The following is a 283219-nucleotide window of genomic DNA, read 5'->3' as shown; positions in this document are numbered from 1 at the left end:
TGTACGACTCCACTTTTACTGAATTGATTCAGCAGCAGAACATCATATTATTGTACTGTGTGTGTGTGTGTGTGCATCCACACAGTTTGTCATGATAATGGATTTATGGCTCCCTTTCCAGCTGTCTAAATGGTGAATGACTGATGGGAACTGTCGCTCACTCACACACATCTCTTTATTGTACCCGCCTCACTGTGGGTTGGATCATTTCACACACACACACACAGAAACTGTCTTTTTGTCCTGGCACTGACCCGTTGTTTGACTGTGCTATCTGGATATTAGCCTCACTCCCATTGATGAATTGTGTATCTGTAGTAGTTGCAGTGGTGGTGATAGCGGTACAACCATCTTCCTCGTCTTCCTCTTCATTCTCCTCCACTCTCACATTTTCCCTCCGTTAGTGAGACACAAATCGGACAGGCCCTGCTGAATGTGCAGCAGCTGTCAGCTACACTGTAGCCTACGGTGTAGTGTGTCTATCCCTCGGTTCACAGAGTGTGTGTGTGTGTGTGTGTTTGTGCAGCCCTAGGTCCAGCCCATCCATTATCAGTGCTAGCAGCAGTGTGTGTGTCTCATTCATAATAGATGCCCTGACCAGTACCTGAGATATATATCATCTCCACTATGAAGGGGTCAGGGATTACGCTCCAATGGAGTCACAGAGCTAGGGGGGGGGGGGGGGGGGATGAAAAGAAAAGTTCCTCCTCTTCCTCTCTGTAAGATCTTCCTCTTCTCCACGTTACATTCAGCTGTGAGTTCTTCTCATCCCCCCCTTTCCTCCTCTCCCTCCTTCCACAATCTCCATTACAGCTAACCCTCCCCTCCGACAGCCCCCCCCCCCCCCCCGCCTCCTCTCCCGTCGATCCATCTCCTCCTCATGCAACATCCATTTTCTCAGGCGTCACCTTTGGCATGTCTTGCAGAAAATTAATTTGATTGGGCAGAGTGCTTGCCAGTCAATATTTTCAGCCAGAGAGTGGAGAGAGAGAGAGAGAGAACAGAATTGTGGGTAAGTCTCCAGACAGGTGCTGGGCTTCCATCCAAATTTCCACCCCACTCCACAGAGTCCACATTAAGCATGCAGCATTAGCTGTGTAGGATAACATATAGCTCTGCTAGCTCTGCTGATTTGTTTGTTACTTTACATAAACATGCATCACCTTTGCCATAATTCATGTGATTGATCTGCAGCTAATATTTAAATTCTAGTACTCGATATTTAATGTTTGGATCTGTTTGTGTGTTTTGACTGTGATGATGATGATGATGATGATGAGAGCACAGTGACTGCAGTGGGTGAATGTTTATTGATCACCATCTCTGCCTCTGTGTCTTTTACATTTAAGATTAAGATTTACTTTATTAATCCCCATGGGATTAATTTACATTCAGTAAGTTGTTTCTTTATTATTTATTTCGGGTTCACAGTCGGACACCAAATGAACATGTGATGCATGGACCCATTTAGACAAAAGGAGGAGGACGTGGAGAAAGTGAGGACGGGGGGCAGGAGATGAATGAGGAGAGATGTGAGGGCTGATTTCAGAGGAATGGCTCCTCTCTCCTCTCTCCTCTCTCCTCCTCCTCCCTCCTGGTGTTAGTGTGTTACTCCCCATGGCCCGGTGGTGACATGGCATTTAATAGACTCCCCGCTGTGAAACAAACTACCTCAATTAATTCCTCTGACTCGGCCCTGGCCTCTCTCTCACTCTCACACCCTCGGGTGTGTGTGAGTGTGTGATTTAAGTCGTCGTCGGTCCGGTCTTTTTGTCTCCCTGCTGGCTGTATAAGCTGCATTTAAAAGACATGGCCCGCTCCAACATGATGTACTTTTATTCATTATCTCATTGGTTTCCATTTCAATACACACTCACACACTCACCCCATGGTCTTACTTATGAAACCATTTTTCCAGCTGAAGTATCACTCCTTGTTATATGTGTGTGTGTGTGTGTGTGTGTGTGTGTGTGTGTGTGTGTGTGTGGGCAGCATGTAGCAGTACACAGTGGGGTTATTTCAATACAGAGAATTATGAGAGCAATTGTCTCCTGAAAACTGACCAGATGAATCCGAACATGTGGAAAATCCACAGAGAATACAGACGTAATGAATGTGGCAGAGCTGTGAGGCAGTCACGGCACAGACACACACACACACACAGACCTCTGCACTGCAAAGCATCTCCTCCAGCTGGGTGATGCTCGTTAGCATGATATTGATGACACATGTCGGTGTTGTTTGAAATCCAGCATTGGACCAACTTCAGCCAATCAGATGCAACTAGGAGGTGTTGTGTTGGTGTGTGTATGTGAGGAAGTAGCATGCATGCTAATCTGCTAGCCAAACCGCCGTACCTTTGTGTAATTCCTGTTTGTGCCAGTAGATGTGCCAGTGAGCCATCTGTGCGGCATCTCGTCTGCCTGCAGTAGTGTTGGAGTTGGTTTGTGTAACGGTTTCTTAGACTGACTAAATGAGTGTGTAGATGCAGATATGTGTAATTATTGCACAGCAGAGGCTTCTGCATGACAAATACCTGTCGGCTGATTGGATCCTCTGCTGTTGTGGTTGATGAGTTTTTCCATGTCTACCAGGAATCTCTGCCTGGCCCTCCCTCCCACTCCTCGGCTTCTCATATACATTATACGTTAAATCATATTTTCAATGACATCTCTTACATTTTTTGTATTCCATATTGCAGTGTGTGTGTGTGTGTGTGTGTGCTGTGCTCTGTTCTCCATACACCAGGGGATTGATTTGAATGTGTGCAGGCAGCGCCTCGGGGAGCAGAACCTGCAGCCCGCCGCCTAATACAACTGTGTAATCATTAATACATAATGGTGTAATACCAGGATCAGAGTGTTCCCGACTCACCCTGTGGATAGAGCCACTCAACCCCGGCTGTAGCCAGAGGTCTAGCAGGTAGTACCGAGGTTTCCATTTTTATTTGCCGACACGAGGTTCTTAATGTTATTTCAAAGCCCCTTTTGGCGCTGTGTGATATTTTAATTCAGCTGTAGGAATTCTTTATTGTTTTATTGTGCTGCTCAGATTTAGATTTATGAGTGCGCAAATAATAGAATCCAGGAAAATATGGGAGGAAATAAATAATCTTTGTGCAGCCACATTTTAGTAAAATAAAGACGTTTAAATTAAAGTTACACAGAGGAGGTTGTTGTTGTTGTTAGAATATAGATTCCAAGTTCATTCTAAGTGTCTCGTGCACACACATCCTCACAAAAACAATGGCCCACTTGATCCCTAAAACAACACACAACGTTATGTTAATGAGCTTAAGATCATATTGGCGAACATGATCTGAACATGAGACTCTGATGCAGCCCCAGAAGTCTCGAGTAAGGAGGCAACATGGCGGACTTATACCCCGTTCACACTGGGGAAATCAATCCGGCTAGAGCGGGATTCGGGCCGTATGTAGCTTTTTCAGAGTGTGAACACCGTGAATCCGGCTATATCCAGCTTGATTTCAATCCACCTCTTGGAGGTGGATCTAGCTGGATTGGCTCAAATGTGGCTCAGGTCTGAACGCAAATGCAGCTAGCGAATCCGGCTAGCGATGTGATTCTTCCGTGTTCATGAGGACAGTGTCCGTCTATCTGGATTCAATCCTACTCTAGCCGGATTAAATTTCTCCAGTGTGAACGCAGCCTTAAAGTCAGCAGTCTGACACCGCCAGCTGTTTGTTTTCACCTGCAGCTAACTTTTGCATGTGGAGCTGCAGGCTCCTCTTCCTCTCTCTGTCTGCATGCACACACACAGTGAAGTTTGAAGTTTTGAATATTAATAATAATAATAATGCCCTGATGACAATGATACTATATAAAAACGACTCGACTGAATTTAATTTTCCAGCCTGAACCACTGTGATACAGTATAATCCTCCAGTGTGAGTATAAAGACAAAGTGTCAAACAATGTGTCGCTTCCCAAATGCCAATGAACTAGAAGCTGGCCTTCTATCATCAGCCTGTCACTCACTGACAGTTTAACTACTGCTCTGCCCACGTCTCCATATATTCCCTTAGCATGGCTGATGTGTAGACGTCTGCGGCTGCAAATCAGGCCGGTCCAGTCGGGCTGACTGGCAGTATTTCTCTCACTCTCTCCATGCAGTGATGGCTTCATTAAGGGGAAACTGCCTGACAGTGCTAGCCTCCGGTGCTAAGCGCTAATCACACAGCTGACCTTGGGATCCTGGACAGTGGACCGCACACCACACTCTGTGTGTGTGTGTGTGTGTGTGTGGAGGAGGAGGCTGAGGCTTGGCTGCCATATGGGTTGGCACTGAGACCAGTGCATGTGGCAGGGATGGAGCCTTCATGTGAGAGTGTCTGACCGAAAAATGGACAAAAAAATCCCATGAGATCAGGATGAAGTCTCAGTTGGCATTCTTTTTTTAGTTATTATTTAGGAAATCTGGCGTCCAATCAGCTGGTGTTTCTGTGCTGAACATTTCTATATTTGATGCACCTTCATATGCACTCTTCTCCTGAGGAGCTTTGTCAAGTCTGAGAAAATGGTTATGGGGGCCAAGTCAACCTCTGTGTAAATGATGCAGCTTGGCAGAGCACTTTTTGTGTTGGATGAGTTGTACAGAGTTGTACAGAGCAGCCGCTGGTGTCAGCATCATATTTCAGGTCCAAACATTTTTCTCTTGTTTTTGCACAGTTGCTGCTCCATTCCAGGACCCAAAGATGGCGGCCATTTATTTTAATGTCCAGCCTGCAGAGTTTACATGAGGAAGCTTGAGAATTTGTTTTAATCTAATGATGATTATTGATTGTTGTTGGTGAGTTTTTTTTTTTTTTAGGATGACCGGTGCTGCCATAACCCCCCCCCCCCCCCCCTCTTCCACAAAGCATAAATCTCACTCACTGCTGTAGTTTGAATCCAAGATTAGATTAGATTATGATGGAACTAATTTTTTTTAAAAATCCAGTAAATTGAATCATTAACAGAATAATCTAGCTGGTCATTGCTACCTGTCTCGCTCCCAACAATCAGAAATAAATCAATTAAAATCATTGATGTTAGTCCAATTTTCCAATGTGCACCAGTTACAAAAAGTCGTGACTTTCAATGCCAAGTCGGACATAATGTTACTCTGCAGCTGGTAATCTGGCAGGGCTGCAATGTTAGAGAAACTCTGCTTCACGTAAACAAGTTTTATCAGTGTAAAAAAAAAATCTGAACTATTTTTGAGATAAAATGATAAAGTAGTACCTTCTGTGTTAAAAGCTATGTATGAGAACATATTGAACACTCTCTGGTGCAGTGATAAAACAGGTGAACCAGCAAAGTTATTAAAAATGATCTCAGGCAAAAAAACCTTGATAAAAGTGACATGAGTGAGTTGTTGTGTTGTGAATCTGCTTAAAAACAACACAAAAGTAGCTTCAAGTGTGCGAGGATGCAGGTCAGAGTCAAAAGATCACTTAAAACGTGTAGTTACTGCACTCAGAGTGTCGGTAAATGTCACATGCATGCCGACATTTCAGGAAGAGTTCTTCTAAGATGATCAAAAATAAAACATCGGACAATTTCCTGCCAGATTCTACTGTACTGTAAAAATCTTCATGGTAAAATCAATGCATCAGTCCACCCAACCTCTGATCGGAGGCTAACAAGCAACATAAGAGGAATAAATCTTTATCTTCACATACATCAAAGAAAACATGAGCTCTGCTTGTACTTCATAATCCAGAGGAAAGCTGATTCAGACGTTTACACCAACAGCAGAGCAGAAAAACGCTGCGCTGCTCAGAAAGCCGGGAGCCGAGATGAAGAGATGACTCTTGTAACAACAGATGAGTGCCGTGAATGAAGAGATGAATGTGTGCCAGCTGCTTTGATGATCTTCCAAAACGAGTGACCACTTTAATTAAAAGTCTTTTCCCTCTCATCCATCATCTTCAAAAAGCAATTCATCACAGCGAGAAGGCAATAAACAGTCCACAAGTAATTAACTGGTCTTCTATTTTATAGTGCATATACTTAATAATTCTACACTACAAAAATACCTTTCTGATTTTAGTGACGTTCAACTGCAGTTCCCTCTGCAGCCTCTAGGGGCTGGCTCCAAAGGTGAAAGTGAGTCAATCCTCATCGACCTCCATGTTAAAATGTCCAACTATATACAGCAGAAATATCACACAGTAGCAGGTGAGGCCAACACACATGAACATATATGCCTACATAAGTGACTACATGTAATGATAAATGATAAAAATAAAGTTTCAAATTAAAGCCTCACACCATTAAACCAGGTGAGGAGGAGGAAGAGGGGGAGGAAAGAAGGGTGAGACACACTGAGAGGATTGTGAGACAGAGGCCTGAGGCAAAACTATTCTCTCTGTGTGTTTACACACACACACAAACAGCTGACACAGCATTAAGGTCTGTAGAAATAAAGTCGCTGAAAACATATTATCAGTAATCTGTGATGATTTTTGACAACGGGACACCTTTTAGCCAATATGTAAAAAAAAAAACTCCATCAGGGGGAAATGCCTAATTTGTCTAACAGATATCGTGATCGGAGTCGACCGCTCAGAAGGTTAATGGAGACCAGGGGCAATGTTTTATGAAAAATAAATTAATGCATTTTTATTTTATTACAAGAATGATTCCATCAATGATCGCCCACTCAGGACTCAGTCCAGCTGGTTAAACAGTCCTTCATACAGAAGCACTTCAGTTTTCTCTGCATATTTTTAAGAAGGGCTCATTTCTGCTGAGCCAGTTTTGGTGCGACATCTGCTCTGAGATGACAGACAGGTGACTGAAATACTTCAGAAAACACTGTCTCATGTGGGCCGGCCGCTACACACACACACACACACACACACACACGGTTATTTACACTTTCCTCCACCCATTCAGCCTGTGTGAAACCTCTCTAATGGGCACACTGACTGGATTGACTCTGCAATGGAGAGGGAGGAGGGCAGCAGGACTACACCATGAAAAGCATTGTGTTCAGAAAGAATCAATCACTGCTTTTCAGTGTAATTCGATTCCATTCACAAAGGGCCGGGAAGCAATTTTAAAATGGAAATGCCACTTGACTTCAAGTGGAGGAGAAAGAGGGAGGAGGAGGCGGAGGCGGAGGGAGAGGACTATTCATTTGAGGCTGCTGTGTGTTAAGGTATCTCTCTTTCAGCGCAGTGTGGTTACACACACTCCTGTTTGAACAGAGCCCTCTGTGTGTGTGTGTGTAAGTGTGTGATTGTGTGTGTTTACGCTGGTAGGAAATCTTCTGTGGGTCAGTTCACTGGAGAACAAAGGACTTTTTTACACAGTCCTCATAAGGCCGAGGTTTGCTTGGCACAGCCACATTTTTTTTTTTAAAACCGTGGACATTTTGTTGGCTCTCTTTGGTCAGACGAGAGGATTAAAATATGACAACAAGTTGTAAGTTTAATGTACAAAAGGGCTTAAAGGCAGGGTAGGAGATTTTGAGTCAGCCAGATTTCAAAGTAAACACACGCCCCTTTCTCTCGGAGCTCACCCCGAAGCCACGCCTCCCATCACCTGAAGACGAGCTGCGGTCTGTGACTTCGGCCATCATGCACGTACCTCTGTGGTGCGTGCAGAGCAGGAAGAGAGTGACAACCAGACAATCCTCCGCGTAGGGTCCACCCGGAGGATTGGCTGATGTTTTTAGTGTTTTATAGCTTCAGATGATTCATATTCTTCGTTTTAATGACAAACTGCCGAACTAATCGGTTGCTATCGGATTGTAAAGAGAAGTTACACTAATTTAACAAAAAGTGCATCAGAATGAAATCTTCTACCCGACCTTTAAGTGTGTTGGACTAATAGAGTGTAGTGGGTATTTTGGTGCCTTTACTTCTGACCGCATGAGTGTGTATAGTACACGGAAGTGAGTGTTGCCAACTGGGCGACTTTCCAAATCTATTTTTCGCCAAAAAAGCGACAAATCTAGCAACTTTCTCTGGTGACTTAGACTGGCATGAAATCTTGTATCGTTCAACGAGGAGCGGGTGTGACCCTGAGCTCCTCCCCTGCCTCAAAGCACTGGCAAGCGGTCAGCCTCACAGCAACTTCACGCAGCTCCTGTCCCGTCATGGCTGACAGAGCGGGATGTAACACAAGCAGTGACAGAAAGGAAACTTCAGAGGGGCAACAGCAGCAGCAACATGATGTGATGACTGATTCCTAAATCAATGTTGGATCATCAGGCTGTGTATTTGATGCTGATCTGTGGTGTGAGTGTTAAAATAAGTATAAAAAAACCTCAACAATGTAAACTGGACTGAAAACCGAGATACAAAGCGCAGCTATGAAAGGAGCAGCCGCACAAAGATCTGTATGATCCATTTAAATACATGTGATGCAGATCGTGTTGCTCATTAACGGTCTGATGTTTGCTCTGGATGCAGCACTCCGTCAGTGCCTGTTTACCTCACCGTGATGAGCTGTGTGTGTGTGTGTCTAACAGTGGACTTCTGAGTCTAAACTGTGTGCGTGTGTGTTGATGAAGGAAGGAAGAAAGAAAGAAAGACTGCAAACACGAGGCCTGTGATGAATTGGATGAGAGGTGGTGTGGATGTTGAGAATTTAGTTAAGTAATAAGTGAAAAATGTTCGCTGCTGAATAATTGATTGTCCCCGTGCCCCCGTTCGCTCGCTCGCATTTGCACTCATACATGCTGATGAAGAGCTATATCTCTGCTTAGCAGCAGAGGGTACCCCCCCCCCCCCCCACACACACACACACACAACCTTCTCTCTCTCCCCACACACAGACCTACTGTACATGCTGATGAGTGTTGTAGTTATCATCACTTGAATATTTCTAATTTTCTTTGGATATAAGCTGTAACACCTCTTGCTGTGTATGTTTGGGTCAATGTGGGTGTATGTATGGGTGTATGTGGGTGTATGTATGGGTATATGTGGGTGTATGTTTGGGTATATGTGTGTGTATGTATGGGTATATGTGTGTGTATGTATGGGTATATGTGGATGTATGTTTAGGTATATGTGGGTGTTTTATGGGTGATTTCATTAACAGGGACAGAAACGGCCTCTGATTTAAAATCCTTTAATGTGTGGGGGAGAGCTCGGCCTCTCACAATTTATTCTGCTTTAATTTAATTTAATTACATGACTTCTTATTCATCATATTCTTCCATCCTCATGCCTGAAGGGAACTTCTATCATCACTAAATTAAGGTTTGCTTTATTTTTTTTAAAGAAATGCATAGAGTCTGTATATCAACCCTAAATGCTGCATTTCCTGACCTTAATTCGCCTCATAAATGCTGATTAAATGTGCTCGGCTTCTCTTCGGCTTCCATTTGTGAAGAAGCGCTGGTTGTTTTCATAAAGTCTGACTAATAAATTGGTCTATTTCACAGATACAGCGTTATTGATGTGTATTAGCCGATATTTATGTTACATCATGCAGATTAGGATGGTGTGTGTGTGACGTCATATAGTCTGAGCTGCTTCCGCTGCGTTGTGTTCAGTGCTCCCAGCACATGTAGCTGCATCATGCTGGTGCAGTTAACTATTTTACCCTGACAGCTACTTAGCATGGTAGCTAACCTAGCTTCAGTATATTGTGATTTTATGTCTGCATGTTTTACTGCATATCCATATCTATTGGGCTCCATTTCCTCTGCTTTTTAGCATTTTAGCACTGAAGGAATAGATGCAGACTCTGAATGGATGTGAATGAGGCGGGAGTGACTGTGGGAGTGAAAGCCAGGTGCTGCTCATTCAGATTTTCAGACACATCATCTCGGCTTCATCATCTTTTTTTCTGTGTAATGTCCATTTAATGAAAGCACCTTTCGTTTGCTGCGGGTGCTACAGCGACTTCTGACTTTTATTTAATCTCTTATTCATGACGGCCATGTTGGCTGCCTCTCCTCTGCCCGTCCTCACACTTCCTGTCAGTTTTGTAGCAGAGGACACATATAGATATATGATAAGATGGAATGGAGGATGAAAGGGTGGAAAAGGACATCCATGCAAATGCAGCAGCCCACACCCACACTGCCTCCGCTGCCTTCACATTATATATAAAGCCCTGACTCGCTGGCTGGAATATGAATCTGTGAGTCTGTGAAATTCCACCAGATCGTTCATCTATAAATGTGTGAAAGCCTAAAGATAGGCAGAATGTTGTGAGGATTTCTATCAGTGCGTCTGCACAGAAACATCTGAACTCCAGACAATGTCCAGCCCTCATTCTCCCAACTTTGTGCAGAAGTGGCATTTCCTTTCACTGCTGCAACACACATCCCAACCTGCAGCCGCTGAAAAGCTTCAGTGTAGAGTAGAAAAAGGAATGTTAGCTTTGCATCAGCAGGAACTTCACACACACACACACACACACACACAGCTAGACCGTAAACAAACAACTAGAAGTCTGATTGAATTCTGATGGAATTCTGACGAGGAAGTCAAAGTTCTGAGCTTTTCTCAGAATGTTTTTCTTGGAATTCTTCTTAAAGATTGGGAAGCAATTCTCCATCTTCTGAAAATAAGGTCAGAATTCCAACAGAAATCCATCTTTTGAATGCTTGGAAAGGCCCAAAACTCCCCCTGAATGTTTTTTTTTCTTCACTTTTTAGCATCTTTGTGTTTAACGAGTGCATTCAATACAAACAATCCGTCATATTTCATAACCAATTAATGCAAAAATCAGTTCAAATGGCTTCACACCCTTCGTTCACTCTGTAATGGAGCAAATATGGAGCGCTTGCTTTTCCAAGTTGTGCCGAGCGCCTGCTCCTATTATTGTGGTTATCAATCATCCCTGTAAAGATTGTGGTGGTACCAGCAGGCCGGGTCACCCCACCTCCTCCTCCACCACCACCACTCCCGCTCCAATGTGATAACATGAGGGAGTAGAAGGGGGAGGGAGACGACAGGGAAAAATGGCAGGGAGAAAGTTTAACAAAGCATATTTTCCCTCTTGTATGACTCCCTCTGACCTTTAGGGATATTAACATCTGACATGATGAATCGTGTGCTGGTGAGAGAAGAAAACGAGCAGAGAGGGACGGCAGGAACGAGGAGGGAAGGATCTTATTTCTCATTAGAAAGCTCTGGATTAAGGAGATGGAGTCAACACTTCTCTGCATCCCAACCCTGCACACACACCATCACACACACACAGAGGAGTGTGTGTGTGTGTGTGTGTGATGGTGTGATATTAGTGTGAATGAAAATGAAACACGCTCCTCTCCAGCCTGATCCTGCACACATCAGCAGTCCTGAGACTGGAGTCCTATTAGGCCCTCAGTGATAGACAGCTGCCCCTCCTCAACCCTCCGAGTACTCACACACACACACACACACACACACACACACACACACACACACTCAGGAAGACTGCACACACTGCAACATGCACACTCAATTAAAGACTGACCTTCTAGCCTCTCTGGGCACTGTCTGACAGTGTTACACCACCATATCTCTCGAGTGTTTGTCTGTGTTTAATCGCGACACAAATATTGACACGGCAGTTTGTCAGCTGTGAAAGAGATGAAGATGGAGAAGAGTTTTTTACAGTATTATTAGCTGATAATCTTATTTGACAGTGTCAGAACACACGTTTCTCTTCAGAGATGTCTACCAACATGCTAACTGCTACGTGCTAGCTTTCAAACATCTGGGCTCAACGATATAGGCTCAATTAATGTGTTGATTTGTGGAAGACAACATGCTGAAGACATTAGCCAAGCTAGCTATTGGTTGGCAAATATCTCAATCCTAGCGACCACTAAGACCCCGTTCACACTGGGGAAATCAATCCGTCTAGAGCGGGATTCGGGGCATATCTGGATATATCCGGATTGATTTCAATCCACCTTTCGGAGGTGGATCTTGCTGGGCTGGCTTACATCTGGCTCAGGTCTGAATACAAATGCTGCTAGCAAATCCACTAGCAACATGATACTTCCGGTTCACGGGGACAGTGTCGCGTACAAAAGCCGCATGTAAACAACCGTCGAACTACGACAGCTTTGCCCTGAGTTTATTTCCCACAGGGCTACAAAGGAATAAACTGCTTTTTGAACTGAAAAAAAAAAACAAATAAACGAGCGACACTCCTACCGCGGCCTAAACGGACTCTGTATATTACGAGGCGCCACCTAGTGGTTTGGAGGGCAACAAAGAAGCCAAGCTAAGCTGGATTGAGCGCCCGCACGTGTGTGTGATAGCCAGATTTAAATATAGGTCTGAATGTATCCAGCTTAAAGGCGATCTGGATTCACTCCTACTCTAGCTGGATTGACTTTCTCCAGTGTGAACGGGGCCAGCAGACTAGCAGATTCCAAGTACAAGCTCCTCTTCTATGTAACAAGAGGGTCATGAAATATAAACAAACGTGTCTAAAAACACTGGGAACATTAGCATCACACTCCCCTCATGAGCTGAAATCGTCTGAAATGAACTTATTCTCTATTTTCCACTGTTGTTCTGAGACTCTCACACCACTTGGCCCTCTGATAAGGAGCGGCTGCCTCTGGTCGTGCTCACCCCTCACTGTGATAACAGTCTGGAAATCACAAAGGCCATAGAGGACGGTGGAGAGAGATTTAAAGTATAGAGCTTGGAGAATAATCTCAAGCCTGTGAGAGGGGGGGGATGAGGGGGAGAGGGGGGAGGGCAGATAAGGCTGACTGGATTGGGGAAGAGCCGCATACACCATCAGTTAAGAAAAAAAAAATGCATTACACTACATTAAAAGACCAGGCGGCTTCTGCTAGAAGTGCTGTCATATGCTGTTATTGCACATGTCCAGTGGCAGGTCCACGGGCGTCGTGCCAGTACAAAGGGCTTTCTGGGATACCTACTATCACTGGATGCTGAATCCACAGTGTGCATCAACCAGAAAGATACTAAAAGGGAAACTTTGTCATTTTAAAGCAGCTTTTGTTTCATCCCCGTCCACTCTGGAGCTGCTCCTCAAACTGCAAATTGTACTTTTGCACACACCATTTCAGGGACAGAGCACACACAGCACGGGCTTCTCCTGCAGTGTTTTTAATGGCCAATGAAGCTAGACTAAATCCAGACCTTCACCCCACACCGTCCTCCTTCTTCATCTGCTTAAACAGTACACGGACATTTCAGTGTTGACCCTGACATTGTCCTCTTTTTAGGACAGGAAACATGCTGTACCAGAAGTCTGCCCGCTCAAATATTTGCATTATTCAAAAACACATTATGCAAGATATTCAGCAGGTGGGATCCCCACCACCACCACCAGCAGCAGCACCACCTCCTCCTCCTCCACCCCTCACCTCCAGGAATTCCTGACGAGGCAAGCATCTTAGGATGACAGTGTGTGTGTGTGTGTGTGTGTGGGCAGTAGATGTGTTATGCTTTGTGTATGTGTGGAATGCGAAAGGGCACTCCAGGGTGCTTTGGGGCACTCTGTACCCATTAGTCAGGGCAGGCAGACAGGGACATCGCAGCGAAGCACAGGAAGACGGAGATGAGGCCAAAAATAGGCGTCTGGGTACTAAGGTGAAAAAAAGAAATGCGAAATTTTGGGAAGCAGAAAGCATACGTACATCGACGGAGAAGTCAGCAAAGCTCGCTGAAAGGGTTTTTTTTTTCTGTTTCACAACACACACTTGACCCAGCTCCTCTCTGTTTGAGAGACACTCCATCAAACATCGGCAGTATCATCATGTTTACTTTGTGTCCTGACCATCGGTATGCTGCAGGCCTCCAGCGTCTGAGCTGATTTCTGATCCATTTTTTGGGCTGAATTTCATGCATGATTTGGCATGCGGTGTACAGGCGGGAGCGGAGAGCGATCAGCAGCTCCTGTACCACCGTCAGAAAGTTTGGTTGGCTTCGTGAAAAAAGTAGCAATGAGCTTTGAGAGTTTCCTGCTCCACAGGAAGAGAGTCCAGAAATGAAAGGGGTCATATGGAGCCCAAAAATGTCAAGTTTATGGAGTTAAAACAATAGATCATCTTGTTGTTGATCATCTCTGCTCAGTTCCGATATATAATCAATGCTATAGTGTGTGTGTGTGTGGAGCAGACTGGTAAACATCACGGTGTAGAGTCATTCTAAAGAAATGGAGCAGTGGGTAGATGAAGAGGTGAGGAGTGTGTGGTGCTGCAGGGCAGTGTGTGTGTGTGTGTGTGTAAGTGGATGCAATGCTTCAGGGTGAAGTTGAACACACACACATCTCTGTGATTGCTGAAAATAATTACAGGCAGTTGACTGGGTGCTGAACAGAATGGGAGTGTCACTGTGGAAAATTGTGTTTTTATTTACTGTGCCGGCTCTCTGCCTGCATCGTGTCTCTCTGTGTGTTTACATGTGCTGTTTCCTTACACTGAATAAGTGTGCGTTATCTGAGTGTAGACTCTCTTAACAGGAAATCAGAGACGTTTAATGGCCTTGGGAGATGTCATGTCATCCATCTTTGTACGGTATATTGGGCCTGCCATTCAATTAAAATGTACATAAACTCCTGGTTGATCCAAATACAGGCAAAGAGGGTGGAGCCACAGTGAATCTGAGGGCCAGGAAGCTTGTGCTTTCTGTGCTTAGCTCTGGTGTGAAGTGGAACATTTTAACATGGAGTTATGTGAGCATTGACTCGTTTCTTTGGAGCCCCCAGAGGCCGCAGAGGGAACTGCAGGCTTTGCCACTTCTGCATAGGTTTTATTTTCTGAGCTCTGGAATGATCTAAAATGTAGGCACATGTTGACTCTGTATCACCTCCTCATAATGTCTCAGGAGGCAGTCTGGATTAAGAATGTGTGTGTTTCAGGTGTGACCTCTTCCTCTTTTGCCTGCTGGGTTTAGCTTAATCTGAGCCAGTCATGCGTAGCCTTCAGTACAAAAAAAGGGACGAAATTTGCCCATTGATAAATGGATTAAGTCCTAAGTTCCCCAGTGGCACTTTGACCTGAATCAGCTCGTATGCATGCCTAGCCCCCTCAACTCCTGTGCACCCAGATTGGCAATTGATTAGCGTATCCAAGTGCACCCCATGGGGCAGGCTCATTGATTAAGCACATGGATTGGTGGGACACAGATGCAGGCCAGTACATCCAATTATAGAAGTCCCAACAGGGGGAGAAGACAGGCTTTTCCTCCACTCCACTCAGCTGTGCAGGCCAGGCCTCTCGTTAGCAGGAAAGGTATCATCTTGATCTCATTGAAATCAGTTTACGTAGCTGGTAATGACTGTTTACACATTGACTCCTGAAGTTCAATTGTCATCAAATCGTTAAGTTGGCAGAAGTGGAAAAATCCTCCAGGGCAAAAAAAGCAGGCTGTAAACATAGACATGTAAAGGTGATGGAGAGAGAGTTAGCATGTTAGCAAACACGGGGTCTGATATTCCGATCAGTTCTCCAAACAAACAGGAAGTCACACGGCAGCAAAGCATTTCAAAATAAAAGCCCATATGCAGCTCATTGAGAATAAAAATGTCCCCCTGGGAAAGTCTGATGTTCAGTCTGTGTGTAGCTATGGTTTGATTTTCTGACTCTGAGCTTCAGTCTGTCTGACAGTGTCTGACGCAGGTAGTGAATGGTAGCTGCTTCTGGAAACAATGAAGATAAAAGCAGGGAGTGTGAACCAAAGCAGAAACGTTTTGGGCCATAAAATCAAATCCAGTGAGCTGAAAGATGCTGAAACACTCCCAGGTTCTGACAGCTCTGTCTCTCTCACGCTCTTTATTCCTGCAAGCACCGTCTCTCACTTCACAGATTGTCATTTGATCCACTGTCTAATTAATCTTGGTTGATATCTTCAGGCATTTAAAGTGCGGCCACAGGAGGCGCCACACATGCCTTTTGCCGACATTGGCCAGAATGTGTTCACAATAAAAGGCCACCAAGCTCCGCAGTGCTACATTGCTTATTCCATATAGAGTGCAGCGGGAGCGAGTCCCAAACCTCAGCTATGTGTTAGCATTTTAGCCTCCTTGCTGTGTTCCTCTGCTTTTGGGTGCAGCAGATGGAAGACATCATTTTTCATTTTTCATGCTAGCCGGGGTGATTCTGTGCCATCAGGCCTGAAGCCTGCCTGCTCAGTGAAGCTGCCGTCTTCTGTGTGAATAGGTGTGAATTGCTGCTTGCAGCTATACAGCGTTAAGTGTAAATAATGAATGCAGCTGTAAGTGTGTTAATATCATACTGCTACACCGCTCGCTCCATGTCCCGCCTACAGACGGATGTACAGCCCCTCGATGAACATTTAGAGTGAAGAGAGGTTCTATATAAGCAAACAGTTCAATAATCATTACGAAATATTTTTACACCAAGAGGATGTTTGATGCTTTACTCTCCTGCTGTGTCTTAGTCCAGTGGTGGCGCCGTCCTCCAGAGGTACCAATGTGGGTGCTTTGGTCCCCGTTGTGCTGTTTGAACCTTGCGTGAGTCTGGATTGGAGCGCAGAGCAGAAACAGGCTGTGCTTCAGGAGTTTGGTTTGGTTTACTGTCTGTGATATTGATGTGTTTTGATTCGTACATCGATTGTTCATTTGTAAGTCGAGGTGGAACGTTGTCCCTGTCAGTCCCGCTGCCTTCTTCAGCTCTTTGTCTCTCTGTCTGTCTCCCTCGCTCTCCGTCAGTCCCTCCTCTGTCTCTGCCTCAGACAGAAGGAGCGCTGTGATAGAAGGCCTTTATGAATAATGCAGCATTGTTATCACTCTGCTCTGGTTCCTCTTACAATGAAATGGTCTTAAAGCATCAAACATTTAGAAGGGCTTCTCTCTCCATTAAAGAAACAGGCTCCTAAAGAGGCCTGAGCTTCTCTTCATGTGTCTGCTTGGACCAGTCGCACGTTTCAGTTTCATCTCGTTACGAATGAGCACAATTCGCACACAAGGAAGCTGTGGTGACCTCTTCCTGAAGAGTAGTCCTAACGGTACGATTTGTACAATTTGTAGTTTGGGATGCAGCTCCAGAGCAATTCCCAACAACCAGAAATCGAGCTTTCACCTGGTGGACATCTGTCCAATGTCCGATGTGAAGGTGTCATATTCTGAAGCATCTCTGCTGTTGTTGTGAGAAAAGCCCAGCAGTGCCACTGACCCCAGTCCTACCACGGTATCTGTCTTTATCCACCTTCGACTGAATGGTCAGAATTTACAGGACTCTTTTTCTCCCCTTGCTCTCTCATTCAACCGTATCAGCATTGCTGCAATTGTCCACTATTGACGCAGCCTTCTGTCCGAGACACTCTCCTTTGATTGAGCTGGCCACAGCCTATCATTACAGCCAGGTTAGAATCATTTAGCCTAATGGCTTTCACTGGCCATGGCTTATAGTCAATACAGCATGTATGCCTCTGTGTGTGTGTGGCAGGTCAGCTAATGCTATCTGGAGAGCAATCCTATGGTCTAATACCCTTAGGGCCTTTTCACTTGTTAACACGCAGACACAAAGGTGCAGGAAGAGAAAATAATCCCAGTGCAAACAAATGTGGTTGTATTTCAATTTACCTGAGCGCATGCACAAAGGTCCACACAGGATGAGGCCGGTCAATACGGAGATGAGAGCTCTGATGATATCTGGGTAAGTTGTCCAGCTGCCTTTATCTGTGAGCTCACCGTTTCGCTGCTCCTCTAGACAGCTTCATCAGAGCTCAATCAGAGAATCCTTCACAAGTCCAGCTGCCTTTGGTTTCTACCTCTTTGAGGACCTGCATGACAACAACTCTTCACTGACTCAGACCCCACTTCTCTCAGTCTGAACCTCTAGTCTTGGTCTTCTGTGGTAGACCCCTGCCTCTGCGGGTTTGGTTTTAGGCTGTGTTACCATGATTAGAGCCTCAGTGGTGGTCTTTGGTCTGAGACGTTTTACGTGTCTTGGCATCAGTAGTGTCAATTTTGTTGTGACTTTTAGGCAGTGAGCCACATGTTGAAGACTTTGATCTTCATCCACCTGTCCTTCTATGTGTGGTGGACCTTGTGTTGTCATCATGGCTCCGTTGCCCCCCTTTAGCCCTCATCAGCTTCCCAGCTCCGAGGCCCAGGTCCTGGATGGATGGTAGAAGGAAGACTCACTAAAACAAAGCAGAACAAGTAGAACAAACGTGTGTCCAGGCCATCTTCTGAGTTGTCCGACGTGTGAGGTTCACCAGTGAGTTTATGTGTCCTGATGGCAGCCAAGTAAAGGAGGTGGTTGTAGTAGGTAAAAGGGCAGCTTGCCACATAAAGATTGATGCCTGAATGACACACCATCACTAAGCCAAGCTAGCCAGAGATATAGCTAAATTTGTCATCACTACTTGTTCTGTGTGGAGGCCTTTCTGGGGCCTGTTGGAGTAAAGTCACACTCACACAGAGCCTCTCTCTGTTTTTAAAAGTGTGTGTCTGCACTGAACTCGTCTTCGTCCGCTGGGTATGCTGGCGGTGTCGGTGGCTTTGTGCCGGGGTCTGATTGAATTGGGCACATAGGCAGATTTACATATGTTTGCCATTGTTACGGGGGTTAGTGAATATCATGTAGCAGGCCTAGAGGGAGCTGGCAGCCAGCGGACCTGCGACACACTCTGAATCCTAAGCAGCCTCTCCTCTCCAGCAGCCTCACCGCTCTGCTCTACATGAACATGATTTCTCTCTCTCGCTCTCTCTCTCTCTCTCTCTCTCTCTCTCTCTCTCTCTCGCTCTCATGCTGGCTTTCTTGTTCTATAACTATCATCACACACACACACACACACACACAGACACACACAGCGGTTGGGTCGTGGAGTGTCCCCGCTTGGCCGGTGAGGGACTGGGAGTGTCGGCCAATCTCTGCTCAGCCGAGTGTTAAATTAGATTCCGTTGCCTCTCTGTCAGAGTTGTGTGTGTGTGTGTGTGTGTTTGTGTGTGTGCGAGTGTGTTTCACACACTCATGCATAACTCACTCACAGGGACTGGGTCACTGTCACACACACTGATATCGGTAGCAGGAGACTGTTCTGTGGGTAAAGCCAGTCAGTTTGCAGCAGCCGCAGCCATGATGATGCTGATGATGATGATGATGATGATGATGATGCAGTGTTGGCTAATATCTGACTGGCTGTTTTTCTTCTCCTCATCTTTGCAGGCAGCTTGTTCATTTCTGTGTAATTAAAGCCAAAGAATTAGCATCTTTTCAGCAGCGGAGGGTCTCATTTCCTGACTTTATTATGCTATGAACAGATGGAGGCTATTTTACACTGCATAATATATCATAACGGTATATTTTCAATGTAATGTTATTATTTAATGATTATATGACAACTGGGGCGTGCTTCGCCTGATAATAGATTAGTGCAGGTTAGATGTGTGTGTTGTGGTAACTAGAACTATTCCTCCAGCTGCCATCGTCCAAGCCGATTTATTGTCAGTGTCACGCTAACGCACGGCGGCCAGCGCTGAGGAAGGACCCTGGTTTTGGAGTGCAGGATACCCTAAAGGCGCCTGAACAAAACAGACAGCACTAACTAATTAATAAACAATATTAGCTGGAAAATGAATGAGACGATGTGACCCAGCCATGATACTACCGCCACCATGCTTCACAGTGGAAGTACTATCAATGCTCTTCATTGATCTTTAGAACAATGAGTATTTCTTTGTGAGATCTTGTTATAAGCACATGGATAATATAACATACATCTGTGTGTCTGATAGATCAGACCTGAGGAAGTGAGACAGAAGTGGGCTTGTTTCCTCTTCTAGTCTTTCTTTTGCTCGTCTTCATCTCATCCTCCTCTGCCTCGGCGCTTCACATGAGACACCGTGTTAAACCTAATTAAAGTAGAATCCAGCTCGTCCAACAATGTTACTTTTTGTTTACTGACAAAATGTCTGCAGTGTTTTGGGAGAGCGCTCCCTCTGCTCTCCTCCCATCCCTCTCTCCTCTCTCTCCTCCCATCCCTCTCCTCTCTCTCTCCTTCCATCCCTCTCCTTCCACCCCTCTCTCCTCTGCTCTCCTCCCATCCCTCTCCTCTCTCTCTCCTTCCATCCCTCTCCTTCCACCCCTCTCTCCTCTCTCTCTCCTCCCATCCCTCTCCTCTGTCTCTCCTCCCTCTCTCCGTCCATCCCTCTCCTCTCTCTCTCCTTCCACCCCTCTCCGCTCTCTCCTCCCATCCCTCTCCTCCTTCCATCCCTCTCCTCTCTCTCTCCTCCCATCCCTCTCCTCTCTCTCTCCTTCCACCCCTCTACTCTCTCTCCTCCTTCCATCCCTCTCCTCTCTCTCTCCTCCCATCCCTCTCCTCTCTCTCTCCTCTCTCTCTCCTTCCATCCCTCTCCTCTCTCTCTCCTCCCATCCCTCTCCTCTCTCTCTCCTCTCTCTCTCCTTCCATCCCTCTCCTCTCTCTCTCCTCCCATCCCTCTCCTCTCTCTCTCCTTCCTCCATCTTTCTCTTTGCCTCTCCTCTTTGTTCTGTCTAATGTCTGCAGTGCACATCAATATTAATCGGCCCCTAAAGCACCAAGTTTCTGGCATGTTTACAGAGTCTGGCCAGGAAAGCTGCTCAAGCCAAAACACTGCAGTTTGTCTGAGCAAGTATCAGTTTGTGGCAGAATGTTTTCTTTTTAATGCAATTAATAGACCTCTAACTGCAATAGTGTGTGTGTGTGTGTGTGATTTCTTTGTATAGCATGTGTGTGTCTGTGCTTGTTGTGGAACATAAATTTGTTTACACAATCACATTAGGGGCACCTGTGTGTGTGTGTGTGTGTGTGTGTGTGTGTGTGTGTGTGTGTGTGTATTTGCATGTCCCTGGCTGATCTGCCTCAGCAGCTCTCGGCCCCAATCTTCATTAGTTGTCTCTGTCAATCTGGAACAATAAAGCTGTGGTGATGGGAGTATAAAGGACCCATGCACACACACACACACACACACACACTCTCTCTCTCACACACACACACTCGTCTTCATTCTGACTTGTGCATTTTGCATCACATCTTGGCCAGCTCTTGCTTTCACTCTAAGATCATTACAATGTTTTACACGCTGCAGACACACACACACTCTCACACACACACACACTCACAGTGTTGCAGCTCCAGGGGTGTGTGCGTGTCCGCCCAGCAGAGAGCTTGGGTAATGGTTAGGGCGGAGAGAAGCCCTGGGCTACTTTGCAAGATAAGAGCTGAAGTGAAGAGAAGAGAATCGATATCAGACACACACCCACTGTGCGACCGTGTGTGTGTGTGAATCTTTTAATTACCCTGCAATTAAAATTCATTTTCTTTATGATCTTTATGATCTAAATTTTTCACCTTATCTGAGTGTGATATTGAATGAAGAGAAGCCCATCAGCACGCCTCTGTTATTCTGTCACTGAGCGGCTGGATGGACACTTTAATAAAACTGATACAGATGTTTGGAGGCGTTTTTGTTTGTTTGTTTTATTGTATTTCCCATGAAGCTTCCTGTCCTCGTGCTGCAGCATCTCATCATCTCGGAGCATGATTTAACAACAGAAACTCTGCATCAAATGAACACCTGAAAGAAAGAAATTTGTCTGAAATTTGTAAGATAATCCAATCAAGTGTTTTCCCTAATTGGAGAAACGACGCACCAATCAGGGCAGTTTTCTGACCGCCGTGGATCAGACATGGCGGCTGCAGCAGTGTGACCCCGGTGTGACCCCGGTGTGAGTCTCACTCTCTGTTTAGAAACTCCTGACAAGTTTGTGGAATTCATTGCAGAAGTGCATCATTGACTCAGACACGCAGGCAGAATATTAAACAGCCTCCTTCTTAATGAAGCTTACACTGCAAAAAAAAAACTTTCATTCATAGATTTTATGGTCAATTAATTACTTTGTGTGAGATCAGGGAGAACAGAGCGGATCTGTGTGTTCATCATATGTCCAATTTAGAAAAATCAATATTAGTTGATTGACGAATCAGAAATCAATAGATTCATTAATAAAATGATAATTGATAGTTTAATCAATCCTTAAATAAAATTCAACTGCACTCTGCCATCTAGTGTGAGCAGTCATTAAGTGCACAATCTCGTCATTTTATATCTACACAGCTGATGTGGTTGTGCCACTAAAGTCATTTGAACTGTGTGTGTGTGTGTGTGTGTTTGAATAGAGCCGGAGATCATCAGACATGGCGCTCCGCTGAGCGGACGGGAAATAACCTCCATGAGAACAGAGGCAGGGAGAGACAGGTGCAGAGAGATGGATGAAGGGATGGAGCGAGAGAGGGATGGATAGTATGATTTAACTGATAGCAGAAATCATTTACCAGCGCAATTTGTTGACAAGGATCTGGGGATGTCTCAGTGTGTCAGCGCCTCAGTCACTTTGATGGATGATGGAAGTTCACTGACTCTAACACTCCTCTCTCTCTCTCTCACATGCTGCCTCTGGCTCACTCTCACTTTCTTTCTCCCTCTTTTCTGCCTTGAAACCCCAGCAGAGCAAAACCAGCTTCAGCTCAGTGTGTGTGTGTGTGTGTGTGTGTGTGTGTGGTCCACCTGCACTTAGAGGACAAAAAAAACAAAGTCCTCATGACATAAATGATCAGCCAGGCAGGATTACATATGAGAATGTCAGGTGATGTGTGTGTGTGTGTGTGTGTACCAGTGCGTGTTTGCCTCCGGTGTGTGTATTGACCAGGTGGGACCATATATCAGCTCAAATCTTTTATCGATGTTGCGAGGCAGGGTGGCCTATCGATGAGGCTCCTTGTTTTAGTGAACCAAGACTCGCCCCAGGCCACAGCTCCACCCTGCACACATTAAAAGGGAAGAGTCGGGGCGGCACCAGGCTGTACGGTGGTACAAATGTTTATTTATTTCTGCATAAAAATGATCAAAAACACTCAGATAAGGTGAAAACAAACTCAGCATTTTAGCTGTTTTCACCCTGATCTGTGTCCGTATGCTCAAAATATTTCAATATTTTGGTATTTAATTATTTATTGTTGGCTAAAGGAAGGATAACGTTCTGATGGAGCAGCCATGCTACTGGCTCGACGTAGAAGTGGGTGGGTGTTTGAGCAGGACAGTGACGATGCTGCTTCACCTCACACCCTCTTCTGTGCTGTCTCTAGATCCAATATGGCGTCTTTTTTTTCCAACATGGCAGCATCCACAGAGGAGATATTATGGCTTCACTTTCATTCAAGGTCGGGGAGGTGGAGTCACATGGGCTATACTTATATACAGTTTGGGGTTTGTAGGCTTGGTGGTCCTTCAGCAGATGCAGCAAAACAGGTTCAAACCATGATGCTACCACCACCATGCTTCGCAGAAGAGATAAGATAGCCTGGCTTGTAGATACACTGTGACCAAAACATGAACTTGCTGGAGGTATTCAGCTCCCCAGAAAACTCTGTGCCTTAATCTCATCATGTGCTCATGTTGAATTTATGAAAAATATTAGTTAAATCTGTTTTTTCTTGATCATCATATTCATCTCTTCTAATTTAGGGGTGTTCTTCTATCTTTCCAGATATGGATGAAGGCTTTGCTGACTACATTGTTCCTAAAAATATCATGTATGTGTGGAGAAATCCAAAAACAAATGATAAAAATAAGCGATCTAATTAAAGAAGAAGGAAAACACTCTGTCCAAATCTAACGAGCACAGTAAAGTCCTGCTTCGTTATTAATAACTCCGCTCGTTGGATTTTCTTCTTTCTTCTTCTGTATGTGATGTGAAGCTAAGCGAACCCTAAACTGAGCAGAACGCCTCGCAGGCTGTGGAGCCGCCTGTGACTCTCTGGCTACAGTCACTGAGCCATTGGCAAACTGCTTTGTTATGCTCATCGCCATCAATCTCCATGCATAAGAATAGCCAACTTCAATAGCAGTATTGATCAGAGAAACCTTTGGAAACAGCTAAGGTCAGAAGCCTGGGCCACTTCAAAAAGTTGCAGTGATTGATTTTTACATTTTCAAACCATTTTCCATCAAGTTTGGGTGTGGTGTGTAAGAAAGGCGGGGTGCTCATATGTCAGATGAATTCATCATCATCGGTTGGAGGAAATGATTATCTGACAGGCATGTAAATTAGAAGGAGAGCAGGGACAGGTGAACGAAGAAACTACAGCCGCACCGAGAGGCCAGAAGCAGCTCCAACAGCTGAGCCGGCCACCAGCCAACCAACCGGTCCGGCCTCATTAACCCGCCGCCTCCTTCTTCTTCCCCGTGTGTCTCTACAGGGTAACCAAGAGGCCCCAGCTCCCCCTGAAGCCATGGCTCAACCTTTCCCACCAGCCCAGTACCCGCCCCCACCACAGAACGGGATCCCCGCTGAGTACGCCACAGCCCACACCCACCCCCCGGCCGACTTCACAGGACCGAGCACGGTGGGCGAACACACCCTGACGCTGTACACGGCGACACACACGCAGAGCGAGCAGCCGGGAAACGACAGCAGCACCCCGGCGCTCACAGCCAACACAGTAACGGTGAGTGTGTGTGTGTGTTTATTAGGAGGCTCCACTGCACTTATTTGAAGGTGCTTCTCCTGGATAAAGGTTAGGACTTTTGGCTGAGGCCGACCCAGGACCCCCTTTGTAGGGGCTGTCTCTCCTATATCTATGTCCTGAAAGTGTCTGGAGAGACAGGGAGGTCTGGGCCCCTACCAGGACCCTGTAGACCGAACATTGTGGAGTCTTTATATGACTTTCACACTGTTCTATATGCTGTATGAGGAGGTTAAACAGACGTATCTGTCCATGCCCGAGAAGCATGCTGGGAAGGTTCTTAACACCACAACTGTGTTGTTTAATGGTAATACAATCATTCAAATCCATGCCCCATGTAAATGCATTCACACTGTACCATGTGACAGACAGGATGTGACTGATAAATGAGCAACAGTACAGCTGCACACACACACACACACACACAGGCAGGGTTAGGGACGTCCACGCTGTACTTAACTGCACCAACACTTGTCTACAGTTGAGGAGCCTTCAAGCTGTCAGGGCCAATAAGGCTGGTGCATGCTGGGAAGGTATGGGAGTGTATGGGAGTGTATAGACAGTGATGGCAGAGTGGGGGAGTCCAGTCAGCATTACTGGGAGTGTTTTACAGTCACTGTGGAGAGTTTGTCACAGGCTGTAACTGTTACTGTCAAGAGACATAGTTACTGCAGGATAAAGGAATACTCACCACACTTATGGCTCTGAATATACTGTCGGGGCCACAGATCAGGCTTTATGTCAGTTTTACTAGTTTATTTTTTTAAATGTTCTTTTTGTTGTTGGAGGTTGACGCTTAATGGACAGGTTATTAAAATCTATCCCTGTCCCACAGCACCCAGTATTAACCCCATCCTGGACAACATGTCAGTGAGACCAGCTGGTCCCCGTTAACCCTAAGAACCCCGCACAAGTAGAAAGAAGTCAAAACCTTCTGAATGAAGAGCAGATACTCACTGAATTCATTGTGATGAAACATTTGGAACATTTTCCAACAAAACTTGGTGAACTTTTCTCATTTCCCTCATTTGTGCGTCCTTCGTCGATCCTCCGCCCTCCTTCATCTCACCCGGTAATCAATCTCAGCACGTCATACTGAGGGACGCCTCAGTTCCAAAAATGCAACTGGGCAAGAAAAAAAAAATGGAGGATGGAGAAGGTTTGTTGGACGAGGTCTGAGCAGGGATACGTCAGTGGAAGTTTAATAATATAAATCTCATCAGACTGGAGTGATTTGGCTGTTTATTCATTTGGAACATAGAGTTATGAGACTGTGTATTTTGGAGTGCTTACACTGTTATGTTGATATATTTATTTTACACAAATCAACTGATCTTCAGCAGCCGTCATGATGTCACATTCTGCAACAGTTTCCTCTGCTCGCGCCTCCAGTGGACGTGACAGAGACAGAGGAGGCGGAGAAAGGAACTAGAAAAGTCAAGATGATCCGTTTAATGACCCCCAGAACATCCAATTTTTGTCATTTGTTTACATTTAAAGTTTTTCAGTGTGTTTTGGGATTAAGGTGCCTGAAACAAGCATTAAATATAATATAATTATACTAAACCGTAACAAGATCATGCCGAAAACATATGTACTCTACAATATATTCATAAAATCTATATCTCCAAAAACCCCACTCATGTGTAGCGCCCTCCTGTGGTTGTATAAAAGTCATGTGTGTCAAATGTATTCATCTGAACGGGACTCTCCAACATGAAGTTTGTGGGTAAGATGTGTTCATGTGTGAGGATGAGAGCAGCTGTGGCTGAAGTCACGTGATGAATGACATCACACGGCTCGGACTGAGCGTGTTTTAAAAGGCGCCACACAGGGACGGTGCGATGGAGACGACGGTACGTTATGATGAAGCAGGTGTTCCGGGGGGTCTGACCTGCTCCGCTGCTTTGATTCTGATCATTGTAATTTGTCTCCTGTGAGCTGCTCCACAGCTTGATGGATGTGCTGCTCGCACTAAATCATAAGAGAGGCGCCGTAATTAAATGTTTTAAAACATGGCAGCCAGTGTTCTCCTCCTCGCACGTGCTTCTGTGTGTGTGTGTGTCGCGGTCTAATACCTGGTGAGAACCTCCATATCTGTCTGACTGTGTGTAATCGAGCTGCCTGGCGGAGCTCCGATCTGATAGCTTCCATTATAGGCCGCAGACACACTGCTGAGCTCAGCAAGTCACGCACACGCACAAATAAATGCACGTGTTCCTCCAGAAACACGGCAACAACACATATGTGAGATGTAACAGGGTGTGTTATCGGTGCAGGACTTTGCGTGTGTGTGTGTGTAAGTGTCATAAGTGGGTCTTGGTTGTGTAGATGGGTTTTGTTTAGCTTCCCTCATCAAACACACACAGCTCAGGATGGTTTCCGTGGTGACAGCGGAGGAAGCTGGGGCTGCTTCTGTATGATAATGTTCATGTAATTATTTCCTCTTCCTGCCTGGCTGCTCACAGACCGTGGATGGTGCAGGCACGCCAGATACAAGGAAAGAGGATTTCAGAAGGCGGCTTACGGTCTTCAGCCCATTCCATTCCAGAGCGCGCCGCCACGGGCAGCTCTGCATCACGATTTCAGACTGCAGTGACACCGAGTCATGACCTATACTGCAGCCAGCCACCAGGGGGCGATCCAGATGACCTGGCCTCACTTTAGGAGCGCTGTGAAGTCGTCCATCGTTATTTACATGTTCTATGTCGATCCTTCACCAGGTGATCTTTCACCTGTGTTCCTGGAGCTGCTCTTAGACCCCAAGGATGTTAGGATGCCCCCTATTGGCCCGGCTTTATAGATTTATCAGGCATGGCAAGCTGGGGGGAGACCCCAAAGTCAACCCCAGACCCACGGGTGGGGTTACAGTACATCTCCTAGCTGACCTGAGAGTAGCTGAGGTTCCCCAGGAGGAGCAGGAGGAAGCTGCTGGAGACAGGGAGGTCTGGACGTATGTGGATTCTTGGAACGACGAAACCCAGCTGCTGTTTGAGGGAGTTTAACTCCACTGTGATCATTGGAGACATTATATGAAGGGAGGGTTTATAGTTGTAGTTGTTGAGGTCGGGGTCAGTTCTACTGAATGTTGTTCTAAAAATAGAAGGAAATGCTGCTGAGTTTACTAAAAACCAGCGACTTCGCTGTCCTGGACTTTATCCACCCACCCATCCATTCATCACCACCACCCAATAACCACACCTCCATCAGTCCTCATGCGTATAATGACACAGGGCTGGAAATCCAATGTGAGGTATGTAAATAAGTTGGATTTTGTGGCACGCGTTTGCAGTGCAGGAGGTGTGTGTGTGTGTGTGTGTGTGTGTGTTTAAGAGCAAAGAGCTCGCATCAATCCCTGGCCAGTGGCAGACACCAGGACTCTGTAATGATGAAGCACACTCACGCAGGCACTTAGCCTCCACGCTGCTCTCTCACGCACACACACACACACACACACACACACACACACACACTGATGATTCCTGCATCCCATTCAGTAGAGCACTCTTTGCCTATTCAGCTGTGTGTGTTTGTGTGATGTAATGCCATTATCTTCACTTGCCTGTCTCTCCATTTTTACTGTTCCCTCTTCAATCAGCACTTAGCCTGCATCTCTGGACTCTCCCTCCCTCCCTGTCTCTGTCTCTCTCTCTGTCTCCCTCTCTACTACAAATGCTGCTACCTTCAGCACTTCTCTTTCATTGATCGGGCAGGTTTAGCTGACATCATTGTTCCATCTCCGTCTCTCTCTTTTTGTGCTCTAGTTTCTGTTTCCCTTCCTTATGCAGACGGTTTGAAGCATTTAGGAAGGAGCTGATGGTTCTGACTCAGAGAAACGGGGTCTGTAAAAGCAAAACCTTGACCTGAACATTTCAAAACTCCACACAAGGTTTCAGAGACGAGCCTGGAGTTTCCCTCTGTGAAGTCTCTCTCCTCATCATTGTGAATATTTGACTATGTTGTTCTGTCGGTTCTCATGTTGTTCAGGATCTTGTTTGTTTCATGTCAGAACAGCTCCTTCAGTGTTTTACCTTTGCGGCCTCTCAGTAAACTGTAGCAGCCCAATAGGAGTGTGTCACACCTTGTGTGTGTGTGTGTGTGTCTTGCAGCAGGCGGAGGACGTGGCACAGACGGAGGGCTCCCAGCAGCTCCACCTGCAGCCCAGCGATTCGTCAGAGAAGCAGCAGCCCAAGAGGTTACATGTCTCCAACATCCCTTTCCGCTTCCGGGACCCTGACCTTCGGCAAATGTTCGGGGTGAGCCCACAACTGCACACACAGACACACACAGACACACACAGACTGTCCAGCTGTAGGACTGGAGTTGCACTGAGTAGCGTGTGTCACATTTGAGAGTTGTCTCCTTGAACTACAAACCGTTCTCTGAGAAGCTGTAAATAATTCACACCTTTACTTTGGTGTGCCCTCAACCTAAATTAGACAGGCCTTATTAATGTTTCATCATCTGTGCCCATCTCTAAGTGGTCCTTGGAGAGTCTGGTTAGCAGATATCCATGCTCCACTTCTCTTTACCTTACACTTAGGTACACTAAAATGCAGGAAATGTACAATGTTGTAATTACTTGATCCAAACATAGGAAGACTAAATCATATGGTATGTTTCGGTGTGTTCAGGTGGCCGTGCGGCTTTTAGGACTGAATAAAAGCCTCTCTCTCTCTCTCTCTCTCTCTCTCTCTCAGTGGTACAAGAAAAGCTCTAAATGATGAATGTTTGGTTGCGTGCTGGAAGTGGAAAAGTTTGACACAGGTCAGAAGTCATTCATCCCTGCCAGGGGTCGGCATCATTAGATAGAAGGTCAATAGTTACACTGACCACGGGCTCCATGAACACACAGTACAATTAAGAATGATTCTAACAACCAATTTGCTAAACTGGCATCGTAATCCCTTCATAACTGGCGTCCCTTAACTCCCCCTTAGTCCACGCTGCAATGGACTATTCCACAACCTCATCAATGGAACAGTCCAATCAGGTGGAGACATGAAATGAAGCTAAGCTGAGAGTAAAACGGTGCTGGCATGCTAGCATTGCTAATACTTAACGTTCAGGGCTCCAGACAGAAGTCACCACAGGTGGTGAGGAGGGTGGTGCAGCAGTGTTAATTTTGTTGACGAATCATTTTCGTCATTGTTTTCGTTAACGACCTTTTTTTGCTGATAAAAATGAGACAATAACTAAATAAAAACTAACGCACGGTGCCAAAGACGAAGACGAAATGTATTGACACTTTCGTCAACGAATAAAAACGAGACGAAATTATTGATGAAGACGAGATCCAATCAGAGCAAATTTTGTTTGTGGAAGGGAGGGACGAATCAGGAGACGGCGGCAGAGAGCCAATCAGAAGTGATCTCTCTGCGTAAGGACGTTACCCCGCGATGCTGGAAGAAGGCGTACTCATGCATGGTAACACAACACAGGAGAAGAACAGACACACGGACACGTTTGATGTCAAGACAAACAAGACGGTTTACAAACCGTGCGGAGCGACTGTCAGCGGTAAAAACACAACAAACCTGAAGCGACATTTGCAGACGAGTCGTCTTAACTTCCGTTCAAAGATACACGTGACAAAATCTATAAATGAAGACACCGCTGCTGATGGTTTTACAGCATGCGACCTGTTTCTAAGTTGTCACTGAAGTGTTTTGCTGTAGTTATGGAGGATTCATGAAGAAGGTCATGACTGAACAGTGTATTCAGGGAGAGCAGCTCACTGTTCACTGCTGCTTTTGTGAAAAGGTAATAGCAATTAAATAAAGAGATGTTTGTTTCAAATAACACAAGTTAAAGCTGTGCCTGTTTTTATTGCACTTCAAACCTTAATTATTTCATGAAAAAATATATATCATAGAACTTTAGTCGACTAAATCCACGGCAGATTTAGTCGACTAAAACTAGACTAAAAGTTAAAAATGTTGATGACTAAAACATGACTAAAATCAAATGACATTTTAGTCACAAGACTAAAATAAAAACTAAATCAGAAATTGCTGCCAAAATTAACACTGCGGTGCAGAGCTGCCTGGTGCCGGGCGGGGACAGCTGGTGGAGTCTCTGTCTGCAGCAGCTGGTTTCTGTTCAGATGATTTTACAGGAAAGCTTTGGGTCAAACACTGACAGCCTGTGTTCACACGGCCTCAGAAACACAGAGCTTGTGTGTGTAACTCATGTCATGGAGGCATCAATCTGTTACAGGCACAGTGAGGGACAAAAAGCCTCATAACTGAAATCATTACATTTTAGGGCGAAGAACAGGCAGGTGGTTAGAGCTAAATTAAGTCAGGGAAGGAGGTGTTCCTGAACGTGAAGCTGTGTTCACACTCCGGCACGTTACTAAGTAAAGATTTACTGACAAATATCCAGCACTAACGTTTAATATAATAGGAGGCTGGAGATTTACAGACACCACCACCCACCTCCCTGATCCTCCGGTGGAGTTTAGCATCTGCTGCTGCAGGTACTTTTGCTCCGTGAGGAGGCGAGCCGGCCCACTCGCCTTCCCCAGCCGCGGAGGTTTTGATGTGGGGAGGAGAGGAGGGGATGGAAGGGGCCCGTCACTGGAGTCACAATTAATGGGATTCCTCAGCTAGGTTAAAAGGGAGTTTATCCTCATTAGGTGTATATAGGATGACAGCCCCAGTTATGGAGGGAGACGAGGGAGTGTGTGTGTGTGTGTGTGTGTGTGTGTGTGTGTGTGGATTTGTGCTTTTGTTGTGTGTGTATTCTTGAAAACTTTCTCCCAACTGTCTTCAGTCACTTAGCGAGGTCTCCAAGGCTCTGAGCACTGCACCACAATTAACCAGTGACATCAGAGGAGGAGGAGGAGGAGGAGGAGGAGGAGGAGGAGGAGGAGGAGGGATTGTGGGAATAGAAAAAGGAAAGAGGAGGATGGGGAGGCAGGAGAGAGGGATTAGAAGAGACAGACAATCTGGTCGCTCTCAGTACAATCAGCGATGCTCAGAGGTCATCCAGCCTTGTTAAGAGCAGGATGGGACGACGCACAACAAGCCGCGCCAGAAAAGTCAAAAATATAGATATAACACACAAACATCGCCTGGAAATGTGACGATTTTACACACAAACACAAAAATCTACCTCAGAATTACCATGTCCATCATAATAAACCGCTGCACTGAGGAGCTGCTGGTCCAAATCTGAGGATCGCTTCCTGAAAACGTGAAAAAGTGTTTTGAGATTATTCCATCATTTCAAATTATTTTATGTCGTAGTTTTGGCGGTGAGACACTTTGTGAGTTCCGCAATTTTATCTTTTTTTTTCCCGCTGTTATGTCTTTTTAACAAAAGAGAAAGCGTCTGTGTTTAAAGCTTACTAGAAAACTTTCCCAAGTGCTTTTATTGTCACTTCAGAGTGGCAGTTTAGCAGTTTTGATCCAGTGGCTGAGGACGTAAAAGGCTGTCAGGCTCACACACACACACACACACACACACACACACACACACACAGAGCTTCTTCTCTGTTCTCACGGTTAATGGTTCAGCTCTAAGGATTAATGGTTGTGGGCAGGCCGGTGGCATTGCAGTCCAGACCACAATAGGCTCCAGTGGCACTCTCCTCCATTGACTTAAAATGGGACTTGTGAGCAACTGGCTCAATCTCCCATTACGGTTCTGCTAGTCTACCACCACAATGCAAACAAAGGCAATAGCCAGGGCATTACAGCAAATGGAATTCTGTGTCATTTCAGCAAAAGCTGTAATAGGAAAGTAATACAAGAGCATTAAACAAAAGCTTATAAAGAAGTTCAATCAGAGGTGGAGCAGCCGCGAGCTGCAGGTCTGTCAGTGAGGATTACACAACAGCCCGTCGAGCAGCGCTACCGGAGCTCCGTTCAGGACGCCGGAGCGAAGCTGGTCGTTGTGTACGGCTTTAGAAAAGGATAAAACTGGGTTCATTACCCAAGCTTATTTGAGTTTAATTCATAATTAGAAAAACACATTTGGAGGGGAATTACCATGCCGGGGAAGAGCATTTTAATGGTAGAGTGATAATTGGCATTCGCAGCACCACTTCACTGAGTCAGTTCTGTCGTTCTCGGGATGTGGCTGAAGTCTGTGATGTGGGACTGCGTCAGAAAACTTCCTGTTTTTTTTATTGTGTGTGTGTGTTATTTGGGGGTTTCTTCATCGCTCAAGCAGCGGGGAAGCACTCCCAGCCGGACCGCGTGTCAGCGTCTGTGGGTTTTTGTTTTGGCCTTTCATGATTTTCTTGTAATTATTTCTGATGCATGGAACCAAGATGTCTGCCAGCGGATCCAGCTGGGCTGCACTCGCAGACGGACCCTGTTCATTTAGCCCCATGCAGAGTGAAACTTGACAAGCTGATGCAGGACTGCCGCCGTCCCCTGAGCCTCAGCTGTGTTTAATTAATAAGCAGGCACTTAGCGAGCCCGCCGCAAGAGGGTCCTTACTGTCACATTCCCAGAGGTAGGGGTCCTAAATGAGTCATTAGATACTCAGCAAACACACACACACACATGCACTTATGGCCCACCTCAGCTGTGTGTGTGTGTGTGTTTGTGGTGAGCTCCGGGAGTTGGGTTTTGTGCTAATGGAGTTTTAATGACACCTACTCCTGCCTAATCACCTGTTCTGAAGGCTTCCAGCATTCCAGGTAGCCCGGTGTTCCCAGCAAGGGAATTCTCTTTAATGTCTCCTGTTCATGGCTACACTCTCATTTGCCTTCCCAATTACTCCACGAGGCGCTCCTCTCTAACCGGCTCTGCCTCTGAGGAAGCGAGGTGTAATTATAATCTACAAATCCACTCATTTCCCTGCACATATCAGAGCAGCCGTGGACGTGGGGATCAGGACGCCTGAGCCGCCGCCGTGCCCCGCTGTGATGTCGGCGTGTTTGTGTTGATGAAGACAATTAGAGTGTTTGGAGTAGAGAGAGGGACAGCGGCGCAGGTTATTGCTGTGTTTAGCACCGCGGCCGTGGTTCATCACAGTACATTAGAGATCATATTTGGTCAGGAGACTCATCAAAGTAACATGTTGCTGTGTTAAAAGAGCAGTTTGAACCACTTCATCTGCTTCTGTAGCTAATTTAATGGACATTGATTTATTTATTAATGCTTGCAATCCTAAGACAATCTCCATTTTTTATGTTATATTTGCCATTTTTACCTCTTAATATATTTATTTGTTTCATTTTTGTCTCTTTTTGTGTGCTGTTGTACACGTTTGCCACGGTTCTGACTAAATTCTAAGCATTTCTCCGCATCTTCACAAAGCAAAACGCCACATTTGGTCAATAATAATAATTATCACCCAGACTCACCATCATCATGATCATGTTGCCCGACATCATCCGATCACAGGATCAATGCAGTGCTGGGAGGGAGGCAGCGCCGTCACTCAGCAGTCTGTGGTTCGAGGCCCTGGACACTGCAAGCTGTTTTGTTTTCACTCATAGTTGGAGTTAGGCATTAAAGACAGGGCTGTGTCCCGTCATTCATAACAACATCATCCCTTCATCTCTGCCCTTCACCACTTTGAGTGGTGTTCTTAGTGTGAGGATCTCACCAAACTAACCAAACTCACCAACCTGAACTCAGAGCAGGACGGTCAGTTTTAACTTGAAGTGTCAAAAGTACACAAACAAACAAATATAAGGAAAAGATGTCAAAACTTATTATTCTCTAAAAACACAGTCAGGTTTTACACAGCTCTGTTCTAATAAACACAGACAGGCTTCACGGTGCGGCTTTGTGGGCTTATTAGAGGTTTAAAGTGGCTAACTTTCCTTCGTCTGTGAGAGAGCACCATGCTGTGCTGGAAAGCTGGCCGAGGCTGATTTACTCATCTGTCTTCCCATGAAAACAGCCCTAATTTGGACTAATGGAGACACAGGCTGAACCTCAGCACAGAGAAAAATCAGACAGACAGAAGTGATTCCATCCACAAGAAGAAGTTTCATAAAAGTTAAGGACTTCAATGGTCTGTGTAAATAATAGTATCCATCATAATGAAGCAGCAGGACAGGAGATTCTACATCACCTCTCATCCTTCCTGTTGTGTTAGAGCAGTGCAATAACATGCAAACCACCTAAAATAGTGTTTACAAAGCAGCTATCAGCTGGCATAATCTACTGTGGGTGTTGTTTTAATCTCTTCACACCTCCATCACTGGGAAAGCCTTTTTCACTCTTCTGAGGCACAAACCAAAAGGAGGAAGTGCTCCTGTTTTAGTTCCTTAAGATACGATACGATACGATACGATACGATACGATACGATACGATACGATACGATAAGATAAGATAAGATAAGATAAGATACGATACGATACGATACGATACGATAAGATAAGATAAGATAAGATAAGATACGATACGATACGATACGATACGATACGATACGATAAGATAACGATACGATACGATACGATACGATACGATACGATACGATACGATAAGAAAAGATAAGATAAGATAAGATAAGATAAGATAAGATAAGATAAGATACGATAAGATACGATAAGATAAGATATGTTACGATACGATACGATACGATACGCAAACTAAGCCAACCTCGAGTGAAAACAAAACAGCTCCCAGTGTCAGGGAGACGTGACCCCTGGACGGACTCCTGAATTCCTGCGTTACGTGTAGCACCAGCATCCCCAACCCACAACCTGAATAACACAACAGACTGATGATCGGTTGATGTTGGTACACAACGTGTCCATGTGTTGTGTTGTTGTGTTATGGAGCATCCTGCTTTAAAGTTTCCTCTTCAGTGTGTCTTTAACAGCATGTGATGCGTTTTTGAGAGTATGATTCCAACGACCTGTGTGGAAGATCAATACTGTCGATAAAAGTAAATATATAAGTATTGATTTATCAGTCTTTGTGCTGGTGAACGATCCGCTCCTGTAACTCAGTCATAAAGTAAAGGTTTGTCTGGTTTTTATACAGGATGTGAGCTCAGCTGCATGCTGCATGCTGGATGCTGGATTACCTCCTTGTTTCTTGTTCATCAGCTCATTGATCAACGCTATCGTATTTGTGCTAACCAGGGGCTGGATGTGTGTGTGTGTGTGTGTGGGGCCTTCCTTACCGCTGGCATGGCTGACAGGGTAATTAGTTCTAATGAAATAACGCAGCCATTGTGGACAACAATTAAAGGCAGCTTTCATCCCTCTCATTAGGCTGAGTGGAGAGGCGCAGTTATTTGCCTGGATTCCTAATGATTTGATCTGAAGGACACACCCACTGATTGAACACATTCTTACACATCCTCCTCACACACACACACACACACACACACAGAGCGCGTGGAAGGAACACGCCGGAACAAAAGGCCGTTTTATTGATGGTTTTAAAATTCAGGTGATGATATGAAGGTTATGTTAGAATGTATGAAGCTCCTGTGTTAGTGCGGTGTGTTTATTTTTATTATTTGTATGTAGAAAAAATTATGATGTCATATTTTATTTTAAAAAAACAGGTTTAAAATGACTAAAATGACACGAAGTAAAAAGAAGCAGTGACAGCAGCATCGCAGACTAAAACAGACGCCGCTCCATTAAATGACTTGTTCAGTGAGCTGTGGATGGGACGCTCACTCGGGGGCGAGAGACCCTGGCAGAGACAGACAGAGAGAGAGAGAGAGAGAGTCGGCAGGTCTGTGCTGTCCTCCAGCCTGAACACAGACACACAAACAGGAAATAACTCTTTTTATTCATCTTCATTTTGTCACAGCTAATTTAAGTATCATGTGTTCTGCTGCAGTTACATCAGCCATGCTGCTTTAGGTGTGTTTGCTCCTGTGTTCATATATTCTACTTAAACACAACATAAATGTGTAATATGTATGCAAATCATGTATATGATCTGACACACGCATTTCGCTGCTGGACTTCCTTCATCTTCAGGGCTGGTGCCGGTGCTGTGACCTTGCCTTTGCTCTGCTCGCCTGCTCCATGTTTATTTATTTATTGAAATAAACTACTTGATTCAAGGTCTAGTTATGGGGGGAGCACAAGGCTGAGCATTACCATACTGCGTGGCAAGGTTAGTGCTGCTTTAGTTCACATAGCCACGAGTTCATCCCGGCTGCTCCTGCAGCACTGAGCGTCCACTGATCTCTTCTTTTTTAATTCACGCCGAAAATAGTTACTTTAACTGAAGAGGAAAAACAAAATGATACAAACAAATCTAAAACTTTGAGTTTGAGAATGATCCTACAGGCTGGACGTAATGCACTTTGTCGGTTAAAGAGTAAAAACTGGCATCAAAAAAGTCCAACTGTATCCAGTTATAGCTGCAACGAACCTGAGGCGACCCATCCCGGTCGCCGTCAGCGTGCTATTAAGTCGGTGTTAGGAGACAGGTGAGGTGGTGGAGGCTTCATCATGATGCTTTACTTTTTGTTACCATGGTTTCAACTCCCATCTCTTAAAGGTAGGGTAGGAGATTTCATTCTGATGCACTTTTTGTTAAATTAGTGTAACTTCTCTTTACAATCCGATAGCAACCGATTAGTTCGGCAGTTTCGCATTAAAACGAAGAATATGAATCATCTGAAGCTATAAAACACTAAAAACATCAGCCAATCCTCCGGGTGGACCCTGCGCGGAGTATTGGCTGGTTGTCACTCTCTTCCTGCTCTGCGCGCACCAGAGAGGTACGTGCATGATGGCCGAAGTCACAGACCGCAGCTCGTCTTCAGGTGATGCGTCCACGTGGTTGGAGGCGTGGCTTCAGGGTGACTCGACTCTCACTGAGTTTTCCAAATCTCCTACCCTGCCTTTAACCGAAGCCCCTCTCACAGGCAGACTGATCTGTAACCATAGTTCGCCTCCACTGACAGCAGCATTGCAGAAAAACACTAAAGAAAACACACCAAGATGGCGTCAGCCTGCCCGTGTGCGATCACAGAGCTATAAACCTAACATGCACTGCTGATCCTGCATGCTTGTATCCCCTATGTTCACACCCATTAAAGGCTGAAATGAAGTTGTCCGTGCGTCCTGTGCTGCTGGTGTGTGTGTGTAGAAGCCATACGGCCGGATCTTTTCCTATTTCCACCTATATGACAGCTTCTAACACCGGCGTGTGCTGGAATATGTGGCTCTTAATACTCAGTCTGCGCTAATGAGCCAATTAAAATGAAGCATGAAGCCAATCAAAACCATTAAGAGTTGGAACCTATAGGGTTAGAGTAGTGAGCTCGGACAGGTAATTACTATGATGGTCTACATGCGGAGCACATAAACAAACGTATGATGTACCATTAGCATTGATGGGCTGTGGTTTTAGCCCCAAATACAAGACATTCCCTGATCTAAGCGCGAGCGGCCTCCGCCTTAACTAAAAATACTTTGAGACGAGAGTGTGAGAGCGGGGTGATGGGCGTCATTATGAGCAGCGGTGCGTGCCGAGGCGTCGCCGCTATAACGTCCACATCCACCACTGTAATGTTCATTAACACACACACACATCTTTATTGCCACGACAGAGCAAACACAGCATTAAACAGCATTAAGAGTAAATGGATATTTTATTAATCTCATTGTCGGCTGCAGAGGAGTTAGTTAATTTGAAGCATTGACTGCTTGACCTTTGTTGTAATGAGGGGGGAGAATGGAGCTGTGTGTGTGTGTGTGTGTTTCTATTAATATGACTTTATTTTAGAGAGCAGTGCAGGTGGACATGTTCTAATTATTTCCCCCTTCTCTCTCTCTCTCTCTTTCTTTCTCCTCTTCCTCGTGTCCTCCGCAGCAATTTGGCAAGATTTTAGACGTGGAGATTATTTTTAACGAGCGAGGGTCTAAGGTAAGTGCGCTGTAACCGTACATTCACACACTGACTGTTTTTGTCCCCCTGCACTCCTTTTTATTTCCTCCCCTCCTCGTGCAGCTCTCTGTCTAACAGCAATTACAGTCCTATCAGCGACACTCGCCTCCAGGCAGCTGTTACACCTTTACCGGCCTGCTGCCATACATGGTGACATACACTGAAGCCCGCCCACTCGTTTTAACACTGACATTAAGATTCAACCAGACTCTGTTGTGCTGATAATGTGTTCTGTCCAGGAACAGGACTCGAATTAAGATCCAGACATTTTACTCTAATGTTCTGATATTAAAGAGCTGTTTTTGTCGCAGGTTTCATGCAGGAGGGAACGAAAAGGAAAATAAAACAAGCAAATAATGCAAATTACAAATGTATAAACTGATCAGTAGATGAGTCGACAGCCTTTTAATGGATTGATAAACAGTCGGTGCCTGAATTCTTGGCCGAGCTGCCAACACATGTGGATTTTCGTGGACAGAAAAAGTGATGGAAGAGTTCTGACAGCTGATCTCCAGAGCCACAACACCGGCTGAAAAAAAAGACAGACCTGTCCTGAACCTGATACTTCTGTGCAGGACTCGGGGGGTCCCTGAATGTTTGGACGAGGGTGAGCGTGATGTGGGTCAGTCGGCCTTCACTTCATATTAATACTGTTGAATACTTATCAATACTTCGGAGTGGCATCGACAAAGTAGTGCCCAGTGTGTGGGGTCTTATATAGTCTGCCCTGTTTCTTAGAACGCTTAATTATTTTACACATGATAAAAAAAACAAGGTGACAACAAGATGTCAGAAGGATTCATTTCACGCCCGCTCTGCCTCTTTTTTTTTTTTTACATGTATATTTTATCTGCTCCCCTCCAGCCTGGAGCCGATGTGTTAATGTGTTATTTATGCCCAGCAGAAGGATGTGAATCCCCTATATGCATATGAGATCCCAGTGCTGCTCACACACACACTGTATGATCCGCTGAAGCTATTACCGGGCACTGACCGGCCCAGTGTTCTACCTGGATCTGTGTCTGCCTTCACAGCAGGGGCCAGGATGACTGCTGCTGGTGTTCTGCCTGAACAGTCCATTTTTCAGACCCTTAAATCTTCTCACTCATGCTCCAACACTCCGTCTGGCTGCCTCCTCTCACCTTGTTCTGCAGAGGACTTGCTACTTGCTCTATTTCTCAGGTTATTGTAGGAATAGTGTTGGAGGTTCCACAGTCACAGGTCTGCACAGAGTCCACCAAGTCCCCTGTGGGATCTTCCTGAAGTATTCTCTGTCTATGGTTTTCTTTTACAAACATTTGTAGAACCTGGAGCCTGGATACCATGCTAGTTTACAGGAAGAGGCTTATCTTGGAGTTATTTAGTAGAAGGACGATGTGGGGTCATACTACTATTGTAAACAATGGAGTGGACGCTTAAACCATAGGGTGGGGTACACCTGTAGCCTCTCTAGCAGCTGGAGAAATCAACAACTGATCTATCAGTGCACATTTATTGATTTAAAACTGGCTGTATGATGAAGTAAATAGTTTGAGGCACCAATTAATGAAGCAAAGAATGATGCTGCAGAAATCTGAACATAGGTGTAAATAATAAAACTTATAGATTAATAGCATAACGTGTGTTCAAAGTTCAATAACGCTGATAACTGAGAGTGGAACAGCAAACTGTCCGCAGGCGGCCGTCAGCGGGAGCGTTCGGCTTCTTACTCTCTGCCTGCTTACTGACAGAGATGACACACCGGGCTTTGTTGTGTGAGGTCTGGAGGCATGTTTTTACTGCATATGGGCTGTTTGAGCGAGCTGCATCTCCAGGCCCAGTCTGGAACACAGACAGGGTCTCCTGAGCGAGCTGCGTCCTGGGGCTCAGAGAGTCACGGCTGACTGATGCTGTGGAGATTGTAATTGTATGGCACTTATCTGCTCTCCCACAGGGCCTGTGTGTGCACACCAGCAGAGCAACCAGAGCCTGTGGCACACACACACACACACACACATATCGCCAACTCTATTGTGTGTGTTGAGGCTTTCATTCCATCTGCTAATTCAATTAGGTCCAGTGTTCCTGTAAATGTATGTGCTGCAGAGTCTGGCTGCTCCGACAGAACACATCTACACACACACACACACACACTCACACACGAGGTGGTAATTTAAGTATAATCTGAGCTCCTGTCTGTGCTCTCGATGTCTCGTGCTCCCTGCTTTTTCTGACTGTAGCTCCAGCTCTGTTTCCCGTGTGTGTCTAACCGGCCTGACGTCTCTCTGACCTCTGACCTCTGCTTCTAGACTTAGACTTGTCGTCCTGACCTGCTGCTCTCTCATCTGTCCCTTTGTGTCTTTTTTTCTTCTCTCTTCTTTTCCCTGTTTGTTTCCTCATTTCATCTGTTGCTTGATTTTCAACCCTCACCCCCCGTCCCCCCTCCGGCCAACCGCAGGGCTTTGGGTTTGTAACATTTGAAACGAGTGCAGATGCCGACCGTGCACGGGAGAAACTAAACGGTACAATCGTAGAGGGACGCAAAATAGAGGTGCCTTCCTTTTTTCCTGTCTCTCCTTACCTCCTGTTCCCTCCCTTTTCTTTTATCTCCCCCCCCCCCCCCTCACTCCTTTCCTTTCTCTTCCTGCCTGATGTTTTCATGAAATACTCCCTCCCTTTCCTCTCTTCCTCCACCTGTTTCCTCCTCCTCCTCCTCCTCCTCCTCCCTACCTGCCTGCTGCACCTTGAACGCTGCATGCCGAACCCTGATCCGTAAGTGTGTGTGTGAGGAAGACAGACCTACTCAGCAGTGTGGTAGTGTGTGTTATTTTGTTTTTGTTTCACCACTGATGAATTCTGCTGTTTGTTGATAATGGATTGAGTTTGTGTGTGTGTGTGTGTGTGGCATGTGCATGAGTTCATAGTGGTTTTTATGTATTTGAGGTGGTGACTTGCAGATTGTTCTAATGTATCGCCCGCTAAGACTGACAGTATGACGTTGTGGTGACAGCATTATTGAGGTTATTGGGGAAACTATAACAAGCTTCATGTTTAAGTGTTTATACAAACCTCTGAGTGATGTCATGGAACGGTCAGCCATCTTTGTTTACATCTTGATTCTTTTTTTGAGAGCACAAACTCACAGAGAATACGACCACCGCTCACCTGTTGGTGCATATTTTCCCTAACAAATAGTGTGCACACGTGCTACCTGCTAGCTTCCAGAGATCCCTAATGGCCTTTCTACACTGTGCGATTTTTAGCGATCTAATAAGACCATTGCATGACACACTACACGACGTGAGTCTAATAAACTTTGGTACGACGTCAAGTTTGATGCGTGCAGATCGTACGATGACCATTCACTGAATCGCAGGCGATCGCAGGTTACATCGTACGTCAAGGAGGAGGAAGACGTGGATGTGGAGTGACAGGTCGTAGCAGCTGTCACACTGTGAGACAGTCATCCTAAATTTCTGACACCACTAGAATTTTATCTCAGCTTATCTTTGGTCGCAAGACGCTGACAGCGGCCGTCATGGAACCTGCCTCACAGTGCGACGTAAGACCACCGATTTAGAGCCACGACCAACGATATCTCCACGATTCTCCTACGATGCTCGTTTTTTCGTCTGCGACAGCCCAAAAACACACAGTGTAAACCGGCCTAACGGCTTTCTGGTTGGTTTAAAGAGCTCTCATAGGATGCATCGGGTCTTAAAATTGTCATTCTCCAGCCAGGTGTCGACCGCTCGACTCAACATGGTCGACTGCTGTCTGCACAACAGGGGTCGACACCACTGGGAGTCTTTTCAGCTTTACAAACTGCAGTGTCTTATGCATCCATTGCTGTGTGGACTTGTGTGTGTTCTTTGCCTCATTGCATGTAGCCTCACTTGGTGACATGTCAGCGTTGCATGGGGAGTGGATCCACAGCGGTGTGTGTGTGTGTGTGTGTGTGCTTTTACACACCTGTCGTCGCACTAACCTCTGTCCGTCTGCCCGACAGGTCAACAACGCCACAGCCAGAGTAATGACCAACAAGAAGGTGGCGAACCCTTACACAAACGGTAAAACTTTATTCTCTTTCCAGCTCCTTTGTATGTTTTTACACTCCTCATGTCGTCTCATTAGTTTTCACTCACTGACCAGAACAACAGCACCTTTAATGGCTCAGTTTATGAGCAGGTGTAAATCATGCCGCTGACTGACTTTGAATGGACTCAAAAGCAGACAGCGGGATCCGCCTGCACACAGACAGGGCTGTTCATGTTTGATTAACCAGATCAATATTTGTCAAAGAGGCAGTCGATTTGCTTTGAAATATCATGCAAATAGCAAAAATATCCTCCGACCGAGCAGGTAAAAAAGGTAAAAAGCAAAGGGCGGCGGAGAAGGAGCAGGTAGCTGCACAAGAGAGTGAATGGGTAAATGGATAGAGCCGATATGAAGAGGAGTCATTCATAAGAAGGAAAAAGGGGCCTGCAGGGTGTGTTTCTCTCTTCCATCTCACACACACACACACACAGAGTGGTGATGGTCGGAAAGAGGGAGAGAACGACAGAGATGGTAAAAAGTAAAAGGAGGGAAGAGGAAGAGGAGGAAGAGGAGGGGGGAGGAATTAAATGGCCAAACATGTCAGCTCCTCACACACACACACACACACACACTCCATCCCGTTTGAGAGTGCAGAGAAAGAGAGAATGAGCCCTGAAGAGTTTTCCATTCGTCACTGTCATCAGGCCCCAAGCACAAACACACACACCTTTTCTCCTTGCTCATCTCTCTCCCTCTCTCTCACACACACACACACTCACACACACTCTCTCTCTCACACACACACACACACACTGTCTGCTTTATTGGCTTGAATGGTGGTTGAGCGGATTGTTGCCAAACACGAAAAGTCCTGCTGGATAAACGAGGAAAGTCTCCCAGCTACACGTTTAATAAGTGTGTGGTAATAATAACACAAAGAAAAGTATGATACATCAGAGATTATATTATATTTAAAATATTTAATGACATTATGTAAAACTGTTGATCTGTTGGTTTGTTATTATTTAATATGTAGAACATGGTAACGTACCACAGGGACCTATGTGGACCACTTCCTGGAGGTCCAGTGTAAATACAGGACGGCACTGTTCAAATAAATTCTGTTTTCTAAAACTGACTCTTCTACCTTAGGCCACAAAGGTATCAATAACCACATTGATAAGTGTTAACGTATTGATTATGCTTTCTGCTTTCTGTTATTGCAGTCACTGATATATTTAATAGTTTTTAGCTGCTCATGATCAATGAATCCATGTTTTATTAATGATGCATTACACATGTGACAGTGTAGTGAATCTGTACTAACATCCATCCTGTGTGTGTGTGTGTGTGTGTGTGTGTGTGTCCTGTGCAGGCTGGAAGCTGAATCCAGTGGTCGGAGCAGTATATGGTCCTGAGTTTTATGCAGGTAAAAAGATACTGTAAACAGATTCACATGTTTCATGAGACTAAGTCCCATAGAAGTGAAGTGTGTGTCCTCAGAAGTGATGGGAACTCTGAGTGTGTGTGTGTGTGTTGAGTTTGAAGTGGCAGCTTGGTTTCATTTGGTAGAAATGCTGAGACTGTCCGCTCCCCTTAACTGCACTCCTTTTTGCTCATTAGTCTGAAATCTGTTCATTCCGGGACAGCTTTACAGCACTCCTCTAAATAACTGCCCTGACAGAGAGAGGCCGTCCATCTCTTTTATTTCCCCTTCCCTCTTTTCCTGCTTTTCTGTCTCTGTCCCTTCCTCTCACCATCCATCCATCCCTTCCCACCCAACCAAACAGCAAACCTCAGGTGACCCACTGCAGGCGCTGTGTTACATTTTATTTTCATGCTCTGCTGTCTGTGGATTTATCCTGTTTGCACTGTCACACAATTACATGTGCATGTTGTCTGCCTCTGTTTGTTTTCAGCAGCGTGTGTGTGTGTGTGTGTGGGTGTGTGTGTGTGTGTGTGTGTGTGTGTGTGTGCAGAACACGCATTTCAAACACTTGTATCAGAATGTTTTAGCATAATGAAAGTGGGATTATTATCTTCTACTATAATTATATAATTATATGGTTGAAGCACGGTGGTGGTGGTATCATGGTTTAGGCTTATGTTGCCAGGACAGCTTCCCATCATTGATGCTTCCCTGTGTCTCAACCATTGACAGTAAAAACTATGGACAGAGCTTCTGTGACGTCACCCGTTTGTTTCTGAAGAGCCGTTCTGAGGCTCGGTGGGAGGTTCCAGGACGTTGATGACCGCCGCCATGTTGGCAGCGTCACGTCCGCCAAAACTCCAAATATGGACAAAAAGGGGGGGCACGAGCGGGGTTTAGGGGGGCGGGCGATCGTGGAAGCAGGAAACTCACGCTGTGATACGTCAACTGTCTGTGACTCAAGCGGCAACGCCCATAATTATGCGTAATTTTAAATCCGAATACAATTGAAACAAGTGAGTTGTAAAAAAATTCACCCCCCTACAATTGACACTAGAAGAGAACCTATCATCTGAGACCAGAGTGGTTTTTTGTACCAGGCTGTAAACATGTTAATTTGTGCTGTGAAGTCGGCCATTTTAACATGGGAGTCTATGGGAAATTACTCGCTTTTGGAGCCAGCCCCTAGTGGTTGCGGCATGAATTACAAGTTTTGACACTTCCGCATGGGCTTCAAGTCTGTGAAGTAGCCTTTTTTTGGGGGGGGGGGGGGGGGTGGAGAAATGAAAAAACGAAAATAGAAAACAGGAAACAGGAGAAATGAATCCCGTCAGTGTTCTGCCGGCTCTCTGCATTCTTCTTTTTGTCCTCATTATATAAGTCTTTGCTGTGTAGCTCTGGTCTGCTGGCATGCATTCACTCATAAATACTACACAGTGCAGTTACCTCCACCTTTGGCACCTCCTGCACCTCCTTTCAGGCTTTACTGATGTTACTGTCTCTCTTGTGAAAAATGAAGGATTCTCACCTGTAAGCGAAAGTGCGTGGGATTAGGATTTCTTCTGGAATAATTATGACTACATTTAATCTAGTTCGGGGCGGGATGTAGAGCGGGATGTAAGGGCAATTAATCACCCTTTATCAGACGGCTTTTCCCAGCACCCATCAGCTGAATCGGCCTCCATAAATCCTGGCCAGCTGACAGTGCACTCCATCTCCATTGCCGGGCTCAGCTACAGGTTTATTGTGCGCAAATCCCATTCAGGAGAATGACAGATGACCTCCACATGCATACACACTCACACGCTCATGAATACCCGTATGTAGGTATACACATGTACGTACAGTGGTACATGCACCAAAATAACAAGACGTGCTGGGAATCCTCGTATCAGAAAGTTCTGGAAACCTCTGAAAGCTCTATTAGCTGATGTTCTAGGTGCTCTCAAAGACCTTTAACTGTATACATGCAGTGTTTTCTATAGTCTACTGCAGCACCTTGAGTTTAAACACACCCTCTCATGTGTTATAACAAAAAAATGACTACAAGTATGAAGTTGTCCGTTTGTTTTTGAGGGAATTATCACATTTATTCACCCAATTTCAGTCAAATTTAGATGTTTTTTTATTTCATTTTTGTCTTGATGTGAGTGGTTGACAAAGGTGTTTTCATGAACTGATTCTTTTTGGTAGGTTATTCAAAGCATCTTGGTTCTTCTGTGGGGTTCAGACTTGTTCAGCTGCAGGTCTCCTGGATCCTCTGTAGCTCAGAGCTGCATGTTAAAAAAACAGCCTTTGTGGAGGTTGGCTTAAAAAGAAAGAATCATATAGTCAAAAGAATCATATATATATATATATATATATATATATATATATATATGATTTACTGCTTTTAAAACCAACCTCCACAAACTGAAGGCTCACAAAAAGCAGTAAATCTTTACATTTTACTGAATGAAGTCTGGGTCTAAGGTTAGCTTTAGGCAAGCAGTGCTTAAGGTTAGTGTATAAATATTAAGTCAGTCCAGTGTCCTCTGTGTGTGTGTGTTTGGGTGCCTGAGTAAAATAGACTGCATGGGCATGAAGGACATTGAGGGAAATCTAATACTGATTGATTGACTGTGTCCTAGACTGAGTATATGCAAAGCAGGACGTGTGTGTGTGTGTGTGATGTAAGTTGGTGAATGCACAGCACCCTCCCCGAACACAACAAATAAGATTAAAATGCAAAATGCAGGCATGGAAGTAACAAGGCGAGCGGCACGCTGCTTTTTAACATAAGCTGCAAAATTTGCAAGTTGGAAGGGCGACGTCGGAGCGTCTCTGTCGCGCTGTGGGGGAGTGTCATTGGTCCGAAAGCTGGCGGAGATCACTATTAGATCTCAGTCATTATTCATCATCATTATTTCATTTTATTTTATTTTAAAAAATTGACATACACTGGATGCAGCGAGTTTAGGATGTTATTTTTTTGGATAAACTGTGCATGAAAACATCATAAAAGACCCATAAAATTAAAGCATTATGCTTATGCTAGTAAAACTCCATTACCCAGAATGCACCAGGCTCATTCATGCTTATTAAAAACAGCCAATCAGAGACATTATGTGATCACGGACAGACAGTCAAATGTGTACGTGTTTGTTTTCAAACCATGCGGGAGGTTTAAAAAACTGCAGCTCCACATGTGGCCTCTAGGGGGGGGGCAGGCTCCAAATTCCCATACACATGCATATTAGTGGATGAAGAGTCCGAGCTCTGTGTGCGTGTCCCTCCTGCCTGTGTGTATCGCTGGATGTTGTTGTTTGTTTTACGGGCCTGCTGGCTGTCAGGCAGAGGCCCCGCCATGATTCATGGATTATTACAGCGCCGCTGTAGCGTGCTGAAGCCATAGCTCATCATCAGCTTGCATTCGTATATGTCACACCATCAACAACATGCACATGCACGTCCTCATGCTCATATGCATACACACACATATACAGTACATCTGCTGACACACACACACACACACAGAGGGATAAATATATGGATGTCTGATATTAAGAAAGAGACGGAAGGTTGGGCCAACTTGCAGGAAATTGATCTTTTGCTCAGAATATATCACTGTTGGACTGTGGTGGCTGGTGTGTGGCATATTAATGCTGACTGTTTCGAAACAGAGCGGAAAAGATGGAGGAGGAGTCAGAGGATTTCTGCCTCTGAGCTGTGTGTTGAAGACAGTAGGTCCGTATGCAAGGCCTCTCTGAGTTCTGCAGGTGTCTGAAGGCAGAGATGATGCAGTTTATCTGGAGTTGATACAGATAGATGGTCCAGGCCGGCACAGTTTACAGCTGGGTCCGAGTCATGTTTTGTCAAAGCTGAGATATAATCTGGACTTTTTCTTTGCCCCTTTTTGGCTGCGCTGAGCATCCGTACCGTAATACCTTGTGCAAATGCGCACCTGAAATCCTTAAGCTTTGTCAGATGGCGACCATGTTCTTCTGATTCAGTGCTCTAACATGGCCTCTCTCCTCTCTCTTCCTGTTCCAGTGACAGGGTTTCCATACCCGAGCACAGGAGCCACCGTCGCCTATAGAGGAGCCCATTTGAGAGGGAGGGGCCGCGCAGTCTACAACACATTCCGTGCTGCACCTCCTCCTCCGCCTATCCCTGCCTACGGAGCGTGAGTGCCTGCTAACACACACACACACACATCCAGCTCATAATCTGATATACACTGTATGACACTGAGAACATGCTACTGCACAAATCTAATTCACAGTTGCTCAGATGCATCACACACACACACACACACATACTGTAATAGAAGAATTGGGTGTAGAAAACAAAAAGGCCACCTTCTAATAGAGCGGAAAATTGCTCTTTGATTCCAGAATGGCCGAATTTGTCTCTCTTTTTTCTAACGTGTCATTCTTTATTCGGCTGTGAATGGACTGCTGTGACCCACCCAGCACACTCCAATTAGCCTGCTTCAAGAGAGAGAGAGAGAGAGAGAGAGAGAGAGGGAGAGAGAGAAAGTAGGTGTCTCAGAGAGAAGGGAGGAGAGCAAGAGAAATGCAGATGGAGAGGCTGAGGGAAGAATAATGGAGGAAAGCTGCAGTCTGACCAAATGGAACCACTGAATAAGTTATAACGTCAACATCCGGGCCCACGGCGCCCCCTTCGCTCATTTCCACCTCAGCAACATGTGACATTTAAAGCTAATATTTCATATCCTCTGTCGACAGCGTGGTCTACCAGGACGGCTTTTATGGAGCAGAAATATACGTAAGTGTGAAAATGTAAAGAGAAAAAGTTGCTGTTAATGTTATTGAGGAAATCTTAATGAGAGCTGATATTAAACCCTGCTGTGTCTCCACAGGGAGGTTACACAGCCTACAGATACGCTCAGCCAGCTGGTACCGCCGCAGCTGCGTACAGTGACAGGTATGTCATGGGTCATAATCAAACTGTAATGTATTCTGTGTTACTACAAGAAGTCAAAGCACACTTTATTACATGAAAACCCTGCTGGTAAAAACTGAAAAATGTATTTCACACTGGCTTTATCTGTACTGAAAATAAAATAAGCTGCGTTTGGGAGGACAACCACATATAATATAATTAAAAGATTCATAAAAATCTTTGAAATGTTTGCACATCAGGAGCAAAACTGAAAAACCGATGCTGAGTGGCCGTGATCTTCAGGCCCTCAGGCGACATCGCTTTCAAAACATGCTTCTTCAGAGCATCCATAAATACAGCTACAACTCTGCAGCTCATTTTCTCTCTTATGTTCGGGACTCTTTCAAACTTTGGTAAAAAAGTAAAAAAAACTATACTTTAAAAAAAAGTTTTAATCGATGAAATTCAGTAAAATTAAACTTTAAATTCAGCTGTTCGGCCCTGGAAGCCTTCAAACTCAAACAAGTCTTACAGCTAAGAAGAAGACGACATTTCAGGCTTTTTATGAACGATAATTCATTCAAACACAAAATAGCTTCAAATATTTCACCTGACCTGTAATAATAGAATAAATTAAAGCTGCAAGCAGCATTGCGGGCCCTCGCGCACCTTGCGATCCGCGGGGCTATTGCTGTCTTCTCTCCTATGCTCTTGTCTCCTATACTCTCCTGTCCTATGCTCTCTTTTCCTCACATTTGCAGAGATGTACAACAAACACATGTTTACAACCAAACTTTCCTGCTACCAGTAGGTGGCGCTATGACCGTATCATCCTATTAGCATATATATCTGTTCAGACTCGGGTCCATAGCAGTACTGTAAGATTTTGTCCACATTGCATGAAGTATATGGGTAGTACTACATAGAATAGAGCAAGTTCCTTTGTAATGGCGAATGGTCAAATTTGAGGCCACGCCCCCACCACACGGTAATACTTTTGAAAGAGTTTTGGAATGCGTCTATTCCCTATGGTGTCCTGAGTGGACACAGTGATTTTCAGCTCAATTGTATGAAGTATGTGAGGCGTGAAAAGTTTTGAAGCAGGGTCACAAATAGGCAAAAAATGGCCACTAAAGTCAAAATGGCGGACTTCCTGTTGGGTTTGGAGGGGGGGTCCAAGAGACTTTTTTGTGCGTCTTGGGGTGATACACATGTGTGCTAATTTTCATGATCCTGTGTCAAACTGGCCAGAGGTGCTACGCGTTAGGGCAAAAAATACAGGGAGTTCATTTGTAATGGCGAATGGTCTACTTTGAGGCCACGCCCCCACCACACCGTAAGACTTTTGTAAGAGTTTTGGAATGCGTCTATTCCCTATGGTGTCCTGAGTGGACACAGTGATTTTCAGCTTGATTGGATGAAGTATGCGAGGCGTGAAAAGTTTTGCAGCAGGGTCACAAATCGCCAAAAATTAACAGAAATTTCAAAATGGCGGACTTCCTGTTGGGTTTGGAGGGGGGGTCCAGGAGACTTTTTTGTGCATCTTGGGGTGATACACACGTGTGCCAATTTTCATGACCCTACTCAAAACAGGCCACAGGGGCAGGCAGATAAACCTATGAAAACACAACATTTTGTGTAGCCAGTAGGTGGCGCTCTGTCAAAGCCTCAATATTGTTGTATAGATGTGTTTAGGGTCAGACTCTGATCATGCATGTGACATTTCGTACAGATCGGACAGAAAACGAAGAAGTTATAGAGACTTTCTGTGTCCTCAGAAATGGTCAAACTTTGAGGCCACGCCCCGGCCACACCGTCAGACTTTTGTAAGAGTTTTGGAATGCGTCTATTCCCTATGGTGTCCTGAGTGGACACGGCGAATTTCAGCTCAATCCGATGAAGTATGCGAGGCGTGAAAAGTTTGGCAGCAGGGTCACACATCGCCAAAAATGGCCACAAACCTTCAAATGGCGGACTTCCTGTTGGGTTTGGAGGGGGGGTCCAAGAGACTTTTTTGTGCGTCTTGAGGTGATACATATGTGTGCCAATTTTCATAATCCTGTGTCAAACCGACCAGAGGGGCTATGCGTTGGGGGCGCTATAGAGCCATTTTTATATGTGCATTTCAAAAGTCAGCAAATTTCAAAATTTTTCGGGCGAATGAATTTTTCTACCAAGTTTGGTGAGTTTTTGGGCATGTTAAGGCCTCCAAAAATGCGATCTAAGGGGGGGAAGGAAAAATAATAATCCTAAGGGTTTCAATAGGGCTCTTGCACCATTCGGTGCTCGGGCCCTAACTATGTATTTCTTTCATTGACACCAGGGCTGAGGATACCTAACCAAGTAGTTTTAATGAGGACAGTGAAGCCAGCGGTCCTTCAGGGGACATGATCCTAGGGATGTCCCGATGCGATCACGTGATCGGAAATCAGGCCCGATTACGTGATTTCAGACTTGATCGGAATTGGACGTTACCTCCCGATCAGGACTCGGATATATATTTATTAGGGCTGTCAGAGTTAACACCTTCTGTGCAGGGTGGCTCTGTGTCTCATAGTGTAGGGGTATGACAGTGGACTTTGGGGCGAGAGGTCCTGGGTTTGAGACCTCGATGAGCCGCTGCGTGTGTGAAATGTCGTAGCTTGGGAAGGCTGAAGCATTTAAAGTCCGCGGCAATGCAACGCACATGTGGAAAGCCACAGTGGATGCAACAGCGATGAACAGTCAGTGCGAAGCGCTCGACACACACACACACACGTTTTGCTTGCAATAACAGGCAAAGTCATCGCAGTATCATTTATATGGTGCAAAGGTGCAGGATTGCACAAATGACTGCAACAAGTGATTTGCTATTTGCCTTTGTAGAGACCCTAAAAGTATCGGATCGGGACTCGGTATCGGCAGATACTCAAAATCAAATGATTTGGACTCGGACGTCCCTACATGGTCCTCATCAGACGGTCTGCAGTTCACTCTGTTTGGCTCTGTTTCAAACTTTGGAACCATAACAAGCACACACAGCACTTTTTTATTCCATCAATAAAATTCACTCAAACTTTCAAATCTTTCGGTCAAACTTTTTATTTTCTGCAAATCTTACTGGTACAGGATATAAAACACAGAAGGAGCAGGTGGATCCGGCCCCCTCACCTCCAGTCCACTAACCTCCAGGCTCTTGTGCCGTGTTGGATCCCTGTGGGATCCTTCAGTCTGTTGGTGATGCCTCCAGATCAAACGTGAAATGTGTTTATGGCAAAATGTGTGTGTGTGTGAAGGTGCTTTGGGAGCTAATCTTAGGGAGATTGAGCATGTCAAGTCTGATAAGAAACAGCCACAGCAGGAGCCTGTAGACCTGTGATAATGTAAGATTTATCAGCAGCGAGGAGCGAGCGGCATGTTCAGGAGACTTATTAACAGAACAGAGGAGGAGAGCGGAGCAGGTGAGGGGGCATGGCCGCCTCTCCACAGCACTTATTTCATTCCCTTTCTGTCTCTCCTCTCCCTCCTCCTCCTCCTCTCCTCACTCCATACCGTGACTCTCTCTCATTGTATTTTTTAAGCGCTCCTGATTTAAAGCGAAGCCGCGGCGCTGAGGTGGAGACGGAGCACCAGACGAGGGGGGGAGGAGGAATCTTATTTACTGTGGGATAAGAGAGGTCTTACACAGACTCAGTGTGTTGTAGCTTTCTTCAGAGTGACTGCACCTCTGCGTACTGTTGTGCCTTGAGGTGGCAGCCAGGTAGGAGTGAGAGTCCAACAGGCTGATTGTTGAACCCACATGAGAACCTGATTAGAAGCCACAGATCCTGGTGGGACATACCAGGCAGCGAGTCCTCAAAACTTGATGTTAGAAGCAGAAAAAATGTGCAGCTGAAGGATTTGAGCAACTTGTGCATCAAGCATGTGCAGCTCTGTGTGGGTGCTCCTGGTCTGCAGGGGTCAGGACCCGTCAAAGGTGGTCCAAGGATAAAGGAGAGGTGAAGCTAGTGAGGCTCGTGGATGCATGCAGGGAGTGAAGATCCAACAAACGCTGAAAAAGTCGCTGCTGGTTCTGACAGAAAGGTGTCAGAACACACAGAGCAGCCGGGGCGTCCATGCTGACCCCTGTCCACTGCCGTGGACACGCCAGAGCCAGCATGGGCGAATTGTTTGACATCACATGGACGTTCAGATCTGATGGGGACGTGCTGGACTGACAGGTCTGATCCTCACACTTTACAGGACTTCAAGGCAGGTCTGTGGAGTCCACAGGGGGACAATATTAGACATAATATTAATGCCATACATAAAAGTCATTTTGAAGTTTGACAGACAATTATTCATTTTATATATAAATATATAGTCCGACTAAAGTCCTTTGGCTCAGTAGGACATTTACGTAACAGACTAAATTATGCAAAATCTTAAATGTTTCTTTCTTTATGAGTTAATCAGTCATTAAAATCATCACTCACTTCATGAAGCCGTCCTCCTCTTCCTCCTCCACCTCCTCCTCATCCTCCTCCTCCTCTTCCTCCTCCACCTCCTCCTCCTCCTCTTCCTCCTCCACCTCCTCCTCATCCTCTTCCACCTCCTCCTCCACCTCCTCCTCATCCTCTTCCACCTCCTCCTCCACCTCTTCCTCCTCCTCCTCTTCCTCCTCCACCTCCTCCTCATCCTCTTCCACCTCCTCCTCCACCTCCTCCTCATCCTCTTCCACCTCCTCCTCCACCTCTTCCTCCTCCTCCTCCTCCCCCTCCACCTCCTCCTCCACCTCCTCCTCATCCTCTTCCACCTCCTCCTCCACCTCCTCCTCATCCTCTTCCACCTCCTCCTCCACCTCTTCCTCCTCCTCCTCCTCCCCCTCCTCCTCCTCCTCCTCCTCCTCCTCCTCCTGCCTCTGTACATACACTGTAACACGTAGTAGTAGTGAACCTGCGCAGTCTCTTATCTTTAGCCTCCAGACCTCCGCTGGCTTCCCCTTTACTTTTAGAGGAGAATAAACAAACAAGACAGGAAGAGAGGAATATAAATAAAGTGGTCTGGTGGCATCGCAGAAAGAAAAAAAAAGAGGGAGAGGGGTGGGATGAGAAAAGGAGAAGAAGGGAGTTGAGGGAGGGGATTAGTTCCAATCCAGTGCTGGTGAAAAGACTGGGAATAAGCCTCAGGAGGCAGACAGACACAGATACAGAGAGAGAGGGCAGCCATGAGAGGAGGAGGAGGAGGAGGAGGAGGAGGAAGACGGGGACACCGTCAAAAATGTTACTTTTATATTTTACACCTCCCTCTGTTGTCTCCATTTCTGCACACTAAAAGATCATTTTTCTCATTTTTCTCATCATCATATTTCCCTGCAGCCTCCGGCTCCTCTTATCACTCCTCTCCTTATCGCTCGCTCCTTTTTTTTTTTTTCCTCTCTGGCCAACATTATTTTTATCACATTCTTTCCCCATCATCCAGAAGATAAAACACTCGTCCCCTTTTCCTCATAAATTGAAACAGCTGAAACAAATCATTGCAATCACGCACACTCTCACCTTTACAGGAAACATTTACAGGCCGGCATCGATTACATTTTCATCCCACTGAGTGAGAAGGAGGGAAATGATTATAGATCTCCCGGACGTCAGTTAAAATCGACGACCCAGGGCCTCACGTGTCACATGCACACTGCGGTTGGTCGACGCTCTCTCTGTCTGTCTGTTATCAAAAATTCAATCAACGCTTTTACATGGTCGGGATTTACGTCTGGTCGTTGGAGTCGTGGAGAAACAATTAGCAGTATTTCCATTTGACTTGTACTCTTCAAAGAATCCATATAGTTTTATGTTTGGGGAATAAGTCAAACTGTGGCACTGAGAGTCCACTGCTGCATGTAGAGAGTGCAGGAGACGCATCCTTCCAGTCCTCTGACTGAAGCTCTGCTTTCTTTCAGAGTGAATAGAGACACCATCAAGCACAACCTAACGACACAAACCATGAGCTCAAAACAAATAAAAAAAAGACATAAAAAAACAAAAATGGAAAGAGACGAGAAGTAACCTAAAAACAGACGAGACACTAAATTATTAAAAATGACCAAAAAAGATGCAAAATAAACATGGTCTAAAACTAAACTGTGGTAAAATACTAAACTAGCAAAAGTGACCAAAAAGAGACACAAAAGAAGACCTAAAATAACCAAATGGCCAATAAAAGACACAACAAAAAAGGAGACATAAAACAACCAAAAATGACTTAAAAACAGACATAAAATGACTTAAAGTACACTAAAGAGATGCTGAATCAATAAAAATGAACATAAAGGGACAAAACATAAACAAACAGGCAGTAAGAGAGACATACAATGATGAGAAACAACTAAAAGGAGACATAAAACAACCAAAAATGACTGAGAAGAGACACAAAATGTCCTGAAGAAGACAAACATAACCAAAAAAACTGAACTAAAAGAACCAAACGGGCAGTAAAAGACACACAGTGATCTAAAACGACAATAAAGGAGACATAAAACAACCAAAAACGACTTCGAATAAACTAAAAGCAGACATAACAATGACCTAAAATACACTAAAGAGATGCTGAATCATTAGAAATGAACATACAGGGACAGAAATTAACCAAACAAATGACCAAAACATGAACAAACAGGCAATAAGAGACACACAACGATGAGAAACAACTAAAAGGAGACATAAAACAACCAAAAAAGACTGAGAAGAGACACAAAATGTCCTAAAGACGACAAACATAACCAAAAAAACTGAACTAAAAGAACCAAACGGGCAGTAAAAGACACAACGATGGCCCGAACAGTGTTGCCCACTGATTGTTTCTGAGGCCTGGAGTCTGTCTGGGAATCTTATTAACTGTATTGTCTGAAGTTAACACATTAAATACGGTCTCTGTCTGTGTTCTCTTTGACAGTTATGGAAGAGTCTATGCAACAGCAGACCCCTATCACCACACGATCGGTCCTGCAGCCACGTACAGCGTGGGCACCATGGTGAGTCTGCTTCCTGTTTGAATGTTGTACAGTCTGAACAGCGACACCTGGACACACGGACGTTTAAATACATCATAGAAATGACTAAAGGGTTAAATGAATAATTCACGTCGAGCGGTGTGTTGACATCTTTTAATAGGTAAGATTTCCCCTTTGTTCCTCTGAGTGATGATTCACTCTGAGGCGTCCAGCCTGATGTTTAATGTGAATCTTTGCCACTTCAGTAAATGAAAAAGGGACTTTGCTTTATTCTCACACTCCCCATTCAATTTCATTGGCCTGCAGCTACTTGCTTGAAATCCAGTTGAGACTGAGTGTTCCTCCCTACAGGAAACAGTCTTCAAATTTAGCACGGGGAGCTAGTCGAATGGTTAATGTTTGTTTTTAGCTAGCTTTGCAGCTAACATCAAAGATGAAAAAAATACAAATCTTTCCAGAGCACCCCATCAGACGGGGAGGAGAAACACAAAGCACAATTAGTTTTTTGGTTCGAGGTGTGTGGGGGGGGGGGGGGGGGTTCCTCCAAAGATGGACGACCATCCAGTGCATGTTTGGATGTGCAGCAGGAGATTAAAGCAGAAACAGAGAGAGAAGAAGACGAGGAGGCAGCGGCAGCTCAGCGGCTGCAGCTGGAGCCACTTTGTGTGTTTGTGGTGATGAAGCCCACCACCCCCCCACCCCAACATGGCCCCCAAACACCCCTCCTCCTCCTCTTCCTCCTCCTCCTCCTCTTCCTCTCTTTGCCCCTTAGTGCAGCTGCTAGCTAAAAGCCTTCATTAATTACGACCATTTTTTCCTCTTCATTTACTTAATTAAAACAGTGGCCTGTGTTTTCATCCTTATTGCTCTACAGTTTCTTCTCTCTTTTCTCCAAATTACTCCTCCCTGTCCTCCCAAATGTAATCAAAACTCCTCCCTCTAAATTCTTATTCCACAATCTCAGTTAATCTCAGTTAATCTCAGGCTCTGTCATGACTCACAGTCTTAGCTGCAGCCCCAGACAAAACCAAAGTGAGGCGCTCTTTGTCACATCCAGAATAACATGGGTAGCTAACAAAGCTATTAGCCATCTTTCATTGCGGCCATTATTTTTGTGAATAAATGAGTGCTAAAAACAGGAGCTTTGGTTCCCAGAAAAAAGACTCCAACACCCAGAATGCACTGCACTTTCTTAGCTCAAAGAAAAGAATGATGACAAACTGGGGCAGCTTTACACTAAGTGGGTGGAGGTAAACACACAAATTGTAATTTGTTGCGTCCATTTCTGCCGGCTTTGGTCATCTCTACCTGTCGAAGTTTGTATTCAGCGTCATTTTGTTTGTAGTCCACAAAAAAAAAAAAATGTCCGCTGCAGACAGCGACGTCACCAGCTGCCCCGCCCGGTACCGGGTCGCTTTGCTGACTTCACAGCAGAGGAAACCACAATGATTTCATGCACATTCAGTCACTATTTCACCTTAAACCTCACACACAGAATGATTTAAAAAAAAAAAAAAACCTGTGAAAGAGTCGGCTGCAGGAAGGGAGGAGCGTTTGTTTGGAGGAAAGAGAGAAGTTGATTTTATTATTACAAAAAATACTGATCGGAGTTTTTTCATCTTTGATGTTGCAGGCTAGCCTTTACAGAGGAGGGTGCAGTCGCTTCACTCCCTACTAGAACAGAGGGAGACACGCCCCCTTTTCCTCCCCCACCCCCACCCCCACAAACAGATTATTTAAAAAAAGCCTCAACAACCAATGAAATCACTATAAACACTCTTGTAAAAAAACAAAAGACCTCCAGGTGGCAAACGTGACCATGAAAACCAACCGAGTTCCTCATTTACATGTTGTGTACACATTGTCATATATTGATGTGTTATTTGGAAAAAGGATCATTTTGTTACCGTGTGTTGAATGTATTTACAGTGAAATTGGAAAAAAAAAAAAGTTTGATGGACTTTAAAGTGTGCAGCTCAGCTCCTCTGGCCTCCGTGCTGATTTTAATCCTAATCTAATCTCCCTTCCGTTATTGCTGAAATTTGTCTTTTCACCCATTTGCGTTAACAAAAAATGATTTATGAAGTAAAAAAAACTTTAATTGAGCTGCTAACTGCAGTAACTGAGTTTCATCAAAACAGTCGGAGCGCCGAGGAGATGAATCTGCATCAAAATGGCTACCAGGAAGTGATGTGCTATGAGTGATGCAGGCAGCAAAGCTTATTGATCATCAGGCAGGAGGTATCCCATTACTGCTGAAGGACGACAAAAACACACACTTCCACATCAACGCATCACATGTTCAGTACACGAGGAGCAATAATACCACAGTCATGATCTACACCTGCACACAGCTGCAGTCACAGTAGCCGACCTGTTAGCTCAGTGGACAAGGAACCCACTGCAACATAAATGTAACAAATGAATGATGATTTCTGGGACTTGACCGGCTGCTTGGAGCAAGCTATGCTAGCAAAGCCTCCCTCTACACCCCAGTCGATGCCCTGTCTTCAGAGCTCTGTCTGCCACTTTTCCAATGAGCTCAAGCATCCATTAGAGGTAGAACCCCAAGGGATCAGTGACAGTGGAGGTTTCAGAGTAAGAGGCTGATGTTAGTGGTCATAGGCTAGAAGAAAGTTTCTGAAGATGTTCGGTGTTGCTAACCTGGTGAAGGTTCATTTGGTTTCCAGTGCGCCTTCTTCACAGTAGAAGGATGCTTCTTATGTTCCATGGTGAACTGCTGTAAACCCATGAAGGGGTGCAGAAGCCTTCAGCTAGTTGAGAACCATAACTCTCCAGGGCCATCCCCATACAGATGTTTTACTGAGGTCACAGCCATAACCAATGTTCCCTGAGGCCCCACACTGCCTGAAGGTTCACTGAGGTGCCGCAGGGCCTGAGACTGTGCAGCATCTTTTACAGTCTCTGGGGCCGGCAGGGCCTTGGAGCCTGCAGCTGTGTCGCTGGCCTTGACCGCCATGTTGACAGAAACTCCATATGTTGGCCTTGCATGGACACAATCCCCATACTGATGCACCTCGTTTTTGCCCTCTCAGGGAACATAGGTTGTGGACTTCCAGATCTATACGAGTTAGTGAGGTTCAAACCTTGGTGCTCGGTTCCACACCATCCTGGCCGGCAGTCTGTTGGCAGACCTTGGACTTTGTTTGGTGTAATCCTGCCTAAAGCTCCTCCAGGTGTATGATGTCCACTCGTGTGTGTGCTCTGTGGTCAGCTAGCTGCATACGTCTCATGGATACTTGGTGGTCCACTCCTGTTTCCAGTGGTTCAGTTGATTGATGGTTGGACAAAGGCTTTTCCTCAAGTTTCTCCTTGCCTTGTAATCCAGCTCCTTTCGGTGAAGATCAGTCCACAAACCCCCAAAGTTAGCCAATAATCTGGACAAGAAATAGGAGGAGGAGGAGGTGACCATGGCTGGTTTAAAGTTGCTTCTCTTACTGGTTTTGCTAAACTGAATCAGCCAGCTGGCAAATCGCTTCACTTGAGGCAAACAGAAGGCTTCTGAAGCCATGACCAACTTTATTTCATACATGAGTACAACTTTATGTTTGTTATTGTAGCATTGTAAGTGATCTGCTGCTGGAGTTTCATTGGATCATGTTTTTTTTTTTGGTATTTTGTTATAATTTGGCTGAAATGGAGACAGGTGTAGATCCAGGGAGAAAACCCTGGTGTAGCTCGGTATTGATTCCTCTCCGCCTGCAGGCATCTGACTCCCCTCTGAGGAAACAGGATAGAAACAGACAACAATTTGGGAAAGCTTCCCTTCACCGACAAGAAAGAGCATCTTATTAGAAGTCAGGTAAAAGAAGGAAATACTCGTTTCTTAATCAGACCTTCCTCCACATGCTCAGACATACACACACTCACATGTTCCACCAGTAAACAGCTATCTCTGCCACCCCTGTGTGTCTGATCATAAAGACGAAGGGGTGGGGGTGCAAAGAGAGGCACCGACCGAGGCAATTTACCCCGCAGATTAGAGATAAGAGAGTTCAGTCAATAAGCACTGATCTCATTTGAAGATATACCAAGCGGACTGGAATCACACACACACACACTCACACGCTGTCACTGCTGTCGGTGTGTCGTGCTGTCTTCCTAATGCAGATAAAGCCTTATTGTTACAGTAAATACAGATGATTCTCCGCCTCCTCTCTACACATGGTACAGATATGCAAACACAACATGCTCATGTGTTCAATAGACGTCCTTTCAGGTGTGATGGGGTATCTGCTTCTTTTCATATCCATCAGTGTAAATAAACAGCTGGTATTTGTGTTTTATCTCAGCTCCTCCATGCACTTTACAGTTTTTAATCTGTCTTTGTCTCGTGTGATGTCATTTTCCAGTATTTGTGTAACATAGAAAGAAGTGTACTAGCTTAGTGTTTACTAGTCTGTTGTTTAGAGTGATATTAACAATAGGTTCTTATATTACAGATAAAGAATATATAAATATATCATAAGAAAAAACTCTTCTTTTTATAGAGGTACAGTCATGTGAGGAGGATGAAATGTTGTCCAAATGTCACCACCGCTTCCATTACTGTTTTACATGACTGTGTGTGTGTATCAGTGTTTAAGGGTTGGACAACATTTTATATGACAAAATAATAAAGTTAGACAATTTGAAGACGTTAACGTATCTTCAGTCAGTCAGCTCTGTAGGAGCCAACAAAGCCACTTGTTTAGGGTTAGACATTCAGACCCCGTTCACACTGTGGAAATCAATCCGGCTAGAGCGGGATCGGGCCGTATCTGGATAGACCCTCTCGGAGGTGGATCTAGCCAGATTGGCTTACATCTGGCTCAGGTCTGAACACAAATGCTGCTAGCGAATCCTGCTAGCGACGTGATACTTCCGGTGCACGGGGACAGTGTCCGAGTCGCGTACAAAATCCGTATTTAAACAACTGCTTTTTGAACTGAGAAAAATTAAAGAACGAGCGACACAGGAAAAAAAAAACACGATGCATGCACACACGCATTCCTACTGCGGCCTGAACGGACTCTGTATATTAGGAGGCGCCACCTAGTGGTTTGGAGGGCAACAAACAAGCCGGGTTAAGCTGGATTGTGTGATCTGAAGGTATCCAGCTTAAACGCTGTCTGGATTCAATCCTACTCTAGCTGGATTGACTTTCTCCAGTGTGAACGGGGCATAAAAAAGACATCTTGGCTCTGTTTACATTGTTTTGATATACGAAGCTCCTCCACCATTTTCTTAGCTTTCTTTTTCAACCTGCTGTGAACCCATATTGTTCCAATACTGTCGCAGTAATCACAAAATGTCTCTTTTTTTGTCACGACACATTTTTCCTGACAGATTTGGCAGCTAATGTTCACAAACGTCCCTACCTTACTGGCTTACGTGTTTTTGATGCTAAATATGAATTCGGATATTTGACCACCAAAAAAAAAAGACAAACAGTCTGTGTTTAACATTTTTTTGGTTTACATCATCATTGTGGGGCATCAACAGCAGCTTTCTACTGGGTCCTCAGTAAAAAAAAAAACCTCCTCTGTGGGATTGTGGGTGACAAACCTCTGAACAGAACAAGCTGCTGCTATCAAAGCAGCCGCAGAGGAGTCGAGTAAAAGGCGACAAATGTTTCATCAGAGCAATGTTCTGAGCAGCTTTTCTGTTTGGCATAAAATGTGTGCTCTCTCTCTTTCTTGTGTTGAAGTTATTTGGTTACATGTCAGTGGAATTTTTTTGGAGATAAATGTTTCAGATGAAAACGGATGTAAACGTGTTGTGTGAAGTTTCAACCTGTGCAGCGTGTGGTGTCTTTTCTTTTGTCAGTGTTAAGTTTCCTTGATGCGCACACATGGCGGCGTCAGTCCAGGTTCTGTTCGAGGTGTTTCCACTTTTCTTGCAGCACCACTGATTTATTTTTCATTCATTTATTGTACGTTGAAGACTCTAAATGTAATAAGTAAATCCTAGTTAATAGTGACACCTGTGGCCATTAAGTGAACTGCAGTCTGCATCATTTGCTCACAGTTATGTACGGAGCAGTTTGCGTTAGCCGCAAGCTAACAGAACCAAGACCCCTGAGAAAAACACACGAGTCCTTTTACCATACAAAAGTCCACTGGTGGTGTCATGGTGGAGTGGAGGAGGGCGGGCTGGTGGGAGGTCGGGCATGTGTTCACAGCTCAGCCCCAGCTGCTCTCCACTCCTTCCCACTTTTCCCAGCTGTGCAGAGCCCCTGTTGTAAAACTGAGCCTCTTTCACCGAGACAAGAGGACGCCCTTATTGGCTCTGATTGGTGGAGCTGCTGTCTGTCTGTCTCCCAAGATGAGCCGGACCGAGCAACTGCAAAGCAACGCTGGAATTACCTTCAGTCCTGTTGTGCATCTGAAGATCCAGCCTAAACTAACACACTCACTTCCTCCATCTTCCAGAATGTGAGAGCCTCTGAGGACACGTCCAGCCTCAGTCCGTCCTTCACGTCCTCTGTGCTTCTTCCTGTTGTAATGTGCTTTGCAGCTCTCTACCTGACTGTGTTGTACAGGAAAAGATCAATCTGTGCACATTTTCTCTTGTTATGCCTCCAACACTCTCACCTGACTGAAATGAGTTTTTCAAGGATAGAAAAGTTGAATTTAAAGTTATATTTCTGTGTTTCAATGATCCCTGTAAAACAAAAAAAGTACAAAAATAACTGATGGATGCTTCACATAAACTGTGATTATGATGCTACTGTGTGGGTCCAGAGAGGTGGAAGACACCAATTATATTTGTAATATTGTACAAAACTATAACAACTGGACATTAGCATCAATGACACATGCTACCGTTCGTAAGATTTTTCCATTCAGTGATGAAAAAATCAGTCGAATGAAAAATATAGGGTTCAATTGGTGTCAAAATTATGTCAACATTGAACAATTGAAAACGTTTGTGGCCTCACACAGAAACATGAACACATATTTTGTTTTCTTCTGTGTTCATTGGAAACGGTGGTAGATTTTTGGCACAAATGGAACACCGTAGGAGGAAGCCGGCTGCCATTTTTATTCCTATTCCTTGTAATATAGATTTTGTTTGTTTGTTTGTTTGTTTGTTTGTTTGTTTAGAACTTGTACTTACTTATGTGGAATTTTGGACTTCTTTTTTTAATTTTTATAAAATACATTTCAGATGCTTTGTTAGGGTTAAATGTGTACACACTGCTTTTGTTTGAACAGTTTTTAAAATGTATATAATCCATATATATTTATTATATATAATCTCTACTGCTTACTGTAAATTATTATTCCTGAAAACTGGTTCCGCAGCAGTTGTCTTGTCATTAAGATACAAAACCATTTATAAAAAAACCTAAATGTATGCTTCTGTACACTGACGTGTTTGTTTTCTTTCTTATAGTAAATAAAAGACTAGAGGGATGAGTACAGATGGACATCTGCTAAACAAAAACAAAAAAAGAGAAGAACATCGCGGACACAGAAGGAGACTAAAAAAAAGATCAACTTAAAACAAAAAGAGCAGATTTGTAAAGGAGCCCTTCCATCGAGACTGACGAGGATCTGAAGGGACGGACGGAGCATGTTTCTGGGCCTACTTTGTGAGGCCGCAGCCTGAACCATTGAGCCTGTAGTCTGGGGGAGGGAGGGGGAGGAAGAGGAGTAGGAGGAGGAGGAGGAAGAGGAGGAGAGCTGACCCCTGAAAGACAAGCCTTGCTGTGAGTGGAGAAGAGACCAATTGGAGAGGTCACTATAAAACATTTTATTTTTGTAAACTTTTTTAAGTTTATGATTTCCAAAAAGAGCAAACACTAATGTATGTATATACATATTATATCTTATATGTGTGTAACATAGTAAGGAAAAAAAAACATGGGGAGAATGTCGTGTTTGTGACGTTTAGCGGAGGGAGGGAGGGGAGGTGAGGAGATGACGGCTTCCCCACTCACCCGACTCACCCCTGCAGTGTCACCGACGCCCCCCTTACCTCTGCTGGAGGAGGCGGGAGGACTCGATGTGTGCCCGTGTGTGTGTGTGTGTGTGTGTGTGTGGGAGAGTGGGTGGGTGGGGTAGCTGGACATGTCACAGGTCTTCAGATAAAGCTTTTTGAGCCGGTCTTCCACTAAGGGACTGCAGCGGTCCAGAGTAAACATGTGAGTAAATACAAACGTGATTATGTGAGGTCTGACGGAGGCCCCGGCTGCAACCCACCCACCCAAACACCCACCCACCCACCCTCTGACATCACTACCAAAACATGTTGTTGCAGTGTTGTGGCTTGAGGTGGCTGTGCTGTGTAGTAACCTGCTTTTGTAACGTTGTGTAGGAGCGAGCGGTGTGTGAGGGGACGGGAGACTCTCCCATCCATCCTTGAACATGGCCTCCAGCTTCCACTGAGAGGATGGCGGAGGGGCGGGGTGGGGTCGGGTGGGGTAGCGGGAGAGGAGAGGGAAGGGAAGGGAAGGGAAGGGAGACCAATTTGAGAAAAAAAAAAGAATCACAAGCAAACAAAGTTTTACTAAGAGTCTGTTTAAACCTTTCTATTTATATGGAACTTTAGTGACATCCTTCTATATTTAAACATTGTACTAATAACATGCTGTCAGGCATGGTCGGAGAGTCAATTGTAGCCATTTACTAATGTTGTATTAATTGTATTACCAGTGAGAAGAAAAACATTTATATATGAATATAGATATATCTATTTGTGATTTGCAACTCTTGGACATACGTTTGCCTTTGATTTTCATGCAGGATTTGATGCACTGTCGACGTATGATGATGAGGTTTCTACTCGTGTGATGTTTTATTCTGTTGTTTCATTTGTTTTTTTTCTTTCCACCTCAGTTCAGCTACTGAATGTAACTTTAAAAAAAAACAAAAACAAAACAAAAAAAAAACTTTTTAGGTAGACGATGTTGTTTTATATATACTTAAAAAAAAACATGACAGTACTCTGTAAATTGTATACATGTGTAAATGATATAGCAAAATGTTTCTGATTAATATGCTGGACTTTCTTCTTCCTCTGCTGACCCAGACAGACTGTAACGAAGAAAAAGAAAAGATAATGAAACACAAAAAAAAAACAAAGGTGAGGGAAGCTTTTAGAGGGAACACCGGTGCCCTGCGGCCAGCGGGAGAGTCAGGAGAGGGTGATGATTACAGGATCAGTCCGAAGTTCTATCAGCTAGGCTGTTGTTGAGACGGACAGCGACGTGTCCTCTGTGAGAGAAAGACAGGGACGAGGGGGGGAGAGATGTTTCTTACAGGTATTCCTTCCTCCCTGTCTTTCTCCTTTGAGTTTCAGTGTCGGGAGGCAGAAAAATGAGGAGAAAAAAGGGGGCATGGGGGGGGGGGGGGTATTATGTAATCTGAGTATCAGCTGGATTCAAATGTGGTAACTGCACTGTCATAATCCATCAGTACCAGGGCCAGATCATCAAATGAGACATCAACAACCATGAACAGATTAAAGGGATGGGTCAGTTTGAAGAGAGGTCAGTTAACGTCCAGTCAGTCTATTCCTTAATCTGACTAAATCTGAGGGGAATAAAAAGATTCCTTTACAAATTCTTCAAAGAAAAAATGAGATTACAGTCAGAATCCTGAGATTACAGTCAGAATCCTGAGATTACAGCCTGAATCCTGAGATTACAGTCCAAATCCTGAGATAACAGTCAGAATCCTGAGATTACAGTCCAAATCCTGAGATTACAGTCAGAATCCTGAGATTACGGTCTGAATTAAAGTCAGTCACCAGTCGGTTAAAGTCAGGATTCTTTAGAATTTTGAATAAGAATAAAAAAAAATCCTAATTTTTTGTATTCCCTCTTTAATCTTACAATTCTGAGAAAGTCAGAAATGTGAGGGAAAAAACGTAATTCTAAGAAAATTGTCAGAAGAAGAAGTCACGTCTCATTTTTTCTCCACTGTATGTCAAACATGTCAGTGAACATCTTAATTGATCCTGTTTGGACGGTGCCTTCATGGCTGCCGTTCATTCATCCATGATGTTTTATTTTGTCCAGCGCCTGTACAGCAGAGTGTGTTTGCTCAGTAGTGACGGAAAGTGTCCGTCCATGCCCTCTGTTTGGTCCTCGTCTTCTTGAGCCTCCCGGTCAGACAGTGATGTTCTGAGTTACCTCCCACGTTGCTGCATCTCTCTCTCTCAGTCATTCAAAGTGCATGTGCCACAGCGGGGAAGGTTCACACACTTGACGGACTGTTCTATCGATGAATGTCTCCACTTCAAAGACTAACTGAGCATGTGCGAGTTGTGTCCAGCCGACTGACTGTAAAAAAAAGCCTCTGCTGAGCTGTTCCTCTGAGACAGCCCACTGGGATGTGGCAGCTGAGATGGACTGCATAAGACATGAAGACAGACATAAAAGTGGACTGGGACTTTATGGACAATAATAAAAAAAAAACCTACTGAAAAACAAACGATGTCAATCTTAGCAGGGATCCGGTTCCCCTCTGATCTCTGCCGTGTTCCTTTTGCGTTCTTTTAAAGACTTTCGTCCTGTTTACATGTACTGTAAATGCTGTCCATCCATTTCTGGTTGGAGAGATTAACTAAAGGTGTGAAGCAGCTTCCGTTCTAGCTCTGGAAATCCCTCTGGCTGATTACTGTAACCCCGAGAATCCCTTCTCTCCAAGCAAGCATGTCCTTCTTTTACCTTCCCTGGTCCATTCAGAAAACCCCGTCTTTAGGTCCAATAAATAGCAAAAACCCTTTCACCTGTTCCACAGTACAACAAATATTTGAAAAATCCTTGCGCTTCCTACCAAAACCTCTGTGGGTTTTCTGCAAAACTTTTCCCATTTCTTTATCTTGTGTATACCTCAGATGCAAAGCCCTAACGCAGCTACTATTTCCTGAAACCTCCTGGCAACCAGACCTCGTCCACCCGCCCCTTTAGTGTAGCCCAGCTAGAGCCCAACTACGACCCATAAGCCAAAACCACACCTACCTCCCCTGGTAACCCGCTGACCTCCACCCTAAAGGTCCACAGTATACTTGTTGCAGAGACACAGTTTGCTCAAAGGAAAGGACGAAACAATACAAAATCTTTCCTCATCATTGACGTTTAAGGCCGATAACAGTCCATCAATATTACTTTTTTGGTTTATTAGCCTTTCACAAAGTAGTTTCGCAGCATTGTCGGCTCACTGGTGAGTGCAGCACCCTCTGCTAAACTTAGGCCCTGTCCTGTTTCAGGCTGATCCAGGTCCTGCCGTTGAGGGAACACATCACCTTAAAAAAAAAGTCATACTGGCACAAACATCCCTCCAGTCCCTCACCAGGAAGAGCATGAGGTCAATATTTAACAAATTAAACAAATAACAAATAAAACATGCATGGCGCCATGGTAGACAAAAGTGGCGACCACAGAAGAGAACGATCCTCCGGTAAAATGTGTTTAATCTAATGAATGTGCGTTTTTTTAATACCCAACCCTAACCAGGAGATTTTAATGCCAAACCCCAACCACGACTGACACAGAAACTTTAGTGCGAACTCCCCAGACCCCTGAGGCTGCCTGCACCACCAGAGTCCTTGACATACCTCGTCTTAATGTGGACTTTTGCAGCTGTATTGGTCCCATGATCAGATGACACTGGGCAATACGATCATATGTTTGGTTTTGGGCCTCCAAATTTGTAACAATATGTCCAATAAGAAGTGTATTTGTAGCCTAAATATGTGGTGACACCGCTCCTAAATCATCCGATATCGACCACCATATACATCGAAGCTGATTTACACGTGTCTGTCTATTTTCATCATCTTGGTTTTTAAAGATTTTAATTTCTATTGTCAAAGATCACGCACACAATGACATGATAAACATGATATCAGCACAAACGTGACTATGCACCAAGCATAAAAAGTTAAGCAGAACTCACTCGGCACAACGACCTGAACATTTACATCATCAATGCCTAAGAGTGTGTGAGCAGACCTTCCGAACCTGAGCTGAAGTGTCTGCTGTAAGTATACTGTGGCCTTTATGCATCCGTCACTCCCCCAAACAGCCTCCCTGTCCTATGCAGATCCCCAAAGCACAAAGGTTTGAATGGTGACTACTAGTGAGTAAAATAGAAAGATGAAAAAAAAGTTTCCTTCCATTCTGTTTGTACTTTTCTGTCTGTTTTCTCTGTTCGAGGCTTCAGTGTGCTTTTTTTGTACTCTTTATGTATAGATCCTCCCATTCTCTGTGTCGATAGCAGAACCTTGTATTCCTGTATATTAGAACAACAAAGAGACTCTTCATGTGTGACTGTGGCTTCACTCAACCTGTGCAAAGGAAAAACAGTATATATATATATATATATATATATATATATATATATATATATATATATATATATATATACTGTTTATGTGGCCGGTTTATTCGGTCCACCTGTGAAAGGCAGATGCAACACAATACACCACTGCAGTTAAATACGTTTCAATATAGCCAGCGACAACAAACTGTAGGTCTGTGCCAGTGCTGGTGTATTGGATTGCATCAGGATCAGGTTGGGCCTAATCAACAAGGCTATGCAGTATATATACATATATATATATATATATATATATATATATATATATATATATATATATATATATATGCATTACATACACACACTCTCTCACACACACACACACACACACACATATATATATATATTACAGCTGTTCAGCACCTGTACCGTACCCGGTTTGGATGTTTTGGATTCTTTTTCCTGGTTTTCATTTCTGTATGCTCCCAATGTGCTTCAAAGGAACAATACTATTTATTACAGTATTGGTACATTATTATCACAGTTATTATTACAGTTATTACTACCATGATTATTATTATTAATAAACATTTCTTTCCTCAGTAGTCATGCCGTTAATGTGCGATTATTATACCATTAAAAGACTTTTTCTGTTGTTAGATGGAGGTTTTGTGGCTCTGAGAGTGGGTTAGTTAGGGTTAGTGTGTATGGGGTGCATCCTCCATGATATATAGATAAATAGCTCCTTCTAGTGGGTGCACGGTGCAGTCGGACTTCACAGTGAAATTCTGTTTTTTCTTCCTGACTAATGAGAGTGAAGTGCAGCCTCTGTATGCTGCATGTATTCACCTGTGACACTGTTACAGTACGTTCTTCACTGATATTGTCTTTGGAGTCTATAGGACAAGGATCCTGAATGTGTGTTAGGAGGGGGCACATCATTCCAACCATCCACCATCTACTCCCAGGTCAGCCGGAGAGTCCTGGGTCAGCCTCAGCGTCTCTTTAGAAAGATGGCCGTGCCTGGTAGACAGGTCAGATCAGGCTGAAGCTACTCAGGTCAGATGATGTTGATGCTGATGTTCAGGTGTTTCAGGTGTGTATGGACACAAATCTGATCACCAATCCTAACTTTGAAATCAGACTTCAGTCACTTCATTGACGCCATTACAGCTCCTGAAAACATGTCCTCCGTGTTAGTGGATGGAACACAGACCCAACTAAAAGCTAAAGGTACTCCTCAAATACATTTTTATATTGATATTTATATTTGTATTTCATTAATGTTGGCCAAAAAAAAGAGGAAGTCCTTTCACTGCTGGGTAGATGGAACTCTGGTTTCAAGATGGCTTCTTGTTTCCAACATGGCAGCCCCTACAATCAAGATGTTTTTTGGCCCCACTTTTGTACAGTCGGCAAAGATAGAATCGTGTTGTGCAGTCATTGAGACACTTATATATATATATATATATAGAATATATATCTGACGCAGATGTGATCCGTAAAAAAATCTGAATTGATTAACGTGGCTCATAATGTGAATGTAGTCTTAACGTCATACACATCATTTTACAGTGAAAGTGTAACTTCAGTGAGCCATTGCAGGATCTTCAGCTCGCAGGCGATTTGACCTCCAGGTGCAGGTGTAATGTTCAGAGCAGCCTGAGTCAGTGCCGAGTGCCACCACCTGGCTCAAAGCCAGCACACCACCATGCTAACCCGGTCCAGAGGAAGAAGGGGGGGGGTGGGGGTGATGGGACATTGATAGTCATTTGTCTTCCATCTCTTTAGGGACACAAGACAGAGTACTGTTGTGTGTCTCCACCACAATCATTTACCTAAACAAAACAAATGCATCATTGATCCCCTGTTCCCACCTCACATTCGTCCTGCTCCCTTTCCATCACAGCAACACACACACACTACAGAGACACATAGACACAACATTGATCCTCCTCTGCAGCACTTTGTCATCAGCTTCCATTGTGTACTAAACAACTCCCACTGTCGCCCCTGTCCAAGACAATAACTTTCTCTGTCTCTGTGGGGCTTAAGTGGTCTTTGTGGACAAACGCATTAAAGGGTTAAGAGTTAAAAAAAAAAAACTCAAGGGCAGATTCTAGAAACTGGCATCAACCTGATAGTTGTATGTTACATGTTCTGCTCACAGAGATCCTGAGCTGGACTCATCACAGTCTGGTCCTTCTCAGAGTCTCTCGCTTCTTCTCAGCTGCTCCTTTCTGCCTGACAGGGCGCCCCGATAACCAGATAATCAATGTTTTCACTTCCCTTCATGGTCTCAGTTTTTTGGTGTTTGAACCATTGACAGTAAAAACTATGGACAGAGCTTCCGGTGGGAGGCTCCAGGACGCTCTGACTGCCGCCATGTTGGCAGCGTCACGTCCGCCAAAACTCCAAATATGGACATAAAGGGGGAGCACAAGCGGAGTTTAGGGGGGGCGGGCGATCGTGGAAGCAGGAAACTCGCTCTGTGATACGTCAACTGTCTGTCGCTCAAGCGGCAACGCCCATAATTAGGCGTAACTTTAAGTCTGAATATAATTGAAACAAGTGAGTTGTGAAAAAATTAATCCCCCGTACAATCGACACTAGAAGAGAACCTATCATCTGAGACCAGAGTGGTTTTTTGTACCAGGCTGTAAACGTGTTTTTTTCTGCTGTGAAGTCGGCCATTTTAACATGGGAGTCTATGGGAAATGACTCGCTTTTGGAGCCAGCCCCCAGTGGTTGCAGCGTGAACTACAAGTTCTAACACTTCCGCATGGGCTTCCACTTTGAGCCCCGAAGGTCGTTGCTTGGTTTGAACCTGCTGCACATGTGACTTCAGTGTGAGCCCGTGAACGTGTGCACACCCTGGCTGCACGTGCTGTCACCGCTCTGATCTTCCTTGTTGCTTCCCCCACAGGACAGTCTATTAGAGCTCATACCCACCATCCTCTGTGTATTGTTCCGCTCCTGATGATTACACGGGGAACATCCCATGTTACACTGTGCAGCCGATCGTCTCGCCGTGTCAGAGATGTACGGTGTAGATTGTTGGCTGGGGTTGGCGAGAGAGGGGGGGGGGGGGGGGGGGTTGGTGTGAGGGTGGGCGAGTGAGTAAAGGGGGTTGGGGGGGGGGGGGCTGGCAAAGTATTAATACTATTCAGTGGTGCGATAAATTAATTTTGAATTGCTTCTCTGGGTTTGAACAAAATTGTTTTGTTGTGGGGGAAAAAAGAGATTAGGGTTTTTAATTATACTGAGTAATTCATTCCACAAAATAAATCCCCACTAAAATAGTCTCTTCAGAGGCAGAGGAGACGTGTCAGCCGTCTTCTGGTGTCGTTATTAAGAGATTCCACACACACACACACACACACAGTGTGCCATCAGTCATGTCCACCATGCTGCTCCCATGTTCAAGCTGCAGTTACGGATTTAAATCCCTCTTTGCCCACTTTATACTCTGAGGGGGGGGGTGCAGGCTGATGTTTGTCCTCAGACCGTTGGAGCTCCCACCGTGTCCAATTTCCCTTTTGCACACAGAGGAAAGGATGAAGTGAAGCCAGCTCTGTTTGCACCATCATTTATTCATAATTGGTTATAATTGAATGACAATAACTGCTGAATGTGTTCTTTAGTGAGCTTCAGGCAATTAGTGCGAGGAATTACTGACAATTTACTGTTGACCTCTGCCGACATGCTACGATTTCCTGTCAGTCCAGGTTCAGGTGAGGCGGCTCCAGCTGGCAGAGGTGTGTGTGTGTGTGTGTGTACCTTCAGCTTATAGTCACAATCAATGGAAATCATGTTTGACATGGGCCCGCCAGGAGGAGCTGGGACAAGAGATTATTTCTTTTTAGTGAAATATTCTTTTATGTTGGTGAACTTTTATTATTAAGAAGAGTTTTTCAAATAGAACAGACATACCCGACATATGAATCCAGAAGTACAGAGATGTTACAACAGTATGTCAGGAACTCAGGGCCCAAGATTGCCCATGCTTCTTGGCCCTAATTATGCCCACCCCATCACACAGAACCCACCTATACACACATAACCAACAAAACAAGGGAGGGTCAATACACAAGTAGGCGGGTGATCCAACAAACGGGTCAAACAAAAAAATCTAAAATAATAACAGCATAAAGAAAGAAGTCAACTGTTGAGTAAATGAGCTGCAAGAGGGGGTCCCATGTGTTATGGAATGCCTTTGTAGACCCCTTCAGAGAGAACCTGAGTTTCTCAAGCATGAGATTTTGGAGAACCTCTTTGACCCGGCGGGTATAAGACGGGGGGCACGTAAGCTTCCAATTGAGTAATGCCTGGTTTATAATGTGCAATTTTGGGCTGTCACAGACAAAAGGCGAGCATCGTAGGAGAATCGTGGAGATATCTTTGGTCGTGGTTCTAAATCGGTGGTCTTACATCGCACCAAAGACAAGCTGAGATAAAATTCTAGCGGTGTCAGAAATTTAGGACGACTGACTCACAGTGTGACAGCTGCTACGACCTGTCACCCCACACCGTACAGTCTGCACGCATCAAATTGACGTCGTACCAAGGTTTATTAGATTCCGTCGTGTAGTGTGTCATGCAGTGGTCTTATAAGATCGCTAAAATCCCACAGTGTAGAAAGGCCAACAGGGAGGTGAATGCCAGGCCGTGCTTAGCTGCCTTGGACGTGTCTGTAGTGAGAGAGACACCAAAAATTGCAGACAACGGATCAGGGTTCATCACACAGCCGTAGCCCTGCTGAGTGTAACCAAGGCTATCCAAGGTGAAATCTTATTTTTATTGGCTTACATTGTGAGCTTCCTTCTTCCACATCGCAACACATCTTTGCCTGTATTTGGATGAACCAGGTGTGTGTGTGTGTGTGTGTGTGTGTCGTGAGTGAGTGAGGTAACTGTAAACGATTATAAAACACACACCATACAGTACACTCACACATATTGAACAGCCATTTTTACAGCCTAAGAGAGTGAGTATACACACACACACCCACACACCCACACACACACACACACACACACACAGTGTACACTCTCCTGCTGTGTGGCCAGTGGCCTTGCTCACTGTTGATTGTGAGGAATAGCTTTATTTACCACTGGTCATCTATCTCAGTCACTTTCACTCACACACACACACACACACACACCTGGCCTGAAGACAGATGGGCAGCTCAGCCAGCAGGTATTTAAAATGAAGGAATGCAATCGGAGTGGGATGCCAGATTGTGTTTACAACACTATCCACTTCCTCTGCCCTCTTCGTCTGCTCCTCCTCCATCTCTGGTAAGCAGACTTTTATTTCCACCTCTCTCATCCTCTTCCTCTCTCTATTTCTCTCTCTCTCTCTCCCTGAATGAAACAAATGGCCAGAGACATTTTAGGCAAGGGACAGTGGAGAAGAGACTTGGACAATTGTAAAAAAAACTCTTCCTGCAAATCTATACCTGTCACTCTTAACTTGAAATCGTCAATATATCATCCAAAAGTCTGAAAATATTTCACATATTTATGTCTTCCTGGTTTGTTTATGAGACAAGCTATATATTTATATTACACAAAACATATACATAAAGTAGTTCAGTTGCACGATTTATGATTTTTATCTTGTTTCCTATTTTATTTAATCGTTCTTTCAAAATAAGAGCATTGAAACTATAGATACAGATAGGTAATTGATACCAAGAGGCACTTTATATAAAAATATATATATATATAAATTCAAATACCGTGTTAGCTCCATTCACTGCTGTTGATATGTATGTGTGTATGTCTGCATTTGTATCTGTACCGGTAATAACAGCCTGTTTTTCTGTTCAGTACACTTTATCACAGCTGTGTCTGCTGGTGGAAAAAAATGATCCTATCTCACAAATACACACAACAGTCCCTTTATACTCATTTCAGTGCTTCAGTAAGGAGCCCTTAGGTAATAACCTGTGTGTGCAGGCAGGTTTTTATATCAGAGAGGGACTCTGGAGCTGTATCCACCAGTGTGTGTGTGTGTGTGTGTGTGAGAAGTTAATCGCTCTGTAGTGCTGGGATAGCTCCCTGCCCTTGGCATGTGTTTGACAAGAGCTCAATGTGTAAATCCATTAATTACCACCATCCAGCCAGTGCTGCTGCCACCGCTGCCACCGCCACTGCCGCCACCGCCGCCGCTTTAACTACTGGTGTGCGAGTGCCGGGAGCAGCGCTGGGAGAGGTGGGGTCAGGTTGCACTGATGAGCAGGGCTTGTGTGGGACTGAAAGCAAAGCATCTGGGCAGATGGCAGCGCCTCCACAGTCCTGTGCTCTCTGTTCATTCACTGTGTCTGACACCAACACACACACACACAGAGTTCAGTCATTTATTTGAGTGCGATTAGGCTCCTCAGAGGAAGAGCCTCGGTGGCAGACAGATTCATTTCAGCAAATGAGGCCTTATTGTTCTGGGCCACACTGAAGCAGAGCATTGTGTGAGTGTGTGTGTGTGTGTGTGTGGGGTCGGTGGGTGTTTGTGGAGGGTACAGGGTCTGTCACAATGGACTCCAGCACATCACTGTTTGACACACTCAGCCGAGCTCTGATGAAGCGGGTCCCCCGAGCGCTCACAGATATGCACTCATGCAGGGACACATTTAATATTGTGTGGCACCGGGGCAGATCTGCAGGGGGGGTGGCAGCTAACCTCAGATCCTCCTCCTCCTTCCCCCAGACCTTCAGTCCCTCAAAGTGTAATAGTGACACAGAAAATCACAGCTCGCTGCTGCAGAATAACGGTGCTGCTTTGTGAAAGTGAGGGTAGAGTCTCACTCTCTTTGTCTCGCTTTCACCAAACCAGTGAGCTGCTGGAATGTCATGGTGCTGATCATCAGCCTGACCATTATAAACCAACCTCACCAGGAAAACCTTGTAAGGAAGCAAAGGATGTTTAAACAGCTGTGTACGCTTGTTACATCTTGGTAGACAAAATAAATGTGACTCAAACTTGACTGTTAGCAGCAGGAGAAGCATTTGAGCAACGGCTGGGTCCCAGCATCTTCAAAGCTCTGTGTCAAAAGTGGTCCAAGGAAAGAAAAGAGGTGCAGCGAACTGAGGCTAGGAGGAGTCTGTGAAATCTGACTTGTGTGGTCTGGTCCAACAGACGAGCGTCTGGTTCTAATTTTCAGAAGTTTCAGAACACACAGAGCAGCACAGTGAGTTGTGTAGCTGCAGAGCAGTCAGAGTGTCCATGCTGACCCCTGACCCCTGTCACACACCTAGCACACCTAGCTTAGCATCGCTGCAGACCATGTCCACCCTTTCGTGGGAACAGTCCCCCCTGATGGCTTCGTTCAGCAGGATACAGATCCCTGCGTCAAAGCAACAGTGGTTCAGCAAAGGTTTGAGGAACACAACAACCGGTTTAAGGTGTTGACTTGTCCCCCAAAGTCCACAGATCTCAGTCCAATACGGTTCTGTGGGATTTGCTGGACAAACAAGCCCAACCCATGAAACTTACAGGACTTACAGGATCTGCTGGTGACACCACAGCCACCTTCAGAGGTCTACTGGAAGTCCGTTCTTCCATGGGTCCGGGCTGCATTCATCCTGTCTATCAGGGTTGTGGTCGTCATCCTCAGTGTGACAGCTACTGTGAGATTGTCTGAAATTCTAATCCGAGTAACCGCCCTGCACAGAAGGATTTCACCACCAAGTTTTCTGGGAATCAAACTCCAGCTTTCCAGGGAGACACTTTCATGTATGAACCACTGAAGCTACAGGTGTCAGACCGCACACATGGAGCCAGCGGTGGCCTCAGAGACCCTGTGTGTGTGCTACCTGTGCTGTACGCCATGATTAATGACGGCATTAAGCGAATTAATTACTTCACAGATTAGAAAATGAGCTTGTTTCATTACCACCAGCGTCTCTGAAACATTTACGGCTCTTTCTCACTTTTCTAGCGGCCCCAAATGATCGGCTCCCCGAAGATGATGCGGATAGCATGAGTGTGTGTTTGCTGTGTTTAGCGTGTTTATTTAGTTAATTATTTAGTGTTAATTAAGTTGGAATCCTTGGCCGTTAAGGCAGAACAAGAGCATCTGCTGCAAAGGGAAAGCATGTGCAGCGGGCAAGGGGAAGGAAAACAAGCGTTCTCTCTCTTCCCTCGGCTGTCATGCATTCACACACACACACGGGGCAGCACCCTGAAACCTTTAATTACAAGCGAGGACAATAGAGACGATGGGAGTCTGAGGAGAGAAAAAAGTGACAAAGCAGAAGAAACATATAAATCTTTTAATGTCTCAATTAATAAAGTACACAGGGCAGCAGGAGGGGCGAGAGCGGCCCCAAAACGGCATCGACATCTGGCCTCGACCCGCCTTAAAAGCCCATTTTGTGGTTTTAACAGCCATAAAATAGACACTGAAACAGGCCGTAAGTGGTGTCAACCCCGTTTTACACCTCCCCATTGTGTACTTCTTCTCTCCTTCTACCCCCCTACTGACAACTCAGTGTGCGCATTTATACTCTAATAACAACAACACAGACAGTAACTACTTTATGATGCTCTGGTCACAGGAGAGATGCTCCCACCTCACAGCGCTGCTTCACCGTTTCCACTGCAGCAAAGAGCATTTTGTTTTCTTACTTTTTAATGGGACTTTCAATCGATCACACAGAAAAACAACACATTCGAGGTGATTAATTGGGAATAAATGGGTTTTCTTCTTAACACTGAAGCTTGTGATGAATGATATTTAAATCTATATTTGCAGAATTAGCATAGAATCAGTCGGCCCAATCCACTGATCAGAAACACAGCAGCCACCACACTGAGCATTATGTTCCACAGCGCACATGTGCACCATGATCTGACTTGTTCCATCCTCAGCGTGACCTGAGGTCCCTGAAGTCTTCATTTGGTTTTGTTCTCATGTAAATCTTTGTTTTTTTTGTATTTTCCTGGTTTATTTTGCCTGTTTTGTTAGTTGCCTGTTGTCCTTCCTTGTGTATCTGGGTGTGGTTTACCTCCTCCTGTGTTCCCCGCCTTGTTGATTGCCTGCCTCGCCCTCATTGTTCTCACCTGCATCTTGTTACCGTCTTTGTATTTAAGTCTTGTGCTCCGCTTTGTCAGTTCGTCTGATGCCACCCTGTGCTGTCTCTCGTGTTAGTTCTTCATTTCTGGTTGGTCTTTGGTTCTGTCTCTGAACTCTCGATTGTTCTGAGCTTGCTTATGGACTGTTGGTTTCTTTGTTCAGTTTGTCGGCGTTGTTCATTAAAGCTCGCCTTTAGTTAACCCGTGTCTGTTTGGACCCACCTTTAACTTAATGTGAACATAACAGATTCATCTTCAACTTACCAAGTAGCTTTAATGTCTCAAACTGTCAAGAAGCTCTTCCCTGTCCATGTTTAGTTAGCGGGGCTGTGACTTACCAGCACATACAGATCATTCAGCAGTCACCACAGGAAGTAAAAAAATGTTCTCAAATGTCAATAAATCTGTTCATGTAAGCTGAAATCCTTAAAGCGTAACACAAAATGAGGAGCTGGTGTTGTTGATCGTGTGTTGGTGGTGCGCAGGGTTAGGATAAGTCTGGGTCTGTAATGTGGTCTGATGTGATGGAAACACACACTGAGCGTGCATGAAGGGAAAACATGGATACAGGACTCCAGTGTCAATATTTGCAGACAGAAATGAGGTGGGGGGGTGTGAAGTCAACCACCAGAATATTAACTATTGACATTCAGCCCTCCTCTCACTTCTCTCCATCAGCACCTCCTCTCCTCCACATGCTGCTTCTCTTCCAGCTTTTAATCATTTCTGCATTTGTGTTCCTCTTTGATTGGTTTCTTCACAGAATGTATGTGCTGAATGGAGACAGGGAGGGATGGATTCATGTTTTATGGTGCATATAAGAGGAAGCGAATGATTGTTTTGTGTTATCAACGAACGTATTTTTGACAAACATCAGCTCTGGCTCCTTGTAAAAACAGGTTTTTGTCTTTGTGCTGACTGAGGTGCTGTGCGTGAGGTGCAAGGATTGTATCACAGGACCTTCATTAATTATTTAAATCTCCCAACACTTCGACGAGGATCTGAAGGTGCATAATGATCGGAGTGTTTCAAAGGTTCAGAGCTGCATGTTGGAGAGGAGGAAATGTTCTAACATGTGGGGGCTGGGGTCATGTTAAACCACTGACAGTAAAAACCAGGGACAGAGCTTCCATGACGTCACCCGTTTGTTTCTGAGGAGCCTCGTTTTGAGACTCGGTGGGAGGCTCCAGGACGTGCTGATCGCCTGCTATGTTAGCAGCGTCTGCCAAAACTCCAAATATGGACAAAGAGATGGAGCGGAGTTTAGGGGGGGCGGGCGATTGTGGAATTATGCATGTACACATACATACAATTGACTCTAGAAGAGAACCAATCATTTGAGACCAGAATGTTTTTTTGTACCAGGCTGTAAACATGTTAATTTCTGCTGTGAAGTCGTAACATGGGAGCAACATGGGAGTCTATGAGAAATGACTCGCTTTTGGAGCCAGCCCCTAGTGGTTGCAGTGTGAACTACAAGTTCTAACACTTCCGCATGGGCTTCAAGTCTGAGCCCCGAAGGCTGCCGCTTGTGTTAAACATGCATCCACACTGCGTGCTGCATATTTCTCTGCGTCACAGGGTGAGGATGCTCACTGTATTCTGTTTTCCATGCAGACAGCATGATGTGTTCAGGTGATGACTTTTAAAAGGTTTTTTCATGTTTATTACTAGGGAGGAGAGGGCCTCCTCTCTCACCCCCCCCCCCCCCCCCCCCCCCCCCCCCCCCGAGGGAAGGAGAATCGACGCCAAGGTGTTCTGACTTAATGGCTCTGGCATGGATTGTAGGTAGAGTCAATAAAATGGTGGTAAATGCTTGTAAATATCCTTTAGTTCAGATGGGAGTGGTGAGCTCCTGGGGATGCACACACAGGCCTGAGCTGCAGTGGTCTTTGAGTGCATACTGAGGCTGCGGTGAGTCGATATCATGATGAATTTGTTGAGGTGTTACCTCCAGAAATGTAGGCCATGTTGAACAAAATCAATCTTAAAAACTTTCAGTGGTTAATATGTTATTTCTGGCTCCTGTGCTCACGTTTGAGGTGAAACTACAACATGGAAGGTGTAAATGGCAGCTGCAGAGTGTGAGGTGTTTTTTATGTAGACCTGATATGACTGGAGGGCGGACTTGGGTTCCTGGGTGAAAGTCGGTAGCAGTTTTAGTGCCACCAACCCTCCAACCTCCTCATGGAGGACTGAGCTTCAGTGATGATTTTCTTTAAAATTTCTTTAAAAAGAAAAAAACAACAACCTTGATCTCAATAAGAGCACATGATTCAATAAATAATGGATGAAAAACACAGACATACACACAAAGAAGACAAAGAGGGCTGACAAGCAGCATTGACTTCCCGTGGCTGTGGAGGGGAGCTCTCGACGGTGCTGACACAGCCACTGCTATCCCGTCATTGATTGGCCTGAGCGGAGGGAGAGGACCACGGCCGAGAGACACACAGACGGTGTGGGAGAGGGAGAGAGAGAGAGAGAGAGAGCGGCCTGTTGTTTCAATCAGCAGTAACAAGAGGAGGCGTCAGCAAACTCACTGCTGCACAGCTCTGGGTGTGTCGCATTTGATTTGTCATTAATAAGACTAAAAGAAGATTACACTGTTTTATACACCTCCTGACCTTATAACACATGTATCTATCTATCTATCCATCCATCCATCCATCCATCTATAAAGATAAAAACACTGGGACAAGCCAGGTGGTTGTTAAAAAAATGTTAAAATAAAAAATGTTAAAATAGCCTGATGACTGATCTCCTCTGTGAAGCACGGCGGTGGTGGTATTATGGTGTCATGTTTTGCTGCATCTCCTCCCTGCATAGTTTGCCATCATTGATACATCGATACTTTTCTGTATTTCTTAAATAGCTATGACCCCAAAACGTCAGCAGAAAACAAGGAAAACCCGCTCCCCCTCACTGAAGCACGGTGGTGGTAGTACCATGATACCTTATTTTGTGCCTGTGAGCCAGGCCCGCTTGCCATCTTTGTTGGAACAATGAATTCTGAACGATAGCAGTGAAAAGCAGGAAAAGTCAATGACCCCAAACACACAAAATAATGTTTAAAGACGAACAAAGTTCATGTTTTGACCTTTGTGGGCAGCAGTGGCTTAGTGGTAGAGCAGGGTTGTCCAATAACCGGAAGGTTGGTGGTTCAATCACAACTCCTCCCCAGTCACTCTTGTGTGTCCTTGGGCACTTTACCCACATAGTCTCCAGTGTACTCACTGGTGTATGGCGCTCCTTGCTGGGCTGCCGTAAGCAATTTCCCCATTGTGGGACTAATAAAGGTTTCTTAATCCAAGCAGTTCATGTGAGGATACGCACCAACATGTCAGAACTGAAGCTGTTCTGTACTGAGGAATGGACTAAAACTCTGCTGTGGCAGTTACTGGAACCCTCTAGCTGCTGTTATTGCTGCACAAAGAGCTCACAGCAAAGCTTCACATATTTTTTTGTCTAATATTTCTGTCTCATTTGTTTGATTGTGTTCTCGTTGTCCTTTTTTGTAAAAGTCTGCTGAGGTTTTGGGTCATATTTATGCAGAAACTCACACCACAGTAGGAGTGACATCACAGAGGGTTCATCCATATTTATTTGTGAGTGGCTGCTTCCAAAACAAGAATAAAAACTAGTAAATGAAATATGTTCACAACCATAACAATCATCAACATAGAGAGTGTACATTATCGGCTTGCGTGTTGCTTTACCATCACAGGCAGGCGACCCTCCATGTGACCCCGGCTCCTGGCCTACTTTATCTGCCGCTCATCACGAATCCTGCCTCCATGTCTGTCACTTCGGTGATGTGTTATTCTGGCTCCTGAAAACTGGAGCATGAGATGGTTGCAGAGTTCAATCTTCAATATCTAATAAACCATGATGAAAATTACAACTAGGCCAATTTATGTTTATATATACACAGGTGCAGCATGTGCGATGAAATATTAATGGCTCATGGCGGCCCCTCGGAGGTTGATTATTTAGTACAGGCCTCCTATCGGCATATGCTAATAAATAGATGACACCGCCATGTCTGTAGCAGTCCATTCAAAGTGCTCACTGAATTAAAAATTGATGTTGCTCATAGGCCTCACATATAAAATCACGTATCCGGCACTTTGGTAACCGTATTTCATGAGTACCCACAAGCCCCTGGGGGGGGGGAGGACGGCGCGGCTGGCTGCTGCAGCCAAAGCCAAGGCAAGAATGCTCTTATTTGGTAAATTAATGGAAAAAGAGGCGACCCTGGTGTGATACTACAGGCGCTGACAGGCTGCTTGATTGCGACAACCGTGTGTGGTTATTTCATCAGCGGCGTATGAGGTGACTTATTTATTTTGGTGATCAAAAATCAAACCGCCTCGCTGGCGTTTAGAGCGGCAATGGCGGCAAAGCAATAAAGCTGTTTATCTTCTGCATTTTGATGGAGGGAGGTGCCATGACCAGAAACACTAAAGACGTTGACTTAGATTAAAATCATCTGTATAAATATGATGATAAAAACACAGCATGTCTTCATTTTTTAAAAAAAAAATATTTCTTTCACTCATAGGTCACCATTGTTGTTTACATTGCAAAGGATTCTGGGTAGTGATATCAAAAGAGAAAGTGAGAGACTTTAGAGAATAGTAGTACAAAAAGAGGCACAACTCGGGAAATTAAGAACACACCTTCATCTACAACACAACAAACACTGTGATTTTCTGCTTGTGCATTTTCGTATCTGTACTTACAAATAGATGTATTGACCCAGAATGCATTGCACACTAAAAGTGTACGAGGCAATGTTTGTAGAAGATAATTTTAATGTGTCTAACAACATGTTGTAGTAGATAAGAATACATTTGTCATATAATATACTCATATATACCTTATATATATTGAAGTAAATAGAATACTTATAAATAGAGGACAGGATTGTGGATTGTTTCCTCATGACACCTGATTTCTTCTTTGTCTCATGCAGTCCAGCTGGCCGCCATTGTAAAGGCCGTGTGATTGAAGCTGCCTTATTTCTAACCCTGCTGAAGCCCTGATGTGTCGCTTACAAACAACATCCATCTCCTCTCAGGAAGCCTTTCAGGAGCCTCGCCGAGCAAACAAGGTGAAGTCTGCCACCGTGTGGTGTTTGGGTGACATTACCACTGGGTAGTTCTCACAGCTTCGTTGATTTCTGATGAACCCTGGTTGGATTCCTGTGTGTCATCCTCTCGCCATCACTCCTCCTCGACCCTCTCCAGTGACCACAAAAAGCTTCAGCTGCAACACAGAAACACTGCCTGTGCAGTCGGAGTGTTTTGGGAGAGTAACAATTTAGATGTTTGCAACACATTTCAATCTGGAGACCAGATTATAGCAGATTAACAGATGCAAGACTGTTAGCTGAGATTAGACTTCAGATGTGTCACATTTAAAGAAAACCCTGAATGGATGAACGTCTCACCTCGAGAGCGACGTGTTCAGACAGGCATCTCTGCCACTATCATCAAAACTTAGGTCACCCCTTACAGCAGACTCACAAAGCATCCATCAACTTTCTACCCAGAAGGGGAGGGAATATCTACATGAAGCCAGAAGTGATGACACATGACCAGCAGCATGTCGTATAAAAGACTTTATATAACTTTTATTTAACAGTAGTACCATCCAAAGAACTGTAAGAGATGCAGACACGTGTTTGATATGTCTCCATGAGGAGTCTTCTTAGGCCTCTGACCTGATTTTGTTCCCTGATTTACACAGTTGTGTAACATCCTCAGTGGTTCCAGATGGAGCTGTGACAGATGTCACTGATGTCACTCGAGCGACGTTAAAATGTCTAAAAGGAAATGAGAGGAAAACAACGCAGCCACTCCTCAGAACTGCTCATAGCTGCGGGCGAGAGCTGCAGCTTCCACACCCCCGCTAATCAGACCCAGCGCTCCAGAAGTGTGGGAATGAAGGAAATAAAAAAGGATGCCAGGACTCATGCAAGAACGTTTTTCTAATTCCCAAATCTCCGCCATGGAGCAACACGCCCTACTGTTGGGATGATGATGGTAAGCCTCATGTTTAAGTCTCCATACATCACCACAGCTTATTGTGAGTGAGTGTGAGGTAATACCGGACAAAGTATAACATCCAGCTGTCATAAATATGTTAGTAAAAATCATTGGAATAAAACATTATTAAGCTCATATAAGTCTAAAATGAAGTGTAGTACCTTCCTCTAGAAGGGGCCCTGTTGTTGAGGTTGATCCACCACCCCACCTGTTACATATATCTATGCAGGTGAAGATTATATTGATGTTTAAACATGACCTGCACAGTCACAAAAGCAGTGCCACCACTGTGAACTTCACCACACAGAGCTGTCAATCAGCATGAGGTGAGCTGGTTTAGTGTGAACGCTGGTGTCCAAAACCTCTGAACTACACCTCTGTTAAAACAAAAATGCACCATGCTGTAAACATCTACCACGTAGAATCCAGTTCATCCTAAGAGGGAAGCTTTAGGGGCCGGCCTAGCTGTTTCCTGCTAACTCTGCCTCCTGACATCCTCCTGATGCTTGTGGCTCATCCTGCTGATCCTCACACTGGTTGGTTGTTGGATGATGTTTGACAATAGTGACACAAAGAACACTTCTTCCTGTCTTATCAGCCTGAAGGTGGACTATACCCTACATCGGCACACCAGCCTGTCTTATGATTACTAGAAGTATTAAGTAAGAGTGTGGCTAGCTGGTTAGCATGCTAACTTGCAATTGGTTCTTGTTTCAGGTGTCTTAGGTTGTTTGTTGTAGTAACCCTGCTGTCTTTAACACATCTGTGTAGCAGTACATGGAGTTGTCCTTGTATTTTCTGTACACTTATACACAACAACACTTCCGGTCTCTTCTCCCACCTAGACCTCGTTTTTGGGTTTAATCAGGTGTCCATTAAAAGTAATATAAGTGTCAAATTCATCGCTGAAGATGGCGTTCTCCCTCTCGCCTTTGAACAGTCTGACCCACACCTGGTCGTCTGTTTGGAGTTCCAGCATGAAGCTTTGGCTTTGCATGATGGAGCGGTCGCTGGGCTGGGCGTAGAGAATCACCACCTCCCGCTCGTTGTGCATGATGTGCAGGTACGTCTCCCTCTGGTTCCATGTGTGCACATTCAGATTGAAGTAGTAGATGCCAGGCACATAGCAGTAGAACTTGCCAGTGAACATGTTGAAGTGGCTGTAGAGGTTGACCAGCTCCGTGTCAAACACCAGTGTCTGGTAGTAGTCATTTGAATGCAGACCTTTCTTGCGGGCAACAGAGAAGGCAGCATAGTAAGACTTGCAGGGCTCACCCGGCAGGCCCACGCTGCCTTTGCTGCCCTTTAAGCCTGTGGGACCTGCAGGACCACTCTGACCAGCTCTACCGGATTTACCGTAAGGTCCTCGCTCACCAGAATCACCTTTCTCACCTAAAACAAAGAGTCATTTACATCAGGGGGTTCAATGGCCAACGTCCTGTTCACTGAAGTCTCTGTAACGGCTTTGTTTGGTGTTACCTTTGAGCAGAGTGATGTTGATCTGTGGGACTATCTGGTACTGGGGGTAATATTGACCAGAGGGTTGATGGGGAGCCTCCTCTCTTGGATCACAGCATCGTCGACATTCCCTTGCCTCCCTTCGCCTTTTCATTAGGTATATATCTCAAGTTACATGTAGGCTTTTTTTTAAAACTAACTTTCAAATATTGATGTTTCAATACAAATACATACGGTACCTGCCATCTCGGTGGTGGTCCCTGGTGTCTATTTGTTCTTGACTGGGATCCAGCTCTGTTTTGTCATCGTAGGGGGTCCGGTACGAGTCCACTGAACAGACCCAGAGGAGCAGCACAGCACACACACAGACTGTGGTCATCTGCAGTACACACAAAACAATCACTGCAATGTAGCGCTGGACAGTTTGAATCAGGGTTCGCCTGATGAGGACAGGCTGGGTCGTTTCAGAGGCTGGAAGTTCACAGGAACTATAACGTGTAAATCTACTGACTTAAAGATCAAAGAATTGTGGTCCACTGATGTACAATGAGTAAGGTCTGTAGGTCTGTGTGTATAAAGCAGAGATTAGGATCAGAGGTCAGTGGACCGAACACATGAGATTAACAGAGGATTAAAGTTTCCACCATCAACTCTGAAGTGTTTGAACTTCACCTATAAAGACACAAGGAGATAAAATCCTGACACACACACACACACACACACATGTGAAGGAAGGTAAACATCACCTTGAAAGCAGCATGCCTGCCCAATGTGCAGCCATGCATTACACACAGCTTTCATTCCACTCCACAGATCAGCTCTTTAACATATGATCCTTCACCACACAGCCACAAAAATGTACACAAGTAATTTCTTTGTCATTCATAAACAACTTTTCATCACATTCATCTGCTCAGCTCTCTAGTTGACTACAACAGCAGGATGGAAACGGGAAGGTTGTGTGTGTGTGTGTGTGGGTGGGAGCGTGAGTGCATGCTTGCAGTCTTATCTGTATGGACGTGCCTCCACATGCATGAGTGTATCAGGTTATTCATTAGATGACGTAGTGTGGGCATTGGGATTGATTGATTACTGGAGACAGCACACATTTGAGCCTATATGTTCTCCCTTTTATAGATATTGTCCAAAAATAGAAAATGGAGCTTTGCCAAAGGCTTCAGTTTTGCTCACTTAGCACAAAAAGCCTGCAAAACTTCCACAGTCGGTCATGATACAGAGCATATTGGTTGAATTGGCATCATGTGCTGAACGATCACATGAGGTCAGGCCATGACCAGCTTTAGATTCTGCAGGTGTTTATTGCCAATTTATCTCTTTATTTTGCCTTAAATGGCTCCTCTGAAACCCACAGGGAGGATTACAGAAGAACAGTCAAGTGACTGCCAAACCACCACCCATCATTTACAACCAACAGAGCAGCATGTGTAAAACTTTTACTTTAGTTACTGTAGGACCGTCACAGGCCTGTTTGTTGTTACTTATGATTGGGGGTTAGGCACTGAAGAGGTTAATGCTTAGGCATTAGAAAGTTCATGGTCTGTTTATAACATGAAACGATGACATTTTTGGCAACCATAGTAACGCCTCCCACCCCGAGCCACACAGTGAGCGAGCAGCTTCAAGGCTTATAAATATGGACTTCATGTTGTGACTTCCTGTGTGTGTTTACATCAGTTCTGTACTAATTGCTCACCATCGCAGGTGGAGCAGTGGGTGGACTCTATTATTTCTTCATCATTTTGCTCCTGACCTCATTGTTTGTGAGTGAAAACAAACACAAATATGTGTAATTCTAGCACAGCACATCATGATAAAAGCAGCCTCAGTTTAACAGAATCAGTTAAGTAATTAAAAAAGACTGAAGTGTTTGCAGGTCAGCTGTGTCTGGATCTTTGTTGACAGCTTGCATCAACAAACCTGAAAAGTTCTCTTTTTAAGGAGAGCGGTCTTACTTTCACTGTCATGGTCCAGTGTTCGTCCTCTGGTGATAAGAAAAAAAAAGCCTCTGTTTCCTGTGCTGCAGTTTTCTCCTGATTCCCGTCTTCAGCGTCTTTCTCTCCTCAGGTCATTTCCCCTCAAACACAACTTACTCTGAGGAGGAGGAAAGTGGCAAAGTGTGAGAGAGGAAGACAGGAGGAGGAGGAGGAGGAGGAGCTCCGAGCACGAATTCATCCCAAAGGGGAGAGTAACAAAAACACAGAGGAGAAGCTGTGTGTGGGAGGAACACAGAGAACACACAGCAGACAGGAGGAGGCAGCAGACCAGTTATCGGCCTCTGAAGCTTTTGTTTTGAAATGTCAGAAATGTTTCCGTCAGTTTGATCGGCTGTGTCTTCATCACTGCGGCTTCACTTGTATTTGATGGAGAGCAGTGCTCCCTGCCCTGCATCATCCACCGTCTCTAAACCTGCACGCTACTTTTGAAACTCATCAGATGTTCTCTTTCTCATGGAGGACAGTATTTTCTTAGTATCAATGTGTGAGGACAGAGAGCACGCCAGGTCACAGCTTCCGTTTAAAGGAACCTCTCAGCCAGTAAAAACAGACAGAGGCTGGAAACAAAAACAAGGAGGCCATGTTGGACTGCTGGTTTTGGAATGTTGATGTGGATCCTTGGTCCTTGAGTGTTATCTGAGCCCCCCCCCCCCCCCCCCCCCCCTCCCACTACAGGGTCATGCGGGGCCTGGAGCCTATCCCAACTGTCAACAGACAAGAGGCGGGGCAGACACGGGTTGTCAATCTATCACTTATCATCATCATTATTATTATTTAAAGACATTTTGGCAGTATTAGGGTATAGTATATTACCATTCATAAATGCAGTTATTACCATAACGCTGATATTTTGCTGTTGTTCCCACAACATCCACTAGATGTCACAGTTAGCCTGAACTCAGCCTGAACATCTGCCACAGACCTTTTACAGTGTTTTTGTGTTGTTATGCATGGATTTGTGTTTAGATTTTTTTTTTTTTTTTTTTTTTTTGCACCCCTTCCTGGATAAACAGCTGTTTAAATATTTACATAGCACATTTCCCACAGATGTAAATAAAAGCATTAAGATTCCCTCCCTTGATCCCTTCCATCCGTATCCTGCTTAACCCTTATTCAGCCTGGGATTATTTCATTCATATCAAACTCAAGAAGAAGAACAAAGGGTTAACTCCTGCAGTAGTGCTGTTACTGAGACTCACTGACCTATTTGCAACTTCCTCTTTCTTTGCACAAACAGTTGCTTTTCATCCTGTTACCGAAGTGTTTTGGTAACCTTTTTGCAAACTTTGATTTCAACTCTATTTCTTCTTTTAACAGTTGTATTCCTAAGCATAGTGGGCTTCACAGTGGATATTGTATATTGATGCGTGGACAGATCAGTAACCCTCCAATGATTGGATTAAACCTCCTCAGCTCTGGCAACTCCCCAACAGGCTGACAGAGTACATCCTGTCCTCAACAGTGACATGCTTTATGTTCACAGTACTTTAAAACACAAAGTCAGCGTGTTGTTTTTCTTCCCGTAACACTTAAAGTCTGCACATTAAATCAAACAACAGGCCAAGAGCTGCTCTTCAATCTGTATAAATAGTTTACAGAAGGTAAATTCTGCAACTATGCAGGGACAAGGGCTACACACACACACACACACACACACAGCCTTCATAATTGTGTTAAAATGTGTATTTCTATGTGTGTATTTGTAGATGCATTTTATTTGTAGCAACATTTTATGACAGTTTCTAATCACATCTAATATTGTGGACATTTTGTGCACCACCTGTTTATTCCTACAGCATGTGAACGCAGCACATCAGATGTGAATGCATGGGCCCACACGTGCAGGCCTGTTACTCAATCTTACAGAACAACACTCATGCCATGTGAGCTGCATCAGCACTAAGCTGATTGGCTCACCAGCAACCAATCAGAAAAAATCCGTGAGGCCCGTCCAATCAGAAAAATCCTAGCCCGGCTCGGTGGGCGTGGCCTCATACATAGAGCACAAGTGATAGGAGCGAGACCTTTTTTCCTTGTGTTTTCACCTAATAACACACTTTTTAGTGTTTATCAGCTTGAGAAATTAATATTAACCATTATTACAGAGTATTATAGAAGTTCTGTTCAACACAGTTATATTAGGAGAGTGTGCGTGTGAACAGTGTAATAAAACACAATCATGTGACTGATCTCAACATGCCTGAAACTTGCCTGGATTGTTTGTGAGTTTATAAATCATAATAGACTCACTGCTGCTGTCCAAACATGCACACACATGTCAGCCTGGGCAGGTTTCATCCTTGTCTGGTTGGATCAGCCCTGCATGGCACAGCAGGCCTGCCTGGCACTGTTTGTCTGCCCCTACATGTTTTCCCACATTCAGTGTAAGTTGTTGTGGTTTTATGGTCTGTTTTTGTGGAAAAAAATGCATTTAAAAAATGCAATATAAAGCATTTGAAATGTCTGGTAAAGCCAAAAAACACGTTTTTAATCTGTAAATTATTATTATATTATTATATATTATTGTAAAATTGTAAAAAGACAAACTCTTTGGTGTTTGCTTGTTTGTTTATAAGAATAATACAGTTTTAAATGATCATCCAGTCCATACCAGTAATGGTAATGTCAAATGTCCAAAGTATAGTCAAATAAATAATTAAAATAAATACATAAATAAATAAAATTCGTCTCATTTCTATTCATTCCTCCAAAATTAAATTAAATTAAATTAAATTAAATTAAATTAAATTAAATTAAATTAAATTAAATTAAATTAAATTAAATTAAATTCTGTTGATCTTTTTTTTTCCAGATCTGCCCGTGGTTGCTAGGGGAAGTGACGTCAGCAGCGAGTGACAGCTTTCACGGTGGAAGAAAAAAAAATTCCGACATTGGAGTGAAGCTGCGCAGGATTACGGGTTAAGTGCATCGGTAAAAAATCCGTCTCCATCCTTACGTTTGGGGGAATAATAACACCCAAAACCAGGAGAACATAAACTAGACGTTTCGCTCTACCGGGGGATCGCGGTATTATAGACCTCCGTCGCTCAGGAAGAAAGGAAAGGGATGGTGAAATTTGGATCGTTACGGAAGGAGCTGGGATTCTGGGGGAAGGGGGGAGTGCAAACCTGAGAAGGGAGGTGAAATATTTGTGTAAATAAAAAAAGGTTTCAAGCTTGACATTTTTGGATAAGCAACGTTAGCAACTAAGGTACGAACAGACGGAACGAAATACAAGGGAAAAATGGAGCTTCGAGTGGGGAACCGATATAGACTGGGCAGAAAAATCGGAAGTGGATCTTTCGGAGACATCTATTTAGGTGAGTGGAATATGTTATTATATATTTGTTTATATACTGTACTGTAAAATATTCGTCTCCAAACGTTGTTCATGTCATCCTACTTTCAGCGTACGTCATCAAGCTAGCTGTTAGTTTGTATTCTTGCTAAGTTGACTACAGTTAGCAGCCTGCTAAAAGCTAGCTTAACTGATGTTTTGCCCCCATAATACAAATAAAAACATCAAACTATATAAACTGTATGTGCAGTTTGAGAAAGCTGCTTCTCACCTCCGTGTATCTGGACGTGTAAAATATGATTGGCATCACAAACTGAGCTGGTTTGAGTAATTATCTTGCTTTAGGTAATGCTACCTTAGTGCTCTTTGTGCTATTCTAGTGTAGTGTTACATAAGCTGCAAATTCTCCACTTCCATTAATGATGACAAACTGCTATTGGTATGTCTTCCAGTGCCAGTGATGCCTTCTGGTTTCTCTCTGTGTTACACCTACAACTGCTATTATCACGCAGCAAGGTCACAGCTCTGAAGCCTACACACACCTGGCAGTGAGGCTTATATTGTTCATCTCCTGGCTGTCCAGATGGCTGCGGTACAACAGTCTTGACATTGATATGGTGCAATCCCAAACTCTTATCTGCTTTTGGACATCATGCCACACACAGGATTAGTTCTTATTTCTATTTTTAAAAAAGTGTCTGCAGGGTTCATTGTATGGAGGATACACGTCATGTTATAGCAGCTGCTTACATGATTAATAAATCTTTCGTCTTAGTTTATAATATTCTAAGCTTGAACCTTGCTGACCTCACTCCTCGCAGTCGTTCATGGTTGATTCTGTTAGTTTCTGACATTTATGTGGTGCATGTCAAGTATCTCTTATTTGTTTTTACACCAAGGCTGGTCACACCAGTTTTTCCAGTTGATGGAGGTATCCGGTAGCTTGCAGCCAAAATAGTCTTTGACTTCTTTGACATCATCAGGGAAGTTATCAGGAAAAAAATCTGCTATCATCATGACATGTCATAATGTAGATATTGCCACAGTTGGCTTCATATGATGTGATGGAATAAACGAGTGTCCTGTTCGAGGGCATAGGGTGTAGCAGCTGAAGTTACACTGTGTTTTATTGTTGTACTGCAGTTTCTGGTGCTGCTGTAAATGGTGGAAGGGATCTGCAGTGCTTCTACTTTTGGATGCAAGCTGTTTTTGGCATTTAAATGTCGATTACACTATTTCCACTGGAGACGATGGCCAGAGTAGATAAGATGACTAAGATGACTTCATAGATGAAGGTATATGTAGTGTGTACGTAATGTAAATTGGGTTCTGGTGCATTGTACTGGCAGATACTCCATTAGCAGCCTGCAAACAGTTATCAGGTTGTCAGGGTTTTCAATGGACATGTAAAGAGCAGTTAAACTGACATGTGCCAGCTGATTTGTGTGTGTCCACCGTTCTATCACTGCATGTGAAGGCTTCCTTTATCGGATCAGTCTTTTCTAATAGTGTGAACTAGCCACTGCATGGACTTTTCACTAAACGTGCATGTTTGACTAGCGAACAAATGTCTGGTAATCGCTGACCCAAGGAAAGATGCTAGCTGATGATCATTGATGTGGTGTAATTTAACTGATCTTTTTTAAGTAACCTTGTGTATCTGTTTTGTTCTTTTTACAGGCACAGATATATCAGTGGGCGAGGAGGTTGCGATTAAGTTGGAATGTGTGAAGACCAAACACCCCCAGCTCCACATTGAGAGCAAGATCTACAAGATGATGCAAGGAGGAGGTAGAAATCATATTGGCTGACATCTCTTCATTCATACTGTGTATCTGTCATGTTGTCTTGCTTAATAAGCTGTCTGCAGTTGTGAGAAGGCAGTGGGATGTCGTTGCCCTACAGGGCAGTGTAGTTTTCATTTGCTTTTAAAATTGAGAGAGCAGGACAAAAAATAGCAATGTTGGAGATACACATACAATACACAGCTACTACAGCCTGTTCCACTTAAGGGTTTAGCAAGTTTGTGTACTTACTGTTTATTCTTGTGTTTTTGCAGTTGGCATTCCTACAATAAAGTGGTGCGGAGCAGAAGGTGACTACAATGTGATGGTGATGGAGCTGCTGGGGCCCAGCCTTGAGGATCTCTTCAACTTTTGCTCACGCAAATTCAGCCTCAAGACGGTCCTGCTGCTTGCTGATCAGATGGTAGGATTGCTCACTAAGTGCTTATAAAGCTGAAACTTCCTTCATACTAACTTGGCAAAGTGATCTAATTTGTGTTTTGATTTTGTTCTTCTTCACAGATCAGTCGCATTGAGTACATTCACTCAAAGAACTTCATCCACAGAGATGTGAAGCCTGATAACTTCCTGATGGGGCTTGGCAAAAAGGGCAACCTGGTCTACATCATTGACTTTGGCCTGGCTAAAAAGTACCGTGACGCTCGTACGCACCAGCACATCCCCTATCGTGAGAACAAGAACCTGACGGGAACTGCACGCTACGCTTCAATCAACACGCATCTCGGGATTGGTAAAAAAAAAAAATACACCACACACGCCCTTAGAGCCTGTTTGGCATCAATGCATGGTCTTCATTATTATCTTGTTGTCTTTCTCTACAGAGCAGTCAAGGCGTGACGACCTGGAGTCCTTGGGTTACGTTCTCATGTATTTTAATCTGGGCTCTCTGCCTTGGCAAGGTCTGAAGGCCGCTACAAAGAGGCAGAAGTATGAGCGAATCAGTGAAAAGAAAATGTCCACGCCAATCGAGGTGCTTTGCAAGGGATACCCCTGTGAGTCTCATGCTTTCTTATTATGTAATTCCCTGTTGATAAATATAGGAGTTTTTTGTATCAGCTGAAAAACGTTTACCCCTTTTTGTTACAGCTGAGTTTGCTACCTACCTGAATTTTTGTCGCTCCCTGCGCTTTGATGACAAGCCGGATTATTCATACCTACGCCAGCTCTTCAGGAATCTGTTCCACAGACAGGGCTTCTCTTACGACTACGTATTTGACTGGAACATGCTCAAGTTTGTAAGTATTCTGCCTCGCGTCTAGCGCCGCCGTGCCCAAAACACAATTCCTGCATTTAGAATCTGGTTGTTTTGTTACATGCAGGGAGCCAACCGTGCAGCAGAAGAAGCAGAAAGAGAGCGCCGGGTGAGGGAAGACAGGTTGAGGCACAGCAGGAACCCCGGGGCCAGAGGAATACCTGCTGCATCAGGAAGACCACGAGGAACTCAGGACGGAGCACCACCCACACCACTAACGCCCACCTCACACACAGGTCAGTGCACTTCAGCCTGCATCAGCATTTCTGGATCCCTGTAGTTTCGAGGGTTTAATGAGTGGGTGGTAGAAGTGTGCTGGTAAGACTCATGTCTGTTTTATTTTGCCTTGAACGTTCTGATCAAAAAAACTCAAAACCAGTGCAAATATATAGAAGAACTGCCTCATTATATTCATAGATAGATGATAGTGACTGATCTTAGTTTTGGTCTCCAGCAAATACGTCTCCTCGGCAAGTGTCTGGTATGGAGCGTGAACGAAAGGTCAGCATGCGACTGCACCGCGGTGCCCCTGTCAATGTGTCATCCTCAGACCTGACAGGGCGGCAGGACACCTCCCGCATGTCCACCTCACAGGTACAAGGCTCTTCTAATACACGCAGTGTTCACTAGAATGATCAGAAAGAAACACATCTGTATACATCTGTTTAAGATAAGTCACTAAACTGCTCCTAACTAGCCAGTTCTTCCTAAAACGTGTGGTTGGTTGGTGCAGGTGTTTATGTTCTGACATATTGGCCCTTCTCTCTCCTTTCCCTCAACCTCAGAATAGCATTCCCTACGAGCATCACGCCAAGTAGACGCTCGCCACGTCCTCGTGTGACGGCTGCAACGCTGGGTGAGTCCTGACCACTAAAGCACCAGGGGAAGCATGCCTCCAACCTCCACTTCTGCACTGGACTGCCTTGTGTTTTAGTCAAACCCATGGCAGACATGCACTGTCACTGTCATAGCAGTGTTTTACCATCCTATATCTGGCAGAACAGTCAGATTGTGCAGTGTGGAGGATGTATCGCAGTGCATCATAGCCTCTGAGTGTACTTCCTCATTGCCTTATCAGGTTTGATGTAATGCCCCTTTAATCAGCTCTGTGCCTTGCTGCCTGAACCTGCTTGATCGATCACATGTCAGGTTGACAGTCACGGCATTCTCAGAGGAATTTGCCTCCCTAATCCCACCTGTCCTATGTTTCCTCTGAACACGTACATGATGCAGAGTTCATCATGTGTCAGTCAGTGTCTGTCTTAAAGGCCCCGTTCACACTAGAGAAAGTCATTCCAGCTAAGAGTAGGATTGAGCCCAGACAGCCTTTAAGCTGGATGTGTTCAGACCTATTTTCAAATCTGGCAAGCACACACTTGTGTCCGCACTCAATCCGGCTTCATCCAGCATGTTTGCTGTCCTCCAAACCACTAGGTGGCGCCTCATAATATACAGAGTCCATTCACGCCACGGTAGGACCGCGTGTGCGCATGTGTCATGCGTTTTTTTGTCCCGTGTCGTGCCCCGTGAACCGGAAGTAGCACATCGCTAACCGGAAGTAGCACATCGCTAACCGGAAGTAGCACATCGCTAACCGGAAGTAGCGCATCGCTAACCGGAAGTAGCACATCGCTAGCCGGATTCGCTCGCCACATTTGCGTTCACACCTGAGCCACATTTGAGCCAATCTGGCTAGATCCAGCTCTCGTGGGTGGATCTAGCCGGATTGAAATCAAACTGGATACAGCCGGATTCGAGGTGTTCACACTCAGAAAAAAACACATCTGGATTGATCAGGATGCGGCCGAATCCTGCTTAAGCCACATTTTTTTCCCCCAGTGTGAACGGGGTATGTAGTTGTGGCTGAAAGTAAACATACTCAGCTAATCTGTCAAACAGACAGTGCAGCCGTTGTCAGCTGTTCCGCTTCTCTCTCTGCTTCTTCTTCCTACTCTGTTGTTTACAGAGAATATTCTAAATCAGAATCTCTAGAAGACTTAGTGTCATTTTAGTCACCTGCAGCATCAAAAGTCAGCTTTACAGGGAAGTTTGCACGCACAGCTGGATGTTTGTTTTTAACGGCCCTGCTTCCTGTTCTGTTCTTCCTAAAGATGGTGTCTGATATACCGCCTGCTGGCCACCACCTTCTTGCTCCTTGATGAGCTCCCACAATGCAACCTGGCGGACCAAGCCCTTCAGAAGCAATCTGACACACAGTATGAAACGCTCCTACTTACCACCACCTTTCAGTTCTTCTACAGCTACATCATGCTCCAGCTTCTGACCCGGGTCCACCTGCTTTCAGAATGACTGAATCATTCCTTTTCCAGTTTCTGTGTATCTTGTCTGACCTCAATAAACATTACAGAGCGTTGGACTGTTCTCATTCAGGAAAATTCCACACAAGTTCCAGTGGGCAGGTAGCTTCTTCTTCCTCTGTGGAAACGTTTCCACTGTCTGCTAAGTTCACACCAGGGCAAGACAACAGCCTTGATCTACTTATTTTGCAGGAAGGTGTATCGAGCTGATTCAGCAGCTTTTTGTTTTAAATATTATTATGTATGGGCAGATTTTTCCTTTTTGGTATTTTCATTTCCTCAACTGTCAGTTTTGTCTTTATAATATTCATCCTTCACACCCTCTTTATTAATGCTACAGCCATTTATATCCAATAGAAAGAAACGACTTCTTTGCATGTGTTAGAGGTGAGCCTTCAGAACGAAGGCTCGAGTGCTAGTCGAACATACCAAAAATATGCTTTGGTGGTGCAGGAGGTTGTGAGTTTACCCGTTTAGTTGACCTTCAGGGTCAGCCCTGCCCCCCCCCATCTTCAGTGCAATGAAGAGCACCTTGTTTTTGGGGGGGCGGGGTGGGCGTTACCTGACATATTTTACCAAATGTCCATTCACTGTACAGAAAAGATTCTTCTTTTTCTTATTTGTATTATTTGGAAGCTGTGAAACACTTGTGTTTATTGTAAATGTTTCGTTTTCACTGACCAGTAGGGAAGGGTCTGAACAGGACTTGGAGTGTAGTAGTCTCTCCCATCAGTCGCCCCCCCCCACCCTTTACAGAAGGGTACTTCTGTCACAACTTGGAACTACGACCACGTCACGTGCACTGACGTGTGCATTTTGTGAATCTTCTCCTACAGATATTGAACTGATTGTTTGAGGAGAGGAAAGCTGGCAGTCTATTCTTTCAGTCTTTCCCAGCAGCCGTGTGTGTGTGTGTGTGTGTGTTGGGGATTTTATATTTCACTCGTCTGACACTTGGCTGTCGAAGTGAAAAGGCCTGTTGTAATTCATTCTTGCTGCTGTTCATTCTCTAAATTTTTGATTTTGACCATGGACCTGTTTGGTCCGACGCTCGACACTTCTGTATGAATTATGTAAGCAATCGGATCGAAATTTACTTTCTCACATTTATATTTGCCACTGTATTTGTGTACTTAAACTGTAAATAAATGACTCACTTGTACAGTTTTGTTGTCGTTTTTTCTAAACCTACAACTGCACTGATACTGGGCTGGGTTATATTCAGGAGACTTTGGTCTCGTGTTGCACTACATCCTGAAGATGCTCTGTTTAACTGAGGTATTTAATATTTACAGTATTGACTGAGTTAAGTGTATTGATTTTGGTAAATTTTGTAATTTTATTTCATAGCTACAAATTGTGAAAAAAAAATATTGACAAATGCATTAGTTTTAAAAATATAAAAAATTTAATTTGCTTTAAAAATTAAAATACATTTTAATTGTGACTTAATTCCGTATGCATTATTAATCTAAATATTAAGGTCAGAAAATAAGTATGTTACTTTTTCAAAGTTTTAGAATTAGACCTCTAACCGTAATAATTTATTTACATCTATTTTATTTTTTCAATATTTTTCTCAACATTTTTTTAATTTCATAGCCACAAATTGTGAAAAAAAATATTGACAGATGCATTAGTTTTAAAAATTTAAATATATTTTAATTTTGACTTCATTCCATATGCATTATTAATCTTAATATTTAGGTCAGAAAATAAGTATGTTACTTTTTCAAAGTTTTAGAATTAGACCTCTAACCGTAATAATTTATTTACATCTATTTTATTTTTTCAATATTTTTCTCAACATTTTTTTTAATTTCATAGCCACAAATTGTGAAAAAAAAATATTGACAAATGCATTAGTTTTTCTCGACATTTTCCACTTATTATAAAATATAAATATATTTTATTTTTAAGGGTTTTTGATGTTATTCGTATTTACTGTACCGAAAAAAATACCGGCTACCTGACGGGCCGCAACGTAGTGATTGGTCGGCGTGGTAGCCAATCAGATGCCTTTCTCTCTCTCTCTCTCTCTCTGCGCGCTCTTACCGTGAACGAGCCTATCCAGGAAAATGTCCGCTACAGTTAGCCGGGGCTGCTAGCTGCAGTTAGCCGGGGCTGCTAGCTGCAGTTAGCCGGGGCTGCTAGCTGCAGTTAGCCGGGGCTGCTAGCTGCCGCTCGCCATGTTTAGAAAAAGGCAAGAAAAAGAAATACACCAGCAGGTTTGCAGTCTTTCTGAGGGACAGGTGAGTGTTTCTGTTGTTTCTTTTTCTTCTTACAGAATTTTACAGTAAATAAGATAAATAAAAATGCAGACTACTAGAAAGACAACACTTTGCTGAATCCAGCACCTGCAGTGTCAGTTGTTCCCATCTTTTAAATCACTTGTCACCACAGTTTCTTTACTTGGTTCCATTTCTTTAATTGGTTCATTCATGCTCAGGAGATGAGTGAGTTACAGCACAGCAAGACCAGCCTCTGTGTGTGAGGCAGCAAGTGTAGAAGCACCTGTTTCTTTGGTAGAAGGTAAAAACCACAATGAGCTGCATGTCTCTGTGTGTGTCTGTGTGTGTGCATGAACCCTGAAAGGAAACACTGTGACATGGTAACTTCACTCCGGTAGCATTTTGAAATGAGCATGAACAATTTATTGCTGATTGGAGGATTGGAGGAGTCCTTAACGGCTTCTTTACATCAAGCTAACAGGGATCTGCTAGCATGCTAGCCTGTGATGTACAGCTTGTGTTTTGTCACACAGCTTGCTAATACTCAGTTTTGCATATTCACTGAAGATGCACAGATATTATTGTATGTATTGTTGTTTTGTTTTGCTATGATATGTCTTAGCTGTATGTTGGTCGGTGTTACTGATGCATATCCTGAAATTCACTGAATATTTCCTTTGTTTTGTTTTTAGGAATTATGATATTAAGACGGGAGAGTGACTAATACTGGATCTTTTGTTTGTAGATATCAGCCACTGATCTTTCTCAACGTTGTATTGTATGCATACTGACAAACTATAGGACATAAACACAGAAAATAGACGTGTGGCCTTACAGCTGGACAGGGTTATATCAGGGCAAACATCTTGGTCTCATATTAGCACACTATAAATCTGCCCAGTCCCACATGTGGGCAGAATTAGCCCACACGCCCTTATAATCCAGCCTGCAGACTTATACATCCAAACATATATCCAATAATATCTGTATAAATATATATCATTAGGCTAATTTGCAATGCACTTTGGTTCCTCTTCTTGTGACCAGTGCTGTGACCATGACATCAAATATGCTATTAGTTTCTCACACAGCAGACATAGCTGTCATTCTTCCACCATGAGCATCTGTGTCAGCTTATGTTGGTGTAATATAATAATAATACTAATCATAATTATAACTATTTTAACATGTTGTAAAACATTTTGCTGCTCATACCTGGGACCAGGTGTAGTAATACCATACAGTGTTTGACTGCATTAAACTAACGCCTCCTCACGTAAAAGTTGATTCCTCTAAATTCTGGAGGATCTTTGGTTCTTGAAATGTGATTCTGAAATATTTCGTCATGTTGTGGGATTTTTGTTCATAAAACTCTTCTCCCTAAAAGGTGCCTTAAAACACAGATACATTCAACAGAAACACGACCGACGAACACGCTCTTTCAGCACGTTCATGCACACAGCTACAGTCTGGAGTTAAATAACAGTACAGTAAATAACACAAACACAATAGAACAAATTCGTCTGTTTTCATGTGAAGCCTTCTCCCTCAGTGGCTCCACAGGTCGTCAGTAGTGCATTTCACATGTCCTCTCACTACACAGTTTCAGTCACAGTCTTCATAACGACGTCTCTGTGTTCTCATCTCCGATCTCCTTCACCGTCGTTGCCTTGTCATCTTTGACAGCATCGGCTTTTCCGTTCTCTTTCCCGCTTGGCTCCTCTTCGTCATTTTCCTCTCTCCTCTCCCTGCTGTTGAGCACCTCCTTCTCTGCAGCAGTCACAGCCATCTCCATCTTCGCCTCTGGATCTGGTTTTTTTGTTCGGATGCAAAAGAAGTTACAAAATGCGAGGATAAGGGCCGAGAGTGTGACCTCACAGCCCGCCAGCAGGAAGACGTACATGTACTGATTGGTGTAATCCAGCAGGCGACCTGATGGAGAGAACAAGAAAAGTATACGTAAATACAGAGATGTCGTTGTATTTCCACGGATGGCAAAAACAAAAAGTTAATAAATGCATCTTCTTGTGACGGCAACTATGATCAGAAACATTCTGATTAGTGAAGCTAACATGGAAGTGTCAAAAACTGCAGTTTGCATTAGCAGCCTCTGGAGGTCAGCAGTGATCTGAATCTCTGTAGACCTCCAGCACCTGAATCCAGAATCCAAAAACATGAATTCATGCACAGAGAGCAGACTCCTGGAGGAGAAGAGTCACAGGGTCAGAGAACATCCACGTTCTTTTACCTGCTCCAGGAGGTCCCACCAGGACAGCGATCGCCTCCATCAGCAGCACCAGGCCGATGGCACTGGAAAACTTCTCTGTCCCAACGATAGCCATGAGGACCTCGAACTGAAGTGCTCCCACCATGCCGTATGAAATACCAAAGAAGATGCAGAAGAAGACCAGACCTGCATAGTCCTTGGCCTGAAAGAAGACACAAGAAGACTAGTTAAGTTCCTGCAAAGCTACATATCCTCCACAGCATGTAGGGTAGGACCTGCTTTGTTACCTGTGATCCCACGAGGTCTGTGCACCCATTAAAGATCATTGCAAAGCTGAACAGATACACACATCTGGGCCGGACCCACTTCGTGCCTGCTATGAGTCCTGCAGCAGGCCGGGCGAACATATCAACAAACCCCAAAATGGTGAGCAGCAGCGCTGACGTGGTGTCCTCATAGCCAAGGCCTTTAGCATAGTTGACCACAAACACGGGAGGCACAAACAAACCCAGCACCATCACTGACGCTGCGACGGTATATATAAGGAAACCTCTGTCTTTGAACACGCTGAAGTCCAGCAGCTTCTTCTTCTGTGCCGGAGCCGTCTCTGCAGCCGTGGGTGTGCTCTCTTCCAGCTGCTGCTGCTTCTTAGGTGGTGTCAGTGGCCGCATGAGGGCACCACAGGCGCAGCAGTTGAGTAGCATACCTCCCAGGATGAGGAACCCTCCTCTCCAGCCATACTCATACTGCAGAACCTGGCCCAGTGGGGAGAGGCAGCACAAGGCCACTGGGCTGCCCGCCGCAGCCAGGCCATTAGCAAGAGGACGCTTCTCACTGAAGTAACGATTCAACATGATCAGAGACGGCTGGAAGTTCAGTGCAAGACCCAGACCTAGGAACAGAAGGACAGAAGTGGTATGAAAAATAACACGCTCTAAAACTAGGTTATATTTAATCTGTAAGCATGTTCCTAAAATTGGCTGGTCTCTACCTGTAATGACTCCAGTGCAGAGGTAGATGTGTATGATGCTCGTGGCGAAGGCAGCCAGAATCATTCCCAGTGAAGCAAAGAGTCCTCCCACCATCATCACCGGCCGACAACCGAACTTATTCACCAGCACGCTGCACAGTGGTCCTGAAGAGACACAACACACATCAGTACAAACAAACGCATGTATTCCCTCCCAGCATGTGTGCTGTCCCTGAATTACCTGTGCCGTACAGCATGGCGAGCAGTATGGAGGAGATCCAGGCGGTGTCGCTGTAACCGACATCGAACTCTCGGATGAGCTCCTTGAAGAAAACGCTGACAGCCTTGGGGAAAGCGTAGGAGAAGCCAGTGATGACGAAGCATCCGGCCAGCACCGCCCAGCCCCAGCCGCCATCTGGTGCCTTCACCCCAGGAGGGCTGTCGTCCACAACTGCTCCTCCCATTATACTCTATACGTGCTGGGTTGAAGGCTGTAAACAAGAGACACAGACCCTGTGGTGTCACCTTCCTCAAATTATTTTAGACCATGTCCTCGTGGTCACAGGTCAAGGAACCAGACATCTTATTGTAGCACATTATGAGGTAAAGTGGAGGCCAGGTGATAGACCAGCACAGCAGTTCTTTTCTAGGACCGTGTGTGTGTTCGCTGCACTGCAGGGTGTTAATATGGGAACACGGTTACAGTTGCGGGTAATTTGTTGTTGTTGACAGTTTGACAGGACAGATTAATCTACGCAGTGTGTCCGTATTTCTGCCAAAATATGCAAAACATCACACAGTAGTACACTAAGAGAACCCGACCAAACAATTCTGGACCTGAGTAAAGGTCTGCTGATGTTTAAGTCATATTTATGCAGTACAAGAATACAATCATTTAAAGGCTTCACAAACTCGCCCATGGAGAACTGGTACAGTACATGCACTGTCCACAGGCCCGTCCACATCCTTCAGTCCTTCCATAACCCCAGTGTGACCCATGCAACATTCAGTCAGGAGTCCCAGTGATACTAAAAAAAGACCCTCACATTCCACATCACCCACTCCGCTCTCACACAGGGATCATTGCTCCGATACGCATGTAAGGCACTTGGATGCTGCCCTGCATTGTGTCTGTGGTGTTGATGTGTATTTTTAAAGGAGCTGGCAGCAACACTGATGAAACAATCTTCTTCTGTCTAATATTTTCTTTCATACTTTTTTCTATCATGGATGAAACACCGGCATTAAACTACATTAATATCCAGACTGGATTTTCGAGACTAACACGGTTTTATTTTCGCTCAGTTATCCCTGCAGCTGCTCCAGTTATTTGGTCTGCACCGCTCTGTGGAGGCAGACCTTCTTACCAACCAGTAGGTGTCACCACACAAGAAGAAAAATAAGACAACAGTGCCATCCGAGATGCTGATGAAGATAATACGCCTTCTACAGAGAAGAAAACTACAGATGTGGTGGAGGAAGTAACGGTGCCCTGTTAGATGACTGAAATAGAGGTGAACTCCACAAGTGACGTCATTAACAAGGTCAAAGACCCCCCCTCCCCTTGTCTGATGTGGACTCCCATTCTCCACCCTGTTTACGTCTCAACGTCTGTTTAAATGTGTTAAATGAAAGCAGAAGAGTGTTTCTGAGCGCAGCAGCAGAGATGGGGCACAGCAGCACTGTCGGCTCAAAACAGGAACCTGAGCTGCAGTTCACACGGGTTCACCAACAATGGAAGATAAACAACGCTGCCTTGTGCTGCCACATTCGGATGGTCGACCACATGAAAACATAGATGTATGTACATATATATATATAGAGAGAGAGAGTTTCTTTGACACCTGTGGCTGCTTAGTACTGAGTGAGACCACATCCTGACATTTTCTCAACAGGTTGCACGTAATGTGATGGGTGTGGGTTCTAAAATAGAACCACAAGCCATTCTATAGCTTCCAGAGTCCGTCCAGAACAGCACCTGTAGGGTGTGATGGAATGAGAGATGAGCCTCATGGATGTGCAGCGACTGTGACGCCATCATGTCAATATGAAGCAAAATCTATAAAGAATATTTGCAGCAGCTTGTTGGATCTGTGACCCTGAAGGCATCACTGGAGACAGAAGCAGTCACACCTGGAGAGCTGTGAAGTCTCACATGTCAGCTCATTTTTAGGCTACATACCAGATTTCTTTTTTTTTTTTTTATGTTCACAGCAGAGGATGAGTCGGGACATGTTACTCACTGAGCTTTGTTTCCGCTTAGTTATTCAACACGCAGCGTTGATGAGCAAATCCTGAGGTGGTGTGACGTCATCCACCTCGGGGATGCAGGGGCGCACGTACGCCTGTCCCGCGTCACAGCTTTGTAACCGTTAGTAATGATAGTGATAACTTTTTAAGGTGAGACTTCTGACTTTAGTCCGGGATCAGTTCTTCTAACTAAAGACAGACCTGGTGGTGGTGTTTTTTTTTTTTTTTTATGTCTACTGGTTTGATGTCGAAGTCACGGGGGAAGTTCCGTGATGCGCGCTCGGGTATTCTTTTATTTTAAGCTCACACGCAGCAATTACAGAGCTTGTTGTCTTCCTCGCTGCTTTGACAGACAGACTGAGGAGGATCGTGCGTGTTCACGGAACCAGGTGGCCTACGTGAGGACCGGGGCGTCCTCTTTGATGCGCATCCCCGCAGACCAGCTGATCTGATCTGAAAGCGTCACACGTGTTGTTACAGCATCAACACTCACCATTTAAAAAAAGGATTATTATTAATAATAATAATAATAAGACGAAGAGGCTGACACTCATTGATACAAGCTCTGCTCCTTGTTTCGCTGCGGTTCCGTCCACCTGTTGGATCATCAGCCCATCAGACACACACAGACACACACACACACACACACACGAGGAAACCGCTCCTCACTCAGAATAAAGTCAAAAACATTCCTACCTGTTGAGACGATGTCTTCCTCTGCGCTCGGACAGACGCACGCTCCTGTCTCTGTCTTAAATAAACTGCGGAGCGTGGACGTGAACTCCTGCTGTGGGGGGTGGGGTGGGGGGGGGGATCCACATCCCCGCCCCCTCCCGGCGTGGAGGCAAATGCAACATCCTGTAAATGATGCCTGTCTAACTTCCGTATGAATATTATTCTTTGTTCCTAATGCTTTTTATTATATCTGAGGAAGAACTTAAGGGAGTATTTTATTTTTAAATAAATTAATATCGGCCCTGATGGATGTTTACGCTTCAGATAAATGTTAGTGTATATATTTCCACACCGTGAGACAATATATAATAATCTTATCTCAGGTTTATGAGAGTTTCTTACGCGCAGATGATTGTGAGCTTCTGCAAAACATTAAATGTCATTTTTAAGTGTTTTAGGTAGGAACCATGTAGCGGGGGGAAGGGGGGGGAGCAGTTTATCAGACGTACGATTTCCATGGAAACCGCAACATGCTAACAGGCTACGTGACAAAAGGAAGACGCTACAAAATGTCCAAACTCCAGCTGTCCTGCTGAAATATAAGAGGATACAAGCGAAGGTTTACACCAGCCCGTCGACTGCACGCTGCCACACGGTGAGCTGACGTCACTGTTTGTGTGTTTGTGTGTGTGATTTTGTTGGAATGTGTGTAAACACTGACAGAGCGGAGTGAACACACCTCTGTGTGTAAATGATGCGGTTACACAAGTGTGGGCTGTGATACGGAAATGAGCGATTCTTCAGGAAATGGAGTGTGTGTGTGTGTGTGTGTGAGAGAGAGAGGACGTGCGTGTGTGTGTGTGTGAGAGAGAGAGGACGTGCGTGTGTGTGTGAGAGAGAGAGGACGTGCGTGTGTGTGTGTGTGTGTGAGAGAGAGAGGACGTGCGTGTGTGTGTGAGAGAGAGAGGACGTGCGTGTGTGTGTGTGTGTGTGTGTGAGAGGACGTGCGTGTGTGTGTGTGAGAGAGGACGTGCGTGTGTGTGTGTGTGTGTGTGTGAGAGAGAGAGAGGACGTGTGTGTGTGAGAGAGGACGTGCGTGTGTGTGTGTGAGAGAGAGAGAGGACGTGTGTGTGTGTGTGTGTGTGAGAGAGAGAGAGGGCGTGTGTGTGTGTGAGAGAGAGAGAGGACGTGCGTGTGTGTGTGTGAGAGAGAGAGAGGGCGTGTGTGTGTGTGTGAGAGAGAGAGAGGACGTGCGTGTGTGTGTGAGAGAGAGAGGACGTGTGTGTGTGTGTGTGTGTGAGAGAGAGAGGGCGTGTGTGTGTGTGTGAGAGAGAGAGAGGACGTGCGTGTGTGTGTGAGAGAGAGAGAGGGCGTGTGTGTGAGAGAGAGAGGACGTGCGTGTGTGTGTGTGTGTGTGTGTGTGAGAGAGAGAGAGAGGACGTGCGTGTGTGTGTGTGTGTGAGAGAGAGAGGGCGTGTGTGTGTGTGTGTGTGTGTGAAAGAGAGAGAGGACGTGCGTGTGTGTGTGAGAGAGAGAGAGGGCGTGTGTGTGAGAGAGAGAGGACGTGCGTGTGTGTGTGTGTGTGTGTGTGAGAGAGAGAGAGGACGTGCGTGTGTGTGTGTGTGAGAGAGAGAGGGCGTGTGTGTGTGTGTGTGTGTGTGAAAGAGAGAGAGAGAGGGCGTGCGTGTGTGTGTGTGAGAGGGCGTGTGTGTGTGTGTGTGTGTGTGTGTGAGAGAGAGAGAGAGGACGTGCGTGTGTGTGTGTGTGTGTGTGAGAGAGAGGGCGTGTGTGTGTGTGTGAGAGAGAGGGCGTGTGTGTGTGTGTGTGTGTGTGTGTGTGTGTATAGAACTGTTCCAATGTCGACTACAACTTCAACATCAACTGTCTGAGCTGTTACATCATGTTTATGAATCTTCTTATGTTCTCATGGAAATTGTGCTTCACCGATTCAAGGATTGTGACCCAGAGGTGCAAAAACACTACAAGACATGACAGTATCAGACATATAATAAAGAACAAATGGTAAAAAAAGTACAATTTTGGGATTGATAGGACTGAAATCAGTCACGTATGTCACTGTATGTCCACTAGATGTTCCCATTTTATAAGTTAAATGTATCTCATGTCAGGATGTTATAAAGTGATGAACAATCTTAAATATTGTGCAGATGACACCTGACGATCTACATTGTGTCTCGTAGGTGTGTCCTTCCTCCGTCATGCACATAGATGAGGACACTGGATTCAGAGACCTGGAGGCCCAGCTGGCCAGTAAAGAGAGGGAGTGGAAGGAGCTCCAGGCCGAGAGAGTTCATCAGCTGGAGACTTTCCTCAGGAAGACCCAGGAGGAGTGCTCCACCCTCAGGTAGCACATCTCACAGCCTCATCCGTGCAGCATGAATATTTCGACTTGTTTTTACCTAATCAAACCATCTGCACATCATGCATCCATTCGTCTATCTGCACACAGAGTTTGTGCATTTAAATCTGCAGTTTGAACATTTGAACTCACATTTCCTCACCTTCCTGTTGGCTCATACTGATACGTTTATTTGCACAGGTTTAGAAATATGTGTGGCTCCGTTACAGAACAATGGAGAGCTGTGGATTATCAGCGGTCACTGTGACGCTGTATCTGGGTAGACACGTTGCTGTTGAAATTTTTTAAATGTAACTTTCAATCCACATCTCTTGTGCTGGAGTGAAGGCAGAGAAACTCACGGTCTGTGAATAAAAACAGAAGTCGATATGTGACAAAACCTACTGTTTAAGAGTTGTGACACACAACACAAGGCCTGAGTCAGAACTAATCATGAGGATAGGATTAAGTTTACAGAATTCTGAGATTAAGGGATGAAATATGAGTAAAAAAAGTCAAAATTCTACGACTCCAATCAGAGTTCTGAGGACAAAAGTCAGGATTAAAAAGGGAACTACAAAAATGTTAAAACACACACAGCATCGTTCGTTTCCTTATTTGTCTTTGTATCTGTGGGCCTCCACACTGTCATGTCCGTGAGCTGTTTCCTGTTTGGTAAGGTTGACTTCATATGCACTGAGCCCTGATACTGTTTCTTTTCTGATAATGACATAATTATGTGGTGCAGTCGTTGCTTTGTCTTAACAAATGCTGATCTGGCAGTTGGCACAAAAGCCACCTGCTGCCCTGCTGCTGCCGCCTGAGGTGTCATTCTATAGAGATCAGCAGATACAAGAGGCCGCACCCTCTTCCACAGACTCCAGGTGACAAGTCTAAACTGGAATAAACATCCATCTTAGAGAAGTAGCTCTTTTTAAATAGCCCGTACTTTATTACAGGCATGGAGTCACATTATTTGCTATTTTACAGAGATGTTAGTCGAGCCATAGGTGCACATGCAAAGATGGAGGCCAGCGGCTCAGCACCAGCTTTCAGTTACACGTTCCTCTGAGGGCTTGAGCAGAGGAATATTGATTTTTAAATGCTTCGTTTGTCAGAAAACAGTACAAGCAGCTGAAGGAGGATTTCCAGTTCAACCTGGCCCTGCTGGATGAACGAGACCGAGAGCTGGAAAAATACGATGCTGTGACAGCCAGAGCTCTGACCGTAGAGCAGAACAGGTACTGACACAGTAATAGTTACAGAAACACTCTGACCATCACAGTCTAATAACTAATTTTTTTTAGGCACGCAGAGCTGAACCGGCTCCGGCAGCAGATCACCGAGCTGGAGGAGCAGAGAGCCAGAGAGGAGGAGGAGAGGCAGGAGGAGCTCAGTACACACCAGCACACAGCTGCTCAGCTCAGGCTGCAGCTGGATGAGCTCCAGCGGTGAGTCAGGAAAACAGACAACCTGACCTGATCCTGAGAAATGCCAACGCTGCTTCCACTGGTTTTATTTAAAAAAAAAAAAAACTAATTAGGAATTTAATTAAGGGCATGTTTGCTTCAGGATGTTATAAACCGTACAAAGGGCACTGTGTATATTGCACACTGTAATGACACAGGCAGTGTGATAGGGCCTGAGTACACAGAGTGTGTGGGCATACCTGCTATTTTGGTAGGTAGCTGCATAGCATGCAAAGCACTGGCTGAAGAAGAATATACACCAGAGGGTGTGGTGCTTAATAGAGTCACTTTGAGCTTGTCATCATGAACTTCATGGTGACCTCATTCCTCTTTTACTTTTAGGACTATGAGTGGTGAAAATAAAAGCCAAATGGAGAAGTATGAGCAGATGAAGATGGATTTACAGCGCAGAATAAAATCTGTGGAAGCGGAGCAGTCCCAGCAGAGACAGGTAAAGGACAGTAGAAATGCAACACAATGTAAAAGACACAACGTCACGCACCTCGTCTGGTGTTACAACTCTTCATAGTTCCTCACTCAGAGGAGCCATCCAGTCTGCAGGGCTAAAATAACTAACAGAGCAGGAGACCTTTAAGCTGAACCCAGACAAAAGACAAAGGTTTCTGATGAGGACCGGTGTCTGTTACATTCAGCTGGCTGGCAAGCACAAGTCCGAGTGCAGGTCCCAGCATCAGGTCAGATGAGAAGGTGCTAACACTGTATGATGAACAGGATCAGATTTGTTGGCTAGTTTTGGCTCCATGGAGCAAATACAGTGTTTATCTAACACATAGCAACATAAAAGATTCATTACCAACACATTGGAACCATTTTTCCACAGACACAGTGGCTGTTGTTAGCTTCCATATAGCAAGAATAGATTTAGTTTATATAGTAACAGCATGTGTATTGTGTGTCTGCAGCAGTAGAGCCCCTGTACAGGTTCTGTGCGGGTTCTCCTGTCACCAACAATCCTAATGTAAACTAACCAATCAGAATCTACCATGAATCCCTCTTTGGTGGAAAACAGGAAATGACTGCAGCCTTTGACGGCGAGCTCCGACAGCGGGAACATGAGTTCAACCTGAAAATGGACGAGATGCGCGCTATAGTGCTGGCTCACGATATGAAGGTGAGGAGAGCAGGATGCGCCTGTATACCGCGTTGCACATTTCACCTATTCTGTGTGTGTGTGTGTGTGTGTGCAGGTGAAGCTGCTTTCTAAGGAGGCTGAGGTTCATTGCCAGGCTCAGCTGCAGGCCACAGAGGCTCTCAAGGCGTCCAGTGAGTTCTGTCAACAGATGCAGACACAGCTGCAGCTCAAAAACCAGGAGGTCAAAGAGGCCATCGCTGTCAAGGACTACAGGTACCTTCCTATGATTGGTGAGTGCATGTGTGTGTTTACATGTGTTCAAATATGAGATTTCCTCCGTCCCAGGATAAAGGAGCTTGAGGATGAGCTGAAACAGATGGGGGTCAAACTGAAGGAGGAGAAAGATGAGGACAGGAAGAAGTGAGGCAATAAACCGGCTCATGTTCATGTCGCCTTCTCTGTATACAAATGCATGGTGTCATCTCCCTTTTTCCTAGGTATGAGGATGTAGTCCGGACTCTGAAAAAGCGCGACGCTCAGCTGCAGGCTCAGCGTCAGGCCCACACTGAGCAGCTGCAGAAAGCTGATAAACACATAGTCAAGCTGCAGGAAAAGATGGAGGCTGTGACGGCACAGGCGCGCTGCACACAGGAAGCCCAGCAAGAGGCGCTGAAGCAGAAAGACGAGTCGATCCAGAGGTGAGAAATCACCGCGAGCGTCTTTATGTTTGTGTGTCCTCTTCGTAGACAGACAGCAGTGGATTCAGTCTTATTCATGTGTGTTCAGGCTTCACACAGAGGTAGAAGCCACGCGGGCAGAGTGGGACAAATACATCCGACAGGTCTCCAGTGAGACGGTTGCAAAAGATACAGAAATGATCACCCTGCAGGAAAGAGAAGCTAAACTCAGAGCTGAGCTGGAGCGGAGCAGGGACCAGACTGAGAGGTGAGATGATGGGGGTGTTGTCGGTTTGATTGTGTACTGTTGCTTCTTTTTCTTTACAGTCTGTGTGTTTGTTGGAAGATACAAACAGGACCTGAGTGCTGGGCTGATGAGAGAGCGGGCCTTAGAACAGAAAGGAGTCCAGGTGGAGCTGGAGTGGCAGAGGCGCTGTGAGGACCTGAAGGCTGAACTCTACCTCGCCGATGAGCAGCTCATACAGGAGCTGACCCAGGCAAGAGACCAGGTCAGTGTGGTAGAAACAGGCAGTACACGTGCAGCTTTATCTGTGTGTTCTGAAATTTAAGATGTTCCCAAACGAAGGCACACGGATGAACTTTCACACGTGTGTGCCTCCTCATTTAAGCGCACCATGCTGTTCAAATGTAATCTAAGAAGGTAGCATCTGACATATGCTGCACTTACAATGCTCTGCTTGCTTCCTCGCTGGCATTAGTGGCTCCAGAATGAGTTAAAGGATTATTGAATCTGTGTGATTCACTCGTGTGTAGGGCCTGCCGTCCCTTGTGAGTGTATTGATCTGTATCAGTGTGCTGAGGCAGAAATAGAACAACCTTTGGTGTAAAAGCCCGGGCTGACAGTGCAGTCAGTGATGACATTAACACAGTTTTTCCATCTTTGGCAGGCAAAAGCAGAGCTGAAAGAAAAGGAGCAAGAACTGCAGAACCTGACTGTCCTGCTGCGGTCCGTTAAGACAGAGAGAGACCAGGCGTTACAGGTGAGAATCCACTTCCTGCTCTGTCATCGCTTCACACATTACATGAGTCTGGACCAATATGCAAATGAACTGCAGCCTGGTGGGAGGTGGCAGGTGAATCAACAGACTCGGGACCAACGGCTGGTCTGCTGAAGGGGCGGGGCCAGGAGCGGACCATGTGACACATACAGGAAATGACTGTTAACTGATTCAGGTCCGCTGGGAGGCTTATTTTATGCATTAGTAAAATCCGTTGGTGTGCCCGTTGGCTAAAGATGTCTACAAAGAAAATCATGAGTCATGATTTTTCTGTGGACCAGTTCTTTCCGTTTCGGCCTCTTGTGACGTCTTTGGAGTGTGTTCCATGGATGAAATGAGACACTAGCGAGCAGCTGTTGATACATTTTCCCTAGAAATAACCACAATGGGCAGATTGTTGCCTGATTTGCAATCAGTGTCAGTGTTTTAGCATCTTAGCATCTCGCTGCATTGGGGAACCCTTCAGCTTTATGAGTGAATGCTTCTTCTTGCTGATATTATATGAACCTCTTACACACACCCTCGTACCCAGAGTATGTTTAGAGCCATCACGTTTTTGGCCTCTGGCCTTTTCCTAGAGTATCCTGAGAGGTATGATGGCCTTTCAGTCTGGCATAGTGCCCCCCCCCCCAACATACCAGCCTCTGTGAGCTCCTCTGACACCACGAGGGAAAACTGTGCATGTAAAAACCTTCTCAGATAACTGATAGCCACTTAAGCTAAATATCTGCAGTGAGCCTTTACATAACAAGGCATAGGTAAAGTTTAAAGTGTTAAAAATATACAGAGTTACTGCGCAGATATCTGGAACAGGAACTCACTATACTTATCTATTTGGCAGATGCGTATCATCAGTGCATGCCCCAGATTCAGCATCACCCATTCAACCAACCAGCTGTAGACTCACATGCCTGTCAAAATGTCACCGTGACAAACGATACCCAGTGTTTATGTGACTATGTTTATGTGATTGTGTAAGTTTCCAGTGCTTGTGTGACTAAAAATGTGTGTGGTAAAAACAACAATCATGTTTTCTGCACAGGAACTCCATTCAGCATCAAAGAAAGAGACAAAATACGCCCAATAAATGTCTGAATATGTACATAATAAGATATTTATTTGCTATTTTTTCCTGACCAGTGTTTGTTTCTCTGTTCCACAGGGTCTCACACCGAGGGGAGATTCTCTGGCCTCAGAGGAGATCTGTCGTCTGCAGGAGCAGAACAGCGTCTTGCGTGCTGTAGTTACCCAGATGAGAAAGGACATGGAGGATTTCACCCATCAACTGCATCGCCAACACGAGGCGCAGCCGGCTCAGCATCCAGGATCCACCTCCATCAAGCCTTCGGTCCAGACTCAGACAGACACTGGACCAGCGACCCGATCCAAGGACAGCCAAGCAGGTGATGATGATGATGATGATGATGTTAATGATGAAGGCAGCTCTGTCTACAACCATTCATTTAACTGGTGAACAAGGCACTGTTTGTTACCATGGTAACAGTGGCGAGAGGATGTTATTGATTGTTGTTGGCGGGAGGTCTAACTCTTATAGATCAGTCTGAATTATCTGTAAACAATTTGCCCCAGATCACACACGGCCTCAGGAGCAAGAGATGTCCCCGTCAACGAAGCCCCTAGGGGGCGCTGCAGGACAGTCCAACCTGGCTGCATCCACTGTCCAACCCACAGAGGACCTACAAGTTCCAGACAGCTCACAGCTACACAACCAAGGTCTCAGACAAGGTTAGTTCATTCGTCATTCATGTCTGTTCTGAGCTGGAACACTGAAGCTTTGGCCAATAGCGGAGGCTTTAAATTAGAATGCAGCTGTGTCTTTGGACCCTCAGGTGGCGAAAGAGTCTCTGCTGTGGTGAAGCAAGTCAGAGAGACACAGATGGAGTCTGCGCTCGCCAGCATCATACAACAAGTACTTAACATTAGTTGACCCGTGACCGCGTGGTGTTGAAGCCTGTGATCTCTTTGAGTGCATGTCAAAATACGTTTCATCTCACCTCCCAGAGTGCACTGGTGCACAGACTCCGAGAGGAGAACCTGTATTTGCAGGCGAGGGCCTCGGGTCTTGATAATGTCCGTCACGCCAAAGATAACCCTCCTCTCCTGCATACCAGGCTAAAGAGGGCAGCAGCGTGTATTGCCCATCTGAGCAGAGATAAACAGCAGCTGATAGAGATGGTGAACCGGCTGCGAGCACAAGCGGCTGCTGCTGGACCACAGGGTACGGTACACACAACCCCAAAGAGCAGGTGGGGTTATTATAACCACCCTGTCTCTTAGCTCCTCCAAGTGGTGATGCACAACAAAGATGGGACTCTGAAAACACTGAATGTGCTGTGTATTAATGTGTCTTATAGAACCAGAGGAGCCAGAGAGGGACACGTCCACAGAGAGACAAACAGACCAACAACAGGGCCGGCTGTCTGTCCTGGAGCAGCTGCAGTATCAGCTCACCACACAGGTATCCGTGCCAGCTCAGTTTTATTCAAGTCATCTCTCACAAATAAACTTCTCTCCAGTCATTTATACTGCACAGCCGGTTATAGTAACTGATGGAGCAACAGCTGGAAACAGTGTGTAAAAGGTGAAGGAGTCAGAGAAGCAACTCTGTGTCATAACACCAACGGGAAACTATCTTTAAAAAAAACAAACTCTCCAGGCAGGGTCCTGTAGTTCTCTGTGAAACCACTAGGGGGCGCAGTGGGTCCACTGATGTGTTTGTGCCTCCAGGAGCTGCAGTATGCTCTGAAGCAGAGGACTTACACTGCTGCTGAGCAGCTCCACCCCAGAACCAACAACCACGATCCTGTCACTAAGCAGCCGGCCAACGCTCACCAGGAGCACACAGGCGCGCCTGAGGTAACAGCCCAGCCTTAAACACTACACCCTCACTACGCACTGATCTGTACGGTCACATCAGTCACGTAACATGTTTCTGCTCTGTGTTCTTTAGAGACCCCAGAGCAAAGAGAATACTTCTCCGCTCAGTCACTCGGGTCTGTCCAGACTCCGCCTGTCATCGGAGGAATCCCTGCGGTCGTTGCAGGAGCTGTGGGAGATCCTGGACCATGGACGGAGTTCATCCATTTTCTCTGAAGGTAAAACTACCCAGCCACCCGCACACTGGCCCTCTTGTTCACCTGATGCACCCACACACAGCTTCAACTTCACATCAGCATGTGCACCCGTTTACTTTTATACCAAACCAATCAGAGTCCAGGCTACAAGATGGTTCAAAGGTTAGCTCCATTTCCATAGCTGCGGAGTTCTCTCTTTAATCCAGATCTCATTATCTCATTACCTGGAGACTGTACGTCCACATGAATGTCACATCATGTCAAAATACACAACCTCTCTGCCCAGTATGAGTACTGTCAAGGACAGACTGGGAGATATGACCGTTGCTCAACGTGTGGCTGTCAGCTTTCCAGAGAACAGTTTCTCAATCTGAGCAGCAGCCAGGTCAGGCCGAGGCGCAGTGATCGGCGCTGGCACAGGATCAGCACAGATCAGCACGGTCTAGTCCAACAGGTCATTAAAACAACTGAGGATTGATTGATAGGTGCTACATTATTTTCAAAAATACATTTTTATGATGTCAGTTTTGTAATATTGTGTCTTTGAAAGGATTGTGAAGTGTGTGTTTTGTGTATCACACCTTTGGTGGAGCAACATCGTGACCTCTTGTTTAGCAACCCCCTGTGAAAGTGTCTCAACCTCTCTTATCTGCCCTGAAGGTGAAGGTGAGCTGAGCAGGAAGGAGCTGGCTAGGCCCGGTGGTTCTGGAGTCCAGATGATGGTGCAGGGTAGTGGGTTGACTCAAAGCCAGCCCCCAACTGAGGTCCAGCCGAAGAGGAACGTTTCTAAAACACCGTCAAAGACCAAAATCCACAAACCTGGAGCTTCTGGCAAGTTCAGCAACATCAGAAACTACAACATTAAAGAGTAAAGGCCGGCGTCATACCTACAGATCGAACCACCAACCTTCCGGTTATTGGACCACTGAGCCACTGCTTCACCCACACCTTGATTGTGTTCACGTCTCTGCCACAGTGAGATGAAACCTATGGATCTGCTCAGAATAAAGTCAGGCGAGGCTCCAAGAGGACATCGAGCAGAAAGTTTTAAGTTTGTGTCTGGAAAAGTACAACGTCAGCATCCTCATCCCAACACCCGCAGATCCCTTGGGACCTTCCTAACTAGCCTCATTCCACTCGCTGCAATGCACAAAGGATCAAAAAGACCACGCAGCCTAACGAGGAATACTTAATAAACAGAAAATCCAAATATAAGAGTTACCTAATGCGAGAAGATTCAGCCATTAAATTTGAATATAAAAGCAGTTTTTGAATGTAACCTATGTGTGAGCCAGCTCAGAGACATTCACTGTGTTTACTTCAGTATCCATGTTGTGTATGTTTGTTTTTTTTACATCGGTCAACATGAGCAACCTGATCATATTTCACATTTTGTTTTACAATGCTCTTTACAGGAAGTGAATGGACACCTGTGTCCACCAGTACCAGGTAGCATACCCAGCTTCCTGTGACTGTGATAAGCCTTTTTTTTAATCTTTAAACCTGGATGTAGGTATGCAGAACTGGAGGAAACTGCAAAAAATAAACATTTTTTACACTGGAAAATCAAATTATAGTACGTGCTCTGAAGTGAACTGATGTTAAAATATGTAAAAATAATTCGAACCCCAGTTCACTGTGTGCTTTGACAGCCTGTTATCACTGCGCTGCCCCAGTAGGTCAACAGGGGACAAAAACTCTCTTTCCTCAAACTATTTCCTTACAACATCATGCCATCCAAAAAAAAAAATCCATGAACTCCAGTAACCCCTCAGCAGCAAGTCACCCGGAAACGTCACAGCAACGCCCCGCCTTTTAATCACCCTATCTCCCAACTGAAGGCGAAGCCGTGCAGCGATTGGCTAAAGCCTCACACCTCCGCGTGGCGATTGGCTCAGGTACGTGTCACTCAGCGAGGGGGGCGGGGCTTCGTTGTGTTTGCGACCACGTGTGGCAAAGCCGGGCCCGTACATCCACGTTCAATGTTACGTAATATTAAATTTAATTTGAACAAGCTGCGGTTTCAATTTAGGACGAAAAGGCAGATTTATGTGTTTATTTTATTTTTTTTAAAAATGTGTATTTAATTTAACGTCATTTTTATGTTATTTCATAGTCAGATATAATTTGTGAATAAATTAAAAATACATATTTTTACGTTTTGAATGCTTTTACATTAGAGAGCTGGTGTTCAGAGGAATATTTAAAATATTTTTTTTTTTTTTTTTTTTTTTTTTTTGGACAAACTTGAGAGGGGACTCCGTTTGAACTCCGGTGACCCCGGCTCTGCTTAAATTTTTTTATATATTTGTTTCCCTCTGTGTGTGACTACGAGGGCGTCCAACGAATTACTCCATCACTGGCTGGATCCTGGAGCCCTGCCTCTTTTCTCATTGGACTGTGTGGCCAAGCGGCTGTCAGCCCATGTGGCGTGGCCAAGCAGAATGTCAGACATTTAAATTCATCAGGCAGTCAGACACAGTGAGGGGGGAAAAAGGTTCGAAGAAGCTCGGAGGAGACGAGGAAACGGCCGCGCTCCCCTGCTGTTCCGGTGTCCTGGATGTTAAAGTGATTAAAAAAAAAAAAAAAGACGCAAAACAAGCGCGGAGTGTCCGGAAAGTGCTGCAGATCGATCGGCGTTGACTGAAGACATCACAGCGGCGCGGATAGCAGGTCGGTCCTCTCTGTTTCTGACGTTGAATATCAACATGAAGTCTTCTCGCTTGTTATTTGTATTTAAAACAAACATGGAGGCCGTGATGAACGACGCGGGTGGACACCCTGCACATCAGACCTAGGTCCGGCCAAACTTCTCCTGATGGAGATAACAGCGGTTAAAACTCAGCAGAAGCGGGATTAAAATTACACCTAGATTAAAAGAGTGGTAAAGAAACAAAGCCCGCTAACCGCTGATCAGCCGGTGTGAAAGGGTGTAGCCGGTAAAGCCACTGCCCAGTCTGATTTATAGAAGCTCCCGTGTTAGATGTGTGTGTCTGTGTGTGTCTGTGTGTGTGTGTGTGATCCTGCTGCATCACTCAGATCTGTGTTTTGTGTGCAGTTTGGGCCCTGGGTGATGACTTGCAGTCCACAGACAGGCCCTGCTGACCTAACTGTACCAACATGAATACACAATGACCTTCTTTTGCTGCACAAATGTGTGTAACTGTATGACATGTGACGATGCTGTGATGTATTATGGTGTAATGCACCTTCATAATACTGTTTATTGCAATTTTAAACATCTATGCATGGGAGTGAACCTTCCAAGCACCCATCTATCAGCTTTTTATTTAAAATATAACATAATTTAACGATGCATCCTTTCTTACTTTATCATTTGTGCGCGTCAGTTTCAGGATGTTGTTTTACTTTTTCATTAGATTTGCAGTAGAAGGATTTGATTTGGTTCTCACGCCTCTGCTTTCCTCACTGGTAACATGGAGTTGAGGAATTTGATGTCTGACAGGCCGTCACTTTTCCAGATTGGGTTTGTCTAGGAGGATTTTATTTATTTAAACGAAGCTGTGCAACCAGAAATAAACAGCGGAATTTTATTTTAGTCACTTTAGATCAGGGAGGCGTCTGATTTCTGCAGAACCAGAGGTCCCATCGCAGGTCACACACCTGCAATATGGCCCTGATCTCATCCTTGGCATGGAATTACATAATGAAAATGTGTCACGTCTCAATCCGCCGAAGAACCCGTGGAATGTTTGTGTCGTGAGAGGTGATCTGTAAAATCCAGGAACAAGTTTGTCCTCTTCACGTAATGGAAGAGGATGTTATAGTTGCAAGTCAGGTCTTGTTCCGAGTTCCTGCTGGATGAGCTGAAGCCAGGTTTAGAAAGGGATAACAGCGCAGTTACTATTGAACGTGTGGTGAGTGGTGATAAGTACGTCACCAGGTGGGGGCGCCGTGTAGTGCTGCAGGTGTAGGTAGTCTCCTGTAATGCCTGCAGGCATGAGCAGGGTGTTAGTGTGTGTGATCCAGGTCAGGTAAGGCTGGATACTGCGCTGAAGATGCTACATTAGATCTAATCCAAGGCCAAATCCGTTCAGCGACCGAGGCACAGAGTAGCCCGTCACAGTGCCGCTGACTCACCACCATGACTTGCATGCTGCATTACAGGCCGGTTGTGCAACTTCTCTTGGTGGATTTCCAACATGGAAAGTTAATTTATCAAGTCTGTTAGCTTCGGAGCTAATCAACTACTCCACCAAGGAGAAGAAGTGACCATCAGAGTGGATGTAAACCTCTGAGAGGCTCTGAGACTGCAGATACTTCAGGTTCTGTTTTATCACACAGGTAGTTGTTGGATTATCTCCATACTAGACTCTCTCTTTCTTTCTCTGGTTGCTCTGAGGGCAGGTTTTGCTTTGGCTAACTAGCCTAGCATGCTGTGCAAAGTCGTATTAGACATGGGCTCCAGCTGGCAGATTAGCATGCTAACTTCAGTAGCTATCTCTGTGCATAGAGGTCTGTTATAGTGTTCAGTGGTAAACTGTGATGCATGCAAATCAATGGTTAATCTTTTTTCGCACATCATCCTGGGGTTAAGCCAGTCTGAGCTGATGGGAGCAAGTGTTTCCTGGCAGGAGGGCTAATTGATGCTTTAGTAAAGTATTAAATTAATTAAAGCTGTGATGGAATAGGGCCAGGGAGCCACATGAACTCTTCTGCGGTGTGTTTCTGTGGCTCGCTGAGGTCAGAGATGCTTTGGGTGTTACTGCACCTGTCATGGCTGAAATGGATGTTAAGCTTGTTTCTTCAGCAACAGGAAGCTGTGCGTAATTCATCCTTTCACAGCCCATGTGGGCTCAGGCACGCGTCTGAAACGTGCTCGATGTGAAGTGCGACCAGTCTGTGTTTGCTTTAAATTGGCCGCTGTCTCCAGCTGCTAGCTCATCGGCTAATGCGTCTGAGGCCTGGTGACACTAAAAAGGCCTGACCTAGAAAAAAAGAGAACAAAGACACCAAGACAGACACGCAGTGCTGCGTGGATGTCCTCGTGGACTCGGCCTATCTGCAGACTCCATTGTCTGCTCTAAGTGCTCTTTCATGCGTGCCCAAGGGGGGCTCGTTCCCAAACCTGCCAGTCAACAATGAGCTACAGTACAGTAACAAGGCCACTGTAAGCAGATCTGTTCTTCTAACTGGCTTATTTCATATTTTAAATACCACAGAGATTCAGAATGGACGAGATAGTCATAGCCGGGATATCAGGCCGTCTGCCGGAGTCGGATAATCTAGAGGAATTTTGGGAAAACCTCATCAATGGTGTGGACATGGTGACAGAGGACAACCGGCGGTGGACACCAGGTAAGACCTCAAATCGAATAAAAGACAATTATTGCTTCTTAATATTGATCAGTTTATTGAATTCCAAATCTGTTCATCACTCTCTGCCTGAATGGTTCATTTATCATCATATTAAGGTTCAATTTCTTCACCTTCCATCAAATTAGGACACATTTCTCTACTTTTGTTTGTTTTCCAGACAGTCGAGGTCTTCCCAGATGTTCCATTATTTCATATAATAACATACGTTTTGTTTAATATTAGCCTCTTTATCAAGATAATCCTAATTTTGTAGTCTGGAAATCTGGAAATATCCGAGCTGTTGAAAGAAATTCTTTTATGATTTGGACACACAGTTCCAGGATTGTGCATGACTTGTAGTGCACCCATTCACCCAGTCGCCTCGTGTCTGTCTGCAGGGCCGATTGCCAAAATGAATCCTTGTCTGATCACGATCACCGTTTGACAAAGTTGTGATGACCTCTCAGTGATAAGAGGCTATTTTCACATGTGTGTCAGTCGGGTTATCGTAGCCTGTCAGGTTGTAAACATTTACAATCTCTGATCTGTCGGCGTGCGCTAATCTGAAGCTGCTGAGGCTGCTGCTAACAAGCAGACGCTTTATGATGTAATACTGCTCGACTTTATAGTTGTAAAAGGTTTTTTTTTATATCATAATTATAACCAGGGCAGTTAACTGTAGGTCAGTGTTCCAGTAATCCACCAGGAGCTTGTACATCTGCCAAATATTGAAAGGAAAACCTGACCCAGCTCTAGCTGCACAGCCCTGCATTATATCCCCAGAGTTGGCGCCACCACTTCATGGCTGGACTGTTGCCATTGGATGACTGAGGGGACTGTGTTTTTTCCCCTAGGCCACCCATCCTGATGTTGTCCAAGTTTTGTACGAATTTTGCTGAGAAGGATCTCGGTCTCAGCTTCGTCTCCTGCTTGAATTTTTTTTTTTTTTTTACCAGTTCCTGGCACCCACCTAAACCTCACATTCATGTGTGTTGAAAGGGTTGGATCAGGACAGCTGATGCTGCTCAGGCCTCACACCAGTCTACAGGGAGAATAGGCCTGATCTGAGAGAGTCCCTGCAAAGACGAAGACGGGAAATGTCTGAGCCAGTTTAAAAGAAAAAGCCTTTTAACACAACTTCAGATCAAAAGCTGAGATATGATCCCAGGCCTGTTTTCTGGACTGGAGTCAAATGGTGGCTAGCTTAGCAAGAAGCAAACTACAGCGAGGTCACATGACTGCAACATCACCAACAGGAAGCACAGAGCGCTGCATCAGTGTCCTTTTTGGAAATAATCTTCAATCCGTTTTCTTCCAGGTCTGTACGGTCTGCCTAAGAGGAACGGTAAACTGAAGGACATCAGCCACTTCGATGCGGCCTTCTTTGGAGTCCACCCCAAACAGGCCAACACCATGGACCCCCAGCTCCGTCTCATGCTGGAGATCGCCTACGAGGCCATCGTGGACGGAGGTGAGGAGACGTTTGTGTGATCTGACCGAGGCTGTGTTTGAATGGTTTAAAGGAAAGGTGAATGTTGTGACGCAGGGCTGAACCCAGCCGCCCTGCGCGGCAGTAAGACGGGCGTGTACATCGGGGTGAGCGGCTCAGAGGCCGGCGAGGCCTTCAGCAGAGATCCAGAGGAGCTTCTGGGATACAGCATGACCGGCTGCCAGCGCGCCATGCTGGCCAACAGACTCTCCTACTTCTTTGACTTCAGCGGTACGTGCACACACACACACACTTTCATATTTTTCATGTTTTTGCTCTAATGACCGTCCTCCTCCAGGCCCCAGCACCGCCATAGACACAGCCTGCTCCTCCAGCCTGCTGGCTTTAGAAAATGCCTTCCACGCCATCCGCCAGGGCCACTGTGATGCCGCCCTGGTGGGAGGAGTCAACCTGCTGCTCAAGCCAAACACCTCTGTGCAGTTCATGAAACTGGGCATGCTCAGTCCTGAGGGGACCTGCAAGTCCTTCGACTCATCAGGTAAAAGAAGAAGAAGAGACTCTGAATGGCTCTGGTATTTCCCCTCCTCGCCAACTGAACGGTGATGTTTTTGTTCAGGAAATGGATACTGCCGCTCTGAAGCAGCGGTCGTCGTGCTGCTGACGAAGCGGTCGGTGGCTAAGAGGGTTTACGCCACAGTGATCAACGCTGGCAACAACACAGACGGATACAAAGAGCAAGGTGAGGGAAGCTTCTGGACCTTCCATCCATCATTTTTTGACCGCTTAGAGTGACAGGATCGTCGGCTGTACTTACTCTCATAAGTTCCTCCTCCTCTTTCCTTCAGGTGTAACATTTCCTTCAGGAGACATGCAGCAGAGGTTGGTTCGTTCTCTCTATGAGGAGGCCAACATCTCCCCTGAGCAGGTGGAGTACATCGAAGCTCACGGCACTGGAACAAAGGTCGGTGCACACATCTGCAGCTTTATTTTAGCTCCTTGTTGCTTTGTGAGAATAAAAAGTTCACACACTTCTGCTGCAGGTTGGGGACCCACAGGAGGTGAACGGCATTGTCAGTGTGTTCTGTCAATCAAAACGAGAGCCTCTGCTTATTGGTTCCACCAAGTCCAACATGGGCCATCCGGAGCCAGCCTCTGGTCTGGCTGCTCTGGCAAAGGTGAGTGTAACAGCAGCCCCCTCTACTGGCTGAAGATACGTACCATCATGTTTCCATTCCACAGTTACTACATTTTTTTCCCGTCTCTTCGTGCAGGTGGTGCTTTCTTTGGAGCGAGGAGTCTGGGCTCCCAACCTGCACTTCAACGATCCCAACACCGACATTCCCGCCCTCACAGACGGCCGGGTTCAGGTCGTAGACCGGCCTGTTCCCATCCGAGGAGGCATCGTGGGGATCAACTCCTTTGGATTCGGAGGTTCAAATGTTCACGTCATCCTTCGTCCTGCGGGGAAACCAGACGGCTCTTCTTCACCCAGGAAGGTTCCCAGGGTGCTCCAGGCCTGTGGCCGAACAGAGGAAGCGGTGAACACCATCCTCCAAAAGGGCTCGGAACATGCTGCAGATGAGAGCTTCCTGTCTCTGCTGAATGAAGTGTCTGGAGCCCCCGCTGCTAGCATGCCGTACCGAGGCTACGCACTGATCGGCTCGCAGAGCAACGTCACAGAGGTCCAGCAGGTGCAGGCCACAGGCAGGCCGCTGTGGTACGTCTGCTCAGGTGAGTTCGGAGGTTTAGTTTTACTGATCGGTGGATTCATCTGCACTGAAGGTGTGTGACGGTTTATGGTATGAACAGGTATGGGAACACAGTGGGCAGGCATGGGCCGCAGCCTCATGCAGCTGCCGCACTTCAGAGAGTCCATTCTGCGCTCGGATGCTGCTCTGAAGGACACCGGCCTGGTTGTGTCTCGCCTGCTCATGGCGGCTGATGACTCTACTTTTGAAGACACCGTTCATGCCTTTGTTGGCCTTGCTGCCATACAGGTAGTCCTTGGATTTCACTCCTTTAAACGTATGGATACACGCTCACTACACGCTGTGTCCGTCACCCCTCACACTTCCTCTGTGTTTTCAGATCGCTCAGATCGACCTGCTTGCCAAGCTGGGTCTGCAGCCTGACGGGATTGTGGGACACTCTGTGGGAGAGCTGGCCTGCGGCTACGCTGATGGCTCCCTCAGCCACAGCGAGGCCATCTTGGCCGCCTACTGGAGGGGCCGCTGCATCAAGGAGGCCAAACTTCCTCCAGGAGGGATGGCTGCTGTCGGTAAATAATTCTTTAGAAACTATTGAGGGCTGAAATGTATTCTTCCTTAGCAGCACCATTGTTTAAGTATAACGGTGCCTTCCTTACCTTTGTGTTCGCTGTGTGTGTTCCAGGCCTGACCTGGGCAGAGTGTGCAGCTCAGTGTCCTAAGGGAGTGGTCCCAGCCTGCCACAATGCCGAGGACACAGTCACTATCTCCGGTCCTCAGGTCAGACCACATCCTACCACTGTTTTTCTTGCACAAAACATGTTCTGCACTGACTGACTGATGTGTGTGATTCTTCAGGATGCAGTCAGTGCATTTGTGTCCCAGCTGAAAGAGCAGGGAGTCTTTGCCAAGGAGGTGCGTAGCGCTGGCGTCGCTTTCCACTCCTACTACATGGCCTCCATCGCTCCGACCCTGCTGGCTGCTCTGAAGAAGGTTTGGATCTCTGCACGATGCAGCAGTAAGGCTGCCATGGTCACAGTTCTAGATCATTAATGAAAAGAATCTGGTGTGTAGGTGATTAAGGAGCCCCGGAAGCGCTCCTCACGCTGGGTGAGCACCAGCATCCCTCAGACTGAGTGGGACTCTCAGCTGGCTCTGTACAGCTCAGCCGACTACCACGTCAACAACCTGGTGAGCCCCGTGCTGTTCCAGGAGGGCCTCAGCCTGGTGCCTGAAAACGCAGTGGTGGTGGAGATCGCGCCTCACGCTCTGCTGCAGGTACGCTCGGCAAAAAAACAAAGAAAAAGAACGGCTTCATAACAAGCTTAGTGGCATCACGCTCTTTTCTATCCTTCTCAGGCCATCCTTAAGCGTAGCCTGAAGCAGACCTGCTCGATACTCCCCCTGATGAAGCGAGGCCACAACAACAACCTGGAGTTCTTCCTCTCAAACATCGGCAAGATCTACATGAACGGGTCAGTTCAACAAAAGTCCTGTGAGGCAGCGAGTGAGGCAAACGCCTTTTAATGGATGCCTGTTGTCTGGAATAAACATCTTTTTGATTTCCCTCTTCAGCGTCAACATGGATTCTAACGGCTTCTGCCCCGAGGTGAAGTACCCCGTACCTGTTGGTACCCCTCTGATCTCCCCCTTAGTGCAGTGGGACCACGCCCAGACCTGGGATATCCCCAAGGCAGAGCACTTTACGTCTGGCTCAGGGGGGGCCAATTCATCCATCGTCTATAATATCGGTACAAAAAAATACACAACACAATTCTCAGTGTGTTTTGTGTCATAGCTTTAATTCGTGCATGGTGTTCATCTTTGATCAGAGATAAACCCGGAGTCTTCAGACTACTATCTCCTTGGACACTGCATCGACGGGCGTGTTCTGTACCCGGCAACGGGCTACCTGGTGCTGGCCTGGCGAACCTTAGTGAGAAGTCTTGGAGTTGTAATGGAATCTACCCCTGTAACCTTTGAGGACGTGACCATCCACAGGGCCACCATCCTCCCTAAGACTGGTGAGTGGAGTGAGTCAGTGGACCATCGGGATTAAATCCGTTAAATTCTTGCCTTTCATTTCTTAGACAGATTTTGGGGGCTTGGCTGTGATGACTGTGCCTTTAGGCTTCATTTCAAACTGTGTGTATCTGTCTGTCTGTCTTCACCTCTGTTCCTGTCAGGCTCGGTACAGTTAGAGGTGAACCTCATGCCTGCCACCAACAAGTTTGAAGTTTCAGAGAATGGAAACCTGGCTGTCAGCGGTAGGTCATCATTTACAGATAAAATACTTCATACTGTAAATTCTTCAGCGTTGTTCTTGTTATCGAATGTGAAAACTCAGCCCTGCTTCTTCTCCAGGTAAGGTGAGCCTTCTGGAGGATGCGGCCCTTGATTCATTCCATAGTCAGATAAGTCGGCAAGCTTCCAGAGAAGATGACCCGAAACTGAAGCTGAAGGCAAGTGACATCTACAAAGAGCTGCGCCTGCGTGGATATGACTATAGGAAGGCCTTCCAGGGCATCTTGGAGTCCAACAACGCAGGTAACAGTGCTGTGGGTTTCGTGGATTTATGTTTTTTTTTGCAGCAAGTCAAGTAATGAGGATGTGATCAGTCACATTCCTGCCTTTGAAATCTGATTGGTCGTTGCCAGGAGACAGTGGAAAGCTGCTCTGGACAGGAAACTGGGTGACCTTTCTGGACACCATGCTGCAGATGATCGTGTTAGGGCTGCCAGGTCGAAGTTTGCGTTTGCCCACCAGAATCCGTTCGGTGTGCATCGATCCAGCTGTCCACGTGGAAAAAGTCTGCGAGTACGCTGATGAAAAGAAAGGTGCGTATGTGTGCACTGACGCACGCTCTCATCATCATTTGTTGCTGAGCGACGTGGTCCGTGCTGTTACGTGAACTCCTCACTCAGCAGAAAATCTCCTCGCTCCTCCCTGTAGCTGTCGATGTCCACGTGAGCCGTTGCCTTGACAACATTGCTGCTGGCGGAGTTCAGATCAGCGGGCTGCACGCCACCGTGGCTCCTCGTCGGCAGCAGCAGCAGAGCCCCCCCACGCTGGAGGAGTTTGCGTTCGTTCCTTATGTGGAGACAGAGTGCCTTACAGGCAACAGGAAGCTAGCTGAGCAGCTGAGACTCTGCAAAGGTAAAGATGGCTGATTGTTGATGTTGCATCCACTGCAGTCTTTCAAAAGGGGCCCCAGAATGGACCCCTGTGGAGCCCCGCAAATGAAAAGTTTTCCACCTGACGCAAACATTTAGACATGTGGTTTACAGCTTGTCATTGTTTCCATTCAGGTTTGATCCACAGACTGCAGCGGAAGTTGGCTCTTCATGGTGTCAAACTCTCCATCCCTGGCCTAGAGGGGGTGTCAGACAGCCCTCTACCCAGCCTTGAACCCTCCGAGCCTGGCCTGGTGCAGCTGCTGACCCTCCTCTGCGGTCTGGAGCTGAATGGGAACCTTCGCTCAGAGCTGGAGCAGGTGGTGGAGAGGGAGCGGGCATGTCTGCTGCAGGACGTTCTGCTGCAGGGTCTGTTAGACAACCCGGCCCTCAGACACTGCCTGGACATCACTATGGAAAACAGCAACCCTGGCAGGATCAAAGTCTTGGAGGTAAGACTAGAAAGAAATGGAGAGAATGTCTGCGGGTGTAAAGGGACTCTAACCTTCTTCACCTCTCTGACCCTGGCAGGCTTTCTCAAACGATGGCCAGCTCTTCTCCCGCGTAGTACCCCTCCTCAACATCCAGCCCATGCTGCAGGTGGACTACACTGCCACAGCCTCCAGCCTGGATCTCCTGTCCCCCCACCAGACCTCCCTGGAGGAGCTGGGCATCTCCACCGCTCAGTGGAACCCTCTGACAGACACAGCTCCAGGAGGGGCATCAGGTGCAGACCTGGTGGTGTGTAACCACGCGTGGGGTGCTCTCAGGACAGAGCCTGGACTCCTGGTGGCAAATCTGGTGTCTGCAGCCAAACAGCACGGGTTTGTTCTCCTGCACACCCTGCTGAAGGGGGACACTCTGGGGGAGACAGTCGCCTTCCTTTCAAGCACTGCACAGAGCAGCAGCCAACAAGGGCTGCTGACACAGGTCAGAACAAAATTCACTTCCATTCCTTCACATTTCTGAATTAAACACATATTTTCATTTCATCTTGTGCTTTTCTTGCCAGGCTGAGTGGGAGAAAGTGTTCTCTGAGGCGTCTCTCAACCTGGTGGCGGTCAGGAAGTCTTATTACGGCTCCGCCCTCTTCCTCTGCCGCTGTCGGCCTGCGGACAAACAACCCATTTTCCTACCTGTGGACAGCAACGACTATAAGTGGGTGGACACACTCAAGGTTGGTTCCATATTCTAAGAAGATCCAGACAGTATTGGGACGTGAGTTTATCAGTTCCAATAATAACCACGTGTTACGGTGTGGATCTGTGCAGCAGACACTGATGGCCGAGTCAGACCGTCCGGTGTGGTTGACTGCTTCTCAGGCCCACTGCGGCATCGTGGGAATGATCAACTGTTTACGGCAGGAGCCAGGCGGCAACCGAATACGGTGAGATGCCACATATGTACATAAACTCCATTTATGGAGCACTGTACATATATATGTTGTAGGTGTGTTGTCCATGATTGGGTTTTTATGTCCCTCTTCTGTCTTTGTGTCCACCAGCTGTGCATTTGTGTCCAATCTAAACAACTCTTCAGCAGCACCAACCCTCCAGCCGGGCCACAAGTCCGTTCAGTCAGTGCTGGACAGGGATCTGGTTATGAATGTGTTCAGGGACGGACACTGGGGCTCCTTCAGACACCAGCTCATCACTCACGGTATGTTGAAAAAATATTATTATTAAATCTAAGCTTAAAAAACACCAAAAAACCCCAATGACACTTTTGCGTTTTGTGGTCGTCAGATCAAAACGAGGAGCAGACGGAGCACGCCTATGTCAACGTGCTGACTCGAGGCGACCTGTCCTCTCTGCACTGGATCGCTTCGCCGCTCCGCCACTTCGTGAGCAGCAGCCCCAATGTGCAGCTCTGCCGGGTCTACTACAGCTCGCTCAACTTTAGGGATATCATGCTGGCCACCGGCAAGCTGCCACCAGATGCTATTCCAGGTAGAGTTTAACACCTCTTTAGAGTTCAAATGTGCACAAGAGCAGTTGGATAACAAACTATGTTGTTATGCTGCAGGGGACCAAGCTCTGCAGCAGTGCATGCTGGGTATGGAGTTTTCTGGGCGGAACCCCTCCGGTCAGCGCGTGATGGGGCTGCTACCTGCTAAAGGCCTGGCAACGACCGTGGATGCTGATAAGCGGTTCCTGTGGGAGGTTCCCAGCAGCTGGTAAATATGACGTGTGTGTATATGATTCAAATTCTACATGTGACATGTTGTTTTATGAATAAAATGATCCTTCGTGTGTGCAGGACGCTGGAGCAAGCCGCCTCTGTGCCAGTGGTTTATGCCACGGCCTACTATTCTCTGGTGGTACGCGGCAGGCTTCGCCCCGGTGAGACCGTTCTAATCCACTCGGGGTCAGGGGGCGTCGGCCAGGCGGCCATCGCCATCGCACTCAGCAGGAAATGCAGAGTCTTTACCACAGTCGGTTAGTAGTAACACTCCAGTGCACACTCTTTGCTTTGAATGCATTTTTTTTTACGTGCCCTGATTCTGTGTCTGGTGTGAGCAGGCTCTGCAGAGAAGCGGGCCTACCTGCAGGAGCGCTTCCCTCAGCTGTCCGCAGAGTCTTTTGCTAACTCCAGAGACGCCTCCTTTGAACAGCACGTCCTGCTGCACACACAGGGCAAAGGTCAGACCCTCCTCTTTGCAGCGAAGAGCTATGTTTATTGTGTTTTATTATTGTGCGTAAGCTCATGTGTGTGTTTTTAGGTGTGGATTTGGTGCTGAACTCTCTGGCTGAGGAGAAGCTGCAGGCTAGTATCCGCTGTCTGGCCAGACACGGACGATTCCTGGAGATCGGCAAATACGACCTTTCCAACAACTCCCCACTGGGTCAGTACGACACCTCAGACTCTCACCAGCTTTTACTGTGGCACAGTCTGATGAATTCTTCATGATCTCTGCAGGCATGGCTCTGTTTCTGAAGAACGTGGCATTCCATGGGATCCTGCTGGACGCTCTCTTTGAGGAGGGCAACCAGGAGTGGGAGGAAGTGTCCGAGCTGCTGAAGGAGGGCATCCTTAAAGGTGTCGTTCAGCCACTAAAGACCACCGTTTTCGAGAGGGACCAAGTGGAGCAAGCATTCAGATACATGGCTCAGGGCAAGCACATCGGAAAGGTGGTCTTGCAGGTGAGATTTTTTTTTTTTTAGCTCTCGCTTTCATCCTTTAATGTCCAAACACAGCGCCACATCCTCTTTAATGTTTAATGTCCTCTCACACAACAGGTTCGTCATGAGGAGAAGGGCGCAGCTGTCCAGCATTCCGCCCCACTGTCTCTTCCAGCCATCTGCCGCACCTTCTGCCCTGCATCCCACTCCTACATCATTACCGGTGGGCTGGGAGGTTTCGGTTTGGAGCTTGCTCAGTGGCTGGTGGAGAGGGGAGCCCGCAAACTGGTGCTGACGTCTCGATCGGGCATCAGGAACGGTGAGGCGCGATGACGGCGAGGCTTCCGAGAGCACCGCTTTGTCATTTGACATTACATCTGGGGAATTAAGTAGGAAAAATATAGAAGGATAAAATGTACATTTGTTCTCAGGGTACCAGGCGAAGCGCGTGCGTGAGTGGCAGAACCAGGATGTGAAGGTCTTGGTGTCGACCAATGACGTCAGCACACTGGACGGGACGGAGAAGCTGATTGCTGAGGCCAATGCACTGGGACCAGTGGGCGGAGTCTTCCACCTGGCCATGGTAACATAAGAGAAGCAGTTTTGGTTTAAACTTCGTGGTCTTCAGAGTCATGTTTGACGGTTCAGGACATTTCCATTAAACTCTGCTATAATTTGCATTTTTTTGTTGGGTCATTTCCAGGTGTTGAAAGATGGAATGTTGGAGAATTTGACTCCTCAGCTCTTCCTCGATGTGAACAAGCCCAAATATGATGGCACCGTGAACCTGGACAAGTAAGACGCACTCTGGCTTCTTACTGGTTTATTAATTCATGATGGATCTCATGCATCTCTTTCGTTTCCCTCTCCAGAGTAACACGGAAGTCGTGCCCTGACCTCAGTCACTTCGTGGCCTTCTCCTCTGTCAGCTGTGGCCGTGGAAACGCTGGCCAAAGTAACTATGGTTACGCCAACTCAGCAATGGAGCGCATCTGTGAAAAGCGCCGCTACGACGGTCTGCCTGGACTCGCGGTTCAGTGGGGTGCTATCGGCGACGTGGGCGTGGTGCTGGAGACGATGGGCGGCAACGACGCGGTAATTGGCGGCACCCTGCCACAGCGCATCGCGTCCTGCCTGGACGTACTAGACCTGTTCCTGTGCCGGCGGCAGCCCGTGATGTCCAGCTTCATTCTGGCAGAGAGGACGGTGGTGAAGAGCGAGGCAGGGAGTCAGAGAGACTTGGTGGAGGCTGTCGCTCACATTCTAGGTGAATTCCAGTGCACCGAATTCTTAGGTTTCCCCCTTTGTCGCCAAGATGGCCGCCATCAGGATGGTGAGCTCACATGCAGCCCCCGCTCATCTGCGTTGTTGTGCCCTCAGGTGTGCGGGACGTGAACAGTCTGAATGCTGAAGCCTCGCTGGCAGACCTGGGCCTGGACTCACTGATGGGCGTGGAGGTCCGCCAGACCCTAGAGCGGGACTACGACATCGTCATGACCATGAGGGAGATCCGCCAGCTCACCATCAACAAGCTGCGAGAGCTGGCCAATAGGAAGCCAGAAGGATCGAAAGGTATCACCGAAGGCTGAGATTTAATGAGTGTAAGGAGGTTTTATTTGTTACTTGAGTCTTCACTGCATCTATCCGTGCAGAGTCTCACCAGGCTGCTGCTAAGGACGGCCTTCGCTCTGTGCTGGAGTCCGATCTCACCCAGATGTTAGTCAACCCCGACGGCCCCACTGTGACGCCACTCAATGCTGTGCAGAGCCAGGAGAGGCCGCTGTTCCTGGTCCATCCCATAGAGGGCTCCATCGCTGCATTCAGGACTCTTTGCTCCAAGCTCAGCGTGCCGTGCTACGGCCTGCAGTGCACCAAAGGTACGTTGGCGTGTCCTTCCGCAAACAAGACATCATCATTTGTTCAATCCGCTGTGCTGATTCTAATGTGTGTGTTTCCATCCACAGCCGCTCCTCTGGACAGCATCCAGTCTCTGGCAGCCTTCTATGTGGACTCTATCAAACAGGTTCAGGCCGACGGCCCGTACAGGATCGCCGGCTACTCCTTCGGCGCCTGCGTGGCGTTTGAGATGTGCTCTCAGCTGCAGACGCAGAATCGCTCTGTGGAGTGTCTGTTTCTGTTCGATGGATCACACTCCTATGTGGCAGCATACACACAGGTTAGAGAATGCACACACACACACACACACACAGACACACAGGGCTGCATTTAAAGTATCATGTTTTTTTTGTTTTTCAGAGCTACAGAGCCAAGCTGACACCAGGCAAAGAGTCTGAGGCTGAAACCGAAGCCCTGTGCGCGTTCATCCAGCAGTTCACTGGCATCGAATACAACAAGGTACACACTCACACACATACACAAAGAAGGCGTCCATCGGTCATTACATCCTGCTCTTATCCTGCAGCTGTTGGAGACTCTCCTCCCGCTGTCGGACCTGAAGGAGCGCGTCAACGTGGCGGTGGACCTGATCACCTCCAGCCACAAGAACATCAGCCGAGACTCTCTCCACTTCGCCGCCACCACCTTCTACTACAAGCTCAAAGCTGCTGACAGCTACGTGCCGGCAACAAAATACCACGGCAACGTGACGCTGCTGCGCGCCAAAACCACCAGCGAGTACGAGCAGAACCTGGGAGCTGACTATAAGCTCAGCGAGGTAACACACACACACACAGGATCAGGATCAGAGGCTGTTTCAGAGCTGTTCTCATGCTGAATTTCCATCTTGTTTTGCACAGGTGTGCGACGGCCAGGTGTCTGTTCACGTCATCGAGGGAGACCACCGCACATTCCTGCAAGGCGAGGGGGTGGAGTCTATCAGCAGCATCATCCACACCTCACTGGCCGAGCCGCGGGTCACGCCAAGGGAGGGTTAAACATCAGCCTCCACCTTTAAACTCATCCACAACATTCCCAAATACTTTTTTTTTTAAATCGGCGACTTGCTAATAATAATAATAATAATGCACCCTAACTTGTCAGAGCTCCTAACGTGTTTGTACATTAAGATTTTCTAATGTATGTGACCTTACGTTGCCATTCACCCTTTCTTTTTTATCATAGTAAGTAAACAGCCTGTGTTGGAAGGAAGGCTTTTAAACTACACGCTGAAGAAATGTAGCTAGGCTACGCTAACAGTTAGAACATGTGCTTTTCCTTTCAGACCTCACTGAAGCGCGCTAACATTAGCATCGCTTCCTGTCGGTCGTTCTTTCCTCCAATCATTCTGATCGTAGCACGACAAAACCACTGTGCAGCTCCTGATGTCTTTTGTGTGTGTGTGTGCTTAAATCACTGTGTGTGGACTCACTAATATCAAAACAACTGGAAAATAATTTAACCCTTTAACATTTCTTATTGTATTTAAAAAAAAAAAGTCACTTTTCTCCTGACGTAGCACTTAATCCCAAAAACTTAAAGGCACCTTTTTTTGTATTGTTGTTTAAAAAAGGAATGTGTGTTACCTCCGTGTCCTGTTTTCAGAACTGTGAACAAAAAAGATTTGAAGCCAAAACAAACTGAAATTATGGGGAAAAAAAACAGTATGACAGAAAAAAAGTGGATTCTAATGAACAGTATTGAATGAGTTGTGAAGAATTATGAAGATATTCTTGTTTCGTTATGTTTTTTATAACCTTATCTCTATCATAATGTAAAATTCTGAGGTTATTTGTTTTAAAGAAAAATGCTGTAATGTGTCTTAAATGCAACACAAAGTCATCACATTACATTTGGCTGGATTTGAAAAATCAAACCTTACCACAGTGATTGTCTGTAAAGACTCACAGGAAGAGGAAGTGCAGGTGTGTTGTTTGTGAACAGCTGTCTCTGACTCCGAGTGGTCCAGCCCGACCTCTGAGGCCCCTCCGCGGGTCAGTGACGGGTCCGGAGGCTGCAGACTGCGGTGAGAAGGAGAAGGACGTGACAGTGTGTGCTCCTCTGTTGTTGTATGTTGTATTATTGACTAATAAAGACTCACTAATCACTTTAAGTTTGTGTTTTTTTTACTTTAAATACGACAAGTGGGACATGAGGACACATTATTGATCAACTGTTATTGATTTTTGGTGAAATATGACGCTGTTCAGGTTACTTCCGTGTCGAACGTAGACTGTTTATAAAAGTAGGCAAGCCGGTACGCCCATCTGGCTGCGTCATCACTACTCTCGTCCAATGGCAGGACCATCTGGCTGCGTCGTCACTACTCTCGTCCAATGGCAGGACCATCTGGCTGCGTCGTCACTACTCTCGTCCAATGGCAGGCCGGGTCGCTTAGCGGGTTTTTACAAATCCCGGAAGTTTGGTGTTTACTGCGGAATCGGGACGCTGGAATCGCGCATATTCTTCGATCTGACCCTTGGATCGATACTGCCGAAGTTCCCAGCAGCTGTGATGAGTTCAGCACTTTATTACTCCACCGCCACGTTTTAATACTGATAGCCTGCTGCTAGCGCTAGCTTGTAGTGATGGCGAGATGAAGCTTTCCATCCAAACGGTTCACACATGAGCCTTCATGAGCTTCACGGTGCTTCTTTTTTGTTTTTTTGCTCTCATGTGACATCTAGTGGTCGATACATGTGCAGCAGCGTGATGTGTGAAGCCATGAATTCAATAACTGATAACTCGACCTTCACCACATACGTCACAATCACAATCACTAGCCTCCATACGCGCTTCAGAAAAAAAACTTTATTGATCACTGGAAGGCTCGACAGTACTAGTTTGGTGTCTGTTTAGCCTGTTTAAACAATAGCAAGTCTCTTTCTATGTGAACCAGCATCAGGTGGGTTCCTGCTCACACGGCGTGCGGCTCCACCTGCCTCCTCCTCGGGTGGAGTTACTCAGGCCTGTCGGTGCTGCTCGGTGAGTACACTAACATTATTATGAGCATGATGCTGACAGTTGGATTCAGTTATTCCTGAGTTTTGTGTCTTTGCTTTGAGAGTCCAGCCTGGAATCTGAGCAGCTTTACCAATGATGCCTGAGGCCCACACACAGGGAGGAGGCCTGATGTGGTCTGATGTGGTCTGTGGGGGTTCTGCTGGTTCCTCTCTGCACTGTGTTGTATGCATCGTTCTCAGATCTTTGACATACACGCTGTAACATCAGCTCCTCATTCAATGCACAAACCTTTAATTTTTGCTTTTACTGTAGGAATTGTCTTGATTATGCCTTTGTGGCTGCAGATAGCACCACCTAGTGTTTGTTCTTTGTAACTGCAGCTACTCCTGTTGTACACAAAAGCTGTGTTCAGACTTAGGCCCCGTTCACACTGGAGAAAGTCATTCCAGCTAGAGTAGGATTGAGCCCAGACAGCCTTTAAGCTGGATGCCTTCAGACCTATTTTCAAATCTGGCTAGCACACACTTGTGTCCGCACTCAATCCGGCTTCATACAGCTTGTTTGCTGTTCTCCAAACCACTAGGTGGCGCCTAGCTGGATTCGCTAGCCACATTTGCGTTCACACCTGAGCCACATTTGAGCCAATCCTGCTAGATCCACCTCTCGAGGGTGGATCTAGCAGGATTGAAATCAAACTGGATTCAGCTGGATTGGAGGTGTTCACACTCGGAAAAAAACACATCTGGATTGATCTGGATGCGGCCAAATCCTGCTTAAGCCACATTTTTTCCCCCAGTGTGAACGGGGCCTTAGTGAAGTAAATATAAAACATAAAATGTTCACACATCTTCTTATATGAATGATGACAGACACACAGTTTGAGCTGTAAATCGCCCCCTAGTGTTACCTCTTTGAAAGTGCAGTGTAACATCTTTTTGTGACTAACTGCAGTAAGTTTACTTTTAACAAAGCTGTCCCATTTTAATGCTCAGTAGCTGCCCAGTCCAAGCCTGATTTTGTAACGTTGATGACTGATTTGAACTAAGACGGGCTTTGAATGAAGTCTGAAACAGCCCTGCATGTGTTTCAGGAAGTGAGGACGTTTCCCAGCTGCACTGCGAACACTGTGAACACCACATCTGTGTTTGGATGGACTGACGACTGAGCACCAGCATCTTTGTTGGAGAGTCACAATGTAAGATTTTTAAAACATTATTTTATGCTCTTTATGCTCTTTTTCGCTCTCTTCCCTGTGAGGAAGTGGGAACAGAGTGACCCCTGATGAAGGGGCGTCTTGTCTTTATTAGACAGATTTAGCTTATGATTTAAAACAGGACACCTTGTTGTACTAATAGTGAGTCAAGTCTTGTAAATTGTCTAATTACAATACTTTGCAAGGGTCATAGATGCCTTGATTATTCAATTAAAAACAATTACAGTAAATGTTACGATAAGTTTTAGGGGGTAACTGCACTCTACAGTACTTTTAGTAACACATATGAATGGCAGTAGAAATGGTAAACAGGAGGAACAATAGTGTTCATTGTGATTGCTGTGGTAAGAACACTTGTCCACTAACTGCAAGGTTGGTGGTTCGATCCCGCTGTGACGCTGGGTGTGAAATTTAATCCTAGATTGCTTTGAATGCCTTTCTCTAGGTAGAAAAAGATGTAAATATATAACTATATAACTTATCCAACTTTCATGGAGGCAGGTGTGATTTGGCCTACAGGGATGACGCTAACTGCTACTTGCTAACTATCCTCTGTGTGCTGTGGCGTCACTTCCAGTAGTTTCACAATAAAAGCCTCAAGTGAATGATGTGTAATCTATAAACAGCTGCATGAACACATCGTGTGATGTTGTTTTTGGTTCCATTTATACAGAGCTGTTGTTTTTTTTAGGCACCAGCTCTCCTACGCCACTCCAGGTCGGAGTCTGGGATCGAACCGCTGACCTCACGAGTAGAGGACACCAAAAAAACAACAACAAAAAAAGCAGAACACCACGAGGCTGCAGTGACGATGCAGATGTATATATTTTATTTGAATGCACTGCTGTGAAACATTTTAATCACAACACTAATGTATTAATATTAATATAAGACAAACAAAACAGTGACGTCATTGCAGCTCATGAATGCGACCAATGCTACAGTGAGATCCTTGATGTAATAATCACTATTATATGCAGCTGTGAGGGGCGGTTTGGAATGGATAAAGCCGGCGGGTGTCTGAATGCAGCATGTTTGGATCTCAGTAAGTCTGAGGATGAACACTAGCACTTATTTTTCTGCAAATAAAGAGTCTGAGAAAGACGTGAAGTACCACAGATTTGATGGCAAGAAACACAAACAGCAAATGAATCATGTTAATGTGCCTTCCCGTGTTCTCAGCTGAAGCTTCTTCTTTATGACTTTAAGGTGCAAATCGCTCCTCACGAAGAGAACGTGCTTCCTAGAAGAAGGAAGTGTCTGACGAGAAGGCGCCGGCCAGCCTGAACTCGTCCTTCATCAGCACGCAGAAGAGCCGCTGGGGCAGAGCTTTGGAGTACGGCGCCGGCCGCGGGACGCAGGTTCGCAGCAGGATCTCGCGGCCTGCCGCAGGTGGGAAATCTGGGACTTTGATGCTCAGGCCGGCTGGCCTCCTGTCGCTGCCGGTGTCCTCGTCCACTGGTGCCAGGAGGGCAGCCTGAGGAAGAGATGGCAGAGATGTTACAAAGAAAAAGTGCAGCCTGGTGCATCGATTATAGATTTAAAAACACAGCTGAAAGCCGAAGGGCTGCTGGGAAAATGTTTGGTTTGAATAGAGAAGAAAAACTCGGCAGTCTAATAAAAGAACCATACACCTTCTGTAAGGCACGGTGGTGGTAGTATCATGGGTTTGGCTGGCTTAGATGCATCAAAACAACAAAATCTAAAGGTGTGATGTGAGCGCACACTGATCAGACCTCTAGTCTGTAACGTAGTGACGACCAAAGTAAGACAGAAGGAGAGCTTTCTGACACAGACTAACAACACACACAAAGAAAACACACACAAACATGATGGTTAAAAACATGCAGGTGAAACAATTCTGCTACCACAAGTCAGTGTGTGAGTGTGTGTTAATCACAACAACACAAAGTAATCAAACTAAGTGGAGTAACAAGGCACTGAGGCTAAATCTACCACATAAGAATTTGTTGTGCAAACCTCCATGTCACCAAAAATACCCTGACACAGCACAGAGACAGAGAGGAACATGCACTTGCTTTAAAAAATGTTATTTCTGTGTTGCAATGTGACTGTCGGACAGTAGGGGGCGTGCAGTCCTATTGCTGGTGGTTACCTCATCACTTGTGAAGTCAGCCAGCTTGATGCAAGCAGCAGGGAGGAGGGGGGGAAACACAAAACACAGTCGAATGGAGGAAATAAAAAGACAGAAGAAGAAGCAAACAGCTGCATGAAGAGGTCGAATCTACTCCAGAAAAACGGACTTTAAAATTTAATTTACCAAAAATATGTTGTAAATATTTTCAAAGTATTAAATTCTGGTTAGTTGAGATGTTTAAAGTCTGACTGATGTTGGATTTTTGGGACCGATATTGATACAAATACTGATTATTAGTAGTAAAATATGCCAAACTTAGTATGTATATTATGGTTCAGAGGCTGCTCACCCTCTGAGAGCTGATGAAGAGTCTGTGGATGATGCTGCCGGTCGGCCCCTGACCAGCTCCGGTCACCACCACCTCAGGCTCTTCCAGCAGGGAGCTCACAAACCTGGACACAAACGTTTAGGAAAACATGTGTTAATACCTTCGAAATAACATGTAACACGCGTTTATTTCTTCCAACTCACTTCTCCAGCTCTTCCGAGGTTTCTCCCTTCTCGTCCTCACCGACGGCGAACTTGGCTTTGAGTGACCGAGCTCGCGTGATGACCGTCTCCATGGCCGTTAACTGGTTAATGAAATCCTGCAGACACAGGTGTATGTTCTCGTGATTTACACTTTTTTTTTTTTTTTTTTTTACAAAAAAATTGCCAAAAGGACACATTTTAAGTTAACACAAAAACATGTAACATGACATTTATTTGTATTTTTTAAGAAATATGAGTGCAAGTCATGAAAAATGCATTAGTTAGCATAGAATGTTCATGATTTACACTCATATGTCTTACATATATATAAACAAAAAGTCCCGAGCACCTCCTTCTAACTGACCTCTATCTTCTTGTAGTCGTGGTTGGGCGGGTGCAGCAGCTTGCAGGCCTGAGATGTCGCTTGCTGGATGGTTTTTTTGACAAATGGAATGTCGTCCACTGCCTCTGTTGGCGAAGAGGAGGAGGAGACGTACAAAGAGAGGTGAGTAAAGAAGTCTTTAATATAGTTACCACTAGGGATGTCCCGATCACGTGATTTCAGACTTTGCTTTTGGTGCGAGAGGTCCTGGTTCGAGACCTCGATGAGCTGCTGCGTGTGTGAAATCTCCTAGCGTGGCGCTCTAGACACACGCACGCACACACACACACACACACACACACGTTTTGCTAGGCTAGGGTCGGGACTCGGTATCGGCAGATACTCAAAGGCCCCGTTCACACTGGAGAAAGTCATTCCAGCTAGAGTAGGATTGTATCTGGATAGTCTTTAAGCTGGATAAATTCAGACCTATTTTCAAATCTGGCTAGCACACAAGCGTGTCTGCACTCAATCCGGCTTAATCCGGCTTGTTTGCAGTCCTCCAAACCACTAGGTGGCGCCTCGTAATATACAGAGTCCGTTCAGGCCATGGTAGGACCGCGTGTGTGCATGCTTCATGCGGTTTTTTGGCCCGTGCCGCTCCCCGTGAACCGGAAGTAGCATGTCGCTAGCCGGATTCGCTCGCCACATTTGCGTTCACACCTGAGCCACATTCGGCCAATCCGGCTAGATCCACCTCTCGTGGGTGGATCTAGCCGGATTGAAATCAAACTGGATACAGCAGGATTGGAGGTGTTCACACTCAGAAAAAAACACATCTGGATTGATCAGGATGCGGAGGAGGATAAATCAAATGACTCTGACTCGAGGGCAAAAAAACCGGATCGGGACATCCCTAGTTACCACACACACACTGGAGTGGTGACTCACCCTCCTCCTTCAACTTCAGGATGGCGGCATGGAGCATACAGGGCAGCAGATGTCTGGCCAGGTCTGCAGGTTTCAGCATCGCCAGAAAGTGTAGAACCTATGAAGAAACCCCAGGTTTGTGTTTCTGTTTTTCATGACATGATTTTATGTTTGTATAAATTTAAAATGACCTTCTCTGCCTCCTTAGTGTCATCAAAAAGTCTCCTCTGGCGGCGTGCCGGTGTCACCCTCGCCGTCTCCCAGGCCTCCACCCACATGTTTCCTGGGATCTTCATCCTGGCGCTCAGCTCGCCTTTCAGCACCTTGTCTCCCTTCTCATCAACCGCCTCCTCTTCCACGTAATCTCGCGGCGAGTACCAGCGCACAAAGTCCTCTAGAACACAGCCAGGGTTGGCTGCCTGTGGAAGCCGAGCACAGTGAGTTGAGAAGATATGGCAATGTGTGTGTGTGTGTGTGTGTGTGTGTGTGCTTCTCACCTTAAAGGACTCCATGTCAGAGAGCAGACACGCACTCTGCATCCGAGCACGCAGGTGGGTTCCTTCAGCTGACGTTCCCAGTTTGGCCAGTACCTCTGACTGCTCCTCTAACAGGTCCTCTGTCATGGGTGCAGGTTCCTACAAGTCAAACACAGCGCTCATGTATGCTCTTAGATTTAGCCCCAAACTGGCTTTAAGCCCTCCTTGGAGTCCCACAGACCTGTGTGACGGGAACGTAGAGCAGCTCCGTGGAGTTGAGCAGCGTCAGGTTGTTGTAGGGGTGCAGCCGGCCCTCTGCTTTGGTTTTGCTGCTCTCCTTTCCTCCCTCAGTTTGCGAAGCCTCCATCTCCCCCTGATCACTCAGGCACTCGAAGAACTCGTCCTCGCTGTCGCTCCAGGAGTCCCAGGATTTCCCTTCTCTTGAGGAGTCCGCCGCCTGGCGGCTGTTCTGGGAGCCGCCGGACACTTTGCGTTCTCTGTCTTTGCTTCCATCCGATGTCTTGCGAGCTTCATCTCTTGCCCTTTTCCTCTCTATGCAGCAGTTTAGCATCTGTACAGGGAAAAAAATCCCATTTTTAGACATGATGCAGAGACATGATGCAGCTACCTCTGCACACTTGATTCAAACAGCTACCTGAAACTTCTGGTGTAGAAGGCAGCAGCGGAGATCAGGAGGCCCAGCAGTCAGTCTGCAGATTAGAAAGCATGTCGATAAGAAGATGAGAGAACAGAACCATGATAAGAAAGATGACAGAATCAAGCACGGAACAGAGCAGAGATTGAGGAAGGCCTGTGTGTGTGTGTGTGTACCCATATATGAGGTAGTTGTTCTCCCATCGGTAGCGCAGCTCCAAGACAAACTCCTGCCAGAGGTGTGCGACAGCCCGCAGCCCTCCGTAGTTGTAGTTGACCAAACACACACATAAAGCTAGCCGGTAGGTCAGACTGTCACTGGGCGCTGACTTCAGCTGGAGGAAAAGGTTCTGGAGGGACAAACGTGGAAATGAATCGGTCCAAAGTAGTGAAATACAAAGTTTCAGCAGCATTTGTGTGAGAGTGTAAACGTACGTAGTCGGGGTTTTTTTCTTGCTCGGCTGTCCCGGTGGAGTTGGACTGTGCGGTTTTATTCTTCCCGTTCTCTGATGGCTTCTCCACAGCAGCATCAGGGAAAACATACTGAGACGAGAACAGCGGTGGTGTTGTCACGTGTGCGGTCATAGTGTATATGTACACACACACACAAGATCCATGACCTCATGTTGAGATGTAATATAAACTAGTCTGCACGAACTCACCAGAAGGACAGAATTGAGGATGTCTGTGTTAAGTGGGGACTCGTCGTTGCGTCTGTGGCGGCGGATGCGCTTTCGGGCGGTGTGCACAATGTTGGAGACGGACAGTTTGGGGATTGGCACGGCTGCCGAGGGCTCGGTGAGCTTCGATAAAGCCTGGCTGATGTCTGCATTTTCTGCAGGGGAAGAAAAAATACAACCACATACAGCTCTCAGTGACGCCTGGTGGAGAACATCACAGTGTAAAGTGCCGTTTTCAGCCAGTCGTCTGACCTTTGCCCTCCTCTTCAGTCAGTCCTCTTCCCAGAACCTCCTCACTAGACTCCTTCCTGCAGCAAAGCTTATAGAACTCTGTCAAGAAGTCACCTACAAGGAGGCATACAAATATGTCAACACATACATATGTGAGCTTCATCTCTGTGGAGGCACAGCTGTAGCTCTGGCCAGCCACTGCGTGAAAATGTCTCCGGCGTGCCGACTCTCCTGCACACGTGTTGGTTGATACTGGCTGTGGCTCTGCCGACATCACATGCTTCGTTTCTCTAAAAGGTTTGTATGTCTAGGCAGTTTTATTTTTTTGATAGAAGAAGATGGCTGGTCAGGCTCGCACAGTTTAGGAGTCTATTACAAAAACATCTGAGTCTCTGATAAGTATTGATCTATAGTAGAATCAAATTCTATTTTTAGATGTCTGTGACAAATCAGCTCCCTGAAAAATGATGGATCTGTTATGTCTGAGGGATGTCTATACCCGGTTTACACTGTGCGAAAGACGAGCATCGTAGGAGAATCGTGGAGATATCGTTGGTCGTGGCTCTAAATCGGTGGTCTTACGTCGCACTGTGAGGCAGGTTCCACGACGGCCGTTGTCAGCGTCTTGCGACCAAAGACAAGCTGAGATACAATTCTAGCGGTGTCAGAAATTTAGGATGACTGTCTCACAGTGTGACAGCTGCTACGACCTGTCACCCCGCAGCCACGTCCTCCTCCTCCTCGCATGTTGTAACCTGTACGATGTAACCTGCGGTCGCCTGCGATTCAGTGAATGGTCATCGTACAATCTGCACGCATCAAACTTGACGTCGTACCAAAGTTTATTCGATTCACGCCGTGTAGTGTGTCATGCACTGGTCTTATAAGATCGCTAAAAAATTGCACAGTGTAGAAAGGCCATTGCAGAATTCTTTTTAAATACATCTTATCACCTCACTGGACAGAAATGGATCGGCTCACCCAGTAAACACTGCGGATTTTCAGCCGTCCTTACTCGTACGGACCAATGAGGAGCCTGAAGAGGGTCGAGGTCACTGTGAGATAATAAACACAGAGGCAGGTATTTTACAGACTGAAGAGTAATTTCTTTTGAAAGTGAAAAAGCGTCTCTTACCTGTATACGTCGTTATCCACAACTATGCCCTCTGTCAGTTGAGGCCAGGTGGTTGCAAGATGGAGTTCACTGCAGCAAAAGGAGCGGATTGTTCTGTTATATGCATCCAATGTGACAGAACAGAGACGATACAAGACAAAGAGATTAACTGTACCTGATTGGTTCCTCACAGGCTCCGAACGGAAGCTTCCCAAACTCCACCCCTCCTACTTCACCTCCAAGGAGTGTGTCGAAGTCTACAAGAAACAACACCCCAACAAAACGTCTGTAACACACCAGTATATTCTGATTTCACTGTGATTTATATGAGTCTTGGTTAGTGTCTACCTGGAGGCTGCTGCGGCCATGAGTGCTGCTGCCAGTCTTGGAGAATGTAAGTGAAGCGAATTGCAATGTTGACCGGAGGCAGAGGGAACAGGGAGCATCCCTGATGAAAGGATGAAAGGAAACAGTCTCAGTACTGCTGCCGGATTAACTCTCATGTACGTGACAGAACCTGCTCCACAGCACTTACTATCTTGGCCTTGAAGATGTCGAGCAGGCCGGACAGGTGGTTGTACTGGTTCGGCACTTTACGCAGGTGAACCATCTCAAAGTCGGTGCGCACGCTCGGCCCTTGGCACTCTCCGGCATATATCCGCCGCCATTTCTGCTGGATCTGCACAAACACGGGCACCTGACTGAAGGTACAAGATAAAAACAAACAGGCATTACTACACTGCATCCAGAATTTACCTCACACTTCACAGTAATCCAGCTGTATGGGTCATGGGACTAACTCATGTAACTCTGTTCTTTGTGCTGATAGTGACTCACCAGCCGCTGTTGGTCAGAGAAATGGAGACGGAGCTGAGCAGCAGATTGCACTTGGACTCGCTGATGATGGCTTCACAGTTCGCCCCAGGACTGATGACCACAAACGCCCGTATGCCATACCTGTGAGCACACACACACACACACAGCGTTTTACATTGAGATGCATTATTCTTTCACACCACATTCACACAGTGGCGAGCTACAGATGTAGCCACAGCTCCCCTGGGGGGGGGACTGATACACTAGTGAGTGCACTGGGGGCAATGCGGGTAAAGTGCCTCGCCTAAGGACACACAACAATGACTAGGGCGGAGCTGGGGTCGAACCGCCGACCTTCCGGTTATTGCTCTACCACTGAGCCACTGCTGCCTGTAGCTGTCTGCACCAAAAATGCAACACATTTTGGGTAATTGTGCACCAAGTTTGGAAGTTTCAAATTACTGTGATTACTTTCAAATGCTGCCTTAATCATGAGTCGCCCCTGCAGGTTGAGATAAGTTAATCCCAATGTGACAAGAGAGAGAGAGAGAGAGAGAGAGCATAGAGGCTATAGCCATGAACAATCTGACTTACCATCTGACCAGGCAGTGTGCTCGAGGAGGGAAGTCGTTGTTCATACACAGAAGGTCCTGCATTGCCAGGGGTAAAGCATCTGCACCAGAATGAATGACAACATTAACCCCTTCAGAGAGCCCTAAGAGGTTCCACATCCTCACTCAGACGTGACCCTACCTTCCTCCAGCCTCTCCTTCCCATCGTCCTGCTCACACTCTTGCTTCAGGAAGTAGTGCGTTATGTAGAACTTAAAGTCGGCGAAATTAATCTCCTGAGACTTCTCCTCCCAGGTGCCACTTGTGTATTCACCCTGTGTTTGAACATAATGTGGCGTACAACGAGATTTAACGTGTAGAAACCACACACAGCTCTGCAGGAAACTTAACTAAAGACATCCCAAAACCTTTTCTGGAGACGACTTTAACGGGGAGCTCCCGGTCAGCTTCCAGTCGTTCAGCACCTCCTCCACTCTGGACACAAACCTTTAAGCATATAGAAGAGTTTAGCTGAGGGGTGTTTGTGCACCAACATCTGGATAATCCATCATCAAGCCAGATATTTACACTAAGCTTGGATGTGAAACGTCTCTCTAACTATTATAACGTATTATATGTTATTAAACTGTCATAACATACATCTATTACCCGTCACCAGGCCTGATGTTTGGTTATAATCCAGCTGATGTTAGCTTAGGCTGTGTTTTTATTGGGTTTAGCTTGAGGGCTAGGCTAATGAACAACACGCTTCTCTGGACTGCAGTCTACATGTTAGTGTGATCCTGCGCCTGCTCTACAAACATGACCCTTTTTTAAATAATGACACCTTAATAATATGTGTTTAAAGACTTGGTATGTGCGGCGCAGGCAGCGGTGACAGGCTCGCCTACCGTTCCCACTCAGACGCGGTGGTGAAGTCGGTGATTTCAAAAACTTCTGACTCGGGCTGGAAGAAAAAAACATGAACAAGTTGAACATGGTCTCGGTTCTAGTCGCTGTGAGCTTTAAATGTTTTCCTTCGCTGCGCTATTTTTTTTTTTTTTGCAGGGAATAACTCACATCATTGTCGGCAGCCATGTTGGTTTTCTTGTTGTTATCCTTCTGCTTCTTTTTCTACTTCCGGGATCGTATGACGCTGCGTGGCGTTTACTGCCCCCTCCCGTTTCACGTAAATCCGTGTTTCTAATGCCGGTGCACACACATTCTTTTGCGCATTTATTCTGATTGCCTTATTTCTTTTTTTCTGAATTGTATGTATACATTGGATACATCTTTATTTAATAAAATATTCAATACTATTCAATTCGATCATGCTTTATTTTTATTTATTTTTTTACATTTTATTCTAAAACCAGTGAAGCTGGGATCAATAAAGTGCTGTCATGGCCAAAGATCTCGGCAGTGGCACGGATTTGATCATTTTTCACAAACCTTCCTGCTTCAGCTGCTTGTGATTAATTTTTAATAACCATTTCCATTACTATTCCATGATAAATTGAAGAATTCTAATAATTTTCTAACTTTCAAAGGGCAGTATTGACAAATACATCAAATATTGACAAAGAGTCAATATTTACAGTGTTGACTTTTCTTCTTCATAACTTCTGCAGTTTGTTGTGGCATGCTGGACATCAGCTGCTGGACATCAGCTGCTGGACATCAGCTGCTGGACCAATCAAGTGCTCAAAGGTGATCACAGCTTGTAGGCTTTGGCTTATCCACACGCTTCTTGAGGCTTGTTCATAGGTGGAATCATCAATTCTCACGGATCTCCACCAAACTGCTCCTGGGTTGTTGGCAGAAGTTGCTCTTGCAGGACCTGTTGGTACCGTTCTTTGTTTGTGGCAGAAATGTGGATAAGAAGCAACCACACATGTAAATAGTTTCAGGAAGCATGGTAGCGTTCTCCTTTTCTTTTCTATGGACATTAGATCTTCCAGCAGTACAAAAAAAGTCTGAAGGGAGCTTCGTCAGAGGAAAAAACTTGTCTAATTCTCGTACATTCTGCAGAGTTTCAGTCAGTCCTTGATAAGTTTTCTTGGAGAGAAGTGGCTTCTTCTTCTCTCTCTTTGGAGGTAATCAATTGTTTGATTTCCAGGCTTCTTACCGTTTAGTTCGCTCTCTGCTTTTAACCTTACACATGCATAGAAAAGCAACACAAACATGCAACGTTCGTAAGACGTGGACTTTCTACGCATCTATGTGAAGACTCCACACCATACAGCCCGTTCTCTTCCATAAAGTGTCTTTTATTTAATCTTTTTATACAGGGCAGCTTGCAAACTGTTCTCCCATCAGTCAGCGACATCCCGGTCTGTGCATTTCATCCAGTCACAGCTGGAGTTGTCTCCAGATGTGAGACAGAAGTAAACACTATCAGATGTTACAGTTACATGGACGCAGTACCAAAAGCCTCACAATGTTAGGACTCGATTAGAAACCAAAGAGGACAAACAGAGGTCAATGAGAACAAATGAAATGTATCCATCACAGAACCCCGTCTCTTACGGTCCAATCAGATCCTGCAGTGACATTCAGACACGGTTAATGATGATGTATGGCTTATTAGCAGGGTGTCTGTAGTGTGAACTTCTGTTTCAGTATTCTGCTTATTTAGCAAAATAGAAAAGACATAGGGTTAATGTGCATCATGTCTCACTAACATCATTCAGGCTCCTCGCGATCAGTCTCAGTACCTATCCTGATTAAAGAAATCTTCTCAGCCCAAAAGAAATCTGATTGTTCAAACGATCCAGTAGATTAAAGACATGTTTGTGGTGAAATCCATCAATCCCTTCCTTCAGTGAGCAAAAATGAGGATGATTACAATCCTGTGAGAGGCAGTTAAACCCTTCTGTGAATCAGCATGGCTCAGGCTTCATGAAGACAGGCGACTCCTTCTGTGGGCCCTCCTCATCAGGTAGACCAGACCCTGAGCAACAAACGGCCAGACCAGGAAGAGGAGGACGGTCTCACCCGAGACATCGAACGGCCACCACTTCTCCTCCTAAAGGGAGAGAGAGAGTTACTTTCTAACTTCTACCACAGGGAGGCGCCAGAGCTGCCCTACATGTAGTGACACAGTAAAGAAAAATATTTGTATAGTCTGATAAAAATATCATTGACGAATCCTGTTCCAGGCTCTACAGTTCCTGTGACCTGAACTACATTCGGACACCGAGTCTCTCACCTGTTGTGAAGCTATGGCTGCACACTGCAGGCACGGTCTCCACTCAGAACCAGGAACCTGTCACAAATTACAGCCGTCAGTTCCGAGCAACGAAGGCGGTCCTTCTAAACGAACGATAATCACTCGGCGACTCAATAGAGCTTACATGCGTGGCGGCGAGCCTCTCCACCACCTCCAGCCGCTCCATCACACTCCTCATGTCCTCTCTGAGCCTCCGCAGAGCCAGGATGATCTGTTGCTGCAGGTGGGCTTCGTGCAGTCTGTCGGCACCACCCTCTGAGCCATCTGCTCCACCTCGTCCAGATCCACCACCACCCCCGCCCGGCGCCCCCCTCCTCATGCTTCCCTGGGGAACACCACCTGTTGAGCATGAGCGGGTTAGGCCGAATCCTACCACATCATCCGACTGAGCATTTCACACTGCAGCTCTCTTACGTTCTCTCCAGTTGTGGTAGGAACTTTCTCGCCCGCCGTCTCGACTCCGCCTGTTGGGACCCTGGCCCTTCCCATCTTCTGCACCCTCGCCACCTTGGCCTGCCCCCACCTGCCTGCCCTCCAGATGCCCTTCCAGCTGTTGGCTCTGAACCGGAGACGACTCCAGGGACATGTGGCCGTTGTGAAAGCCGTTGGTAACGGGGATCTGTGAACAGCAGAGAGTCTATGAAGTCTGGTCCATGAGACGTCATCCACCTGTTCCCTGAGTGGTTGGGGAGTCATACCTTGACGTTGCTCAGTTGCTCCACTGAATCGACAGAGTCACAGAAGATTTCGCTCTCAGAGTCACTGATCAACGCCAAACCCTCAGATACACCAGAGTCTGCAGCGAATGCACACATTTATTCATTTCTGTCTTTGAAACCACCGGAACACCCAGCTGTGTGTGGCGGTAACTGGGATTTTAAAACAATTCCGTACCGTTAGTGATGGTGTTAGCAGTGAGGTCGACAACTTCAGACAAGTCGAACTGTTGGTCCAAGTCTGGGCTCTCCGGAGGAAGTGAGTTGTCTTGCTCTTTATCGTCATCCTTCACCTCAGGTGGACCGTCGGCACGCTCGCTGCCGTTAACACCTACAGAGGCACAGAGGCAGAATTAAAGGGGACGCGTTTCTCCTCCAACACTGTTAAGAAGCGAGGATGGACTCACTGACCGTCTCTGAGTGAAAGCAGTGACTCTGGAGGCCGCGGCATGTCTTCAATCACATGGTACAGAGGCTCAAAGTGGTGAAAAAGCGACGCCGTCTTTTCATTTATGGGCATGGTGTCGATAACCTGCAGAAGCAGGAAACATCTTGGACTTAACCTCGGACAACAGGAGCTGTCACAACAGAAAAGATTGAAAATGTACCTCCTGTGCTACTTTCTTCATCTCATCCACATATTCTGCCATGGCGCGCTCGCTGTTCATCTCTCCGAGGCGGCTCCAAGCGTCCCTAACACGCGGAGAATCAGTGAAACAGCAGCTTCAGTCATTCACAGTGCGTCTCAGAAGGCTTAATACTAGATACACTAAACCAGGTTGTTTACTAGAAGCAGAAAGTCCCTTTAAAGACCTGATTAAACCATCTTAACCTATCAAATCCCACATTAGCCTCGGAGTTGGACCTCCTGTGTCCAGTCCAAGACAATCACCTCTTTTCAGTTCACTGCGGTCTAGCACCAGCTCGAGATATTCATTTGTCCAAAAAAAAATACATTTTTAAAATGTTGAGTTACTGTCTCACGGCTCATTTTATGTAAAACACACACACAGACCATTTGTAGCGACCCACTGGGTCCCAGAAGCCGGGTCGAGGCACTGTGCACGGTCCAAACACTGCCTGCTTGTACAAGCTGTAGAAACGTAGCATCACTTCATAGGAGGGCTTGTAGGAGCCTGTAATTTAACACAGATATTCATTAAATCTGCTGACTGGTGGATGAATTAAGGATTGTTTTTTTGTTCTGGTTGTACAGACAAACCCTAAAACACTTCTGTGAATCATTCCTTGTGTCCATCCAGCTGACGTCTCTAAGCTAACCCTAGCTCTTTCAGTACAACGCTAACAGAAAGGTGCTACTTACCATTTTTGGGGAGGTTATGGATGACATCCACAGCAGCCTGAAACCGCTTGTGGTGATCAACTGCAGGCTCCGTCATAGCTGGGACTGGCATGACACTTTGACTTAGTTTAATCTCGCTTGGAGGGACAAGTGCATGTGGAGCTGACGGAGCACAGAGACACAAATAATTAACCTTAGATCACACACGTTCTATCAAAGCTCCATTCATCCTACCTAACAAATCTAAAGATGTCTTCACACTGACTGTTCTCGTTTGTGGTCACTACTAAATCAACTCATTTGTCAGCCAGCAGCTTTTTTTTTGATGTGTTGATTGGAGTTGGAGTGTGAAACATTTTGCAGGTGTGGTCACTCAGGTTTCTGTGGAAAGGGGGTTGTTGAGATACGGACTGATCCAAAACCTCCAACTCTTAACTGTGTGCGCCGTGAAACTTCTGATGCTAACGGACTTACAATGTTCGCAACACACTTATATTCTATAATATAATAATAATATATTCACAATTTATTATCAGATGCATCATATGTACGTAAACACTGCTGTTGGTTTAACACTACAACAAGCTAAGCTAGCTTGGGAAAGCCTGGTTGTAGCATAGTTAGCTTGTGACTTACCTCACGGGCTGCTCGTCCTGCTACTTTTCCATGACCAGCACGGTGTACACGGCGGTTCGCTGTTTGTCACAGAGACCGTTAGAATACGACAACACTCTCCGAGTCGTTTTTAAGCTGCTGTTTCACTCAAGTTATTCGGTGAAACGGCCCCTGGACCCACCTGAGCTGGGACTGACCTGCCGTCGACTCCCCTCCGGCCACTCCGGAGTCCACGCAGATAACTTCCGCATCGAATCACGTGATAAGCACATGGCCACGCCCACCATGACGTCAATAATAATGTCAGAGTTAATTGCAGCCTTCGTTTTAGTAGTTTTTAAAACTGCTGGCTGGTGTTAATTGGCTTTTTACGTATCTATCCATTAAATTCCTTATTGATGATACCTTTATATATTGATCAGTATTCATAATACCTTTAGAATTGATTAATTGAAAACTATTAACCAATGCAGTGTCTATTATTCCCATGTTATGCTACTTTATTCTACATTTACAGGTGTCTGACAGCTGTAAGATGCTGAAAAGCTTTATTTGAGCTTGTAAAATACAAACTTCTCTTCTTGTTCTGTGACTTTTTGTACATTTCATTTAGATTATCTTAAAAACAAAGACCAAAGATAAATATTCCTTAATGCTGGAATTTATTGTGTCGGCGAATTAATCTCTACCATTTAATTTCTGCTCTCCCGAACACTGCTCGGGCTCTAATCTCTTAGTTTAGGAACTAGTTCAGCTCGGGTCATTCATCACGGACCGTCCAGCATCACACGCTCGGCTGATCTGTGCAGAAATCATCCAGCGGCACCATTGCCCTAATTACAGCGGCTGCATTAGAGGATCAGCTGTTTTCAGATTATCGGCCCTTTATCGCTGTGATTTGGTTAAAATTAGACCGAGCAGATAAACGCGGTTTCACTTCAGACACATGCGCGTCTCTGCGTCTTGGTTTATAATCCTGTTAAATCCCGTGTGACGTCAAGCTGACCGACAGACCCCGGAAATGAAAGGAGTGGGCCTTCAAAATAAAACCAAGCAGGCTGAAAAGTTTATATATATATATATATATATATACTTCTTATATGCATTAATATTTAATTCATGAAAAAAAAATCACAAAACACACAATATCAGGCAAATTAATTATTCATGTTTTGATTAAAAATTTGGAAATTTAAGATCAGATCTACAGTGGTGCCTTTTTCTTCGATTTATTAAACATGCATATTTAAATAAAATAAGATAATATTATTTATCCTCAAAGGTGGAATGGAGTCATGACCTCAGCAAATAATTTAATAAATAAAAATAAAGCAGCTAAATAAAAATAATAAGAGGGTAAGAGGATAAAGCAGACTATTTAAAAAAAACTTATAGAACTGTTAAGACAAATACTGATCAAAATGTACATCAAAAACTTTGATCATGAAATAAATTATAACCATTAATAACCCATGATTAGTGTAGCATCATGAAATACTGTTTCATTCTTCTTCCTTCTATTAATTCTCCATATTAATATTGTTATTTCAAGATTTATTTGTCATTTTTAAGATTTCTCGTGTAGCCTCATAATTTGATGTATTGACAAAATACGACAAATGGGGTAAAGTCCAACTATGGAACACATGGTGGGGCCTGAAGTTTATGCACGTGTCCTTTTATAAGATCAGAAAATCCATTGTTTCTGTGTTTTGTGGTCGTATCGTCCGACATGATTTACAAACCGCTTTTATTTTGAAAATCTTCGCAGGAAGTTGTGTTGGTTGGTTCGGGCCGTCTGCGGCCACATCCCGGTGTTTATAAATCCAGTCTCAGTGACATCAGCAGCGTGAAGCTTCGGCCTCCCTCCTCTCCTCCGGCAGGATAAAAAGCATGAGGAGCAGCCCGCACACACTCTCCTCCAGCCGGAGCTCCGAGCGGCCGATCCACCGCTGACCCCCCACCACACACACACACACCACCACCACCATCAGCCGCGGACACGGCCCTGCAGCGAAGGACAGGGACAGCGAGGGACAGGGGGACCTCTGGGCATCATGCTGGGCAACAAGAAGAAGGCGACCGCGCAGGTGAAGAACGGAGCCGGGACGTCCCAGGCCAAGGCCATCGACCCTCTGAGGAACCTGGGTAAGTGTCCGTGTTCCAGTGATTTCAGTGATGCAGCTCTGAGACTGAAGGAGCCCCGTTATCTCCCCCCCGCCCCCTCCGGCGGGTACCAGTTATATTAACATAATAATAATCAGATTTTTCTTATTTTGTTTTTATTTTGTTTTACTTAAGTCATCAACTGACCAAAATCCTAACAGAAGTGTCAAAGTCAAAGTTCATGAGGACCTGATTTCAAACAAATTCTCACTAATTTCATTGATCACTGACACTAAACCCTTCAGATGAAGACAAGAGTTGTGTGTTTCTGACGCTCGGGGTGCAGCTGAGCAGGTGGCAAAGAAAGCAAACAGCTGGTCATAGGAGATCTTTAAAGGCTCTGACCCTCCACAGCCTGAGGAAGGATGATTATTAACAATAACGACTGGACAAATTATAGAGGATATAAACAACAACGTGTCCATGTAATAATGCCTAAAGCTTCTCATTTCTTAAGCTGACACTCTCATTGTGATCAGATTTTGTACAACAGATGTTTTTGTTTAATCGTAACTGCAGTTCCTCAGGTGTCCACTTGAGGGCTGATTCCGAAAGTCATTCAAAACGTTAAATCTCTGCACGTTACACCGCACTCTGCAGCTGTATTTCTGGGTTTCTGTGAAAAGTTGGATATTTATTTACATTTATTTACACAAATATGTCCTGAAAATCTGAATTTGCGCAGGATTTATTGCGGTTTTGCTATTTTTACTCGTCATTGTTTGTCCTCAGACAGGAAAATTACTGGTAAGCATATAGGTTGTCCAGCTCACTGCTCATATGCCCACAGGTCTTTGTGTGTATTAGTGCAACACATTGGCTTTAATGTTTGTCCTTTATCCACAGAGTAAATAAAAGCTCAGCGCAGACGTGCAGAGAAGTAGCTGTTCCTGCTTTGATCACATGAAGCAGTCAGCTGCTGCACTCTCCTCTCTTACAGTAACTCTCTGCTGCACACAGTGTGTATATGTGGGTGTGTGTGTGTTCTCTCAGTATCAAGGCGTCTTTGTGAGTGTAGCGACCCAGCCTATCCCAAACCACACACTTCTGACTCAGCACAGGACTCAGCAGAATGTGTGAATATGGGCTAGAGTCCTGCATGTGCTTCATTTATCTCTCTCACCTGTCCCTGATGCATGATAAGAAAATGACCCGGCGCCCTTTGAGGTCATTTCAAACCTCCGATAACGTAGATTTCACACATTCTAAAGGTCGCCGCAGTCACCGGACACTCATCTCTCCCACTGTGGTGATCTCACTTGTGTCGTCACACCTTAAACTAAGGCCCCACAGTGTAACAGAAATGAGGTCTGCCATAGTAAACAACGTGTTTCCGTAACCAAGTGCTAATTTTACGATCTTTCCGTTCGTGTAAATATCTGTGGCTGATTTCAGCACACAGACGTTCATCACCCGCGAGAGTTGCAAACATGACTCCAACTCTCTGTTTGTCTTATGATAGCAGCAGAAATTGTTTGGAAATGTAACATCTGCTCGTCATCGGGGGTTTGGTCGGCTGTAGATGCTGAACAAATGCTGGTCCTTGAATGCATCACGTGGCTTCACTGGAAAATACACATACATGTATGCTTCAACTCCTAATGTGTGAACACAAAATGACCAGAACTAAAAATTCTTCACTCTTCTGCAGAACTAGGAAGCTTTGATTGACTCATTTGCTGGCACCAGTTGCGTCACAAAAATTCCTCATAATTCTTGCAGCGAATCATGAAACACACACACACTCAGCACATTTGCTCGTTAATCACGTCTGTGAAAGGTGTCGCCTGGTTCATACCGGGCCAGAAGCACTTAGCTTATTAGACTTCCCCCTCCTCATCACCATGCACTCCCCGTCTTCTCCATCCACACCCAGCTGCTGGTTCAGGACCAAAATATCAGAATTACAGAGCTGCCATATGAGTTCCTGCTGCTGCTGAGGCCCCTCAGATGTAAACAGCAGCGTCTAATTCTGCTCTGATCTTTTCATCCTCCCTTTTCGGTGCATGTTCTTAGTTCAGATCATATCAGGAGTCTGTACGCTGCCATCCGTCAGTTAAAACATGGTTCTTCTCTGTTCTTTTTTTGCAGCGGTGGAGGACGATGAAGATGTGAAGCTGATGCTGCAAGGCTCCAGTATGGTGAAGGTATTACAGATATTAATAAAAACTAAAGGCTGATGATGAGATGCATTCAATAAATGATCTCTTTCGAAGGTCCGCTCGCCCCGCTGGCAGAAGCGACGAACCCTGAAGCTGCTGGAGGACGGCGTCACTGTGTGGTGTCAGTCACACAAAACATCCAGCCGGGCCAAAGAGCAACAGTCCTGTGAGTTACACGTGTTTTCATAGACTTTATATGCATCAGAAGGCGTTCCACTTTATTATTCACACATTATTTATCAAAACATGTCAAAAATATGCAACCTTATTATAAAATATAACTAAAAATTATATAAATGAATCAAACATACAGAAATAATGAGGGAATGTCAGAAAAAAACACATAAATAGCATCATTCCCAGTACTCAGGGGTTCTATTACACTACGTCCATTCATCTTTTGCTCATTTTATCCTGCTAGTTTTCTCCACTTCTGTGCAGTTGATGAACACGTTGACACATACGTGAGCGTACTGACACACTGACCTGACGTCGATCCGCGCACACTTTAACTCAGCCACTGCCCTAAAGACGTCTAAACTAATCCAAGCAGCCCCACCCAGAGCTTATAGGAGCCATCTCTGCATGATAATTGATGACGAGCAGTCGCTCGCTTCCCTTCGCTCTGTGAAAGCTGAGCGCTGCCTGGGTCTATTTCTGTTATATTTAAGTGCTACTTGCTCCTCTGTGCAGGCTGCTGTCCCTCTCCTCCACGCTCTGCCGGCCCCTTGATTACAGAGCTGATCTATTTTCAGCAAACATGGCAGCCGGTCCTGCTGCAGTTCAAACAGTCAGATTATAGGACATGATGGGAGTCGGCCGTAGAGACTGTGGTTTGGTCAGAACCACTAGGTTAGCCTCCTACAAGGCCTTTAATTGTCTCAAGGTCAGATTGGCCTGTGATGTGTGTGTGTGTGTGTGTGTGTGTGTGTGTGTGTGATCCCTCCTCCAACCACCAAATACTGGGTGTGCATCTCTGGCCTAGATCATTACAGACATGCACCTCCTCTTATTAATGAACTCCTAAATGAGAATTACGCTCACAGGCTCAAATTAAAACCTGATTCACATGTTCGGGTTGAGTCTGAGCGGCCTTGATGTGAAGTGAAACCAGTCATTTCACACACCAGTGGGTGGCCCAGCACGGTGGTTCCCAAGCTGTAGAAGACAAGGAGAGGAGGTCCAACACTGATTTTTTTTTTCTTTCTTAGTTTTATTCATAACGACTTCAAGCTGTCATTAAAAGTTCAATTTAACATGAATATAAGCAGCCAACTGATGAGGCACACGGCCAGGACTGACTGGGCAATGAGACACAGGTGGAAACTTCTTAAAGCATTCACATGTTCAAGATTTCAGTCATTGTGTCCACATGAGCTTAAGTTTCCTGATTGTGTTGTTATCTGGCCGTGACATACTGTACCTTCCACCGTCCAACAACATCCCCAGTCAAGGTCAACTGCTCTCCACCCCCACTGTAAACAGTGTTGGTGGAGTACTGCTTCCCCCTCCTGAGGCACCGGACAGTTTGCCAGAATCTCTTTGAGGCCGACCGATAGTCCTCCTCCATGGCCTCCCCGAACTCCTCCCAGGCCCGAGTTTTTGCCTCCTGCCCTCGCTGCAGCACGCCTGGCCTGCCGATACGTATCAGCTGTGTCAGGAGTCCCACAGGAGTCCCACAGGAGTCCCACAGGAGTCCCGCTCAGGGATGTTTTACTGTAAAATGTGTAAAAGTTCACACAGGCGAACATCACAAAGCGTCACTGCACGCCAGAAACAAACGGTTTGTATGAAGCTACAGATAAACCTTTGATAGTTCGCCCTCATTTATGAGGAATCGAGTCCACGTTGGATGGCAACACGCTCTGTCACTTCTGCGCACATCTATTCAGGTCATGCAAGGTGACAGCAGTGATTGTGTGATGCATGGATTCATGCAGGCTTCACTCATCACTGCTTCATTTAAGAGCTGGGTTTTCCTCTCACTTGCTCTTCTTCCTCCATCCTTCAGTCTCCATCATGGAGGTGGAGTGCGTTCGGGAAGGCTGCCAGTCAGAGACATTGCGGCGGGTGGCTGGCTCGGTGCCCGAGAGCCGGTGTTTCACGGTGGTCTTCAAAGGGCCCCGTAAGAGCCTGGATCTCCTCTGTCAGAGCCAGGAGGAGGCGCAGCACTGGGTACACGGCTTTCGGACGTTGCAAGAGAGGGTGGACAACATGACCCAGAAGGAAAAACTGGACCAATATCCTTGAAATAAATGTCTGTCTGTGCTTGTAGAGGTAACTGTTGACCCCTAAAAGATGCTTCTTCCTTGACCGTGTCGGCGTCACCTGGATTCATGCTTACTTGAGCCGAGCTGATCAGAACCACGATGACAAAATGAGCTACGAGGAGGTGCAGGCGCTGCTGAATATGATCAACATTGACCTGAATGATGAGTATGCCCGCAGCCTCTTCCAGGTAGCACACACACACACACACACACTTCAGTAATTAGGTTGGAAGTGATTAAGTGTGTGTCTCCCTGACAGAAATGTGACCGGTCAGCCGACGGCCGCCTGGACCACGGAGAGATTGAAGTTTTCTGCAGGGAGTTATTACGGAGACCGGAACTGGACGCTGTGTTTATCCGCTACTCTGCGAACGGCTGCGTACTTTCCACTGTGGACCTGAGGGATTTCTTGAAGGACCAGGGGGAGGACGCTTCACTCACCCACGCCCAAAGCCTCATACTTACCTATGAGCTTAATGAGTGGGGTACGGTGCCAAGTAACAATATATGACAACATTTATCCGGCGGGGGATTTAGAAAAAAAAAATATGTTAACAGGGAGATGTCCTCCCTCGGCCTGGAACCAGGGAGAAGACTAATTGCAGCCAGGGTCAGGTCTTCCACATTAAGAGTAGTTCATTGATTGATACAGGGAATAACTTGCAGCTACAGAGGGGTCATCTGCATTTATTGACAACCTGTGGACCCATCAAAAGTTGATGTTGTAATTACTCTCCCCACCACTAGGGGGAGCCTGACGTTTGGCTCTGTAGCTTTAAATAATATCTGATTATCTGACATAAAATTGTGCCTTCTGCCCAGTGCAGCCCAGAAGAACCAGTTCATGACGCCCAATGGTTTCACCATGTACATGCTGTCCAAGGAGAACTGCGTGTTTAACCCTCAACATGCCAGACTTTACCAGGACATGACGCACCCGCTGGCACACTACTTCATCTCCTCCTCCCACAACACCTACCTCACTAAGGACCAGCTGACGGGGGACAGCAGCACGGAGCCGTACATACGGTAAGAACCGGCAGCAGGTGTACGTTCACTGTGTAAGAACCGGCCTCACTAGGTCCAGAGTCACAGGAGGATAATCCTGTGGATTAAAATTACAAGGTCCGTAAATGCTGTCGTGCTAAGATATGGTCCTAGCTCAGATCATTTTTAAAGATTATATCCAGAAAGAGGAGATCTAGGATTATAGGCAGATTCCTCTTTAGATTAGGGTTAATTTTCACACACTGACTTGTGTTTATGGATGATCTGGTCTCAGAGCTCTGAATCATGGCTGCCGCTGTGTGGAGCTGGACTGCTGGGATGGAGATAAAGGTGAACCAGTCATCTATCACGGACACACACTCACCTCCAAAGTGCCCTTCGTGGAAGTTATTGAGACGATCAATGAGTATGCTTTTAAAGTGAGTATCAACGTGTCCTTTCTGTCGTCTGGTCTATGGAGGGAAACCTCACCCCTCTCCCTGACTTTGCCACCCTTACCCCCCCCCCCCCCCCCCCCCCCTGACAGGCGTCTCCTTACCCTCTGATCCTGTCCGTGGAGAACCACTGCTCCGTGGAGCAGCAGGCCGTGATGGCCGGACACCTGCGCTCCATCCTGGGTGACAAACTGCTCACCAAGCCGCTCAATGGTCAGGATAGCCGCTACCTGCCTTCTCCAGAGGTAAGGGGGCCAGTACAGTAACTCTGTACTCTGTCCTTTTTAACAAGGTTAAATCTGAAATCTAATATAATTAGATGACTTTCATGTAGCCATATCTGTACTGTGCATTCTAGAATAGCCTGTGATTGTCTCTGAGTCTGATAGGATTTCAGTCTCCCACACTGCACACAGTTTCTTTGTTTGGATTACATGTGAAGCTGAGAGCAGACCTTACATGGGGAATCTGGAGCCATCTGCTCCTCTGTGTCCCACTTATTCTACTTTTCCACATAATCATAACATCTGCGTGAGGATTGGTGCGCAAACATACGAGCTGTGACCCAGTGATCACACTCCCTCGAGGCTCCTACGACATGTGATGCAGCGACTGTCGTGCTTTCTTTACATGCCCTGTTTTAGCTTCTAATCAGCAGCTGATAAGTAGCAGTAGCAGGACGTGGAGGAAGAAGGGGGGGGGGGGGTCCCAACTGTTATATAAAAACCCTAAAACATCTGCATTGCCCCCTGGTGGCTGACTGTAGTATAGGTATTCCTCACATTAAGCATTTTGTGTGTGATGTGTTGCAGGACCTCAAGGGTAAAATCCTGGTGAAAGGGAAGAAGGAGAAGTCGGCGGATGAGTGCGAGTGCAGCTCTTCAGACCTCAGCTCCTCAGACGAGGAGTCCAGCCGGACCGAAGGAAAACCCAGCAGGAAAAAGGAGGACAAAAAGGTGGGTGAGACACCATCAGTCCGGCTTTGTTTGAGAAGCAGTGAATGATGGATTCTTTTGTGTAGTCCCAGCCAGGTGTGTCTAAGCTGAGTCCAGAGCTGTCAGAGCTGGTGGTGTACACTCGCAGTGTTCCCTTTAGAAGCTTCGAACAAGCGGCTAGAAGCCCGGCGTCGGACATGTCGTCGTTCTCCGAGAGCGAGGCGCTCAGGCACATTAAGGACTCAGGTATGATGTGTCAAAAATCATTCAGGCAGGAGCTTGGAGGTGTTGGACTAAAGTCCTCTTGTTGCTCCTTCAGGGACGCATTTCGTCCGTCACAACAGTCACCAGCTCAGCAGGATCTACCCCTCAGGCCAGCGCCTCCAGTCCTCCAACTACAACCCTCAGGAGATGTGGAACGGAGGCTGCCAGATCGGTGGAGCTCATTTTATTATGACTATGTTCAGAACAGCATGAGTGTCGGCTGTGCTGGAGGTGTCGTGACGCCGCCCTGTTTTGTGTTTTTTTTCAGTTGCTCTGAACTTTCAGACCCCCGGGGAGCAGATGGACCTAAACCAAGGCAGGTTCCTGCAGAACGGCCTGTGCGGGTACATCCTGAAGCCTCCATTCATGACCCAGCCTGACACCACCTTCAACCCAGAGAACGTCGGAGGAGGCCCCGGGCACAAGCCTGTCCTGCTCGCTGTTCGGGTAAGACGGTGGAACACTGAGAAGATTAAAAATATATGAAAACAAAATAAAAAGACATGAATGTGTTTTTTATTCCAGGTTATTTCCGCTCAGCAGCTGCCTAAACCAGAATGGGACAAGCCCAGCTCCATTGTGGACCCTCAGGTGTGGGTGGAGATCCATGGCGCCCCCATCGACAACAACAAGAAGAAAACTCACCATGTCGACAACAATGGTATTTATTTACTCATCCTGCCGGCACGATACAAATGAAAGGAGGGGTGTACACGCTGTTCTGTGTTGCAGGTTTTAACCCGCGGTGGGACTGCACCTTTAACTTCACCGTCCATGTCCCCGACTTGGCTTTGGTCCGCTTTATGGTGGAGGATCACGACTACACCTCAAGCAATGACTTCCTGGGACAGTACACCCTGCCTTTCAGCAGCCTGCGCACAGGTGTGTGTGTGTGTGTGTGTGTGTGTGTGTACAGCCTCCCCTGACCCTCTTACCCTCTCCACCTCTGCAGGTTATCGTCATGTGCGGCTGCTGAAGCTGGACGGTTCGAGCCTTTTACCCGCCTCCCTCTTCATCCATGTGAAGATCACGCCCTGTGACAACAGTCCGTCTAAATCCTCAACCAAATCACCGGCCAAGTCTTTAAGCAAGAGACCCTAATCCTCTACCTCACAGCTTCAGCCCGCGGCGGCGTGTGGGACGTTCCTGCCTGCTAATACTGTAGGAATTATTACGGTTTATTATATTTCCACCCTGCAGACGGTGGTGACGCCTACATGTAGGAGTGGTGTGTGTTATACATGCAGCTTGTCATATGTAGCCTGTCTAAACCATCGGGGGCCAAAACGTCCTGAAGCATGACCAAAGTTTGGTGCTCAACTTTTGCAGCAAAGGTCTCAAATTTTATCAATTATATAAACAGTTAATCTACTTTTATTATATGATTTTATTATATGCCTGATTTAAAAGTCTGAATCCTGTGCAGAGACAGGAGTGTAATGCCTGCCAGTCATACTGGCTGTGAAGTGACTCCTCCTTAATGTGACTGGAGTGGAGTTCAATGTGAAGGCGGCGCTATAAATGTGTGTGGACTGTATATGTAGCATACTGTCGGTCGGACACGTCACTGTGAAGGATTTCCTCACCTTTCACCTCCTGCTCCCGTCTGCATGCTTAGAAACAGCCCGAGGCTTTGTTTACCGGATACGTGCATGATGATGATGAAACCAGGTTTACTAATCCCGCCCCAGTAACAGGCTCTTAACCCCACATGCTCACTTTATGCAATGTGTGTTTTTAAAATTAAATTACATTAAATTAAAGTCATAAAGTGAAATATTTTCTGATGGTAAAATTTCCAAAAAAAAAAGAAAAAAATGACAATCAAGCCATAAATTTATAAGATTTTTTATTCATTCAGGTATTCAGTCATTTTTTTTATTACATTAAGACACAAAATCTAAGGTAAACAAATAAATAAATAATGACATTAGAGTCATAAATTAGCTACAAATAAACATTAGATGCTTTTATTGTGAAAGTAGTGGAATAGTTCCACCCTGCAGACAGAAATTCAAATGTGTGGATTTCCAGTGAATAAAAAGGTTAAAAGAAATCATGAGGAAATGATTATGATTATATAAAATCACCCGCATGTTCTTATTGATCACAAAGTAGATATTGATTAGCACTTCCACCTCACACCATGCAGAGTGAGGCCATGTGGTGTTCGACACTCCTCCGTAAATCATATGCCATGTTAGTATGATGATGATGATGATGAAGAAGAGGGTCATTGAGGTTACAGTATTTGTCCTTTAACTCAGTACTAACAATGTCCAGACACTAACGTTGTAAATATAATGCAATAAATGGATAGATTTTAGTGACAAACTTCTGTTTCTGCCTGTCTGACATGTGCTGTACTAATGAAAGGCAGGTCAATGCTTTGACATCGTAGCCTTGTGTGTGATGATTTTTAATATATTTACAGTTTTTATTACAGTTCGCTTTGTTATGCACCAGCGATGATGATGATGATGATGATGCACTAGATAGATCTGCTGCCTTACTGTTAGCTCGATAGATGAGGTACCGTACATGCATATGCTTTGTTGTTGTTGTTGTTGTTTACTTTGTGATCAAATGTTTGTTGTGCCGCCGTGATCGCTGACGGTTCTGTGAGACATCACTGGGCTTTTGTTGTGATAGAATATTCACGTTCGGTTAACGTACACCTGACAAGAAGCACTAGAATTATTTCTATTTGAAGATAATCAGGGTACATGTTCAGTATTTCCAGCACCAGTAGGTTTATTCATTGATTAAATGTATTTGAGAAAGAGGGTCAAAGGTCAAGGCATCCACAGTTTGCACTAAAAGCAGTATGAAGGTTTGGACTGTGCGGCCTGCTCATCGTCCTCTTCGTCCTGTACAGCGAATATATTTTTGTCTCCTCGTCTCTGTCGCTGGGTTTGATCGTTTTGTTCTTCTTTTTTTTCAATGACTGAACAAACAGAAGAACCTCAGATGAGCAACTAAAGTCCAGCTCTAAACCAAACTGTCCACTGATATTTTTGTGTTAAATTTGATCATTTTTATCTCAATACAGTAAATAAATCAATACTAATATGTAAAGGTTTGTTTTTATTTAATCATGGTGTTATACATGCAGTAATACATTTACTGTCAATATTTGATTTTTTTTTTAATGGTGGCTCAAAAGTGTTGAGTCTGCTGCCCTCAAGTGGCAACAAACAGTATCTGCAAGCAGAGGATCACTCCATTTATTTTATTTTATTTTATTTTATTGAGATTTAATTTACATTTAATCTAAATGTATTTTATATATTATTTTATTACATTTTTATTTTAGTGTTGTTTTTAAAATAACATATTTCTAAATATTTTAATGTTATTTTTATTTTCATGATTTTAATTTATTTTATTTTGTTGGTATTTAATTTAATTACACCTAATCTTAATTTATTTTCTGTATTATTTTATTATATTTGTATTTTTTATTTTATTGTTATTTTATAATATAAAATATTTTAATGTTATTTTTTAATTTAATTTAATTTTTATGAAACCTCTGTATTTATCACTGCCCCTACATCGCAAGAGTTGAATCATGAGGTAATGTTGCGTTTACGTGCAGTCTGAAATGTCAGCGGCCTCATGTCAGATTACGGGTCTTGTAGGTACCTATCCCACTAATGGGTGTAGATCCATCGGGTGCTATGGTAACGCAAACCTGGCGGGAGTCTAGAGGGCGCCCTTGACTGAAAGCTGCTTGAGATGAGACAAAGCTGCGTCTTACGAGCAGCACGTGAAGGCGTCGTGAAGACGGGGAGAAAGGAAGTGCTGTTGTTGCAACATCGCTGCCACGTCTGTAGGATCCTCTGCAGCTGCTGCAGCGGTGACAGGAGGCCGGCCGGTACGCCGCGATGGGCCGATGCTGGGCGGAGGATGAGGAGGTGGAGGGATGAGAGGGAGAGGTGGGAGTGACCGAGGAAGGAAAGAGGAAACACGTAGAGCCACAACACAGCTGAAGGCAGCCGCTGGAAGGAGCGGCCGCTGCTTTCTGGAGGATCTCGGAGGTCTATTGTTCAGACAGACGGCGCCTTACCCAGCATCCAGCAGCAGGAGGAGGAGGACGGGGCTGACCCATGCTAAGCTCAGGGGGGATGGAGGACTTTGTAACCGAGGAGGAAGAGCCGTGGTACGACCAGCAGGACCTGGAGCAGGGTAAGACAAGACACCATCCTCCTCCTCCTCCTCCACAGCATCCCTCCTGTCAGCTGCTGGCGCCGGCCTGCCTCTGAACAAAGACTCTGTGTCGCGGCAGAGAGCGTTTTTAGAGCTTAGAATTTAAATTCTGAAGGAGTTTATGATGCTTCTGTGTCAACAAAGCGTGCGGAGCAGAGCCGGAGACTGTCCGGAGTTATCTATTTATGATATTTCCCAAATGATTCGGTTGATTTATTGATTTATCTACTGAAACTACCCACAATATATGACCAAAGGTTCAGCTTCTGTCTGCTATATTTATTATTTGTGAGGATTTTTATTATATAAACAGAATAAAATGCAAAATAATGTAAGTATCCACTTTATCTGAAGGGGAAGTCCTGCAGCCAGTGTGCCCGGGTGTTAAAATACTGATTATCTGCAACAATATAATCAAAAGAAAACATCTGTTAAAGCTGTGAAGCTGGAGCATCAAACGATTCGATGACAAAATGATTCAATTGTGGCTCAGGAGCAGTGCAGGAGGAGGTTCGGCCCACTCCACAGTCAGCTGGTTAACCACGTGTGCCTTCATTCACCAGTGTTTTAAAAGGCCTCTTTAAGTTTATAACAGCCAGTTTCCATACAGATGAGGACGATCTCAGTTCAGGGGAACTATAGGGAGCTAGATTCTGGAGCCGAGCTGTGTCATTTGCAATGCAAACTTTAACTGATCTGCAGCTTCACCTGAACGTCCTGCTGTGACACTGACTCATCCTGTTTTCTGCACCACTTCCTGTCCTGTCACCACTCATTATAGCAGCTCAGCAGCAGGAAGCTGATGCTGTGATGTCACAGATTTGGACAGTTTGAAGGTAAAAATAGATCTTACAGAACATAAAGATGGAGCAGGGTGGTGGAGAGGACTTCAAAGCTTTGATGGAGGATGTCAGAGCTCTCGGAGCTTCAAGGTGCTGAGGATGCGACCCATCAGTCACTTCTGTAGCTGAAAGGTGCAGTTCCCTGACTGGCCACTTGAGGCCAACCCCCATCGACGTCCATGTTAAAACAACGTAAACTTTTGACAGCATAAATAAAGATGATTACGGCCTGGTGCAAACACAGATCTTCACAGTTTGAATCGGTGGAATGAGGAGCCTGTTCTGATGTAACTGTAGCTCACATTTGAAGGAAGACGTGTAATTAGGATGCTGCTTTGTTCGGGCCTTTGTGTGATTTAGCCTCAGCTCCTCCTGGCTCTGGACCAAGGAGCAGAATGTGGCTCTGCCAGCTGAGACCTGGGCCTGCTGGCCTGCTTTTCATCTGATGAGAGAGCTGTTAGAAGCTTCTTGTCACATCCTAAGTGTTTACGCCCACATAAGTATGAAAGAGCAGAGGTCCCAGAGTGGGCCGCATAAGCCCGGCTGGATGCTGCTGTTTGTTGGAGCACATTAGGGGCAGTTTGTCCTCTCAGCTCTCCACTGTAGCACTAAATAATTCATTTCTGGCCCTGAACCTTTTTCCTCTGCACCACCGGGGAAAAAAGAAGGAACAGGAGAAAGTCTTGTTTTCCACATTCCAGGGAATCCCATGGGTGATAAGCACCTACCCACACACACAGCACAGCCTGTGGAAGACATCAGCACACACTCTGCTGGATGTGCTGATACGATCCGGACCGTAAACGCTTTACTGGACGCAGAGTGTGCAGCTGAGCTCTTTGAACGTACAGACCCTAGACTCCCGGCTGGTTCCAGCTGGTTTTAAAGAGCATGCAGGAAGTGTATTCCTCATACATGATGTAATTAAGGCGGCGCTCCAGGCCCTGCGTGGTGGATCAGTGTCCGGTCTGTCTGGAGTAAACAGACAGCGGCCTGTGGCGACTATTGACCTGCTAAGTATTCTATCGATCGGCTGTCACCCCCACTCCCACTCCCACTCTCACGTTGTTTTCCTCCTCTGTTAGCCTCCCGTCACTTGTGTAGCTCTCTCTCTCTCTCTCTCTGTCTGGCTGCCAAAGAGAATTTGAATGTGGACGCTAACACAGTGTCACGTTTGTCCGAGGCAGCTTCTGCTAATAAAGAAGCTCTTCTCTTTACCCGTTGCTAGCCTTGTAGCTAACACTGCTAATGCCATCTCCCCAGTGTGTGACCAGTATTAACTCGTATATCAGCGTGTTGTTGCTGCTTCAGATCTTTACACCACACGCTGTATGTGATGTCACCCATTGGTTTCTTCTCACCATGTTGGCAGCATCTGAGTCCACCTAAACTCCTGGTTAATCCAAATACAGGCAAAACACAGGTCGCCCCCCCCCTATTAATTATGTGAATAATTAAAAATAAGTTCAGCAGTTTAACCAGCTGCAGTCACACGAAAGAAACGATTCTGTGATTTATCGCGATATTTTATTTGGAGGTACTGGTATCGATTTAAGTTGTGGCCAAATTGTTTTTTTTATTAATTATTTATTAGCAAACATGTATATATAAAATCACAATATACACCGCCTTTGTTACAGTATCGGGATATATCGTGTATCGTATCGTATCGTGACATGTGTATCGTGATATGTATCATATCGCCAGATTCTTGCCAATACACAGCCGTAGTAAATATGCTAGCCTTATTTCATAAATTCGCATTTAGCAGTTGACATAAATGAACATGAACACCGAAAGGTTAATTATGGATAGTTGGATCAATGAAAGTCCACTTCAGCCTTCTGCCCCTGATCCTTGATATGATTGTGTGGAGGTCACAGTACTCTCGTTCATTCAGGAGCACCTGGGCCTCACAGGAATACATTACACCATCCGCACAGAGGTGTGTGAATAGGCCCATAATATGAGCTGCAAGCCAAGCCCGGTCTGTTGGCACACACCAGGTCCTGCTGACTCAGAACCAGTGATGTAGGCCAGCGGCAGCAGCGCTGAGTCAGAGCACAGTCAGAACAGAGGGTGATGACAGTGACTCGTCTCAGCGGACACGTGTCTCTCTGACCTTCATATTCAGCAGGTGGAGAGAAGAGGACACGCTGAAGGCTGGAGTCTCATTCTGCTCTCCTGTCCAACTCCTCCGGTCCAGACCGGGATGGTCCAGACCCTGTCCTCTTAAAATAGAACACTCTTGGTGCTCATTACGTCTTCTGTGAGACAGACTTCTCAATCTGTCCTCTCCTGTTATTAATATTAATGCCGTCTTTATTAATTTCCCTAGATCTGCACTTGGCTGCAGAGCTCGGGAAGACTCTGTTGGAGAGAAACAAGGAGCTGGAGGACTCCCTGCAGCAGATGTACATCACCAATGAAGAGCAAGTCCAAGAAATCGAGGTGTGAATGAACAAAATGTTCATGTACGAACCCAAAGTTCCTTTATAGTAACATGTTTTTGTGTCCTAGTATTTGTCCAAACAGCTGGAGGTGCTGCGGGACATGAACGAGCAGCATGCCAAAGTGTACGAGCAGCTGGACGGCACAGCCCGAGAGCTGGAGAGCACCAACCACAACCTGGTGACGGACAGCAAGGCCTCGCAGCACAAGATCGAGAGGTGAGCGGGACCCGGAGGTTTTCCGCTCTGAACGTCTTGTCTACTAAAAGTCTTATTTTTTTTTTTTGTCTCCTTCTGCACCAGGCTGACGGGGACTATTGAGACCTTGCAGAAACAGGTGGAGTCTCTGTCAGGCCAGGTGGAGCAGCTTCGCTCCATGGAGCAGCTCCGAGTCAAGAGGGAGAAGAGGGAGCGGCGCAAGACCATCCACTCGTTCCCGTGCCTGAGGGAGCTGTGCACGGCGCCCAGGTAGGTGTCAGGAACACATTCACGCTCTCAGAACCAGCGGGATAAACATTTGTTCTTCATTCCATCAGGTACGAGGATGAGTTTGTAGTCGGCAGGGCGGAGAGCTTCACGGTGGAGGCCAAGCGTCCGCCTTTTGAAGAGGAGAACCAGCACCTGAGGGAGGCAGTGTCGGCTCTGCGGGCAGCAGTACGGACCGAGAGAGGTCGTAGAGAAGGGGTGGAGAGGGAGTGCAACCTCCTGATAGCAGAGTTCTCCCGGCTGCAGACCCGGGTGCAGGTCAGTGCTTCACCAGAAGGTGCATCTCCAAACACACGAGCTGGATGAAGTGTGACTGTTTGTGCCCACAGGATGCTGAGAGCTGCCAGGCCCGGGTGCATGAGCTGGAGGTGGAGCTGCAGGAGCTGCAGCAGCTACGCCGCGCCAGGACCTTCCTGCTGAGTGGCGAGGACGACGGCGTGGCTCTCACCCAGACTGTCCTCAGCATCACCCCAGAGACCGACACTTTCCTGGAGATAGAGTCCGGGGAGACGGGAGGAGGCGTGAGGGAGGAGACTGAAGGTGGAGGAGGCGTTGGAGGCGAGGCCTTACCCGAGTCCAGCCCCGTGAGGAAAAGCTGCAGTGACACGGCACTCAACGCCATCGTGGCGCGAGATGCGTCCGGCCGGCGTAGAGGCAGCTACGCTCTGCACGCCAACAGCGTGAGGAAGAGGGGCATGTCCATCCTCAGGGAGGTGGATGAGCAGTACCACGCCCTGCTGGAGAAATACGAGGAGTTGTTGGGGAAGTGTCGGCGCCACGAGGAGAGCCTGTGCCACGCCGGCGTCCAGACCTCGCGGCCCGTCTCCCGCGACCCGTCCATGAAAGACTGCGCCATGGGACCCACCCCTGCCCCTCCACCCACCCCCACACAGTCCCCCTCCACCCCTGAAGCCATTGAGAGCATCAGCAAGCAGGTGGAGGCGGTGGATAAGCGCCTGGGGCAGAACACACCAGAGTACAAAGCCCTTTTTAAAGAGATCTTCTCTCGTATCCAGAAAACCAAGATGGACATCAAAGCTACCAAAGCTGCTAAAGCTAGCAAGTCCGGCAAATCCGGCAAATCCAGTAAACACTAAACTTGTAGTGAGAGCGTGAACCACAAGAGGGGGCTACTCAGAACAGGGCGAGGTCACTTCAGGCTGCATGTGATCCAGTTTAAACCTCTTCTTTATTCTAACTGTCTGCTGGCTTCACTCCTTATACAATAACACACCGCTCATGATCCTCACAAGTGCACTACAAGGTCAAACTCACCAGAACGTTACACGACAGGACGTCTAACTGCGTGTTTATTATAAAGGACTGTACTAACACTAGCGTAGTTATGGACCCCGAGGTGCTAATTATCTCACTGCTGACCATGTAAACAAGCCTTTTGGACAGATTCACACACCACTGTAGGGTTTTAATGGTTACAATGTGAAGCTACAGCCCGTAGCCTTGCTTAGCTTAGCATAAAAGTTAGCCTGTTTTTGCAAACAAGAAGTGGTGGAGTTTGTGAGCTTTTAGTAAGCTAGCTAGGTGTGGCCTTTGTAGACCTGAGGGCAACATTACGGTAATCCTGGTGCTTGTCTGAGTGCTAAGCTAAGCTAACTAGCGGCTAGCTGTAGCCATAGGTTAATTTTTTTGTAATTTTTTTTTGGCTCAGATGCTCATAATACCAAGGCATTATAGCACTCAGCCACACGTCATGTTACTCACCACTCTGAAAGTGTAGTTTATTTCAAGATAAATGTTTAAATACGTGTGATGATCCCTAAAAATGCTAAATAGCCGCTGTCATACAGACAGGTCGCAACAGACAATCTGTGCAGACTGAAGAATAGCTCGGTGTCATAATTGAAATGTAAAATGTGAACTGACTTTTTTTTTTAAACAATATAATATTCTGTGGATTCTTTTTTAGGACATTATTTATAGTTAGAAACTCTGTAACCACTATAAGGCTTCACACCAGGGCTTCGTTAACACCCAGCAGTCTTAATATATAAAACTAACCTGCAACATATTGCACCTTTTTTTCCACAATATACGAAACCTATGCCTTTTTTCTGCGCCGATATATCTAAACCTTTATTATAACAGACGTTGTTGCAGCTGATATTTTATACCCAGCCTGTCACGTGTGGCAGAGGGGACGTACGTTTGTCTGCTGAGGACTCCAGTTTCTTCCTCGTGTACAGTTGCAGAAATGGAATCAAACTGTGGTGTATAAAGTGCATTTGAAGTCAATGCTTGTGTCTTTTAAATTGATGCATAAGAGGGAAATATGTGTTAGCGTAGAGGGAACGATGCCAAACCAGAGTCTGCTTCTGTTTTAAAGGCTCAGTGGGTTTCTGTACTGTATGTCTTACATTTTGCACTTGAAAAGGTCTCTTAACCGTTAGTTTGACTAATATTGTTTCTGTGTATTTATTTGTGCGTGAATGTATTTTTTTTAAACTTTCAGTGCCTGTATGTGAATGTCAATAACATATTGTCAAAAGAAAGCTATTTAGTTTGCTTTACTTTTATTATCCAGTTATTATTGAGATATTCCCATTAAAGTTTATTATTACTGAACTAAAACCTACTTTACCCTGTTAATAAAGCATTTCCATGACGCAACTTGTGCTGTTTTTTTTCTTTACAAGTAGTGAAGTTTTAGAAATGCGATTTATTTACGCTACGTCATTTATAGATATACATATAAATATGAGGTATGCGTATAGGTGGTATGTACAAGTATTTCTACAAAGCACGGCTTCATGTTTGCCAATCCGACCGCGTGGCCTAATGGATAAGGCGTCTGACTTCGGATCAGAAGATTGAGGGTTCGAGTCCCTTCGTGGTCGTCTTTTACTTTGTTACCGTCTCATAGTTATGTCCTCAGAACCGAGTGGTGCGAAGGCTTTATTCTAATTTTAGTGTGTATTGCATTTTGTTTTTTAAGCAAAATCGTTTTCGTCTTACAAACGAAAAAATCTTTGTTATCTTTGTTTTTTGCAGCCTTTGTGTTGTATTTCGTGCTGCATAACCGAGCTGTAACGCTAACGCTATGCTAACACTACGCTTTAGCAGTTAGCCTAACGTTACAGCGAAATAACACGACACATATACGCGACACTATATGTGACCACATACATGTAATCATATATGTGCTCATCATGACCACATCAATGTACAAGCAGAGTGGCGCAGCGGAAGCGTGCTGGGCCCATAACCCAGAGGTCGATGGATCGAAACCATCCTCTGCTAACTTTTCCATTTTGCAATATTTGCAGTAACTTCTTCTCCGGTTTTCCTTTCTGTCATTTTTAATCTAAAGCACTAATGAAATTCATAGTTTTATATATAACAATGTTTCTGCTTTTATTTTACACGAAATTAAAGACAAAACAGTGAACACATACATATAAATAAGAGAAATATTGAGAAAACAAAGCCACGTCGACGTTCACTTAGTCAAAGTCCACTCTTCTGCTGTGCTTGGTAGCTGCATGGATCTTCTTCTGTTTGAGTCTCTCCTTGTCCCTCCTTGCCAACCTGCACAACATGTTTCACATTAGACACCAGCTGTCAAAGTGAATGGAGAAGCAGTGTGATGCATGTTTTTTTAGTCGGTACCTGGCCGCCCTCAGGGCCACGTCCTCCTGTGTGGGTTCAGGGGGCTTTTCACTGGCCTCTGCTATGATGGCAGATATCTTCTGTACACAGTCAGCCAGGTTCCTTTGTTGACTCCTGCTCAGCTCTGAGGTCACCAGCAGCTCCCCTGCCTTATTGATGCGGGTTTTGTTCTGTCAGGTCCAGTTTAAGAATAAGACAAAGGGAAATCAGCACATAATAAACTGTTCTGTTAACTAATAATAATAAAACAAACCTTTTCTAGAATTTTTTGTCGAACATCTTCTGGGATCCAGTCTGCTGTCTGGACGTGGAATCTGACTTCCGCTTTGGTGCTGGCTGTCGATATGAGTATTTAACTACTTAATTAAGCACGTACTGGTTATTATTAAATAAATATCCAGGTAAAAATTCAACTCTGACAACCTTTGTTGACATGCTGACCACCAGGACCACTGCTTCTGCTGTAAGAAACCGTCAGCCGCTCTACCGTCCATAAAGAAGTAAGATATACATTATTAAAGCTCATACATGACAGTCAGTGTGTTCTGATTCATATTTTATATTTATTGTGTATATTTACCTACTGGAATGTCCCATTGATTCTCCTTTAAAAGTGTAAAAGTAAACCATGTGTCACTTAATGTTAAACCAGGGCAAACATGTCCGTGTTTGTTACTCTAACCTGTGCGCTGTCTCCCCTCCGGGTCCCGTAGCTAAAGGTCGATGTGTTGATATGTCTTAATACCGCAGTCTTTAATGTCTCTTGCGTCCCAATCACGTTTATTTTGCGACAAAACAAATAAGAACATCGAGCCATGGATGCCGCCATGTTGGACTGACGTCATTGTGACAACAAAGTGATGTTGCAGTTAATTTAGCTGCAAATGTAGTTTGTGTGCACGTATTTAATAAACATTTACGAGCTGCAAAAACGACGATATTTCAAAAACCTTTTAAAAAAATATAGATTTAAGCAGCAATAATAATAAATTCAGGTTCCACCGAGATTTGAACTCGGATCGCTGGATTCAGAGTCCAGAGTGCTAACCATTACACCATGGAACCACACGTCACGATGTTCACCAACTACAAATATAAACCAGGAAATCGGTACAATACCGGAACTGTTGTTTCGTGATCTTTCTCGTAGTGGGAGGACATTTGTGGACGTACAGGGTTAGGTTTTGTAGCAAAACAATTTCGCTTTCTTCATCTAGCTGTTATTCAAATACGCCTTTAGGGCTGATAGACCGCCCGATATATTGGGGGCTGTGTTACTATATTATTAGATAAACAACAGCAGTGTTTGTTAAACGGAACTTGTAATCATTATCTCGATAAAGCTCTGGAGTATTTTTAGCGAGCTAGCTAAGGTTAGAAGCTAACCGCGTAACAGGTAAACGTTCTGCTGGCTGACGTTAACCACACATTAGCACACCTTTTCTCGTGTTTATTATACCAGCACGTCGCCAACCTTGACAGTATTAGCTCGGGACTTTGTTGAATAACATTAGTTTAGGTAACGTTGGCGGATGTTAGCATACTCAGCGTTGGATTGTAGCTAGTTTACGCTGTGAGGCTTGTTGTGAGGATGTTTTTTCGGGGTAATTATGCAACACGGGGAATTTAACATGAGAACAGTGGGGTAAGATCGGTAACAGTGGGTATAACTGCTGCTGTGACAGTGGAGTCATGCATGACGGGAAGTGTCTACTGAGTAAGAGGACCGTACACACCCTATAGTGGCGCAACGGAGAAAGTGTCATCAGTGAGAAATATTTTGCTCTTTCACTTGCGAGAATGCCTGGAATAGTGGCGTTTGGTCGGCGGTGGGGAATCGCCAGCGATGATCTCGTTTTCCCCGGCTGCTTTGAACTGTTCATCCGTGTGCTTTGGTATGTATGTCATTCCTTATGGGCCACTGATGACGTCTGTTCCCTCAAATGTGCACAATAAGGATCACCAGGTTCTTGTTCTTGTACCCTAGGTGGATCGGCACCATGATCCTGTTCACTTATCACAAGGGTCATTTTGATTGTAATGGGAGAGGAGTTCTTCACACCTACTTGGTGGGACTGCTGGTGGTGCTGGCGCTCATCATCCTGTCACTGTGTGCTGTTGTTTACGTCAGTGCCCAGGGTAAGTCAGACATCACAACAACAAACAGCAGCAGCAGGTTCTTCTAGAATGTGCAAAGAGGAATGTGTCCGAGTGCCTGATGAGTGCATAAGTGTGGCGTTACTCTGTCTCAGGTACCATTACAAACCCTGGGCCGCGGCGCTCCATGCCTGCTCTGGTGTACCTGCGTGCTCTGCTGTACATCCCTGAACTTGTGTGGGCCTGTCTCGGAGCTGTCTGGGTGTCAGACGACAGTAAAGGCTGTGATCCTGCCACAGTGGGTGCTGTCATTGCTGCAGTGATTGCCAGGTAGGGTCATCACGGCATCATCATTCTTCCAAGATTTATTCGGAATAGGCTTTAATCAGGTGTTTTTGTTTTAACAGCTGGATCATCCTGCTGTTCACGGGTGTGGGGGTGGTGTTTGTTTTTGACCCACTGGGAAACCCCCGCCGTCAGCCCGCTGCCATGGAGCCCCTGGGAGTACGAGACATGGAGAGCAGTGAGGGCAACCAGTTCCTGTCCACAGCCCGCTCCCTGGCTGTTAAAGTGTGGGAGAGCAGGCTGCGTCTCCTGTGCTGTTGTCTGCCGCAGGATGAGAGCCACCGGGCAGCATTCTCCAGCATCGCACAGCTTTTCAGCGCCTTCTTCTCTGTTAGTGATGCTGCTTTACAATAATGCAGGATACTGCAAGGAGTCAACAGGAACTGGTGTTATACTCACACACGGTGCATTGTACCGTCCTCTCTGCTGTTGCAGGACACAGACCTGGTTCCCAGTGACATAGCAGCAGGGTTGGCTTTGCTGCACCAGGAGCAAGATAAGATGGAGCTGAGCAGAGACCCGGATGTCATTGTCAACCACAGCCCTTCCTCTCCAATGGTAAGTCACCTGATATTTAGCTACAGTAGAGCTCAGAATAGACAAGACAGTTGTCTGAACATCGGTGCTGTTTGAAGGGAGAAGATTTGGAGACAGAGTTGGAGAAAGCAGCTCACTGTATGCAGTTTGCTGCAGCAGCTTACGGCTGGCCGTTGTACATCTACTCCAACCCCCTCACTGGCCCCTGCAAGCTCAGTGGAGACTGGTAGGCTGATGCCTTTTTTTGTGTGTAAGGTAAAAATGAACTTCAGTTGTCCACATCCACAAGTGTGTGTCTTTGTGTCAGCTGTAGGAGTCGTGCAGCGGAGTATGAGATTGTCGGTGGAGACCACCTTGGCTGCCACTTCTCATCCATCCTGCACAGCACTGGCTTGCAGTACAGGGACTTCATCTTTGTCAGCTTCCATAACCAGGTAGGAGTTTCACCTGTGTCCTCTCTGTCCAACGTTTACTCAGAGGTCACGAAAAAAAAAAATAGAATATGACATCAAGACTTGAGTTAATGCATGCTGTGTTGCAGATCTATGAGATCCCTTTCTATGTGGCTCTGGATCATAAGAGGGAGGCTGTTCTGGTGGCTGTCCGAGGAACACTGTCGCTGAAGGTGAGTTTTTACCATTGACAGTAAAAACTATGGACAGAGCTTCCGTGACGTCACCCGTTTGTTTCTGAAGAGCCGTTCTGAGGCTCGGTGGGAGGCTCCGGGACATGATGACCGCCGCCATGTTGGCAGCGCCATGTTGGCAGCGCCACGTCCGCCAAAACTCCAAATATGGACAAAAAGGGGGAGCACGAGCGGGATTTAGGGGGGCGGGCGATTGTGGAAGCAGGAAACTCACGTTGTGATACGTCAACTGTCTGTCACTCAAGCGGCAACGCCCATAATTATGCATAATTTTAAGTCCGAATACCATTGAAACGAGTGAGTTGTAAAAAAATTCACCCCCCCTACAATTGACACTAGAAGAGAACCTATCATCTGAGACCAGAGTGGTTTTTTGTACCAGGCTGTAAACATGTTCTTTTCTGCTGTGAAGTCGGTCATTTTAACATGGGAGTCTATGGGAAATTACTTGCTTTTGGAGCCAGCCCCCAGTGGTTGTGGCGTGAATTACACGTTTTGACACTTCCGCATGGGCTTCAGGTCTGAGCCCCAGAGGCTGCCGCTTGGTTTTTACTCATAGAAAATCAGTTCAAATCGTTTTTCAATGTCTTTCAGTCAGAAGCTGAAGCGTTGGTGCTTTTTGTGTGACCATTAAGAAAACTAGTGATCCCTCTTCACTGTGTGACTGCTGTGCACTGTGTCCTGTTTCCTCTTGCTGTTCAGAATCACTTCCTTGTTTGTATGGATGACAGATGGCCGAGTAACCGAAAGAATAGGCAGATAAATTTAGGTTCCACGTGTCTTCAAGTGATGTCATGTGACCTCTCCCTGTGAAAAGTTAAGACAAAGTAGGGTAGAGTGTTTAGGGTGTGTGTCTTCTTTTGAACACGTGTCTCAATGTTCCCGACAGGACGTCCTGACGGACCTGTCTGCTGAATGTGAGAACCTGCCTGTGGAAGGAGTGTCTGGAGCCTGCTACGCCCATAAGGTAAGGCCTGTTTTAACTGAAAACCCGGCGTCGTTTGTGTGTTTTCTTACAGGTGGTTGTGTCTCCTGCAGGGCATGTGCCAGGCGGCGACTTACATCTACAAGAAGCTGGTCAACGATGGCATCCTGAACCAGGCGTTCTCCATCGCACCGGTAAGAAGTGAAACCAGGGTCACACACAGGCTGTGTTTCAGCAGCAGCAGCTGGCATCACTGAGTTTTATTTCACTTACATCCCAGCTGGTAAATCCTGCTTAAAATAAACAAGACGTGATGGTGATTACAGTTATAGTTTAGCTTTAAAGCTTTAATCTACTACACACACAAACTGTGCGAGCTTCCCCTTCAGTCTAGCCGGTGTCTGCAGATGTAAAGCACGCAGTGTGTTTGTGGCTTCCTGTGTTTGTAGGAGTACAAACTGGTCATCACTGGGCACAGTCTGGGCGCCGGCACTGCTTCACTGCTGGCTATTCTCTTGCGCAATTCCTTCCCCACCCTGCAGTGCTACTCCTTCTCTCCACCAGGGGGACTCCTGAGGTAAGGCAGCCGATACACTCAAGATGTAAGATCAGGACTTGTTTTTAATCTCCTTAATTCAAACAAAATTCTGCATAAAACAAAAAAATCTACATTCCTTAGTGCCATTAGAAAGACATCATTAGTTAACGTGGGCTCAGCCATCATGGGATTAAAATTCTTTCTGCTGTTGATTGAGTTAAGAGCTGATTTATGAGTAAAATATAACCTGTTCATCCTCTTGGTGTGTGGCTGACTGTTGTACATTATAATTTATTTAAACATTTTTAAATCAATAATCAAAGGAATTCCTCTTGTGCTGCTTTAAAATGCAGCTGACCCAGTTACACTGTTCATATATGTCAACTCAATATAGATCTGTCACAGCTGGGGTTCTCTGTTAGTGCAGGGATCAGGAAGTCCCTGGTCCACGTCTGTCCAGCAGGACCATTGTTACGTGTCATTCATTTCCTGCCATTTTCCTACTCCTTCCTTACCATAGAAATTCCAAATAATTTCAGACTTTGTATTATTCGGACGGCCGCGCATGACTTGAACATGTGTGCTGTCTACACGCTGTTATACTGCTTCCAATGGGCTGTTCTCTGTATGTGCAGTAAAGCCTTAGCTGATTACTCCAAGGACTTTGTGGTCTCCGTGGTGCTGGGAAAGGATCTGGTTCCCAGGTAAGACAGAAGGCTCGTTTACGAAGTCTGTGTTACAGGCACAGAGCAGCCGTGCAGCTGACATGCTGCTCATCTTCTTACATTATTTTATTCTCTTTGCACAGGCTGAGCATCCCCAACATGGAAGATCTGAAGAGACGGATCCTTAAAATAGTTTCAAACTGCAACAAGCCCAAAGTAAAGACACACTAACACCCAGATATTAGCACCGCACTGAGCAGCGTGTTGCATTGCTCGTCAGTAACTTCAGATATTTTCCATCGCAGTACCGCATCCTGCTGCAGGGATGCTGGTACGAGCTGTTCGGAGGAGACCCGGATGATTTTCCCACCGAGATGGAAAACAGGAGGGAGGAGGAGCTCAGCCAGCCGCTGCTGGGGGAGGAGTCGCTGATGATCCGCCACTCGTCGTCCTATCAGAGCCTAGCGTCGGACGACTCGCCTGCCCACACGGCCACACACTTACCGCTCTTCCTGCCCGGACGCGTCTTACACATCACAGAGGATGGGCCAACACGGAGGTGGGTCATGCGATTCATTTCTACAACCAATCAAAACAATCAATGAAGATGGATAAGTAGCATCTCAGGCTGCAGGGAACCAATGAGTATTTGAAACTGTCCCTTTAAACTGAAACGTGCACACCGACTGATTTCAGGTGCTGATAGTCACATGAGCAGCTCTCAGTGCTTCGAAATTTGCATCAACTCCAGGGGGAAACACACACACACTCTCTCTTTTCTTTCCTCAGATCCTGTTTCTCGCAGGTGCGCTACCGCGCAGACTGGTCCAACGAAATGGCGTTCAGGAGTATCCTCATCAGCCCCAGGATGCTGGTCGATCACATGCCCGACGCCGTGCTCCGAGCGCTCAACAGCCTGACCAGCGACAGGCCCTTCTCCCTCTGCCCCTCCTCTTTAAACAACAGCCAGCCCAACGTCATCTGAAACATACACAAGAGACTCCGACAGCATCCTAAGACCACTGCCCTGTAGTCCCAACCTCACCTAATGTATGTACATGTTGTTCCCAGGCTTCTAAACAGCTGATTGTAGCGGATGACCCAGATTCGTAAAGAGAACCCACGCCGGAGTACAAGGACTTTGTTTGTTCAATTGCACTTTTAATTATTTAATTTGAATTTACTTTAACATGGAGATACTCCATGAGCAACTTCATGCCATGATCTTTGAATGTGCGTTGTGTACAACATTTGACAGTGCTGCAGTTTTAATGTAACGTCAGTGTTATACTGTTTTTGTTTGTTTGTTTGTTTGTGTGAGTGGCAGAGGACTCTAAAAAGCCTCCGCTCTCGTCTTCCACAGGTACCTCAACATGTGGACTTATTTATATCTCCGTTGTGAAGTAGCTGTGGTTAGCCTGTGTTGTTGTTTTAATGTCTTCAGACATCAGGGTGAACAGTGCCTATGCATTTACAGACAGACAGACAGAAGATATATCGCGGTGTGTGTGTGTTTACGGGACTTTTCTCTTCGGTGCAGTTTGAACCGTGCATGATGGTGACAGATACTAAAAGGAGCGGGAGAGGTGGAAGCATTTTGTTTACTTGCCATAACTACAGTGTGTGAATCAGCTGATGCCTGCATAACTATTCCACAACCTCATGAGTATGAATTGATCTTCTTGATGCAAATAAAATCATTTGTTAAGCACACTTTCATTTGTTTCTTTTCTTAAGTGTATCGTGATTAATCTATTGAATCAGACAGGAGTGAGTCACATTTTATGCAGGACTAGCTTTTAAAAGTTTTGCTTTTTACGCCATCCACGTGACGTCAACGACGTCCAGACAGGGACATCTTCAAGTGATCCTCGTAAAGTACCATTTCAAAACTCCCACCATGCCAAATTATACTTCGATCAACTTTTATACTACTAAAGCTGCATGAATGACGTACTTTTTGGTGGTAGACCCACATGTGAGATGAGTTTACAAAGTTGTTTATGATGTGGTGTGAGTCAATTGGGCACAGAATGAATAAACAGGGAATTGTTTGTACTTTCTCTCCGCCTCCAAACGTCACACCACACTAACTGTATATAAGCGGTCTTTTATCATTATTAAAATTATTTGTGAGCTTTGCCTTTAAGAGCTCTATTTGTTTGTAACAGTCTGACACTGGAGTCTTCCGGTGTTTTTTGTTGATTGTTCGCTGATATACTCAAGATAAACAAACATTTCCCCGCAGTGTTTACTATTTTGTTTGGGTGTTGAATTGCTGTGTTCCGTTTTTTCCGACAGCGCCTGAACGCAGCAGCAGCAGCTCATCTGTTGGACGGGGGAAACTAATCAGGAGCCAAGTGAAGACTTTTCACGGCTAGCAGTGTGTCAAAGTCCTCCGTCCAGGCTGCAGAGGGACACAGGAGTGTGTCGATGAAGTACAGCGTCTCCTGAGCACCAGAACCAACAGTCGAACTATGTTTTAGGAGCTATATTTGTAGTTGTAGCGTTAAAAGTACGCGGCGGACAGCCCGTGTCCAGCTGAAGCTCGGCGGCTAGCTCATTAGCCTAGAAAGAAGTGTAAGAAAAATGGAGCTGGACGACGTAGTCCTGTATCAGGACGACTCGGGCAACTCGACCATGATGTCCGAGCGGGTCTCCGGTTTGGCAAGTTCCATATACCGCGAGTTCGAACGGCTCATCGAGAAATACGACGAGGACGTGGTGAAGGAGCTGATGCCGCTGGTCGTCGCCGTGCTGGAGAACTTGGACTCCGTGTTCCTTGTCAACCAGGAGCACGAAGTGGAGCTGGAGCTACTGAAGGAGGACAACGAGCAGCTGGTGACCCAGTATGAGCGAGAGAAAGCCCTGAGAAAACACGCAGAGGAGGTGGGTCCACATATCACTGCCAAACTCGGATTAAAAAAAAAAAGTCGTGTTATCAAGATTAGGCGGCGGATTAGCTTAGAAAATTATGAGTTGTGATGCTAATCGTGTGTGTTTAAACTCTTCATCCTCATTGTTTTATGATGTTTTCTGTACTTGCAGCCGAGTTACACCTGTTGATTATTGTCCACTCAAACACAAAGTGGTGCAATAACACGTAAACATTGACCCATGTTCAATATTTCTGATCATAAAATGACATTATTATTGATAGAACAGACTCGTCTTGTGCAGGGTGTCAGCTCTGAGTCACTCTAGCTGCAGGTTTGTGTCACCATGGATCCTTATTTTGCAGTGATTGCCAGCTTAAAAAGTCAGCCAAGCTTCAGATGTGCATGCAAACCAGACAGGAGTGTGTTTGTCACCTCTCACACACACACACACACAGACACACACACATTTGAATTCCAGTGATCAGATTCAGCTTGTATTTGATTCCACCAGGGTGACACCATCCGCCCGGGTCGCCATGTCCTTCATTAACTGCAGAGCTGTTTGTGTTGGCAACAATCGACAGTGGTGCGTTTAAACCAGTTGTGTAGGTGCTGCACTCCTGCACATGCAGTAAAAAGTGAATGTTGGTGGCAGACGATGAGTTGAAGCAGTGAATTCTCTTGAATGTCTTGTGGCATGTGCACACATCGTGCAGCCACCACCTGTTGATGCATTGATTTTTCTCTCCTCATAAGCTTGCATAAGCCTCAAATGCACAAACACTAGACTTGTTGTGTATCCGTGTTATTGTACGACTTTTAGGCCCCGTTCACACTGGAGAAAGTCATTCCAGCTAGAGTAGGATTGAGTCCAGACAGCCTTTAAGCTGGATGCGTTCAGACCTATTTTCAAATCTGGCTAGCACACAGTTGTGTCCGCACTCAATCCGGCTTCATCCAGCATGTTTGCTGTCCTCCAAACCACTAGGTGGCGCCTTGTAATATACAGAGTCGGTAGGACCGCGTGTGCGCATGCGTTTTTTTTGTCCTGTGTCGCGCCCATTGACAGTAAAAACTATGGACAGAGCTTCCGTGACGTCACCCGTTTGTTTCTGAAGAGCCGTTCTGAGGCTCGGTGGGAGGTTCCGGGACGTTGATGACCGCCGCCATGTTGGCAGCGTCACGTCCGCCAAAACTCCAAATATGGACAAAAAGGGGGAGCACGAGCGGGGTTTAGGGGGGCGGGCGATCGTGGAAGCAGGAAACTCACGTTGTGATACGTCAACTGTCTGTCACTCAAGCGGCAACACCCATAATTATGCGTAATTTTAAGTCCGAATACAATTGAAACGAGTGAGTTGTAAAAAAAATTCACCCCCCCTACAATTGACACTAGAAGAGAACCTATCATCTGAGACCAGAGTGGTTTTTTGTACCAGGCTGTAAACATGTTTTTTTTCTGCTGTGAAGTCGGCCATTTTAACATGGGAGTCTATGGGAAATTACTCGCTTTTGGAGCCAGCCCCCAGTGGTTGTGGCGTGAATTACACGTTTTGACACTTCCGCATGGGCTTCAAGTCTGAGCCCCGAAGGTTGCCGCTTGGTCGCGCCCCGTGAACCGGATGTAGCACATCGCTAACCGAAAGTAGCATGTTGCTAGCCGGATTCGCTCGCCACATTTGCGTTCACACCTGAGCCACATTTGAGCCAATCTGGCTAGATCTACCTCTCGTGGGTGGATCTAGCCGGATTGAAATCAAACTGGATACAGCCGGATTCGAGGTGTTCACACTCAGGAAAAAAAACACATCTGGATTGATCTGGATGCGGCCGAATCCTGCTTAAGCCACATTTTTTCCCCCAGTGTGAACGGGGTATTAATGAGACATGCCCCGGCCCCGTTGTAAACACCTGTATCATTAGCCGGGAGTGAGTGTCGTCCACCAAAGCTCTATCACTGCTTTTGCAGTCTTCTACCTGCTGCAGGCTCCCGGACAGATATCGTACTAATTGAAGGAGAACAATTTAAAAGCTTCAACAATGCATAAAAAAATTCTGAAAACCCTCAGTGAGGATAATATGTGAGACCTTTATTTGCTAAAAGTTAAATAAAAAGTCACAGGCAGCACAATCAGGCTCTGAATTTGGGAAAAATGTGTCCATAAGACTGAAAAAAACAATAAATTATGATTTAATACAACACTAGAGTGGCTGTGGCTGAAAGAGGTCCTTCAAATGAGCAGCTTTTGTTTCTAACATAGCCCCGAGAATGAATTGCGCTGCTGTTATATCTGGTCACAGTTTGAGCAGTCACTTGGTTGCATTTCATAAATTTGTCCTTTAGAGGCAACGAGACCTTGAATGCCTCGTTTGTTCTTTTCGGCTTATGATTGCTCGAGGTTTAGAAGTACTTGGCAAGACTCAAATTAAATCTTACATCAAACAGGAGACGGATGCTTTTAAGAAAATAAAACTCAGAGACGCGGAAATTCAGAATTAATAGATTGAAAATGATCTGGTTGTGTTTTAAGCCGCAACATCTGATAAAGTACGTTTGAGTTAACTCCTCCTAATCCCCCCTCATATTTAGACTTTTTTCCCCCATAAGCATCTTTAACATGAACAGCTGCAGGGGTCTTAATCTGGCTTATTTTTCCAGTCTGCACATGGATAATCCCAGTAAAATTACCAGTGTCCAGCAGGCTTAAGCATGGGAAATGGATTAAAATGTTATATTACAAAACCTAATACATTTTAATATCTTATTTGTGACCTTTTCCATGAGTTAAATGTTGAATGACGAGCTCAACAGGTCACAGAGCAGCATGTTAATAATTTATGTCACGTTGTGACGGGCTGCAGCAGCTTCTAGACTGATGTGTGCACACAGGCTCATATTAGTAGGCAGCATGTTGGTGTGAACAGACATGTTGATGGTGTCATGGTGCTCGTCTATTTATATCCTCTGTGCGAGTTGACAGTCCTAACTTAGGATGTCACTTTCACAGTTGTTGACATTATTCTTTCATTGGTTCCAGTTATGGTTTTGTCCTTGGGACTTCCTGTTGTTATTGTCCACACTGACACCATCACAACACAACGGACAGTCCTCTGCCTCTTAGCATGTTATACTGTGTTATTAAATAAGGCAACACTCAGGTGGAGGTGCTTACAGTCTGCAGGATGCCAGAGGGCAGAGCTGTATCTAGAGCGTAGCTCTAAAAAGTCCCAGATCACGCCGGCGTGATTGTATTACGTGACATTTTCAACACGTCGTAACAGAAAAACCCTGCCATCTACAATGCTGTCGATCTTTTCCATCTTTGGAAAGTGCAGATTTCGAACGTTCACCCAGTATTTATTTTATGTTGATACACCCAGTAAAACCAGAGATACGATACGTTTTAGTTCGAGTATTTGTCAGAGCATAAAAGTGCGATCAGGGCGCTCGGCAGGCGTTGGATTTCTCTCGCCGTACTCGTCAATTTTGGTCTTTTTACAAGTCGGTCAGATATAAATAGTAGATAAATAGTATTTTTTTCCATTCAGATTTAGTGACTTTTTGTTTGTTTTGGGGCCCAATATGTTAATAGAGTAGGTTAAACCTAAAAATAATGATCAGATCTTATAGGTGAGGTTGTGCTGAAAAGGACACCAAACATGGGTATGGTAATATTTTCAATGTGGGATATTAAGACAAAACCAAAAGCATTCATAAACAGCCAGAATAGGCCCAGACTTGTGAAGGATAAATGATATTAAAGCGAAACTGTTTAAATGCAAATATGTCAGCCAGCTCTCTCTCTCTCTCTCAAAGGAAGCTAATGAGTAGCAGGGCACCGGCTCACTTACTAAGCTGCTCATTTGAACGGCAAGTCAGTCTGTGAAGAAAAGCAGCAGATTAATCTCAGCAAATAAACACATTGTACCGGCCAAGTCCTACTTTCCTCTGCTCCTAGCCCAGAGGAATACCACCACCACCACCACCACCACCACCACCACCACCACCACCACCACCTCCTCTGACTGGTCCGTCTCAGTAGAGCAGAGGAAAAGGCTAGGCAGGAAATTCTTGGGGAAAAACCGGCACTTCCCTCAGTTTCTTTTGTCCCACTCAGGGTCGTCTGCTGACCCCACATCCCGGTTAAAAAAAAATAATGCTGATTGATCGCCATGACGACCTGTAAAGACTCACCAGAACGGCTGGTTTATGGTGGCTGAGGTTAAAACATGAGCGTGGTAAACCAGACGTCTGCATGTCGTGTTAGCATTTAGCTAACATTGATATTGTCCACACTCTAATACCATCACATGTCAGATATCGTACTAGTGCAGCCACATGTTGTCATAAGTGTAATGAAGCACAGATTCTGATCAGTGTAATTCATTATGACACACACACACACACACACACACACACACACACACATTTAGCCGGTCATGCAGCAGTGTGTGGGTGAATCAGTGGGTTTTTGTGTGAATGCTGTAGAAGAAAGCCTTGTCTGTCATTATAACTGATATTATCTGAATTTCACAGCAGCTCTACTTAAAATATTACACAAAAATCCATTGATATTGATCCTAGCATGATTGCAGACTGTAGTTTTATCATATTCAGGTCAGTCACACAGTGTGAGACGTGTGAGGATGTTCTCACCAAAATGGTGCAGGCTCTATAACAAATGATGAATCATGCAATGTGTAATGCTGTGTTATCCTGTTTGACTCACTGTAGCAGTGTTGTCAGTCTATTGTGTCTGGCCTCACACGGCCCAGCTTTCCTAAATGTCCCAGTAGCAATCCACAGCCAAAAACACAGAAAGGAGCTGATTTCACTCTCTGTCAATTGACTGCCAATACAGTGGAGCCCTGTGTGTGTGTGTGCACTTGTTCTGGAACCACATATGTGTGTGTGTGTGTATGAGAGTGTGTGCTGTTGGTGCTCAGAGACAAAGAAGGCATTATACATGCAGCGTAGGGGGAAGAGTGCACGCTAAAGTGCTGGAACACTTATTCTCTGGAGCGCTGTCATATGCACAGTCCTCCTCCTTCCTGGGTCATATGAGGAGCAGCAGGGTAAGAGGAAGAAGTTTGGAGTCGTGTCACTCATAGAGTTTCTTTCATGGTGTTAGGTCTCTGTACGTACAGAGGATTAGGGCGTCCACCTTCCCCCCCCATGAGCCCTCCAGTCTGTGGTCTAGCCCAGTGTTACGTTAATGCTCTTATTAGATTTACACGGAAAATGCTGCATTACTGCCCATTCCTCGGTGCTTAAGACGCTCTCCCCAGGCTCTTATAGACCCTGCTGTGCCTTCAGTAGGTTCCTCAACCACAAACTAACTTGTGTTTCCCTCTTTATCGAGCGTCATCTAAGACGATTAATGGCAAATCAAGTGCTCCTCTCTGAAATAACTCCAACCCTCGGGCAGAGAACGACCTCCCGGTCCATCAATGTTTCACTTGTTCCATAAAATCCATTATAAAAATGGAGGCCGCAAAAAAACAACAACAACAGAAACACCTTCGTGAGACACCTCCCGATTTCAAAGAGGCCGCTTGTAACCGGCTGCTCAGGTGACCCTCATTTCTCTGCAGATGACGTCCACCCTCGGCTCGGCTCGGGGCGCTGACTGCAGGGGCCTCTTATCCACCAGCATCACAAGACTGCGTGTTTACAGGCATGGCAGCAGACACCTGACTCAGCTGATCATCTGAAATATCAGTACAAAGCACAAACAAGAGGCCAAAACTACACGGTGTAATTCCAGTTATTAGAGTTGAAAGCTGGAGATGTTCACATGCTAATATCCACCGTTTCTTTCATGACTTAAGGAAATATTTGCACGTAAGAAACAGGAACCAGATATTTGTAGTAAGTGCTGAAGTTTTATTGATGTTTTAAATATGAGAAAAAGGATGGTGATACTCTGCTGAAGCTCGCTGAACGTCCAGAGAGTCTTGTCTTGTTCCTCAGAGACCTGTTTTCCCACCAGAGTTCATTAAAGTTTCATCTAATCACAAACAAAGTGTGAATTTTCAGCGGTTGAGTTGGCGTTAAATGGATCAGATTTGATGGTGCACGGTGGTTTACTGGCTGGAGATGTTTACCCTGATGAGATCAGTGAAGTAGCGTCGTCACAACGATTTATTATGCATGTTTGTCGTAGTCCAGGATTTGTGAGGGAGCTGCTGCTGCTGCTGATGTGCACCTGTTGAGCAGAGAGGTTAGATGACTTTCATAAAGAACAGGAGACAGAATCTGTATGCTGCGTTTTTGCAGTGGTATCAAAACTGTTAGCATGAGCAGATCGTTATCACACACACGTCTTGAGCTCACAGAGGGCTGAGAGGAACTCTCATGCATGTGTGACATTTGTCGTAAACAAATCACCAGCTGTCAGTGTGACGATAACAATAATAATAAATGTCTGTTTCTTTATCTGCAGAGGTACATCGTCTTTGAAGACTCCCAGGAAGGCGAGAAGAAGGATCTGCAGTGTCGTCTGGTGGCGCTGGAGTCTCACACACGACAGCTAGAGATGAAAAATAAAAACTGTGCAGACCAGAGTAAGTCCACTGCATTACTGTTCACACACACACACACACACACACACAGAGGGCAGATATCCTGTGAGCAGACTCGGCAGTTTGGAGGTCTTGTGACTGTTTGCCTGATATGCTGGAGGGCAGATGGCCTGCAGCGTCCCTCCTGAATAAAAGGCCATTAGTGGCTTACTATGAATGTTTGCCTGCCAAGTCTGTTAAATGAGCTGTTATAGAAAGGCTCAGCGAATAAAAGGAGAGTTTAAGACCAGACCTGCTTGGACTTTCTAAGCTTCTTTATTAGTCTGTGTTGGAAGTTAACAAAAACAGAGGTAGAGTAGAAGAGTGTGTTCGTCCTTGTTCCACCGCGGCACACACGCCCTCTTTAATGCTGAGGGGGAAGTTTGAGAGTTCTCACTAACTTTCCTTTTATTCCTTTCAGTGTGTCACTTCTCCTTTTCTCTGTGTTTTTGAGTTTCTGTTGTTTCTAATTATGTCTGTGGACTAAATTGGCAGCAGTGTGACCACACTGTTTGATGCTGTCACTGGAAAACACACGCACAGTCTAACTCTATAAACATCAGCAATGTGTCATGACTACTAACACAACATGATGCTTTTATTTCATCACGTTTTTGTAGTTTTAGTCGGCTTTTAATGCTGCACTCAGAATCCCAAAGAGCCAGAATCCCTGTGTTTATTGCTTTATTGGACGCCTGGTAGGAAGATGACTTATTTTAGTGTGAGATATTCGGGTTTTGCATGTGGGGTTTCTGTAGAATCACTTCATTTTTTTTTTCTGCACACCTCCATATTACCTCCACTTCCTCTATCAGCCACACTTCATCGCAGTTTTCTTCACAGCTGCTGCGTTTCATTGATCATGTACCGTAGGTGTAAATTCATCAAAATTTTCAACATCAGCAGTTTAAGGACATTTAGGATGGACAAAGCTGTGAATTAGGTCAGCTCAGCAGACTGTAAGGAGCGTTTCAGTGCATGGCTGGAATCTGAACAGCACACTCAACAGCTGTCATCTTGTTTTGCCTGCAAATAAGCAGAGAGCCACCTGAGAGCAACAAGCTCTGGAGTCAGTAAGTTTTGAAGTCATTTCCAGTTCAAAGTTTTATGATAGAAATCCCACAGGAACAGTCCCGGACTCACAAAGCTACACTGCCCAGGCCGTGATGGGCTGTTTAAATATATGTTTTGACTGAAGGTTTAAAATGGGTGGAAACAAGTAGGGACGATGATTTCATGCATGAGTCAGTGATGTGAATTAAACCTCTCTGCAAGTTGCTCAGGAGGGATTTGTTGATGCATGGTTGCCCCCTTCTGGCTCTGAGATAGTATTGCAGTACATACAAAGATGTTTCTTCGTTGATCTGCCTCTAATGAATAAACCTTTTCTGTCTTGTCCAGTCAGCAGGTTGGAGGAGAGAGAAGCAGAGCTCAAGAAGGAGTACAATGCACTTCATCAAAGACACACAGAGGTGAGACAGTTTGTCCTTAAAGAAGATGCATCAGAGCCAGTTTTCAGTGGTCAGTGGTCACTAAATCCACACAGAGACGATAATAAACATGTGTGTCCACACAAAACCACTGAAGGGGTGCTGCAGCCTTACCACAGACACACCTAAGCTTGTCTTCGTGTGGACAAGGCCTCAGACTGCTGAAAAAGTTCCTGCTGGGTCTGATAGAAAGCTGTCAGAATACACAGAGCATCACCTGTGATTGTGACTTCTGTCCACACCTGAAAGCTCCTGCATGGGACACATCAGAACTGGAGCAAGAGGTTCCCCTGGTCTGGTTTTAATTTGACATCATGGATGGGCGGGTGATTGCACTAAAATTCCCTGTGTGTGAGGTTTTCAGATGCATAAAACACAGAAAACTGTCAAAAAACTGCGTCTGTGTTGGATTGAAAAGACTTCTCGAGCAGGCCAGGTGATTAAAACATGAGGGATCTGAAATGAATTTGGTCTCTGCTGAGCCTTTGGTCGGCCTCTGCCTGTTATCCATTATGCATCACCAACAGATGCATCAGTGTCCAAACAAATCCTCTCTGGCCTCTGCTGATCTGAATAAAGCTGCAGGAGATGAAAGCCTGATGAAAACTGTCACCTACACACTGTTTGTTCGTCTCCAGCAGAGAGACGGAGCCTGTCTGTCACAGGTGTGGGCTGCATATGAGCGATCAGGATGTGGAGGAGGACATCTTGACAGTTTACAAATAGATGTGGTTCTCCTCTACTCTTCAGTACTGCTAATTCTGTTATTATGTGTCTTCCAGATGATCCACAGCTACATGGATCACCTGGAGCGGACTAAACACCTGCATGCAGCGACGACGGCTGAGCCTGCAGACTCAGGCACGGCTACCAGAACACGGTTAGACGGCCTCTCACTGTCGTTACACATTCCCTTTTATTAGGACGCTGTGGCTCAGTGTTAACTGGATTTTAGAAGTCAAGAAGCCGGATGGTTGGAGTGTTGCATGTGTATGTGGGTGATTCTCCTGGTCTGCAGTTCTACACAGCTCTCCTCCCACACACACAGTAGACCCTCCCTACAGGCTAGAAGCAGAAATAGGTCAGTGAACCTGTCTCAGAGGGGAAAAACGCAGCATTTGAAAGCAGCACCAGCTTGGATGAAGATAAATGTTCTGTGATGTGATGAGTGGTAATAAGAGGAGACCACTGCAGGGACAGATGGAGGATGCTGTGGATGTTGTGTAACTTTGGGCTGTTGTCAGAATGATCTAACCCTAACCCTTGGATGGGATGATCCATTGCTCACTTGCAGAGGAGATTATAGCTGGGCACCCTCAAAAGGGCAACCCCATGTAGGGTGTTTTGGACCAATTTGCCTTTGGTGACCCTATTGCTGGGTCAAAAAGGCATATCAAAAGGCGTCCTTCGACTCTGCACGCTTCTTACACAGACAGTTTTTTGAGTGTGGTGGTCGGCTTCATCTCATTTTTCTTTTGGAATGTCTGCATTCATCATGTCATGCTCGCAGAGGTCACGCTGAGGTTCGCAGTGCTGGTTTGTTGGTCCGGTCACCAAGACTAAAATTTTTAACTTTATAATTAATAGCCTTCAAAAGCAGGGATGTCCCGATCTGATCACGTGATCGGAAATCGGGCCAGATTACGCGATTTCAGACTCGATCTGAATCGGACATTACCTCCCGATCAGGACTCAAATATATTTATTAGGACTCTCAAAGTTAACGCCTTCTGTGCAGGGTGGCTCTGTGTCCTGTAGTGTAGGGGTATGACATTTGCTTTTGGCGCGAGAGGATCGGATCGGGACTCGGTATCGGCAGATACTCAAAATCAAATGACTCGGACTCGAGGGCAAAAAAACCCGATCGGGACATCCCTATTCAAAAGTGTTGTTTGTCACAGAGCTTATTGGCTGCAATAAAAGAAAAGGCATAAATAAGACCTCCCTGCAGCACTAAACCTCAGATCTGACTTTAGATCTGTTCATTATATCGCTTATGACTGTCTTTGTGATACAAACTTATCAATAAATCTGGAGGAGCAGTGTAGCCTACTACCACAGAAGAAGAAGATGATTTTTAGTTTCTCTTGTTCTCATGCAGGTTTCACTTTCGCTTCCACATCAAGTGTGAAAAATGAATCGTGCTGTAATGTTTTGCTCTTCCCCTCACTAGAGTTAATATAATCTTCTTACTTAGCTTACATTCAGACTCGTTTTTTGTCAGTCCCCCCGTTTTGCAGCCAGTAAGCTGCAGCCTGAGGAGAGACATATGGAACGAGCTGCCTCAGCATCCGAGAGAGAGAGGGAGAGAGAGGGAGAGAGAGAGGGAGGGAGGGGTGGTGGGAGCTATCGCAGCCAGAGAGGGAGAGTGTCGGAGTGTTCTAGACTGCACAGCGGCAGGCGCGTCGCATCTCGGCAGAAGATAGAAGAGTAAAGGACGAAGGGAATCGGAATCGCCTGCCAGAGGAGTACAGTGAAGGAGACCGGTGCCGCCGCCGCCGCCGCCGGCCTCTCGCTGCAGATCTGCTGCTCTGCTATAATCATTCACTGCTGCTGAAGCCACCAGGATTACTGTTTTTGTGACTGCTGCTGACTTATTGTTCTGCCTCAGCACTGAGCCAGTGGTCCTCGGCTGGAAGGATAACACCATCTCTGACCTCTCATGTAGACCTTTGTACAGTGATTCAAACAGCTGAGTTTGTTGCCTCAGTGACCCCCCTACCACCACCACCACCACCACCACCGCTCTGCTTTCATTGACTGTGCTACTCCTATCCTGCTGGTCCCCGGTGAGGCACTGGGCCATGATCTGGGGGGGGCCATGAGCCCCGGGTGTATGCTGCTGTTTGTTTTCGGCTTTGTAGGGGGAGCGGTGGTCATCAACTCTGCTGTGCTGGTGTCTCTCTCAGTGCTGCTGCTGGTTCACTACTCGGTCTCTAACGGCGGCTTACCTGCCCTGCCCTCCTTACCCTCCTTACCCAGACCCAGCAGGTACAACCTGTGTGTTTTCAGTGTGTGCAATTGTTATGTTTATCCTAACGCTGTCATCTGTCGTAGTAGCTACAGACAGTTTGCCATGTGGGTGTGTTATACAGACACTACAGGATGAGACTGCACTCTGAAAGTAGGTCAAGAGAGAAAGGTACAAGTGGTGTGAGCCGTGTGTACACCTGATTTCCATGCTGTTTATAATCACACTGTATATATTTGCTGCTTTTTTTCTTGCTCGGTCAGAAAGCAGCGCTGGTCACCATCAGTCCCCTGCCCCCGTGTGACCTCCTCCCTCTCAATACTGTGGTGTGTCTATTGTTTTTTTTGGGCTGCTGCTTTTCATCTCTGCTGTATTCCCCATGGCAGCCATTGTTCTGCTCACTCTGCACAGTTTTTTTTTTTTATACCTGGTTGCCAGAGTGAGAAAAGCTGCCAGTGTGTTAATGCACTGGTGCACCGGAGGGTGCAGGATATTCATTTTTCATCTTGTTTTTGTTCTTGTTTGCATGTCACCAGATGCAGAGAGTTTTAGTAGTGGATAGAATTTGCTCTTTCTGATGTTTCCCAGCCTCTTTGGGAAGTTCTTCTTAGCTAATAGTGTACAACTGACACAAAATTGTGTTATTGCCTGCAGCTAGAAGGTGGGAGATAATGGAGTTTTTGAGGCAACCAGTTATTCCTCCTCTCACCTCTTTATGCCGAGGGAGTCTTTGCTACAACACCCCTCTGTGACGTCTCCACTCAGTCTGCTCATTCAGTTCAATGTAGTTATTAGTGTGTAATAACTGATAAACGACAGGCGCTGTTCAACACGCTGCACTATAGCCTAATTTACCTGTTGGTGGTGTGTCTGTAGGCATCCAAACTAATGAGGGCCAACATTATTTATTGCCTTTCTTTTTAAGGTGGTGGACATGGCAAGGATTATACTGTCTCTTTCTGTCTCCAGGAAGGAACGTCCCATCTCAATGGGTGTATTCCACCTTCATGGGGCCGATGGTATGACCTCTGACATCCAAAGAGAACCTGTGGACGCCCCATCTGAACCATGGAGATTCAACAATCTTAGCCACCCGCGGTCCAACGCCAGCCTCAAGGTATGACACTGACAACAGTTAGAAAGTTAGCGAGCTTCCCACGGATCAGCCTGGTGACATCATCCCCAGTTCAGCTCAGAGGTTGTGGAAACTAAATGTGCCGGCGAACACAGAAAAAGAAAGAGTACGTTTCTAGTCGCAGAGAAAGGCTTGTTCACAGTGTGTCCAGAATTTTTAGTAGCTTGTGTTTGTGTGTAATTGTGTGTGTGTGTGTGTGAGTGTGTGTGTGTGTGAGAGAGAGAGAGAGGTGGTGGCGTCGAGCCCAGGAAGCAGGGGAAGTGGTACCATTCGGGGGCCTGCCTTTAACCTCAAGGGAGGGTGGAAAGGACACAGTGTCTTCACATTGTTGCCGTTGGAAACCATCCTCCCAGCAAGGCTCCATCATGCATATTAATGACCATCTAATAAGTATTCATTCCATGGTTATTACATTAGTACTGGACGTAGAAGTGGGGTGACTTTTGGTAACCTAAGTACAGTTTTTTTACCCCTCAGTGCAGCTGCACAGCAGTGTCTTTGTGTTTCATCCTCTGACTTGACATCTTCCTCAGATTGAAGGATGCCTTCCCTCTCGCCATGTTTAGGGTGTTTGTGGGTGCACGGAAGAGCCAGTGGCAGCAGAGGAGCAACCCTCTCCTCTAATTGGCCACTCGGTGCTACTATAGCAACAATAAGAGTGACGCCAGCATCCAGACAGCAAGCGATGTGAAAGGAAATACTCCCATCAGCGAGGGAGAAAGTAATGCCTCATTCAGTGCTTCACATTCTCTTCTGTTCAAGTGTAGCCTCCCCTTTCTGTGTGTTCGTCAAGGTGACAGAGTGATGTGTATGGATGCTTTGATTGATTCATTTCCATCATCACAGTGTGCTATTTATAGGAGCGAGGTCGCTGGTATTAGCAGATCCAAACAATGCAGGCTTGGAAAGAGTGGATGCCACTCCCGGCTGATGAAACCTTAGAGTATGAGATTGGAACTGTAAATGCCAGTTCAGCTTTTATGAGCCTTTGCTAAGCAGCAGGTCACCTTCATGGGTGTTATTCCCACACACCCTCACATCGTTTGTTATGTTAAATATACGTTTTATGACACTGTTTTCTCCTCTGTGTGTAGTGGAAGATTAATCATAATGGTGTTTAATGCCCCTCAGTTTGAGGAACTATTTTGTCCAATCATAGTGGAGGGTGAAAGTTCACAGGACGCTGATCAGGACCAGGTAGACCTACTATAACTCTGGCATCCACCACGCTAACCTGAGTTCGTGCTCTTGTGTTGTGCTAACACTTGCACCGTCCTTCCTGTAGGATTAAATTCCAGTAAAGGTGATTTGTCCGTCTGTATTGAAGATGCTCTGGAGCAGGTTAGCTGGACAGTTATGGGTTACCATGGTGATCTGCTTCTGTTTAAAGTGAGCTTTTCATCTTAAAGCTAGGGTTAAGATCAAAACCCGCCCTGAGGGTTGCAGGTTGTATTTTGGTTTGTGTTGTGTGGAGCTGCATGGCAGTGTGTGTTGGTGTGAGGACTTTTTTTTAGCTTAATCACACAGTTTGTGCATGGTTTGTATAGAAACGACACATTTTCAAGGTCTTGTCTTGCATATAACATACTCTCAGCTGATAATAACATCATTTAGAATATTTTTTTGACTCCTGACTCTTTCCTCCTCCTCCTCCTCCTCCTCTTAAAGGATGAATTGTCCCACATAAAGCACAGCGGCTCCAAGTCCGGCACACCAACCAGCCATGGGAGCGTGTCCAAAACTGCGTCTTTACAACCGAACTCTCCCATGTCCTCTCAGGACGGCGGTACCTCTAAATCAAACACCCCTGCATCTAATAATTCTCAGTCCACCACGCCGCTATCTCCTCATGACGGCAGCTCCGCTGGCATGAGTCCTGTGTCCAACCTTGGCGCAGGTTCTGCCTCCGTCACACCGCTGTCTTCTGATGTCACCATGGAGTCTGTGGACACACCCTTACAGGAACAGCAAGGGTCAGACGGGCTCAACAAGAACCTGGACTGGAACAGCGGAAAACCAGACAGCAAGAAGAACATATCAGCCGTGCAGCAAGGGCAGCAGCAGAAAAATGATGGTCTGTACCACGTGTAATATTTAAACGTCACCGTCCCTTGTTGTCAAATCATAACTGATAATTTGGTGTTTTGAGCAGAGAGCCCGGAGAAGTCTGAGGTGCAGGCGATCATAGAGTCCACACCTGAACTGGACATGGACCTTGAAGGGTGCCAAGTGACGAGGTACAGAAGAGACTTAAAAATACTGTTATAATGACGATACTCCTTCATCCTCACGAGTCTTTTCTCTCTTCCTCCCAGCACACCGACTAAAGGAGGCATCGAGAATCTAGCGTTCGACCGCAACACTGACTCTCTGTTTGAGGAGCTGTCGTCTGCAGGAAACGACCTGATCGGAGACGTGGACGAAGGAGCTGACCTGCTGGGTAAGACTCCTCACTCTCTCTTGGTTTGGCCACAGAATGTCATTTTGTAAAGACGTTTATTTCCCTCTGAATTGTCCTTTTTCTTTGGCTTCGGGCTTTGTCACCGTTACAGATGAGTTTTCTGGTGTGTATCAATAAACCCTCCTGACCCCAGATCACTTTTACAAACTAGAATAGTTTAGTAAAGGGAAGTGATAGTATAGACTAGAATTATTCAATCTAATGTTCTAATAAAACCTTTTTTGATCACCACTTACATGACTGTCAGACTACAATTTTCTAGGTAAGAATAAAGAGAGAGTTACATCAGCGAGTAGGATGTGTGTTTTATTAAATGGCATCGTTTCCTACCACATTTTTAACTCATAATATATGTGATTAATCTCAGGTATGGGTCGGGAAGTGGAGCATCTTATCCATGAGAACACCCAGCTGCTGGAGACCAAGTGAGTATTAATCAATGTCTTATTGACTGTGTGTGAGTGGATGGTATTATTGATAGTGTGCAAACCATTGACAGTAAAAACTATGGACAGAGCTTCCGTGACGTCACCCGTTTGTTTCTGAAGAGCCGTTCTGAGGCTCGGTGGGAGGTTCCAGGACGTTGATGACCGCCGCCATGTTGGCAGCGTCACGTCCACCAAAACTCCAAATATGGACAAAAAGGGGGGGCACGAGCGGAGTTTAGTGGGGCGGGCGATCGTGGAAGCAGGAAACTCACACTGTGATACGTCAACTGTCTGTGACTCAAGCGGCAACGCCCATAATTATGCGTAATTTTAAGTCCGAATACCATTGAAACGAGTGAGTTGTAAAAAAATTCACCCCCCCTACAATTGACACTAGAAGAGAACCTATCATCTGAGACCAGAGTGGTTTTTTGTACCAGGCTGTAAACATGTTCTTTTCTGCTGTGAAGTCGGCCATTTTAACATGGGAGTCTATGGGAAATTACTCGCTTTTGGAGCCAGCCCCTAGTGGTTGCGGCGTGAATTACAAGTTTTGACACTTCTGCATGGTGTTCACTTCTGCGTGTGTGTGTGTGTGTGTTTGCCCTCAGAAATGCTTTGAACGTGGTGAAGAACGACCTGATCGCACGCGTGGACGAGCTGTCGGGTGAGAAGGAGGTTCTGCAAGGAGAGCTGGATGCCGTCAGCCAGGCCAAGACCAAGCTAGAGGAGAAGAACAAAGATTTAGAAGAAGAACTCAAAAAGTGAGTTGGATTTGAACCACATCATACACGTTTAACTGTTCGGGCACAGATGTAAAAAAGGTTTGTTTGTGTTATTTTTCCAGAGTTCGAGCAGAACTAGAGGAGGCCAAACAGAAGGTCAAGAACGACAATGAAGACGATGTGAGTCCTTCGTACTTGGGTTATATTCTTTCATTAACCAGATGAGAACCTGTTGAGAGCTTTAAGTGTCGGCCATCTTGCAGAGTGACGTGCCTACAGCGCAGAGGAAGCGCTTCACCCGAGTGGAGATGGCCAGAGTCCTGATGGAGAGGAACCAGTACAAAGAGAGGCTGATGGAGCTGCAGGAGGCCGTCAGGTGGACCGAGATGATCCGGTAAGAAACGTTACTGAGGCAACAAAAACTAACAAAGAAGGAAAGAAAACATGTGAAGCTGTAAATGTGCTGCCTTTCAGGGCTTCAAAGGAGAACCCAGCTCTTCCGGAGAAGAAGAAATCCAGCCTGTGGCAGTTGTAAGCTCCTCCTTTCTTCTCTCTTGAAGTCGAACTAACGGAGTGATCACAGGGTTATTTATGTGTTGCTTTTCTTTTGTATTTCATGTTGTGTGGTTGTTTCTCCAGGATGTAGGTAAAATCTTTGACATGTTAAATGACCGACTTTTGGTGTTTAACAAACTCAGAACAGAGGAGAGCAAAGCAGGGAGCAGCTCCTCTGATCACAGCTGTCAGTCTCTGATTCTTTTATTGATGGTAGCTGTAAGAAACATCTGAGGAAGCTTGTGTTGGCGTTTAGTCGTGCTCTCCTTTGTTGAGTTTCATCAGGAATGGGTGTGGTGTGGTGTGAAGAGGGCTTTTGTGGTGCAGGTATCTGATGTATTTACCATCTCTGCCCTGTTTCTGTGTGTGTCCCTCTTTACTCTGCCTGGTGTTGTGATGTCTGTGTGCAGGAGGTGTGTTGGTGGGAGGGGTTACTATGGAGATGGGAGGGGTTGCCACGGAGATGGGAGGGAGGGCAGTGTGATAGTTCTAAGAAGCCTCATACAGATATATCATCAGTCATACAGTGTACTATAAGAGTGATAAAGCCCGTTCTGTGCATACTGGGAGGTGAAGCAGTGTGTCGTCAGGCCTGTTCTGCTCAGTGTTGTTGACTAACGTCCTAGTTGGTGCACAGTATTAACCCTGCACTCCCTGCTCTGCAGCATTCTGAGTGGACAGCTGCTCTGATGCTTTGCTGCTGGGAGGCCAGTGATTGGGGAGTTATCTTCTCAGCCTGGCAGCGACCTGTGTGAAAGATAGCATGGTGTGTTGGCATGATGGGAAAGAAACCTACTTAGATGTTAAACCCTGCCTCTGCTGCTGGAGCTACTGCTTGTGTCCACCCCTCTATATGTTTGTCTGTGTGCTTTTCTTCCCACTTCCCCGCCCTTACACCTCCAGTTTCAGCCGTTTGTTCAGCTCGTCGGGCGGAGCAGCCAAGAAGCCGGCGGTGGAGGCCCCGGTGAACGTCAAGTACAACGCACCCACCTCTCAGATTCAGCCGTCTGTCAAGAAGAAGAGCAGCACCCTGCAGCAGCTGCCCAGTGACAAGAGCAAAGCCTTCGACTTCCTAAATGAGGAGTGAGTCCATTAGTTTCACTAGTGATTGATTTATTGATTATTTAAATAAGAGCAAACAAGTGAAGATAATCAAAAAGCTTGGGTCTGGACAACAGCCCGAAGTTTCATACAAATACTCTGTTTATTGTTAAAAAAGATGAAGCCAGTGGCTTCAGAGCTAATATACGTGGTGTTTTTTTTGTCTCACAGAATGCCAGCTGATAACATGGTGTCCAGACGGGAACAGAAGAGGGCTCAGTACCAGCAGGTCAAAGCTCACGTCCAGAAGGAGGACGGCAGAGTGCAGGCCTACGGCTGGAGCCTACCTAAGAAATACAAGGTAAGGGACCCGCCCGCCTCGATGCCTTGATAACCGCGATGTGGATCAGCTGTGACTCGGTGGTGTTTTCTTCCAGGGCAATGGTGGTCAGGCAGAGAGTAAGGTGAAGAATCTGCCTGTTCCTGTTTTCCTCAGACCGCTGGATGAGAAGGATGCTTCTATGAAGGTGCCTCTTCCAGCTCTGCAGGTTCAAATCATAGCCTGATAGAAAACCAAACTAGCTACAATATTCATTTCTGTGCGTCTGTGTGCTCTAGCTGTGGTGTGCCGCCGGTGTGAACCTGTCTGGAGGTAAAACCAGAGATGGAGGATCAATAGTGGGCGCCAGTGTGTTCTACAGTGACGTGTCGGGACCAGAGAGCCCAAAAAGGAAGATAGGATCTCAGAGCAGCCTGGATAAACTGGATCAAGAACTCAAGGTCGCCACTCTTTTTGTTTTGTCTAGCGTGACTTAATCAAGTCATCCCACAAGGACACATTCATAATTGATGAGTAATTTGATCCTGTTGTTTTCGTCCCTGCAGGAGCAGCAGAAGGAGATGCGTCACCAGGATGAGATGTCGTCCCTCGTGTGGATCTGCACCAGCACTCAGTCCACCACTAAGGTTGTTGTCATTGATGCCAACCAGCCTGGAAACATCCTGGAGAGCTTCTTTGTCTGTAACTCCCACGTCCTCTGCATCGCCAGCGTGCCAGGTCAGCGGACGCCTGCATCACATGGAGAGAACCTTTGTTTTCCTGCAGGATTTTCCTGTCACTTTACTCGTGTGTGTTATTACTCAGGTGCCAGAGAGACAGACTACCCAGCTGGAGAGGAAGTATCATCAAACTCTGAGGCAGGACCCGTAGGAGATGACAGCACTTCAGAAACCAGTAGCAGCCCGGCGGGTGGCGACGGCATGCTCGGAGGCATCACCGTGGTCGGCTGTGAAGCAGAGGGAGCGACAGCTGTTCCTCAGACGGCAGGTGAGGACAGAGACACCGGCGAGAGCTGTCGGCATCGCAGATAATCAGCTCGAGTCTGATACATTCTTACCTGCTGCACACTGAGAGATGATCTTTGCCACAGAATCCAAACCAGCAGAAGAAGCCACAGAGGCAACAGAGACCAGCGCGGGGAGCAGCGACCAGCGGGAGACCCTGAGGGGAGTTTACACCGAACACGTCTTCACTGATCCGCTGGGAGCTCAGCAGACAGCAGAGACTCCAGCCAACTACTCTCAGAGGTACCATCAGGAGGCAGCAGGGCGCAGTCTGATCAATGACAGCTTTAGATTTATCAGTAAAGAGACCGGCGCCATTTTGGAGCACATATAAAGTCATAATAATCCTCTGTGTTCACAGGGAGAGTGATCTGCTGAAAGATGGCGTGAGTTCCAACCCCAGCGTGGAGGAGCAGGACCTGATGAGAGAAGAGGCTCAGAAGATGAGCAGCGTCCTGCCCACCATGTGGATGGGAGCTCAGAATGGATGGTGAGATTAACCCTTCATTTATGACCCGATCAGTCCTCCGTTAGCTCATCATTAACTCTGTGATTGCAGCGTGTACGTGCACTCGTCTGTGGCTCAGTGGAAGAGGTGCCTCCATTCCATAAAGCTGAAGGACTCCGTGCTCGGCATAGTGTAAGATTATTTAAATGGCAGCAATCCCATTTTATCTATGCTTGTTTTGAACGCGTCTTTTTTCCTTCCGCAGACATGTGAAAGGACGTGTGCTGGTCGGCCTCTCTGACGGCACGTTGGCTATTTTCCACAGAGGAGTAGGTGAGAGGAGACAGAAGGTCGTCAACCTCCTCCATCAATGTTTAATCAATCAATCAATCAATGTGAGCTTGTGTCTTGTGTTGATCAGACGGACAGTGGGACCTGACCAACTACCACCTGTTGGACTTGGGGAGGCCTCATCATTCCATCCGCTGCATGACCGTGGTGCACGACAAGGTGTGGTGCGGCTACAGGAACAAGATCTACGTGGTGCAGCCCAAAGCCATGAAGATCGAGGTGCACGCAGACTCCGCCCTTTTAGTCTTTTATTGGTGATGTTGAAATCTTCTTTAAGTGTTTTATGCTTCTGTCCCCTTTAAGAAATCATTCGATGCTCACCCTCGTAAAGACAGTCAGGTACGGCAGCTGGCCTGGGACGGAGACGGGATCTGGGTGTCCATCAGGCTGGACTCCACCCTCAGGCTGTTCCACGCGCACACCTTCCAGCACCTCCAGGATGTGGACATCGAGCCCTACGTCAGCAAGATGCTGGGTGAGTTTTTACCTCATCTGTCCTCAGTGAAGCTTCTTTAAAAAAAAAAACACAGACCTGGTTGTAAACAATGTGTACGACTGTCCTCCAGGCACAGGCAAGCTGGGCTTCTCCTTTGTGAGGATCACAGCTCTCATGGTGTCGTGTAATCGTCTATGGATCGGCACTGGCAACGGAGTCATCATCTCCATCCCTCTGACGGAGAGTGAGTACAACAATGACAGCTGTTATCCTTAATAACAGTAGTTCCAGTAGGTCTGTGACAGAAAGTAAACAAAAGGCAGCTTCTCAAAAGTTAAACCTGAACCTTTGTCTCAGCGGAGTGTTTATCAGATTGTGCGTCTTGATATGTGTGTGTCACCAGCTGCCAACAAAGTTGCCAAGGCGGGAGGTAACCATCCAGGAAGTGTGGTTCGCGTGTACGGGGACGACAGCGGCGACAAAGTCACGGCCGGGACATTTGTCCCTTATTGCTCCATGGCTCACGCTCAGCTCTGTTTCCATGGTCACCGGGATGCGGTCAAGTTCTTCACCGCTGTTCCAGGTAGCCGACGTGTCATCATCTGATCAGATGTTTAATATGTGTTTGCTGATCATGGTGTACTTACTGAATAGCTAAGGCTTCATCTGAATATTTAATCAACAGGGTCAAAATCTAAACTATAGCATCATTGCATTAGCAAACAGTCACTGTATTTTCAGGTCACGCAGTTCCGTCTGCGTCCTCTTTAGGAGAGGCAGCAGGCGACAGGGCGGCAGACGCCACCGCTCAGGAAGGACCCAAGTCTGTGCTGGTGATGAGTGGAGGAGAAGGCTACATCGACTTCAGAATGGGTGAGTTAGCTGCATTAAAAAAACAGCAGTGCAGCTGTTGTAAAGGGAGAAAATGACACCTGTGTGTGTCTGTGTGTGTGTGTGTGTGTGTGCAGGCGATGAGGACGGCGATGCCGAGGAGGCTGAGGACAGCCCCATGAAGCTGCAGCCCTTCCTAGCTAAAGCTGAGCGCAGCCACCTCATCGTCTGGCAGGTTTTGAGCAGCGAGGACTGACCTCTGACCTCTGACCTCTGACCATGTGATTTGGGCCTGATTTGCCTTTTTTTTCCCCCCTCTGTCAAACCACAGAGGAGCCGTGGAGGTGGACGACTCCTCTCTGCAGGCACGAGCTTAAGCAGCACTTTTGTTTTTTCTTCCTCCGCCCTGAACAGTAACTCTTACTGCTCCGAGGGCTTTTTCTCAGTGATAACCTGGATGCATGTTGTTGTTTTATTATTCCTTTTTTTTATTTGAATTACAATCTGTTATAATGCCTCCTGCTCTTTTAATATTGTTTGTGGTAGAGGACAGATTTCCGACATTTCCGGGCTCCCTCCTCCTCCTCCTCCTCCTCCTCCTCTGTTTATGGTGATCATGCTGGACTCGGAACACAAACACGCCTGTTTAGAATGCAAGATGCAGAGCGGCACGTGGAGCATATCAGAGTGCAAAAAAAATAAGGTTAATCGGTGTCCGGTTATCTTGGGGGTAAATGCAATATGTCACATTTCATCAGATTTATTTATCTAAATGTTAGTAATGGTAGCTCAGTTTGTGCCTCCGGAGGATGATACAAAAACTGCACCTTCACATTGTACTCAGAAATAAGTACAGTCGTGTTTTTTATTCTACCATTGTATATTTTCATACAAAATGACTAATAAGGATATTTTTCTACTTAAGAAAATAGCTTAAAAGTGTATATTTGGAGGGACCTGACTGTCCTCTAGCACCCACCTACAAGTCAAATTCATGTGGTGGATTCATGGACTGGTCCATGCATGGTCCCCGGCGGACGGACCTCTCTGACTGACTCCAGGCCTCTGATGATGTTCACAGTTTTAGAGATGGCTAACATTAAATGATGCTGTTCTTAATGCTAATTGGCTAAAGTTAGCACGCTAGCACATACAACACATTACACTCATATCAGCAGCGTCACTGTCGGAACGTTATCATTAGCATTTAGCTTCTGCCACCGTCTGTTGCTACACAGAGTGATGTCATAGGGCTGTGTTGGAGCTGACCAATCAGAGCAGTGAAAAGGAAAAGTGTCAACATGTGGACACACATAAAAACACTCATCCACAAGAGGCACAAACTGGAGCTACGCTAGAGTAATTTAACTGACAAAGGTTCATTTAAGAACATTTAGAAGATTGTATCCCCTCCTCCTTAGACACTTTAAGACCTCATGCCTTGGGTATCGAGGTGTGAACGGGCTGAGCTGACGCGTGACGCAGTATTTATTCGATGTTTCCCTGAACAGAATGTTCCGTTTGCTACCAAAGGTTAAAAGAAATTGCTGCAACAATAACAGTGTCCGAACCTAATATGGCACCTTTCAGCAGCATGTTCGACTCTGTGTGTAGATAAACTGCAGGTTTTTGTAACAGAGAAATTCCTAGTGTGTAGATAAGATATATTTTTAGACATATTTTGTATTTGGAAATATTTTCAGGGTGTGTGTGTGAGAGAGAGAAGCTATGAGAGGATAAAGCAACACCCTCTAATCCTTATCTCAACATTCAGAGGTCAGAACTCGAACATGTTTGCTCCCCTTTGTCTAATACTGCTCGTGGTAAAACTGTATTTTCAGAACTTTTATTTCGAATGTCTGAGTGCAGAGGAGGCCTGTCCTCAGTGTGTGTCTCTTTGTGTGTGTGTGTTCTCTCCAGGAGAGAAGAGAATTATTGTAATTTAGCCATTTCAGTATTTATTTTCAATGATTGAGCCTTTGCAGTCCAGAATGTATATGTGTACATTGATTCTGTATGTCTGAAACATGCCCTGTTATATTTGGGTTTATTGTTGGACTCTTTGTTTTACTCAGCTATGCAGACTGTCCACACACACACACACACACACACACACACACACACACACACACACACACACACACACACACACACACACACACAGTGCAGCTGAAGCTGAACTCTGGGCGATGACCGGGCAGCTCCATCCAATCACAGCGAAGGAAACTTGGCGTGTCTCCTCATCGTGTCGCCGCTCCTCTCTCTTCCAGGACACTCGGCGTCTTGTACTCCTGCAGCATCTCTAGCCTTACTTATTTTTAACAATCAATTAAAGTGATTTTTGTGGGCATGTTCTTCTGTTTTGTCTTTCACAGCATTTAAAGCTCAGTCCTGGTTGAGGATCCCACACAGGGGATAATTGGTACATCCTCCATGTTTCTTTAAGTTATCAATAGTAGACTTCCAGCTTTATATGTAAATAATATTTACACAGCGAGGTGCTATGTGTAGCATCACAAAAAGGAGGACGTTTGAGAACTTTTGTGTTCCCTCTGACTCTCCAAAAAAATCAAATTTTCTCCCGATTAGCACATCTGAAAAATACAATGTTGGTGTCAGGATGTGAAAATGTGTGGCTGCTTACAGACGTAGTGTGGTGACAGAATCGTCCTCGGAATCAGTAGACTCAGGATCAAGGAGCAGGCGACGCAGGAAGTGAGTGTACTGCTACGCATTTGTGTTATTTCATTTTTCTGAATTGTTGTGTTCACACTCATCCTGACAGCTTTCACCCTTTTCCTCTCCAACACTAGGTGGCGTCCCTGACCGACACTCTCCCAGTGATCTTACTGGAAGGACAGAAGCACCCCTCCCCCGCCTGCCATTGGTCCAGCTCTGTTCTATTCAGGGCCTCGGCTTCAGCCCGTTGAATGAGGCTGAACCGGTGCTTAGCGGGCTGAGAGGCAGATAGAGAGGCTTTAATCTCTCCCCGAGCTCTCAGCAGAACGCCTGGCTGTCATGGATCACAGCTGTGATAGTGGAGTAGGAGGTTAAGTCATACATATACACTGGATTTTCTGCTTCCTGTCAGCTGAGCCTTGATTTTGAGCTGCTAGTCACGACCTTCAGTCACACAGAGGGAACTGTTGCATGCAGGAAGTTACCTTAAATGAAAAAGTGGAGAAAATAACACCGAGATCCTGATGTTTTATCTTCTAACATAATTAGTTACCCTGTGATAATCTTATTCAGACCTTGTTTCCACATAAAATGGCCCAAAAGGTCTGAAGAAATTCACCTTTTTGGGTGGAATTATAATGATAAAGAATAAAGCTGTATACAGATTGTTAGCTTAGCATATAGAGCAATATGTTCTCTTTACATGTCTGTATGTTTTTACCAAGCAGGAGCCTCCACCTCCACCTCCTTGCCTGTATTTGGAGTTTAGGGTGATGCTGCCAAAATGGCGCCCCACTGAGACTCAATACAGCTCTTCAGAAACCTTCAGGTGACGTCACACTTCGTCAATAGTTATATACAGTTCATGGATTATTGCCGCATTACAACATATTCATTTTTATTTTGAAGTACTTGATTGTTTTTAAACCCAGGCTACAGTCTGTAGGGAGCTCCGCTGAGTGCGAGAAAGGCTATGTGTTAAAGGTCGGGCAGGAGATTTCATTCTGATGCACTTTTTGTTAAATTAGTGTAACTTCTCTTTACAGTCTGATAGCAACCGATTAGTTCGGCAGTTTCATATTAAAACGAAGAATATGAATCATCTGTGGAAGCTATAAAACACTAAAAACATCAGCCAATCCTCCGGGTGGACCCTGCGCGGAGTATTGGCTGGTTGTCACTCTCTTCCTGCTCTGCGCGCACCAGAGAGGTACGTGCATGATGGCCGAAGTCACAGACCACAGCTCGTCTTCAGGTGATGCGCGTCCATGTGATTGGGAGGCGTGGCTTCGGGGTGAGCTCCGAGAGAAAGGGGCGTGTGTTTACTTTGAAATCTGGCTGACTCTCACTGAGTTTTAAAATCTCCAACCCGACCTTTAACTTTATTATTGAGCAAAGAATTGTTGTTTTGATCATATTTGGCGCACTGAGCCTCTGCTTAACTTATTTGGTTTTGGTAGCCTGGATTCGATGGTTGTCGGCTAATTTGCTGCGGATATTTTTTGGGCTTTCCACATGATTATATTCAGGATTTCTGAAAAACATGGAGTTCTTTCATTCATGGGGAAAAAACTCTTCTGCCAGTTTGCACCGCTGCACATTAGGACAGCCAGATGGCCCCACCTCGGCTTTGACCTCTGGGTCCTGCTGATGGTCCAGGTGGTCCAACCCCCGATTACTGCTGCTAATGTCTGTTTACAGTCCGTTTCTTGTGTGTGTGTGTGTGTGTGTGTGTGTGTGTGTGTGTGTGTGTGTGTGTGTGTGTGTGTGTGTGTGTGTGTGTGTGTGTGTGTGTGTGGTGTGTGTGTGTGTGTGTGTGTGTGTGTGTGTGTGTGTGTGTGTGTGTGTGTGTGTGTGTGTGTGTGTGTGTGTGTGTGTGTGTGTGTGTGTGTGTGTGTGTGTGTGTGTGTGTGTGTGTGTGCTGACTTTGCCACATTTGTAGCACAGGAAAGCAAGCTCACAGAAACACCCCCTCCTCCAGACAGATCTGCTGTTGTGGGTCTATTCAGCATTATTATGAGTTATCACACACACACACACACACACCTTCTGAGTGTGTGTGTGTGTGTGTGTGCAGCCTGTGTTGCATGTCACAGCCTTCATCTCAGCTGGCTCAGCAGAGTCTTCCCTGGTGCAGGGTAAACACACAGCTGGAGTCCCCCTGACTCACACACACACACACACACACACACACACACACACATATCTATTTCTGTCTTCTCTCTTCACACCTTCCTCGCTTCCTTTTTTTCCTGTATATGATGTGAGGACTCGTCTCGCACCACATCCATCTCTGTCAGGTTCTCCTCTCTTTGTGTGTGTTTGTGTGTGTGTGTGAGTCAGACATCACTTAGAAGTTGAGTCATGAAACACAAACTTTGCCACGCCTCCATTAGCCTCAATACCAAACAAATCGCTTTTTAAAAATTCAAGATTTGAGCACTAACCTGTAACAATAATTCTGATCTGCTTCTCCGGGGCTACACACACACACACACACACACAAAACAGAACACACACATTTGGCACGTACAAATACACACAGTTATTATACACACTCATTTCTCTTTCAGCAGCCACGACCTGAGGCAGAGACAGAATCTCTTAAGCGCTTGTGTTTCATTTTTAAAAATCTCTTTTTTTTTTCTCACTTCATGTTGAACTTTGTTGGATTTTTCTTCTTCACATCTCTTTAAATTTAAACTCTGTGGATAGCATAGGATAGGACAGAACTAGCTGTTAGCTGTGTTGTGTATCAGATCAATATCATGTGTCTCCCATCCAAACGGACTTACATTTGTCAAACTATTGCTTTAGAAGCACAAAAATATAATTACCACAGCGACGAAGAGGCAATAAAAAGTGGAATTTAATTCAAAGATATAAATGTTTGACACATCCTGAGGTCCTTCCAGCTGCTGAGCACCAGAGTCTTGAGTTGTAAATGTTAATAAGTGGTCAATAAATGGATTTTGGTCAGAAAGCCCTGCAGCTTTCTCACCAGATAAATAACCCATGCAGGAGCTGCAACATGAACACAGGCTTTTATTTGGAATCATGTCCACACAGAGCTGCACAGTACGCACCCTGTGATCAGATGGCTTTGGTCATATGAAAATATTAAGAATACGAACAGACCTCCCTTCACACGTATTTCAATCGTTAGCATAAATATGTTGAAAGTAAGTGGTCCCAAAATGGAGCCCTGTGGAACGCCACGTCTTGTTTTGGTTGAATAATGTAGGAATTAGCACAGGGCTATAGCCCCAGTGGTCTCCTAGGTGCACAGAGGAGGTGACGTCGGTCAGACTGCCTGTGTGTCTGTCCGCCCTCCGTCTTGTCTGTCAGGATGAATGAGCCCTCAGCATTTGCTCCATTCTCCGCCCTGGCTGCTGCTCGTCTGTCAGCCGGTCTGCCTGTCTCTCCCGCTCTTCGTCATCTCCCGTCGCTCTCTGACTTTAAAAAGATTCTTCAGTCTGTGATGATTTGAAATTGGGCGTCATGGTGAATTGTGCTGAGGAGATATGTAAATGGGGGCAATTTAAAAAAAAAGGTAAAAGAGGAAGAAAGATATATTTTGAGAACGAGGGTTGGATGAGTCACCCTGCCCTTCCAAACCCACTGGGCTCAATGGGGTCTCACACAGCCTGCAGACACACACACACACACACACACACACTGTCCTTGCCTCTTGCTCGGCTCAGCACTCTAACTTTCATCCACGCATGGGTTCACACACTCGAACGTACAAGAGCTGCACTCAACCTGTCAGCCGCACAGAGCCGTCGCTCGCAGTGTGACCAAATGTAATCTAATGATACGCCACGTCGCCGTGCAGCGCCACATATTACATCTTCCCCAAGTCCCTTTGATTAGCAGAAATGAGCCTCTCCCACTCTTTCATTTTCAGCCACATTAAGCCGTGAATATCATTTCATTGAGGGAGGATTTTTGTTGTGTAACATGCGCACAAAGGGCAAAGCACAGTCATCCCTCTGTATTTGTATATAAATCTACCAGAGACAGTACCATCACATCACATGTCATACAGTGTCCTCATAGGAAGGGGTGCTGCCAGTCCTGCAGCTCAGTCACCGATGTGTCCTGGATGCTGTCGCCTTGGCGAGCTGCTGCCTGACCCGTCCTACGGCTGAGGACGCTGTCACAGAGGCGGCAGAAGGAGGGAAGAGAAAAGAAAGATGTGCTTTGTTTGGGTGTTCTGTGCCTTCAAGGCCCCTGTGAGGATGATGTGTGTGTGAGTGTGTGTCCTCACACTGAGGTGTGGCTGTGGCCTGCAGGGAGCACTGCTGTGCTGGTAGTCAGGGTAGAAAACAAGCTCTGAGACACTCCTCCCAGACAAACAGAGAGAGAGTGTGTACTTTGCCTTCCTGCTTGGCTGTTTGCCCTCCATCCTTCTGCCCACTGCTTCAACTTCCAGTGTCCCTCAGACCCCTTTGGTTGTTTGTTTTTTATTAGATACATAGATTAGATCAATAGTTGTTTTTCTACTTCCTGTATTCACAGTAAAAGTACAAACTGTTTTCAGACCCTCGGCTCTTAAGGAAGTCAACAAATCCTCGCAAAAAAATGGCCTCATTTGATTGATCACATGGTTACATTTTAAGCTAATGGTCATGTGATCGTATCAGCTTTTGGCTACCATGGCAACAGGTCCTCTCCCCAGTCAACACAGAGAGAAGTCCTCGGCTCGTGTCGTCAACTTAAAATGAGTTTGATAGATTATTATTTAATTGATTGATTTTTCAAGAGGTTGAAAATTAAATTGTCCCAAAACAAGGTCCTGTGGAACTCCACACATTGTTCTCTGGTCTCTTTTTAAATCCAGTGTGAAATATTTACATTACATCGAAATGACAGACGCACTTTCATTTTCTCTACTTTTAATAAAAATCACCAATAGTTAAAAATAATCAAACGGCTCCACGCTTTGTGAACTCATTATGTTCACAGCTGATGGGTTTTTGACAGCATAGCAACAGTAACCAAGAGGCCGGGCCTCTTCTCCTGAGGAGGAGAGTGATCGTTTCAGATGTAAATAATGTCCTTGAATGCACAAACATGCGCAGGGACCCCTTTGTGTTGGATGTTGCATTCAACGAAGGGTTAAATGTGGCACAGGCTGCAGCCTGTGTGTAATATTTGTCTCCTCACTAACTTGCTGTCTGTCTGTCTGTAGTTTGCTGAGAGGAATCTGCTATTAGACTGGTGCTGTGTTGTTAGAGTGGCCAGAGGGAGCCGAGCATGAGCACCGGCCTCCTGAGGGTTAATTAATTGTGAGCAACGTCTGAGTTTTTACTGCAAATATACAGTAAATAACAGCACAGAGTTCATTTTAGATCCAGTTCCATGTTTGCTGCTGAGTCACGGCGATGCAGGGCTTCACTGATTGGGCAACGTTAAGAGAGTTTTAGGGCCAATCACCTTATTTTAAGCAACACTCTGCCTCCAGAAGAAAATCCTCTTAAACGTCATTAAACAGCATATAACTTTCACATAGGTATCCCAGCATGCAACAGTAAGTAGGTCCAGATACAGGCAGAAACTCTTGTGATGAAACTGTGCCGATCATCAGGGTTAATAATGAATGTGAGGTAACGACACACTTTCCTCTGGTCGCAGTGTGACATCAGTTCCTTTTCTAATAAAGAACTTCTTTGAATCCATCACTATTAGAGCATCCGCAGCCCAGAGCAAAAGCTTTGCACAACTATGACCCACATAAGCACATTGAACTCAAATCAGTGCTCGGAGCCGCGACGCAATCACTCGGCCAGAGTTAGAAAAAAAAAAAACCCAGTGTGTTATTGACCCGAGAGCGAGTCCAAAACTCATCAGTTATGTTAACGGCCAGGGAGCGCTGTGTGTGTGTGTGTGTGTGTTAGGAGCAGCTCTGCTGATGCTGACGGATGGCGGCCCGAGCCAAACCTGAGGAATCCTATTCAGGGCCTGGAGGTCCTGACTCTGGAGGTAACCAGAGCTTCCAGCCTCAGGTTTACCGTGACCCAGTTCTGTCTTCCTGTTGTCTAGAAAGTGGCGGTTGAGAGAAACAAGCACTGAAGAGGAGATGGACATGAGAGACTAGATTATATAGGACAGGAATGTTTTCATTAAGACACTGCATATTGTGTGTCAGCCTCAATATCTTACTGATGAGTATCATGCTGACTCTACATTCTAACCAGCTTAGGACAAATATGGGAAAGACCATTCTGGAAAACAGGCACACTGACAGCAGCTTTAGACACATAAATCCTACATCTTAGAGCAATAAGGCTTTATTCTTCTTATTACTGTTTATGGCTTCCCAATGTATGCAGATGATATGTTTATATATTTATAAACTAGAGCCTGGATTATGACCAAATTCCATAACTATGATAGACAAGAAAATGGCAGAGGAGCTTCTTGCAGATGGCCTTTAATCATCTTCAGTGTAGTGAAAGAAGTGGTTAATCGAGAGTTGTGCAGGTTTGGTTGGTCTGTGAGTGAACTGGTTATGGGGCGACAGGAAGGTAAGGGTTTCTATGGGACTGGAACAATGGTGGAGCACCACTGCCTGGCTTAGAGAAAAGATGATCAGGCCCTATGGCTTTTGGGGGATTGACTAACTTTAGGACAGTATTGGGGGGGGGGGGGGGGGGGTATAGAACCTGGCATAGAAGCTGGCATAGAAGGTGTGGAGCTCTTCTGGAAGCACAGAGTGCGCCACATCCCTGCAGTTCCCCTCCACTCTACAGGCGACTCAGGTCCTGGCTGTGGTTGGACTCCACCTCCGTAGTCTCTCTTGGCATCCTTGATGTGCTCATGGAGGTCTTATTTGGCTGCTCTGTAGGCCTCAGGGTCCGCTGTGTTGAGGCAGAACCAGGGCTACCCCAGGGATTCTGGTTGAGGTAGATGCAGAGAGTCGGTTTTGGCTCATTGCTAATCTGGTTAGAAGTTTGGGCTAATACTAAACCCCTTAATAAATCAATCAATAATAATAACAATAATAAATGCCAGTAAAGGATCGGGGGAGCCGGGCAGCTCTTCCTTCTGCCTGCAGGCCGGTGGTTTTGGATCCCTGCTTCATCATTTGCATGATAAGAGAGAAATGCATGATGGGTCCTGAGATGGTTGCTGTGACGACGCAGAGGAGACATATGGCTCTTTCAAAGAATCCTCAGGGTGTCAGAGATCAGGTGGAAGCTCTCGCTGAGTGTCTGTGCAAGGTTGGCAGAAAAAAAGAGAAGAGAAGAGCTGGAGGAGGAATGTTTTGGTCTGTTCATGTTGTCGAGCTTCCTGACGTACATTAGAAATGTCTGTGTGTGTGTCATCAACAGCCCCGCCCACTCTCCCACCACCACCACCTCCTCCTCCTCCTCATCTGATCTGTTTTGGCAAACAGCTGCCCAGGGAATGTATGATCAAGGATGCTACACTGTGGAGAAAACACTCAAACAATAGAGGAGGGAGGCTGCAGAAAATGAAATGTCTTTGCACAAAAACACAGTCAGGGCGAGTGGTGTGGGCGGGGAGCGGTGCCCACACTTCATTTGTGAAAGATTGTTCAAATGACTGAAGCGCTGTTGTTTGCTGCGTTCGGACACAAAACAATGACTCGACTATACATTTAAAATAGCACTGTCATGCTATTCCGCCTTAACAAAAACCCTCATCATAAAAGTGCTTTGCTGTTTTCCAAAGTCCACCGAGGGCAAAAAAAACCAAAACAATACAAGACCTGTGTTTGTGAGAACACGTGCCGACTTGGAGAGCAGCTGGCTGCACCATCAAACATTCATGAGAGAGATGGAAACACTGTGAAGGACAGTGTGGACCCAGGGATACAGGAGGAGAGTGTGAGCTCACAAAAGGTTAATGGGACTTATCTGCATTACCTCTGAGCTGCTGTTGTCTTTACAGGCCATTGTTTTTCTGTGTGTGTGTGAGCTGGAGTCGAGTTCCTGTCACCGCTGATGCTTCTTTTCTGCCGGGCCTGCAGCAGCTGTTCAGTTCAATATAAATGAGAGATACTCAACACTTTACAGCGTGTTTTTCATACTTTCATTCAGACCCCGTAAAAAGGAGGTCTCCCAAAAAAAAAAAAAAAATGCTGTGTGCGTGCCGCCGTTTCCACAGAGACCAGGTGAATGTGGTGGTTGTAGCTGACTGACGTTCGATTCAACTCCTCGGAAAGAGAAAATAAAATGTGCTCTCTCTTCGATTGATTGGATCTTATAAATTATTTTGATGTGTGTGATCAAGGTTACGCATAACGAGCTGAGACGGACCTGGTGAAGAAAGCAGCGCCGATTTTCTGTTTGTGAAAGGCTGAGCAGAAATAATGTGGAAGTGGATGTTAACATTGAAGAAAGCAGGTTGGGTTCGACCTCTTTTGCATCGAGTTGATGAGGCAGCACTGTTAGCTATATGCTACTCTGAACATGTTGCTGGGCCAGCAGATTTACACTGCATGACAATATGGTACAAAGTTAGCATGCTAACGATCAAACCCACAGACAGGCATTCAATCATGATGAATGATGGTTTGCACAAAGGAAACGCTGCATTTCAGCATGAAAGCCCAACTCCACTGTGAAGCATGGTGGTGGTAGTTTCATGGTTGGGCCTGTTTGTGCTGCCTGTGGGCCCGGACGGCTCACGGCCATTGTCTAATTCTAAATGAAGCTGATTACATAGACTGGAGAATAGAGAAAAATAGAGTTTTCTATGAGTAAAGTCCAACAAGGTGCTTAATTTTGAACTGACACTAATTAAACATACATAAAAAAAAAGGTGCATAGGGTGGTCCTGTATCCCACCCACCTCATTTTTTTAGGGAAAGTTTATTATTAAGTTTGGATCCACTCCCAGCTGTACACAGTCTGCAGTGTGTGTTTTGATGGAAGGTGAGATCCTTCAGAGCAGGGTTTCCTCTCCACTGCAGAGTCTCGGTGCAGAAATGTTTTTCTTTTGTCTCAATCCTTCTGTGGATGTGAGGAGAAAACAGGCGCTGCGCGGCTTTACGCCGGCTCTTCAGTGGGTGTGATGTACCGGCCACACTTTGATCAGGACTGCCTTCAAATGAAACCTGTGCCCTTGGATCCACAGGCCCAGAGAAGGAGGAGGATTGAGGTCAAGCCTGTGTGTGTGTGTGTGTGTGTGTGCTTCTCCACAGCAGTGAAGAGGAACGTCTTAGAAAGTTAGGGCGATTAGCGTCTGTGCTAATACTGGCCCATATCTGCCATTGATCCTCATCAGCCCGTATGTTCCCAGAAAGGGAAGCCGGACCGGTTACGTGTGCTGACCAGGTTAAAGCTGTGTGTATTTACAGTAATGCAGAGCTATTTACAGTGTGGATGCTACTTTAACCAGCGCGCCATGTATGGCACAGTACAATAATAGGCCTAATGTCGGGCCCTGTGCTGTACTTTCTCTAAGCATCAGCTGCTGGCGCTGTGACAGCAGTGTCTCTAATGAGAGGTGCTCAGAGGTGAAGATGATGACAAATGTTCTTACAAATCAGGTGCGACTGGGAACAGGGTGAAGCGTGGCCTGTGTTATTACCAAAATACAGCCTGTGTGTGTTTGTGTGGATGAGCTGTGCTTTGCATATTAGTCCAGATGGTCAAGAAAGGCCTAGTTGAGCCCTCTCTGTGAAGCAGGGAGGTTCTCTCTCTCCCTCCATCTGCTGCCGCTCCGTGGAGTCTCCAGCCTGCTGCAGTATAGCGCAGGCACTTATTAGCCGGCTGGGTCTCAGAAACGACAGTAATTAAGAGATGAGATGGACTTGTGCTGTCCTCCAGGAGTGGGCAGCCTGCTGCAGTCCTCCTTTCTGCATCAGGGACCTGCCTCTCCTTCAACAGCCGCTCTGTTTATATAGCAGGCCCACAGACAGCAGGGGAAACACAGCAGTTTCCATTAATGTCAAGCAGAGTTGATGCTGTTTTAATCATTGACAGTAAAAACTATGGACAGAGCTTCCGTGACGTCACCCGTTTGTTTCTGAAGAGCCGTTCTGAGGCTCGGTGGGAGGTTCCAGGACGTTGATGACCGCCGCCATGTTGGCAGCGTCACGTCCGCCAAAACTCCAAATATGGACATAGAGGGGGAGCACGAGCGGGGTTTAGGGGGGCGGGCGATCGTGGAAGCAGGAAACTCACGTTGTGATACGTCAACTGTCTGTCACTCAAGCGGCAACGCCCATAATTAGGCGTAATTTTAAGTCAGAATACAATTGAAACGAGTGAGTTGTAAAAAAAATTCACCCCCCCTACAATTGACACTAGAAGAGAACCTATCATCTGAGACCAGAGTGGTTTTTTGTACCAGTCTGTAAACATGTTTTTTTCTGCTGTGAAGTCGGCCATTTTAACATGGGAGTCTATGGGAAATTACTCGCTTTTGGAGCCAGCCCCCAGTGGTTGCGGCGTGAATTACAAGTTTTGACACTTCCGCATGGGCTTCAAGTCTGAGCCCCGAAGGCTGCCGCTTGGTTTTAATCTGTAAACAGTCCATAATGGCTGTGTTTCCTCCTAGGTGAATGTAGCTTCCCCTTCTTTGCTCTGACTATAGAAGCTGCAGGCCTGGTACCAGGCAGCTCTGCACTGCTCTCCTTGTCTCATCTTGACTCATCTCTGTTGTTTTTATGAACCTAACAGCCAGCTTAGAGTCACATGGTACCTCCTTGTAACTGTCTGATGTCGTGTCAGGAGGTCAAAGGTCGCAGCTTTTTATATAAAAGAAGAGAAAGACGACGGAGACTGAAGTTTGAGGAAGTCATTTTTTTCTGAGAGGAGAAGGCGACGTGAGGTATTTCTTAAACTGGCTTTTCAGCTGATGACGGAGGGACTGTAGCACCCAAAGGTGAAGGCGGTAAATCAGCAGAGATGGCAGAGTGGAAAGTGCAGCATGGATTTTTACTTCATCATCGGATGCAGGGCTGAATTCCACTCGGCTGGTGTACAGTCCACGCTGCTCGGAGGAAGGAAACGAACCCCACACAGACAGACAGAAAATCCCATCACGTCACGCTTCACCTTGGACAAAGACAGAGACAGAGGAACTGCAGCTGAATACAGAAGCAGACACCAGGCACTGTGAAGAGCTGCGGGACAAAAACTGCGATCAAGATGCTATCAGCTGGGACGGATCGCTGTTCTTTGCTAAGTTTATTAACATCACAGAAGCACAGATAAGATTGAAAAGCTGGGGTCAGCTGTGTGTGTGTGATGTGTAGCCGGGGCCTCTCTCGTATCTTTGACCTTCCCTTCCCTCTTCCTTCTTCCTTTCCTAATTTGAGCCGCCTCAAATGAGGAAACCCTGTCCGCATTCCAGGAGCCATGACGGCCGCCGCTCCGTGTGACGACACCTAATCCGTACGTGTGCTAATGGACTTGTGTAAGAGGCTCAGAGCGTCACTAGGCTGCAGGGCTAAGTGGTATGTATCCCCCCCACCGCCCTCCACCTTCCCCCCCTCCACCTTCCACCCCCATGAACACATTTACAGGGAGAGAAAGACTCAAGTGAGAACCTCTTGTATTAGCATTCAGGCTACAGAGCTAACCCTCGCTGAGTGCTTGAAAACTACATAGGGCCATAGAATAGAAAACAGACTCCTCAGCTGGCGGCCATCTTTGTTTTGATCAGATGAGGTCATCCTGTGCTTTTTGATGGTAAATTATGCAAATGAGTACAAATTAAAAAAAACTCTTGAATAGAGACCTAAACCAGACCTCCTTTAATCATAAACAGTGTATGATTTGATCTTCCTGAAGCTTGTAGCGTCCACTCGGCTCTGATTCCTGGAGCGTTCTCTTGCTCCGAGTCCTGAGTCTATTTGAGGTTTTTGTGTAGGTTGTACTGCTGCTCGGTCATAATATATTAACCTCTCTCAGCACCTCGGGTCCAGCATACTCGGCACATGTAGGAGTGTGTGTGAGAGCAAGTGAGAGATAGTGGGATGGAGTATACGTCCATGTATGTCTTACATAACTTCTGACTTAATGTTTCCACACAGCTGCGATCATCTCTGTGTGCCCGCCCGTCTCTGTTTGATCAGCGCGCATCCAGCCGAGGTTTTAAACACAGAATCCAGCAGGATTACTTTAACACCCAAACCATCCACACACACACACACACCATCCCAGCACACATTATATCCCCACTTTAATCCCAAATCCCCATGAGGTCAATCAAAAAGGTCACAAAGTTGTGACGCCGGGGTGAGCGCTGGTATCCGACTCTCCCCACCGGCTGAGGATTACACTGGCTGACAGGGAGGGGACTTGTCTCTGGTGGGGACAGTTGCTAAGGGTCAGATATGGTTGACTGAATTACCCTTCCACAAACACACAGATGTACACACACACAGACACACACCGGCTGCTGCATTCTGCTCTTTATTTAACTGAAATATTTTATCTCTGTTTTTCCAGCCTACACACATCTACAGCTCCAACCATGAAGTAAGACATCACAATTAATTTCTTATAAATTCAATATGTTGATATAGAAATATTGTTTGTATGCTAAGCATTGTTTATATCTGGTCCATTTTTCCCTCCACTCAGACCCACTAAAATCTGGCTTTTGTTGGTGGAAACAGGTAAAATTGTCCAATAAGGGAGCTTGGTGTAGAGCCGCTGCTCCTCCCTGTTGAGAGGAGCCAGTTGAAGTGGTTAGGATGCCACCCGAGCACCTCTCTGGTGAGGTGTTCTGATCAGGACGAGGCCCTGAGGCAGACCCAGAGGGATGATATCTCTCAGCAGGCCTACAACACATGCAGCGTACTTTAACATCTTCTCTCCAGACCCACCAGCTGACATTGTCCTCTATATTTGTTTTTCTTCTGACGTTACGTTTGGTAACTCGAGGTTCTGTCTTGGAACATCCTCCTCTAGGATTAAATATGGAGTGGAGTGTTCATCTGCTTTGTGCTGTCCTGGTGTTCCAGTGGTTTTTGCATTTAATTGATAGTTAGTAGTGGTGAGAGGCAGGAAGGACTGGGAGCACAAAGAGTTGACACTACATAGGAGAGTTACAGCAGTATCAGAACGTTGCGACCTCCTGACCTCGAAGTTAAATTGAAATGGTTTTGGTCCGTTTGGTTTCCTCCTGTAAATATTGGCTTCATTAGCACTATGTTTAGAGCTTCCTGCCCAAAAACAGCGGCCTGTTGTGGCCTGAAACATCTTAATGGGGGCAGCAACACTGAACCGAAGAGGTACACCATGAGCGGAACTCACTGAAAACACTGATGACTTGTACGTGTTGTCAGATTGTCTCCACAGACGCCTGAATCAATGTCTTTATAAGAGTGTAATTTGGAGTGTGGGTTCTGGATGGAGGAGCGTCCTGTGGCAGGAAACCCTCACCTTGCAGTATAGTGACTCCACAGCCAGTGACCCTGCTAAGTTGCTGATGGTAAAATTTGGAGCATAATTCTGCGAATGTGCCTCATTCAGATGATTTATGTTCTCATTTATCGCACTCCCTCGCCTCCCCAACCCCTTTCCTGTTTCTGTTTCTCCCTCTTTTGTTCCGCTGAGGAAATAAATGCTCGCTGCATCGGTGAGAATGAGAGCAAAACAAATTCTGTCCTTGCATGGAAGCATCACCAGAACACAAACACCTGTGACGCACGCTCTGCTCATTGAGGTTTGCCCTCTCTGGTCTGACAGAAATAGATTATTTTCCCCCCACTCTCCTCTTCATCCTGATCGCTTTTATCCTTTCATCGCACAAAGACAGAGAGAAGAGGGGAGCTTGAGTTTATGGATAGAAGAGATAGAAGGAAGAGGACATGTTAAAAGCATCACAGGAGCTCTAATTCACCTGTTTTGATGCCCATTCATGTGCAAATGTGGACTTTTGTGTGTATAATGCCAGAGTGAGGAGGCGTGCGGTCCTTACACAAACAGGAAGAGCGCCTGAGAGGAAGGAGGCCGACAAGTGCAGCGTGATGACTGCGGACATTTGTGGTGGTTACAGAGTCATCTTCTGCTCAGTTGGCATGTTGAGGAGCTGACAGCGTGAAAGGGTCGCTTACACAAACGCACACACGCACATTAAACCTGCCGGTGGTCAGGGATGTGGGTTTTTCTGAGTTCATGTGATTTAGGGCTCGGTGTAAAGATCAAGAGTGTCGGAGCTAGTCACGGTGAGGTCAGAGGTCAGGGGAACATCTGTGATGCTAAAAATGACCGTGACCCACTTCTTCTTCAGAGATACCGTGAGGAATTACTGGGTCAGTCCTTCCAGTTTCAGTGTTGGTGTATTGGTGAGTTACAACATGAGGTGATCTGTGGGTGTTTATAGGTTGATTAGTCCAACAACAGCGTATATATGCTGCAGAGTTCCGAATTCATCCGTGTACCGCAGACACCAGAATCACAGACAGGGCCATAAATGCGACGTAGAATTTTCCTTTCCCACCTGTTTAGAACTTCTTGGCTTCTCTGCGTAAGAGTCCATGTTTCACAGCCATAGGTAGCCACTGGTCTTATGACTACCCGGCAGATGGTCTGTTTAGTCCTCCTCGACAGGAGTTTTGATTTCAGCAGGTGCAGTGAGTTGTAATACCTGCAATTCCCAGTGCTGATTCTGGCAAGTACCTCCTGATGCATATCGTTATTTGAAGTTATCATGGAACCGAAGTACTTGAAGCGATCGACTTGTTCAAACTTCAAAAGGTGTTTTCCCTGCAACTGGGTTATGGGTCACCAACATATACTTGGTCTTCTCTTCATTATAGTCGCAGAAGTGAAAAAGTCAAGACTCTGGTGGGCAGGTCATGTGGAACGAATGCCAGATGTGCGGGCACCAGAAACCAGAAGGACGTCGACAGAGGGGCAGACCACGGAACAGGTGGCTGGACAACATGGAGGATGACTTAAGGATCTGTGCAAGCCAGAGACCGGACTGATCCATTTGATTGACCAGGCCCAGGTTCTCACAGGACCGTAGTGCCATGGGGCTCGTCCAACAACAGACGTTTACAGAGAACTGTGCATCCAAAACCCTCTGGAAGAATCCACCATCAGGAGTACAATACACAGCCATGGTGTGCGTGGCAGAGCTGCAGGAAGACCTGGACAAACCAGGTGGCTGCTAAGAAAACGTTATGTGAACCAATTCTGAATGTAACACTCCATTCCAGGAGAAGAACCTCAACCCCCCTCTAAAGCACGGCGGTGGTAGTGTCATGGTTTAGGTCTGTTTTGCTGCATGTGGTCTGGGACAGCTCACCATCATTGATAGAACAATGAATTCTGAACGATCAGGACATCTGTGAGCAGAACAGAAGGAAGTTCAGGGTTTGTGAGTCAGAGTCTCGACCTTAATCTAATTAAACTGTAATTACAATGTCATTTGGAGGGTGTCATTAAAATGACAGCAAAAAAAACACACTGTTGCCATAATCATGCAGTGTGCAGCCTGTTGTCTGAATTTTTGACGTGTGTGTGTGTGTGTGTGTGTGTGTGTGTGTCACCTGTTGCTTTTTAAGCTGCTGCTCAGCTTTAGTTAGAATCAGCTGCTGTCTGTCTTGTTAGTTAAAAAGCTGACAGCTGACGGCAGCAGTGCTGAGCTGGTCACTTGTTAAACTAACTCCTGCATGACACTTCACTTTTCTAAATCCAGATAAATCCGCTGCTTCCACCACCACCCCCCTCCCCCCAGAGAGAGGAGCGAGGATCCTGGACTGAGATGTTTGTTAGTCTAATGTGTGAGCCGCAGTAATGATGCTGGAAACACAGCGCAGGCCTCAGCCAGACTTTATTCATGCTCCCTTTGAAGACCAAACTACTTACATATGGGGCTGGAACAAGCAGGACAGGCAAGCATCATTAATTTTGACAGGTGGAAAGAGAACTGTCAGAAGCATAAAACCAGCCTTTGTTTTAATGTGTCGGAGTTTGAATTAGCCGGCTGGTCTTTGAAGCTGCCGTCCACGTTTCTTTCAGGGAGTCAACGTTTCTTCATCTGCTCATCCAATTACAGCGTGGCCTTTGCAGACAGGCTGGGGGAAAAGGGAATATTGCCATTTGATCATTTACTTATCCTTACACAACCTCGTCACATTTATGATTCACCTTGTTGCTGCTCTGTGTTTTTTTTATGTATTTCTCCCTCAGACCACTTGCACAGAAGCCTGTCAGCCTCTATCAGATGTGTTTTTGGCGCCTCTGGGACACGAATCGGAGCTCCGCGCTCAGCCTCCGGGGAGCTAACCCTGAGTGTGTTTGTCTTATCAAACCGTGAGCCAACAGGTTTTGTTTTTTTTCTGGTATCTGAAGGTGGCACTCGGAGACGGACCTAAATTTAATTAGAAACTGAGGGACAAGAGAAAGATAATCAGAAAAACGTGCAGGACGTGAACTCGCCTCACACACAGATTCCTCTCTGACTGTCTGACTCGACGCACATTTTCAGCACTGCTGGATAAACTTGCAAATTATTGATGAAAGCAGCGACTACCTGCAGCATCTCACCCAGCCTGTCCACAGACAGGAAAGAAAAGTAACTGCAGAACTACTTAACAATGAATGTTCAATCCATTTTTTAGCCACCTGATATATTAATATTGTGTATCCATGACTTCTTTTTCGTTTCCTTGTCTAGATGGCTGTTAACAAAATACGAGAATATTCTCACAGAGAATGAGATGGAGGCTTCTGATGGTGATGGAGGCTTCTGATCATCCTGAGTCTGTTTTTCTGGGTGGAATTTCGTCATTACTACAAAAAAACCTAAGTCTTGAAACCCCCGTCTCTGCATATTTCACGCTTTTCATTTCAGTTCAGAGACTTCTGCTGCAGCCAAACTGGAGAGGACTTATCTTTAAAAGTCGAGTTTCCTCTTGCCCACCTAATATGTGAGCGACAGCAGGACTGTAAGCCTCAGAGAGCTCTCAGATGGTTTATTTTAGCCACGGTGTGATGCTGTGCCAGGACGCTCGGACTGAGAGGGACACAGCAACTCCAACATGGAGGCTAAAAAACAATCCACAGCAGTCGAACACTGTTGTTACATGTTTTTTTTGTGTGCAGCTAATTGCTGTTGGAGTCCCTGTTTTTCTATGTGCCTCTAACAGCTGGCTCCTCTGCCCCAATCTCTATTAGATCTGTGGATGTGCAGATTATAGAAACTCTCAGTGGGCTTGTCCTCATCGAACTAAGCAGCCCTCTATAATCCACTTCCTGTCAGAGTGTGCAGCCTGTGCCAGATGAGCCAGATGTGGCGGCTGGCTGTACGTACATTTCTGTGTATTTGTCGCTCAAATCTTCCGAGTTTTTTGGCACGCAACATCAACATTATGCAACCTTAGATAACAGCTGTGCGTGTTATCCAGCCAATCGTGTGTTCCCAACAAATTCCTCAGTCCTCACTCGCAGCTTTTGAAATCCTGTGTGGGGAAATGGAAATCAGCTGTCAGGTCCTCTCAGGTCTGTCTCTGCTCGTATTGATCACACTGTTGGCCTGTGTTGGGTTGGTTGCCCACGGCGACGCATGATAATGCAGATCCCTCGCCGCCGTTTCATAACTCCTGGGGACTGCAGAGATTAAGTTCCAACTCTCAAATGATGAATCAATTTCAATTACTCTCCATGTGATCAGTCATCTTCTCATTAATGTCTGCCTCCAACAGCTTTATTGCTTGTTTAAAATATCTTTCAGAGGAGGCTGATGTCACCTGATGTTTACATGTGAGTGGAGCTGTAAGAATAGCCTTCTGCTGATCATCAGGATCCCCCCCCCCCTGCTCTCCATTCTACGCTATTAAAAGACAGAAACACGTCCATCGCGTCCGTCTGAAATTGAGCAACATGGATGGAGAACAGAGGTTACAATTAGTCACAGCAGGTTATCGTGTTACAGGTTAGAACACTCCACCGTGTTTATGAGCGAGTCACGTTTTCCGGGTCACTCCCTCCGTCGGTGATCTGTTTGGTCTTTGTGATGATGAGCAGCAGGGCAGAAATGCTGTTAAGTGAGCTCACCTCTCGTGTAACCGGAGCTGCACGTATATAGACGAGCCGAGCTGCTTGGGCTTGACTTTGTTCCCCTTCTGGCTCTGGCCACACAGCAGATTATCCTGGGCCGAGCGTGCCGCCGGTGTGTTTGTGAGGTCAGGTGAGGCTTTCTCAACATTTCTCCAGATGCTCTCCTGACCTCAGATTTAGTGTGTTGTATCATGGGTCATGTGCCACATGGGTCAAAGATCAGCTGATTTTAAAAGTATGAGAGGCTACATGTGAGAGCATTTCATACAGCTGCTCAGGCTGCCCTTATTTTCCTGGGCCAGGCCGTGTTTTTTCACATGTAATATGAAGAGTATGTGCTCTTATTTGATCCAATTTGTGTGTGCAGGGAGCCAGCAGGAAGTCAGCCAAGTTGGCGGAGGAAGTTTTACTCAGCTCATCCATTCGCCTGTAGGCCCAAACTACACTGCACATACATGATGAAACCTGCAGCGTGCTGCTGCTGCTGCTGCTGCTGCAGGCATCATGTGCACCTGTTGGTCCTATTTTGGATCAATAATGCATTTGGATGTAATGACACACAAACAGTAGGAGGGGTCAGCCAAGCTACCGTCCAATCAGCAGTATGTCCTTTCATACAGAAATCATGCTGCTTTATGGGTGGACAGAATACATCACTGTCACATCCCGGTGGAGAGTGATCTCAGTGGGGTCCTGCTAATCAATGGGCAGATGGCCGCTCAACATCACTCCAGTTACATCCAAATGTTCTGCCTGGTGTGTGATTAGTATTCGAAATGTTGTCTGATTGCAAAGTGGGCTGCTGCACCTCATCGCCGCTCCGGTTATGTGTTAGCCTATTCCTCAGAGCGGCTGCCTGCAGACGAGACTCCCTTTGCCTCTGATTAAACCCTTGAAGCAAGGTCTTCATCCTGCCAAAAACCGTGTGTGTGTGTGTGTGTGTGTGTGTGTGAGAGGCAGAGCAGTGAGGAAGGGAGGCAGCGGCGCAGCTCTGTCTGCACGTGTATGCTGACCCACGTTATCTACCAGAGGAGGAGGAGGAGGAAAGTGAAGGGTGTGTGTGTGTGTGTGTGTGTGAGAGAGAGAGAGAGAGAGAGAGAGAGATGAAGAAGGCACATGAAGTGAGGAGTACAGGTGACCCGTGTTGCTGCCAGATTACGGATAACTAAGTGGCTAACAGCGGCTAACTAATGTCCCTTAATGGAAGATGATGAAGAAGAGCATTAGGGATCAGTCAGGGTTTAATCAGTCAATCAGAGGATGATGCAGAGGAACATCATAGTTAAGAGATTAAACAGGCTGGGTATTGTGTAGTTTGTAGTGCATATATACTTCATTACAGAACAATAATAACATTTAATTTATAGTACATATTGAGGTAAATCGATTCTGTGAAATATCGCGATATTTTATTTGGGGATACTGGAATCAATTTAAGTTGTAGCTGTTTATTCTCTAGTCTCGCGGTCATTGTTACACAGCTCAGTGTTGACACTGAACATGACCGACACCGACAACGAGATACGAGAAGTGTGCAGACATATATACACACACACAAGCACAATATATCGTCTTTGTTACAGTATCGGGATATATCGTATTGTATCGTGACATGTGTATCGTGATATCGTATCGCCTGATTCTTGCCAATACACAGCCCTACTACAGAGCATGTCCATAGTGTACACTCTAATGGTAATGCTTATTTAACAGCACACACTATGCAGTATATACTACACAGTGCATGCACCGTCTCCATCTACCACACCAATATCAGCAGGCACTGATGTCTTACTGGTCAAATTGTGCAGCCCGATAAATTACACATCATATTGTGCAGTTGAAATGAACTTCAGCCTTTTGTCCCAGCCACCAGGCTCACACTGACGGGTGCCAAATCCAAGAGGGGGGGATCAAAGACCTTCAAAGTAACTCTCTGCTTGACCTTGAGCGCCCCTCACACAAACACACACACACAGACACACACTTAAGACCTGGTTCTGTATTGTGCTGGGACTGCAGTGAAGGCTATTACACTCCCTGGTTCTGTCTCTCAATAATGCATGATTAATTAGCCATCTCTGAAATAGAGTGAAACTGAGCACAGGATGGAAACTAAAGAGGAGCTCAGCAGGTACCCACTGTCTCATACAGAGGTCTGCACACACACACACAGTGCAGTGCATGCTGTGTGAACACATCCTGAGGACAATGCATGGTGCATTTATTATTTTACGTAATATTAAAAACATGTGATTGTGTGCTGTGAGAAAGGTCACGACACCAAACAGCAGACACAGATAGAAACAGACTGGTGGGCACAGCGGAGCGTTTAGCAGCCAAACAGACAGATAGTTCCCTCAGGAGTGTGTGGAGACCAACACAGGGACAGAGAAATCAGAAATATAAAAACACCGGTGTTTCTCCGTTTGTGTGTGTAAAGAGGATTTAAAGATACAACAGCAATTGTCCTTTATTTCCTGTAATGCTTTCAAAGTACTCATTAGGCAGCATGACTGACAGCAAGAGCTGAAACTATTCACAGCACACCTCAGTTATTACTGATTATAAACCATGAAAGTTGAATTATGAGAACGTGGGCCCAGAGCCTGGAAAAAGGTATTTTTATTTCAGGCAGTGCTGTCTCTACTATTAAAGGCTTGAGTGAAAAAAAAACAGGAAATGAATGACTAACCCTCATGTAGGGCTGCATGATGCAGAAGGATGGTAAAAAAAAAAATGGCTGCCATATTAAGACCAGCTATTGCAGAGCCGCAGGATGTTTTCCATGGCTGGTGGACTCGTTTCGTTGATGTTGGAGTTATGATGTAGTTATCTTCCTGGTTTTGGTTCTACTTCCTGTCTTATTTTGAAAATCTAGTTTCCTTGTGTGTTGTTCTCCCTCTCGTTGATTACCTGCCCTCCCTGATTGTTGTCTCCTGTGTCTTGTTAACCCTTCTGTATTGAAGTCTTCGTTTGATAGCTCTGTTTTCTTTTGTTGTCGTCATTTAGGTTCAATTCCAGCTCCAAACATAACGATATTTCTGCGTTTCATTCATGCATGATATAGTAGCACTGATTTAAAATCATACTGTTTGCATAATGCCAGGTCGGTGACATAATTAGTCGCCCACGTCTGGATATTTTGTGTGAATTTGAGGGGTTCAGTGCACAGTTTTGTTGGTATCTAATTATTTATAGCAGTGGTCCCCAACCACCGGGCCGGGGACCGGTACCGGTCCGTGGGTCATTTGGTACCGGGCCGCACAGAAAGACTGAGCAAAACATATATTATTCATTTTCTGAGTCTGAAAGCTGTTTCATTTTATAAATCGATCAGATTCATCCGCCTGCACCTGCCCAGACGCTTGTCTCGGTCACGGGATACGGCATCCCAAAATTAAGCCCACAAGCAGCACAAATGAATAAAAAACAAACGTCTTTGGAGAGCTTCTTCGGAAAGGGGAAAAGGCCTAACGAGGAGACAGAAGAAGAGGAGCCTACCTCTTCAAAAAAAAGAAACCTGCATTTAAAAGACTATATCAGGAGTCCTATTTAAAATACGGATTTATTGGAACAGGTGATTCTCACACACCAAGTCCGCTCTGAGTGACATGTGGCGACAGACTCGCAAATGAGGCAACGAAGCCTTCAAAACTGCGAGACCGAGCACCCTGCATTAAAAGACAAGCCATGGAGTTTTTTGAAAGAAGAAAACATGAACAAGAAGGACAGAAGCAATTAATGACGGCCAAAACAAAATGACGGAGTGGACTGGACATAAGAAACACACATCGGGTGTCATTGTCTCCCATTATCCCCAGATGGGACCGCCTCATTGCTGAGTAAAGCTCAAAGGCTCCCACTAATTAAGCATAAGAGTAAGTTGTCTGTTTATGCACTTTGTTTTTATTTTATTTTATTTTCTGTGCCGGTCCGTGAAAGTGTTGTTTTACATGATACCGGTCCGTGGTGCAAAAAAGGTTGGGGACCGCTGATTTATAGCATATAATGGTGTGAACTCTGTACGCTGTTTCCCTAAGCTGTACCTGCACCAGGAAGCTCTGATCCTGTGTGACCCCGGTCAACAGACAGTTAACATGTTACAGGGAGGAAGAAAGAGAGGCAGAGAGGGAGGGCAGCATCCATGAATAGGGAGTATTCAGCAGCTCTGCCTTTGCCTCATTCCCACTGAGACCAGCCCCCCCCTCCCTCCATACCTCCCTCCCTGTCTGGCCTGGTGAAATCCACACCTCTCCCATCATCCACTCTGATTCCCACTAGGAACACATTATTGATTCGCTCCATATTTTGTTATTGCTGAGGTGAAAACGGATCACAGGAAAGCTCATGTCTGCACGTTGCTGGATAATCATCCGCATTGTGGCTGCACACAGTTCTGATCAGGCTGGCCTGCGATGTGCCAATAATACATACATGGATACACAAACACAAGATGCCACTGTGAATCAGCAGCTGCTGTGGAGAGAGCGGAGCTCTTGCTCGGAGGGTCGGCCCACTGTCCTGCTGAGGAAGCGGGAGCTCTTGTTGTGTTTGCCTCTAAATGAATGCTGAAAATACACAAAAAGATGCAGCAGCTCCTCTGTGAGAGGAATAAAGCTCCTCTTTTCTGGGCTCGTGGGCTGAGTTTTTTCTCTGGTATGTCAGAATTCACAACTCAAGCTCCAAGTTCTGGACACAGAAAAGTAGCTTTGATTGATATTATTGCAAATATGAATCATCATAATCTCATCCTCTTCCTCTAAAGGTGTACCTGATGCTCATTTGACTCCTGAATGCTGTTTACATATGTCTGGTGCACGCACAGCTCCATGCGACCGACCTCCTCCCTGTGCACCCTAACTCAGAGCAGTGTTTACCGTCTGCTCCGACCCATGTGGGCGGAGGGACACCCAGCCCTGAACTGTGACCGGCCCTCGAAGGGAGCCGACAGATTTGGAAGAATGTCACAGGGAAGTGGTGAATGACTCCATCTCTGTGTGAAAATCCATTAATCACAGATTTGCCCCGATCGAAATGAGAGGTCAGAGAATGAACATGCCCCTCGTTCTCCTGCACGTCTTCACTCTGTCGTTGTGTTAGCATTTTCTCCTCTCACCCTGTAATGTTTGCCCTTTTTTTCCCGGTGACAGTTTCTTCTTCTTATCTGTTTCTTTCCTTTAAAAATATATTCTATATTCACTCAGTGTGCGCGGCTCCAGTCTGGAGTGAAGCCAGTACAAACAGCTTGGGCAAACCTGCTTCCAGAGCAGGGTCCGCAGAGTGTGTGTGTGTGTGTGTGTGTGACATACACTCACATGACCAAGTCCAGGACATGGTGCCATGAGTCTAACAGGGCAACGTGTCCATCATGAAATTGATTTGAAAAGGGCAGCTTCAACTGAGCACAGACGCTTTCTCTTCCTGGACACACACACACACACACACACTGTTATACTGGTAATATTGATAATTGCTCAGAGGCATGCTCATTACCCACCAAAATAGCAGCCAGGTCAGGTGAATAATATGACAGCAGCTCAGTAACCAATGTAATTTGCTGGAATACATTTATGTGCACTGATCAATAAGGTAAACAAAGAAGGCAATAATCACATATTAGCTTTTAAAATGTACTGTTGACTGAGCAGGATCATAATAATAATATTATATATTATTATTATTACTACTAAACTGCAGTTCTCCCTGCAGCCTCTAGGGGCAGAATCCAAAATAACAGACGTCCATCTTCACAGCAGAGATCACCCAACGCTCTGGTCTCGACCGATAATGTTCTTTTTGCGACACCACTCTTGGAGCCTTCTGGCCATATGAGGAACTGCAGCTTGTGTTGCCGTCCATCCAGCAGCTTGTTGAAAAGATCATCAAACTTAAAGTGCTGTGTGGCCAAAGAAACATTTTCAGACACGTGTTGAGCATGAAACAGAGTCTAATGCAGCTGTATTTACTACAAATCGTCTTAAGCCGTTAACCGGGGTGTAACACGTTCCCTCACTCGCTGCTGGAGCTGAGCTGCGGGTGTAAACCTCTCTCTGTGGTGGTTATTTCCTAACACCAGCAGCTTTGTGGGAGCGACACAGCTCAGCGGCATTGTGGGGAGAACTGGAGTGGCCTCGCGTGACCTCCTGTGCTGTCCTCATAGGAGGTGGCGTAACAACAGGACACATGATGTTGGTTTTAGATGGAGCTGACCCACTCAGGTCATATTTCAGATTATTTACAGGCTTATCAGACTCAACAACAACACTGATTCAGAGCTCTTTTTAAAAACATATAACTATAGCATACTAGCTCATACCAACCTCTACGTAGCTGTAGCTCTACATTTCACCTCTTTCAGTTTTGATTCCACATTTTGGAGGTCAAATATGGTCATGTGACACCACAACGCTAAAGGTTAGCCTAGTTTACTAAGGTATGAAGGAGGCCATTTTGTTAGCTGTTGTTTAGCATCAAGACTAAAAGCAGGAGGAAACATGGTGGTAACATGATCAAATCATGAATTTATACATATTATTTCAAGTTCTTAATTTAGTATCTTCTCAATGTTGGTCCACTTAAATATTACCTCCATGTTTCTGTGCTAACATCAACGTTGTAGCAGGTTAGCGAAGCTTAGCATCAAGGCTAGGAGCAGGAGAAACACCCATAAGAAAACACTTAAACACATTTTTTATTTGAAATAAAAAACAAACAAATGTCAAATCCTTCCAGGATCATTTTGAGTTTTTTTTTTCCCCATGTGACAGTCGGGGCAGTGAACGCATCGTGAACCAGCATCTTAACACTGTAACAGATGTGAGATACGTGAACATGCATAACGTGACTTCGTTAGCAGAACACGGTGTTCTCCGCCGCCATCATTCAGGCGTGTTGCAGTTAAGTGTTGCTGTTTCATTTATCATCTGCACCGGCTGAATTGACTGAATTGACCCCCCCCCCCCCTCTGATTACTGGGGCTGAATTGCACTGAGTAGCAATTCCCATCCAAAGAGCAATGTCACAATTACTCCCCTTCTCTCCTCCCCGGAGATTACAGCATTGAGCTGCTGATGCAGTTGCATAGAGTGTACAGCCCCCCCCCCACACACACACAGACACACACACACACAGACACACACACAGAACCAAACACACACAGACACACACAGAACCAAACACTGGTTTTTCTGCACCGCGGCTCTTTTTTGTGTTCTCACGCTCTTTTTTGCTCAGCCTATCACCTTTCTTCATTTCTATCAAAGGACATCCATCAGCGAAATATGGCTCCACCTTCTCCTCTTACCCCAACTGCACTGTGTCAGCTTTGTGACCCAGAGAGCAGCCTCCTGCTGCTCCTTTTCTGCATCTTGTAGCGACTCAAACTTTAAAGGTTTTCTTTGGATTTAATGGTCTAACTCTCTGTTTTAAGACAAACGTTGATCTTTACCTAAGTCCTTATCTTGTTTTTAATGTTTAGCCTTAACCACTAGTGCCTAATTCTAACTGCAAGCGAAGAGAAAACTTGTCAGTGACTAAAACAGCTGATCTGATGTCAGGGGCAGTCAAACCCTGGACTCCTGGGTGAAGGTCTGCTGCATCCCTCACCTTGTGACGCTCACCCGGGTTAACATAGGAGAGGCTGTACATTTTTCAGCAGTTTGAAAATCAGCCTGCTGAAAAATGCATCCTCTGTGAGAGTATATGGGATTAAATCTGCATGATAATATGTGGGCACAGATTATATTCTCTTTCAGACGTGAGGTGCAGGCCAGCAGTTAGAGGGCAACTTCTTGGAATTTAAGAGACTCATGATTCATGGCTCATGATTCCTTCTCTTCCTGGTCAGCTGTTGAGGAAAGAATGACATTTGGCCCCTCCTCCTCCTCCTCCTCCTCCTCTTCCTCCTCCTCCTCCTCTTCCTCCTCCTCTTCCTCCTCTTCCTCCTCCTCATCTTCCTCCTTTGCTGTTTTAACTTCAAAAACAAAAAAAAAGCCTTCATTGCTATTTAAGAGATGAGATCTGACAGTTGTCAGAAAAATAGCACTTGAGTGCTACTCTAACTGTGGAGGAGCATGGGGTAATGTGTAAGAATTGTTGCCATGACTACGTTGACATCATTTCTGGCAAACAGAATTGAATGGATCTCAATAGAGGATCTGTGCAGATTCTGGCTCCAGCTCGAGCTGATGTGGATGTTTTAAGGATGCACATGCAAATGTTTCTGTTAATATCTCATGATGATGATGATGATGATGATGATGATGATGATGATGATGATGATGCATGCCGTTCACATAATCTGACATCATCCGCTGCAATGGCTGCCTAAAGAGAAGGATCTCACCCACACAGATGAAGGGAGGGGAGGGGGGGAGAAGACAGAAATCTGTTTTAAGGAGTGTGCAGCAGGTGCGGGGGAAGAAGGTTACAGCCCAAATGGAAGGAGAGCAGAGCAGAAATACAAATCACAATGACAGGGACAGGCTGCCTACTGTAGCACACTCCATTCAGTATTCATGGATATGTGACACATTCCTGCTGCAATGGATGGCTCTCACTCTAAAACCCATTCTATCCACAAGCACTGGCTGTTCATTTCACAGCGTAATTGAATTTCTCAAAAAAAGTCGATGTGACTGCACGAAGGGCACAGCTTCGGCATGTAGCGCCGTGTGAGCCCGGACGGCAGCTACAAAAAAAAAAAAAAAAATAAAAAAAAAGAAAAACACTGAGTGATCTTGTCTCCGTGCCATGCCTATGTTATTAAGCTTAATGCGCCTCTGTTCTGTTCTGCTGGCTGATTCATGACACAGCACCCGGCATGCTGAACATAATCCTCCGACATGAAACCAAATAGTGGAGCAGAATGGTATTTAAATAGGAGGAGCACAGCTGATCCCCTATTGTGTAACCTTCCTTTTTCCTCCAGATGGCTTGATACGAATCTTTCCAGGGGTCAAAACACTGTAACCCGGCTCAAATATGAAACCGCTGGCTGCTACGTGGCATGAATGCACTTCATTATTATTGCACACAAACAGCGCTTCATCCTCCCCCAATTTCCCTCCCCTCTCTGCACAGAGAAATGTCTGTGTATGTCCATTTAGATAGAGAGTGTGTCTGAGGAGAGAGAGAGAGAGGGGGGCAAATATTACCACTGCCTATATTAATGACATTCCTGGCACTGGTGTGAAAAGCCGCTCTCTGGCCTGCCACAGCATTTGTAAACAACTCAAAAGGAAGCAGCACGTAACACCCGATCCCCACGCACTCCAGGCCCCCGGAGCCGAGGACGCACTTTCCAAAGTTTTCAAAGATTTCCCTGTGAAAACATCCACGCTGCTGCTGCTGCAGATAAATCACCCCCAGCTGCTGTTTAAAAGCTATAATTTCTTTGAATTTAAGGGAAGAATAAAGCAGGTGCTTGTGCATGTGTGCATGAAGCTATAAATTCCAGTGAGCAGTGTAATCTTAGATTGCTATCACTACAGAGCTGCTATGAATACTAATTGAGCACCACCACCTCCTCCTCCACGGGTAGGACTGTATTTCAATAACAGAGCAGTAAAACGTCTGTTCCACACAGGATCACATTCATTTAGCTGCTAAATCCACAGAGACTTGTTTACTCTCGATGAGGAGAGACCATGGACTGAAGAGCCGACAGCAAAGACATCTGGACTACATGTCAAATTACAGCATTTTACACTTAAAATATTCATCTTAGTTTAATTATTGCATGATTTCTTCAGTAGACCATGCTTGACTATAACTTAAAGTATATCAGCAGCAATGAAACACAGTGTTCATAATCATGTACATAATGTTTCTACTAGGGATGTCCTGATCCGATCATGTGATCGGAAATCGGGCGCGATTACGTGATTTCAGACTCGATCGGAATCGGACATTACCTCCCGATGCGAGAGGTCCTGGGTTTGAGACCTCGATGAGCTGCTGCGTGTGTGAAATCTCCCAGTGTGGCGGCACACACACACACAGGTTTTGCTGCAATGAGTGCCTTTGTAGAGAATCCTGAAAGTATCGGATCGGGACTCGGTATCGGTAGATACTCAAAATCAAATGACTCAGACTTGGACTCGAGGGCAAAAAAACCTGATCGGGACATCCCTAGTTTCTACAGAAGCCCAGCTGGCTAGAGCGGGATCGGGCCGTATCTGGATATATCCGGATTGATCTCAATCCACCTCTCGGAGGTGGATCTAGCCAGATTGGCTTACATCTGACTCAGGTCTGATCGCAAATGGGGCTAGCGAATCCCACTAGCGCCGTGATAATTCCGGGTTCACAGGGACAGTGTCCAGGTCGCGTACAAAAGCTGTATGTAAACAACCGCCGAACTACGACAGCTTTGCCTCCAGTTTATTTTCCACAGGGCTACAAAGGAATAAACTGCACACATGCGGTCCTACTGCAGCCTGAACGGACTCTGTATATTACAAGGCGCCACCTTGTGGTTTGGAGGACAACAAACACGCTGGGTTAACCCAGATTGAGCACGGACACGCGTGTGTGATTTGAAAATAGGTCTGAACGTATCCAGCTTAAAGGCGATCTGGATTCAATCCTACTCTAGCTGGATTGACTTTCTCCAGTGTGAACAGGGCTTAAGTCACTCCTGAGATGACCTCCAACATCTTTTTAATCGGATGTTCATTGTAATCTGCAATGTCACCACTAGAGGGCACTAAATCCCACACACTGGTCCTTTAATATCAAATGTCATTGATAGAATCATCACAATATCACTGATCAATCCTGTATCCTTGACTCATTCGTTCATAATAATAAAACATAGTAAATAATCTGATAACTCGTCAATGCACGTGACACCATTCACATAAAGAAAGCCTTTTCTTTTGCATGGAAATATTGATTGTTGGTGCATCGATAAGGAACCCAGAATGTGTTGGTCGCTGTTATACACACAGATTTATGCTAGAGGTCAGCGAATAATAAAAAACGTAATGAAGATAAGTGAATCTGCCTTCAGAGAGGTGCAGAATTAAATGAAGAGCTGGTAGAATTTTATTTCTTTTTAAATTATGCTTGTTTATCTTCTAAGGAAAAACACATGCAGCAATAAAAAACAGGATTCTCTATAAGCTGCTATTGAAGTTTTTCCTCCTGAACTGGAGACACAAAGGAAGCCTACATGTGAGGCATGAAGTCATCTTCCTGAGCCCTGTTTAGGCTTTGAAGTCGGGATCTAATAAATCAATCCGAGCTCCGTGTTAAGTCAAATAACCAAAAGAAATGAATGCAGACCGTGACAGCTTTCATTATACAGTGTGTTCACATGAGCAATGCCTTTGTGCCAGTTCCATTAATTCAGTGTGCCGAAACCCACTTTCCTTCATAACAAATATCGTCTGTGGAGCTTCTTTTTTTTTTTTTTTTTAATTTTTTGTGACACATGATTTCAGTGTCCAGCATTAGATTTGATTTCATCCCAGGTTATTGAACGTGCACTGTGTTACACATGTCATTATTACAATCCACTGACCACATGTGGGAATTGAACTGAGCTCGTGTGCAAAGCTACAAAGCCAGAGAATGGGATTTCACAGCTTTGTGAAGAGAGAGGGGTGAAAAATGTCTATGTGGACTGACTTCACTGAAAAATTTGCATGAGTCATGTTAAAACATCCCACTTCATTAGCTGTGTTTACCTCCAGCTCCCAGCCAGCCGGGCCAGGCAGCCAGACTCACAACAACAGGAGGAAACTTTCACCGTGCACCAGATCCATACTTCCACTGGAGAATAACAAATAAGTCATTGTTAAACACGGCGAGGCTCTCCACCGATCCACTGCCAAAACTAACACGTACTTACCGAGTTTACACAGCGGGAGAATGAGCAGAGTGATTGTGGGCCTGCACGGAATAAAACATGTCTGTACATTCGGCCACATTTCATCTGCTTTGAAGAGTTTGCTGCCCTGCTCTGGTGGCCTTGGTGTGTTTCCAAGGCCCCCACAGTGTGTTTAGTTTGTGCTTGGGTCATCCATCACACATGCTCCTCGTTGGTGGGGGGGAGGAGGGGAGAGACTCATCTCTCACCCCTGCTGAGACTCAATCTGGAGGCTGGAAGGACTCTGTATTGTGCCTGCAGCATCCAGCAGCCCTCCGGCTATGATCTGACAGCATTTTATGGCACTTTGTTTATGGCAGAGGGATGCACCTCTGAGCCCTTCTCACTAATGTCTAATACCCCGTTCACACTGGGGGAAAAAATGTGGCTTAAGCAGGATTCGGCCGCATCCTGATCAATCCAGATGTGTTTTTTTCTGAGTGTGAACACCTCGAATCCGGCTGTATCCAGTTTGATTTCAATTTGGCTAGATCCACCCACGAGAGGTGGATCTAGCCGGATTGGCTCAAATGTGGCTCAGGTGTGAACGCAAATGAGGCGAGTGAATCCGGCTAGCGACATGCTACTTCCGGTTCATGGGGCGCGACACGGGACAAAAAAACGCATGAAGCATGCCCACACGCGGTCCTACCGCGGCGTGAACGGACTCTGTATATTACGAGGCGCCACCTAGTGGTTTGGAGGACCGCAAACATGCTGGATGAAGCCGGATTGAGTGCGGACACAGGTGTGTGCTAGCCAGATTTGAAAATAGGTCTGAACGCATCCAGCTTAAAGGCTGTCTGGACTTAATCTTACTCTAGCTGGAATGACTTTCTCCAGTGTGAACGGGGCCTAATACCCTGTTCACACTGGGGAAAAAAATTTGACTTAAGCAGGATTCGGCCGCATCTTGATCAATCCAGATGTGTGAACACCTCGAATCCGGCTGTATCCAGTTTGATTTCAATCAATTCAATTGGCTCAAATGTGGCTCAGGTGTGAACACACATGTGGCGAGCGAATCCGGCTAGCGACATGCTACTTCCGGCTAGCGACATGCTACTTCCGGCTAGCGATGTGCTACTTCCGGTTCACGGGGTGCGACACAGGACAAAAAAAACACACGACACATGTGCACACGCGGTCCTACCGCAGCGTGAACGGACTCTGTATATCACGAGGCGCCACCTAGTGGTTTGGAGGACAGCAAACACGCTGGATGAAGCCGGATTGAGTGCGGACAAAGTGTGTGCTAGCCAGATTTGAAAACAGGTCTGAACGCATCCAGCTTAAAGGCTGTCTGGACTCAATCTGGGGCCTAAAACCACTTGGATTTTTTGCTCTTTCTCTCATATACGTGCAAAGAAGTGCACCTTTTTTTGATCATTTCTGCTGTTATGATTCTGGAGAGTGAACATGACTCGGACAGCAGACTATCTAAATGAATTATGATTGACTCAGATCGATCATACACGCTTCAGAAATTATATCGACTCTCCTGCTGCTCCCTCCAGAGACCCTGCATGAAGCTGGCAGCTGGCCTATAAATCAGCTTTCAGATTTACCATTTACAGACACAGCACACAGTACTGAGTGCGTCAAGAGAGTTTTGTGTCTCCTCTCCTCCTCCTTTCCTGACCTCCGTCACAGCTTTATAACTCATGTGGCATTGTGTTTATTGTGCAAACACACACACATGCACAGAGAGCTGGAGCCCCTTGTTAGGTAAGAACAGAACCGTGGCGTCAAAACAACCTGGGTCTGACAGGGTCTGAGCTAAAAGCTGCTGAAAAGGCACAGCCAGGATCATTTTCTCACTTCTAATGAACAAGTGAGAGCAGAATGTAAACACACAGATTGATGGAGAAGGCTGCTCACACACACACACACACACACACACACACACACACACACACAGCTACAGCTGGCTCAGGCAACAGCAAAATGTCATTGGTGAGAAGTACAACCAGTGACAGGTGTGTCCCTCCGCCAACCACTGCTGCCCTGACTGTTTTAACCCTGTAGTGGGAAGACCTAAGATCCAAGCGTGGGTTTTATATCTATCTCTGGCTGGCAGCAGTGGTTGTTACACGCTATTAAGCATGATAATATATAATATAATATAATAGAAGCGCTTGTTCAGCGCTACATTTAATGCACAGCCTGGTGAGCACAGAGGACATTTTTTTTCCACATAAAACAGACGTGTCAGTCTTTTGTCCCTGAAAAATGCTGATGAGGGATTTTTTATCAATCGCTTTTCAGGTAATTTATTTCATCAAACTGCTTTTTAAGGGATGTTCTCGCGAAAAAACTGCTCCATAAAAGTAGTCCACAGCACATGAAAGGCAAAGCACTACCGTAAATAGAACCCTGCGGATGATTGAGCACAGAGTCGTCCAATCAGAGCTGCCGTTTGGGCGGTTGTTGGTGACGAAGCAGCCTTCTGGCCAATAGAAACGCGTTACTGGGTGTTGACCTCTGCGAGCCGCATCACCACCTCCTCCGTGTCCGTGGCGGAGGACTACTATAAAAATAAATCAGCCCAAGTTTTAAAGGGCAGAGTTGTAAAAACTCCCAGGCTGTGGGGAGTTAGCTTGGCATCCTGTGACTCGGAATTCAACTAAAACCCCACAGGAGCACAAAGTCGCCTGGAGCACTACGCAGAGAGACACAACGTTGACTTTTATACCACCTTTAGAAAACTACACTGGTTTTTGAGCGTTACGTTTCCCGGAGCGGACTGTGGCTTCTGCAAGTAGGACCCGCTGTGAATTTCCATGTAAGTAGATGTATTATAAATGAATCCTTCGACACAACATTACGTTATTTTTTCCTTTTTACGTCCCCTTAAGTCTCATACCGTGTCGATGTCGTCAAACTACAGACTTATTGTCGAATCCCCCCCCCCCCCCCCCCCCGACTGTAGCCACCTAGCTAATTTAAATGCTACGTAGCTTCCTATCGATCACGGTGGTTGTCAGATTAGCTTAAAGCGACGTTTCTTTTCGGCGTTAGCCGTCTTACAATTCGTCCGCTGTTTAGTCACGGGTGTCAGCAGTGAGGTAAGGCTGATAACCAGCTGGTCGAGCTAAACATTAACCGTGTCTGGCGTCCACATAGCTTAGCTTGCTACGTATCTGTTCACACCCTTCGTTAAGTTGGCAAGCTAACGCTAGCTGCTCGGCAATGTCAGAACCCGACGGAGAAGAGAAAGCTGCTAGTTCCTGTATTTATTGCGAGTGTTGTCATTTAATTAAGCGAGTGCCTGTTGAGAGAGAGAGGTGGGAGAGAGGGAGGTTTATGGCCGTGCTCGGGCTTTGAATGATGATTATGTAACAGCAGTTCTCCGTCGCAAGCTTCTTTGTATGCTGTAGCACGGAAAGCACTAGAATAAAAATATCTCCCACGTCCACGGGTGTTTATTTTTTTGTTTTGTCCAGACATGTCCGTGTGGCGATGAAGCAATCGAAAAAAAAAAAAAATCCTCTGATTATTGACACCTGCTGTTGGGACCCACCGCCCTCCGCAGAGGTCAACCATCTGAGGATCTGTCACAGCAGCGCGCTGGGGGAACACGCACTGCTGACACCGTCTCTGAGTCAGTGGCCTGTGTGTATTTATAGCTGTTGATATTGTACAGCTGAGGTGCAGCACTGCTGTGCAGGGAGGGATTGATTAGATGGATGTGATTCCTCCTCAGGTTCCTAATTCTGCCCCCTTTCTCCTCCTTCCCCCCCCCCCCAGGATCTCGAACCCAACCGTGCTGCAGGAAGGATATTCGTTTTGGCACCAAGCGCTCAGAGGTTTGTCATTACGCTGATCACTGCTGCCTTGGAGGTTTTTGCAACGCTCAGAAGAAAAAAAAAAAAGCAACTCTGTGACGGTTAGAGAATCACCCTCGCCACTGAAGCAGCTATGCAGCTTGAAATTCAAGTAGCACTCAACTTTATTATTTCCTATTTATACAACAAACTCCCTCGACGACGTGTGAATATCTTTGGCGAAGAGCTCGAGAGGCAGCTGAAGAAAAAATATGAAGGCCACTGGTATCCGGATAAGCCATACAAAGGTTCAGGGTTCAGGTGCATCCATGTAGGGGAGAAGGTGGACCCCGTGGTGGAGCAGGCAGCCAAAGAGAGCGGGCTGGACATCGAAGACGTCCGGAATAATCTCCCTCAGGACCTTAGTGTGTGGATTGACCCATTTGAGGTTTCCTACCAGATCGGGGAGAAGGGACCGGTCAAGGTGCTATATGTGGATGATAACAATGAGAACGGGTCAGAGCTGGACAAAGAGATCAAGAACAGCTTTAATCCTGAGGCCCAGGTCTTCATGCCAATCAGCGACCCCGTCGGGGCTTCCTCGGAGTCCAGCTCCCCCTCCCCTCCCTTCGGGCAGTCCGCTGCCGTGAGCCCATCCTTCATGCCACGCTCCACCCAGCCCTTAACCTTCACCACTGCCACCTTCGCCGCAACCAAATTCGGCTCCACTAAAATGAAGAGCAGCGGCCGTGGCAACAATGGCAACAGCAGCACTAGCAGCAAGGTTGCCCGCACCTCCCCTACCAATAACCTGGGTCTGAATGTCAACACCCTACTGAAGCAGAAAGCCATCTCCACCTCCATGCACTCACTGTACGGGCTGGGCCTGGGTCAGCAGCAGCAGCAGCAGCAGCAGAAGGCCTCTGCTCTTTCTCCCAATGCCAAGGAGTTTGTGTTCCCCAGCCTCCAGGGCCAGTCCAGCCCTGGCGCTGTGTTCCCTGGCGAGAGCTCCCTGGGGCTGGGCCCACTGCAGTACAACAATGCCTTTGACATGTTTGCAGCCTACGGAAGCCTCAACGACAAGTCCCTTATGGATGGCCTCAACTTCAGCCTGAGCAACATGCAGTATTCTAACCAGCAATTCCAGCCTGTCATGGCTAACTAAACTCATCATCATCATCCAGATGTTATTTATGAATGATGGTGGCTCAAAGAGAAGGAAAAACAAAAACGCACACGTAGAAACTGGACTTTTAAGGATATAGTGTCTAGTCAGTGAAGCGCATGTGCCCAAGGGTGATTTTACCGGCGCCCCCTTGAGTTTGTTTCTACTAAAAGCTTGTTGTACAAACACATCCAAGCTTGGTTACTTCAACTCAACATGCATCATTGTTTTTCTTTTTCCTTTTTGCCAACCAAGCACAAAATTTTTTACCATGTTGAGAAAATATTCAAAAAAAAAACAAAAAAACACAAGCTTCAAGTTTTGGCCTCTTACAGTATTTTACAGGTGGTAAGACAAGGCTGATTTTTATGAATTGGCACTACTAAGTGGGGTTACTTGGTCTTTTTCTAATTGTATAATTTAATTTAGTACAGAGTTTGTAAGATATCAGAGTATATATTGTTTCTATGACATGGTGTTGCATTTATATCTTTTTACTACTCCAGTGATCTGTGATGGCTGCAGCAGCTTTTCCTTATTTTTTTTTTCTCTCCTTTTTTTTTTTTTTAAAGATAATTGTTAAAGAAATCCATCTTTAAAAAAAACAAAAAATACATCGAATATTCTAAAGATTGTGTACAGAGTATTCCTTAGTGGTGGAATTCAAGTGTAGGAATATTTGCTTTTTCTGAAAGATGAATTGTATTTTCTGTTAAGAGGTTAAAAAAGATTTTGCTATACTATGGACAAAAATGTAATCGTATGAATATTAATTTTGTACCTACATTGTGCAATACTTGATAAAAAATACGGTATAACAAAGTATTTTGAGTCAGTGTCTTACATGTCAAGAGGGACTGAAATAGTTTATATTGTTAAGTTTGTATTAAATGCTTAAAAATTATATGCTTGTCTTTATTTTTTTTAATTTCATATTTGCACCCTGGTCTTTTTAATAAAAATAAACTACAGTTGAACATGATCTGTGGGCAGCGGACTTATTTATTACTCTTTTTTTAATATTTAACCAGCGGCGTGCTGGCTCTGCCTGAGGGTAGAGAGCGGTTCTGATAACGGTGACGGTCACATGCTGGAAGTTGCCAGTTTGTGTCATGAGGTTGCAAAAGTTGCGTGACGACACACCGCCAGGAGTTGGTGTGTTGTGCACTTTGGAGCCAGCCATGAAAGCAGAGGTTGACGTCTACGCTGCATACACACAACCTGTCTTTGTTGAAGCATTCACCAACGTTTAAGTGAAATGTGACTCGGCAGGAGTCGAAGGTGTGTCTTAATGAGTCCTCCTCCCTTCTCATGCACACACACACACCTGTCAGTGAGGCAGCTAACAACAAAAAAAACCTTCCCGAAGCTGCTCGTGCAGAGAAAACGCTGTGAAAGTGCCCTTTATTTATAGCAGTGTTACACAATGATTTCCACTCTGCAGGCCCGGGGGTTGCTTTATGCAATCAAATGCAATAGTATTCCATTGAGAAACACACAAGAACACAGACGCACAACATTATTAGTCATTATTAGTGTTTAGCTGAAGCTAGTCTTAGCTTTTAATACAGTTTGGTGGTTCAACCTAAGGGTCGGTGCCTCTGAAGGGGTCATGAGATGGAGGGTTTGAGATTATTAGATACCATTTCCACAGTTAAATCATTGATTTATTTACCACCTGATTTTGACTCCAGTGTTGCATTTTGTGTGTTCCTGTGTGCAGAGTTAGTCTGTGTCAGAGGTATTAATGTCTCTGCAGCCCGAATGAAAAACCAAATATACACACTCGGTTCCACATGACCACCTCAGCTCTCTGGGATAAACAGGCCCACAGATGGTCTGGTGTCACACCAGCTGGGAGACTCCCAGGGTGTGGGGTGTAGCCTTGCTGTGACTCCATCTTGTCTGTTCCACAGCGTGCTCTCCTCCTCCTTTTTCAGAGAGAGATGCATTCCTGACGTGAGCTTCACTTGTTATCATACTGTATCTCACACACACACACACAGACACACACACACCCAGTGTGTGCTCAACATGTAGCACTCGTGTTTGTTTTGAAGGGTGTTTCTCAGCTACGGGGAGCGCTCTGTTTGGAGGTAATAGGAATTTCATGCTTCTCAAGGAAGTAAACAAAGGCTGAAATAACTCCACTGTGAAAATACAGAGCTGGACTTAAAGGAGCAGTCCGCCACATTATTACAAAAGTTTTTGAATTTGACATCACTTTTAATGGATGTGTGCTAAATTGTGAAGCTAACAGACAGCAGGTGCTTTTTACATAGACACATTTTATTCATCAACTTCTGACCTTTTTATAGTTTCGAGTTTTTAACATTTAAGTGAGCGTAGCTTAGCATAAGACTGAAATCACAATCCTACTGATCTGATATTCAACATTAAAAACAGATAATTATGCTTGTTCAAGAGGTGATGAAGGTCACGCTAGAGCCTGTTAGCTTAGCAAAATGACAGGAAAATATTTTTATTTAGACAATAACTTAGCTCATAGAAGGATTTTGGAGTGCTTAGCTGACTCAGAATAACTGATTTAGCTAGAGTAATATAAGAATAAATAAAATAAAGCAGCAGTGTGAATGTGTCATTGTTCAGACACTTTAAGCTTCAGTCAGAAGAGCCACATGGCTGCTGTGCTGTAAACACAGTGTTTACAAGACAAAGTGCAAAGCCAGAGTGAGTCATCCTGAAGTGTGGATGATCCGTTTGAACTGTAGTTTAACACAGTGGTGTGCAGCACAAGGCTTCCAGCACGGACAGATGGGTCCGAGCATTCGAGCACAGCGCTGCGGGGAATGGAAAGCGGAGCTGGGAGCCTGTTTTGGCTCCTAGTTGATACCAGATGCGGATTTTAGATCAGTAGGCCAGAGATGAATCATGAAGAATATTCCACTTTTTCCATCCTGTCACAGATCGTCAGAAGGTGCCGTTTGGGGTTTGACCTTGCTGATGGTTCTATACTGAGCCCGTGATCGGAGCTGTTGCCGTCATTTAGGAGGCAAAGACGGCACCTGTTCCTGGTTACCGGGTGTTTGGCATGTGTGAGTGTGAGTGGTGACATTTCAGAGGCCGTGCAGAGCGGGAAGCACATCTGCAATTCAAGGAAGCTCCGCATTCACTTGACTTGAAAGAATGAAAAGAGAAGATAAAGAGGATATAACAGAAGCTGCATCCAGCCGCTGTTATTCGCTGATAAACCCCGGAGCTGAGACTTTAATGAATACGGCCTGGGCTGCGTTTGGCTGGGACTGAGCCTCAGTCAGTCTCTGCTTTCAAGTGCTGCCAACTCATTTTGGTGGGGATCATCCATTGCACCCAAGCCAGACAAATCATTCAACCTAAAAGCAGCACATCTCAGCAATATGGAGTCATAATCCACGTTTCATTGTGGCTCTATGAGCCTGAGAAGAAGGTGCGTTGTTGCTGCGCCGCTCCGCCGTCTCTATTTGTTTTGGTTTGAAGGCGCAGCTGAAGGTTACAGTACTGAAAGGGTGTTGCACACTTCAGTAGGTTTAAAAATAGACCTCGCAGGGTTTCTGCGTCATCGTAGGAGAATCCTCGACACTCATACCCCCCCCCCCTTCCTCCTCCTCCTCCTCCCACCAGCCAACCATGCCTGACTTCACAGCAGGGGGCCCCGCTTTATGCAAATACAACATGGAAGAATTCTTTCCGCTCGCACCGGCATCATCATAACCTGCTCTGACGTCAGAGGAATGAATTCCCTTCTTGACAGACCTGGGTGGGTCTGGTTAGTTATGTAGGTATGAAGTGAGGCTGGACTGACAGGAAGATAAGCACGAAAAAAAAAAAGAGACAAAGATGTTTTTCAAAGCTGCATTAATAGCAAGCCATGTAGCCATGACAACACATTTCCTTCACCTTTTCATGCTGATAATGGCTCGCTGAAGCAGAAAGGAGTGCAGGCGCGGTGGAATTAGTTCCTGTGTAATTCACTGAGGGAAACGTGTAGGTAGAATCTTGTTATGGTAGGTTGAGAAAACACTCCACAGTCCCTCAGGTGCTGCCTCACCGTACAGATAATCAGTGGGAAAATAGCAGCGTCAGGCGTTTTCCGCAGTGGTGGTTTGCATACTGGAGAGATAATGGGGGCAAAATGTGCCCGCTGAGGTCAGAGCTGTCAGAGAGAGTTTTATCCTCCGTTCTGATGCCAGAAAATCAAAGAAAAGCACAAAAAGATCGTCCATTTAGTCTCAGAATGATCTCATTTAAACAGAAATAACTTCCATTGTTGTCGTCAGATTGTTGTTATAACATGTTGAGGCACGTTGAGGCATGTCTGAACATGCACTACAGCAGTGATAAGTTTATTTAATGTATCAAAAAGGAACAGAGTAGTTGCTGTTTCCTCTTTTTGTGGCATTTCTATTACTTAATAGAGCCTGATTAACAGTTAGCTTTTCTCTTCTGATCACTCCTGTACGCTCAGACGTTCCAGTCTTCACCTCTGCTGTCTCTACACACCATGGACAGCACAGAAAGCAGACCTATGCCCTGGGAAACATTCGGTTCCGTGTCCTGTCTACTAACATGGAGGAGACGGGGGTTTTACGATCTGTCCTGCAGCCAGCCACCAGAGGGCGATCCAGATGTTTGACCTCTGTGGAGCTGTCACGTCGTCCATATTTATAGACAGTCTGTGCTAGACATTGTTAGCAACTGTAGCTAAAGAATTCAAATGTTCCCTCGCGAGTGTCTGTAGAAGAAAAAATCCGATTAAAAACAGACTTTTAATCTGGGCAGCTCCCAGCTTTCATCGGGACTATTTCCTCTGCAGCAGGTAGCTCCAGGTATAACAGAAGTACCTGTTGTTGGCACATGGTTTGAAGGATAGCAGAGTGCCGCTGAATGTTTTTAAATGCTGTGAGCACCAGCAGCAGAATTCCATTCACACCAATTATAACGTGTGACAGCAAACATCTACCAGCCGAGGTGGCTGTACTGCAGATGAGTGAGAGGTGTATCTGTTACGCTTCCTGTGGTCACGTTTACTCCACCGAAGCTTCGCTTAGTAGTGCGTGTTTGAAGCGTAGAGGAAGGTGATGGAGACGGTGCTCGGTGTAATGCATCACTCAAACCCCATCCTTCTCTCCAGAGCCTGGGAAGTTTCTCCTGTATTTGATGTTCCCCGTCTGTGTAATTTAATCTCAGTGATTCCCTGCAGCTCTCTCCAACTATAAACCTCTGCTCTAATAATAGGAAGCCCAGGCACAGTCTCCTCTCTAATCTCTGTCTCTGTGTGTAACTGCTCTTGCTTCTGCACCGTAGAGATAAGGCTGCATTTGTTTTGGCCGCTCGGAGAAAACAGGCTAACTTTCAAGCCCAAATTACAGCGGTGATACAGAATCAGGATGGAGGGCTGGCTGATTTCTCTCTTTTTTCCAAGGACCCGACCCTTTAAACACTTCACGTCTGTGGTGCTTTCCAGACGTTCTATTGTTTGTTTCCCTATCAGCAAGATGATAAAGTGCTAAGTGCTGCATTAAGACACGAGGGAGGAATTCAGCTGATTAGGAAGGGGCTCTGCTGGCCTTCACAGCTCTGTCATGTGTTTCTGCAGCCGGCTGCTTTGGCCTATTTGGGAAAAATCAAAACACGTCTTTCCAAACGAGGTTTCCTCCTGCTCTACTTTTGTGGTTGACACAGAAATGAGAGCATTACAAGAGGAAAAAACGCACAAAATCTGGATGGCTGCTGTTGCTGCTCCTTCCTCTCATGTCTGTGCAGATAAACAAACAGCTCGTCCTGAGCTTTAGGCCAGAATTTAATGAAACCACATTTTCTATTTATTACTCCATTGTTGTTCTTCTCTGAGAAGCAGCTTTGGATTTAACTCAGATTTGGGTGGTATCTTATCGCTTAGGAAAAAAATCAAAAGGCGCAAAAATTAGGAACAATGAATAAACAGTGACGGTTATGGAGGATTTAGCTCTCCAACACACAGTTTTAAATTACATTCAGTGGGCTGTGTGTCTGAGCACCCTCAGCCAACAATGCCCAATGAATAGCATGTTTAAAAAAAAGTTTTTTTTTAAAAAAAAGAAATGAAGAATCTAATGAATATTCCAGAATTCCCTCCCAGCTGTGTAACTTAGGTCTTGCCTTGTTTAAACAGATAGTAACAGTAAGTGTTTGTGAGCTAGCATCTGTATCCTGCTGCCTTACTCCAGTCAAATATTTGTAGTTGAAGTTGAACTTTTCAAAGCACCGTCTGTAGAAAGAAGATAAAGTATTGTGTCGTCTTAAAGGTCGGGTAGGAGATTTCATTCTGATGCACTTTTTGTTAAATTAGTGTAACTTCTCTTTACAATCCGAGAGCAACCGATTAGTTCGGCAGTTTCGCATTAAAACGAAGAATATGAATCATCTGTGGAAGCTATAAAACACTAAAAACATCAGCCAATCCTCCGGGTGGACCCTGCGCGGAGTATTGGCTGGTTGTCACTCTCTTCCTGCTCTGCGTGCACCAGAGAGGTACGTGCATGATGGCCGAAGTCACAGACCGCAGCTCGTCTTCAGGTGATGCGCGTCCATGTGATTGGAGGCGTGGCTTCGGGGTGAGCTCCGAGAGAAAGGGGCGTGTGTTTACTTTAAAATCTGGCTGACTCTCACTGAGTTTTAAAATCTCCAACCCTACCTTTAATAATAAAGAAAAAAGGACCAAGTATCCCGCCATGGGGAACTCCAAATGTAATTCTAAGTGGCTTTCTATGTAGTAAAACAGGAATCCTTGTTGCCGTGTGTTACTATGTGTGACACTGAGGCTGCACTGACTATACAGACAGGGAACCACCCCAACATGAGTCACTGCTGGATAATTCCTCTGATAGACAGTCAGTAAGAAACACCAAGCATCGGTGCATCTGCTGCTCCCCCCCTCATGATTTGAACAGCTGACATGAAAGCAGTCCGCCTCTGAAAATAATCCTGTTTGCTGTTGGAGCAGAGCAGGTGAGGCCGTTTGAGTTCTGATTGCAGACGCTGTGAATCATAAATGTGCGGACTCGCTCTCTGTTCGTCCGTGCTGAGGCTCCGCCATCATGTTTCATTTATGGCCCGTGTCAAAATAGATGCGTCGCAGACGGCTCCGGCTTCTGTCATACGTCTCTCGGAGCAGAGAGAGAGGGTGGGGAGGGAGCGGCGCTGCACTTTAAGCAGCCTTCTCCCCACAGTTTAAATATTTCACCAGGGGAGAGAGAGCGAGGGAGTAAATGGCATTCTGATGCGCTACACCATATTCAGCGAAAGGTCAAGGTGGAATGGAAAGATTCACATCTGTGCTGTTTTTAGGGCTCTTCAGGAGCAAGTGCTGCTGGGAAATCTGCCGGCTGGAGTAACATCAGCTTCAGATCATTGCCGTGTGGGTCGATAACGGCTTTCATTCCTCTGCTCCGGCTCGGAGCCTCTCTAATATCGACCTGTTTGATTCCTTCTCAGACTCTGGGCCCTGTCGATGTACAAAAATCTGCTCAATGAGCTTTTTAACTTCGCAATAAAATTTCATACACTTCATCATAACTGTCGCAATCAATCAGCCGACGCAGAAGGAGTTTCGGTGTGTCTGTTTCATATGAGATGAAGTACAGAAACTCACACTCAGAGGAATGTCTTCTCCACCTCATCCTTTGTCGGCTCCACAATGGTCTGATCTCTGAGTGGACAGGTTTTACTTACCGCCTGCTTCACACTCTGCATTCTTCAGATTCCTTCAGGGCAACTGTTTGACAAAAAATGACACACATTCAAGTTTAGCACTCGCCTCACATCCCTTGTGGTTTGGATTGGAACCTTTTCTGCCAGAAACCGATATTACACAGAAGGGCTATAGTATGTGTGTGTAGAGTGCACCCTGACAGACACACTGAGTCCAGAAACGCTTCCGTTTTTAGGGTCTTGGAACTCCAGAACGTCCTCCACAAAAAAATCTCACTGAGCTCCTCCTCCACCTTCAGGAAGAGACGGTGGTCATCCACATTCTTCTCTGAATGGAGGAGCTTTTTCTTCTGCTTAAAGACTGTGAGGTCCACCAGCAGCACCTTCTCTGCATCCCAGAGTTCAGTAGTTTGATTGAGACAGGCAGGAAGGACTTCCTGTGTCTCTCAGTGGTGCATCGTGGGAGTCGGAGTCTGTTGCTGAACGAGCTCCTGTAGCTGGTCAGCACAGTGTGGAGCGGGTGAGAGAGGGACAGTCCAGTATGGTCTTTATTTTGGACCACGTCCTCCTCTGACACACCTCTGTCACAGAGTCCAGGTCCTCTCCCACAACATGGCCGCCTTCCTGATGGTTCTGTTGAGTCTGTTGATGTCCCTCACCCTCAGACTGACAACAGCATACATGATGGCACTGGCCACCACAGACTCAGAGAACATCCTCAGCATCGTCCTGCTAGATGTTGAAGGACCTCAGCTGCCTCAGAAAGTAGAGGCGACTCTGGCCCTTCCTGTAAACAGTGTCCACGTTTTTCCTCCAGTCCAGTTTGTGGTCCAAGTACATTCCCAGGTAAAGTGAAATCCTAAATCTGATTGGTAGCCATGTAACATGAATGTAAGACTTACAGATTGCACTGTGAGCAAGGCCTGGACCATGGCTACAGGGTGATGTTGAGATTGTTCCTTGGGTCCATTAGACCCAAAAAAATCCATGATCCAGCTGACACCTTAGCAACTAGCTGTGGATGATGTGAATGCAGGTCGGTCTTATCTGATGATAGCAACGGTGTCCCCTGGCTTACTTTATAAGATCATATTGGCGACACTGGTTCTTAGACAGTGCTCCTGTGCGATTCTCGAGCATCAGGATTCTTCTTCTGTCCCTTCCGGGCCTACATGCTGTGATGTGCTGTGATTAGAGTGCAGCTGGTGGCTCTTTAACAGGCACTGCAAACACGCGTAGCGCTTGTTTACTTGCGGCCCTGTGCTCTGAACATATGCATGCTATCCATCCACAACAAGCCAGAGTGATACTTTGAAATTGCATAACCACTTTAACTCAACTTTCATGCGGCAGCAGAATTTCAAAATAGCTCGCATTAGACATGCAGCCGAGCCGAGCGCAGAGAAGCGCTGTAAAATTCACTTGTTCAAAGCCTGTGAGTGTGTGTTTTTGTGTGAGTCTTTGTGTGTGTGTGTGTGTTAGAGCCAAACAGTTTCTTGGTATTAAGATTCTCATTACAGGATCAGCTCTTTCATCCTTGGGTTCAAAGCGCCACCCTAGCCCATGGCAGTGGGCAGAGATGTTCTACCATTTGATGGAGGGAATGAAGGAGGAAGAGGAGGAGGAGAGGGAGGAGGAGAGGAAGAGGAGAGCAGCAGATCAGAGGGATGCTGTGGAAGTGACCATAGAAAGGTGGCCACACCAGGTGAGGACCAGGATTATGTAAGCAGCAGCTGCATTCATTGCATATGCTCCCTCATAAATTGCTCAGCTGTAAAGAACAGAGTCGTGTACCAGACGCCAACTGAGAGCCATTTGAAATACAACGCAGCACGACTCCATTATTCACCGGGCGCGCGGCGCTCTCAGGCCGCTCTCCCCCAATAGTGGGCTTTTCATCAGCTGCTTGGTGAGATCACGTTGCATATCAAGTGTTTTTATCAAATTGGTCTTATTTCCTGTCCTCCTCCTCCTCCTCCTCCTCCCCTGGCCTTTTCACAGGCACTTTTTTTTTAATAGCTCACAGTTCCTGCTATAGCAAATCAATAGAGTTACATTCTGCTGGCCTGGCTTTCAGTGAGCAGCTGCTGACATCTGTAATGGAGTGGATGGGATTTCAACCCTGCATCAACCTGAGACATAAGAGCGTGTCCAGAGCAGACGTGGCTACTGATTAGGACTGGAGCTGGGCCTCATCATCCTCTTCCTCCTCTTTGTCCGGCTCCCTTTGTGAACTGAGGGGAGGGGGGTCTGTGTCAGGAGGTGTCACCTTCCATCTTTCCATACACTGACCTTCTGAGGTGACTGGCTCAGATTGGCCCTGCATTTGTGTGTGTGTGTTGTTGTGTCTTTGTGTCAGTGTGTGTGTGTGTGTGTGTGTATTGTCCCCACTGTGTGAGCCAATGAATCATTAGCTGCTAAGATGCCTTTGAGAGAAGCAAAAGAAGAGAAGGTCAGTTCTCTCATGATTCTGTCAGCGGCAGGTTTTCAATCAAGACCACCACACACACACACGCATCCAACGTAATCAATTCATTTTTTTAAAATAATGTAATCATAAAAAATAATGATTGGTTTTGTATATTCCTTTGATTTATGTTGCATATATTTTGGCCAAAGGTCTATATGACCTTCCATATGATGAAATATATACATAGAAAGGTTGTCAATATTATCGTATGAAAAATCAATTGTTTTATTTCTGTCATGACTCCTGTGTTGGTTTTGTGTTTTATTTGAATCCTGGTTATTTTATTTTTAGGTTATATTTGCTTTGTTCCTGGTTTTGCCCTGTTTGGGTTGTTTCCTGTTTTATTTTGAAAAACAGCTAACCGGAAGTTAGCTGGCTGTCCATCAGTGACAGTAGATGATAATGCAAATCCTCCAAATTTAATTAAAAATGCTTTATATTACTTGACATTAACTCTCTCACACACAAGCACACTAATCACTGAGGGCACTGAGGGTTAAATGTTAAGTTCACATCAGTGTAAACCAGGTATTTTTGTCGAGGTTTTGTTTTCTCCGCCTGCCACCTTACCGGTCCCTCGTCTGAAACGTCGCGAGATGTTGCGGGACTTCCGGGTCTGAACTTTAAATATGGCCGCGCTACACTGTGGCTAGAGGGAGCTGCTGCAGGTAGTTGTTTGTAATCATTATAAACTTAATTTGCACATTTACTGTCTTTAATGACTGGTTTATCTTTCAATCTTTAGATGCCTCCTCTTCACCATGTGTATACATCATGTTAACTGTTGTGCAAATCGGAAACTGGTGAGTTACTCATTTGTTGTTGTGTTAGCTCGGAGCTAGCATGCTAACGCTAGCTCCGGCCTAATGATTCGTGGCTAGTCTGGACAGTGTTAGTTAGCGCGGGAGCTAGCCGCACCTGTCCACATGGCTACTTTGTACACGCCTACCTGTGGTGGTGTTTACTATGGAGCACTAATAAAGATCTTTACTATTGTATTAATTACTGAACACTTGATCAAATTTATTGTGTACTGCAATTACCAGTGAAACTGATTCATGTACATGTGGAAATTATAATTGTTGTCAACACTGATTTTGATCAATGTCGCAGAACCTGAGGCTTATGTGGGTGGGTCAAGAAAAATCTGACTTGCCTGTTGTCATTATGACACAAACACACTGGTTATGGTAAGGTCAGTGTAAAAAAAGTGAATAGCAAACATGATTTTAATGAACAGCTAAAAAAATGATAGCTCTTAAAAAGCGGTATCAGGTTAGCTACGTTAGCCTCATTCTCCTCTTTCAGGTAGCTTAGCAGTTAGGCTATGTAAACACATGTTGATTCCAGTTTAGTGCATAACAGATACAGGATAAAATGAGCAAATGTATGATTCTTAATGCTAATTTCAATGGATAACCAATGATGCTATTTTACAGTTGTCACTAACAAGCCTATATTTATTGAACAACATCAATTTTGATTTGTGTTTGTGAGTTTTTTTGTCCATATAATTGCATTTTGTTTGGTTTTAATGAATTATTTGTGCCTGCTGTAATAATTATGATGTAAAAAAAGACATAAATCAGTCAATCTATACCATCTTTTGTTGTTATGCTTTAACCCGTTTACCCTTTTGGATATTTGTTCTCACAAATTTGCACCTCTGACTACTATCTTATGTCTGATTTGCGTACAATAATAGAAAAAGACATCAAGTTATCACAGATAAAAATACTCCCACACTTATAATAACATTGGATTGTTGTAGATCGCCTCTTGGTTTCCTCATAGCAGGAGTGTTCCTGATGCTGTTTGTGCAGGTTTTGACCTGATCAACCTGCTGAGTTTCTGAGCAGGAAGTGTTTGGTTATTGCTGCGTGTTTGTTCTGGGAAGGACTTCAGGTGCATTTAAAGAGGAGGAAAAACTGAAAGCTTACAGGATGTAGTCCAACCTGACTGCAGACTGCTGTGCATCATCATTTATGATGATTAACTATTGTATTTACTTCTGAGCGTGTGTTTTTATCTGCTGGTCTCAGCAAAGTGATTGTGTTAGATATTGATGCAATGCTCTTCACGCCTTTATGGAGTGTAAAATTAACGAGCTGTCGGCTATGCGGATGAGATTAAATGTTATGTGTGTGCATGCGTAAGAGCGCGCATGATTCATTGGTGGTGGGCGTTCGGAGAGAGCTGCTGCTCTGCATGTTAAACTGATGCCACAGGCTGCGAGGGTCAGCGTGCGCCGAGCTCGGGGAGAGGACGAGCTGGATCACCGTTCATCCAACGACACGCTGGCACTCAGATCAGGAGCTGAAAGACTTTACTGAACCTCAGCTCCACCTCAGGTTCTTTCCTCAGGTTGAATCCACTGATAGTTTTCACACAAGGAGTGAGAGTGTTGGTCTAAATATATTCATACACTGAGTAAAAAAAGCATAGATTCTCTATGTTTGTGCTTAAATATGACCCAAAAGACAAAAATGATCCCATACTGCATCTCTGTGAGTTACACACGGATTAACAGTTTGTTTAAAAGCCAAATTAGAGTCAGTAGGAGTGCCTTTAGGCAAATACATTGTGGACAGATGAGACTTAACCATGAATGTGTGGTTTAAATGTTTAAAGTCTGGAGAAAACATTGCAGTTTAGCCAAAAACCTCTGTCCCCTCTGTGAAGCACGGAGGTGGTAGCATCATGGTTTTGGGCTGCCATGCTGCATCTGGGCCTGGATGGGTAGGCAGACGTATTTAAAACTATACAGGTAGTGGTCAGGAATAGGAATTGTGTAAACAGAGTTACAGAGTTTATATAAGAAGCTTGAACCACATGTTTCTGTCAGGTCCTTGTGCAGGTCAGTCAGTAACCCTTTGCTCTCCTAGAGGTAGTTCTTCACTAGAAGAGACGTTTGTTTCGGGTCGTTGTCATGTTGGAGAGAAAACCAGGACCCCAGACCCAGTCTGACTGCAGACTGCTTCAGGTTTTCTTTCAGATATTTAGATGATATTAAACCTTGTCCCCTCTGTGAAGCACGGAGGTGGTAGCATCATGGTTTTGGGCTGCCGTGCTGCATCTGGGCCTGGATGGGTAGGCAGACGTATAAAATATACACAAAGAAACGCACTTCTCACACTTACACTGTATAAACAATTCACTTGGTTTTTATTATAGCTTGTTAATTCGGAGGGTCCATCTTTCCCAGCACTGTAATTGCCGTCACATAAGCATGTAATCAGCATTAATGTTTGTAATCTGATCTCGTTGAGCTCAGCCTCATTTCTTACCGCTGCTGCTGCTGCTTCACATTAAAGGTGTTTTGGCTTTAAAATTGCAGCATGTTTAACACGACCAAGACTGAATCTTAATAAACAACGTTATAGCTTCTCCCAGCCATGTTCCAGTCCGATTATTATGCATTAATAAGAACTGTATTAATAATTTATCTGTTGTTTATGAATCCTAAATATGTGATTAAATAAGGCGCTGCATCGCTGATATTTGCACCGTTTTCACCCACCTCATTAATGTTGATGAATATTTCAGATAGAGTGCCTTTACTCAGAGCTGTCACTGTATTGAATTATTGTCAGGGGTACTCTTTCTGAGGAGCACTTATCAGAATGTTGCAGTCATGAGACAGTGTGTAGCTCTATTAGCTTCTTGCGGTAAAAAAAATTACAATCTTAGTAAATATGAAAATTGCTACCCCTCTAATTTGACGACTCAAAGCGAGCGGTGCTGGGGAAAAAAAAAAACAAGGACTGCAGGCTCCCGAGCTAAAGCTGGCAGCTGCTGTTGTTTAATGCAGGAGGTATTTTGGGGTGTGGGATGAATAAAACATCAGAGCACCTTGTTTATTTCCATCCTTCAACCGTAACTCGTTCTTTACATAATTGAATTCTAGTCCGTTCGAGGCAGTGCATCTAATTAAACCTCCACCCGTTAGCCAGGGAATGATTTGTTTCCGTGCTGACTCCCAAAGTCTGATCCTCCGAGGGCTGCTTCTCACAGAGGAGAGCTCTCCTGGATCACATAAAGGGACGGTGTCAGTGTTCGAATGTGGACTGTCCCCTCTCTCTTGGTTAAAGTCTGTTTCTGCCTTTCAGTGTGTGTGAGAAGCTGCTTTTCTACCTGGCAGCCATTCAGCCTGGATGATTTACACACTGAACTCCACTGCCTCCCAATTCCTTTGTTCAGATCAGAGTACCCTCCTCCCTCCCTCCCTGCCCTCTTTACTTCCTCTACTTCTTCTTTCACACAATGTCATTTTGTTAATCTGTTAGTTGTTGCCTAATCTGTCATGTTGCTCATTATTAGTGGAGACTGCCTGTGATTGTGAGAGCTCTTTGGCCCATTGTAGGCCGACTTCTTTATGCACAGCCATGCCCTCTCCATATGGATGCTGTTGTGGCTCAGGACATTAATGGTCACATTCAACTCCGACTTCCGCTTTCTCACACGGAGCAGCCATGCATTAGCATTCCGCCCTCACATGAAGCAGAGGGTGTACAGGTAGTGGTCAGGAATAGGAATTGTGTAAACAGAGTTATAGAGTGAAACATACTAGTTTTATATAAGAAGCTTGAACCACAGGTTTCAGTCAGGTCCTTGTGCAGGTCAGTCAGTAACCCTTTGCTCTCCTGGAGGTAGTTCTTCACTCGAAGAGACGTTTGTTTCAGGTCGTTGTCATGTTGGAGAGAAAACCAGGACCCAGACCCAGTCTGACTGCAGACTGCTTCAGGTTTTCTTTCAGATATTTAGATCCACAGTTCCAGACTGACTGAATCCTCCTCACAGCATCATACTGCCACCACCATGTCTGACTGTATGAAGCATGGTCTTTGGTTTCTAGCCTCTCCTGTCTGTCTCCACATGAAGACAACATCTCTGTGAGCACAGAGCTCTAGTTTAGCTTCATCTGACCAAATGACTTCAGTCTGTGAGCTCTGTCTCCAGGTGGTCTCTAGCAGACTTCAGTCTGTGAGCACTGTCTCCAGGTGGTCTCTAGCAGACTCCAGTCTGTGAGCTCTGTCTCCAGGTGGTCTCTGGCAGACTTCAGTCTGTGTGCTCTGTCTCCAGGTGGTCTCTGGCAGACTTCAGTCTGTGTGCTCTGTCTCCAGGTGGTCTCCAGCAGACTTCAGTCTGGTTTGGAGGTGTCCTCTCTGCAGTCTGGCAGTCCATTCCTCTGCAGGACTTTAGTGACGGTCTTATCTGACTCTTCAGGTCCAGACCTGGTTAAATCATTCACAGGTGTCTCTTCAGCTGTTTTTCGGCTCTTCAGACTCATCTCTCACTGGTTTCTTTCCAGAACCTTCCACATGTTTCTCTTCCTGTCTCTGACAGTCTGGTTCTGTTTGACTCTTTTTGAGCTTCTTGATTAAAAACCTCTCACAGCAGCTCTTCAGTCTCGAAGCTCTTTGAAGAACTTGTTGATCTTCTCCTGCTTTGTAGACATTAACAATCCTTTTCCTCAACTGATTTCTTTCACTTTTGTGATCATGCTTTTAAGTGTCAAGACAAAATGTTACTTGTTATACTGTGTGTGCTGCTAGAGACCGATCCTCACTGTTAAATGCAGATCAGATGTTTACAGGGTCACTCAGTTAGAGCACAGACCACATATTATTCATGTATAACAGGGATTTGTTCTATGAATGAACAAAGAGTGTGGTTTGTGTGAAAATCTGTTACTCGGTGCGAATAAAGTGATTAAAGCTTTTTCAAAGGGAAATACTATGAATTCTAGGAAATGTTGCCCTTTTACACAGCACACACAAAAATGACATTTTCACAGGGGGCTAATAATTCTGTCTCGGTTATAAAGCTTCCAGTTAACAGATCACATTTTATATAAAGTCAGCTCTGGTCCCATTCGGTCAGCCTGAACCTCAAATGACTCACTTAATGGACTGTGTAAAAAACGTCTGCATCATATCTGCCTGCAGCTAAAAAGCATTTTGGGTATTGATCCGCAGCTTTCTGCTTTTTATTACAGTTCAAAGCCACGCTGATAACGCTTGATGCTCTGCACACAGAGCTGAAAGTCTTTCAGTTGTATGCAAAACCTTGATCTTCTTTGATACGGTTTTATCAGTGACCTTTGACCGATTAAAATCTGATCAGTTCATGCTTGAGTCCATGGGAACATTTGTGCGAAATTCCCTCAAGAAATTTCCCAGCTTGGGGTGAATGAAGTATTTCTATTCTATTCTAAAATACCGCATTGACAAGAACCGGATACATGAATGAACAAGAGGCATAAAAACATCTAATTTTCTGTCTTTTTCTGATGTATTTTTTGCAAAGAAACATTTTAAATAGTAAAATAGGAAAAGTTTAGCTTTAGGAACTGTTGCTCGCAGTCAGAGAGTTGAAGAAGAGTGCCAAGTGTCAAAGTCCAGGCACTGAAAGACAAACGGAAGCAGCTGAACTGTCAGCTGATGTTTAAAAGAATTTTATATTGCCTGGGTTTTAATTTGAAGTTTTGACAGTTCAGGTTCGTGCACTCGGAGACAGGGGAGAGAGATGTTTTTTATTTGAAGTGTAAGATCTGAAAAGCGTCAGCTGATAAACAGAAATCGCTCTGACGTGTGTTGGATGGAGGAAGGTGAAGTCTGAAAGCAGCTGAGGGTGATGAGAGAGTGAAACATGACGTCCATAAAACTGCTTTTAAATCGGTGTCTGAGTAGCATGTATACAGAAGTACTGACGGACAAAAAAAGGGCAGCATGCTGACTAGAAGATGTGTGACCTGTGCCGGAACGTTCCACAGTGTGAGTGAGGTGAACTGTTGCTGCTGCAGACACTGACCAGGCCTGTCGCTCCCAATTAGCCCCACTCAGCCTCTCACTGCCCCTAATTCAGCCCTGCTGCTGAGCTCAGCCTGCAGTGGACTACTCATACATGTGGCTTACTCACTGCAGCCTGCTGCTACTTGTGTCTGTGCTGCTGAGGAGCCAAACAAAGCTAAAAAAAAGTGAATTATCAATATTTATATATATATTATTTTGAAAACTGATGAGGTGTTCATACTGTCAATATATACCACATTAAATTAATATTATTAATTGCTGGCCCACTGCTCACCCCATTGATAAGGAAGCACAAGAACATCTGGGAACACAAAAGAACCCCAAAATATTGTCCATGAATGCAGAAGAACCCAAAAACTTTATCTAGAAACATTGAAGAACCCCAAAGACATTGTCTATAAGCAAAGAAGACCCCACACAGACAGAATAAAGAAGTATGAGAAACACAGAGAAACCTTCTCTAAGAACACACAAGAACCCCCAAACTGTGTCTATGAATGCAGGAGAAACCCAAACATGGTCTAAGAAGACAGAGGAAACTCAAAACATGCAAAAACACCCAATAAACAATATATCCTGTCAAAGAGTTAATAAATAAGAATCTTAAAGCCAGAAATGTTTCTGAATAAAAGCTCAAAAAGGAACAGTGAGAGAAATGGATATCACGCTGGGCTGGTTGTCATGGAGACGCCTCTGCAGCGGAGGGTCTAAGGTCTAACAGTCTGACCAGCAGCAGTCAAAGTTTCACTCTCTCACTCACTCACTGTGTACCATGTGAGGTGTGAATGCTTGTTTACGTTTTCCATGACCACATATTTTATGTCAGAAAAACAGAAAGTAAGCTGATCCCTTGTTTTGGAGGAAGAAGGTAAGAGGTTACAGTGTGGGTGGAATGAATGAGAGCAGCCTCTACGGCAGCAGGACATATGTGCATCATGCGTGTGTGTGTGTGTGTGTGTGTGTGTGTGTGTGTGTGTGTGTGCCAGCTGGTTTCAAGTGAACAGGACGGAAACTAGAGACGAGGAGGTCAACAGACACTGGGCCTGCTGGCTCAGGTTGATTGGGTCAGTGTTTCCACTCACACCTCACCATCCCTCTAACAGACACACACCTCCACAGGTCATTTAATCTGCAGGCCAGTGGAGCTGCCTTTCTAAGAAGTGAACAAATCAGAGGTGTTTAGCTTACGCCTTCATTTTATATCGCACGTCGACACCCGTGCAGGCTGCACACAGGGTTTGTTTACCTCTTTGTGTCCTCGTCCTGTTACGCCAGGCTTGCTGCAGGAGTTCATATAGAAACTGATACCTACACGGCTGCTGATGATTGCCGAGGATCTTTACAGGGATGCGTTGACAAGGATTATGAAAACGAGTTCCTGCTCAGCAGCCGAGGATGAGAAGGAAGTTACTTCAGCTCGGACAAAAAAAACCCAGCAGCAATAAACAAACTGACAGACACACCAAGACACACACAGATCACATCTTCTGTTCTGTAAATACAACACCACACACTGCAGACAGCTGGATATGTTCAGACCTTTTTTCAAATCCGCACTATTGCACACAAAGTCTGCGCTCAGTCTGACTCAATCCGGCGTCTTTGCTCTCCTCCAAACCGCTAGGTGTCGCATCGTAAAACTTAGACCCTGTTCAAACCGAGGTAGGACAGAGTTTCTTCCGTCCGTTCTTTTGGTTTCCATGGTGGTCCAGAACACAGCTGATTCCTGCAAAGCTTTCGTAGTTCGGCTTTTGTACGGAACCCAGATACTGTCCCCGCGAACCTTGAAGTATGACGTCGCCAGGCGGATTCGCTAGCCTCATTCGTGTTTAAACCTTAGCCAGATTTCAGTAAATCCCGATCAGTCCACCTCTGAGCAACAAACCTTTTTTTTAAAACCAGATTTGCGCTGTTCACATTGATTACACAAGTCTGAACGGGATCATAGTTCACTGGACATGACTAAAAATGAGAAACTGAGGAAAAAAAGGAAGTGGTGATGTCACAGGAGGACACACACAAGAAAACACTACCTTAATGTACTTAAGTTATTCTAACAAGAAAGGCAGCCATGACAGCTGATTTACTTCCTTGTTTGATGACATCACGTGGATCATAATATAATAATAGATGATATTATTGATGATATGATCCTAATCAGACACAAATATCATCTGACAGGAGCACTTTACATCTAATCAATTCCATCATGCAAAGAACAAAGTTCCTTATTTGGAAACACTTCTCACACAGAGACCCATGTTATCTTTGCACATGCTCAGTACGATCGTCCCAAATAAGTTAATAATCATAATCTTCTAATGCAACCATGGAAGAGAGGCTACGTTAACACTGTCTGATTCAAAAGGAAGATACAGCATGTAAGCACACTGACACACACACACACACACACACACACACACACACTTGTGGAGGCAAACAGTATCTCATTATATGTCAGTGGTGCCCTGCAGCAGGCCGAGTATTTAGACAGTTGTCCGGAGGAGTTTGCGGGAGTCGCCGTGTTCGAAAGTGAGCAAATTAGTTTGCACCCTGAAGGCTAAGTCGATCTCAGGGGGAGTGTGTGAGTGTGTGTGTGTGTGTGTCTGTTGTGGAGATGTGAGAGTTTGCTGGAGGTGGAGGACATGGTGCGTGTCCCCACCCCACCGCCACCCTGAGCCTGTGCCAGTGTCCAAAAATAAACGGGCACTTGCATTGAACCCTGTTGATGGATTCATGTGGGGGTAAAGGTCACCAATGTGTCAGCAGTCCCGTCCGTGTACGTGCGCGCTCTTCATCTTCCTCCTCTCCCTCTCTGTATCTGATGTGGCAGCTGTAGTTGCTCTTTTTTTAATTTTAGTATAGGCTTCTTGGCTGCTGGGTGATTAATTGGACGGCGGGGCTCAGGTTGTAAATAGATGTTCTATTCTAATGGTTGTTTTTCTCGGTTAGGAGACCACGCAGCTGATTATAATACCAGCTGAATATGAAGCACAGCAGGTGCAACACATGCAGCATACACACGGCTTCGTTTGACAGAGCCATGTGACTATAATCTGAACAATGAGGTGTGAGCAATGCACATTCATGTATTTTTCTGTCACCACATATGCCGTGACTGTTATGTCGATCACTGAGTCTCCACTATGCTACCGTTAACCCAACGTGATCCTGATCCAGATAGGACAGGTTACAACAACACAAGCCGCAGCAGATGCAGTCTCAGAGTCCATCAACAAGCAGCCATGTGCTCCCAGCGCAGTGACTCATGAGGGGCCATAACAACACCCACCATGAGGCTATCATGACTGACAGGAACGGCCAAAAGCATCTGCAGCCTCTTCGTGTTCAGAATAAAGAGCCAGGCCACAAGTTTCATCAGTGAAAGCTGTGAAACCGGCAAACTGATTCACCTGCTGAATGTAAAGTAGCACTCACACAGGCACGCACGCTTGTGGGTAAGCTAGTTAACATACCAAATACTGACGAGTTCCCACATGTGTATGCATGTTAATCAAAGTTATTTTTGATGCGACACACTCTGTAAACTTCCATACACACAAACAGCCACACAGCCAACACCTTAGCATTTCTTTAACCAGAACTTCCTTCGTTTCCTTTGACTTCTGTTGTTATTAAAAATGCACAACACTTGATAAAGAGGGTGGAGTTAGGCAGGGTCCCCTTAGGGAGGTCTATAACTGTCACTGCACACTTTGTACTTTATGTTTGCTGGCCCTCAGGGGGCTCCCAACCTGGCCTGGGGCCCTGAACAGTGGCCTGTCTTGCCTGCTGAATGTTTGCTCCTTTTAAGCAGATGAGGATAAAGGTTGTTTTTTTTGTTACAGTATGGGTGCAAAAGGGTGGAGACATGTACAAATATTAGTACCGATTCATCAGCTTTGTTGCACAATGTCAGTCTAAAAAAAAGGCTCCTGATGACAGAGTAACACCATGACAGCTTTGTTGAGTTTTGGAGAGCTCAGATGCCATTTTTGATGTTTGATATCTTCAAAACCTAAAATGAAAGTTTCAAAAACATTACAGATACAGATATTTTATGTTGTTGGCAGGTGGAGGAGGTCAGTGGTCAAACTACACACAAACATACACCACTTTTAGCACCTCCTTAGAAATAGATCCAGGTCCGCCGCCTGTCTAACGTCACTCTGCTCGTCAGTAACTTCGTCCCATCATCACATGATGAGGGGGGAACAGCCCGCCGTCCAGCTGTCCCAGCGGAAAAAAAGAACCAGATAGGGGGGCGGAAGACCCCATCAGGACAGGGAGGGTTGAAGCCGCCGGGGCCAGTGATTTGTAGTAATTGCTGACATCATCTGTAAAGCTGCAAAAATGTACAGAATTTCTGTTGCTGCTTGAACTTCCTCTTCTCCTTTCTGTGCACATGAGTCTAAAAATGAGACGCTTGTGGGTTCCAAAAAGAAAAAAGTGGTGAAAGCTGTTGCTGATGCTGTAAAATATAAAAAGTAAAATCTCACTTTTAACTCAAAGTGGTACATTTCATCATTCTTTGCTAAAACCTCCTGATAAACTGCAGATGTTGAAATATTTCCATCATAAAGCTGCAATGTTTGATTGACAGACTGAGGCGATAGTTGTCATTCACATGTATTTGTTTACATGAATGACCTACGCTCTGATATTTTATTGGCAGATGAAAACACACACATAAAGAAAGACACCTGCTGAGCTGCAGGCTGCAAATATGCAGGCCCACGCTGCAGGAGGGTGACGCCAAAGCGATCCACGTCACAGGCTCCGGAGCTAATTCTGTCCTCCTGTGAGTGGGCGTCCACGCTGCACATCGTCAGGACAGAGGCGTGTGAATGTGTGAAAACAAGCTCAGATTCACCCAGCGCTGCTGCTCCGGGGTCCTCCTGTAGGTACACGTGAACACGTTTCTGATTATTCAGCAGAGATCTCTGATGCTCGGAGGTTCCATGAAAACACTCCCATTCTAATTAAGTTTTGTTTATGAGTAAAATCGCAGATGTGAATATGTTGAAATAAAAAATGAATTTCCCAGCTCAGCAATTTAGAGCTGAGTGGAAGAAAAGAGTGGAGGCACCGTCCTCTAATATCCAATATGACACCCTGACCTGCGCCTGCCTCTCCATTCTACCTTTTTGTTAGCTTTATCGCCACACACAGCATCTGTAAAGGTCATAAATCCTGAGTGCTCTCATACACTGACAGAGGACACACACACACACACATACACAGTGCAGCACCAGGAAACTGGGATCTCATACGAGTCCACAGAAAAAAAGAGGTTATTTTCAAGCAAACAGCATTTTAGCTTCAGCAAGTTAAACCTGATTCAGGGATAGAGATTCAGATGTCATCCGGAAGAGTGAGGAAAAAGGTTTTAAAAAGAGATTAAAGGTCGGGTAGGAGATTTCATTCTGATGCACTTTTTGTTAAATTAGTGTAACTTCTCTTTACAATCCGATAGCAACCGATTAGTTCAGCAGTTTCGCATTAAAACGAAGAATATGAATCATCTGTGGAAGCTATAAAACACTAAAAACATCAGCCAATCCTCCGGGTGGACCCTGTGCGGAGTATTGGCTGGTTGTCAGTAGGGATGTCCCGATCAGGTTTTTTTGCCCTCGAGTCCGAGTCTGAGTCATTTGATTTTGAGTATCTGCCGATACCGAGTCCCGATCCGATACTTTCAGGACTCTCTATAAAGGCACTCATTGCAGCAAAACATGTGTGTGTGTCCGAGTATCCGAGTCCTGATCGGGAGGTAATGTCCGATTCCGATCGAGTCTGAAATCACGTTATCGGGCCCAATCGGGACATCCCTAGTTGTCACTCTCTTCCTGCTCTGCGCGCACCAGAGAGGTACGTGCATGATGGCCTGTAGTCACAGACCGCAGCTCGTCTTCAGGTATTACGCGTCCATGTGATTGGAGGCGTGGCTTTGGGGTGAGCTCCGAGAGAAAGGGGCGTGTGTTTACTTTCCAAATCTGGCTGACTCTTACTGAGTTTTTAAAATCTCCTACCCTGCCTTTAACTGACCAGGAGCTTCAAAAACAAGGACGGCGTGCAAAATGTAAAATGAGATGTTTTTTGAAGCGACCAGTGTTATTATTCATTATTTTGTTAAAATGGTGAAACTTTTGTCAGAAAGCTCGAGGCTAAAAAACACTTTTTCTGGGTTTTAGAACTCAATCCTCAGGGGGTGGAGTTCATTTAACATTCTTTAAAAATAAAAAAAAGTGGTGTCTCTTTGTGAGGATCTTTTTCTGTATGTACAGTACCAAACGCTGTTGTTTGCCACAGAGCTGATAACAGTAAAGCCAATGGAAAAAAAAAATCTCTTTTTCTCAGCACACATAACTGCAATCTGATTTCAATATAACTCGTTTACATAAAAGCATTTTGTTGCTATTAGCGAAGCCAAAAGTGCTGAAGTGAGAGCTGGCTCGTATTCAAAATGATAATAAAAACCTGATTTGCCTGAAACAAAGTGTTGTCTCAGCTCAGACTCTCTCACACCTCCAGATCGGCTCATTTTGCAGCATGTAGTTTCTGAAGCGGGGTTACTAATTCCATTTCCTCTTGCATAAGAAGTAATAATGAAGTGTGAAACATGAGCTCGTTTAGTGCTTCTGTGTGCTGAAGTGACACCAAAGATGTGTTTATTATAACTGCTTGAAAAACAAGCCATTAGTGAACTCTAGCCTTATTAGTTGACGTCTCATTATTCAGACAGAAACCATTCAGGAGGTTTTTACTGAAGCAACAAGGAGCTGACGCTCCGACACAGTCTGGCAGGGCGTTTCCAGTGAAACTATAGTGTCTATTATCAGTGTAACATTTTCGCTTCACATTACATAGGCGGTTTAAACTCTCCTGTATATCCTGCTGGCTCTGTCCGTCTGGGAGTTTTAACCAAATAAAAAGGGGGCGAGATTTGTTTGCCATTTGGGTGGGAATGGACCGGTCAAACCTAAACAGGCGGCAACACACCCATAGCAGGGAACACACCACACCCAGCGTGGCTGTCAAAGAGTAAACGTGTCACTGACAATTAACTGCAGCTTTATATTTATATTAAAATGATGGAATAATCAGTCATTAAAGGTGCAGTTTGTGTATTTGTTCAGGTTTAAAGTAAATAATCAGTTGAATGTGATCCCTGTGTTCTAACGTCTGACACTAGCACTCTGTTCTCTGTTCTGCTTGATACTTCCAGGCAGTGGTGATAGGCTTAGTGTTGGGTGTGTTGCATCTACTGAGCATGTGCAGATCTGTCAGATCTCCTGTGTGAGGTTGTGTTTATTTCATGTTTTCCCTGCTTCCTGTTTTATTTTGAAGGGCTCACTTTTGCCTCTGGTTTCAGGGACTCCTCTGTCCTACTGTTGAGTGGGTACGACCCAAATTCTGCTCTAGCTGGATTGATTTTTTTTTTCCCAGTCTGAGTTGAGAACTTGGATTGATGTCGCTCTGGAAACGCGCCACTTCCGTTCTGTTTCTGTAACACTTCGAGTCAAATCGAGTCATGCATTTGATTCCAGCCTGTTCCATCCCCTGTGGAATGAGACAGAGAGGTGCCTCATCTAGAGGCAGAACGGTGGATGCCGGTGGTTACCAATGTAAAATAAATGACCATCAACTTTGCTGCGCTCCATCACAGTTACAGCCCCTGAGGTGTATGTAAGAAGCACCGGCCCAGCAGTTGTTAATTGCTCCCTCCTAATCTTCACCCTCACAGCTGTTATAATGACTCTTTTTATTTATCTTCCTTAAAAACACACACACGCAAAATGCTAGAAACTATCTCTGCTGAACAGTGAAGAGATGCGGTGTGCTTGCCAGCCAATAAATGAATTTGAATTTGATCGCTGGCTCATTAAGCAGAATGGGATTCTTGCTTAGCTGCGAGACAATTAGAGCCAATCGGCTATGAACACAGCCTTTCCATAAATCTTATTTTGGGCTGTGTCGCACTGTGGGTCCCACGGCTCATTCCGTGCTTGCCTCAAAGAACACCCCCCACCTCGCTACCACCACCACTTTCCCTTAAAAGGAATTGAGAGTATTGATTTAGCTGTGTGATAATTATAGCTTTCATTAACAGAGGCTGCACTCTCCTCTACAAGTCATTTCACCTCAAGGACATGTTTGACTCTCCCAAATATGAGGGCACAGATGCATCTGGTGACTATCAGTGAATGGATTTGGAGCAGAAGTGATCAATAAGCAGGTCTGCAGATCAACACGGTGCCACATTGAGAGGAAGGACCTCAGATGCAGGAGTATTTTTATTAAGAAGCCATGAGTGCTAATATTGTTGGACTGGTTTAAGGGTCAGATAAATGATTGTGACATGGACCCAGACTGAGATTTGTCGACACTCTGTAATGTATAACAGGACATCATCTGCATAGAGGGGAATAATTTTTGAATGCACTCATCTCTTTGGCAGCTATTGCTTTCTATAACCATGCTAGCAGCAGTAGAACATAATGTCAGCGTGGAAGTCTGCAATGTGTAGAGTGTTCACCATCTTTGTTTAGCATATTAGCATGCTAGCCCAGATTGTTCTGTATTTATGGAGTGACAGGTAGTTTCTGCAGTTTATGGAGTTTATGCAGACTATGATGCTGCCACTGAAACTGAGGCTCATAAGAATACAAAATGTTTCAGTGATGACAGTACAAAAAGAAAAAAAATCACTCAATTTATTCTGCTAATATGAAGAAAGATCAAACAAGCATCATAGTCGATGTTCGGCGGTAGATTGTGGAGTCACAGCTGTGTTGGACTTATAATCAGGGGACCTGTGTTCAAGTTTTGCACCTTATTCCTCCTGTTTTTTAAATATTTAACTGTTTTGAACCGCTTCCATAAGAGTTTCTTGGTAGAGTTCAGCAATTAAATCACAGGGATATCTTGGTTACCATGGTTACAACTCTTGCCTGGCTCTACAAACCTGATTCACTGCCTTTAAAAAGCATGAGTGCTACCTGCCACAAAAACACCTTCAAAGTAAATGCTAAATGCTGCCTTCAGGTTCATATGGTGACACCTTCAGACCCTGACCGTACATCTTGTATGTGTCAAATGTCATTTTATTCATGCTGTGCTAGAAGAAAGAAGTCAAAAAGTCAAACTGATCCACCACAACAGTTCTTCCTTATCTCAAAGGGAAAATAATGAGCATGGAAAGGAAGGTACCGGAATGTCTTGGTTTTTGTCTGTAGGAGTGGGCTCATGAGGAATATTGGGATTCAGCTCCAGTCTTTCTCCTCTGTTTTCTATTCTGTCTGAGTGAAGCAGCGAGCAGCAGCACAGATAGACTGTTCTCTGTATCAGCACTCCAGGGGCTGCATGGCAGGCAGAGACAAGTTGCCAACAGTTTGTACATCACATATGCATGTGCACACTCAAACTTAGCTTTCTCATACCTTTAGCATATGAGCATGCTGCTGCAATATTGCAAAGTGACACTGAGAGCCTGCAGCATTACAGCTGGGGGAGAACAACAAGTCCCTCATGAGGAACATATGTTTCAGTATGCTACAGCAGCTAACCTTGGCCTGTCAGAGGAGCTGTTTGTTTTAGGCTATCTGTGTGTGTGTGTGATTGTGTGTGTTAGCAGGTGATACATCCTCCTTCCACTAAAGTAGCAGGTTGCCCTTGGGTTCCTGCAGTATTTCTTTCACACTTTCTCACGATCTTACATTAATCGCAGCAGACACAAACATGCCCACAACACTTGGATCAAACACATACCAACTTATAACACACACACACACACACACACAGACGCACACAAACACAGCCTCCCGGGGCAGATGTGCAGACTTGAATGACCCCTTGTTTCTGAGCAGTTGCTAAAAAAAGCAGCTCTCCCCCGCTCTGATATGATACAATTGCATAATGAGTGTGATGTCAGCATTGTTCTTCCCACGGTAACAAGTGACGCTGACGGGCAACAGAGGTGGGGGGTGGGGGGATGTGGCGGTCCTGATGATGGAGGTAAGGGAGAGAAAATGCAGACAGATGCAAGAACCTAATGGAGAGAAAGTCAAAGCTGAATTCTGTGGGATCGTGTTTGCTTTAAATGACATTCTGCTGTTGAATCTGCACACTCCTCCCTCCCACATGAAACGATGACTCAGAATTAAAGCTGTCAGTTTGTGATAGCTGGACTCACAGCTGAATATTTGACCTCTCTCTCTCATTGCCTCGGGAATCTGCTGGTACGTGTATCACAGGCCGAACACGAACACGCTCTGTGCAGCTCACGGCAGCTAACGAGGAAGAAGTTTAATTCTCTTAATCCAGAAATGTGTCATTAAACACTGATAGTTTAAGAGAGTGTTCTGCAAATGTGACTTGTGGAGGTTTGAAACTGCTTCAGAGTTAAAGAGTGTTTCTGTCTCTAACCGCAGTGGCGGCTGGTGTGTCTGAGATCATGGCGGGCGCGACCACTTTCACAGCTGAGTGACAGAGCTGATTTTCTGCTTTACTCCATTCATTTGTGGTCCTGGTGCTATAGCTTGAGCTGTTAGCCGAGCTCATCTTCACTCATTAATCTGAAACAGCCGCTCACTTGCTCTGGCTCCGGACCAAACACCACCCACACCCACACACTCACACCTCTCACCCTGTTACCAGGGAACACTGCTCTGTGTCTGCATGCTTACATGTGAGCAGCTGCCCTAAAAAAGAAACAAAGACATCATTAAGTAGGGTGCCGGGCCGACGGTGAGGGTCTCTAACTGTATGTTTGAGTCGTATTTTCATCATTTAGCTGCATTAGCACACAGTCATGTGCCTGTCCAGGTTGCAGTTAGAGGGTTTATCAGGCTAAAAACAGTGAGGCTAAAAGAAGCTAAAATGCTCTGTGAAGCACCTAGAAGTCAATGTTTTTCTAGGTAGAGGTGACACATGAATAATTTATGGTTTTCATACAGGGTGTTCTGGCTCTCTTCATGGCTGTGTAGCTCATATAGGTAAAAAACATCACTTTGTTCCACTGACAGAAACTCTTATATAACAGGCAACATTAAGAAGTGGAACATCTGCTCTGTTGCTAATCGATTTCTGAAGGATCCTGTGCATTTTTCTAATGGATGTGCCTTCAGGAAGCCTGTGTATCTCTGTCGGCTGAATGCATTTTAATGTTTTGCTGTTATTGCTGCACACGTATGACATCTTGAGAGGACATGAGTCAGTATGGAGAGATGTGTTTACCTCACAGCTCTAGGTTTGTTGATTAGAATTAGACTTAGTTTCCCTGCAACACACAGAAAAACAAAGACCTGGATGACACACAAAGGGTGAGATGTTTTTAGAAGTTTTCTCCCAGCTAAGGTGTGCTGTAGGTCCGCATACAGCACAGTGCTGCAGTGTAACTTTATCTCACAGCGTTGGCATTTTGCTTGATAGAGTCAAAGTGCAGCAGTAATGTAATCACATTGCAGTAAAAGTCACAAGGCAGTGCAGATCACTGAAAACAAACTGATACTGTAGAGAGAAAACGCACACACACACAAACACACACACATTCTCCTCCATACGATCATCACGCTGCAGGAGGAATCAAAGGTGGCAGACCTCTATGTATTTTGGTCACATTAAAAAGGAGGGAGCATGCGGATTTGGAGAAATAGCCGTCTAATTACCGCGTAGGATTGGAGAAATAATGAGAGTAAGCGTCGGAGCGCAGCAGGAGGGGGAAGTCGATGCCGAGGCCTCTATTGTTCAGAGCTGTGGAGAGTCACAGCTAAAACGTCCTAATAAGCTGGAGGAGGTGTTTAAAAAGAAGCCTCTGAGCCTGCCTCCCTGCTTCAGATGCCTTTAGTGACAAAAACAAAAAACCGTGTTTTGTTTTGGTGTTACAGAATACACTGCTGTTGTTAACTTAAAATCCCCCATGTGGCGCAATCAGCATAATTCTTTTTATTGCCTCCAATCAAGCCAAACAGCCGGCCTGGTATCGCTGCTGCCGCGCTGCACATGGAGTCTGAACTCAAAACACGGATTGTGTAAATATACTTGAAGAATTGGAAACAGCGGGGGGCGGAGCTCCGCTGCGTGCACCAGTGTCTCCCCGGCTCTGACGCGGACACATTGACGTCACGCCGTTTAGACCATGTCCACAGCAGGAATTGTTCCCCCAGCTGTGAATGTAATCATCCCACCACACACACACACACACACACGGAGTGTGTTCCTCCTCTTCCTCTCTTTTCACTTTTTACTGTTTAGCTGAAGCCTAGAGATAAGTCCAAATATAGCAGAGGAGGGAGGGGGGGATGAGTGAGTCATCGAGACCAGCTGAATGTGTGTGTGTTTCCAGCTTCTGCATAAACACAGGTGTACTCAGAAGCGTCGGCACATTCAGCGTCTGAATTATTATTTAAAATATATAAAGTCTTAATCTAGCTCACTCTCTAGGCCGTAGACGTCGCTAGCCCTATTTTAGGGGGGCTTCAGCCTTCCTAAAATAATCCAAAGCCCCCCTATAATTTGCGGCAATATTTTATGTATTATTATTATCTTGATTATTTCGGAGTTGACCACGTCGTATACGACATGAGAGCATATGTCTTACAAAGTCGCTCATACATCAGGAAAGTAATAGCTCAGCCGGAAGGTGCATTGTTCTGCATACCCCTGTTATACACTGTTATTTCTTACTGGAAACTTTTATTTGACTTATTAGCGCTGCTATGTTTTGTTACGCTAACCCGGAAGTTACGTCGAAGACGTTCCGGATGAACAGGGGAGCTCGCTCTCAGGCGGTCACAGTAAACAGCGCTTCTTTCATGTAGCGCAGCTTCATTTTTCAACTTTTGCCACACAACTATTGCAGGGACAAAGGAGACATTTACAGCACGACTATTTCTGAAAGAATAAGAAAAGATTATAGACTGAGATGCTGTTTCAGAGTCACTGGCAGAAGACTTTTCCCCAGATGAACAGCTGGATTGATGGGTGCAATATTCACACACCACACTATACAATAAATTACTTACTGATTAGCCCCCCCTATCTGTCAGCCCTAGTGACGTCCATGCTCTAGGCGTCACCAATGACAATGTTATGTTGTTTTGGAAGGCGGCACTGTCGCCTCACAGCAAGAAGGTTCCTGGTTCCATTCTGACTGGGCCTCTCTGTGTGGAGGTTGCATGTTCTCCCTGTGCCTGCGTGGGTTTTCTCCAAGTACTCCGGCTTCCTCCCACATTCTAAAGACGTGCTTGTTAGATTAATTGGACTTGGCTTACATCTGGCTCAGGTCTGAACACAAATGCGGCTAGCGAATTCTGCTAGCAACGTGATACTTCCGGGTTCACAGGGACAGTTTCCGGGTCGCGTACAAAAGCTGCATGTAAACAACCATCAAACTACGACAGCTTTGCCCCGAGTTTATTTTCCACAGGGCTACAAAGGAATAAAAAAGAACGAGCGACACAGGACAAAAAAAAACGACAGGTCCTACTGTGGCCTGAACAGACTCTGTACATTACGAGGCGCCACCTAGCGGTTTGGAGGACAACAAACAAGCCGGGTTAAACTAAATTGAGCATGGACATGCGTGTGATAGCCAGATTTGAAAATAGGTCTGAACGCATCCAGCTAAAAGGCGATCTGGATTCAATCCTACTCTAGCTGGTCTGACTTTCTCCAGTGTGAACAGGTTAGTTTGGTGACACTAGAGCAAACGAATGGGTCAGAATCTGTGACCTCACGCTGGAGTCACATACACAGTAACACCAGAATGTATCACAGAGTCCATTAGCATCAGCTGTAGAGCAGCTGGAGTGAAAGCATTCAGTCTGAACCCTTGTAAACAGGAGTTTGGCCTCGGGTTAGTCTGGCAGCTTCTCTGGAGACCAACCTTTAAACCTTGGGAACTAAAGATGGCGGACATGAACAGGCGATGACTCATCTCGCTTTAAGACCGTCTCCATCTGGGTGAGTTCACACAGAACCAGGACTTTCCACACAGTCAGGTGGATGTGCCGCGTCACCGCAAGCCTCTAATGGAGCAGAGTGCGTTTTATTTTAAGACAGACTCATTTAAGTTTCATCAGGCTGCTCCTGAGGGGGGCGACTCCAGCCGGCTGTGAGGGGAAGGAAGGAAGGGAAGAGCTGTCATGGCATCAACTCGGGCCATGTCTGACTTCTTCATCCCCTCTCCCTCTGCACTCCTCTTCGTCACATTAAACATGTGAAGAATGCTTTGTTAAAGGGGCGACATTGAGCTGTGGTGCCATCAGTGATATATAAAAAAAATCATTCTTGCAGAAATGCACTGAAGTTTTCAAAAACAACGTGCAGCTGTGATGAGATTGGGTTGCAAAGAGGAAGTTAGCATGCTAATTAGCTAACCGCTATTAAAGGTATCAGGTCAGCAGTTTTTGAAGAAACAACAGGGAGGTGCAGTACCACATCTGACCACTAAACGCATTGGCAGCACTGCTGTCGTTGCTTCACTGGACGAAACATGCAAAGATAAAGAAGCTCTGTCATCAGATACTTTGTCAACTTAAAGGTGGAGCCCACAGAGCCAAAAACCCCACCCTCCCCGTGGCCGCTTCAAGAGGATCTGAAGGATTACCACTTTAAATTCTCACCACACGTGCTGGTGTGGAGCTTAGGAGTGTGTGTCAGTGTGTATTTTGGGGGTTTCTGTTCTGTCTTTATGCCTCCGGCGCCAGCCTGCAGGCTTGGCACAGAGCACAGCATTCACCTCACATGACCAAACCCTCCAGCTTCCAGAGGACGAGTGAAAGGTAGTGAGGATGAAATGCAAGAGGAGAAGGGAGAGGGTGGAGGGGGAGGGTGGAGGTGGAGGTGGAGTAGTCTGTAGAAGCCATTAGAAGCCATGAAAGGACTCAAGTAAGTAAAGAAAGGCAGAAAAAGTGGGACAAGACGAGGAAGTCAAGGACATGGGTTAGGTGTCAGTGGCAGATGGAGGCGGGGTGGAGTGAGGTCACATGGGCAGATCAGGTTGGGGCAAAGACAGAACAGCGGGAGGAGGGGTGTGATAGGAGGTGTCCCCGAAGTGCATCGCTGCATAACTGTCTCCCACAGTTGGACGTGGCCCAGGAAAACTGTGCCTGGGTACATCGTGTTCACTCTCCCATTTCACACACACACACACACACACACACACACACACACACACACAGAGGGCGGCACACACAGCAACACTCCCACGCTCACATTTGTTTAGAATTGTTGAGACGTATTAACACAGAAAACAATCTGTTAAAGCAGCACAGGCTCGCTCAGTAACTGTTTACCTCGTGTAAACTCGGAGAATAAATCCACGCTGAGCATGTAATTCTGATGCTAATCTGCTAACAGCTCATAAACATCACAAGGTCTGACTGGGAGCTGCTGCAGCAGTGTGGGAAATACTCCTACAGTGCTTCTGGTTAAAGGAGCAACACACGGCTGTTTGTACATTTAATGCACAGAAGCACTTTGACTCGGCTGCTTCAGCCTGTGGGCAGAGCTGGCCAGGCTACCAAAAACCCACACAGACCGTCACCATGTCTCAGGTGCTGTGATAACATGTTGACACCATTTAGCTGTATAAAGGCAGATCAACAACACACCTGTTCACTTCGACTGTGCTGACTCCAAGATGGTGTCTTTTTCCAACATGGCAAGTGAGATGTTTTGGCTCCAGTTCTTTGCAGAACCACGTCATCGGTCTATGGATGCAGTCTGAATTTGGAGTTGCAGTCAGTTCTGATGCTTCTGTAAGACCCCGTTCACGCTGGGGAAATCAATCCGGCTAGAGCGGGATTCGGGCCGTATATGGATATATCCGGATTGATTTCCATTCAGCAGGATTGGCTTACATCTGGCTCAGGTCTGAACGCAAATGCGGCTAGCGAATTCTGCTAGTGACGCGATACTTCCGGTTCAGGGGGGGACAGTGTCCGGGTCGCGTACAAAAGCTGCTTGTAAACAACCGTCAAACTACGACAGCTTTGCCGAGTTGATTTAGAATAAACTAGGGATGTCCCGATCTGATCACGTGATCGGAAATCGGGCCCGATTACGTGATTTCAGACTCGATCGGAATCGGACGAATTACCTCCCGATCAGGACTCGAATATATATTTATTAGGACTCTCAAAGTTAACGCCTTCTGTGCAGGGTCTCTGTGTCCTGTAGTGTAGGGGTATGACAGTCGCTTTTGGTGCGATAGGTCCTGGTTCTCAGACTCGGACTCGAGGGCAAAAAAACCTGATCGGGACATCCCAAGAATAAACTGCTTTTAGAACTGAAAAAAAAACTAAAGAACGAGCGACAAAGGTATATTACGAGTCGCTACCTAACAGTTTGGAGGACAACAAAGAAGCCGGATTAAGCCGGACTGAGCGTGGAAACGTGTGTGTGATTTGAAAATAGTTCTGAATGTATCCAGCTTAGGCCCCGTTCACACTGGAGAAAGTCATTCCAGCTAGAGTAGGATTGAGCCCAGACAGCCTTTAAGCTGGATGCGTTCAGACCTATTTTCAAATCTGGCTAGCACACAGTTGTGTCCGCACTCAATCCGGCTTCATCCAGCGTGTTTGCTGTCCTCCAAACCACTAGGTGGCATCTCGTAATATGGCTAATAATGTGGCTAGCCGGATTCGCTAGCCACATTTGCGTTCACACCTAAGCCACATTTGAGCCAATCCTGCTAGATCCACCTCTCGAGGGTGGATCTAGCCGGCTTGAAATCAAACTGGATTCAGCCGGATTGGAGGTGTTCACACTTGGAAAAAAACACATCTGGATTGATCTGGATGCGGCCAAATCCTGCTTAAGCCACATTTTTTTCCCCAGTGTGAACGGGGCCTTAAAGACTATCTGGATTCAATCCTACTCTAGCTGGATTGACCTTCTCCAGTGTGAACGGGGCCTAAGAGCAGTTTCAGATTCCATCATGACGCACGTTGAAACAAACACGACAGCTTAAGACAGACTCTTTACAAGTTTCAGGATAATTGAACTGGATTGAAGAAATATTCAAAGACCAAAAAAGAGAAAATTGTTTCAAGTTGAAGCGGCAGGAGATTTGTAGCGCCTGTACGAGATGAAATGACTTTTTAAGATGGATTTTTTCCTCTCAGTGGGAGCTAACACTGAAATCGGGAATAGGAGGGAGGCGGGCTGGACAAGATAGAAGAACACTGATACAGAGCGAGGGAAGGGGAACGGGTGGGGAGATGAAGGAGGGAATGAGGGAAGCGATTGGATGAGCCAGGGAAATCTGGGTTTAAGAGCTTTGCTCCGCTTTAACGTGAGCAAATTATTCAGAGCCTGCAAACAATGGAGCCCAGAGAGGAAGAGGACTCAGCAGAGATCAACACCATGTAGGAATTAATGAAGTTCTCCGCCAACACACGGCAGAGAGATTTTACAGTCTGGAGGCTGGAGACGCTCTCCTAATTGTGTTTTGACAAAACAGAAATATCTCGTACTTCATTTTCCAATTATAGCTGCGGCACTGATTAAGACTGAAGGCTGATCTCTGCCTGTGAGCTCTAATTAACATAAGGAGGAAAAACTGACCAGTTATATAAAAATTAGTAAATAATTCTGGATCAATATGTAAACATGTGTAATATAACACTGGTCTGTTTACAGGAGATCAGCACTAAATAAAGCAGTTTGCAGCCATGTTGTTTTATCTCGAGCTAACTGCTAACATATTAGCTAGCAAGCTAAATATCCATTGTGTTAGACAGACTGGATGCTACTGTTGCATCTTGGGCCACAAAGTGGAACTGATGTTAGCGGGTTAGCATGCTAACCATGGTACCTGAAAGCAAATATAATGTTTTATTATGAACTGATTTGCTGATCATTGGATTATGAATTCATGTAAAGTACACCACTGACTTACATCATGAGTTCTGTCACACAGATTTAGATCGATGTGGATCATCCCTGCTTTTGTTCAGAGTTCAGCTTCGGTGTAAAACCTGAGTCTTCCTCATGACTCTGATGTTTACAGTGCTGCTAACGATGAGTGTGTAACACGGCTGTGTGTGTGTAACGTCCCTGATAGATCCTGTATTGATCTCTCTCTCTCTCTCTCACACACACACACACACACACACACACACACACACACACACACACACTGCCTTTGTTGTGTGCCAGCACCCTGATTAAACTTCTAAAGCAGATTGCATAATACGTGGAACATAAGCGGGGCAGTGGAGATTTAGACCAGCAGCCTCTCTCCTCTCTCTGTCTCTGATGAAGGGATTGCATAAGAAAGGAGAAAGGATGGATTCAGGTCATGGTGGCTCTGGGAGCCAGTGTGAGTGATTAGACCAGACACTCTTTGCTCCGTGTCTGCAGAGCAGGGGAAGTGAAGGAGAGGCTGAGATAGAGACAGAGAGAGAGACCAGCCTTCCAGGCTGTCCACCAATTCCACTCTATTCCTGGCCAGGCTGTGTGCTGTTCCCAAAATAAATCACTATGAAGGAGTGCATGCATATGTAACAACACTCCCCCACCCCCTCCTCAAATAGACACACACACACAGAACCCATGTTTAGAAGCAGTGTCATAAAGCCACGGGTAAAAACTTTCCACGATAATGTTGATTCAGAGATAAAACCTGAGAAACACGACAGAGAAAAGAACTTTAGTTACACTTCATGACCTGCTGATGTTTGTAACTGTGAATTATATCCCAAATAATCTCACACCTTATAAACTGTGCAAATGATATGAAATACAAACCTGTTTAAAGGGTCTTATGGATAAATGTCAGAACGCTAACCCTGGTAACCGGTGAGGCACACAGGTCCAGGGAGTGGTGCTGGAAGTGTGCATCATCTGCTTTAGCCAGAGACAGGTTATAGTTTGATTTATGTCTCAAATTCCCCTTTTACAGCGAACGATTAGGCACAAACCTGTAGTGTGGATGTGTTTAGATTAGCTTAGCCTAAAGACATGAAACCTCGCTGGACACAGCTAACAGAAGAAGGCCTTTTATGTAGCTAATTAGCTGTTAGCTTCAAAAATAACAGGTTGCTTAAACATATATATCAGTATGCTAGGCTAACCGCGTCCTCATCTGCCTCACAGCTGGATGTCTGCTCTTTCAAAAAGTGCTGACACCAGAAGCTAATGTCAGGCCAGCTCTAATCGTAGCTGCAGTATAGCTTCACACAGACCTTCACCTGTTATGTAATGTTTGTTTATGTCGGCTTCAGCGCCACAGAATCTTATTATGTATGAAAACCAGACTGATGACGGCGCTGAGTCCATCAGGGACGGTGAAGAGCTTCTGTGATTCTGTCACCAGGATGTGAAAAAATACATGAATGAGGAGAGGACGCACTTTCTCTGCTCGTTTTCCAGCAGCCGGCCACCGTTTTGCCCCGAGCACTGAAAACGCTGAGTTTGCAGTGTGTGTGTGTGTGTGTCTGTGTGTGTGCGTGCCTCATGTTGTGAGGACATTAATGTCTTCACATTGTGACGCTGTGGGGGACGAAAACAAACAAGAAAACCTGAAAGTGTCAATCATTACATTTTGAGTGAATGGAAGTCAATGTAATGTGCAGTGTAGTGATGGAAACTGTGTGTGTGTGTGTGTGTGTTACATAAGAACAGCAGTGGTGGGTCGGAAGTGACCCCAGGCTCAGTGACAGGTCTGCAGTGTGTGGTTGTAGGATGTTGTAGGACAGAAGTGTCTTCATCACTCGTCCCTTAGATAACACGGCGGCTCCAGAACCACTTTCCCTGAACGCCTTCCTGCATTGTGGGTAATAAGACAGTGGGGATCAGGATAGAAAGTAAACTGATGTTTACACTCGCAGCTCTGTGTCACAGCGCCTCAGTGTGGATGTTAGAGGAGGTAGATTAAGTTGGCTTGTGCTTCCCTCTAGTGGAATTAAAGGGCTACTGCACCTGATGAGAGGAGGGGGAAAAAGGCTTTTGGTAATTATTTGGAGAGACACAGGAACATATCCCGTCATGCAACAGGGATATTATGAATAACTTATAATAATATTATTAAAAAAATAAAATAAATAATAAATATTAAATTGCACTAAAAATATTTTGTAAAAAACAAAATATTCTGCACAATATCCTGCAACAAACATGCTGTGACTGACTCACATAAGATGAGTAGTCTTATGGGCAAAATTCACCGAGCAGGACTTCTACAGGTGACATGCAGATTACACTGAAAAACTGCCTTAGAGTCATTAAAAATAACATTTTTCTGAGCCTTTTTGCCATTTTTGTTAGCAGCACCTTTCTAGTCTAGTCTATGCTGACTAAAACTGAATCCATGATTGTGCTGTTTCCATAGAGACGCAGGACTTTATGTTGCAGAAGCTCCACCTATAAAGTACTAAAGTACCTTAAATTGATGTAAAACTGTTCCTTTTATCCACTTCACGTGTGTTTAAGTGTTTTTAAAGTGTAATTTTGTGTGTATATTTGCTTAGCATGCATCATTTAAGCTGCAATGATGCAGCTGCAACTAATGTAGCTTATGTAGCTTAGCCCAAAATGTAGCAATATCACTGTCTGCGCTCAGGGGAACGCCGCATCACCGGTAATCTGTGTTAGAATACAGAACACATGTAACATGTGACGAGGGCTGCTGCCATTAACACAATGAGTTCAGTCACTGTCTGATAGGTTGGCAGCGTCATTACTCTCACTGCCTGCAGGGGGAGATAAAAGCTCCTCACTGCTGCTTTAAGGGAAGGATTGGGATACAGGAATATTTATTTTTAAGGGTTTTATGTTCAGAAACATGAAAGTGTGCAGCTCTAACAGGCCCTGGACGCTGGTGAGACATGTTCATTAGCTGAGCTGAGTGTGTGTGGATGAACAGCAGAGGATGCTGTGGTTCATGCAGAGCACCTGATCACACACACACACTGATCAGTGGCAGGTTTCATGTAGTAATTAACAAAAAAGAAATCAATGTTTTATAATAATCATAGCAAAGAAACTGTGTTTAATTAGTGCATTGTTTACATTTGTTTACAGACAAATCAAGCTATTTTCCCATTTTAAAAAACAGAAACTAACTCGTGACCTCATCTTTTCCTGGCTTTGACTCCATGGCGCTCTGATTGCCTTTTCAGACCAGCGGCATCAGAGGCTCCATCACAATTGACGAAGAAGCTTCCGGAGCTCAAGGCCCACCTCTGTGTGCGACGGCATTTCTCCATCCAGGGAAGAGAGTTCAAGCACCAGCCGCCACCTACCAGCTTCAAACCCTTCACGGGATGATATACTGCCACGAGAGCCCGTTCATCTGCAGGCGCTGCGTGTGAGTGGCTACTGTATCTGTTCAATACACGTTCCCAATGATATGACCATAACAGATGCAGGTCATGAATCAAAGGTCTTAAACCACCCGGCTAGCTGATGCATTCCACAGGTGCTACTGTCCAGTCTCCTCTGGATACACAACACACACACACACACACACACACACACACACAGTGTCCTCTCTCTACATCTGAGCCTCGCACCACACCGAGTATTCCGGCCTCGTGTGAACTGAGCTGGTGAACGCGTTGACCTCGTCAGATCGACAAAGAAAAAAAAAAATCTGAAAATTCTGCGCAGCATATCAAAGCAGAACTTCTGTACCCTGTTAGTGGGCCCGGCTCAAATTAGAAAGGCATAAAAGTCTGCGAGCGGCTGAAAACGAAGGATCACACATGTTTCAAATATGAAGTGAATTTTAATTGATGGTAACTTGTGCTTTTGTAGACCCCAGACTACGCATTGAAGTGGTTAAAGGTGCTTTTTTTAATGAGGAGGAGAAGAAAAATAATTGATGGTATTTGTGGTTGTTTTGAGGGCATTTTAGTTGAACTAGTTCCCTCAGCTGAATTGTTGCTTCTACCTGAATGTAGTGGCCTCAATTTAAACTGACTGAGAGGGACAACGATGTGACAAAGGTCTTCACCAGTCTGTGGTTTAAAGGCGCTAAAACACACACAGTGTTGGATGGAAGCCCAAATGTGCAAAAACATAAACCCACAAGTCTGTGTTTTATCTTAGTCAACAGTTTTAAGGAAGTTTTAAAGGAAGCTCAGGATTTGATGGGACATGTCTGTGACCAGTGGTGGAGGAAGTACTGAAGCTGGTGCTTAAGTAAAAGTACAAATACCCAGCAAAATATATACTCAAGTAAAAGTAGAAGTGCTGCATCAACAATCCTACTTAAGTAAAAGTCTTAAGTACTTTTAAATGTACTTAAAGTATTAAAAGTAAAAGTACTCACACACCGAATATATATGATTGATTTCCATTGCAAAGGATCTGAACAGGTTAAAATAATCAAAGTAAAATGGAGCATGTGTAGTTAATGTCCATGTTCAGTCCAGAAGCAGCTGTGGACAGGTCTGTGTGTCATGAGGCAGGCTGTGGGCATCAAGTGAACAGAGAGGCTGCTGATAACAAACAGGCATTCAGCATGTTTACTGTGTCAGTGTTCCTGCTGTAGATTCATGTGATGATTCATGTTCATCAGACATTAATGGATGGACCTGTGTTAGCAGACAGCAGCTAACTAGTTAGCTCACTGAGCCAGAGCACCGGCATCATGACCGAGGCTCATTATAGAAACACAGCTGGCAGCGTGACACCACCTCCATGCAGAGTCTGACCTCTCATCAGTCCAGCACTGTGTTCATCACATGGAACAAGGAACTACAGACACTGTAGAAATGTAGTGGAGGAGAAAGTACAGGTAACAGCTGCAACATGGAGTAAAAGTATAAAGTATGCACTATTATTTTTACTTAAGTAAAGTAGAAATACATAAGTACAGTGACAAAGTACAAATACTTAGTTACATTCAACCACAGTCTGTGACACAGACTGGATATATAGATGGACAAGTTCCTTTTTATGATTTTTATGATGATTTATTTTTATTATCATAATATCTGTATAATATTAGAGGAAAATAGGAAACAATAATAATTTCCTCTTATTTAACTATTACTGCTGACCAGCATCTCACTCTAAGATGTCTAAGATGACCTTAAAATGGACGTATTTTGGACGAAGGAGCCGTAAAATATCTGGCAGGCTGAAGCCGTGTTTGTGCTTTTTCTTTGTATCGCCCTCTGATTCGATCCAAGGTGCTGCAGATCTAATATCTGCCTGCAACAGCTGCGGAAGTGCAGGTCTGGTCTGAGCTCCCCGGTGGATCTGCCAGTAAAGGAACATCGTACATGGTCTGATCTCCCGCCTCCTCCCGCCCGTCTCAGGATGGGAGAAACAGAATCTCATCTGGGAAGTAGAACACCCTCGTCGAAGCCCACCACCAAGGCCTGTTCCTAGTAACCCAGAGACGCCTGCTGGCACGGCATGAAACGCATAACTCTTGTATGGGAATGGATCTGAGCTTTACAGCTTGGGCTCCTTACCCAATTAGGCTGGACCAGGGAGGCAAAACAAAATAGGGTGAAGTTTTTACAACGCCACAGGGGTCTGTAGAATGGATGGGATCTGTTTGGAGGTTTTTAGAGGGGGGTGGTGGTGGGGGGGCAGGGTGGGCTGGGGATACGCTATTCCCCGATCTCTTTTATCACAGCCTGTCAGAGGAGCCACACAGGTACACAACAGAGCAGCAGAGACACCGAAGCTGGACGGACGGGAGCTCCAAAAGAACACGCACGAAAGAGTGAAGAAAAAATCCAAACTTTATTTTTATCTAATACACAAAATTATACAAAAAAGGGAAAAGCTTATGTGATAATAAATAGCAAAGAAATGAAAGGGAGTAAAGAGAATATATTACAACTCATGTGTCATACTGTGTGTGCCGTTCTCTGCACAGATGCTGGTGTATGTATGAAGTCATAGTGAGTAATGTCAGAGGGAAACACAGCATGTGAATAAGACGATCAAAAAAGACGGTATGTACAGAAACATCAGAGTCCGTCGGCCCTGTTTCACTGATCAGCTGATCTTATGTGCGCTCACATACATGGTACTGCAATAACACATAAAAAAACATCTGACACGTCATGTGACTCATCAGGAAATTAAAAACAAAGAAATCCTTTAAATGTGAATCTTACTGTGGTGAAGGTTCAGCGTGCTGCTGCTGCTGGTGGAGGGTGATGAGCTGAGCCCTACTGCGGGCTGTTGGTGATGGCTTTCAGAATGTCACATGTGTTCTTTGAGATGACCTCTTTCAGTTTCCGTACCCGGCGCGGGCTGGACGAGCCCACGTAGCTCTCCGGCTGAAGAACGGCCATGCCGTCATTGACGTTGCCCATGATGATGACCTGGCCTTCAGCGGCGGCGCCCGTGATGTTCGGACACGGGCAGTTCCAGTCCATGTTGAGAAACGTGACCTCCAGAGGCTCCTTGCCAAAGAAGCGGAGGCCCATCTTCTCGTCTTTGAGGATCTCCTCTACGGTCACAAGGGCGTGGCCTGAGTCCTTCTCCTCCGTGAGCTCCGTCATGCGACCCAGGATGACGAAGTCGCTCCGGCAGAAGCTCGTCACCATCTTGCCTCTTGGCTTGCAGGCCTTGCAGTGGTGGTTTTTCGGGTAGGGGCACATCTCCTCGCAGGCTTCTTTGGACTCGAAGTTGTTGTCATTGCCCTCGCAACCTCCATATATGAAGGACTGGCACTGCCGAAGGGCGCTGCTGTAGGCCCACCGAGGCTCGTACGCCTTACAGGGGCCCTGCAGGCTGGGGAGCCCGCAGGAGCCCGACAGCTCCGGCCCACAGCACTGCATGCATTCCTCGTAAGTCTCAAACACCTTCCAGGTTTGCTGGCTGTTGGTGTTGTTGTTGCAGTGTGTGAAGGAGAAGCAGTTGTTGGTCTTGGGCTCGTAGTACCAGCTGACTCTCTCCAGTTCACTCCCACAGTCCTCGGGGGTGTCTGGAGGTTTGTGGCACTCTTCAGGCAGGCACTGGCTCTGGTTCTTGGGCTCAGAGGTTTTGAGAACCTCTGTGGGCAGCACAGTGAGCGGGTGGTTGGCCTGCACTGAGCCGGATGGGTTCCGAGCCATGCAGGTGTAAACACCTGAATCGTGTGCCTGCACGTTGTAGATGACCAGCTGGCCGATGTTGGTGACCACCATGTTACCTTGCACATGGTTGGGCCTCATGACCACCCTCTCCGCACCAGCCGGCATCAGCTTCTCCCAGGTGATGTCAGGCCGGGGGCGCCCTGTCACGTCACACAGGAAGCTGGCCGTTTCACCCTCATGTACGGTCTGGTGAGCGGGGCTGCTGACCACGATGGGCGGCTGTGGCTCGGTGGGAGGAGGGACGGTGGCCTGCAGGGGAGCAGTCGTCGGGCGGAGCGTGGTCGCCTGGGGCAGCGGGGGGCTGGTGTTGGGCCAGGTGAGGTGGAAGCGGCAGGTGACAACAGAGAGGGTGATGCCTTTGGAGCACGCCTCTGCATCCATGTAGCACTTGTTGTAGTAGGTCATGCCGTCGGAGGCGCAGGTGAAGTGCGGCTCCCTTTCACAGCGGTCGCGGCACTTGCACACCGGCTGGCCGTCCCAGATGTCACACTCGGACCCCTGCTGGGTGCACATGAAACTGGCACAGGTGGCCTCTTTGGGCATTCCCACGGGGCCTTTCTTTCCATCCACATAACGGGCCGCCACACAACTTCGATTTCCACACACATTCTGGCAACACTTCTCAAAGGACTCGCACTCCTGCAGGAGGAGACAGAGTTCAGACTGAGACAGGTCCAAACTCAACATCAAATCTGAGATTTAAAAAAATATCTAATTTAAAAACAAACACATTTTAGTGACATATTTTAATATGTGAACACATTACCTGGTCAGAGTCACACTCCCGTGTACAGGTGCTCATGGCATCCACCCACAGGTTGGGGTTCATGTCATTGGGGCAGATTCCCGCGTGTGAGTAGGTGACTTGGGGCAAACCTCCGACGTGGAGCTCCATCCACACTGACGCACACGCCAGGAACCAGATCCACCGCGGAAACAGCATCCACCACATCTCCAGAGCGGGACGCAGCTCGGCCGGTGGTGAAGATTCAAAACAAACAAACAAACAAACAAACAAAAGAAAATAAATAAAAGTTTCTGTGATCCAGTAGTAAAAAAAAAATAAAAAATAAAGAGTTCCTCTGCTCAGTAAATAACAGTAGGTGATGAAAGTCAGAGGCGCATCGCGCGGTGTGAGTCAGCTGATAACTCCAGTCCTCTATTTATAGGCTACCGCCGATCTGCAGCCATCACCTTTAACGAGACTCGCCGAGTAACTCGCAACATGACAGTTATGAGTTTTTAAAAAGCTAAGCTTTGGGCTGGTGCTGGCGGGGCACCTGCCTGTTAAAAGGATTGCTGGTTACCCCGTTTAACCCTTTGCGGGCTCCAGCGGCGCCAGCGCGCACCGCGCGTAAAGACGCACGGAGGGAGAACTCTCAAAGGCTGAAAAAAAAAGAAAAGAAAAGAAAAGTTAGTATTTATTACTTAACGATCAGAACAAATGAAAAGCACATGTTGAGTTAACACAGAGACTGTTTGAGTTAAACCGTGTGTGTTACAGTCATTAGAAGAGACGCTGTGAACACGTTCGTTTATGAAAATGTACATTTTTACGGACTTTTCAGAAATAACCAAAGGATGGCTGGTTAATATTTCATTTACTGCTGCAAAAAAAGTCTATATTTACCCTATGAAGCACTTTAGCATTTATTTTTCTTTTTGCTTAGCTGATAAATAAAAAAAGTTTGTTAGTTTAAGGACATTTACAAAATAATAATAATCTGTAATCCATAATAATACAGCAACAGTGTTTCAGCTCTGACAAAATTATATCCAAATGTAATTTCTAATATTTTAAACAGCAGCAAAAATCCAGATCCAATCATATCTTAATAAACGAATCTAGATTTTACAAGTGAAAGGAGCTTGAAACAAACTTTAATTACTTTGTGTGTTTTCCTGCCTCAGTATGTTCATGTGACGGGTGATACGTGACTGCTGTGACCCAACACCTCCACTGTACGGCACAGAGCCCGTCTTTGTACACAGGATTAGTTGTGTGTGGATTTGTGTGGATTTATGGAAATTTACAGTCATTGTCCGGACACAGGAGTTCCAGGAGGAAAGCAGTGTGAAGCTGCTGCACACAGACACACACACACACACACACAGGCTGCGGGATGTTACACTGACAAACAGGGGGTTAATTACAGCATTGATAATTTATTAATGTTCTTTATTCAAGACTTAAAATAGCAAACACGTCTCTTTGAGTGCATTCCTTGTAAGCCAGCAGAGGTGAGGTGAGGTGAGGACGGTACCACACACACACACACACAACATATTTTGTAGATCAGGATCAGGTGATGTGCTGTGTGTGTTGGCACAGCATTTAATGAATGAAGTTGTTATTATAATCTGTGCTGCTCATTCCTGTGTAAACTTCTTCGATTGGTTTCCTTCACGGTTCAGCTGAGGACAGACCGCCTTCCTGTGCAATAACAGTGAACTCATGCTGTGTCAAAAAGTGTGTGTGTGTGGGAGATTGTTTGTTCTTGATGCAGACGCAGTGCTTTTCTGTGTGTGTGTGTGTGTGTGTTTATCTGGAACTTTCACTAAGAAGGATCATGTTGGTTTCGCCGTGCTCATTCTTCATATTTGATTGATGCTATCTGCTTTCTTAAAATAGTAATATGCAAAACTTTTCTTAGTACGAACAAAGTGTGCTTGTGTGTGTGCGCGTGGAAATCAGCTCACCACAATCTGAAGCTGTCATTTACAAATGAAATGTTTCACATAGAGGAGGGATTAATAAACTCCTGTCAAACCCGGTGAGGATGGATACATCTCGGGGCTACAGGTACATGGAAAATAACGGGCTTACTCCGTGGAAGCACACGGAAGCTGTGAAAAGCACAAAGCTGTTGAATGGCATGCCTTCAGGGAAAAGGTTGTTTAAGGATAAACAACACTTTCCTTTGTTAAAACTCAGATCATCACATTAATGGCCTCTAAATTTAATGTAATCCATGTATAGCTCAATGTTAGCATGTTTAGAGTGTGTGTGGTTCAATATCTTCATGTTTACAGATCACATGCTACAGGGTGATTAGCTGCTACTGTTAGCTTCATGCTCACAAAGGGACCAGAATTCAGGTGTTGTTTTCAGATTAGCACTGGCACCTCAGAGCAGGAAGGCTCCTGGTTCAGGTCTGGTTGGGGCCTTTGTGAGTGGAGTTTGCATGTTTTCTCTGGGTACTCCAGCTCCCTTCCACATGCCCGGACTCTAAACTAGGTGTGAGCAGTGGTCTGGCTTTCTATACTGACCATTGACAGTAAAAACTATGGACAGAGCTTCTGTGACGTCACCCGTTTGTTTCTGAAGAGCCGTTCTGAGGCTCGGTGGGAGGTTTCGGGACGTGATGACCGCCGCCATGTTGGCAGCGTCACGTCCGCCAAAACTCCAAATATGGACAAAGAGGGGGGGCACGAGCGGGGTTTAGGGGGGCGGGTGATCATGGAAGCAGGAAACTCACACTGTGATACGTCAACTGTCTGTCACTCAAGCGGCAACGCCCATAATTATGCGTAATTTTAAGTCCGAATACCATTGAAACGAGTGAATTGTAAAAAAATTCACCCCCCCTACAATTGACACTAGCAGAGAACCTATCATCTGAGACCAGAGTGGTTTTTTGTACCAGGCTGTAAACATGTTCTTTTCTGCTGTGAAGTCGGCCATTTTAACATGGGAGTCTATGGGAAATTACTCGCTTCTGGAGCCAGCCCCCAGTGGTTGTGGCGTGAATTACAAGTTTTGACACTTCCGCATGGGCTTCAAGTCTGAGCCCCGGAGGTTGCCGCTTGATACTGACCCTGCAGATGACTGACAGCTGCCCAGAGTGCACCCCACCTTTCGCATATTAAGAGCTGGCATATAGGCCAAATTAATTTGCTATGCTTCTCACTTCTGCTTTCAAATTAGCATGCGCTAACCAAGGTGCAGGTGCTACTAATAACAAACACAACTTTAAGTCCTTGGTTGGAAGTTTCCTTGTATTTCCTGTTTTATTTTGAAGGTCCCGCTTCCTTGTGTTGTACTTCCTCTTGTGTTCCTCCTCCATTTCCTGATTGTTTTCTCCTGTAGCTTGTCCTTTGCTCTGTGTCAGTTCATCCCGTGTTCTTCCAGTTAACTTTCCTTCATTCTGGTTTGTTCCAGTTTTATTTCTCTTCTGTCAGAAATGTGTTGAGTCTTCTTGGTTCATCCACCTAACCTCGAAATCACGTACATCATCAGGGGACCTTTCAACAGGAAAACAAACAGAAAGTTTACTGAGCTAATGCTAAGTATTTCACCAAACAGGTGGTTTATAGTAAGTCGTACTTTATAAATTTGACCACCAGTTTTTAAAAGGTGGATTGGTTGGTATGTGTCGGTATGCCAAGATGGCGACCACTAAGGCCGAGACATGTTTGTTGTTGCTTCACAAGCTTTTTCAAACCGGCTGCTGAAATTCTCTGAAAATGTTGAACTATTCCTTTAACTTTCTAGATAACGGTGGGTGGCCTGAAAATAGCAAAAAGAACGCTTTAATCTGTCTGGTATTCACAGACATAACATTGAGCAACTCTCTGACAAATGATGAATAAATTGCTGAAGGAAAAAAAAACAAAACAAGGAGCTGCTTTGTCACCGTTTGAAGAGTTTGTTTTTGATCTGCTGCCTGCGGCGCAGACTGACGGCAGGCAGCCAGAGCCGAACCTGCCTGATACACCTTTGCCCATAGGCAGGGACATTACAGAGCACGCAGGCAGCCAAGCTGCCACTCAGCCCGGGACGGCAGGGGGATAAGACAAGAGGCCTCATTCTTGGAAGTGAGCTTTTCTTCTTAATTATGTCGGACTCTTTCTGGAACCACACTCAGAGCTGGTTCTGAAGGCACATGTTTGGAAATAACTATATCAGGATAAATAGGTAAAAGTATGATGAGCCTCTGCTGCTCGGTGAAGTTTGATGGACAGCATTGACTCCCTGTGACTGGCTGACTGAGTGTGGGCGCGCTCTAGTGGATGACTGAAGTAATTACATGCTGGCTTTGAGATTTTTTTTTTTTAAATGCAGTAAAGCCTGTTGGTTGTTATGTGTATTTATGATTATTATTAATATCATAATTCAGAAAAGTT

General features: G+C 45.6%; 15 protein-coding genes, 1 long non-coding RNA gene and 2 other non-coding genes across 32 annotated transcripts in view; 10 read left to right on the top strand and 8 right to left on the bottom strand.

The window, feature by feature from the left end:
- The window catches only part of rbfox3a (RNA binding fox-1 homolog 3a), a 242842-nt gene extending 185557 nt beyond the window's left edge, over nt 1–57285 (top strand). For all 4 annotated transcript variants that reach the window (XM_028407838.1, XM_028407842.1, XM_028407841.1 and 1 more), the window contains 11 exons: nt 24158–24406; nt 28534–28680; nt 38195–38248; nt 40707–40799; nt 42258–42318; nt 43662–43715; nt 47748–47880; nt 48446–48485; nt 48580–48644; nt 55509–55587; nt 57200–57285. In XM_028407838.1, the coding sequence (XP_028263639.1) occupies nt 24158–24406; nt 28534–28680; nt 38195–38248; nt 40707–40799; nt 42258–42318; nt 43662–43715; nt 47748–47880; nt 48446–48485; nt 48580–48644; nt 55509–55587; nt 57200–57244 (1020 nt within the window). In that variant the 3' untranslated portion in view covers nt 57245–57285. The remainder of the gene's footprint in view (nt 1–24157; nt 24407–28533; nt 28681–38194; nt 38249–40706; nt 40800–42257; nt 42319–43661; nt 43716–47747; nt 47881–48445; nt 48486–48579; nt 48645–55508; nt 55588–57199) is intronic.
- A 25245-nt stretch (nt 57286–82530) lies between these two features.
- c1qtnf1 (C1q and TNF related 1) lies at nt 82531–86703 on the bottom strand. Of its 2 annotated transcripts, none has more exons than XM_028408813.1 (4): nt 86369–86703; nt 84670–84809; nt 84452–84576; nt 82531–84364 (listed from the first exon to the last, which is right to left on the bottom strand). In XM_028408813.1, the coding sequence occupies exons 2-4, from the start codon at nt 84807–84809 to the stop codon at nt 83814–83816; spliced, it is 816 nt and encodes a 271-aa protein (XP_028264614.1). In that variant the 5' UTR covers nt 86369–86703; the 3' UTR covers nt 82531–83813. The 2 variants fall into 2 exon arrangements, with proteins under 2 accessions (XP_028264614.1, XP_028264613.1); XM_028408812.1 differs by having other exon boundaries at nt 86404–86698.
- Nucleotides 86704–89321: 2618 nt separating this feature from the next.
- Nucleotides 89322–96282, top strand: csnk1db (casein kinase 1, delta b). Of its 2 annotated transcripts, none has more exons than XM_028407496.1 (10): nt 89322–89765; nt 91424–91534; nt 91803–91951; nt 92050–92278; nt 92370–92540; nt 92635–92783; nt 92868–93036; nt 93255–93394; nt 93591–93656; nt 94912–96282. In XM_028407496.1, the coding sequence occupies exons 1-9, from the start codon at nt 89690–89692 to the stop codon at nt 93639–93641; spliced, it is 1245 nt and encodes a 414-aa protein (XP_028263297.1). In that variant the 5' UTR covers nt 89322–89689; the 3' UTR covers nt 93642–93656; nt 94912–96282. The 2 variants fall into 2 exon arrangements, with proteins under 2 accessions (XP_028263297.1, XP_028263298.1); XM_028407497.1 differs by having other exon boundaries at nt 89690–89765; nt 93586–93656.
- Nucleotides 96283–97749: 1467 nt separating this feature from the next.
- On the bottom strand, nt 97750–103590 carry slc16a3b (solute carrier family 16 member 3b). The gene is made up of 6 exons (XM_028407495.1): nt 103493–103590; nt 100788–101037; nt 100568–100711; nt 99864–100468; nt 99598–99778; nt 97750–99281 (listed from the first exon to the last, which is right to left on the bottom strand). Exons 2-6 carry the CDS (start codon nt 101008–101010, stop codon nt 98968–98970), a joined length of 1467 nt encoding a protein of 488 aa, XP_028263296.1. The 5' UTR covers nt 101011–101037; nt 103493–103590; the 3' UTR covers nt 97750–98967.
- A 410-nt stretch (nt 103591–104000) lies between these two features.
- ccdc57 (coiled-coil domain containing 57) lies at nt 104001–114754 on the top strand. Its single transcript, XM_028407970.1, has 20 exons — nt 104001–104126; nt 105673–105836; nt 106949–107071; nt 107138–107281; nt 107642–107750; nt 108330–108431; nt 108508–108665; nt 108738–108812; nt 108890–109090; nt 109179–109337; nt 109416–109578; nt 109978–110070; nt 111251–111491; nt 111679–111834; nt 111939–112018; nt 112111–112327; nt 112464–112567; nt 112837–112965; nt 113060–113204; nt 113844–114754. The coding sequence occupies exons 2-20, from the start codon at nt 105691–105693 to the stop codon at nt 114053–114055; spliced, it is 2757 nt and encodes a 918-aa protein (XP_028263771.1). The 5' UTR covers nt 104001–104126; nt 105673–105690; the 3' UTR covers nt 114056–114754.
- A 789-nt stretch (nt 114755–115543) lies between these two features.
- On the top strand, nt 115544–131962 carry fasn (fatty acid synthase). The gene is made up of 42 exons (XM_028407624.1): nt 115544–115856; nt 118367–118502; nt 119821–119973; nt 120049–120222; nt 120290–120490; nt 120569–120691; nt 120798–120913; nt 120993–121127; nt 121224–121683; nt 121762–121949; nt 122041–122230; nt 122344–122438; nt 122517–122651; nt 122733–122936; nt 123018–123133; nt 123234–123409; nt 123491–123682; nt 123845–123925; nt 124023–124205; nt 124316–124495; nt 124611–124814; nt 124967–125283; nt 125363–125761; nt 125844–126008; nt 126103–126218; nt 126336–126490; nt 126577–126780; nt 126857–127007; nt 127091–127269; nt 127354–127473; nt 127554–127676; nt 127751–127974; nt 128071–128272; nt 128385–128536; nt 128657–128748; nt 128826–129220; nt 129334–129525; nt 129606–129830; nt 129918–130129; nt 130210–130308; nt 130376–130627; nt 130710–131962. The coding sequence occupies exons 2-42, from the start codon at nt 118376–118378 to the stop codon at nt 130845–130847; spliced, it is 7545 nt and encodes a 2514-aa protein (XP_028263425.1). The 5' UTR covers nt 115544–115856; nt 118367–118375; the 3' UTR covers nt 130848–131962.
- A 2870-nt stretch (nt 131963–134832) lies between these two features.
- On the bottom strand, nt 134833–143600 carry rab3gap1 (RAB3 GTPase activating protein subunit 1). 2 transcript variants are annotated; one of them, XM_028408473.1, is made up of 25 exons: nt 143510–143600; nt 143341–143396; nt 142858–142936; nt 142632–142764; nt 142473–142551; nt 141900–142019; nt 141598–141763; nt 141411–141510; nt 141238–141319; nt 141084–141152; nt 140930–141003; nt 139970–140062; nt 139700–139872; nt 139473–139580; nt 139215–139387; nt 139039–139093; nt 138625–138954; nt 138405–138542; nt 138099–138326; nt 137929–138025; nt 137020–137123; nt 136656–136771; nt 136474–136576; nt 136143–136166; nt 134833–135503 (listed from the first exon to the last, which is right to left on the bottom strand). In XM_028408473.1, exons 1-25 carry the CDS (start codon nt 143525–143527, stop codon nt 135270–135272), a joined length of 2952 nt encoding a protein of 983 aa, XP_028264274.1. In that variant the 5' UTR covers nt 143528–143600; the 3' UTR covers nt 134833–135269. The 2 variants fall into 2 exon arrangements, with proteins under 2 accessions (XP_028264274.1, XP_028264275.1); XM_028408474.1 differs by lacking the exon at nt 136143–136166.
- A 1078-nt stretch (nt 143601–144678) lies between these two features.
- acbd4 (acyl-CoA binding domain containing 4) lies at nt 144679–148555 on the bottom strand. Of its 2 annotated transcripts, XM_028408815.1 has the most exons (12): nt 148477–148555; nt 148317–148375; nt 147702–147842; nt 147393–147513; nt 146986–147070; nt 146789–146909; nt 146556–146708; nt 146360–146457; nt 146076–146280; nt 145786–146000; nt 145641–145697; nt 144679–145457 (listed from the first exon to the last, which is right to left on the bottom strand). In XM_028408815.1, exons 3-12 carry the CDS (start codon nt 147790–147792, stop codon nt 145329–145331), a joined length of 1275 nt encoding a protein of 424 aa, XP_028264616.1. In that variant the 5' UTR covers nt 147793–147842; nt 148317–148375; nt 148477–148555; the 3' UTR covers nt 144679–145328. The 2 variants fall into 2 exon arrangements, with proteins under 2 accessions (XP_028264616.1, XP_028264615.1); XM_028408814.1 differs by having other exon boundaries at nt 148317–148549.
- Nucleotides 148556–150072: 1517 nt separating this feature from the next.
- Nucleotides 150073–160612, top strand: LOC114437668 (1-phosphatidylinositol 4,5-bisphosphate phosphodiesterase delta-3-A-like). Its single transcript, XM_028408496.1, has 16 exons — nt 150073–150443; nt 152553–152608; nt 152678–152789; nt 154635–154863; nt 154952–155081; nt 155153–155378; nt 155721–155922; nt 156176–156320; nt 156428–156580; nt 157148–157291; nt 157357–157516; nt 157590–157706; nt 157803–157981; nt 158060–158195; nt 158267–158416; nt 158487–160612. The coding sequence occupies exons 1-16, from the start codon at nt 150353–150355 to the stop codon at nt 158633–158635; spliced, it is 2379 nt and encodes a 792-aa protein (XP_028264297.1). The 5' UTR covers nt 150073–150352; the 3' UTR covers nt 158636–160612.
- A 783-nt stretch (nt 160613–161395) lies between these two features.
- On the top strand, nt 161396–168147 carry LOC114437771 (cerebellar degeneration-related protein 2-like). Its single transcript, XM_028408687.1, has 6 exons — nt 161396–161725; nt 164927–165039; nt 165109–165257; nt 165342–165506; nt 165575–165782; nt 165854–168147. The coding sequence occupies exons 1-6, from the start codon at nt 161647–161649 to the stop codon at nt 166619–166621; spliced, it is 1482 nt and encodes a 493-aa protein (XP_028264488.1). The 5' UTR covers nt 161396–161646; the 3' UTR covers nt 166622–168147.
- A 159-nt stretch (nt 168148–168306) lies between these two features.
- trnar-ucg (transfer RNA arginine (anticodon UCG)) lies at nt 168307–168379 on the top strand. The gene has a single exon. It is a non-coding gene; the product is annotated as a tRNA-Arg (tRNA).
- A 594-nt stretch (nt 168380–168973) lies between these two features.
- On the bottom strand, nt 168974–170081 carry mrpl58 (mitochondrial ribosomal protein L58). The gene is made up of 6 exons (XM_028408338.1): nt 169834–170081; nt 169732–169756; nt 169575–169634; nt 169405–169487; nt 169152–169321; nt 168974–169070 (listed from the first exon to the last, which is right to left on the bottom strand). The coding sequence occupies exons 1-6, from the start codon at nt 169978–169980 to the stop codon at nt 168986–168988; spliced, it is 570 nt and encodes a 189-aa protein (XP_028264139.1). The 5' UTR covers nt 169981–170081; the 3' UTR covers nt 168974–168985.
- Nucleotides 170082–170144: 63 nt separating this feature from the next.
- Nucleotides 170145–170216, bottom strand: trnaq-cug (transfer RNA glutamine (anticodon CUG)). Its single transcript has one exon. It is a non-coding gene; the product is annotated as a tRNA-Gln (tRNA).
- A 57-nt stretch (nt 170217–170273) lies between these two features.
- daglb (diacylglycerol lipase, beta) lies at nt 170274–176618 on the top strand. The gene is made up of 15 exons (XM_028408337.1): nt 170274–171046; nt 171139–171290; nt 171404–171578; nt 171656–171923; nt 172029–172151; nt 172229–172356; nt 172438–172564; nt 172672–172755; nt 173666–173743; nt 173815–173895; nt 174151–174278; nt 174875–174943; nt 175048–175120; nt 175210–175463; nt 175694–176618. Exons 1-15 carry the CDS (start codon nt 170952–170954, stop codon nt 175887–175889), a joined length of 2031 nt encoding a protein of 676 aa, XP_028264138.1. The 5' UTR covers nt 170274–170951; the 3' UTR covers nt 175890–176618.
- Nucleotides 176619–177059: 441 nt separating this feature from the next.
- On the top strand, nt 177060–200608 carry spag9b (sperm associated antigen 9b). Of its 6 annotated transcripts, none has more exons than XM_028408539.1 (31): nt 177060–177793; nt 184230–184350; nt 185749–185819; nt 186620–186717; nt 189778–189925; nt 191075–191140; nt 191612–192017; nt 192096–192180; nt 192259–192383; nt 192772–192829; nt 193444–193596; nt 193680–193737; nt 193821–193951; nt 194032–194088; nt 194197–194199; nt 195022–195195; nt 195385–195514; nt 195591–195680; nt 195772–195933; nt 196039–196210; nt 196298–196480; nt 196584–196740; nt 196859–196987; nt 197057–197137; nt 197211–197278; nt 197367–197515; nt 197600–197771; nt 197863–197976; nt 198136–198315; nt 198474–198605; nt 198701–200608. In XM_028408539.1, exons 1-31 carry the CDS (start codon nt 177494–177496, stop codon nt 198817–198819), a joined length of 4092 nt encoding a protein of 1363 aa, XP_028264340.1. In that variant the 5' UTR covers nt 177060–177493; the 3' UTR covers nt 198820–200608. The 6 variants fall into 6 exon arrangements, with proteins under 6 accessions (XP_028264340.1, XP_028264338.1, XP_028264341.1 ...); XM_028408537.1 differs by having other exon boundaries at nt 195016–195195; XM_028408540.1 differs by lacking the exon at nt 194197–194199.
- A 13014-nt stretch (nt 200609–213622) lies between these two features.
- LOC114437696 (uncharacterized) lies at nt 213623–219208 on the bottom strand. Of its 3 annotated transcripts, XR_003670926.1 has the most exons (3): nt 217814–218751; nt 217055–217576; nt 213623–216531 (listed from the first exon to the last, which is right to left on the bottom strand). It is a non-coding gene; the product is annotated as an uncharacterized LOC114437696 (long non-coding RNA). The 3 variants fall into 3 exon arrangements; XR_003670927.1 differs by having other exon boundaries at nt 213623–217576; nt 217899–219208; XR_003670925.1 differs by having other exon boundaries at nt 213623–217576.
- Nucleotides 219209–233676: 14468 nt separating this feature from the next.
- On the top strand, nt 233677–236961 carry LOC114437637 (protein Tob1-like). Its single transcript, XM_028408448.1, has 2 exons — nt 233677–233910; nt 234876–236961. Exon 2 carries the CDS (start codon nt 235047–235049, stop codon nt 236055–236057), a length of 1011 nt encoding a protein of 336 aa, XP_028264249.1. The 5' UTR covers nt 233677–233910; nt 234876–235046; the 3' UTR covers nt 236058–236961.
- A 40174-nt stretch (nt 236962–277135) lies between these two features.
- On the bottom strand, nt 277136–279184 carry LOC114437504 (WAP, Kazal, immunoglobulin, Kunitz and NTR domain-containing protein 2-like). The gene is made up of 2 exons (XM_028408252.1): nt 278859–279184; nt 277136–278731 (listed from the first exon to the last, which is right to left on the bottom strand). The coding sequence occupies exons 1-2, from the start codon at nt 279042–279044 to the stop codon at nt 277181–277183; spliced, it is 1737 nt and encodes a 578-aa protein (XP_028264053.1). The 5' UTR covers nt 279045–279184; the 3' UTR covers nt 277136–277180.
- Nucleotides 279185–283219: the final 4035 nt, after the last annotated feature.

Source organism: Parambassis ranga, chromosome 6 (assembly GCF_900634625.1).
Source record: "Parambassis ranga chromosome 6, fParRan2.1, whole genome shotgun sequence".
Lineage (NCBI taxonomy): Eukaryota > Metazoa > Chordata > Actinopteri > Ambassidae > Parambassis > Parambassis ranga.
Note: the sequence above shows the minus strand (reverse complement) of the source record. Positions and strands in the feature narration are given on the sequence as shown.

Coding starts and splice junctions, on each gene's coding strand:
- c1qtnf1 (XM_028408812.1), bottom strand. Junction 84,577..84,669: donor GACCACCACCGAGATGGCAG/GTACCGTATGTA, acceptor CCTAATGAAAAG/GCGAAGGGAGGCAAGGGAAT. Junction 84,365..84,451: donor CAACATCACTCTGCTCAAAG/GTAACACCAAAC, acceptor TCTTTGTTTTAG/GTGAGAAAGGTGATTCTGGT.
- csnk1db (XM_028407496.1), top strand. CDS start 89,690: ATGGAGCTTCGAGTGGGGAACCGATATAGACTGGGCAGAAAAATCGGA. Junction 92,784..92,867: donor ACTGGAACATGCTCAAGTTT/GTAAGTATTCTG, acceptor TGTTACATGCAG/GGAGCCAACCGTGCAGCAGA. Junction 93,395..93,590: donor CCCGCATGTCCACCTCACAG/GTACAAGGCTCT, acceptor ACCTCAGAATAG/CATTCCCTACGAGCATCACG.
- slc16a3b (XM_028407495.1), bottom strand. CDS start 101,010: ATGGGAGGAGCAGTTGTGGACGACAGCCCTCCTGGGGTGAAGGCACCA. Junction 100,469..100,567: donor CTGCACTGGAGTCATTACAG/GTAGAGACCAGC, acceptor TTCTGTTCCTAG/GTCTGGGTCTTGCACTGAAC. Junction 99,282..99,597: donor GGTGGGACCTCCTGGAGCAG/GTAAAAGAACGT, acceptor TCTCTCCATCAG/GTCGCCTGCTGGATTACACC.
- ccdc57 (XM_028407970.1), top strand. CDS start 105,691: ATGCACATAGATGAGGACACTGGATTCAGAGACCTGGAGGCCCAGCTG. Junction 109,338..109,415: donor AGCAGGGACCAGACTGAGAG/GTGAGATGATGG, acceptor GTTTGTTGGAAG/ATACAAACAGGACCTGAGTG. Junction 109,579..109,977: donor TGACCCAGGCAAGAGACCAG/GTCAGTGTGGTA, acceptor CATCTTTGGCAG/GCAAAAGCAGAGCTGAAAGA.
- fasn (XM_028407624.1), top strand. CDS start 118,376: ATGGACGAGATAGTCATAGCCGGGATATCAGGCCGTCTGCCGGAGTCG. Junction 126,009..126,102: donor AGTGGGTGGACACACTCAAG/GTTGGTTCCATA, acceptor GGATCTGTGCAG/CAGACACTGATGGCCGAGTC. Junction 129,831..129,917: donor CGGCCTGCAGTGCACCAAAG/GTACGTTGGCGT, acceptor TTCCATCCACAG/CCGCTCCTCTGGACAGCATC.
- rab3gap1 (XM_028408473.1), bottom strand. Junction 141,320..141,410: donor ATGGCCGCAGCAGCCTCCAG/GTAGACACTAAC, acceptor TGTTTCTTGTAG/ACTTCGACACACTCCTTGGA. Junction 139,094..139,214: donor AACAACTACCTCATATATGG/GTACACACACAC, acceptor TCTAATCTGCAG/ACTGACTGCTGGGCCTCCTG.
- acbd4 (XM_028408815.1), bottom strand. CDS start 147,792: ATGCCAGTCCCAGCTATGACGGAGCCTGCAGTTGATCACCACAAGCGG. Junction 147,514..147,701: donor CCATAACCTCCCCAAAAATG/GTAAGTAGCACC, acceptor GTTAAATTACAG/GCTCCTACAAGCCCTCCTAT. Junction 146,281..146,359: donor AGCAACTGAGCAACGTCAAG/GTATGACTCCCC, acceptor TGCTGTTCACAG/ATCCCCGTTACCAACGGCTT.
- LOC114437668 (XM_028408496.1), top strand. CDS start 150,353: ATGCTGGGCAACAAGAAGAAGGCGACCGCGCAGGTGAAGAACGGAGCC. Junction 156,581..157,147: donor GCTACCTGCCTTCTCCAGAG/GTAAGGGGGCCA, acceptor GATGTGTTGCAG/GACCTCAAGGGTAAAATCCT. Junction 157,982..158,059: donor CTGTCCTGCTCGCTGTTCGG/GTAAGACGGTGG, acceptor TTTTTATTCCAG/GTTATTTCCGCTCAGCAGCT.
- LOC114437771 (XM_028408687.1), top strand. CDS start 161,647: ATGCTAAGCTCAGGGGGGATGGAGGACTTTGTAACCGAGGAGGAAGAG. Junction 161,726..164,926: donor CCAGCAGGACCTGGAGCAGG/GTAAGACAAGAC, acceptor TAATTTCCCTAG/ATCTGCACTTGGCTGCAGAG. Junction 165,507..165,574: donor GAGCTGTGCACGGCGCCCAG/GTAGGTGTCAGG, acceptor TCATTCCATCAG/GTACGAGGATGAGTTTGTAG.
- mrpl58 (XM_028408338.1), bottom strand. CDS start 169,980: ATGGCGGCATCCATGGCTCGATGTTCTTATTTGTTTTGTCGCAAAATA. Junction 169,757..169,833: donor GGAGGGGAGACAGCGCACAG/GTTAGAGTAACA, acceptor ACACTTTTAAAG/GAGAATCAATGGGACATTCC. Junction 169,071..169,151: donor GTGGCCCTGAGGGCGGCCAG/GTACCGACTAAA, acceptor CATGTTGTGCAG/GTTGGCAAGGAGGGACAAGG.
- daglb (XM_028408337.1), top strand. CDS start 170,952: ATGCCTGGAATAGTGGCGTTTGGTCGGCGGTGGGGAATCGCCAGCGAT. Junction 172,565..172,671: donor TTGTCAGCTTCCATAACCAG/GTAGGAGTTTCA, acceptor GCTGTGTTGCAG/ATCTATGAGATCCCTTTCTA. Junction 175,121..175,209: donor CAAACTGCAACAAGCCCAAA/GTAAAGACACAC, acceptor TTTCCATCGCAG/TACCGCATCCTGCTGCAGGG.
- spag9b (XM_028408537.1), top strand. CDS start 177,494: ATGGAGCTGGACGACGTAGTCCTGTATCAGGACGACTCGGGCAACTCG. Junction 192,830..193,443: donor ACCCAGCTGCTGGAGACCAA/GTGAGTATTAAT, acceptor GTTTGCCCTCAG/AAATGCTTTGAACGTGGTGA. Junction 195,934..196,038: donor AACTGGATCAAGAACTCAAG/GTCGCCACTCTT, acceptor TCGTCCCTGCAG/GAGCAGCAGAAGGAGATGCG.
- LOC114437637 (XM_028408448.1), top strand. CDS start 235,047: ATGCAGCTTGAAATTCAAGTAGCACTCAACTTTATTATTTCCTATTTA.
- LOC114437504 (XM_028408252.1), bottom strand. CDS start 279,044: ATGTGGTGGATGCTGTTTCCGCGGTGGATCTGGTTCCTGGCGTGTGCG. Junction 278,732..278,858: donor GGGAGTGTGACTCTGACCAG/GTAATGTGTTCA, acceptor CTCCTCCTGCAG/GAGTGCGAGTCCTTTGAGAA.